At 45.5% G+C, this 237,933-nt stretch overlaps 3 protein-coding genes, 1 long non-coding RNA gene and 1 pseudogene across 12 annotated transcripts; 3 read left to right on the plus strand and 2 right to left on the minus strand.

The window, feature by feature from the left end:
• Positions 1 to 20,963: 20,963 nt before the first annotated feature.
• On the minus strand, positions 20,964 to 27,204 carry LOC132232557 (membrane protein FAM174B-like; annotated as a pseudogene).
• Positions 27,205 to 29,412: 2,208 nt separating this feature from the next.
• LOC132232799 (uncharacterized) lies at positions 29,413 to 54,664 on the minus strand. Of its 2 annotated transcripts, none has more exons than XR_009452478.1 (3): positions 54,495 to 54,664; positions 31,253 to 31,477; positions 29,413 to 29,802 (listed from the first exon to the last, which is right to left on the minus strand). It is a non-coding gene; the product is annotated as an uncharacterized LOC132232799 (long non-coding RNA). The 2 variants fall into 2 exon arrangements; XR_009452479.1 differs by having other exon boundaries at positions 31,253 to 31,440; positions 54,495 to 54,660.
• Positions 41,759 to 229,748, plus strand: LOC132232794 (acyl-coenzyme A synthetase ACSM1, mitochondrial-like). 7 transcript variants are annotated; one of them, XM_059692396.1, is made up of 14 exons: positions 41,759 to 41,844; positions 181,719 to 181,959; positions 188,925 to 189,135; positions 192,226 to 192,433; positions 194,996 to 195,136; positions 197,015 to 197,174; positions 197,858 to 197,937; positions 202,487 to 202,610; positions 204,611 to 204,691; positions 205,176 to 205,277; positions 209,915 to 210,042; positions 211,020 to 211,119; positions 212,197 to 212,316; positions 229,407 to 229,748. In XM_059692396.1, the coding sequence occupies exons 2-14, from the start codon at positions 181,768 to 181,770 to the stop codon at positions 229,500 to 229,502; spliced, it is 1,743 nt and encodes a 580-aa protein (XP_059548379.1). In that variant the 5' UTR covers positions 41,759 to 41,844; positions 181,719 to 181,767; the 3' UTR covers positions 229,503 to 229,748. The 7 variants fall into 7 exon arrangements, with proteins under 7 accessions (XP_059548379.1, XP_059548382.1, XP_059548381.1 ...); XM_059692399.1 differs by having other exon boundaries at positions 41,763 to 41,844; positions 181,722 to 181,959; XM_059692398.1 differs by lacking the exon at positions 41,759 to 41,844 and adding an exon at positions 125,961 to 126,059.
• LOC132232795 (acyl-coenzyme A synthetase ACSM1, mitochondrial-like) lies at positions 41,891 to 101,388 on the plus strand. Of its 2 annotated transcripts, none has more exons than XM_059692403.1 (13): positions 41,891 to 42,388; positions 59,955 to 60,165; positions 63,780 to 63,987; positions 67,419 to 67,559; positions 70,858 to 71,017; positions 72,005 to 72,084; positions 74,559 to 74,682; positions 76,930 to 77,010; positions 77,497 to 77,598; positions 81,013 to 81,140; positions 82,142 to 82,241; positions 83,327 to 83,446; positions 96,543 to 96,628. In XM_059692403.1, the coding sequence occupies exons 1-13, from the start codon at positions 42,197 to 42,199 to the stop codon at positions 96,621 to 96,623; spliced, it is 1,728 nt and encodes a 575-aa protein (XP_059548386.1). In that variant the 5' UTR covers positions 41,891 to 42,196; the 3' UTR covers positions 96,624 to 96,628. The 2 variants fall into 2 exon arrangements, with proteins under 2 accessions (XP_059548386.1, XP_059548385.1); XM_059692402.1 differs by lacking the exon at positions 96,543 to 96,628 and adding an exon at positions 101,051 to 101,388 and having other exon boundaries at positions 41,907 to 42,388.
• Positions 126,368 to 168,896, plus strand: LOC132232796 (acyl-coenzyme A synthetase ACSM1, mitochondrial-like). Its single transcript, XM_059692404.1, has 13 exons — positions 126,368 to 126,605; positions 133,345 to 133,555; positions 137,579 to 137,786; positions 140,302 to 140,442; positions 143,408 to 143,567; positions 144,548 to 144,627; positions 151,363 to 151,480; positions 153,481 to 153,561; positions 154,026 to 154,127; positions 157,610 to 157,737; positions 158,724 to 158,823; positions 159,889 to 160,008; positions 168,559 to 168,896. The coding sequence occupies exons 1-13, from the start codon at positions 126,414 to 126,416 to the stop codon at positions 168,652 to 168,654; spliced, it is 1,737 nt and encodes a 578-aa protein (XP_059548387.1). The 5' UTR covers positions 126,368 to 126,413; the 3' UTR covers positions 168,655 to 168,896.
• Positions 229,749 to 237,933: the final 8,185 nt, after the last annotated feature.

Consider the following 237,933-nt stretch of genomic DNA (forward strand, 5'->3'; position numbering starts at 1 on the left):
CTTGACCGAAATTGAACCTGGGACCCTTCAGTCTGCAGGCTGACGCTCTATCCATTGAGCCAAACAGGCTAGGGCTTCCTTGTCTATTCTTAAGTTTTAATGCTTCACATCATCACATCTGAAATGCTTGAAAAGTCACAGGGAGCTTCACTGCAGGTCTCTTGAGGATAGGAGGAGGGGGTTACATTGAATGACTTCCTAATTACCCCTTTACAAGTCCCTCCCTTCACAGAGTTCCATTGCTGAGGGCAACACTCACATCACTTCCTCCTCTTTGCTTTCTCGGCCTTCAGAATTGGCTTTCTGCCTGGGGGCTTCATCCACCTTACAGGTAAAGCCAGCTAGCCATCTCTCAGCTTGTCCCTATTCATGTGCACCCGTCATCCACTTGGGGAAAACGAAGACGGCTCTCTTTTAGGATCTGACCTCCCATGGAAGGCAGGTGGGGGAAATTGTAACTATTTACACTTAATGGTATTTGTCCCCAACACATACAACAGAAGCCATATCAGAAGGCGGTATAGTATGCTTGGAACCCAGTGGAGGAAGGGGATGAAATAAATTAACCCTTAAAAATTGCCTTTCGCCCTGACTGGTTTGGCTCAGTGGATAGAGCTTCGGCCTGCGGACTGAAAGGTCCCAGGTTTGATTCCAGTCAAGGGCATGTACCTTGGTTGCGGGCACATCCCCAGTAGGAGGTGTGCAGGAGGCAGCTGATCAGTGTTTCTAACTCTCTATCTCTCTCCCTTCCTCTCTGTAAAAAATGAATAAAGTATATATTTTTAAAAAATTGCCTCTCCCCACCACTTCTAATATAGGTGTACACTGTGAAAAAGTCAAACACCGCAGAGATCTAAAATCTATAATGGAGGACGTAAAAGTTCTCTACAACCCCAGTCTAGGATATAACCAGTATTGTCCACTCCACGGATGTGTAGGGAGAGTTGAGTACACATCCCATGGCTCTCCCCTCCACCTGTGCCCCACTCTCCCACCACCTACTCAACCTGCAAGGAGCTGGTCATCCCTGGCAAGAGATTAGTTGAATAGATTTTCCTCTGTAAGGATGGAGTGATGTTTCAGACTAAATAAGCCACCAAGCAGTACTCCAAGATCACCCTGATGAATCCCACGGATCCTCTTGACATTCCTCAGGAAGCCACCTTTGAAGACCAGTCCTCCATAGGGGCCCCCAAGAGCACATCACCATCCAGGTGTGGTCTACTGAAAGTCAACTAAAACACATGGAACCTTGGCATTTAAACGGTCAAGAGTTGTCCAGGAAACCTTCATCAAAAATTAGTGAGAAAAAAAGTGAAGGGATTAAGCAAAAAATAACACACACACACACACACACACACACAACTCATAGACACAGACAACAGTACGGTGATTACCAGAGGAAAAGAGGGGTGGGGGCAGGTAGAAGAAGGTAAAAGGGGGATAAATGGTGTTGGAAGAAGACTTGATTTGGGGGCAGTGAACACACAATACAGTAAAAAAAAAAAGATGTTATTATAGAACTGTACACCTGAAACCTATGTAATTTTATCAACCAATATCACCCAATAGATTCAATAAAAATTTTAAAAAATTAGTGAGATAGTGCAGACCCATTTTTTTTCAACATACAGCAGGACATTAACAACCTCTCCATGTTTACTTCTCTGAGCACATGCCAGACTGCCCAGCAGAGAAGGTGAGCGAGACTGCTCTTGGTGAGCCTGCAAACACAGAAGTGACAGCATTGGACAGCACATGCCAGGAGCACAGGCTGGAGACAGATTTGAGACTTGAGGACATGAGACTCTTAATGGATATGTGTGCTGAGCCATCTCGTACTGATCTATAGACCTAGAGAGACAGGTAATATTTTAATAATAGCACTGACCAGAGGGACAGGAGACTATGGCCCGCAATCTAGGACCAGAATTCCCTTGTCCTCCAACTGTTTTGATTAACTAAATGCACGATTCTTTCCCCACTGTGGCCTTCCTGGAACACTGTTCTGTGACCTCCTGGTCTATCTGACTTCTGCTCATCCTTCCTAGGTCAGATCACACATGACCTTCTCTGGGAGTTGCTCACGAACCTGGATTAGGTGCACCCTGCAACTTAAACACGCACTATCATCCACTAGCCTGTCAATGAGCCCTTGAGTAAATGTACCATGTTCTACTAACTTTCATATCCCACCATCAAGCAAATGTCTGCCTTATGCTTGTCTCTGGGATATGAAGTGAGCCAGTCTCAATCTACAGTCCTACCTGCCCATCCAATAAGCTATTTGGGAGAGAATTGGACTCTTGGCCATTATTATCCCCAGTTTCCCCTTTATATTGTCCCAAATATCTGGAGGTACAATGGAGAGGAAAGATGGGAAATTCACCGTGCACAAAGCCCGTGCCAGCTTTGGAGTCGCGACCATAAGTGGACGAGGAACGTTTTGATTCTGCCAGGTTATAATGGGGCAAAACTTGAGTAAAAGGCAAAAACATCATTGTAAATTTTTAGCGTGCACTCTCAAGGATAAAGGAATTAAGGTGTCAAAAGGTACTCTCTTAAATCAGGCTCGAGGAAAACGAGTGCCCTTGTCATCTTTAACTATGCGGATTCTTATTTGAACTGCATTATGTCCACTTTGTATTGAGATCAAAAGTCTGTAACACCTAAGGCCCCAGATCCTCCGCCTCCGGTGTGGGAAGGCTCACCAGCTAGAGAAAATGGGCCTAACAGTCCTTTCACAAAAGGACTCTAATGCTTTGTAGAGGAGATGGCCATGGCTAGGTTGAAACCTTCGTCATGGGTGGCAACAGGTATACAAATGATGTTGTCAGGATGTCTCACTCCTTTACTCTCCTTTCTATATTGACTTCATTCCTTTCCTTTATTTTTCTTTCTGGCTAATGACTCCTTTTAATGACTCCTTTTTTTTTTTTTTTAAATGTTTATGTTGTTTTTTGTTAATCTTCACTTGAGGGTATTTTTTCCATTGATATTTTATTTGTTTGTTTGTTTGTTTTTGCAGGAAGCCAGAAAAGAACTTTTAAAAAAAAGTACAAAACACATTTCCAGGGACAACAGAGCCCCAGGGTCCCAAAGGCACTGCCAGTCGACTTTAGCAGAAGCATCCAACCTGGGAAACAGTGAAAAGGGAACCTTGGTCAACCTGAGAAGTCAACCGAAGACCCTGCTTCCAGAAGCCACCCGAACCCCTGACCCAGACCTGTGGTACCCCCTGAGTCAGTGGGTTTCTAGACCCGCCTGGCTGAGAGCCAGTTCAAATACAGTCCGGGACAGTGTGCTTTTTTAACCAACCAAACCACCATGCATTTAAATTACCACAGTGATATTTTAAAATTAGATGTCTAAGACTGACAATGTAAGAACTATGACAGGGCAGAGAGACACAGAGGATGCTACTAACCAAAGGCTGTCTAGGACATTCTCTTTCCTTCAAACAAGGAGAAATTATTTTGGAGGTACACACATGCGGGAAGCCATCCTGCCGATGCTACCAAGGAACACGGAAGGCCGATGGACCTTGGCTGTTAGCAAGGCTAATGCTAAGCACCATTGTTCTGTTGAGATAGTGGTGGCTCGAAGCAATTTCCTGACTTAAGAGTCTCAAAGTAAATGTTTACTGGACCTTACTGATCTTTACTGATCTTTATTGACCTTGGAGACGGTCTGTCTGCTACCTATTTGCTATGCTTTACTGAGGGCAAGATGTGTATCTAAAATTAAATAAAAAGCGGATAAAGCCAGGGTTTGGTGTGCCTCTCCAAGAAAGAGGTCTCCACCTGCTCCCTCCCATGCCTTCTAAATTCATATTTCTTGTCTAGTATTTTCATTTGTGTGTCAGCCCCTCCTTCAGATCCTGAACCCAAGCTATGCAGGTTGCAGCATTCTGGCGCCATGAACAGGAATCTGAAGGAGAAAATTCGTCTGAGCGAAAAACGAAGTGAAAAAAGAAAAATGGAAATTCACCGGAAAGGTGGGAAATTCACCGTGCACAAAGCCCGTGCCAGCTTTGGAGTCGCGACCATAAGTGGACGAGGAACGTTTTGATTCTGCCAGGTTATAATGGGGCAAAACTTGAGTAAAAGGCAAAAACATCATTGTAAATATTTAGCGTGCACTCTCAAGGATAAAGGAATTAAGGTGTCAAAAGGTACTCTCTTAAATCAGGCTCGAGGAAAACGAGTGCCCTTGTCATCTTTAACTATGCGGGTTCTTATTTGAACTGCATTATGCCCACTTTGTATTGAGATCAAAAGTCTGTAACACCTAAGGCCCCGGATCCTTCGCCTCTGGTGTGGGAAGGCTCACCAGCTAGAGAAAATGGGCCTAACAGTCCTTTCACAAAAGGACTCCAATGCTTTGTATGGAAATTACCATATGATGCCTTGGTGTGCTAGGGGGAGGAAATGAGACATGAAAAAAATTACCGAATGTGTTGTGGGGAGGGACTGCGGAATGGAAAGGTTACCGATTGTGTTAGGGTCAGGAACCATGACATAGAAATATTACTAATTGTCTTAAGAAACAAAGTGTTATGATATGCTCCAGCCAGGTATGACCCTGTTTTCCTACTGAACTTTTACCCTGCCAGTTAATGCTTTGTAGTTCTCGCCAATGAAAAGCCTTGCGGGACTCTTGGTCTGCACTACAAGCGCAAGACTCCCAGACGGGGAGGGACGCACTGTAGTCAGCTGGCCAGCTTAATAAAGGCTCTTAAATTTAAATTCTGAGTTGGTGGTCTATCTCACTGATTGAACCCATAACACTTGGGACTGGCAGCTTTTAGCTAAAACAACTTTAGATGCCAGTCAGTGCTATGGACAGCAGAACAGGATAATATCTGTGAACAACAGGCTGAGAGCTAGGCTGCATCTGGCTGTAAGTTCCTGGCAATGTAAAACATCTGAAAGATCCATGAAAAGAACTCTGATTTATTAAGTCTTGTCTGTGTGTTATTCGAGCTTGTCTGTTGATTGTTGTTTTATCTGTCTTTTCGTTTGGTTTAATGTGTTTACTGTTAGTCTATTAAGCATGCCTTTAATTTATTTTAATAGAAAATAAACAGTAGATGGCCAGGCCATTGCTAAATGTCCCCAGAGCAAACAGAATGTGTGGGTGGGGAGAAAGAATATGAGCGTACACGTGGCCGATAACACAGGTCCTAGGAAAATTCCCTAGACCAGTGGTCAGCAAACTGCGGCCCCTTGAGAGTGGCTCTTCCACAAAATACCACGTGCGGGCGCGCACGTACAGTGTGATTGAAACTTTGTGGCCACACTCAAGGGGCCAAAGAACTGCATGTGGCTCGCGAGCCACAGTTTGCCGACCACTGGTCTAGACAAAGGAAGGTAACTAAAGAAGGCCCCAGCCCATTAATTACTAGGTCTCTTAGTGATCCTGTAAAATAGATGTCTGCTCTCGGGAGCGTTCTTAAAAGTCTCATTTTCGCACCGAAGCCGGTTCGGCTCAGTGGTTGGAGCGTCGGCCTGTGGACTGAAAGGTCCCAGGTTCGATTCCGGTCAAGGGCATGTACCTTGGTTGTGGGCACATCCCCAGTGGGGAGTGTGCAGGAGGCAGCTGGTCGATGTTTCTCTCTCATCGATGTTTCTAACTCTCTATCTCTCTCCTTTCCTCTCTGTAAAAACTCAATAAAATATATTTAAAAAAAAATAGTCTCATTTTCGCCATGTTTTTATTTCCTAGTCCGTCATTTGAAATTTGGATAGATGAGACATTTCTCACCATTTAGGGATGTGTCTCGGATTTCTATACCCATGAAGAGAAAAAGGCTAGCTTAAGAGAAGGCGCACCCCGCCTGATTTTGGGTGGCCTCTTGGCCTAAGCCCCATCTCTTCACGGGTGCTATGGAATAAAAAGATGGCAAAAATGACACAAGGAAAATATACAGGCTATGTTTGGGCAACGAGATTAGTGTTCCCATCATAATGGGCAATTCTTGAATATAATGAACCACATTCCAAGGCTGCCTCACAGGTCCTGGGGGCACTCCTGTTTTTATAAAGAAAAATAAGATAAAACAATACTTTGACATTAAAGCCACTGAAAGTCAGTAAGTTATCTGTTACAGAATTTGCCAAAAAAAAAAAAAATGCCTTGGCTAAGAATAATAATGTCTTTAAAAATCTCAAAGTTGTCAAAACACAAATAAATAGATGTAACTAAAACGAAGGATTTGTAATAAAGCTTTTCAGTAATAACTGTAAATATATTAATAATGAAAGTCCAGTCACTCAAGAGGAGACCGACTGTAGACTGTATTCTCTGTTAGAGGAAAGGGCCAGTCACCCTTCTCCCTGTAAAGGCAGAGAAGCCACAGCAGTTAGGTGTTATCTCTAAGGAAGACTGTAGCAGCTTAAGTCCAAGCGGCTAGAGGCCTGCTCCCTCCTCCCCCTGCCTTTTCTCCAGCCTCATATGCCTATACATAATTTTTCCAAGTCCTTGGTAACTTAAAGGCTTTAGAACATTGATGGATTAAATGATAAACACCTACATATTCCAACAAGTTTTAAGTTCACCTGGTTTTACCTTTTATTACAGAAAATCTAAAAATATATTTTCTTGGAAGGAAGATGGCGGTGATATAGGCAGATGCGTCCCAGGTCGTCTCCCAGAGCAATTGGAGTAAGCAGCTGAAACTAATAACACCCACCCCAAATTGGCGAAACTACTCAGCTGGTGAGATGGTCTGCAGCCCAGAAGGGCAGAGCTCCCCTGGAAAGGTAAAAAACCAGGGATCTGGGCAGACAAGTTTGCCAGACCTCTGAGCCCAGAGGGATAGAGGCAGACCGCGAGGCAGACAGCTGCATCCCTTGGGACAGGCACAGCCCCTGACTGGGGAAAGGAGATCTGTGGGATTTCTGGCGCCGCCGGGGGATTTGAGAGCTCGGTTCTGTGATCATGGAGGACTGAGCCTAAAGGGGGCAGCCTGAAGAGCTGACCAGAGCATGCAGTGCCGGTAGTAGAAGAGCTTGTAAGAAAGTCAGCCTTCCCCATTTCCGCGGCCGGCGTTTGCTTATTTATTTTCACTGAATCCTGTTCATAAGACATCTCAGATACAGACACTCACCTGTGCTGAAGAGAGGGAGAAGGTGCGGACGAGTGGAATCTGGGGAGAGACTGAGGAGGGGGGGGGCGGGAGAGGTGGCAGCGAATTGAGTGCTGAGACACCCCTGGGCCCAGGATCGGGGCAGCCATTCTCTCCAGAGGGTGGGACTCCCCTACCTAGCCCCCAGGCAAGGAGCACAGCCACACCCAGATTCCACTGTGAACTAGATCAAGGATTAAAATAATCTGATCAGTCCCTGGGAGTTAACAGGATCTGGCCTATAGAGGGATTTTCAATCCCAGCGATAGAGAAGCCATATAGCCTCAGAGGCCAACCCCAGAACACTGCCACCCAGAGGCTGAACCACAACTGATTCTTTGCTAAAAACAAAATAAGGCAGTCTGGGAAACAAATACGGCCTGCTTTAAAATAAGGACTGTGGTTTACAACACAGAGGAACAGGGTATCGCAGGGAAATTCAACACTCTCCTGAATACCTGGCAGGACTAAGGCGAGCCAGACTGATGAGTAGAAGAACCGAAGGACCTTCACTACTGCAATTTTTTTTCTTTTTTCACCTTTTAACCAAGAAACCAATTTTTTTTTCTTCTTTTTCCATCACCTGATTTTACCCTTTTAATTACTACATTCTTATTTTTAACCAGTATTATTACTGCTACCATTTTACCATTTTTTAAAGTGCCATTTTATTTTCTCTTTATTTTATTTTGGGATTAGTGTTCTCCATTCTATTTTCATCGTTCCTTTAGCAACAATTTTCCCTACCTCAATTTTACCTCTATGCTAAAACCCTCTCCCTCACTTTTCCCCTTTTGTTGTCCTGTTTCTCTTATCCTATTCCTGCTCAAGATTTTCCCTATTCCTTCTGTTTACCTCCTGTCAAAATTTCACCCTACTTATATATCCTATTTCCAATCCACTGCTCTAAATCTTTATACACATACCCCTTACCTTTCTTCACTATCCAAAAATTTTTTTCTTCTTTTATCTTTCTATTGTTTTGTTGCTGTTTGCTTGATTGTTGAGTATATTGTTTTTTTTGTTGTTGTGGCTTGTTTTTTTGTGTCTCTCTCTCTCTCTCTCTCTCTCTCTCTCTCTCTCTCTCTGTGTGTGTGTGTGTGTGTGTGTGTGTGTGTGTGTTTTAGGACTTGTTGTGACGCTGTTTTGCTTTTTCTTTTTATTTTTTTCTGCTGGTTTTTCCCCTTCCTCCACCCATCCCCCCCGGTTATTTTTGTGCTTCTGTTTTCCCTTGCCTCTCTTGATATTATTGGTTGTTTCTAGTTTGCATTCATCTCCAGGGAGCTGTTGCTGGAATTTGTTGGGATTAGTGGCGGTTCTATAGGAGTTTTCTCCTCATATTAATAGTCTCTTCCCCTCTTCCACTTCATTCTCTCTTTTCGCTCTTTTCTTTTTCTTTTCTCTCTTTTATTTTCCCCCCTCCTTTTTCCCAATTTCATTTTTGCACTCCTTTTTTTTTTTGGTCCCTACTTTTCTTTTATTTTTTCTCTTTTATCTTTTTCTCTTCTTTCTTCCTTATCCCCTAATTCTCTTAATTCGGGTGGTCACCTTTATTTGGGGTTATTAATATCGTGAATATATTTGTGTTTAGTGCCTGGTACGTGGTGCCTTGTTGTGTTGTATTTTGTGCCTTTAAATCAACGCAGCAGATCCAAGCAACAGCAGCCTCTTGATCACCACACCCTCTGTCTGAGGAACAGCAGCTGTGTTTGAAGCCTCCCCCCACCAGCCAGAGGAGCCACCACAGCTGTGAACAGCACCCACCAGAGGAGCTGCTGCCAACTGAGGAGTAGCTGCTACCGCAACCGCCCGAAGAGCAACCACAGCCCAAGGAGTCACTGCCACCCAGGGAGCAGCCACTGAACGACTCAACATCTAGATATGTCAGTGAGATCAAACATGGGTAGACAAAGAAACCCCCAAAGGAAAGAAAAAGAGGACTCGCCAGAAAATCAGCTAAATGATACAGAGGCATGCAACATGACAGAAAAAGAATTCAGAATAAGTGCCCTAGAATGCATAAACCGGACGGAGGAAAAAGTCAACAACTTATGCAAGAAGCTAGAAGAAACAGATGAAAAAGTCAACTACCTATGCAAGAAGCAAGAAGAAACAGATGAAAAAAATCAACAACTTAAGTAAGACCAAAGAAGAAATTAAGAGTGATATAGCTGCAATAAAAAACACCATTGAAAGTATCAATAGTAGACTAGGAGAAGCGGAGGACCGAATTAGTGAATTAGAAGACAAGGAAGCAAAACACACCCAAACTGTACTGCAATTGGAGAAAAAAATTAAAAGACAGGAAGAGAGCCTACGGGAGCTTTGGGACAACGTGAAACGAAACAACATACGAATAATAGGGGTGCCAGAACAACAGAAAGATGAACACGGATTAGAAAACCTACTCGAAGAAATAATATCAGAAAACTTCCCTGAGGTGGGGAAGAAAAAAGTCACACAAGCCCAGAGAGTCCCAAACAAGGTGAACCCGAAAAGACCCACACCAAGACACATCATAGTCACCATGGCAAATGTTCAGGACAAAGAGAGAATCTTACAGGCTGCAAGAGAGAGACGGAAAGTTACATACAAGGGATCTCCCATTAGATTATCAAATTATTTCTCAACAGAAACACATCAGGCCAGAAAAGAATGGACGGAAATTTACAAAGTGATGCAAAGCAAAGGTCTGAATCCAAGAATACTCTATCCAGCAAGGCTATCATTCAAAATTGAAGGGGAAATAAGAAGCTTCACAGACAAAAAAAGGCTAAGGGAGTTTATCACCACCAAGCCGGCAATGCAAGAAATGCTAAAGTGACTGGTGTAAAAAGAAGAACTAAAAAGCCCAGAAAAAAAACAGCCACACACAAAAAAAATAGAAATGGCTACAAACAAGTACCTTTCAATAATAACTTTAAACATAAATGCACTAAATGGTCCAATCAAAAGACATCGAGTGGCTGAATGGATAAAAAAACATGAGCCATATATTTTCTGTCTACAAGAGACCCACCTCATTAGAAGGGACTCACACAGACTGAAAGTGAAGGGATGGAAAAATATCTTTCAGGCAAATGGAAAGGAAAAAAAAGCTGGGGTAGCAATACTTATATCGGACAAAATAGACCTCAAAGTGAAGGCCATAACAAGAGATAAGAAAGGCCACTTCATAATACTAAAGGGATCAATACAACAAGAGGATATAACCCTGATAAACATATATGCACCCAATGCAGGAGCACCCAAATTCATAAAAAAACTCCTGGAAGATATCAGGGGAGAGATCGACAACAATACAATCATAGTAGGGGACTTTAATACACCACTGACATCACTGGATAAATCCACTAGACAAAAACTCAGCAAAGAAACGGCAATCCTAAATGACTCACTAGATCAGATGGACTTAATTGACATCTTCAGAACACTTCACCCCAAAGCCACAAAATATATGTTCACCTCAGGTGCTCATGGGACATCTTCAAAAATAGACCACATATTGGGTCACAAACAAAGTCTCCCCAAATTCAAGAAGATTGAAATCATACCAAGCATCTTCTCAGACCACAATGGCATAATATTAGAAATAAACTACAATAAAAACAACCCCAAATACTCAAACACTTGGAAGCTGAATAGCATGTTATTAAATATTGATTGGGTTAACAATGAGATCAAAGAAGAAATAAAAAAACATCCTGGAAACTAATGACAATGAAAACACTACAATCCAAAACCTATGGGACACAATGAAAGCAGTCCTGATAGGGAAGTTTATAGCTCTACAGGCCTATCTCAAAAAACAAGAAAAAATGGTAGTAAATCATCTAACTCTACAACTCAAAGAATTAGAAAGACAGCAACCAGAAAACCCCAGAGTGAGCAGAAGGAAGGAGATAATAAAGATTAGAGCAGAAATAAATGACATAGAGACCAAAAAAACAATACAGAAAATCAATGAAACCAAGAGCTGGTTCTTTGAAAGGATAAACAAGATTGACAAACCTCCAGCCAGACTCACCAAGAAGCAAAGAGAGAGGACCCAAATAAACAAAATCAGAAACGATAGAGGCGAAATAACAACAGACCCCACAGAAATACAAATGATTGTTAAAGAATACTATGGATAGCTCTACTCCAACAAACTAGACAACCTGGAGGAAATGGACATATTCCTAGAAAAATACAACATTCCAAAACTCAATCAGGAAGAATCCAAAAATCTCAATAGGCCAATAACTATGGAAGAAATTGAAGCAGTCATCAAAAAGCTTCCAGCAAACAAAAGCCCAGGACCAGATGGCATCACAGGGGAGTTTTACCAAACATTCCAGGAAGAACTAAAACCTATCCTCCTCAGACTACTACAAAAAATTCAAGAGGAAGGAACACTTCCAAGCTCATTCTATGAAGCCAGCATCACCCTAATACCAAAACCAGGGAAAGACAACACAATGAAAGAGAATTACAGGCCAATATCCCTCATGAACATAGATGCCAAAATCCTCAACAAAATCTTAGCAAATCGGATCCAGCAGTACATCAGAAAGATCATACACCATGACCAAGTAGGATTTATCCCAGGGATGCAAGGATGGTACAATATCCGCAAATCAATAAACGTGATACATCACATAAACAAATTGAAAGAAAAAAACCACATGGTCATATCAATTGATGTAGAAAAAGCATTTGACAAAATCCAACACCCATTTTTGATAAAAACTCTCAGCAAGGCGGGAGTAGAAGGATCATACCTCAACATAATAAAAGCCATTATGACAGGCCCACAGCCAACATCATACTCAATGGACAAAAACTAACACCATTTCCCCTAAGAACAGGAACAAGACAGGGATGCCCACTCTCACCACTCCTGTTCAACACAGTACTGGAAGTATTAGCCATCGCAATTAGGCAAGAAGAAGAAATAAAAGGCATCCAAATTGGAAAAGAGGAAGTAAAACTGTCCTTATTTGCAGATGACATGATATTATACATACAAAACCCTAGAGACTCCATCAAAAAGCTACTAGACTTAATACATGAGTTTGGCAATGTAGCAGGATACAAAATTAACCCCAAGAAATCTGAGGCATCTCTATACACCAATAGTGAACTTTCAGAAAGAGAGATTATAAAAACAATTCCATTCACCATCGCACCAAAGAAATTAAGCTACCTAGGAATAAACTTAACTAAAGAGGTAAAAGACCTCTACTCAGAAAACTACAGGACGTTGAAAAAAGAGATAGAGGAAGACATAAACAGATGGAAGAACATACCCTGTCCATGGATTGGTAGAATCAACATCATTAAAATGTCTGTACTACCCAAAGCAATCTATAAATTCAATGCACTTCCCATTAAAACACCAATGGCATACTTCACAGTTCTAGAACGAACTCTCCAAAAATTCATCTGGAATAAAAAAAGACCCCGAATAGCTGCAGCGATCCTGAAAAAGAACAAAGTAGGTGGGATCTCAATACCAGATATCAAGATGAACTACAAAGCCACTGTTCTCAAAACTGCCTGGTACTGGCACAAGAACAGGCATATAGATCAATGGAATAGAATAGAGAGCCCAGAAATCGGCCCGAACCAATATGCTCAATTAATATTTGACAAAGGAGGCAAGAACATACAATGGAGCCAAGATAGTCTCTTCAATAAATGGTGTTGGGAAAATTGGACAGATATATGCAAGAAAATGAAACTGGATCACCAACTTACACCATACACAAAAATAAACTCAAAATGGATAAAGGACTTAAATGTACGACAGGAAACCATAAAAATTCTAGAAGAATCCAAAGGCAACAAAATCTCAGACATATGCCGAAGCAATTTCTTCACTGATACAGCTCCTAGGGCACTTGAAACTAAAGAGAAAATGAAGAAATGGGACTACATCAAAATAAAAAGCTTCTGCACAGCAAAAGAAACCATCAACAAAACAACAAGAAAACCCACTGCGTGGGAAAACATATTTGCCAATGTCATATCTGATAAGGGCCTAATCTCCAAAATTTATAGGGAACTCATACAACTTAACAAAAGGAAGATAAACAATCCAATCAAAAAATGGGCAAAGGACCTAAATAGACACCTTTCAAAAGAGGACATTCAGAAAGCCAAGAGACATATGAAAACATGCTCAAAGTCACTAATCATCCGAGAGATGCAAATCAAAACAACAATGAGGTACCATCTCACACCTGTCAGAATGGCTATCATCAACAAATCAACAAACGACAAGTGGTGGAGAGGATGTGCAAGAAGGAACACTCATGCACTGCTGGTGGGAATGCAGACTGGTGCAGCCACTATGGAAGACAGTATGGAGTTTCCTCAAAAAACTACAAATGGAACTCCCATTTGACCCTGTGATCCCACTTCTAGGAATATATCCCAAGAAACCAGAAACACCAATCAGAAAAGATATATGCACCCATATGTTCATAGCAGCACAATTCACCATAGCTAGAATCTGGAAACAGCCTAAGTGCCCATCAGTAGATGAATGGATTAGAAAACTGTGGTACATCTACACGATGGAATACTATGCTGCTGTAAAAAAGAAGGAACTCTTACCATTTGCAACGGCATGGATGGAACTGGAGAGCATTATGCTAAGTGAAATAAGCCAGTCAATGAAGGAAAAATACCACATGATCTCACTCATTCATGGATAATAGAGACCATTATAAACTTTTGAACAATAATAGATACAGAGGCAGAGCAGCCTCAAACAGATTGTCAAACTGTAGCGGGAAGGCTGGGGAGGGGTGGGGGGCAGGATGGAGGGGTGTAAGAGATCAACCGAAGGACTTGTATGCATGCATATAAGCATAACCAATGGACATAAGACACTGGGGGGTAGGGGAGGCCAGGGGATTGTCAAGGGCGGGGGGGAAAAAGGGACACATATGTAATACCCTTTGTAAGACTGTAAGCAATAAAATAAAATAATAAAAAATATATTTTCTTAAAGGTGAGAATGTCCATAAATGTCAATCTAAGAAATGCTGGCTGTTTACTTTTAATTATCATTGGACAATTACGTTTTAAATATTGTATGGTTTTAATAATAGAAGGCAGGACATACATTTTAAAAGAAAAAGAAGGAAAAGGTCTGTGCAATTTGCTGAAGGTATATACAAGTTGATGACAGAAAGAAAACTAGAGTAGAAATACTTAATGGAAGGTCTAAGGCATGGTTATGCATTTTTGAAGGACATGGAAAGGTTTGAAGGCTAATTTGAAAGTGTGAAATTTGTGAAGGTTGCGTATGTGCTGAGAAGGAAAAGAGAAATATTGAAAGAGAGAAATGAGTTCTAAAGTTAACTATTTGCAAGAGTTGTTAAAGGGTCATAAAATCTCAGGGAAGTTTAAACTGCCGGGGTTCTTGTTCTGGCATCAAGAAGGGTTCAGGAAATCTGGGAGAAGGCTGTGCGTAGATTAAATAGTAGTCCAGACAAGAAATATAATTTTGAAAGGCATTTGGGGGTCAGAGGAGCCTAGTTTAAAGGAAACTAAGATCTCCTTAGTCTCAGGACCCCATGCTTTTTATTAACACAAATTGTCCTGAGGCACGGCAGAGAGATAGACACTTCAAAGGGTCAGGGTTTCATATACAGAGTCCATTGTCAGATTGGGGAGTTAGCCTAATGCTGTTCAGGTGTTTGGCCAGTAGGAGGCAACAACATGTAGATTAAGATGCCCTGAGCTGTCTGGCAGCAAACAATCAATTTAATGTATCCTATTCCGGTTTGGGGAAATGCCATCAGCCATTCCCAGATTCAGCCCTGCTGTCATGCTGGAATTGGCTTCCGGCATAAACAAAGGCTAGACCACTACCTTTACCTCCCCTGCCAAGGACAGAGTAAATGGTTAATATATAAAGGGAGGGCAGGACAAGGGTGCTGAATACATCTTAAGCAAAACCAGAATATTCGGCAGTGGAATTTTGCAGCGGAATTTTAAGACAGGAGCATACATAATGCCTCAGACTGGCACCCAGCCTGCTCTTCAGATTGGCTGGGGGGTGGGGTGGCATCTGTACTTAACGGGGTCAAATGTATAAGTTGGCTTACTTTACTTTTTCAATAAAGGTGCATACTTTAATTACTTAATAAGTTAGCTTTTCATAATATAATCAAGGTCTCATATAAACTCATTTATATGAGAAGCCAATATTTTATGAGCAATTGGTTCTAGTAAAGTCCGAAGTAAAATTTGCGTACATATGCAAATAAGCACTAGCCAAAAAGAAAATTGTTTAGAAGTAAATTTAAGCTTAATTAAAAGGAGAAATTTTAAAATCTCTTCTTCTAATATTTACAAAGTAAACTAAAAGTTATTATTCAAGCATTAAATCTCCCCATTAGACACCATTAGACACCATAAGTAAAAAGAAAGTTACTTTTACTTGAGATGTATGCATTGCAGTATTGACCAGCATGTTTCTCTCCTCCCTGTTTTTCTGAAAGGCAACCAAGTTGGTTGCTGTTTAAAAGAAAGCAAAAGTTTTTAAAAGAAACTCCCTAAATGTGGCTTAGAGATTGCTCTGGGAAAAAATGCAGAGGGGAATGCCTTTCTAATACCTAGGAACTGTAATTGAAAACCAATGTATTAGGCCTCAAAAGGTGAAAATAGGAAAGGATTTCCTTAAAACCTTAAATGACTTTCAAAAATTATTAGGGGACATTAATTGGTTAAGACCTTATCTAAAAATCTCTATGGGAGAAATGACAAATTTATTCAATATACTTAAGGGTGACTCTAATCTTTCCTCACCCTGAACATTAACAGATGAAGCTAGGAAGGAGTTACTAAGAATTGAGCAGGCAATTTCTTCAGCCCAAGTAGCACAGGTACAGCCTGAATTGCCTTTATTAGGACAGATTAATCCTACTGCAAATAGTCCCACTGGAGACATCTTTCAAAATAAAAACTCTCCTACTATTATTGAGTGGGTCCACTTAGGGCATCAATCCTCTAAAACTGTAGTTACATATATAGAACTCATGGCTCAATTAATATCTCAACTCAGAAAGCACTGCAAGCAGCTTAGGAGAGAAGAACCCCAATGCATCTATCTTCCCTTCATTGGAAAGCAATTAGAAATGTTATTTCAGACTGATTTGAATTGGCAAATTGGACTAAGTGGATATTCAGGGGAACTTAGTTGTCACCTACTAAAAAACAAATTACTACAATTTTTATATTATACCCCTATTATTATACCAAAAAATACTAGGCAGGAACCTATTCCTGGAGCATTAACTGTTTTTACTGATGGTTCATCTAATGGTAAAGCTGCTTATCATGCAATGAATTCAGACTGAGTCATCCAGACCAGTCACACTTATGTGCAAAGAATTGAATTAGAAGCTATCAAGGCTGCATTGCAGGATTTCCAAGAGCCTCTTAATATTATTTCTGATTCTGCCTATGCTGCTGGCCTGGTAAATAGAATTGAGACTGCTTGATTAAAATGGCTCAGTGACCAAAGTCTATTTATACTGTTTAAACAGGTACAGAAAATTGTACAGCAAAGACAATACCCCTTTTATATTACTCATATCAGGGCTCATACCACACTGCCTGGTCCTTTAACAAAAGGAAATGCATATGCCGATCAATTGGTTGCTTTATTAAAACAGGCCACAGAATCTCATCAGCTTTTACATCACCTGCCAAAATGTTGTCTAAACAATTCTCAATCACTTGGACAGCAGGCAAAACAGATTATCAAGGAATGTCCCAATGGCATGTTACATCTGCCTCAAGGGCCTACTACAGGAATTAACCCTCAAGGATTGATAAGGGACCATATCTGGCAAATGGATGTAACACACTATACTCCTGTTGGACGCCTTGGGGCATTGCATGTCTCTGTAGACACTTTTTCAAAGGTCCTATGGGCCACTGCATCTACAGGGGAAATGAAAAAACAGGTCATTAATCATTGCCTAGCTGCTTTTGCCATCATGGGAATTCCAAAAATTATAAAAACTGATAATAGACCTGCTGTCATTTCCTGCAATTTTGTACAAAATGGAAAAATCAGCACATTATGGGAATACCAAACAATTCCCAAGGACAGGCAATTATAGAACACCAACATCAGTGGCTAAAATCCCAACTTGAAAAATAAAAAGGGGGAATAGTGGTGAAATCTCCTATAAGTAGACTACACCAAGCCTTAATTATTTTAAATTTTTTCACTTGTAACGCTTATGGCAAGACACCTATGGAATTACACTGGTGTCAGAATAAGCCAAAGGAAAATGGTTTGGTTAAATGGAAAGATCCCAAGTCTGGTTTATGGAAGGGTCCCGACCCCTTGTTAACATTTGGTCGAGGATATGCTTGTGTATTTCCAGAAAACTCCTCCAAGCCCGTGTGGATTCCTGCAAGGAATATTAAACTTTAACATGGATCTGAGAGAGGAACTGACCAGACTAATGAGGACCTTGCACCTGGAACCTCAGCCTGTACTTGCCCGCTGCAGACAATCACTACTCCAGCCACAGATAACAGTAGCCCCAAGCAACACGCTGAAGATAAGGAGTGGGAGGAGAACAAGACAGACGACAAACAGTCCGAGATGTCCTGGGGGATGGTGAAGAAGATGGTGCAGAAAGCTGAGCGCATTTGTGAGGAGACCAAAACCCCAAGAACACCAGAGAACGTTTTCCTTGGCATGCTAGCAGCCATCAGCTGTGCGGTAATACTACCAGGGGCAGATGGGAAAGTATATTGGACTTGTGTTCCTGACCCTCCATGGATAAGACCCCTTACTTGGGCTGATCCCCCACCTAGTATAGTCATCAATAATACCAAGCACCTTGGTCATCCAGGGGGACCACAGGTGGGACAAGGACGTATCTGGGCGAAATATAATTACACGGGTGTCGCCACCCAGCTTCCCTTTTGTATGACACAGAATCCAACTACTGCTCCTTTGTGTGTAGAATTAAAGAGAGGTTTCTGGCTAGCATGGACACCAAAGGAGAGGGAAGCAAAAGTCCAAATACATGTCCTGTCACTACTTGCTTCTGGGAGAGGTACAGAAAATGGAACATTACTAAGACATCCCCCCACTAAGCCATTATGTAAAAAGTTTTATGAATGGCACCCCACTGAGGAAGAAATTAATTGACAAGACTGTTATAGTGACCACCCCGCCAGCAGCAAACTTAATAACAGTTTTTCCTTGGTGGATTGGAGCCCCTACAGGTCTGCGTATAGTAGCAATCACACCCTAAAATGGAAGGGGACCGCATCCTATCTATATGTTGAAGCTGATCACTCCATCTCATGGCATGGAGGAGGATTTGTTGGATCTCAATTACAACACAATAATTGGGTCCTACAAAACACGCAATGGAAATTAGCTGCTGCACTTGCACCTATAAAATGGTATAGTTTTATTTTTTTTACTTTATTTTATTTTTAAAATATATTTTATTGATTTTTTACAGAGAGGAAGGAGAGGGATAGAGAGTTAGGAACATCGATGAGAGAGAGAAACACAGATCAGCTGCCTCCTGCACATCTCCTACTGGGGATGTGCCCGAAACCAAGGTACATGCCCTTGACCGGAATCGAACCTGGGACCTTTCAGTCCGCAGGCCGGCGCTCTATCTACCGAGCAAAACCAGCCAGGGCTACAATGGTATAGTTTTAACTATAGCTTAAATAATTCCATCTGTATCTTATTGGGAACTCCCAATAAGACTGTACTTGCCACCACTTGTGTTTTTGATCCTTTTGTACCCCTCTCAGGCCCCATCCAGATGCGCCTTAATGCAACAAGCCACCTGTATGAGGTGTCATGCACAGGCTGCACACTATCCCATTGTATTAATTCTGCATTCACAAAAGATTCCCTCATGGTTTTAAAACAACCTGCTTTCACTTGGGTTCCTACTAACCTAACCGAGCCTTGGGCATCTCATCAAACCTACCAACTGTTACCTGACCTGGTAAAAATCTTAAAACGACAAAAAAGATTTCTTGGAATGTTAATTGCAGGACTCTTTGCTCTAGTATTGTTACTTCTGTGGGCATTGCTGCTTCATCCATGGTACAAACTGTTCAAACTTCTCAGTTTGTACAACAAGTTAAGGAAAATGTGACTAAGATCTTGTCTATACAAAAAAGAATTGACATCCAGTTTGAGATAGAATTATCGGCACTGAAATCTACAGTTTTATGGATGGGTGATAAAATCCACAGTTTAGAGCAAAGAATGTCCTTACAGTGTCATTATAATTTTTCCCAGATTTGTGTTACCCCCGTTCCCTATCACAGTACCGTACACCCTTGGGAATCAATAAAAAAATCACCTCCTTGGTGCTTGGGGTAAAGGTAACACAACCCTTGATATTTTAGAATTACAACAGCACATTGTACAATTATCCCAGGCAAACTTACAAACTAGTTTCTTAGATGCCTGGTTAGCAATTCAAAAAGGACATGAAAGAATTTAATCCCCTTCACTGGATCTCCTTACATTTGCCTCTTAGAATAACGCACTATTGCCTGTCTCATTCTTGTTCTTATATGTTTATTTCTAGTTTGCAGATGTGGAATGAAGAGGCTTAAAAGGACTCAAGCCCTACAGACGGCATGCATTTTTCAAGATTTATTAAGAAAACAAAATGGGGGAGGTGCAGGAAGCCATCCACTGCCGATACTGTCATGAGAGTGCACCAAGGAACACGGAAGGCCGATGGACCTTGGCTGTTAGCAGGGCTAATGCTAAGCACCATTGTTCTGTTGAGATTGTGGTGGCTCGAAGCAATTTCCTGACCTAATAGCCTCAAAGTAAATGTTTACTGGACCTTACTGATCTTTACTGATCTTTATTGACCTTGGAGACGGTCTGTCTGCTACCTGTTTGCCGTGCTTTACTGAGGGCAAGATGTGTATCTAAAACTGAATAAAAAGTGGATAAGGCCAGGTTTCATTGTGCCTCTCCAAGAGAGAGGTCTCCACCTGGCCCCCCATGCCTTCTAAATTCTTATTTCTTGTCTAGTGTTTTCATTTGTGCGTCGGCCCCTCCTTCAGATCCTTAACCCTAGCCGTGTAGGTTGCAGCACACACATGTATTTTTTCCCTGATATTCAAAATCCCTTATGCCAGTTCTGCCGAGCCCTTTAAACAAAAACAGAAAAAGGAAAGAAAGGGAGCCACGAACATGCATATACTTCTGCTAGGGGCTGACTAGATCTAAGAACTTTCACTTTGAAAGTTCACACAGCCATTCCCAACACAAGGCCAGAACCTGACCAAACCCAAAAGTCCAAAGGGTTAGACATCTGGAAGCCACAGATCCAGGAGAGCAGGATGCCAGCTCTCCTCACTGCACAGATGGCTATCCTTCTTGAGCAAGGTTCTTCATAACTCCTGATCTCTTTTACTTTTATCAACAGTTGCTTTCAAGTTAATATTTTTTTTAAAAAAATATATTTTATTGATTTTTCCACAGAGAAGAAGGGAGAGGGATAGAGAGCTAGAAACATCGATGAGAGAGATCGAACAGCTGCCTCCTGCACACCCCCCCAGTAGGAATGTGCCCGCAACCAAGGTACATTCCCCTGAGCAGAATCGAACGGGGACCCTTCAGTCCGCAGGCTGACGCTCTATCCACTGAGCCAAACCGGTTCGGCAAGTTAATATTTTTTAAGTCAACATGTGCCTACCCTGTGCCCTTTGGCACGGCAGAAGCCCTCTTGAGGAGGAAGAAAGGGTAACAGTTCAAAGTGGTGTCCAGAGGATGGGAGAGGTGATTCTCCTGCGGTGACATTCTGAGTAGACGTCAGAATGTTTACATAATGTTTGTTTTGGTTTCAACACCTTGGACAGGACGGCTTCCAGATCCTTCCCACCCAGGCGCAGCTGACCAACTTTCCACAGGATGCCAGCACGCTGGGAAACAGGTTTCACCTGTATTTAATATCGAATATTGTGGAGTCTTCATCCTCATCATCCTCTTCATTCAGGGGGGCCATTTCCACGCGCTCAGCCGGGGTGGTGACGATGTCATACTTGCGCGTCTTCTTCCACCTCTTCCCGGACCTGAAGACGCGCAGCAGCGGGCAGGCGATGAGGCAGCGGTGAAGGCGCACGATGACGGCCGCCTTCAGGGTGGCAGGTCACGGAGCAGGCTGGAGATGTGGGTCACCGGGGCGCCGCCGCTGCTGTTGGAGTTGCCATCGCCGCCTCCCCAAATGCCGGGGTCCAACCCCAGCGGGTCCAGGGGTCCCCAAAGGTGTGGACAGAGTCGGCGAAGAAGGAATGACACGGAGACAGCATTCAGTTGATCAGCAGCCTAGCCAGGATCTCCAGCCAGGATCTCCAGTGAAGTTCTGGTTAGGATCTCCAGAGAGGTTCTGCTTCGGATTTCCAGCGAGGTTCTGTAGCCATGTTCCCTCGCTAGGTTCTCCAGCCAGGTTCTGTCCAGGCTCTCCAGTCAGGTTCTCCTGCCAATCTCTGTAGTCAGGTTCAGTCCAGGATCCCTTGCCATGTTCTCCCGCTAGGCTCTGTCTCTAGGCTCCGAGGCCAGTCCCTCTCCAGGATCCTCCGGCATGCTCTCTCCAGCGAAGTTCTTCTGTCTCTAGGCTCCGTGTAGGTTCTGTCTTCTTGATTCTGTTCTAAGTTCTGCGTGTTTCTGTCTTGTTACAACTGTATTTATACCAGTTGATTCAATCCTATCAATCTCTATTACAAAGGTTAGGGCGTTTCTTATCTCCATTCCAGGGAGAAAAGATTATGTAGTTTAAGCATGATTGTTCATAGTTAAAGGGATTAATTACCCGCCTGGAACTTAGTTGAGGGGTTTTATCCCCTCCCTGACTTCAGGGAAAAATCCCTACCTGGGGAAACAACCTTTCTCGGAGAGGTGACCTTGGTTAAAACACACAGTGCTAAGGGGAGCAAACATATTAAGAACAGTATGCCATATATGCCAGGTCCCTTGAAACAGCAAGGATGGACCGGCTCCCGGCACCCAAACCCTGTCCGGTGGTGTTCACAGGCCTGGAGTCGGGTGGCGGGTGCTCGGGCTGCGGCACCGGGGCGACCTGGGCACGGCTCGCGGGCGCGGCCAGGAGCAGGAGCAGCAGCGGCAGCAGCGGCGCGGTGTGCAATGTGCAGGCGGGCGGGGCAGGGTGCGCAGCTGAGCCCCCCGTCCTGAACCCCCGAGGCCTGCACTCGAGATTCCCGCTTCCATTGATTTTTTTAGAGAAGGTGGGAGGGAGGGGGAGAGACAGAGAAAGAGAAACATGGATGTGAGAGAGACACATCGATTGGTTGCCTGCTGCATGAGCCCCAAGAGAGGGGGGCTGGGATTGAACCTGAAACCCAGGTAGGTGCTCTTGACTAGAATCAAACTCACAACCCTTTAGTCCGTGGGCCAATGTTCTAACCACTAAGCAAACTGGCTAGGGCCGCTTTTACTCTCTCTTTTTTTTAAATCCTCACGTGAGGACATGCTTCAAATTGATTCTAGAGAGAGAGAAAGAATGAGGGAGAGAGATACATTGATCGGTTGCCTACCTCACTCACCTTGACCAGGGAATCGAACCTGAAACCTAGGTGTGTGCCCTGATTGGGAATTGAACCTGCTGCGATCCTTCAGGGTGCACAGGACGACACTCCAACCAACTGAGCCACACTGGCTATGGCTTGCCTACTCGTTTTAATAAATATCAATTGAAAGAAGGAACCAAAGAAAAGGCACAGAATCAAGGCAGCAACTTTTGATGGAGGAAGGGACTTGAACACATGTGGCAAACATTGCTTTTCACTGCTGTGCACTGAATTGTACCACCCACATTCGATATACTGAAGCCCTAAGCCTAAGACCTCAAAATGTAACAGTGTCTGGAGACAGGGCCTTAAAGAGGTGATTAAGTTAAAACGAGGCTATTACTGTGGGCTCTGAACCAATCTGACCAGTGTGTCCTTCTAAGAAGAGATGAGGTCATATAGAGAGACACCAGGGGTGCAAGCACAGAGAGACAGCCATGTGAAGAGGCAAGCAAAGAGAAAACTAGCCCTGCCAGCACCTTCACCTTGGACTTCCAGCTTTCAGAACTGTGAGAAAATAAGTTTGTGTTGTTTAAGCTGCCCAGTCATGGTGTCACGTTATAACAACCCTGCTGGACAAATACACCCACCCACTGGCCCTTCCTCACCACTTCCTGGTTTTGTTCAGAATCAGAGTGAGCTCAGCACTAGGACATGAATTACGATGTGATCAAGTCACTCCTTTTCCATTTCTCTTCAATTAAATCAATTAGAGAGTTTCCATTTGCTACTTCTACATCTTCTATTCTTATTATGGTAGAGAATAGTTGTTATTCAGCAAATTTTCACGCTCTACTCACTCGCCTGCCCCCTACCCTACTCAAGGTAGGAATATAGTTCTTCACTCCATGAGATTGAGCTTGGTCCTTACTTTGCTTTGGCCAATAGAATGTTAATAAGAATGACACAAGCAGAGGTTTTACAGGTGCTTCTGTGCTTTGGCTTGGTTTTTGGTGCTTCTGCCGTTCATCATGAGAAGAATATGCTCTGGAGAGTTGCTGGTCCCAGAATGAAAGGCGCAGAGAGTAGACATAACCCCAACCTATATCCTGAAGCTGAGCCTCCCAGACAGCCTGCAGGTGTGTGAGAAAGAAGCCTGTGTTGGTTTAAGCCACTGAGGCATGAACATTGTTTGTTATGCAACATCATTATACCAAAAAGGAACTTACAAAAGCTCAATTCTCCTTTTTAACAAAAAGACCAAGACCAGCCTCAAATACTTGTCAGGCAACCATATCCAAATGAGATATTTTTTTTCCAAATGAGATTTTAAAACGATAATAATTAGTGCTTTCATTGTATGCATTTTTAGTTTTTTTTTTAATCTGTTGTGGCAATTAAAATTAATTTTTAAATTATAGTAGTGGTACAGTTTCCTTTGGATGATAAATATTTTTTGTTTTTTAATTTAATATTTCAGGGAATCAATGTAAAGACAAATACTGAGTAAATAAGACTATAGGCAACATTCGGTTATAGAAAAAAAAATAAAGAAAAGAAAATGAAGGCGAGGCATAGATGACTGAAATTTGAGAAACACTAGAGTAAGAATGGGACAAAATTACAGAAGAGAATGGAAGGGATGGGGCCAAAATGTAAACCCAAAAGAAAAGGCAAGTAGTGTCATTTTTACCTAAAAGGAAATAGTCAAGGATGGAAGAGAAAGAAAGCTGACTTTTGGAGTTGAAGGCTATGAGTTTGAGTTCCAGTTCTGTTACTCCAGAAGAGTGTCCTTGTAAGAGTGAGGAATTGTCATCCCACCACCATTATGTTGGCATTGTTTCTGTAAATGCTGACTCTGACTGATATGGAGCTTGTAGATAGACAGCATGTTTACATGTATAAGAATCCTAGGAACTAACTTCAGAAGACACAGACTCCTCCCAGTTCCAGGAGATTTGCTGACCTTCAACCATAGAACCAGGATGATGTAGACCCAGGATGACAAAGACCAGGATGACACAGCAGACCATCACTTGACCAGTTTCAAGGTCTTTATCAGAGTAGACTGTGCTGGCTAGAACATGGAGAACTTTTCAACCTTCTCTCCTTGATTTCTTTGTTCTGCTTTCCCTCTCCCTCCTTATAAAAACCTCTGCCTGCACTGAGGTAGGAAGATGGGCTTTGGGTAAGAGTCCCCCACCTTCTCAGGTAGCCAACACTTGAATAAACCTCTTTCCTTTTTCACCATCAGCTGTCTTAAGAGTTTGGCTTTCATGGCGGCAGGCAGCCCAACCTTGGTTTTGGTTACACCCTGCTCACTCTGAGCCTCAGTTTCCTCATCTGGGAAATGAGTGTGATCCAAAATCATCATTACTGAGACTTTGGGTTCTTGTCTCCTGATAGAAAAGAATTTAGACCAGGGACACTGATAAAAGCAAAGGCAGATTTATTGAGGCTTTGCAGAGGGCAAAACCACTGTGCCCCAAATGTGGGGCTTAAGGGTTTTTATTCCTTGGGAATACAGAAGGTTCTGGAGTTAACCAGTCAGGGTGTAGGTTGGCTGGCTTTTTCTTTTTTAGGAATGCTTGGGTCCCACTGAAGTCCTGGTACGAGTTAGTAAAGCAAAACATTTTGGGATTGTGCAAGACTTATTATGGGATGCAGAAAGGGACTTTCCCAACAGGTATTTTGAGTTTGTCTCTGGAGTTTTTGGCTCTGCTTTAAATCTGAAAAACAAACCTAAAAGAAGCTAGGCTAGTTCTAGGACCATTGTTTTATAGCTACCTGTTGACAAACTGCCATAGTTCTCAGGGCTTGACTCAATGGAGCAATTTTTGGAAACATTTTATTCTACCTGCCTTGTCATTACAGAGATTCATAGAGATTCTGCCTGTGGAAGCAGCTCTCAGGGTTCAGGTAGACAACTAGGAAGAGATTAATGTTTGACAGGCATGAGTGTGAAGGCCAGAGATGGGGCTAAAAGAATGAATGCTTCGCCCTAGCTGGTTTGGCTCAGTGGAAAGAGGGTACGCAAAACCAAGGCCTACGTACTGAAGGGTTCTGCGTTCCATCCTGGTCAAGTTGCAGGCTTGATCCCCGACCCTGGCTGGGGCCTATGCAAAGGCAACCAATCAATGTGTCTTTCTCATATCTGTGTCTCTCTCTTTCTGTCTCTCTCCCTTCCATTCTCTCTAAAAAATCAATGAAAAAATATCCTCAGGTGAGGATTAACAAAACAACAAAAAAAGAATGAATGTTTCACCTTGGCCAGTGTGGCTTAGTTGGTTGGGCATTGTCTTGTGCACTGAAGGGTTGCCGGTTCAATTCTGGGTTAAGGCACATGCCCCGGTTGTAGGCTTGATATTTCCCTCTCATGTCAATGTTTCTTTCTTTCTCTCTCTCCCTTCCTTTTTCTATAAAAATCAATAAAAAATCTATATATATAAAAGGTTAATATGCAAAGTGTCCCCTCAGGAGTTCAACTGGGAGACCAGGAGTTCAGTCACTCGCTATGATGTACACTGACCACTAGGGGGTGGCGCAGAGTGAAGGAAGGCCCCAGCTGGCAGTCAGAAAGCCTCGATTGGCCTTGATCGCCGGCCAGGCCTAGGGACCATACCCGTGCATGAATTTCATGCACCAGGCCTCTAGTGTTATTAAAAAGAAAAGAAAAGAGAAGAAAAGAAAGGAAAGGAAAAGAAAAGAAAAGAAAAGAAAAAAGAAAAGAAAAGAAAAGAATGAATGCTGCCTTAGCAATCAGAGATGCAGTCAGGGTGCACACAGAAAACTGGCAAACTGGCTGCATGAACTCTGAGCAGAAATAACCTTGGATTTAATTTTAGGTACCTTTTACTAAAACTTCAGTCTACAAAGAGAGCCAGCCTGACAATAGAAGGAGAGAGACAGAAGGGAGGAGTGAGCAGAAAAGGATCATTTCCTCAAAATGAAACTGGACAACCAATGGTTCTAGGCTGCTTGTCACTACTTGAGCCTTAAGCAGAGAAAGGGTTGAATCATGTATGAGTGTTTATTTCAATAATGCCGGCAGTATTGATATGGAATTTTTGGACTGGAACCCGGATTCTTTGTCTGCTGGAGTCGAAGAATAAATCCACAGACAGAGGGTAGTACACTGAGAACCAAGATCAACAACAATTAATATAAATGTGAGAAGTCCTGTCAGAAGGCTGAATTTGGGCTCTTTGATATTCACAGGGTGAATGTTTGCATTTTATTACCTACTGCTGACTCAGTGCCCTAAAGCACCACCCCCCAACCTGATAATTTTACTGTTTACTAAACATTACCATTGATATGTCTGTTTGCATTCCTAAAAGTCAATTGTGTATTCTAGTAAATAAAAGCAGACAGGAACTGAGACTCAGTGGAACTTGACTTCTACAGTTAAGCTTTCTCTGGCTCCCCCATAATTTCAAAATTATATTTCTTGTCTTGTGTTTTAATTTGTACATCAGCTCTTTCTCCAAGCCTTTGACCCCAAAAGCCATGCTGGCCATGGCGTTTCACAGCAGTATAGCAAAGGTGGAGATTTTTTGAAGAACAAGTACAGACTCCTACGTGGGGAGAGAGGAAGAGTTCCACAGAATGGACTCCCACGTGGAGAGGGGGAAAGGGTCCCTCCGACTTTCTGTTCCCATGGTTTATAAAGGCTGTAGTTCCTGTGTCCTGATATCCCCTCTGGTCAATATTCCCTTTTGATTTGGTTACTATAGTGACTCCTGAGGCCCTCCTCACTCATTGTCCTCCTATTCCTTCTGGGCTTTCTTCCTTATTTATTTTGTAAATATAGACCTTCTCTGGCTACTTCCAGTTTCCTTGTCCTTATGGAAATATACCTGTTGCTGCTCCCTTGTCTCATGGAAATGTAACTGCACCCGGTTTCCTTGTGTTATGGAAATGTACCTTCTCCCAGTCTGTAGCCCTATGTTTTTTTCCATGGACCCCAATTCTAAAAATTCCCTATGTTCCTGCCTATTGTTATAATGTACCCCGTGAATCACAGAAGGACGCCTCAGGAAGTTGAATTAAAGAGTCCACATTTATTGCAAATCCGGGACTATGAGGGGGCATTTCGCTCTCCCAAATCTCATAGTGCCCTCTCCAGCCCCGACATCAGATTTATATAGGCAAAAATCACAAAGGTATTGATTATATCCCAGGGTTTGGAATGAGGAACCTGGTTTGCAAAAAGCAGTTTACAGAAGCAGACTTAAGCATGTTAGCTAAATTATAGTTTTTGGTGTCTGGCACTGAGTTGACAGAAACACATTATCTAGAGCCATGGGGTCTTGGGACCACTGAGTTGACAGGAACACATTGCCTGGAGCCTTTGGGTCTTGGGACCACTGAGTTGACAGGAACACAATATCTGGAGCCATTGGGTCTTGGGACCACTGAGTTGACAGGAACACAATATCTGGAGCCATTGGGTCTTGGGACCACTGAGTTGACAGGAACACATTGTCTGGAGCCACTGGGTCTTAGGACCACTGAGTCAATGGAAACACGTTATCTGGAGACACTGAGGCAATTTAAGATAATTGTGCTGTCCTAGTTCCCAGGTACAGAAGAATGTGCTTCGATAACCAGTAAGATCACAATCAATGGGATAGCATACATAAGTTCAGAAAATCAAAATAACTTTTCCATTGTTAAACAAAGCAAATAAGTATAGATGCCAAACTGCAGGGTTAAAGTTAAACTATAGTTTCTACTTTAGATGATTGCTACCATACTTCACTATGTTCCCCTAAAATTCCTGTTTCAGTATGAGAGAGCAGTAGGTCATCCACACAAATCTGCTCTACCCCTCCCCATAAGCCAGCTGCTTATATTGGGTAGAAGGACAAAGATTACATGGGAAAGTAAGAATGACAGTCATGGGAAAGTCAAGGAATAATGGTTACAGGTTACAGACAATGTGGGCCTGGGAGGTGGCAGAGGGGAAGTGGCTCTGGGCACCTGCAGGAGCAGAGTACAGGCAATAGGGGTTGGGGTCCCAAAGGGCAGGCCTCCGGGATGAGCATGACAGGCAGTTCTCAGAAAAGCAGGACGGGCTGCATTCTGATGGTAACTCCCATGTGCCGGGGCGTACAACTCTCACCAGGTCAGAATGTGCTTTCTCTGATCAGAACAATCAGGATTAACAGAGCATGATTAATATTTCTTATAATTATTGCTAGTCCCCACTATTCCGTTCCTGCCCCTAACAAAAAGAGCAGGGGCATTTATAGAAACTAGTGTTGTATCGGGCAAATCAGCAAGCTGGACAAGACTTGCTGATTAACTAACTTAATCAGCCAGTTAGTTAGGAGTCATCTTTATTGCATGCAGGTTCAGAGCAGATTACCTCTGTCAAATTCTGAACAAACACAGGAGGGAGTATTTCCTTTTTATATCCTTCTAGTTCTTTGTGTAAGTTATTTTTGTAGATAGCGTGTAACCTTGAGTACATATGCTATCTATACAGACACCTGTAACTTTGAGTATCATATTTATACAGGCACCTGGTATCAATATCAGCTTATCAGTTTAAATGGCTAGCTTGCAAGGTCAGACAATTAAGTTTATCTTTTCTGTTCAAGCAAAAAACAAAGTTATTTTACAGTCTAAAAATAACAGAGTTGACCTACAGAATAAGAGACTAAGAATAACAGTAGCTCAAACAGCAGTTTCAAACAGCAGTTTTTCCAAAGGAGGGACCAGCTGTTCGATGGACTTGTTACCAAGCAAGGGCTCGCTGTCTGATGTGCATAAAAGCCAATACCATGGCACCAGCTTTTGAGAAAAGAAAAAAGCTTTATTGTGAAGTCCATGAGCAAGGAGTTCAGTCTCCCTGATCCAGGTTTTGGGGCATGGGCTTGAGGGGTCGGCATGGGGACCGCCTGGACAGTGGCCTCTGAAAGTGTTCTGGTATTCGGGTCCTGATCATGTCCGGTCCTTTGGCTCCATGGGTGGGGGATGGTGGATGGAGATAGGGGATGAGAAGTAGGGGAATGGGTAAAGGTGGAAATCTGGTTCGATGAGTAATTTGCAATATTTTTTTCCTCTGCTGCCTGACTTGCAGTTTTGTTCCATTGTCTCTGAAAAAACAACTCAGTATCTTGTAAGAAACAGAATAGGACCATCAGAACTGGTTCTGTGGTTACAGAGTCATGACTTTTCTGGTTATTCTTTTCTACCCACTGATGAATACCATCCCATCTCCCACCACCCTTCAAGGTCTCAGTACTCAAAAAAAGAAGAGGGTCCCGCCCAGCTGGTGTGGTTTGGTGGTCAAGCCATCTATGAGCCAGGTCACGGTTCAATTCCCAGTTGGGGCACATGCCCGGGTTGTGGGCTCGATTCCCAGTAAGGGTATACAGGAGGCAGCTGATCAATGATTCTCTCTCATCATTGATGTTTCGATCTCTTTTCCTCTCTCCCTTCCTCTCCAAAATCAATAATATATATATATATATATATATATATATATATATATATATATATATATATTTTAAAGAAGAGGGTTCTAGGACACAAGAAACAGAGACCCTTGGGACTTTGAGCTGAATAAAAATCCCACCCTGCAATTGGTTTGGGAGGTTCAGACCCCCAGAAAGCTGCACGGATAACGTGTAAGAATGTGATATCTGAAACCTGTAATGCAGAAAGGGCCCTACAGAGGGCCCCATCCTGAAAGAACCTTTGTTGTTTCCTTTTATCATTTACACGTTATTCACTGTTGCAAATGAATAATACCAAAGATGTCCTGAAAACTGTTAAAGGATATTCACTACAAGTCACCCCCACTGCAATCACAGTTCTCCTCCCTAGAGGTAAATAATTCCACCCTCCCCTCCCCAAATCCTTTCAAAGAGACCTAGATGGTATTTGAAGAGAGCCAAATGGTAGAGAGCTTAGTTGGTTTTCTCCTTCCTTACTCGGGTTGTGTTAAAATTTGCACCCCATTGGAGCTCCCTCTGGACGCCACTTATAAAAGAACTCACTTGTCCTTCAGTGTTGGGGTCCAACCCCAGCAGGTCCAGGGGTCCCCAAAGGTGTGGACGGAGTCGGCGAAGAAGGAAGGACATGGAGACAGCGTTCAGTTGATCAGCAGCCTAGCCAGGATCTCCAGCCAAGTTCTGTCTAGGTTCTCCAGCCAGGTTCTGTCGCCAGGTTCTGTTTTTTATTGTCTTGTTACATCTGTATTTATACCAGTTGATTTTAATCCTGTCAATTTCTATTCCAAAGGTTAGGGCGTTTCTTATCTCCATTCCAGGGAGTAAAGATTATGTAGTTTAAGCGTGATTGTTCATAGTTAAAGTGATTAACTACCCGCCTGGCACTTAGTTAAGGGATTTTATTCCCTCCCTAACTTCAGGGAAAAATCCCTACCTGAGGAAACAACCTTTCTCGGAGAGGTGACCTTGGTTAAAACACATAGAGCCAAGAAGGGGAGCAAACATATTAAGAACAGTATGCCATATATGCCAGGTCCCCCGAGTCATATGCTGTGCAGATGTTTCTTCCCTGCAGCAACTGTGTCAAGCAGCAAGGATGGACTGGCTTCCGGCACCTCAGGTCCTCTCTTCATCTTCCCAGCAGTGTGGGTGGGACAGGAAAAGCCTTGGGAAGCTCCATCACTGTGGTCCTGGCTTGGGCTAATGGATCAGTACTTCAGTCAACATTATCCTGGACGCCGGGTACAATCCTGGTGTTCAGCAGCTGGTCCTCCCGCCTGGTCACTGTCACTTGGGAGGTAAAAGCCCAAGGACACCAAGGCTGGCTCTAGAACCAACCGAGGAATAGTGAAGGTACATGGCATGAAGCCAGATCTCAACTTGAACAATCTCAGAATTTTCTAAAAATGACTATTCCCCCAGTGTTCTGGGTTGTATAAGAAGTAGTGAGTTCCCTGTCTTGTTTGCATCAGATTATCTGATTTCCAAGTTCTCCCTTTCCTTCTAGAGATGGCACCAGGCAAAGATTGAGCTTTTTGGGCCCAGCAAAACCTGATAAGTGATCCCCAACCCTCCCACAAGATTCCAAGGCACAAGGAACCAAAAGGGATATAAAGTTCAACTGCCTGTGGATAATAGCTGGTAGATGGTGCCAAATCCTTGCATTCATTTATTCAACAATGCCGGGAACCAATTCCAGCATGTCATAATATCAAGAGTTTCATCAAAAGGTTGATGAAACTTGGGGACTCAACAGGGTTGAGTCACACATATAGTCACCTGTTGGAAATGGCTAAAGGCATTTCCCAAACCTGAATAGGAAACTGATTGTGGCTGCCAGACAGTTAAAGGGCATCTTAATCTACATGTTATTGCCTCCTACTGGCCAAACACCTGAACAGCGGTAGGCTATCCCCCAAACTGACTGCTTCTGTACCCTTTGAAACCTTACCCTTTGAGGTGTATTATCTCCACCTTGCCTTAGGACAAATTGTGTTAATAAAAGCAAGGGTCCTAGACAAGGAGGAAGTCTTCAGTTCCTTTAGCTGAAGGTCCTCTGACCCCCAATGCCTTTCAAAATGATATCTCGTCTCCGGACTCTTTATTAGTCTCTGGATTCCTATGTCATCTATTTGCAGCCTTTTCCAGATTCCTGAACCCTTCTTGATGCTGGGACATGAACCCCAGCACAACAACTAGAGGCCCGGTGCACAAAATTCATATACAGGTAGAGTCCCTAGGCCAGGCTGGCGATCAGGGCCGATCAGGTTCCCCACTTCCCTGCCTCCCTGCCTTCTCCTTCCCTCACTCCCTCAGCACCCTGCCACCGCCGCTGGTCGCACGCCATGTTCCACGCCACTCCTTGGTGGTCAGCTCACCAGGTCATAGCGAGCGATCAAACTCCTGTTCTCCTGGTCGAACTCCTGAGGAGACACTTTGCATATTAGCCTTTTATATCTATAGATTAGTAGTTAAGTGATTCCTAGGACTGGTATTGTCTCACCCAGATAGAATATATATATATTTTAATGGGTCATTTGCCCACTTTTTTTTTTAATGAACAATTTTATTTTATTTCTTTTTTCATTTTGATTTTTTTAAAATTTTGTTTCATTGCTTAAAGTATTACAAAGAGTTTTACATTTGTCTCCTTTTTTCCCCCTTGACCTTCCCCAAGCCTCCCCTACCCCCAGTGTCATGTGTCCATTGGTTATGCTTATATGCATGCATACAAGTTCTTCAGTTGATCTCTTACCAACCACCACCCCCCCCCCCCCCCCACCAGCAGCTCTGACTTGTGCGAGGGGTAGGGCGTGTGCCAGGTGATAACTCTGTCTGTTCATGGAGAGCAGAGCCTGCACTGGCCCGGAGGCTCTGACCATGCTGGAGGGCGGAGTCTGTGGTGTGCTTGGCAGTAGTAGTGCGTACTCTAGGTCTCACCAGGGGTCCAGGTGTCAAGTCAGGCGGGGCCTGTAGCTGAAGAAGTGGGCTTGGTGGGAGAGTCGCACAATCCAAGATTCACCGAGAATCCAGGTGCTGAATCGCCTGTCTGGCCCCTGTCTTCTTGACCCCAACACTGATGTTACAGTTCCACACAGGAGATCCACTGAGATCCAGAGAGGATCCCATGGAATTTTCTTCCTGTTCCCATTCTCTTCTCAAAAGCGATGAATGACTGCTTTTTCTGCTTGAATGACAGGTTTTATTTTGTACTTTGATATTTTGGTGTTTAACCTTTACTAGCCCTGCCTTCTTTTTCACTCGTTCCATGAAATAAAAGGCTGTCTGAGCTAAAAGTTCATCATTAATGAATCACTCAAGAAGAACAAGACCCACGCTCAGAGCGAGGTTTCCCTCAGCCACCACAGGGGTGTTCTTGGTGTTTCCAGCAATCTTTGCTGGTGACTTTGAACAGTGGTATTTCTCTCCTGGTTAAATGGAGGCTGGGAGGTAAAATGTAATGGGAAAGTTGGGCCAGGACAGTGGAGATGTGCCTACCCCCCAACAACATGCCCAACAACACCCCCAAATGGCTCTAGAAGAGAACTAAGAGTTCAAGCCACTACCTGTGACAGAACCCACTCCCATCTGCATGCCTGGGCCAGGTGCTTCCCAGGCATTTCCTCATGCAGCCCTTTCAGAGAGCCCAGGGGCACATCTGAGCAGAAACCCCCACACCTCCATTTTTCCGACCAAAAGACCAAGGTTAGAATAGCAAATGGCCTGCACATGGGCCGTCTTACAAGTGGCTGAGCCAGAATATAAGCTCAAGACTTTGGGATTTCAAAGACCCTGCATTTTGCTAGTACACCAATGTTATACTTCAAATCCCAAACTAATATATACAACCAACATTGATTATGCCAAGCACTGTGCTATATGCTTCCACAAATTATTCCATCTAATCAGAACCACAACGAAACAACCATACCCTGGCTGGGTAGCTCAGTTGGTTAAAATGTCATTCAGACACGCCAAGGTTGTGGGTTTGATCCCTGGTCTGGGCACATACAAGAAGCAATCAATAAATGCGTAAATAAATGGAACAACAAATCTTTCTTAATCTCTCTCTCTCTCTCTCTCTCTCTCTCTCTCTCTCTCTTTCTCTCTTTCATCAATAAAAATACACATAGAAGATTAGGTGTCACTATTGTCACCCCTATTTTATGAATAAGGAAACCAAAGCTTTAGAGAAAGGAGTCAGTGAAGGTCAAAGAAATGGTAAATGGCAGACCTGAGGCTTCAACTTACACCTTTCTGCCTCCAGAGCACTGGCTTTAACTACTAGGCAACACTGCCATTTGCCTCTCATTTAAGTGAGAACATTGGAGGGACAGGGCTGGGAAAGGGGAGCCAGTGAGCCTCAGGGAACAGTGAGAGTGCTGCATTTGACTTTCACACCGCACGTCATCCTACAAGAATTGGAGGTGACTTCATATGTTTTGTTTTTCTTTTTTAATTTCTCTTTATTGTTGAAAGTATTATAGATGTCCCTCCCTTTTCCGCCCATTGACCCCCTCCACCCTGCTCCCACCCATACGGTTTGTCTTTCTAACGATGGTCTCTCTACACAGGCCTATGATTGACCTCGGCCCTATCCTACCTGAGTAGCTTCTTCCTTTCAAATCATCCAATTCCTGCCAAGTTTTCCACCCCATGTGTGGCCAGGGGCTAAATTTGGTTATGTGCACACTCCTGGAAACTGCTAACCAGAGAGGACTACACATGCAAACTTCTCTTTTCTGTGACAATCCAAGACCTGACCCAACTGTCTTCTAGACAACCCCCAATTCCAGGTAAGACAGGCAAATGAGAGGTGAATGGCAGCTTCTGTATGTGTGTGTGTGTGTGTGCGTGTGTGTGTGTGTGTGTGTGTTGTGTGTGTGTCTGGGGGCAGTAAGTATATACAGAGTCCTGAACTGAAAACCTGAAAGCCCAACTATAGGTTGGCTGGCCTTTGGTAAGTGTCCTAACCTCTCTGCTTAACTGAAAATGAAGGTGGTGATATCCAGTAGGGGATCCATGGGGATATGCACAGGCCATGCCTAGCACAGTGGCTGGTACATAGCAGGTGATCAATGTAATGTTAGACAGCTGTGCATGGGGTGTAGGGTGTAGAGGGGATTAAAAAGACCCAGAAGGTGAATACCTGGAATAAGAGTGCACTATGCAGTAGCGGGTTCACATTATAAAAAGGCTGTGGCTTTCATTTTCTAAAAAATTTTCCTACCTAACAGGGGGGTTGGCTTTAGAATTTGCTGGTTGCTACAGGGCACCTCACATTTATTGAGCCCTTACCCTTATTAGACACAGTGTCTATTGCACTTGGATTGTCACTGGCAAAGAGATTTTTGTAGATTATTTTACTAATCCTGTGGGCAGCTGGGTGGTAGGTATTGTTACTGTGCCCTCAAGTTCAGAGACAAATAGTGGCCAAAATCACTCAGTTGGTAAGCAGTGGAACCAAACCTGGCTGTGTAACTCTAAGATCCCCTGGGACACACTCAGTCTGTTTTCTGATAAAATAAATAGTTTTTTCAGGCTAAAGTCTCATGAAATCAGAGCTTTGTTGCTGGATCTCAAGGCACTGTGGGCCTAGGCATAGAGTAGTGGGCCGAGCCACCTCTCAAAACCCAGTGCCAAATTGAACTTAAAGTATTTCAAATGATTGTATTATATATTATAATTATATATTATATATTATAGATTATAGATTATACTAGTAGCCCGGTGCACAAAAATTTGTGCACTTGGGGGGGGGGCCCTCAGTTATTAAACATTTATCAGCACAACACTGACCACATTGGTGGTGGTGGTGGTCTTGTCAGAATGTGTTATATTATGCAGATGAAAACCTATTTAAACACTCAACCACTGGGCCATGTCAGCGAGACTCACATGATTGTTCTTTAAAACTATTTTATAGGATGTGCTTAGATCAGTAATTTTCAATCATTTTTATCCCATGGCACAAATAAACTAATTGCTATAACTCTGTTGCCGGGGCTGACTAGCAGACCCTGGGTGACAGATGAATGATTACTCTGACACATGATTGCTGTGAAAGAGAAGGCTAAGGGACTGCCTGGCTATAGGAACCAGACAGCCCCATTCGCCTGCCTCCTTAGGCTTTTATTGCAACAAGGGTGAACTAAAATTAACTATTAGATACTATCAGCAGGGTAAGTATCCTTGAGAAGGCACATGCGTCTGTAGTGTCCTTTAAGCAAGAGCATGTAAAGAATAAACATAAAGATTCCAGCAAAACACCCTTGTTTGGAAAAGTCAAGGCAGGGTCTGCCGCCTTTGGCAAGGTCCCCCTAGAGGCCTCTGACCTTTTGGAGAATCCCCCTTACAGACTTCCCAACCAAGTCCCGTGCTTCCCCACACTCTGTGGCACACCAAAAAATATGTTATATTTTTTGCCACTCTGACCAAAAATAGCTATTATTTTTATTCATCCACCCTGGTTGGCTATTGTTGTGTTGGCTGTTGTCATTTTTTAAAATTGAAACTCTAAGGCAGTGGTCAGCAAACTGCAGCTCTCGAGCCAAATGCGGCTCTTTAGCCCCTTGAGTGTGGCTCTTCCTAAGCCTTAGGAGTACCCTAATCTACACTAATAAAAGAGAAACATGGTAATTGGCGTACGACCGCTACCCTTTTCATTGGCTAATCAGCGAGATATGCAAATTAACTGTCAGCCAAGATGGCAGCTGGCAGCCAGGCAGCTTGAAACTAACATGAGGCTTGGTTGCCTCAGTGATGGAGGAAACCAAGTTCCCCACCTGTGGCTGCAGGCCTCTGAGCGGGCAGTTTAAGAAACTCTGTAACAAATACCGCCGGACTTCAGCCAGCAGATTCGCAACATGTAAGCAAAGGCCAGAAACCTACTTTGAGGCCCGGAGGCCTAAGAGCTGGAGCCAAGCCTCAAAGCTAAAGCTGGCCCAGAATAAAAAAAGAAAAAAGAAAAAAAGGAGCAGTTGAGAGCTTCAGTCACCCCCAGCCTGAAAACAGCCCTCAGCCCCTCACCCAGACTGGCCAGGCACCCCAGTGGGGACCCCCACCCTGAAGGGTGTGTGACCAGCTGCAAACAGCCATCATCCCCGCACCCAGGCTGGCCAGGCACCCCAGTGGGGACCCCCACCCTGATCCAGGACACCCTTCAGGGCAAACCAGCCGGCCCCACCCTTGCACCAGGCCTCTACTCTATATAGTAAAAGGGTAATATGCCTCCAAGCACCGGGATCAGCGTGACAGGGGGCAGCGTCCAAACCCCCTGATCGCCCTGCGGCTCTGTGTGTGACAGGGGGTGGGGGCCACAACCTCCCTACCCACCCTGCTCTGTTCGTGACAGGGGAAGGCACCCCAACCCCCTGATCAGCCCTGCTCTGTGCCTGATAGGGGGGAGCTCCCCCCCCCCCACGGGCCCTGCTCTGTGTGTGACGGGGTAGAGCCATAACCTCCCCATCGGCCCTGCCCTGAGTGTGAGAGTGGCGGTGCCCCAACCCCCTGATGGGCCCTGCTCTGTGTGTGACGGGGGCAGCGCCCCAACCCCCTGATTGGCCCTGCTCTGTGCGTGACAGGGGGTGGCGCCGCAACCTCCCCATCTACCCTGCCTTGAGTGTGACAGGGGACGGTGCCCCAACCCCCCAATCGGCCCTACCCTGGTCGTGACTGAGGGTGGTATCACAACCTCCCAATCCGCCCTGCTCTGTGCATGACAGGGGGCGGCGCCCCAACTCCCCAATCGGCCCTGCTCTGAGCCCGACCAGGGGCTGCACCTAGGGATTGGGCCTGCCCTCTGCCACCTGGGAGCAGGCCTAAGCCAGCAGGTCGTTATGTCCCGAGGGGTCCCAGACTGCGAGAGGGCACAGGCCGGGCTGAGGGACCCCCCCTCCCCCCCGAGTGCACAAATTTTTGTGCACAGGGCCTCTAGTTAAGATAATGAGAATGTACCTACCTATATAGTTTACGTTTAAAAAATTTGGCTCTCAAAAGTAATTCCAATCGTTGTACTGTTGATATTTGGCTCTGTTGACTAATGAGTTTGCTGACCACTGGGTTAGAGCATTGGCCTACACATGGAAGGGCCCCGGGTTCAATTCCTGGTCAGGGCACGTACCTGGGTTGCAGGTTCCATCCTGTGCCCCAGTTGCATGCAGAAGGCAACCAATCCATGTATGTCTCTCACATCAAGGTTTCTCTCTCTCTCTTCCTCTCTCTCTCTCTCTCTGTCTCTCTCTCTCTGTCTCTCTCTCTCCTCTCCCTTTCCCCTTTCCACTCTCTCTGAAAAACAATGGAAAAATATCCTCAGGTGAGGATAAACTAATTAACTAAATAGAAAAGGTCTCCTTGTGTGAGGACTAACAACAACAACCAAAGGTTCTTCCTCTGAATAGAGCCTGATTCTGAGGATTAATTAATTTCTTTGTTGTTTCACTGCCTTTGGTTTAAGAGATGTTTAGAACTGTCCTCGGGTATTTTAAGGGATCTTCTGAGGTCCTGTGTATGAAAATAGCCACGGAGTCTGGTATTCTTGCTCTAAACCAGTTGGTGCTGGTGGAGGGAGGTACATGTTGGAAATAATAGCAGGGGAAATGGTCTTCTTGGACCAGCTCTGCTACTAAACTTGCTTTTGCAACCTGGAGAAATTCCTCTCAGGGTGTTGGCTTAGATCCTGGTTTTTAAGCTCAAATGTCCAAAGAAGCTGAGTAGTAAGTGGAAAAACAGGGCGGTGTGGCAAAGTAAGGAGTGGTGGGAACCCTGCAAAGTTGGAGAACGTCCCATTTAAATAAAGCAGAACCCTAATCCGTTTTTTCTCAGTGGTTAGAGCGCCAGCCTTCAGACTGAAGGGTTGTTGGGAGCTGGGGAGGGGGGAGGGAAGAGGCAACCAATCGAGGTGTCTCTCTCACATCGATGTTTGTCTCTCTCCCTCCCTTCCCCTCTCTCTAAAAATCAATGGGAAAAATATCCTCGGGTGAGGGTTTACAACAAACAAACAAACAAAAAAACACCAAAAAATGGAGCAGATAATTTTTTCTCCAAAGGAAATGTGTTTGAGGGCCGGGTCTGGATCGGCTGATACCTCAGGGCCTTTCTTCCCCAAAGGTGCTCAGACAAAACAAAAGATAGTACTGTTAGTTGACAGGCACTAAAAAGGAAGGGGCTTATTGTAGCTCATGTGGCCTAAGGACCATGCTGACAAGCAAACTCTAAGGGGTGAACTTCTCCTGTGTCTGTACTCTTTTCTTCAGACAGTAATCCAATCACATATTTAGCTATGGTTTTCCTACTGGGAATGCAGAGCAGGGCTCTGGGGGCAGCATCACAATTAATGGAGGTTAGGTTATTATGGGTCAAAAGGACCTGAGCCAGCTGGTGTGGCTCAGTGGTTGAGCATCGACCTATGACCCGGAGCTCATGGTTCAATTCCCGGGTTGTGGACTCGATTTCCAGTGGTGGGGTGTGCAGGAGGCAGCCGATCAGCGATTCTCTCTCATCATTGATGTTTCTATCTCTCTCCCCCTCTCCCTTCCTCTCTGAAATCAATCAAAATATATTTTTAAAAAGGACCTGAAAGTAAGCTGAGTCAAGTTTTATTGGTCTATTCTGGGGGTCTCTGGTCAAGCAGTAGCATCTGACTGCTGAAACCAGGGGAGGGGCTTCCCTGTTTGCAGTGATGACGTGCTTGAACCTCCAAGCTGTTTGTGAGGCCACCTTCCCTCAGTCAACATTCTCATGGAAAGATAATTCTAGCTTAAGCCACTTTTTACACTCAAACTTCAAGAAGGACCCTAAGAAAACAGGGTTTTGCTTCTGTAACCAGACAAACAATGGGTTCTTGCTGTCTGTCACTACTCAAGCCAATTAAGCAGAGACTGGCTTGAATCATATATGAGCATTTATTTCAAAACTAGAGGCCTGGTGCATGAAATCCGTGCATAGGTAGGGTACCTAAGCCTGGCTGGCCATTAGGGTTTAACAGGTTCCCCGCCTCCTCTTCCCCTCACTTCCTCAGCACCCCCCCACCACCACTGGTTGTCTGCCATGTCCCTGCCTTCTTGCCTCCTCCACAGCTGGGTTCTCCCCTCTACTCCCCCACACCTGTCCACCTCCCCGCCTCCTCCTTGCCTTGTTCCCTCAGTGCCCCGCCACTGCTGCAGCTGATCACCCACCATGTTCCACACTGCCCCCTGGTGGTCAGCGCACCTCATAGCAAGAGTTCGAACTCTTGGTCGAACACCTGAGGGGACACTTTGCATATTAGCCTTTTATATATATAGATTGCAGGCAATATGGGAGAACAGCAGGTCGTCCACAAAAGTCTGCTCTGCCCCCCACCATAAGCCAGCTGTTTATATCAGTAGAAGTCCAAAGGAAAGTAGGCAAAAGGGCAAATAGGCAGTTTACAGATATGCAAAAGGAATGGGGGCCTTCAAATGGCTTAGTGATGTGCAAGGGCTAGGGTTACAGGGGGAAATAGCCCAAGGGTGGGCCAGATGGGCAGTTATCAGGTAAGCAGGTTGGAGATTTGCAAAGGCCTGCAGGGATGCAAAAGGGCTGGCTGTCGATTCAGAGTTTCTGCAGCAAAGTTAATCTTTCTGTTTCCAGGTGAGCTCCCAGGTCCTGAGTGCAGCTGCCAGCCAGGTTAGAATGTGCCTTCTTTAATCAGAATAGAACAATCAGGGTCAACAGAGCAGGATTAATATTTCTTACAATACTAGCTGGTTCCCCAACATTCTATTTCTGCCCCTTTCACTCCCATTTGAAGGGCATTTGTTGGGAGCTGGAGTGACAAAGCCGTTTCAGTGCCCACACGCTGTCCTGGGAGGGCCCTGAGGCTAGACCCCAGTCCAGGAGGGAAGGTGCTGTGGTATTAGCCTCATCGGTCCTGAGTATGTTTGTGTATATTTGTCAATATCCTCACAGTCTCAAGTGACTGAAACCTAGTCTCAGGCAGGAAAACTCTTTGGCTCACAGAATCCGGGACAGGATATTAACAAGAAAGGAGTGGAGACGCAGACGGGCCTGAGGAACACTATGAACCAGCAACTGGAAGGTGTTCAAGGTCCTCTCAGCCCCTCAGTCCCCGCATCTGCACATCAGATTTCTTCTCTCGTGCAGAGCAGTCGTCTCACATGACAGGAATCATAACCCCGACAGGTTCTCAGATGCGCACTTCATGGCCTCCCCCAAAGAGCGAGTGCCTTTACACCCTTCGGCAACACACACACACACACACACACACACACACACACACACCACATTTGAGAAAGGGATTGAGGTTAGCTCTGGATTAAAAAATCGTAAGGGATGATTGCTCAACCCTGGACCAATGAACTTTGGACAGGGGCTGCCATCATCTAAAAATATAACAGCTTTGCCCTAACTGGTTTGGCTCAGTGGATACAGGACTGGCCTGCGGACTGAAAGGTCCCAGGTTCAATTCTGGTCAAGGGCATGTACCTTGGTTGCGGGCACATCCTCAGTAGGAGGTGTGCAGAAGGCAGCTCATCGATGTTTCTCTCCCATCGATGTTTCTAACTCTCTATCCCTCTCCCTTCCTCTCTGTAAAAACATCAATAAAATATATTAAAAAAATATATAACAGCTTTCATAAGAACGGCACAGTTGGGCTCGGCAGGAAGAGAGGTCTTAGAGCCTGGCTAGCGTGGAGAACAGGACTTTCAAATGGTGAGTGTCCCACAAAAGGGCTGGTCCCATGGCTGCCAACCTGAGCTTAACTCCCAGGGGGTGAGAGGGAAGGAAAAGGCCCTCAGGAAGGTGTACCAATCTCATCTAGTAGCTATAATCCCTTCCCACCATGCTCTGCCTGTGGTTCCTGAGCTGGGAAGAGAAATCCTAAATCCTCAATCACTGAGTTGTGCCTCCAAATACTGGTCAGCTGAAACAGAACTGCAGCCATGAACCAAATGTGCCTCGTCTTGTGGAGGAAAGTCCTGCTCCAGGACTGACCTATTAGCCATCTGTTCCCGAAGCAGGTGGTGACCGAGAATTCTGCCTGCTTCCTGAGGACTGCTCCGCCATGCAGTGGCTGATGAGGCTCCGGGTCCTTTGGGGCACCCACAAATCCTGCCACGCCTTCCACCTGGCCCCTCGGACCTTGCGCTTCCAGTCTGTATCAGCAATTGGTGCCCCGAGATGGAATGACCATGATAGACCTGAGAAATTTAACTTTGCCAGTGATGTCCTGGACTACTGGACTCAAATGGAGAAGGTGAGGGGGCGCCTGTGATGGGGAGGTTTGGGGAGGGGAGAGCATAGGTGCGATCTCTCTGGCTTATTTTGCTCTCAGAGACTGAAGGACACAGACCCGATGCAGCTGATACAGGCAGACCTCACCTTACCAGTGTCATGGGAAAAGCTTATGTTTTGGGGTGCAATTCTCAATTCTCACCCTGGCCACTTCCGCACTTCTCTGAGCCTCAGTCGTTCTATCTGTGAAATGGGGACAATCTCACTTAAGAAACAAGCAGGTAATGTGTCTGGTACAGAGTCAGATAATTGTGACCAAATGCAAAGTTCTAACTACAAGGTCAGCAACTTGATGGTAATGTGAATTCTGGCCTTCCACTAATGGGACTGTGAGCCTAACTGGGATTCATCTTATCAAACTGGGGCTCAACTTCAGGCTGCACTCAGAGGGAGGGGACAGGCCCTCTGCTGGTGCCCCTGAGAACCTGTCACCTAGAGCTCAGTCATCCGTCCTCCTGTGGGGAGAGGAAGGCCACTGCAGGCCTCGCCACCAACTGCTACGTGGGTGTGGCATTGGGGTCTGTCCAGAGAAACCAGTCCCTGCAGCCTCTAGAGTTACAGGTCTCTTCAGAAGAAACCAAGTGCTTGAAACCAAAAGGGGAGCCGTGATGTCTACCCCAGGGGCTGTGGTGGACAATGGGTGGTGTTCCAGCTACTAAGTCCCAGCTGGTGATGATCACAGTGTGAAAAGTTACCCAACATTATCTTTGTACAAAGAGCGAATCCACCTGCAATGCAGTCAGAGAGTTGATGGAATGTTTAAGTTTCCCGTGAATTTAACATACGCATTCACGTGTTAGTGTTCAGGGCTTATATGCCTTTCACGGGGCTTCTTCTCCCTCTTTCTTTTTCCTGTCTCTGAGTTTCCATAAGAACTCCCAGGAAAACAGAGCCTTGGTTATGAGGAGCACTTTTATGACCCACGTTTCCCAGATGAGAAAACTGAGGATCCGAGTTTTACATAACCTACAGAAATTACATGCCTAAGTGGAGGAGCAGAATTTGGGTCCAGGTTGTCTAGTTCTAAAATACCTTTTTTAAACCTGGTCTTATGATCTGAAGACGCCAAATTTTTTCCTTCAGACTATAAATTGACTTCCATTACTGTCCAGACCAAAAATCTGATGGAGACCTTTTGAACGGTGAGATGGGCTGGAGAGGAGGAAAGGGGCCCAGCACTTCATTTTCGCATTTATCTTCATAAAATTCTCATTCATTAGTTCATGCATCCACCCATGGAGATTATCACCAGGTAAATAGGATTCCCCATGGAATACCTGTTCTTGTTGGGTTGTATATCATTGTTATCAGTCACTGTCAATTCCTCCGTATCTCCCACTGTCCCCCAGCACCCTCATTCCATTAATTTTCATTCTAACAACACTTCTGATCTGTTTCCACTTATCCAATTGCCTTAACTATGATCAGTGTCTCTCTAGGGATGTGGGGTGTCTGACACCTAGAAGTTTCTCAACAAACATTTGTGGAGTAAATTAATTTGAAACCTGCCGTACAATCTACAGATCTTGGTGCTGCTCCCATTAAAGACTCTGCAGAGGGCACACCACTGTGGTCCACTCTGCTCCCTGAACCTCCCATAAAACGAAGCTCCCTTAAGTTATAAATCCAACATTTTTTTTAATTTTTTTTTATTTGTTTTTTTTTATTTTTTATTTTTATTTTTTTAAATTAAATCTTTATTGTTCAGATTATTACATTTGTTCCTCTTTTTTTCCCCCCCCATAACTCCCCTCCTCCCAGTTCCCGCCCCACCCTCCGCCCTCACTCCCCACCCACTGTCCTCATCCATAGGTGCACGATTTTTGTCCAGTCTCTTCCCACATCTCCCACACCCCTTTCCCCCCCAAGGATAGTCAGTCCATTCCCTTTCTATGTCCCTGATTCTATTATAATCACCAGTTCATTCTGTTCATCAGATTATTTATTCACTTGATTCTTAGATTCACTTGTTGATAGATGCATATTTGTTGTTCATAATTTGTATCTTTACCTTTTTCTTCCTCTTCCTCTTCTTAAAGGATACCTTTCAGCATTTCATATAATACTGGTTTGGTGGTGATGAACTCCTTTAGCTTTTCCTCATCTGTGAAGTTCTTTATCTGACCTTCAATTCTGAATGATAGCTTTGCTGGATAAAGTAATCTTGGTTGTAGGTTCTTGGTATTCATCACTTTGAATATTTCTTGCCACTCCCTTCTGGCCTGCAAAGTTTCTGTTGAGAAATCAGCTGACAGTCGTATGGGTATTCCCTTGTAGGTAACTGAGTTACTTTCTCTTGCTGTTTTTAAGATTCTCTCTTTATCTTTTGCTCTTGGCATTTTAATGATGATGTGTCTTGGTGTGGTCCTCTTTGGATTCCTTTTGTTTGGGGTTCTCCGCGCTTCTTGGACCTGTAAGTCCATTTCTTTCACCAGGTGGGGGAAGTTTTCTGTCATTATTTCTTCAAATAGGTTTTCAATATCTTGCTCTCTCTCATCTTCTGGCACCCCTATAATTCTGATGTTGGTACGCTTGAAGCTGTCCCAGAGGCTCCTTACACTATCCTCGCATTTTTGGATTCTTTTTTCATTTTGCTTTTCCGGTTGGGTGTTTTTTGCTTCCTCGCATTTCAAATCATTGACTTGATTCTTGCACTCCTCTGGTCTGCTGTCGGGAGTCTGTATAATATTCGTTATTTCAGTCTGTGTATGCTTAATTTCTAGTTGGTTCCCCAACATAACATCGAGGGTCTCATTAGTTTTCTTGTAGATCTCATTAAGTTTATCGGCGGCTTCTAAACAGTTCTTGAGAGACCTTAAAAGTGTGGTTCTGAACTCTATATCTTCCATTGACAATTTTGTCCTGTTTCTTTGTCTCCGCATTTTGTTATGCTTCCTTGGTGCACTCCCTAGTGGTCTTTGTTCCCAGTCTTATAGTTAAACCTTGATTGTTGTAGCTAATCCCAGGGAGGGTTTGACCTCCAGGCCAAGTGGCTATGAGAATCAGCTGTGTCAGCAGTGAGAGAACTTCTGTCCTCTAGGGAGGTGCTAATCTAGCCTTTGCCTGAGGCTATCCGGCAAATGCCTCTGTGCAGGGCTTGGGTAGGGCGGGTCGCACAGGATCAACAGGGTGGGCCGGAGAGAGCAGTTATGGCGGCTCTCAGTCCTGTCCCCAGGGGCTCTGCCTCTCTGAGTCCCAGCACCCGCTGCAAAGCTGGGAGAGAAAGCTGCACTTGCTCTGACCGAAGCCAGACAGTCCCGCTTCTCCCGTTTGAGTCTGGGTCCCTAAAGACTCGCCCGGATCTGGAGCTCAGAGTCTGCGACTCCCTCCCGATTGAAAACAACAACCGCGCCCTCCGCCGCCAGCCCGCTCCTCGCACTCCGCACCTCAGAATTTGACTTCACCACTGCGCCTCCTCTGAGTGTCCGTGTGCGTTTCTCTTTCCTCCTAGTTGTAGGACTTCCACTCAGCCAGCGTTCCTGTGGTTCTGGGTGATGTTCCTTCCGTCTTTTAGTTTCACTTTTGAAGTAGTTGTTCAAAGCAGCAAACTCCGGCGTTAACCTATGCCGCCATCTTGGTTCTTCTCCTTTTCTTTTTTTTAAAATCAAAATCCAACATTTTTATGTGCCCTCTCCTGATTGTGTGTGTGTGTGTGTGTGTGTGTGTGTGTGTTGGCAAGGAATTCATTATAAAACAAAAGAAAGTGCTTTGTCACTCTGGCTCGGTAGCTCAGTTGGTTAGAGCATCGTCCCAACCTACCACAGTTGTGGGTTTGATTTCTGGTCAGGGCCCTCACAAGAATCAACCAATGAATGCATAAATAAATGGAACAACAAATCAATGTTTCTCTCTCTCACTTCCTCTCTCTTTAAAATGAATCTATAATTAAAAATTTTAAAGAATACGAGGCAAACCTTTTCTACATGCAATGAACTCACATGTGTGGAGGTTTTGTTTGTTTTATTGTGACTTGGATGTCTTTATTTATTTATTTATTTATTTACTTATCCTCACCCAAGGATATTTTTCCCATTGATTTTTTAGAGAGAGCGGAAGGGAGTAAGAGGGTGAGGAAAGAGAGAGAAATATTGATGTGAGAGAGACACATCCATTGTTTGCCCTGACAGGGTCTGGGAATGAACGTACAACTGAGATACGTGCCCTTGGCTGGAAATCTAATTCTAGACCCTTCAGCCCACAGGCCTACGTTCTAACAACTAAGCCAAACCTATCAGGGTTTTATATTTTTTATAATTAAAAAGTTTTTTCAATTACAATTGACATACACTGTTATATTTATAAGTTATATAAATTTCTAATCATTAGGTTGTACACCTGAAACTGTGTTTTAGACTATTCCTACCACCCCAAAAGCTTTCTTTTGTCCTTTCTTATCCAATCCCCTCCACTCCCACCCTGGGCCCCAGGCAACCACTGACCTGCTCTTGCACCCTTTTGTGTCTGGTTTCTTTTACTCAGCATAATGTTTTTGTGGATTAGTTGTTTGTTTCTTTTTTTCTTTCTTTCCTTTTTTTTTTTTTTTTTTTTTTTTTTGCTAATCCTCACCAGAGGATGTTTTTTCCATTATTATTATTATTTTTAGAGAGAGTGGGAGTGGGAGGGAGAAAGAAGAGGAAGAAAGAGAGAATGAGAGAGAAACATGGACATGTGAGAGATACATCCATTAGTTGATATCTGGCCGGGATCAAACCTGCAATCCTGGTACTTGCCCTTAACCAGGAATCAAACTCGAAACCCTTTAGTGCAAGGGCAGACACTCTAACCACACTGGCCAGGGCTGCTCCTTTCTTTCTACTGCTGAGTTACTTGCTCAGTGTTTTATCTTTTAAAACTATTTCTCAATATCCCTTGTTTTGAGATTGCACCCCATAAAACTTTAAGTTTCAAATCCAGTTTAAGGGTTGTATTTTATCTTCTAGAAAACAGCTTCATGTCAATATCACATTATCAAATTAATCCTTAGCACAAAAATACATAACTGTTACAGAAAAACCAGACCAGAACCAAACAGCGCTCTGAGAGTTTGGAGTTACACTTTATTCACCACGGTGGGTTCAGGGAAATGAATCCAAATCTAAGCAAAACTAAAAGCAGAACTTCCCTTTTTATAGAAGAGCCAGCCCTTTGTGTGCTTTCTGGAAGTGGCCTTGAAAACTATACAGTTCTATCCAATTAAAAAATGCACCTGGCATGGCATTGGGTGTAGCTAGTCTCTGGCCTACAAGGTCAGATAGCTAAGTTTATCTCCCCCACTATTCAAGCAGGCTAGAAAGCAAAGTTACTTTTTCAGAATAAGAGGCCGTCCAAAGAATAGCAGAGAATTCCAAACAGTAGTTTTACAGAATAGGGGTTTTCCTTCACATTCCACCCCCTTGTCCCACAAGCTTTTCAGCCTTGTGGTACAACAACCACGGGATGTTAAGGTGAACAGGGGCGTTGATCGATCTTTTACTACTTCCTGCTGAAAAAGGGAGACGTCCAAGGGGTTAACATCCCGTTTCTTCCTCTTTGAGAGGTTTGTAGGGAATTCTTCTGGCTTGTAGGACCATTTGAAGCTTAAAGGCATCTAAATGGGATGAGATAAAGCGAGTTAACAGAATTAGAAGACATGGTCCTAGGATTATGGCCATGAGTAGCATTAACAGTTGTCCTGTCAATGGAAGGAGCTATTTTCAGAGCTGCCCCCCGCCCCCCCCCTGCAGCCCAGGTCTCAGGTAACTCCTGTTTTTATTCATCTTGTTCCTTTTTTGTGTGTAGGAAGTAGTAATTTTATGGTGCTTTTGTATTCCAGCAAGGGTAGAAGAGTTCTCCTCCTGGGACTAGCCTCGGGTTCCTGCGGCACTCATAAAAAGACAAAATGAGAATTACTAGAAAGATAAAAACAATGATTATCCAGAAATACCAGAGCATTTTGCCTTTAAAAGAAGATAAGAAAGTGTAAGGAAGAATTCAGCAGGGTGTTCTCTGAATCCTTTGGAGCAGGTTGATTGGCCAGGTCCGTTGTCTTCTTGACAGTGATCTGCAGCAGGTGTGTCTGGTCAGAGGTCACCTTCCAGTCAGGCTCCTTGCTGTTCTGGGCACAGAAGGAGTTGGGCTTGTGACCTGGCAGAGACAAACTATAACAAATGGTCCGGTGGAAGGGAAAGAAAACATTTCAGTTTTAACAACCTCTATTGAAATAGGATTTTTCTTCTTAAAATTCCTTAATGGTTATCAAAAAGCCAAATCAAGACAAATTTATCTACTGTATTCAATTTGGCCTGATGTTTGCATAAAAACAACAAGAACGGTAACTGATTACCTTTGCCAGAATTTAATGATTGAATCTTAATGTGCCCCGGAGGGCCAGGAAGCCAAGCCATCCAGCTGCCATCAGTCTTGCCTGCAGTATCTGCTGAGTTAGGTGAATCCCTCACCTGTAGCAACTCCACCTGAGCCCACGCTCTAGGCTTTAAGGCCCATCTCAGTAGCTCTCTTACTCATTGCAACCCAGAGTGTGTGGAGGTTCTGCAGGGATGCAGAGGCATCCTTATTGCTCCCCTTCTACTATGACCAACTGCCAGTGATGGTAGGGCATGGGCCTGATGCACCAGCGCCAGCCATCTTCAGGGCTCCCAAGCAGGATACCAGGCTTTTCCCGTGGCACTCTTATTGGCTTGAAGTCTTCAGAGTCCAGACAGGTCTCTTTAAAACATGATGCTCTAGTCAAAGTTTTCCGTTAATAAAACCACTATTAGGAGCCAGTCTTATTGAATATATGCAAAGAAATGTATTGCTATGACTTATTAAGCATTGCCAAATTTCAGAGGAATTATATAAGGAGAAAAACATACTGATTTGCTCTAAGATTTTTCTGTTTTCCTTGCCAGTCCCTTTTCATGGACTCTTCAGAGTAATATAACTCTCTTCAAATGGCAAGAAGAAATTTACAATATGTCTATATTCAAATAGATAGTTATAGCTCCCCCTGTAGTAGGGCTCCCCCCTCACTTGACTTGTTTTCTCAGAACGGACTAAAGGAGCTCTATTTCCTTACAGGGTCTCACATGTCACAGGATCTCACAGGGTCTGTAATTCCTGTAACAGAGGGCTACTATTTACCCCTTTACTACTTCCTTCTGTTCCAAACAGGCCTTCCCCAGTTTCCTACAGTTGAGGTTTGTACCACCCCTAACATGGGCATGGTCAGACAGGCCTGCAAGACAGTATACAGGCTGCCAACTGTTAACTGTCTCTTAATAGAGACCAAAATCTGATGGGTATTCTTCTTTGCCCAGTTGGGCACCTGCCCTCTTGGCAGATACAGCTACATTCAAACCTGTAAGAGAATCAAAGGTTAATATAACATATTAATACAATGAAACATAATATTGGCACCATGGCCGCTTCAGGCAGCTAAATCTTCTGCTACTACACACGAGATATGGTAGGGCTATATAAACATCTTAGGGAGGTGACTAAAGTCTACTCTTGACCTTCCTATATAAGGCAAAATTGTCCTTGTCTCTTTGGAGCCATGTCCATGAAGATGCAGGCATCATCTAAGTTTATTATACAATTTTCTGTAGGCCACTGTCAGAGCTGTGCATTGCGGCCAGTTCTTTTTACCTATAAACATAGTCTGTCCAATTTTCTTAAAATGTATTCTGGCACAGGAGAAGCTAACATCTACACAACTGGGCTCAGACATCTGCCCAGCAAACTGCAGTCTATAAGTTCAATATGCAGCCTCCAGTTCTCCTAACCCAAGGAGGTTTCGGCCAGTTTCTGAGTCAGACTCCTCCTCTCTTGGAGAATTTCAAAGTCCTGATGGCTCCCAGGTCCAGGGAGAGTGCTCTTTTCTTTGCCCTTTTGTTAACCCTGTTTATTAGTTACAGGGCCCTGCTATCCTTGACTTCCCACCAGTCCCCTTTGTGGCAAAGCAACAACCAGGCCTCTTCTAAGGGAGTGCACTGGAAGGGGATATTAGCTCCTCCTCTTCCAGCAGCAACAGGTACTAAACCCTTTCAGTGCATTTGCAAACAGGGAGCTTTCACTAGCTCTATCTGTAGCTTTTATAGATCCCAGGCTTGATGCTCTATTCCTGGGGCTCTAGGATGGCTAGTAGTAGTTACTGGCTTCTGTTTAAACTGCTGCAGCCAGTAAGCCAAAGGCCTAAGTCTTGTATTGCTTGTTGTAAATACTCCTTACTCTCTGGGCAATAGAGGGGCAGCTCTAGTGGTAAGTAAATTTCTGCTTTCCCCACTTCTCTCACTGCTGCTTCTTCCCTCAGGGCCGCAGCGGACAGCTCAGGCATCCAGCCCCCCTTCTTTGTCTCAGCCCAAGCCCATTGCTTTCCATCACAGATTTCCTTTTTACTTTTGATTTCTCCAACCAATGCCCCTTTCCCCCAGTCCAGTTGTTTGTCTCCCTTTAAACAGTGGGAATTTCGAAGATAACTATAGACTGCTCCTATAGAGTCCTCCCTCCCGGAGGCTGGGGTCTGACCCATGGGGAAGCATGACTCCTAGTCAGCCTGGAAAGATAACAGGTGCATAGGGAGATTTCTTGCAGATAGAAAGCCTGGAGGCCATCTGAAATCCAGTTACAGATGCTTTCAGAATCAGGATGAGGGAGGGAGGGAAAGACCAGGTTATATCCCCTATGAGGATTCTAATAAATAACTGAAAAGGGCAAGTTAAATAAAACACATAATCACAAAGACAAAGACAACAGACCACATGAGACACACAATGAGGGGTTAATGGGGTCTATAGACAGTTAATAATAACTTCAGCCTTAGGTGGCTCATGTTGGACTATGCTGTCACAGGCAAGGTCAGGGCCAGTAAATTTCTCCATCCTGCAGAGCTGTAAGCCCTTTGTGTCCACTAAAGAGATAAGAAAACCATAAATAACAAGTTCTGTGAAATTTATTACTTTGTTAATTTGCTAAGCAAATAGTTAACTTGAAAAGACTTCTCTCTTGCTTTTTACAAGCAATCTCAGAACTAAGCAATCTTGGAACTTAGCCAGCCTTTATTTTAGCCTTTAAATCTACCCTAGCACTTCAAAATTTCAATTTAATACAGCGAATTTACAACCCAGGTAAGAGCAACAAATAGACAGGAATTTATGTTAACGAAGTGGGCTGATTCCTTCTGTAATGGTGAGCAAAAGACTCTGAGAACTGCTAGAGATTCTTGCAGCCCACCGCAGGTCCAGTCCAAACGTTCAGCCAGATGAATTAACAGAAATGCAAAATAAATCAAAGTAGCTTTCACTTTACACAGACCAGTTAATGAGCAGCCAAAATAGACAAGCACTCGTATTCACACTCTCTCAGTAGACTAGCCCAGACTGGAGCTGAGCAGATAAACAAAACAATGCCCAACTCCCCAAATGGGTATGGGGGCACTCCTGGCACCCATGTCCCAGAACAGAATTCTCAACCAACGTCTTGGTGAGAACCTACCGGAGGAGTTAAGAATGCGTCCAGTCCCCCTTCTTGGTAGCAAATTGGCTAGCCCCACACAAACAAACAGCTGTTCACTCAGAGTTTAAACAAATTCCCAAATTCAAATAAATTCCAAATTGCAAATTCTAAATTCTAACAAATTCCAAATTCCAAAACAAATTCCAAATTCCAAACAAATTCCAAATTCCAAACAAATCCCCAATTCCTAAGGGAGCTCTGTGGCTTCCCGGGAGGTGATTAAGCTCCCCTTCCACTCATTCCAAGTGGGCCAAATGGTAGGGGATTGGGGCCCCTACCTTACGAATTCTGTTGACAGGTCACAAGGTGTGTCCGTCCATGCTCTCCAGATGCCGGGCCGGGTCCTGGGCTGAGGTCCAGGAGCGCCCGGAGTCCCCCCCCCCCCCCTTCAATTCTGCTAAATCAGCAGAGCGGCGCCTCCCGGGGGCTTATCCGGCTCCCCTGGTCCTCAAACCCAGTCCACACCGGAGGCCAAGAGGCCACGATGGGTGGTTCCCCGGTCTTCCGGAAATGCCAGGGAACCAATTATGTTACAGAAAAACCGGACCAGAACCAAACAGCGCTCTGAGAGTTTGGAGTTACACTTTATTCACCGCGGTGGGCTCAGGGAAATGAATCCAAATCTAAGCAAAACTAAAAGCAGAACTTCCCTTTTTATAGAAGAGCCAGCCCTTTGTGTGCTTGCTGGCGGCGGCCTTGAAAACTATACAGTTCTATCCAATTAGAAAATGCACCTGGCATGGCATTGGGTGTATCTAGTCTCTGGCCTACAAGGTCAGATAGCTAAGTTTATCTCCCCCACTATTCAAGCAGGCTAGAAAGCAAAGTTACTTTTTCAGAATAAGAGGCCGTCCAAAGAATAGCAGAGAATTCCAAACAGTAGTTTTACAGAATAGGGGTTTTCCTTCACATAAACACTAAAGTGATATCTTCTTCAGGGTGCAGGAATTAGGATCTAACACAGTCAGAATTCTGAGCAACAGTTGTTTTCTACTTGATATACCAGCTTTTCCACCATTTTTAAAATCCTGCAGAAATCTTGTATACTGTACTAGGCTCCCTGTATATGAGCAGTACACAACTTGTCATCAATACTTGTTAATATTCTTTATCCTGTTGAGCAATGAAAGGACAGAACAGGACTGATAGCTGTGTCCTTAACCCAGGGGTGGGCAAACTTTTTGACTCGAGGACCACAATTGGTTCTTAAACTGGAGGACCACAATTGGTTCTTAAACTGGACCGGAGGGCCGGAACAAAAGCATGGATGGAGTGTTTGTGTGAACTAATATAAATTCAAAGTAAACATCATTACATAAAAGGGTACAGTCTTTTTTTTTTTTAGTTTTATTCATTTCAAACGGGCCAGCCCACTGGCCGTAGTTTGCCCACGGCTGCCTTAACCCCTCTTCCAAGAAACAGCTGCAGAATGTATCAGTTACTCAGCCTGCCCTTATCTTGGCCAATGGGAAAGCGGGGAAACTAGCCCAAGGCCAAAAGTATGCTGAACACCCCCCTGTCTTTGTGTAACCACACCCTAACTGCACCCTGCCCTTGCGTCACTAGCCCCTGGCCTTCACTCAACCAACCGGAATTGGAATCAGCCAAATCAGTGGTCAGAGTGTGCCCCCACTCCCCAACCCCAAGCCCAATAAATTCTTTGTTCTCTTGGGACTCGGGGGGCTCTCTCTTGCATCCAGTAATGGAGGTGTGGGGGTGGGGGGGGGAGACTAAGCGAGCTTGAATAAAATACTCTCTGCTTTTGCATCGGATTTGGTGCTCCCTGGTGGATCTTTGCGGGGTCTTGAAATCTGGGCATAACAGCAAGAATATTTTTCACAGCGCTGATTTTTTAAAAAAGCTGTAAAGACACACATGTATATGCACATATATTAATCTTATCCCAGATGAGATACATTCTTTGGTTCCAATCATCTGAGTCAAAGGATCATGTTTGTGCATCTGTGTGTGGGGGGAATTGCTGGAAAAATATACACTAAACCATTTTCAGTGCTAACATTCAGGGAGTAAAAATGTGATGAGAAATTCGAAGAAATCCTTTTGTTTATAAGAACCTTTTCTGCTCATAAGTTTCTGTATTGCCTGAAGTTTTACTCTGAACATATTTTGTTTTGAGAATAAAAAATCTTCTTTAAACAACCATGTTCATTATGGAAAACTTGGGGAAAAGAAGACAGTCGAGTTAAACAAGAAAATTGGCCATCAATATTTAAAACATTTACATATGGGCACATATGTGTGGCTTGTTGACCATGGTATCTGTTAGGTCGGAGAGAGCCCAGGATCAGATACATGCAGACCTGTGATGAGATAATGGACTCCCCCTGGAATTTCTCACAGATCAACGTGCCAGACACAGATACAGGCTTCTTCTCCCCGACTCCACATACCCCCACACAGATACTGACTTCTTTCTGAATACCCCGCCCACCCCCTGCAGCAGAGAATTCCTTAGTTGAATGCCGTGATGATCCCTGGGGCAGAGAATTCCTCAGCGCAGGCCCCTTTTGGGCCAGTGGGTCTCACCGGAGAATGGAGAACGCAAAATAAACCTCTCCTTTTCTTTCTGATTCTCCCGGGTCTTTTTGTTCTCTACGCAGCTTTTTCTGGGCCACCTCACAGTATCTTTTTGGTCTCAGAATAGTGCCTAAGAAATAATAAGATCTAACTAATATTGAATGAATAAGTGAAAAATTATTATTAAATTTGAATTATAATGTCAATATGGTTTGGCTTATAATTGATATATTGTTAGCATTTTATTGCAAAAAATGGTTTTATTAATTCTATACTTTTGTAACAGCATATAGTTAGATCCTGCCAATCTTTGTCTTTGATTGGGAAATTTAGTTCTCTTACATTTAAAGTAATTACTGATAGGGAAGGACTTACTGTTGTGCCCAGATTTCAAAGTTCCCAAGACCCCCAGGGAGCCAGTCAGTCCGATGCAAAAGCAAAGAGTCATCTATTTCAAACCCGGGTTTGGCTCCCCTGCCACACTCACCGATGCAACGGTAAGCTCCAGTGGCCGAGAGAGAGAGGCCTGATGGGACAGGGGGTTTTAAAGGGGGGTGGAGTGAGGGCAGGAGAGGGGACTGTGGGCCCCGCCGATTGGCCAGGCGCAAGTCGGGTCATCTCTATGGCGCGCACGTCCCTTGATTGTCATTGGTTAGTTTAAAGAAATCCTGGGCGTGGCCAGCAGGGGCCTGGGCTTCTGGGAAGAAGGCACTCTCCTGAGCACATGGCGGCCGCCCCAAAAATGGAGGACCCAGGGCAAGATGGAGGGCGCAGTCCTAGCCCCCCCCAGGGCGAGCTGAGCCCGGGCTCCAGGGGCCAGTCCGGTTGCTGGGGGTCCAGTAGATCGACCAGTTCCAGCCCAGGCAGGAAGTCCACGTCCTCCGTCTCGTTCCCCGGGGGCGTCGGCGATCGCCTCCTCCTCCATCTCCTCGGGCGAGGGCACGCGCCCCCGCCGCCGCTGTCCGGGGCGGCGGGCGGGTGGCAGCCTGCGCCGGGCTCCCGCCGTGGGCTGGGGAGTCGGTGCCCGAGGCCGCCAGCAGCGTGGTCAGGCCCCGAGACGACTCGCCCTTTCACTTACTACTGCCATTTTGTTAATTGTTTTTTGATATCATTCTTAGGTTTTACACCGCCGCAAGGAAAAACCGTGAGTCCAAACAGAGACCAGATTAAACAGGCTTTATTGGGAGCACACGGGCGGGTTCACTGGCTCAGAGAGGGGAGCCGGAGAAGCTGCGCCCAACCTGGACAGGGGCAAGGTTTTATACTTTTCTGAGGCAATTGTTGCTGGCCGAAACTGGTGGCAGTCGGGGCTTTCCAGGGTCAGGTGAAACCTGCGGTCTGTCCTGCGGTTTGGCCATTGTCCGGGAGCCGTTTGTCCAGCAGGAATTTTTCACTGGGGTGGGGTGGTTTCCAGACGTCAGTGTGGACAGGTCAGCTTCTCACCGGCCCAAGAAAGGGAGGGGGTCCTTTCGCCCCCGGGGCAGGGTGCCAGCGAATACCAGACAATCATAGCTTTTGTTTTTTCCCCTCATTTCCTCTTTTACAGCTTTTTTTGTGTTTTTTAGATTTTTTGGTAGTGATGTTTTGATGCTCTTCTCATTTCCTTCTATGTATATTCTTTGAACTGTGTATATTATATATAATGTTTTAAAGTTATAGAAATCTATTTTAGACTAATAACAACTTAACTTCAATTGCTTATAAAACCCTATTCCTAGATAAATTTGAATAATAATAATTATTATAAAGATATATAAAGAAAAGAAAAAAAAGACTTATATCCAAAATATACAAAGGACAATAAAAAAGGAACAACCCACTTAGAAAATTGGCAAAAGTTTCTGAACAGACATCTCACTTGAGAGTCACACAGACAGCAAACAAGCATACAAAAGATCCTCAACATTACTTTTTTTAAAAAAATATATTTTATTGATTAAGATATTACATATGTGTCCTTATCCCCACGTTACTCCCTACCCCCTCCCCACCCCCCCTGTTGCCCTCACCCCCCTGTTGTCCATGTCCATTGGTTAGGCCTATATGCTTGCATGTAAGTCCTTTGGTTGATCTTTCCCCCTTACCTCCACCCTTCCCTACCTTCCCTCCAAGGCCCGTCAGCCCAATCAATGCCTCTCCATCTCTGGATCAGTCCTTGTTCATCAGTTTATGTTGTTCATTATATTCCACAAATGAGTGAGATCATGTGGTATTTATCCTTCTCTGACTGGCTTATTCACTTAGCATAATGCTCTCCAGTTCCATCCATGCTGTGGCAAATGGTAAGAGTTCCTTTTTCTTCTTCCTCTTCTTAAAGAATACCTTTCAGCATTTCATATAATGCTGGTTTGGTGGTGATGAACTCCTTTAGCTTTTTCTTATCTGTGAATCTCTTTATCTGACCTTCAATTCTGAATGATAGCTTTGCTGGATAAAGTAACCTTGGTTGTAGGTTCTTGCTATTCATCACTTTGAATATTTCTTGCCACTCTCTTCTGGCCTGCATGGTTTCTGTTGAGAAATCATCTGACAGTTGTATGGGTACTCCCTTGTAGGTAACTGACTGTCTTTCTCTTGCTGCTTTTAAGATTCTCTTTTTGTCTTTTGCTCTTGGCATTTTAATTATGATGTGTCTTGGTGTGGTCCTCTTTGGATTCCTTTTGCTTGGGGTTCTCTTTGCTTCCTGGACTTGTAAGTCTATTTCTTTCACCAGGTAGGGGAAGTTTTCTGTCATTATTTCTTCAAATAGGTTTTCAATATCTTGCTCTCTCTCTCTTCTTCTGGCACCCCTATAATTCTGATGTGGGTACGCTTGAAGCTGTCCCAGAGGCTCCTTACACTATCTTCATATTTTTGGATTCTTTTTTCTTTTTGCTTCTTCGGTTGGGTATTTTTTGTTTCTTCGTATTTCAAATCTTTGACTTGATTCTTGGGATCCTCTTGTCTGCTGTCGGATCTCTGTATATTATTCTTTATTTCAGTCAGTGTATGCTTAATTTCTAGTTGGTCTTTTTTCATATCCTCCAGGGTCTCACTAAATTTATCAGTGGTTTCCATAAAATTCTTGAAAAACCTTATAAACGTGGTTTTAAACTCTATATCCAGTCGTTTGCTTTCCTCCATTTCTGTCATTTGTGACCTGTTTCTTTGTCTCCGCATTTTTTATGCTTCCGTGTTGGTAGAGTGGTTTTGTGTGCTAGGTGTCCTGTAGGGCCCAGTGGCTCAGCCTCCCCAGTTACCTGAGGTGGACACTCTTGGTGCACCCCTTGTGGGCTTTGTGCACAGTCTTGTTGTAGTTATGCCTTGATTGTTGTAGGGATCACTGGGAGGAATTGACCTCCAGGCCAATTGGCAGTGAGAATCAGCTGTGTCTGCAGTGGGAGAACTTTTGGGCTGAAGACACCCTTCTGGGGCAAGACTTGCTTCAGTGGGGCTTTGTTGCTCACTGAGTCTGCGCCCTGAGTGTGTCCCTTATGGATCTGAGGAGTTGTAATCTGGATGGTCCCCCTCTGACCACTGGGTACACTGGCTCTTGGATCTAAGGAGGTGCTAATTTAGTCTCTTCCTGAGGTTACCCAGCAGGAGCTATGAAAAGATCTGCAGATCCCCCTTCCTTTTTTGGAGTTTGGAGGTGCCCAGATGAGGCCCAGCTGTGAAGCAATGCAAGCTGCTGTGGGGCCTTGGGCCTTCTCTTGGAAGTTCTGGGTCTGTCTGGCCCAGCTGTAATTTGTTAGGTAATTTTCAGGTTGCAAAGGGCCAGGGCATTCATATGCAAAAGCCTCTGCCGCAGCCTGGGTGGGGCGGGGTCTCAAGGAATCAACAGGGCGGAGCAAGCAGCTATGGCAGATCCTCAGCCCTGCCCTAAGGGGCTGTGCGTCTCAGTGTCCGGGTAATTTAATTGCTGCAAGCACCTCTGAGGGAAAGCCGCCCTCGAGTTCTGAGTTCTGCCCACTGCCAGACAGTCCAGTTTCTCCCTGTATGAGTCCTGGGTCCCCAGAGACTTCCTGGAACCAGAGTTCAGAGCAGTCTGGAGCTTGTGACTCCCTCCCGATTCAAAAAGACAGCCGCATCCTCAAGTACCAGCCCCTTTACCCGCGCGCTCGAGCCTCCGTACCTTTGCACTTTACTTCCACAGCTCCTGACTCCCAGTGTGCTTTTCTCTTTCCTTCTAGTTGTAGAATTTCCACTCAGCCAGCCTTCCTGTAGTTCTGGATGATGTCCGTTTTGTCTTTTTGTTGTATTTGTGAAGTTGTTGTAGGAGGCAGCAATTTCGGTGTTTACCTATGCCGCCATCTTGGTTTCTCTCCTCAACATTACTTTTTATTAGGGAATTTATAAATAAATGAATGAATAAATAAATAAATTCCTTGTCAGCAACATCTCTCCCCCCACTGAATGTTGCAAACAAGTTTCACTCTTTTCCTTCTGTCCCAAAGAAGGCTGGGAATCAGGCAACACCTCCTCCCAACCCTGGGGCACCACATCAGAGAAGGGGGTGCAAAAGTGAGCAGAACATCACAACATGCCCTGCTGTCCTGAGTGTGGCTTTAGCTGTTTGGGCATTTGTTGGTTGCTGCAGATCCTTGACTGTTTCCAGAACCCCAACAAAGCCATTTTAGTCTGTTTACCTGAAGTTCCTCTGAAGGAATAGGGGCTGGACCTTCCCAGTCTGTTTCTTATGAATTTCACCATTAGAGGTCACTTAATTTTAAAAATTAATTTTGCAAAATATTTGGAGCCTAAATTAGCCTCTTTAATTGTGTAGCAATTATAATAATAGTCATATTTATTTAGCACCTACTGTGCCAGGCACTGTTATGTATACTTTACTCATTAAATAACTCATTTAGACATTATGACCTGTTAGGTAATATTGTTCCCACTTTGTAGATGAGAATGCTGGGGTACACAGAGGAACGCACTGTCTATATGGAACTAAGACACGTGGGGATGGAGCTTTAAGTCTTCAATTGGAGACATGAAGCTATTCATGGTTTCATATGACTTGAGAGGCAGTGGCTACAGTCGACTGGAAGAAGTTGGCTGGATCACACCCCAACTTTTCTTGGCTCTTTCAATGATTTAAAATGAGGTCTCAGGTCCTAGCTGGTTTGGCTCAGTGCATAGAGCATCGGCCTATGGACCAAAGGTTCCCAGGTTTGAATCTGGTCTATGGCATGTACCTCGATTGCAGGCTCTTCCCCAGCCCGGGCACTGGTCAGGGCCCATACAGAAGGCAACCAATCGATGTGTTTCTCTCACATTGATATTTTTCTCGGTTTTTCCCTCCCTCTTCCACTCTCTCTAAAAATCAATGGAAAAATATCCTCGAGTGAGGATTAAAAAAGAATAATAATAATAATAAATAAAATAAGATGGGGTATCGGTTCCTGAGCTATGCTCACACTGGAATGTGACTGTGACAGTGAATTGGGGAAATAAGTGCCCTTTTCCTCTGAAGCGAGAAGTAACACATGGTGTGTGATCTTGACCAGGAAGGCAAGAGAGGCCCCAACCCAGCCCTGTGGTGGGTGAACAGCCAAGGAGACGAAGTGAAGTGGAGTTTCAGAGAGCTGACAGACTTCACCTGCCGCGCAGCCAACGTCTTCACGCAGACCTGTGGCCTGCAGCAGGGAGACCGTCTCGCCTTGATTCTGCCTCGAGTGCCTGAGTGGTGGCTGGTGGCCGTGGGCTGCATCCGAACAGGTCAGTGACTCAGAGACCCGTAGAGACCTCAGGGATGTCCTGGAGCCAACTGGTCCTGGAATACTAGGTGCTTCCTCTTCCCTACATTCTTTCTTCTTCACAGTCTTTCTCTTTCTCAGACTCCCTCCCATATTTTACCTTTTATCCCTCACTTTCTCCCTCACACTCACTTTCGCTCAAACGCAATCTCTCTCTCTCTCTCTCTCTCTCTCTCTCTCTCTCTCTCTCTCTCTCTCTCTCTCACACACACACACACACACACACACACGCACACACACTTTCTCTTGCACAGTCTCAGACATTATTACTTTTTTGAAATTCATCAACTGTTAACCTTTTGCCATATTGGAGCCCCCCACTGAGTTAGTAAAGAGTCAGTTGCAGACATTGTGACACCCATAAATGCCATGTAAATATCCATAAACCCTGGGTCACAGACATTTCCTTCACCATCACCAGAGCAGGCTTATCAAACAAGAAGTCTGACATTGGTACAATATGTGTTACCTGATAGCTAACCATAGTCCACATTCCCCAATTGCCTTCATCATGTCCCTGACAGCCATTTCTTTCCTTAAGTCCAAAATCCAATTGAGGATCCTGCATTGCATTTAGTTGTCATGTCTTCTCAGTCTCCTTTAATCTAGAAGGGCTCTCTAGACTTTTCTGCAAGGCAATGATATTTTGAAGTGTCTAAGCCAGTTGCTTTGCAGGAGGTGCACCCAAGTTGGTATGTCTCACACTTGCTTCATGATTATATTCATCTTAAAACATCTTAGCAGGAGTGCTGGGAGGACAGTGTTGTGTCTTTGTCGGTGCATCACCTGAGGGGTCTCTGCAGTTGTTTTGTCTTCCATCAGTGATACTGTTAATCTCAATAGAAGGGTGGTATTCAACTTTGTCAGGGCACCTTTTCTCTTCCTGACTAGTAAGAAGTCTGTGGGGTAACACGTATGAGACTAGTGTCTATCCTGCTCCCCCTCTGTATTTCACCCCGTGGTTTGAGTATCCCCTGATGATTCTTGACTGAGTTGAATATTATTTTGGTGGTTTTATATGAGATTTTCTGTTTACATCACCCCCTCTACATTCATTAGTTAGCATTCTTCTGTAGAAATTTCCCTTTCCCTTTTAATTGCTTATCTATCTATCTATCTATCTATCTATCTATCTATCTATCTATCTATCATCTATCTATCTATCTATCTATCTAATTTAGAATCAGAATGGGACTCATGGATTTTTTAAAATCACTTCAATTGAATCACATGTTCACACAACAGTCTGTTCATGCTCTTGTTTACATATTCCTCTCTCTTTTTTCCTCATAAAATAGTGGATTAATCCATCTAGTTCCTGTGGAATCAAACGTTGATAGCAACAGCAGAGGGAGCATGAAAAGCCATGTCACCTGTAGAGCTAAGAGATGGCTCATGAGAAACTCAAGACGTGAGCTGAGCCCTCTGGGAAAAACATAACTAAAGAGGAGTAGAAGCAGAGAAAGGGAATTCCAAGAACAGGCTTAGCACATGCAAAGGCTTAGAGTCAGGAGTTGCCCATGTGAATGGCCATTTTGAAATAGAGAATAGAGGTGTGGGAGAGAAAGGTGGAGTGTGGGCAGCGTCTTCAGTGCCAGAATGGGGAGCGAGCTGTTTTCCTGGAGAGAGGACACAGGTGTTAGTGAAGAGAAGTGAAGGTGAACGTGGTGGGCAGGCAGGCTAAATGGCCATCTCAGAAGTGATTAAAGAAAACTGAGTTTATTTAAGGAAAAGAGGGTGGGGGTGGGATATCCAAAGGGAAGGGCTTCACAGCAACCTGCCAAGGGCTGAAGGTGCACTGAGGAGCTGCAGTTTCATCCTGATGTGCAGTCATGGGTGGGAATATCTTTTTTTTTTTTTTTTCCTGTGGAGATGTTGCAATTAGCACTTTCTTTTTTTTTTATTGCTTAAAGTATTACAAAGGGTATTACATATGTAACCATTTTATCCCCCCGCCCTAGACAGTCCCCTAGCCTCCCCTATCCCCCAGTGTCTTATGTCCATTGGTTATGCTTATATGCATGCATACAAGTCCTTTAGTTGATCTCTTACCCCCCTACCTCCTGCCCCCCAACCCTCCCCGGCCTTCCCGCTGCAGTTTGACAATCTGTTTGAGGCAGCTCTGCCTCTGTATCTATTATTGTTCAAAAGTTTATAATGGTCTCTATTGTCCATGAATGAATGAGATCATGTGGTATTTTTCCTTTATTGACTGGCTTATTTCACTTAGCATAATGCTCTCCAGTTCCATCCATGACGTTGCAAATGGTAAGAGTTCCTTCCTTTTTACAGCAGCATAGTATTCCATCGTGTAGATGTACCACAGTTTTCTAATCCATTCATCTACTGATGGGCACTTAGGCTGTTTCCAGATCTTAGCTATGGTGAATTGTGCTGCTATGAACATAGGGGTGCATATATCCTTTCTGATTGGTGTTTCTGGTTTCTTGGGATATATTCCTAGAAGTGGGATCACAGGGTCAAATGGGAGTTCCATTTTCAGTTTTTTAAGGAAACTCCATACTGTCTTCCATAGTGGCTGCACCAGTCTGCATTCGGGTGGGAATATCTTGTTGTCAGTGGGTTTGGGGGCTGAGCTGGTGGGCTTGGAATGGGGATGGAATGCAGGTGTGGGATCAGGGGGCTTCAGGACGGTTCCAGTTCCTTACATGGACTGATTCCTGGTGCCCAGCAATTATTTCCTGGTCTTTGTTCTCCTGTGGCCGGAAGCTTCCAAATGGCTGTCAAGGGTTGTATTGCCTTCTAGTCCTAACAACAGGAAATGCTGGGGGAATGTCGATGCTCTGGGGATCTTACAGAGGTAATAACACAGAAGTTCAAGGCAAGGCGTCTGGTGGGGAGATTAGAATCCAATAGGTGCACACAAATACTGGAACTAATTGTTGGTGACAGCAGATGGGAGGGAAGGTAGGAAAGTTCAAGGGACAATGTGGTTCATTTGGATGTGAGGGATTCCCAATGACACAGGGATGAGAGAAGGGGGTGGGAGCAGAAAAGCGGGGGCTGGGGTGCAGCTCTTCCTGATGTCAGAGACTCTGTCCTCCTTGCATCTGTGCTCCCAGCTCCCATGTAAACTCTTGCAAAGTAGGACTCACCTGTCTACTGGCTGCACCCAGCTAGAGTAGAAAGGTTTAGGGCAGGCGTTTCAAGTTTTAATGTGCGTGGGAATCACTTGGAGGTCCTGTTAAAACACAGGTTGTGGCCATGCAGCTTGGCTCAGTGGTTGCGCATTGACCTGTGAATCAGGAGGTCACGGTTTGATTCCAGGTCGGGAACACTGGATGTCCAGGTGGGGGGCGTGCAGGAGGCGGCCAATCAATGGTTCTCTCATCATTGATGTTTCTCTCTCCCTCTCCATTCATCTCTGAAATCAATATGAATATGTTTTTTTAAATGCAGGTTCTGATTCTGTAGGTTGGGGTGTGGCTCAGTGGTGCTGATACTGTGGGTCTTTGCATACCAAGAGGTTAGGGGATTTCTATGCAGATAAGCCAGGCCTGAAGCCCATGGTTGTGAAAGAGGAAATGAAACAGATAATTTCTTTCTCATCCCCAGGGATTATCTTCATGCCAGGGACAACCCAGCTGAAGGCCAAGGACATCCTCTACCGGCTAAAGCAGTCCAATGCCCAGAGCATCGTGACCACAGATGCCCTTGCCCCGGAGGTGGACTCTGTGGCTTCTGAGTGTCCCGCTCTGAAAACCAAGCTCCTGGTGTCTGACCACGGCCGTGAGGGGTGGCTGGACTTCCGATCTCTGATTCAGTGAGTTTCGGGTCTGACGGAGGTGCTCTCTGAGGAACGGTGGGAGAAGGCCCTCCGCACCCAAGCGCTGTAGACAGACAGCTGGTGGGAGGAAGCTCACCAGGCCTGGCTCCAGAAACCTCCTCCCAGCTGTGTCCCTGACCTGCTGTGTGCCCTGGGCTACTGCCTGCCCCTCTCTTAGCCAAGGTGCTTCATCTGTAATATCAGGACAGTGCGCTTCTGTGCTTCTCTCCCTAAAGTTTGATCACCCCTGAGATGTGAAAGGAGGTGTAACTTCAGAGGATTACTGTGTTTCAAGCTTTTTGTAGGTGGGAACCTAAAAGATTATTCACACATAAATATAAATAAATGTATACGGATACGTTGGATAGAGGTTAAAATGGATCTTTGAGGTGAAAGTTGAGACTGCAAGAAAAAATGAGGCTGTGACTGGCAGAGGGTTTTGGGGGCCAACATCTCCCAGGGTCTGGGTGCCCTTAGAAAGTTAGGGAAATGCCAGGAGGTCAGAAAGACCCTCCACCTCCAATCCTTTAATTCTGTGAGCCTTCAGGGGTTTTTTACACAGTCGACCTGAGAAACTTCCTGACCTGTAGAATATTTTACTTGAGCCAAACTGACAACATACTAGTATGCTGGGAAGCAAGACCTCAAATGCTCCGGAGAAAAACAGTTTTGTAGCTTCTTTAATGCATTTGAAATTCAGGAGGGGACGCAAAAAAAGATTACAGGAAAGTGGGAGAAAGCCAGGTGGGGATGGGATGACAGGATAGTTAAGATTATGTGCTCTCATGAGGGGTAACACCCCCTACAAGGGATATCACTTTCCGTATTTCAAGGGCGTGTTAACCTACCTGCACAAGAACAGTGGACACTCCAAAATTTATAGGGAACTCATACAACTTAACAAAAGAAAGATAAACAATCCAATCAAAAAATGGGCAAAGGACCTAAATAGACACCTTTCAAAAGAGGACATCCAGAAAGCCAAGAGACATATGAAAACATGCTCAAAGTCACTAATCATCCGAGAGATGCAAATCAAAACAGCAATGAGGTACCATCTCACACCTGTCAGACTGGCTATCATCAACAAATCAACAAACGACAAGTGCTGGAGAGGATGTGGAGAAAAAGGAACACTTGTGCACTGCTGGTGGGAATGCAGACTGGTGCAGCCACTATGGAAGACAGTATGGAGTTTCCTTAAAAAACTGAAAATGGAACTCCCATTTGACCCTGTGATCCCACTTCTAGGAATATATCCCAAGAAACCAGAAACACCAATCAGAAAGGATATATGCACCCCTATGTTCATAGCAGCACAATTCACCATAGCTAAGATCTGGAAACAGCCTAAGTGCCCATCAGTAGATGAATGGATTAGAAAACTGTGGTACATCTACACGATGGAATACTATGCTGCTGTAAAAAGGAAGGAACTCTTACCATTTGCAACGTCATGGATGGAACTGGAGAGCATTATGCTAAGTGAAATAAGCCAGTCAATAAAGGAAAAATACCACATGATCTCATTCATTCATGGACAATAGAGACCATTATAAACTTTTGAACAATAATAGATACAGAGGCAGAGCTGCCTCAAACAGATTGTCAAACTGCAGCGGGAAGGCCGGGGAGGGTTGGGGGGCAGGAGGTAGGGGGGTAAGAGATCAACTAAAGGACTTGTATGCATGCATATAAGCATAACCAATGGACATAAGACACTGGGGGATAGGGGAGGCTAGGGGACTGTCTAGGGCGGGGGGATAAAATGGTTACATATGTAATACCCTTTGTAATACTTTAAGCAATAAAAAAAAAAAGAACAGTGGACAGGCTTGCTTAAGGCAAAGATAAACCTTTCACCGGAGAAGTTATGTGTCAGGGGTCTGACTCCTCGCCATGCCCTGCCCGGTCAGGAATTTATGATCAGATCACCTGCGAGGTTATTTCCACTGAGCCCCCTGTTCCACCCACAGCTCAAACCTTGCTGGGTTTCTTTTCTTTGTCTCTTTTATTTTTCTGAGCTAACATTGGTTTATAACATGTAAGTTGTACTGGCTTTGTTTTCTTGAAGTAACATTTCCATTTTTAAAGTAAAATGTTATTCAACCCCAAAAGGCAAATACTTCACTGACGTCACACCTGTGTTGGACTCTAGGGTCCGGAGTTGGGCTCTCCCTCCAGGGAGCAGGCCCTCACCTTCCCCTGGCGCTACCTTTGCCTTTCTGGCTCCTCAACTCCAAGGGCCCTTCTTCTGCCGGAACTTGTTTCCTGAGCCAATGCAGCCCAGCTGGCTCACTTCTACTACCTCTGTGGCTTTTTAGTTAAACTTTCTTTATATAATTTGAATAAAGAAATGAAGCCAGAGAGTTAATAAAAACCTAAATAAATAATACTGTTTAAAAATCCCTTAAGTTGCCCAGAGTCACGATGGTACCATTTCTCATCAAGAGCCAGTGTTCCCTCCAGCGCTTGGATGATCTGCAGTTTATTTGAACAACACAGGAAGCTTAATGGTCATGTCCAATCATCGCAGGCGCCTATCATCACAGGCCCAGGAGACTGAGTGTAGAAACTCTCAGGAATCAAGGCCCACTGAGGGGCCTGCAGTTTTCCTCTGTAGGCTCGAGCGTACACCAGATGGACACATATATTTCTTCCACTCTCCCTCTCCCTCGCTCTCTCTTCCCCACCCCTTATCACCAAGGTTATGGGGTGAAATTCCTGTAAAGTTAGTTTGTGTGAAAGGAAGCTTAGCAGTGTGAATAAGAGGACAGGCTATGCATCACACTGGGTTTGAACCCTGGCTCTGCCAATTGCTGGCTGTGTGTCTTCAGACAAGTTACCTAACCTCTCTTAGCCCCAGATTCCTCATCCACAAAGAGAGCATGACAAGTTGGGCATAGTCACCTCTTAGGATTGCTCTGAAGATTGAATGAGCTCTTATTTGTAAGTCATTTAGAGCATTTTTGGAAACAGTAAGTTCTATTTCAATGTTTGTGAAATTATAAAATAATTGGCTGTTTTTCTCATTTTTTAAATGAAGAAACGTCAGTCTTCTTACCCAAGTCACCCATAAACTCTGTTTGATGCTTCAGACCTGGAGACTAGTTCTTCCTCCAGTGTTGCAAAACCCCAGTTTCTGCCTGGGACAGGTACTCAGTTGGTTAGAGTGCCAAGGTTGTGGGTTTAATCCCTGTTCAGGGCACATACAAGAATCCACCAATGAATGCATAAATAAGTGGAACAGAAAATCCATGTTTCTCTCTCTCTCTGTCTGTCTCTCTCTCCCTCTCCCTTCCTCTCTCTAAAATCTATACAAGCAAACCAGGTTTCTGACTTTGAGCCTCATGTTGTGTCTCTTGCTGACCCTGAGGGTGGAGCCAGGAGACCTGACTTCTCTCCTTTTCTGTTCAATCCCTTTGTAGATCAGCATCCCCAGATCACACCTGTATTAAGTCAAAGACCACGGACCCAATGGTCATCTTCTTTACCAGTGGCACCACCGGCTTCCCCAAGATGGCAAAACACAGCCATGGACTTTCCTTGCGACACTCCTTCCCTTCAAGGTAGGAAAGAGGGCAGGAACTTAGAGGCTGGGTCACAATCTGGGGCAAGGTGTGTGTGTGTGTGTGTGTGTGTGTGTGTGTGTGTGTGTGTGTGTTGGGAAAGGTGCTCTAAGTAGAACTGAGTCCATTCTGCTTCTCCCTTCTGCTCTCTTTGGTTCAGACCACTGAGGGTCTCCGAGGTGAAGGTCTGGACTTCTAAGTGTGTGTTGACAGAAGCCTCCCACTGACAAGGGGGTCCTGCCTGAGCACCTTCACAGGTGTGGCGGGAACATGGGTGGAGGCAGCAGGCATTCTGCAAGCTGCACAAATGACAAGCCATGTGTCTTTGCCACTGGTTCCAGGTATGGTGGGAGGACAGGAAGTTCTAGCTATGTGAACAGATACAGAGGTGGAGTTTCCCAATCATGAGCCATTTGGGGGAAGTAATACCTGGAGCGTACACCAGATGGACACATATATTTCTTCCACTCTCCCTCTCCCTCGCTCTCTCTTCCCCACCCCTTATCACCAAGGTTATGGGGTGGGGAAGGCAGGCCACTGCCTTTAACCTAAAATAAATAATCGTAGAGGCTGAAGGCACAGCCTTGCGTTAACCATGTAACCAATATTAAACCAAACATCGTTTCCCTCCTACTTCCTCCTCCCCAACTAGTAATATTCATACCAGACCAAGTTCTGTGGGGAAGTATGGGCCTTGGCTGGCAAGTCTGTAAGGAGGATTCTCCAAAAGGTCGGGGGCCTCTGGGGGGATCTTGCCAAAGATGGCAGCCCTTACCTTGACTTTTCCAAACAAGTCTGATCCCCTGGGTGTTTTGCTGGAATCTCTATGTTTAGTCTTTAAGACCCGACCTTGAAGAAGCAGGTGCTTTCTCAAGGATATTTACCCTGCTGATTGTATCTAGAGGTTAAATTTAGTTCAAGCCGTTGTTACAATAAAAGGCTCACAGGGCAGGCATTTCGGGCTCTTTTGGTTTCTAAAGTTAAACAAGCCCCTTAGCCTTCTCTTTCACAGATACGTGTGTCAAAGTAATCTGTCCATCCATCTTTCAGGGTCTGCTGCTCAGCCCCAGCAAAGTTCTATGTATTTTGCACCTTATAAAGCAGAGCAGGGGGCAGAGAAGGTGTCTTGTGGACACTGGGTATCTGTGCTAATGATATTACTTGATCAGCAAAACCCTGGAGGAATGGGGGTGGAAAGAAGGGGAGAGTTTTCTGTGACGTCAGAATAACACAAGCAAAGGCGCAAAGATATAAAAGGTAGCATTCATAGCCCAGCCGGCGTGGATCAGTGACTGACCATCAACCTATGAACCAGGAGGTCATGGCTCAATGGCAGGTGAGGGCACGTGCCCAGGTTGCGGGATCCATCCATGGTGTGGGGCATGCAGGAGGCAGTCAATCAATGATTCTCTTCACCATTGATGTTTCTATCTCCCTTTCCCTGTCCCTTTCTCTCTGAAATCAATAAAAATGTATTTTTAAAAGTAGCACTCATAGAGACTTGAGAGGAGCTGCTGCTCAACATGTCAGGGAGGTACAGATGGGAGGAGCTGAGAGAGTGAGTGGGGTCCAGAGCACACAGGGTCGTGGGGACTTTGGTGTAGAGACTGAGCTTATTGGGAAAACAATAAGCTTATTGGCGGTATTGAAAGGTTGTTAACAAGGGAGAGACGCAATCCAATTTGTATTTTGAAAAGATCACTGTGGCTGCAGGGTGGAGATTGGCTTGGAAAAAGAATAGATTTCAAAAGACCTGTTAGAGCAGCGGTTCTCAACCTGTGGGTCTCAACACCTTTGGGGGTCAAATGTCCCTTTCACAGGGGTCACCTAAGACCATCGGAAAACACACATATAATTACATATTGTTTACAGTAGGAAAAATTACAGCTATGAAGTAGCAACGAAAATAATTTTATGGTTGGGGGTCACCACAACATGAGGAACTGTATTAAAGAGTCACGACATTAAGAAGGTTGAGAACCACTGTGTTAGAGGGTCTTGAATAATTTAGGTGCAAGATGGTGGTGGCTTGGACAAGGTGCTGGGGACACGAAGGAATTTAAGAAGTCTGAGATTTTAGGAGCTAGAATGGGAAGGTGTGCTGGCTAGATGTGGGAGGGAGGAGGGGCTGGAGAATCAAGGTGGACTCCCAGGTTTTGAGTTTGCACAGTAATGACATTCACTGAAACACAGAGAGCACTGGAGAAGAATTAGTCCAGGGAGGCAGGAGAGATTAGGATGCTGTGGGTTTGAGATGACCGAGAGACGTCCCAGAAGAGATGCTCAGTGGGCAGTTGGGTCTGAAGCTCAGAACAGAGGTCCCTAGCGTGTAATTTCCTGTGGGTGTGCCACAGCCCTCAGAGAGATGGGAACAGGGAGTGTGAATGGCTCTCCAGGCCCCTCCCTACTAATAGAAGAGCTCTTCAAAGCCACAGCTCCTCTTGGGAGAGCTGAGTTTTTCTCAAGGAGTTATGCACACAGAGGTCTCTCAGAAGCAGTAAGAGTAGGGTGGAGAAATGCTTCAGACCTAGCTGAGTAGCCCCTGGATTCAATTTTCTGTCTCTCCATCTACCAGCTGTTTCTGTTGTGTGTGTGTGTGTTTTAAAAAATTAAATCTTTATTGTTCAAAGTATTACATATGTTCCCTTCTCCCCCATTCCCTCCTTCAAGCCCACCCCACCCCCTGTTTGTTTATTATTAATTGGTTAATCCTCACATGAGGATGTTTGTTTTTCATTGATTTTTAGAGAGTGTGGGAGGGGGAGAGACAGAGAGAGAGAAACATTGATGTAAGAGAGACACATCAATTGGTTGCCTCCCACATGCACCCCAACCAGGGCTGCCTGCAAATGAAGTACATGCCCTTAACCAGAATCAAACCCAAGACCCTTCAGTCCGTGGGTTCAATGTTCTAAACACTGAGACAAACCAGGTAGGGCTCTTTCTGTTATGTTTTGATTCTGTTCTCAGAAAGGCCCCTCCCTTATTATCCCCGATGGCTGCCAGCATTGCCCAAAACTACCAATAACAGATGTGAATCCAGAGAAAGAGCAACAGACTTCATCCCAGTATTCCCAGCCTTAAGGATCATTCTGATTGGACCAGTTGAAGTGGCATGTGACCAGGAAATCCGATTGGGGTGCCTTTGGGACTGGGGTGGGAGTGAGTCTGGAGCCCCACACAAACCACATGACTTGAGAGTGAGACGGGTGGCTCGCTGTCTGAGAACCAGATTCCCGAGCCCTCAGTCACATCCTCCTGTGGTTACAAAGCTGAGGCCACTGTATTTTGGAGTCAGCAGGGAAGTACTGCAGCTGAAGGCCTCTGATGTCTTCTGGTGCCTGTCAGATCCAGGCTGGATTGTGGCTACCATGGAGAACATGTTTGAACCATGGACAGCAGGGTCTACAGTCTTCAACCACCATCTGCCCCAGTTTGACCCTAAGGTCATTGTGGAGGTAAGAGGACTAATCTCTCAGTGTGAACAAACTCCAGGAGAAACTCATGCTTCAAGCTCAAGAGCTGGTCCCTGCTGAGAAGAGAGTATGTAACAAAGAAGCCCATTAGGGTGATAGAACCTGGGCTCTGGGGGTCTCAAATGTGAGGCTTTGAATCAGTCAGTGAGTCTCCCAGAATACACATTTTGAGAAATGAAAGCAACCAGAACAATCTCAGGTCTCCTGGCTCCTCCAGGGCCAGGTAGCTGGTGTGTGCGTGTGAATTTATTGAAGTGTTTCAAACCAGAGCCCTTGGAATAGGATGGTTCTAGCTCCTTTTCAGACCTTTAACATTGTTAGGGGTAACCTTACCTCTCTGAGCTCAGTCTCCTCACCTGTAAGATGGGTGTTTTAATAATTACTACCTCATAAAATTGTTGGGAATATTGAGATGATACAGGCAAAGTATATAAAGTGGTTAGCCCTGAGGCCTGCACCTGAAAACACTCAGGAACTGGTAGCAGTTGCTGTTATTGTTATGAGCACATCATGGTGACGATTGAAGTTGCCTCCATAAACCCTTTCAAATGACTGCCCTGCTCCTGAACATGCTGTTTGCGTCTCCACTCACTGCACCCTTGCTTTCCTTCCACATACCTCCCTCTCCGCCACTCAATTCCCAGCCCGTCCCCTCACCACTGTGGAGCCTGTTCTTCTCCAGGCCCTTCCATTGGAGCCCCTCACTGCTCATCTTTAATCCATTATACCCTTTCTTCTGTATTATCAGTCTCTCACTTCTCATCAACGCAACTCCCTCAGTCCATAAACACATGCATGTTAAATATATAGATACTGGAAGAATTAACAAATGAATAAATGTGCTCTCTTAGAAGGGAGATCAGAATAAAAATGGTAATAATTGGCCAGTATTTTGTTGTTGTTGTTGTTTTTGGCCAGTATTTTTCATCTTAACTATAAATATAAAATTTTTCTCTGTTCACCTTGTAGACACTCTTTAAATACCCCATCACCCAGTACTTTGCTGCGCCCTCCGTATATCGAATGATTCTGCAGGAGAATTTTGGCAGGTATGTAGACGTGGCTGTTGTAATCACAGTCTTTGGGTAGGATTTAAAGGCGTCTATTTCACTGTGGTCTTGTTGTTGGTGGGGAACAGGCTCTTCTATGGGGTTTGGAGGAAAGAATGTTAAGGATCGATGTGCAATGTGGTTTATTTGTTAGGTAACATCAATGGAGTTCTCCTCCCGGCTTCCCAATGCCCCATCTCCCTGGGCCCTGCCCTGGAAAAAGTCCAGTCTCCTCTTCAACAGGCCAACGCAAAGGCCAATGCCCAGAGTTTCTGCTTTATGATCCTTCGGCCTGGAAGTCTCCCCCAGCCCAGGTGGTCTCCAGACCTGCATGGTCCTCTGCTCCTGGGCGGGAGGGGACAGGAACAAATTGGGTCAGTGGGGTCCCAGGCAAGAGAGAAAGCCAGCATTACCCCCCCCCCCCCCACCCCGGGCCTCAACCAGGAGCTTTTTCAAAACAACCCACTAACTTCCCAAGATTCCAGCGGCATGCACTGGGCCCACCCCCAGCCAAAGATCCTTTCCCAGGTTAGACTGACAGCCTCTGTGGTCCCACACCTCCCCCTGTGCCATTTTGACTTTACTGGGCATTTCCTGACCTCCCCCATCCCCCTCTCACACACAATCCCAACCCAGAGTGGGGAGGGAGCAGTGTTAATCCCCTTGAGGGGGACTGTGCTGCCATTTCTTGGGTGTGAAACTGGAGTTCACTGGTGAAGCAAACAGGCCTCTGCTTCCCAGCTGCCTGTGCTCCACATTGTCAGCCTCTCCCCTGGCTCTGTTTCTTTCTTTCTTTTTTTTTTTTTTTTTTAATATATTTTATTGATTTTTTACAGAGAGGAAGGGAGAGAGATAGAGAGTTAGAAACATCGATGAGAGAGAAATATCCATCAGCTGCCTCCTGCACATCTCCTACTGGGGATGTACCCGCAACCCAGGTACATGCCCTTGACCGGAATCGAACCTGGGACCTTCCAGTCTGCAGGCCTATGCTCTATCCACCGAGCCAAACCGGCTGTTTCTTTCAATCACCAGCCAAGGATGGTGACAGTCTGACTGTTTTAACTCTGGTTCTTTGAGGACAGTGAGAGCTAGTGTACGTGTGTGTGTGTGAAATGCTGGTAGCGATAATTATCAGCCAGTCTAATTAGTTTATTAAGCAGGACTCAGATCCAAATGAAACAGTGAGCCTTGCCTCAATGTCGGTTTTTTTCTTTTTTAAAATATTTTTTTATTGTGAAATAACAAACATTCAGAAAAATACATATGACACAAATTTGTAGATTAAGAAATTGTTGAAAATTAAACCAATATGTAACCACTCATTCGAGACACAATAAGAGAACATCACCAGCACCCAGTGACCTACTCAGACCTCTCCAACTTCTTACAGGAACTCACTGTCTTGACTTTTATGGTGTCCACTCATTTGTGTGTGTTTTTCTCCCGCTCCCCCCCCACCACTTGTAGTTTACCTCCTAAGGAAATATTAGTCTCTTTTACTTGCTTGTGAGCTTTGTAATCATATTATTCTGTAATGTCTGGCTTTTTTTTACAACGTTATATTTCTAAGATGTGCCCATGTTGCATCATGTTGCTGTAGCTAACGTTTATTGCTATATAATATCTCATTTTATAAAAAGTCCATATTTTCTTCATTCTGTTCTACCACTAATGGACATCTGGGTGGTTTGCAGTTGAGGGCTGCTGATGACTGACACTGTTCTTGCACATTCACCCTGTGCACATCAGCACTCATTTGTGTGGGGTCTTTCTAGGAGAAATTGCTGAGTCACAGTGACACCGCATCCTACCACCCATTTTCCAAAGTATCCCATCGTCCTGTGCGCCCACTAGCAGGGGGGCAGGATTCCCTTGTTCCACATCTTTGGCAACATTTGTTCGTGTCAGAGTCTTTAATTTTTACCAATCTGATGGATGTAGTGTTATTTTGCTATAGTTTTATTTTGTATTTCCCCGTTTTTATAGATTAATTTTGAGCTAAACTGCAATCTTGTCTTTGAACCTAATGGGCACTTATGTATATTTTAGAGACTCTAAAATGGAAATGGCTGCTTCAAAAATCAGACCTAATAACTTTTAACAGAGTTAAAATGTCAAGGAGTTGAACAAGTACCCTTATGAAGCTAACTCTGAAATACAACTTGCATTTATTCATGAAACCTCCATCCCAACATGCCCTTGGAGTCTGCCTCTATCTGTGTTTCAAAGCTCATATGACAGCTACTCTTTGCAACATTCCTCAGATGATGAACTTGGTCCAAACCCAGTAAAAATCCAATCAGGGCATCACTGACTCCACTGGAGACTCTGTTCATTTTACCTACTTTGGAGAAAACCACCCCCTTGTCCACCACTCCTGACTCTGTGTCCCAGGAGAGGTGTGGGGGTGGGGGAGGGGGGAGAGCCAGATGTCTGCCCTGAAGCTCTGTGGACACCTTGTCTCCCCCAAGCCTCAGGTTCCCCACTCTGGAGCATTGCTCTACTGGTGGAGAGGCCGTGCTGCCCGAGGAGCAAGAGAAGTGGAGACAACGGACAGGCCTTCTGGTCCACCAGCTCTACGGACAGTCGGAAACGGTAGGTGGACGGGCCGCTCTGGGCCACCCAGCCCAGCAGAGGAGGTGAATCTGTCAGAGCCTGTGCACAGGCCCCACTGTGCGCACAGCCAGCAGAGGGCGGCTCTGGAGTTCCAGGCTGATTGGCCACGAGTCAGTTTGCAGAGAGAGGATTCACACACAGTCTTTGACTTGTCAAGACCTCAGTGTGCTGACGACTATTGGAGAAAACCTTCCAAAGGGGTCTGAGGACAGGCAGGAGCTGGGCCTGGAAGCTCACCTCTGGGTGTGTATGAGGGCAGCACACACGTTTGATTGTGCGGCAGGAGCAGGAGTGGAGGAGCGAGCAAGGGCATCACACACACACACACACACACACACACACACACACACACACACACACACACACACCGTGACCCCCAAGGTGATCACTGAGCTCACAGTGGGCAGGCGGTGCAGTCTGCCATGCTGGCATCTTCAACCCCCTAGTGGTGACACAGCCACTCTCCCCGCCTCTCACTATCTCGTCAGCTCACAGAGTCACCCCCTCTCACGACCTGTAGGGCAGGCTCTTTTGGTCCTAATTCACATAGTTGTCTGACGGCGTGTTGTTTTTTGAAAAAAAAAAAAAAAGTTTTATTTTAGTCAGTTAAGTGGTCCTCTTCCAGGCCTGAGAAATGTGAGGGCTCGAGGCCTGACCTTGCATGACTCCCAGTTCACTTTTGGAAAAAGAGAAGCACACGCTACACCCATAACCCCAGTCGCTTTGCATCCACTGTTTGAAGCTACAGAATACTCCCTCCTCGCTGCCCGGAGCCTCATTTCCCAAAGCCCTTGCAACCTGCTCGCTCACCTGTGGGCGATTCCGTGTCCTGAAGTGTGAACAGCAGCTTGGAGAGGGTGGCCTTCCTCTCCCAGGAGTTCAGGTATCAGTTCCTCTCAGCATCGCCCATGGCAGCTTCAAGCCCATCGGCATAGGTGGGCCCTGCCAGAAGCTCCACTTCTCAGTGTCCAAAATGGGAATAGAATTGAAATGGGGTGACCCGCGGAGATGACCACCAGGGACTCAGATCAAAATTTAGGAGCCTTTATTAAGCTGGCCAGTGACTACAGTTACAGCACCCTGCTGAAGCAGAGGCTGAACTGCAGTGCTGACTACAGGAGTTACATTTTATTATTAAATTCTGTGCAGGCCCAGAGAAAAATGTGTCTTTCAAATTCTGGGCCCACAATATGGAGGAAACTCTCTTTATTTATACTTTTTCCAGTCCTTGGTCTCCCAAATTTGGAATGAGACTTCCGGGCCTTCTGAGAAAGAAGGCCTGCGTGCTGGGAAGGGGACATGAGACCATATCTAAGACCTGGCCTGATGTCAGTACCTTCCTATCCATGTGGCTGAAGCGCCAGATATGCAGCCCAGCACAGAATGCCAACCCTGCTGGTGGTGGCGAGGGGAGGAGAAGGGGTGTGTTCGCCCCCCGGGCTGTGCCCAGCCAGCACATCCCCCAGGGCCAGCCCACTGTCCTCACTGATGTGGGGGGTCATGCGCCAGGTGTCAGGGGTGCAGAGCCAAAGGGGCCGTCTCTATGCTCAGATGCTTGTTATCTATGGAGGGAAACACCTGCAAAAGTCAGTATAATGCCCTGTTGGTGACAACAGAAATGCGAGGAAAGTACCACTGAAGGAGGATCGCCCAGGCCTTCTCCTGGGGCCTGAGTCTGGGCTGGTTGCCCTGAGGAGCCAGGTGAGCTCATGGGTGTGGCCCGTGCAGCTTCCTGCCCCGCAGGCTCTGAGAGGGGGTGCAGGCCTGGCCCCTCTGACAGAGGAGACCCAGGGCATCACCTCATCTTCTGACTGTGAAGGCTTCCCTCTAGGACAGATGGTATCTTCAGAGAACCAGGAAGGAGGCAGAGGTCACCAGGAGGGCAATGGGGTGGGAGTGGTGGCAGAGGAGCAACCTAAGTGATTTCAGCGCAGCCCCGAGGGCAGATGGGGCAGGGAGCCTGTCAGCTGCAGTCTTGAGTAAGTGTTGGTCAAATGGACAGAAGCCTGGCGTGCAGTGGGCACTCCCCCACCCACAACCCGCCCACAGCCCCAACCTCAGCCCTTTGCTCCTTTCTCGGCCTCCCCCACGGGACCCTGTGGCCCAGGATGCAGAGCTTCCAGCTCCCCACAGGCTCTATGAGCAGGGGTGCTGTGTATGGTTCTTGCTGCTCTGTGATCCGCCTGCACCCTTTGACCACTGGTATTTTCTTCCTTTTGTGCACAGGGATTGACTTGTGGCACCCCCCGGGGATCACCAGTCAAGCCCGGTTCCATGGGGAAAGCCATCCCACCCTTCGACGTCCAGGTTTGGTGCTAAAGGCGGGGCCAGGGAGCACTGAGGGCTCAGCTGGGAACAGACCCCGTGTGACACCAGGGGGCAGAAGCAGCTGTGCCCCCTGCGCGCGATGTCCTTCCTCCTCTCCTCCTAGTTCCCTCTGATTTCCTGGGAGGTTTCAGCACTGTGGGCACCAGTGCAGCTCACCGTGCCAGCCGAGGCACACACAGCCGTGGCACACGGGACCTGGAGGAGTGCCGGCAGCTCTGTCCACCCGCCGGGGCTTTTAGCTTGTCCTGACCCTGTTTTGTAGCTTGAAGACACATGCAATGTCCACGTACCAGGAAACAAACACACCCGTGACTTGCTGATTTCAAAGACTTGACAGTTTCGTCAAGTTTTCTGCCAGGGACCTCCCCATGGCCCCACTGGTGTCACACGCATAGGCCAGGCAGAGCTTGGGTGGGCAGGAGTGCTGGGAGCCCTGCAGGGGGACTCACACACCTCTTGCTCCAGGTCATCGACGACGACGGCAACATCCTGCCGCCCAACACTGAGGGCAACCTTGGTATCAGGATCAAGCCCACCAAGCCCATTGGCCTGTTCATGTTGTATGAGGTGAGGGCGCCCTGCCTGCCACTCCCTGTCCTGGGCACCCCTGCAGCGAGAAGGGAGGGGACTCAACTCTGCATCCTGAGACCCCCCCATCTCCTTTATGTGCCCCAGTTCAGTGAAGCCAGGTCCTGTTCCCCCAAAGCTCACAGCCTTTCCCCTCCTAACCCATGTAGCACTGATGGGGTAGAGAAGCCTGGCTTCAGGATCATCAGACTTGGGGCTGCTGATTAAGAATGCCGGCTTCAGCTGGGTTCATGTCCTACCATCCAGTTTACCAACAGGGTGTAAACAAACCTAGTCACTGTCCTGAGCCTCCTGAGGCCTCCCCTCCCCCACTTCTCAGACACACCGCCTGCGGACTGTAGGAGTCATGTGTTTCCCCATGACAAGTAAACGGCAAATCTAAGATTCAAACCCATGTCTTTCAGCCCCAAAGCCTCATGGGAAATCCAGGGATTACAGAACCTGTGATGGGCTCTAAGGAAACTGACCAGATAACCCCTAGCCCTCACTGGGTAGTATCCCAGAGGATATCCTCAGTTTTTAAGATGGGCCATGGAAGGGTGGGCACACCTGAAATTGATCTCAGATTCCACCTCCTTTCTCCAAAAGAACAGCCATCAGAGGGTCTCTCTCCTGGTTTCACTGTTGTCATCACTCTGGCCTCCAGGGGACGTTGCTCCTCATACTATCAATCAACAGTAAAAAACGCTGGCTAAACTATTCATCAATTATCTTTATCTTTTTAAAGAGCCAGCTCTTGGTTTCTTTAATTTTTTTGTATTTTTTTAATGTTATGTATGTTATTTATTTCTGCTCTAATCTTTATTATCTCCCTTTTTGTACTTACTCTGCGTTTTTCTTGATCTTTCTAGTTCTTTAAGTTGAAGGGTTAAATAGTTTATTGGTAATTTTTCTTGTTTTTTGAGGTATGCCTGTAGTGCTATGGATTTCCCTCACTGCATTTGCTGTGTCTCAGAGATTTTAGGTTGTTGTGTGTTCATTTTCATTTGTTTCCAGTAAGTTTTTAAAAATTTATTTCTTGACTAGAGACCCGGTGCACAAAATTTGTGCATGGGGGTGGTGGATGGTTCCCTCAGCCCAGCCTGCACCCTCTCCAATCTGGGACCCCTTGGGGGATGTCCGACTGCAGGTTTAGGCCCCATCCTGGGAATCAGGCCTAAACCTGCATTTGGACATCCCTCTCAAAATCTTGGACCACTGGTTCCTACTCACTCACCTGCCTGCCTGCCTCGTCACCCCTAACTGCTCCCCTCCACTGGCCTGATTGCCCCTCACTGCCTCTGCGTGCTGGCCTGCTTGCCCCTAACTGCCCCCTGCTGCCAGCCATGTTGTCCCCAATTGCCATCTCCCTTCCAGCCTGGTCGTTCCTAACTGTCCCCCTTCACCAGCCTGGTCACCACTTACTGCCCCCTCTGCCGGCCTGGTTGCCCATAACTGCCTCCCCTGACAGCCTAATCACCCCCAACTGCTCCACCCTGCTGGCCTGGTTGCCCCCAACTGCCTCCCCTGTCGGCCTGATTGCCCCACACAGCCTGCTTGTTCAGTCATTTGGTCGTCCTCACTAACCCCCCTGCTGGCCTAGTTGTAGGCAGCCATCTTGTGAGGGTGTGAGGGTTAATTTATATATTACCTCTTTATTATATAGGATTTCATTGGTAACCCATTCTTTGCTTAATAACATGCTATTTAGCCTTCATGTGTTTGAATGTTTTTGGGGTGCTTTTACTGTAGTAGATTTCTAATTTCATTCTACTGTGATATGAGAAGTTGCGTGATATGATTTCTATCTTCTTGAACTTCTAGAGACTTGTTTTGTGTCCTAACATGTGGTCTATCTTTGTGAATGATCCATGTGCACTTCAGAAGAATGCATATTCTGCTGCTTTGGGGTGAAATGTTCTATAAATGTCAATTAAATCCATCTGATCCGGTGTGTCCTTTAGAGTCACTGTTTTCTTGTCATGTTTTTGTCTGGAAGATCTATCCAGTGAAGTCAGCAGGGTGTTAAAGTCCCCTGCTATGACTGCATTGTTGTCAATCTCTCTGTTAAAGTCCTCTAGCAGTTTTTGGAATATATTTAGGTGCTCCTATATTGGGTGTGTATATGTTTACCAGGGTTCTATCCTCTTGTTGGATCCATTCCTTTAGTATTATGTAGTGATCTTTGTTGTCTTTTGTGAGGGCCTTCATTTTGAAGTCTATTTTGCCAGATATGAGTATGCTACTTTCACGTTTTTGTTTTTTTTTAACCTTTCCATTTGCATGGAAAACTTTTTTCCATTCCTTCACTCTCATCCTGTGTATGTCTTTTGTTCTGAGGTGGGAATCTAATAGACAGTATATAGTTGGCTCATATTTTTGTATCCATTCAGTTATCCTATGCCTTTTGATTGAACCATTTAATCAATTTACATTTAGGGTTATTAATAGGTATTTATTTATTGCCAGTTTAATTCTGTATGTGTAGGTTTCTCTCTCTGTTTCTCCTTCTCATTACAGCACTGCCCATCGCATTTCTTGTAATGCTGGCTTGGTGGTGATGTATTCCTTTGGCCTTTTTTATTTTTTTTTTGGCCCAGGAAGCTCTTTATTTGACTGTCTTTTTTGAATGATAGCCTTGCTGGGTATAGTGATCTTGGTTTCAGATCCTTGCTTTCCATTACTTTGAGTACTTCATGCTATTCCCTTCTTGTCTATAGATTTTCTGATGAGAAGTCAGGTGTCAGCTTTATGGGAACTCCTTTGTACATAACAGTTTGCTTTTCTTTTGCTGCCTTTAAGATTCTCTCTTGGTTTTTAATTTTTGGCATTTTAAGTATGATATGTTGGGGCATGGGCCTGTTTGGGTTCTTCTTGCTTGGGGTTCTCTGTGCCTCCTGAACTTGTGTGACTTTTTCCTACACCAGGTTAGAGATATTTTCTGCCATTATTTCATTAAACATTGACCAGCTAGATCCCGCATGCCCCCTACTAGGGACTAAGCCCACAACCTGGGCATGTGTCCTGACCAGGAAGTGAACTAGCAACCTTTTGGTACATGGGATGATGCTCAACCAACTGAGCCACACTTGCCAGGGCCATAAACTTTCTTTGAGGATGAGATGAGATAGAACTTGGGGAAGAAAATTCATTTAGCAAATGTTTATTGACACCTTTCCTCTATTCAGCTACTGTGTTATATTAATATCAACTGTCAGTGTGTTTTGTGCATTATTGACCAGTAGCATGCATTGAGTGTTTGCATGTAAAGCAAATAGACTCAGAGAGATTACAAAATTTGCACAGGTGCCTGGTGGAGTGAGAAGCAGCATTCAAATCCAGGTCTGAGCCCCAGGTTGCAGCTCAACATCTCTAATCCCACAGCCTTTAACAAGAGTGCCGTTCTCTTTGCAGAATGACCCAGTGAAGACAGCCAAAGTGGAGTGTGGGGACTTTTACAACACTGGGGACAAAGCAACTATAGATGAAGAGGACTACATCTGGTTCCTGGGGAGGGAGGATGACATCATCAATGCCTCTGGGTAGGTGTGGCTGACCTGGGGCCTGGCAGCTCTAGGTTGCTTCACATTTCCTCCATGCACTGGGGATGGGACCCTCAGCCTATTCCTGTTGCAGCCATGTCTACAGGGCCCTGGCCCGGGGTATCTGTGCATCTCCCCCAACATCAAAATAAAGGCCAAGAAGACCTGGAAGTACAACCACAGTAGACATGTGCAATTTAAAGAGGGGATATAGGATTGTGACGGGAGGCCTTATTTGAGCCCCTATCTGTCCCCATTGGTTGGGGGAAATTATTCTCTGTGTTCCTCTAATTGAATGGGACACATGTCACAGAACAACAACAACAACAACAGCAGCTAAGCTTATGGAGTACTTACTGTGTGCAAGCACACTCATTTGTGCTTTGCTTAACCCAGTAGATGCCATTATTGTGCCTATTTTATAGATGAGAACACTGAGTCACTGCTAAGTGAACTAAGTTGCTGAAAGTTTCCAAGGTAGTGCAGGGAGAAGCCCAGATTTGAACCGAGGTAGTGTGGCTCCTGATCTGTTGTCCCTACTGCTTAGGTGATGTAGGGAGAAAAAGTGACACAAGTAACAACTTCCCTTGGATGCATCAGGGAAATTAAGTTGCTTTACTTTTTAAATTTCTAAATGAGATTCTGATGTAGTGAGATAGAATTTCTCTAAACTTTAAGACAAAGTTTGAGGCTCCCAAGAGTACAGTAAGAGTCCTGCTGGGAAGCTCCTGGTGGCAGCCCACAGCCCCAGGAGGACAGCCTTCCACCCCCACCCGCCCACCAGAGGCAGTGAGGGGAGACCTGGGAGCATCTGAACCTGGAATTCCCAGGTCTTCACATCCTGGTCCCATTGCAGAGCCTTTTCACAGGCGTCTGGCTCTCGTGATAATTGCCCTCTGTGCCCAGGGAAGCTGTGACTCCCAAACATGGGATTGGAGGCCCTGGGTCACTTCAGCCCTGGCATCTGCTCAGACCCAGAGCAGGAACCCTTGGTCCCCCAGGTACCGCATTGGGCCGGCAGAGGTGGAGAACGCCCTGGCTGAGCATCCGGCGGTGGCTGAGTCAGTTGTGGTGAGCAGCCCGGACCCGATCCGAGGGCAGGTGAGGAGCAGGACAGGAGATCATGGGGTCTGTGTGTGGGCACTGGAAGGCTGGTGCAGGAGAAACTTCCAGAGCAGTTGGTATGCACGGCGCCCTTACACCGTGTGGGCAGCAGGAGGCACTGTGGCATCATCCGTGATATCCTGACTAGCTACTGGATGAGCTGGCTCATTTAACCCTCACAACAACCTATTGAGTTAGAGACTCTAACTTATTATACTCTTTTAATAGACAAAGGGACACAATAAAGAAGTTAAATAAGTTGCCCGGATTGCACTGTGGTGGAGCCAGGATGGAAATCTGAGCACTCTGTTTCCAATGCATTCATTGGATTTATTGAGCACCTACTCTGTACAAGGCCTGTGCATAGTAGGGACATAAATAACATAAATGGGGACATAAATAACAATATAAAAGCAATAAGTTCAGCCCAGCCTTTGTGGCTCAGTGGTTGAGTGTCAGCCAGGAACCAGGTGTGATTCCCAGTCAGGACACATGCCAGGTTGCAGGCCAGATCCCCAGTAGGGGGCTTGCAGGAGGACGCAGAGTGATGATTCTCTCTCATCACTGATGTTTCTATCTCTCCCCCTCCTTTCCTCTCTGAAATCAATAAAAACGTATTTTTTTTTAAAAAAAGAATCAACAACTACTTAAAAAATGAAAACAATAAGATCAATAAGCTACCAATAATTATTAAATGCCCACAAGGTTCCAGACACAGAACTGTACATACATTAGTGTTAAAAATTATAATGAAAACAATGATGCTGAGAGTAATAATAAAGTTACACTGGGTGCACGTTTTATGTGTATCATCTCATGGAATCTGAACATAAGGCCACCATGATCAGCTCCACGGGATGAGCCTGTACTCTGCGGATGTCACAGAGAAGGAATTTGAGGTTAAGTAATTTTGCAAGGGAAAGAGGAGAAATTGGAAGTATTTGTGTTTGAACCTGGCCTTGTCCTTTTCCAAAGGCTCAGGTGTCAGCTTGCTCTGCCATTCATTGCATAAACACTTACTTTTTAAACCAGGCAACTGGGTGGCACTCACCCTGAGGCCCGGCTCTGGTTCTGCGTTGCAGGTGGTGAAGGCCTTCATTGTCCTGACCCCACAGTTTCTGTCCCATGACCCGGACCAGCTCGCCAAGGAGCTGCAGGAGCACGTGAAGGCAGTGACAGCCCCGTACAAGTACCCGAGGAAGGTGAGTGGGGCCGATGCTCGTGCCCTTCCAAGCTCTGCTGCCCCAAGTCTGGTGGGGTGGCCGGGAGATGCTGAAACCGAACATAGAATGAGCATTTTTCTCTGCAGAAGAAGCAATTCGGCGTAGGGGTGGATGCAGGCAACTGAATGGGATGGAACCTCTATTCTGGGTTGGACCCCAAAACGTGCTGCACATTACCCTGAGGGCAAAAAATATCAGACCAGTGCCCAAAGCTATCCAAGGAGGCTATTTAACATCCTTCAAAATTTGACAAAGACATCCAAATCAGCCGCTTTCTAAAGATTCTTAAACATGATTCATACTAAAAAATACATTCGATACTGCCACTCCATACTTATTTATGTACACAACAAATGAGTGTTAACAAAATTATATTTATCCTTAGAACATGCAGTCCATTCTCCTTTTTAGATATAAAATAATTAGCCCTTTACATGCAATAAATTAATATTTCAAGAAAAACGATTTTAAATATAATAATGTTACATGCAATAAACATTTCAAGAAAAATTATTTTAAATATAATATATTACATGCAATAAACATTACTATTTCAAGAGAAAGAAGATTTTAAATATAATAATATTACCAAAACTGTACTAACATAGTATAATATCACAAAAGTTGTAGGAGATATTAAAAATCTGCAAATAACAGGATTACTTCTATTATATTCTAAAATATTTTTTTTCTCTGGCTCTATTTTTGTTCATCAGTTTATGTTGTTCATTATATTTCACAAATGAGTGAGATCATGTGATATTTATCTTTCTCCAACTGGCTTATTTTAATTTGCATAATGGTCTCCAGTTCCATCCACGCTGTTGCAAATGGTAAGAGTTCCTTCTTTTTACAGCGGCATAGTATTCTATTGTGTAGATGTACCACTGTTTTGGAATCCACTCATCTGCTGATGGGCACTTAGGCTGTTTCTAAATCTTAGCTATTGTAAATTGTGCTGCTATGAACATAGGGGTGCATACACCCTTTCTGATTGGTATTTCTGATTTCTTGGGATATATATATCCTAGAAGTAGGATTACTGGGTCAAATGGGAGCTCTATTTTTAATTTTTGGAGGAAACTCCATACTGTTTTCCACGGTGGCTACACCAGTCTGCATTCCCACCAGCAGTGCACAGGGGTTCCTTTTTCTCTGCATCCTCCCCAGCATTTGTCGTTTATTGATTTGTTGATGATAGCCATTCTGACAGGTGTGTGATGGTACTTCATTGTCATTTTTTTTAAATTAAATCTTTATTGTTCAGATTATTACATTTGTTCCTCTTTTTCTTTCCCCCCATAACTCCCCTCCTCCCAGTTCCCGCCCCACCCTCCGCCCTCACTCCCCACCCACTGTCCTCATCCATAGGTGCACGATTTTTGTCCAGTCTCTTCCCACATCTCCCAGACCCCTTTCCCCCCTAAGAATAGTCAGTCCATTCCCTTTCTATGTCCCTGATCAACACTAATAAAAGAGAAAAATGGTAATTGGCGTACGAGCTACCCTTTTCATTGGCTAATCAGGGCTATAGGCAAATTAACCGCCAACTATGATTGGCAGTTAACTGCCAACTATGATTGGCAGTTAACTGCCAACAAGATGGCGGTTAATTTGCATATGTAGGCACAATGCAGGGAGGCGAAAGGGAAAGCAGGAAGAAGCCCCCTGCCACTGACAGTGATCGGAAACCCAGGGGGGAGCTAAGAGCTGGGGGGCAGGGCCGCCTTTGCCCTGCCCCCGAGCCATGATCGGAGAATCAGGTGCCTTTTCCGCCCTGGCCAGTGATAGCAGGAAGTAGGGGTGGAGCCAGCGATGGGAGCTGGGCACGGTCGAAGCTGGCAGTCCCGGGAGCTAGGGGTCCCTTGCCTGGGCCTAAAGCGAAGCCCACGATCGTGGGGCTGCTGCAGTTGCGGGTCCCCGCTGCCCGGGCCGGACACCTCAGCCAGAGGCCTCAGGCCTGGGCAAGGGGCCGATCCTGCGATTGGAGGTTGATGGGGGTCAACGCCTGAGGGCTCCCAGTATGTGAGAGGGGGCAGGCTGGGCTGAGGGACACTCCCCCCCACACACACCCAGTGCACGAATTTCGTGCACCGGGCCCCTAGTTCTATTATAATCAACAGTTCATTCTGTTCATCAGATTATTTATTCACTTGATTCTTAGATTCACTTGTTGATAGATGCATATTTGTTGTTCATAATTTGTATCTTTACCTTTTTCTTCCTCTTCCTCTTCTTAAAGGATACCTTTCAGCATTTCATATAATCCTGGTTTGGTGGTGATGAACTCCTTTAGCTTTTCCTTATCTGTGAAGCTCTTTATCTGACCTTCAATTCTGAATGATAGCTTTGCTGGATAAAGTAATCTTGGTTGTAGGTTCTTGGTATTCATCACTTTGAATATTTCTTGCCACTCCCTTCTGGCCTGCAAAGTTTCTGTTGAGAAATCAGCTGACAGTCGTATGGGTATTCCCTTGTAGGTAACTGAGTTTCTTTCTCTTGCTGCTTTTAAGATTCTCTCTTTGTCTTTTGCTCTTGGCATTTTAATGATGATGTGTCTTGGTGTGGTCCTCTTTGGATTCCTTTTGTTTGGGGTTCTCTGTAAGTCTATTTCTTTCACCAGGTGGGGGAAGTTTTCTGTCATTATTTCTTCAAATAGGTTTTCAATATCTTGCTCTCTCTCATCTTCTGGCACCCCTATAATTCTGATGTTGGTACGCTTGAAGCTGTCCCAGAGGCTCCTTACACTATCCTCGCATTTTTGGATTCTTTTTTCATTTTGCTTTTCTGGTTGGGTGTTTTTTGCTTCCTCGCATTTCAAATCATTGACTTGATTCTTGCGCTCCTCTGGTCTGCTGTAGGGTGTCTGTATAATATTCGTTATTTCAGTCCGTGTATGCTTAATTTCTAGTTGGTTCCCCAATATAAGATCGAGGGTCTTATTAGTTTTCGTGTAGATCTCATTAAGTTTATCGGCAGCTTCTAAACAGTTCTTGAGAGACCTTAAAAGTGTGGTTCTGAACTCTATATCTTCCATTGACAATTTTGTCCTGTTTCTTTGTCTCTGCATTTTGTTATGCTTCCTTGGTGCACCCCCTAGTGGTCTTTGTTCCCAGTCTTATAGTTAAATCTTGATTGTTGTAGCTAATTCCAGGGAGGGTTTGACCTCCAGGCCAAGTGGCTATGAGAACCAGCTGTGTCAGCAGTGAGAGAACTTCTGTCCTCTAGGGAGGGGCTAATCTAGCCTTTGCCTGAGGCTATCCTGCAAATGCCTCTGTGCAGGGCTTGGGCGGGGCGGGTCGCACAGGATCAACAGGGTGGGCCGGAGAGAGCAGTTATGGCTGCTCTCAGTCCTGTCCCCAGGGGCTCTGCCTCTCTGAGTCCCAGCACCCGCTGCAAAGCTGGGAGAGAAAGCTGCACTCGCTCTGACCGAAGCCAGACAGTCCCACTTCTCCCGTTTGAGCCTGGGTCCCTAAAGACTCGCCCGGATCTGGTGCTCAGAGTCTGCGACTCCCTCCCGATTGAAAACAACAACCGCGCCCTCCGCTGCCAGCCCGCTCCTCGCACTCCGCACCTCAGAATTTGACTTCACCACTGCGCCTCCTCTGAGTGTCCGTGTGCGTTTCTCTTTCCTCCTAGTTGTAGGACTTCCACTCAGCCAGCGTTCCTGTGGTTCTGGGTGATGTCCCTTCCGTCTTTTAGTTTCACTTTTGAAGTAGTTGTTCAAAGCAGCAAACTCTGGCGTTAACCTATGCCGCCATCTTGGTTCTCCCTCATTGTCATTTTGATTTTCATCTCTTGGATGATTAGTTACTTTGAGCATGTTTTCATATGTCTCTTGGCATTCTTTTTTTTAAAAGTATGTTTTATTGATTTTTTACAGAGAGGAAGGGAGCGGGATAGAGAGTTAGGAACATTGATGAGAGAGAAACATCGATCAGCTACCTCCTGCACACCCCCTACTGGGTATGTGCCCACAACCAAGGTATATGCCCTTGACCGGACTCGAATCTGGGACCCCTCAGTCCACAGGCTAACGCTCTATGCACTGAGCAACACCGGCTAGGGCTCTCTTGGCCTTCTGTATGTCCTCTTTTGAAATTGTCTATTTAGGTCCTTTGCCCACTTTTTGATTGGATTGTTTATCTTTCTTTTGTTAAGGTGTATGAGTTCCCTGTAAATGTTGGAGACTAAACCCTTATTGGTATACCATTGGCAACTGTGTTTTCCCATGCAGTGGGCTCTCTTGTTGTTTTGTTGATGGTTTCTTTTGCTGTGCAAAGTTTTTTATTTTGATGTAGTCCCATTTGTTTATTTTCTCCTTAGTTTCCATTGCTCTAGGAGCTGTATCAGTAAAGATATTGCTATGACATAGGTCTGATATTTTGCTGCCTATGGATTCTTCTAAGATTTTTATGGTTTCCCATCTTACATTTAAGTCCTTTATCCATTTTGAGTTTATTTTTGTGCATGGTGTAAGTTGGTGCTCTAGTTTGATTTTTTTACATGAATTGTTCCAGTGATCCCAACACCATTTATTGAAGAGACTATTTTGACTCCATTGTATGCTCTTGCCTCCATCGTCAAATAATAATTGAGCATAATGGCTTGGGTCGATTTCTGGGTTCTCTGTTTGGTTCCATTGGATTATATGTCTGTTCTTGTGCCAGTACCAGGCAGTTTTGAGAACAGTGGCTTTGTAATATAGCTGGATATTTGGTATTGTGATCCCTCCAACTTTGTTCTTCTTTCTCAGGAATGTTGAGGCCATTTGGGGTCTTTTTTAAATTCCATATGAATTTTTGGAGAATTTGTTCAAGGTCTGTGAAATATTCCATTGGTACCTTATGGGGGATTGCATGGAATCTATAGATTTCTCTGGGTAGTATGGACATTTTAATGATGTTGATTCTATGAATCCATAAACATGGTTTATTCTTCCATATGTTTATGTCTTCTTCTATCTCTTTTTTCAATGTCCTGTAGTTATCTGAGTACAGGTCTTCTACCTCGTTAGTTAAGTTTATTTCTAGTTATCTTAATTTTTTTTATTGCAATGGTAAATGGAATTGTTATTTTTAGTTTCTCTTTCTGTGAGTTCATTATCCTATATAATAAAAGGCCAATATGCAAATCAACTGAACAGCAAAATGACCGGTCGCTATGATGTGCACTGACCACCAGGGGGCATATGCTCAACGCAGGAGCACCGCTCAGCCTGAATCCAGGCTCATGGCTGGCACGTGCAGCTACCTCTCCCACCTCCACAGTAGTGCTAAGGATGTTCAACTGCAGCTTAGGCCTGCTCCCCATAGTGAATGGGCCTAACCCATCAGTCGGACATCCCCCGAGGGTTCCCGGACTGCAAGATGACGCAGGTCGGGCTGAGGGACACCCTCAAGTGCACGAATTTCATGCTCTTGGCCTATTGTTGGTGTATAAAAAAGCCATAGATTTCTGGGTGTTAACTTTGTATCCTGCTACATTGCCAAATTCATTTATTAAGTGGAGTAGTTTTTTGATGGAGTCTTTAGGGTTTTCTATGTACAATATCATATCATATGCAAATAATAACAGTTTTACTTCTTCTTTTCCAATTTGGATACCTTTCATTTCTTTTCTTGTCTGATGACTATTGCTAGCACTTCCAGTACTATGTCAAACAGGAGTGGTAAGTAGGCATCCCTGTCTTGTTCCTATTTTTAGGGGAAAGGGTTTTAGTTTTTGCCCATTGAGTATGCTATTTGTTGTTGGTTTGTCATATATGCCTTTATCATGTTGAGATATTCTCCCTCTATTCTCACTTTGCTGAGAGTTTTTATAAAAAAAAAACTAGAAGCCCGGTGCACAAAATTCGTGCACTGTGGTGATGGGTCCCTCAGCTCAGCCTCTCCCTCTCACAGTCCGGGAACCCTCAGGGGATGTCCTACTGACGACTTAGGCCCGCTCCCCTTTGCAGGAGGTGACCAGGATAATCAGAGGAAGGTACCACTTTCATCACCCCGCTGCTGCTGCCACTGATGGCCGCCACAGTCACCAAGGTGTCTTCATCAACATGTATCCCAGCCCCTTCACCACGAATAAATGACAACTTTCTTTAGGCATTTTCAAGATGTGTCTTTCATAGGCTATGACATTTCTTTCTTTCTTTTTTTTTTTTTATCCTCACCTGAGGATATGTTTCCATTGATTTTTAGAGAGCAGGAAGAGAGAGGGAAAGACAGAGAGAAACATCAATGTGAGAGGGACACTTCAATTGGTTGCCTCCTGCATGAGCCCTGGCCTGGGCCCTGGCCAGGAAGGATCCTGCAACCTAGATACATGCCCTTGATCAGAATCGAACCCAGACCCAGCTCGGAGCACACCCCCACCTGGGGTGTGTCCGCTGGGTTAGGGGCATGCTCCAAGCCGCAGAGGCTTGTAGCAGGTGCCCCTGTGTGTTGTGTCTCTGCTCCGGCCCTCTCCTAGCCCCAGGCTCCCCACGGCCACTGGGGCTAGGGACGGCATGCAGTTTCCTCCCGCCCATCTGCGCACGCAGCTCCTCCTGAGCTGGTTGTGATGTAGCCTCCTCTTGAGCCGGTCGTGACACCTTAAGGCAGTGGTTCTCAACCTTCTGCCCTTTAAATACAGTTCCTCATGTCGTGACCCAACTATAAAATTATTTTTGTTGCTACTTCATAACTGTAATGTTGCTACTGATATGAATCGTAATGTAAATATCTGATAGGCAGGATGGTCTTAGGCGACCCCTGTGAAAGGGTCGTTTGACCGCCAAAGGGGTCGCAACCCACAGGTTGAGAACCGATGCCTTAAGGCATCCTGGCTAATTTGCATATTACTTCTCTTTCTCTCTCTCTCTCTCTCTCTCTCTCTCTCTCTCTCTCTCTCTCTATATATATATATATATATATACTAGAGGCCCGGTGCACAAAAATTTGTGCACTCAGGGGGAAGGGGGAGTCCCTCAGCCCAGCCTGTGCCCTCTCGCAGTCTGGGACCCCTCGGGAGATAATGACCTGCTGGCTTAGGCCTGCTCCCGGGTGGCAGAGGGCAGGCCCAATCCCTAGGTGCAGTCCCTGGTCGGGCTCAGAGCAGGGCCGATTGGGGAGTTGGGACACCGCCCCTGTCATGCACAGAGCAGGGCGGATCGGGAGGTTGTGATGCCACCCTCAGTCATGCTCAGGGTAGGGCTGATTGGGGGGTTGGGGCACCGCCCCTTGTCACACTCAAGGCAGGGTCGATGGGGAGGTTGCGGCGCCACCCCCTGTCACGCACAGAGCAGGGTTGATCAGGGGGTTGGGGAGCTCCCCCTGTCACGCACAGAGCAGGGCCGATCAGGGGGTTGGGGAGCTCCCCCCTGTCACTCACAGAGTAGGGCCGATAGGGGAGTTGGGGCACCATCCCCTGTCACACACAGAGCAGGGTGGATCAGGGGTTGGGGTGCCGCACCCTGTCACACTCAGGGCAGGACCGATGGGGAGGTTATGGCTCTACCCCGTCACACACAGAGCAGGGCCCATGGGGGGCGGTTGGGGTGTCGTCCTCTATCACCCACAGAGCAGAGCCGATCATGGGGTTGGGGCGCCGCCACTGTCACACTCAGGGCAGGGCCGATGGGGGAGGTTATGGCTCTATCCCGTCACACACAGAGCAGGGCCCGTGGGGGGGGTGGTTGGGGTGCCGCACCCTGTCACACACAGAGCTGCAGGGCCGATCAGGGGGTTGGGGCGCCTTCCCCTGTCAGGAACAGAGCAGGGCCGATAGGGAGGTTGTGGCCCCACCCCCTGTCACACACAGAGCCGCAGGGCGATCAGGGGGTTTGGGCGCTGCCCCCTGTCACGCTGATCCTGGTGCCGGGAGGCCTCACGGCTCCGCTGATCCCGGTGCTGGGAGGCATATTACCCTTTTACTATATAGGATAGAGGCCTGGTGCACGTGTAGGGGCCGGCTGGTTTGCCCTGAAGGGTGTCCTGGATCAGGGTGGGGGTCCCCACTGGGGTGCCTGGCCAGCCTGGGTGAGGGGATGATGGCTGTTTGCAGGTGGTCACATCCCCTTCAGGGTGGGGGTCCCCACTGGGGTGCCTGGCCAGTCTGGGTGAGGGGCTGAGGGCTATTTTCAGGCTGGCGGGTGACGGAAGCTCCCAACAGTTCCTTTTTTTCTTTCTTTTCTTTTTTTTTTATTTTTATTCTGGGCCAGCTTTAGCTCTGAGGCTCCAGCTCTGAGGCCTCAGCTGCTGAAAGCAGGTATCTGGTTTGTTTCGGTTCTATAATCGAAACAATGTATAACTCCAGCTCTGAGATCCCGGCTCGCTGAAAGCAGGTTTCTGGGGTTTTGTTTAGCCTCTATATTTGTTACAATGTTTCAAACTGCAGGCTCAGAGGCTGGCAAGGCAGGCGGGGAACATTGGTTTCCTCCGTCACTGAAGCAAGCAAGCCTCATGTTCGTTTCAAGCTGCCTGGCTGCCGGCTGCCATCTTGGCTGGCAGTTAATTTGCATATCACCCTGATTAGCCAATGGGAAGGGTAGCAGTCGTACGCTCATTACCATGTTTCTCTTTTATTAGATAGGATATATAATAAAATCAGAGCAGAGCCGAGCCGATCATGGGGTTGGGGAGCTCCCCCTGTCACGCACAGAGCAGGGCTGATCAGGGGGTTGGGGAGCTCCCCCCTGTCACTCACAGAGTAGGGCCGATAGGGGAGTTGGGGCACCATCCCCTGTCACACACAGAGCAGGGCGGATCAGGGGTTGGGTATATATACTAGAGGCACGGTACATGAAATTCGTCCACTGGGGTGGGGTCCCCTCAACCCAGCCTGCACCCTCTCCAATCTGGGACCACTGGCTCCTAATTGCTCAGCTACCTGCCTGCCTAGTTACCCCTAACTCCCCCCCGCCCCGCCCCCCCCCCCCCCCCCCCGCACTGGCTGATCACCCCTCACTGCCCTCTGTGCCAGCCTGATCACCTCTAACTGCCTCCTCACTGCTGGCCTGGTCACTCCTAACTGCCCCCCCTTCCGGCCAGCCTGGTCACCCGAACTGCCCCCCCCTGCTGGCCTGGTCACCCTTAACTGCCCCCCCTGCTGGCCTGGTAACCTCCAACTGCCTCCCCTGCTGGCCTTGTCACCCCTCATGGCCCTTCCCTGCTGGCTTGTTCGCCCCACACAGCCTGCTGTTCAGTTGTTTGGACATCCCTCACTAACCACCCCACCAGCCTGGTCGCCCCATGCAGCCTGTTCAGTCATCCGTTCGGTTGTTTCGGTTGCGATGGTCGCTTAGGCTTATATATATATAGATATATAGATGGGCGTTGGATTTTGTCAAATGCTTTTTCTGCATCTATTGATATGGCCATGTTATATTTGTCTTTTATTTGCTTATATAATGCATCACATTTATTGATTTGCCAATATTATACCAGCCTTGCAACCCTGGAATAAATACCACTTGATCATGGTGTATGATCTTTTTAATACATTGCTGGATGCGATTTGCTAATATTTTGTTGAAGATTTTAACATCTATGTTTATCAGGAATATTGACCTGTAATTTGCTTTCTTTTAGTGTCTTTATTCGGTTTTAGAATTAGGATAATGTAGGCCTCATAAAAAGAGTTCGGAAGTGTTCCTTTCTCTTGGATTTTCTGAAATAGTTTGAGGAGTATAGGTATTAGTAGTTTGAATGTTTGGTAAAACTCCCCTGTAAAGCCATCCAGACCTGGGCTTTTGTTTGGTGGGAGTATTTTTATTACTGCTTCAATTTCATCAGTTGTTATTGGCCTATAAGAGTTTTTTGAATCTTCCTGATTTAGTTTTGGGAGATTGTATTTTTCTAGGAATTTGTCTATTTCATCCACATAGTCCAGCTTGTTGGCATATTGTTGTTCATGGTATTTTCTTACAATCCTTTGTATTTCTGTGGTGTCAGTGGTTACTTCTCCACTTTAGTTTCTGATTTTATTGATTTGGGTCCTCTCTCCTTGTTTCTTTTTTTAAAAAAAATATATTTTATTGACTTTTTACAGAGAGGAAGGGAGAGGGATAGAGAGTAAGAAATATCGATGAGAGAGAAACATTGATCAGCTGCCTCCTGCACACCCCCCACTGGGGACATGCCTACAACCAAGGTACATGCCCTTGACCGGAATCGAACCCGGGACCCTTGAGTCCGCAGGCCGACGCTCCATCCACTGAGCCAAATTGGTCAGGGCTCTCCTTGTTTCTTGATGAGTCTGGCTAATGGTTTATCAATTTTGTTTATCCTTTCAAAGAACCAGCTCTTGGTTTCATTGTTTTTATTTTTATTTTTATTTTTTGTAGTCTCTATGTTATTTATCTTTGCTCTAATATTTATTATTTCCTTTCTTGTACTTACTCTGGGCTTTTGTTGTTGTTCTTTTTCTAGTTCTTTAAGTTGAAGGGTTAAATATTTTATTGTTAATTTTTCTTGTTTTTTGAGGTATGCCTGTAGTGCTATGAACTTCACTCTCAGGAATGCTTTTGCTGTGTCCCTGAGATTTTGGGCTGTTGTGTGTTTATTTTCATTTGTTTCCAGGAAGGTTATTTTTTAATTTCTTGATGTCATTGATAACCAATTCTTTGTTTAGTAACATGCTATTTAGCTTCCATGTGTTTGAATGTTTTGGGGCATTTTTTATTGTAGTTTATTATTAATTTCATTATACTGTGATATGAGAAGATGCTTGATAGGATTTCAATTTTCCTGAACTTGTAGAGACTTGTTTTGTGTCCTAACATGTGGTCTATCTTTGTGAATGATCCATGTGCACTTGAGAAGAATGCATATTCTGCTGCTTTGGGGTGAAATGTTCTATAAATGTCAATTAAATCCATCTGATCCAGTGTGTTCTTTAGAGTCTCTGTTTCCTTGTTAAGTTTTTGTCTGGAAGATCTATCTGGTGAAGCAGATGGGTGTTAAACTCCCCTGCTATGACTGTATTGTTGCAGATCTCTCTGTTAAAGTACTCTGAAATATATATAATTTGGTGCCTATATTGGGTGCATTGATGTTTACCAGGGTTCTATCTTCTTGTTGGATCCATCCCTTTAGTATTAAGTAGTGATCTTTGCTGTCTCTTATGATGGCCTTCATTTTGAAGTCTATCTTTTCGGATATGAGTATTGCTACTCCAGCTTTTTATTCTTTTCCAGTTGCATGGAAAAAAATTTTTCCATCTCTTCACTCTCATCCTGTATGTGCCTTTTGTTTTGAGATGCGTCTCTTGTAGATAGTATATAGTTGGGTCATGTTTTTATATCCATTCAGTACCCTATTCTGTTTTAAAAATAAATATATTTTTTGTTGATTTCAGAGAGGAAGGGAGAGGGAGAGAGAGATAAAATCATCAATGATGAGAGAGAATCATTGATATGCTGCTTCCTGCCTGCCCCCCACTGGGGATTGAGCCTGCAACCCAGGCATATGGCCTGACCAGGAATCAAACCTTGACCTCCTGGTTCATTGGTGGATGCTCAACTATGAAGCAATGCCAGCCAGGCCCCTACACCTTTTGATTGAAGCATTTAATCCATTTACATTTAGGGTTATTATTGATAGGTACTTATTTATTGCCATTTTAATTCTGTATGGCTAGGTTCCTCTCTCTTTTTCTTCTTCTCATTACAGCAATACCTTTAGCATTTCTTGATGTACTCCTTCAGTCTTTTTTTTTTGGTCTGAGATAAAGAATGACATAGCACAAATAAAGAACACATTGGAAGGAATACACCATCTATTTGACCATCTATTTTGAATGATAGCCTTGCTGGATATAGTAATCTTGGTCTCATATCTTTGCTTTCCATTACCTTGAGCACTTCATGCCATTCCCATCTGTCCTATGGAGTTTCTGATGAGAAATCAGGTGTCAGTCTTGTGGGAACTCCTTTGTAGGTAACAGTTTTCTTTTGTCTTGCTGCCTTTAAGATTCTCTCTTGGTATTTAATTTTTGACATTTTAATGATGATGTATCTGGCCGTGGCCTGTTTGGATTCTTTTTGTTTGGGGTTCTCTGTGCTTCCTGAACTTGTGCGACTTTTTCTTTTACCAGGTTAGGGAAGTTTTCTGCCATTATTTCTTTAAACACCTTCTCTATGCCTTTCTCCCTTGATGCCTCTTCTGGCACACTTGTTATTCTAATATTGTTATGCTTCATGTTCTCCCACAGGTCCCTTAAGCTGTCCTCCTGTTTTTTAATGGTTTTTCTTTTTGGTTCTGTGATTGAGTGTCTTGTAATTCGCTGATTTTTTCCTCAGCTTCCCCTAATCTTCTGTGTATTCCTTCCAATGTGTTCTTTTTTTTTAAAATATATTTTATTGATTTTTTACAGAGAGGAAAGGAGAGAGAGAGAGAGCTAGAAACATCGATGAGAGAGAAACATCGATCAGCCGCCTCCTGCACATCTCCCACTGGGGACGTGCCCGCAACCCAGGCACATGCCCCCGACCGGAATCGAACCCGGGACCCCTCAGTCCGCAGGCCGACGCTCTATCCACTGAGCCAAACCGGTTTTGGCATTCCAATGTGTTCTTTATTTGTGTTATGACATTCTTTATCTCAGACTTTTCTTTTTTCATAGTTATTAAATGTTATTTTCATGCTGTTGAGCATCTTTACTATAATTACTCTGAACTCTATTTCAGATAAATTTCTTATCTCTGCTTCATTTATCTCTTTTTCTGGAGAATTCTGTAGTTCTTTCATTTGGGGGTTGTTTCTTTGTCTCCTCATTTTGGCTGTCTGTTTGGATTTTTGACTATGTATGAGTTAGACCCTCCACACCTCTCAATCTCTAGTGCAGGACAGTGTTAAAGGCTGTTTCTGACTAATTCGATCAGGCAAAGACTCAAAGCCTCCAAAGGCTGCCTCTACCTACAGACTGATAGGATTCCAACTTGAATTGCCCCCAGGTGATTGTCCTCAGTTGTGGCAAGAGTTTTTTCAACAGGGTGTGGCAGTTGCTTCTGCCTGGAGGCTAATTGTTACTTTTAATCTCTTAAGTGGCCTCAGAGCAAGGTGTTTGCCAATAGGGTATATCAACTGTCTTCCCCCAGGCAAGGCAACTGTCTATGTGGGGAAGATGTCCTCTTGAGGGAATGAACCAGCCCAGGAAACTTGGGGTGTCTGCCTTCTGAGCTCTATCCCCCAAGTCCCCAGTCCTGTGTTCTGCTCTCATAGCTCCAGTCCACTTGACCCTCCCTCTGCCATAGCACAAGGTGGGTGGCTCCACAGAAAATTTAAGGGGGTGCCTTAATTTTTAGCTGTTACTCCCTGGCAGACAGCACTCCACTGCTTTTCACAGCCAGATGTTATGTGTATACCCTCTTCAGTTTAGGTTCTCTCTGCTGGGGAGCCCAGGTTGGGGATTACACCCCAGAGTTCTTAGTGGCAGCCCCCACTGAGAACTGTCCTTGGGCGCCCAGCCAGCACTTTCACACCTCCGCCCCTCCTACAAGTCTCTATGCAATCTCCACTTTTGGTTCTTGGACACCAGGGTTCTCTCCTGTGAGTTTTCCTTTCATTATTCAGGAAGTTTTCTGCATTTTAGTTGTAATACTAGTTTGTTCCTGGGAGCATATCTGTGCAGCATCCACTTCCTCTGCCACCATTTGAAATTTCATCTGTGGCAGTTCATTCATATTCTTTTTATTCTACTGCATTTTTTTTCTGTTTACATCTTTATTTATTGTCAGTCCTTACCTGAGGATATTTTTTCCATTGGTTTTTAGAGAGAGTGGAAGAAAGGGAGGGATCGAAGGAGGGAGGGAGAAAGAGAGAGGGAGAGAGCAACATTGATGTAGAGAGATACATCAATTGGCTGCTTCCCGTACACACCCCAACTTGGGCCTGGGATGGAAACTGCAATCCAGGTACATGCTCTTGATCTGGAATCACACCCATGACAGTTTGCTGTGTGGGCTGATGCCCCAACCACTGAGAAACACTGGCCAGGGCTGCATTTGTCCAATAAAGAAATTATAAAATTATTTGTGAAATGTAATATTATCTTGTAATTTTAAATGATGTACATTTTCTATTTTTAATATAAAGGTACCACAATATATTATTAAGTAAAAAAAGCAGATTATGAGAGAATATACATAATATATTTGTATTTGGTTAAAAACAAAGTTTGAAAGGATATGGATGCTAACAAGTTAACATTTTGTACATTGTCTGAATGTTTATAGTCAGTGCATATTGTAAAGCTGTGTAGCTAACAGTTACTGAATATTTACTTCATGTGCCAGGCCCTGGATTCAATGCTTCACATGCATTATTATTTCATTTCATCCTCTCCGCAGCCTGAGATGGTCTAACCAAGTATTTTATGGAGTTGAAATTGAGGCTCAGAGAATAGAGTTAATACAAGCAGAGCTGGACCTCGAACCATGTGTTTCCAACAGCAGCAGCGTTCTTGCTTTTAATGTTAGGCTCTGCTGCCTCCTACAAAATAGAATAGGGGATGCGTACCAGTTAGGACGGGATAGATCAGTGGTTCCCAATCATTTTTGGTCATGCCCCATCTAAGCATCTCTAAAATCCTGAGCCCCCCCCCCCCCCCGCCCCTGTGACATATACTTTTTACTAGAGGCCCAGCGCACAAAATTCATGTGTGATTATGGTCTCTAGGTCTGGCCTGTGATCAGGGCCATCTTCCCCAGATGCTCGCCGCCAATCCCACCCCCCGCCACCACCCACCATCTGTTCCCCATTTGCCTTTAGGTGATCTGTGCCTGAAGGCCAGGGGGAAGGGAACGAGAGGTTGGCTGTTACCATCTGCTTGCCGAGGGTTGCCATCAGGTGATTGGAGCCTGCTGGCTGGGAAAAGGAACCAAGGGGTGATCAGTGTGCCTCACAGTGACTGGTCCAGCAGTCGTTCTGGTCATTCTGCCTTTAGGGTCAATTTGCATATTACCCTTTTATTATATAGGATAGAGACCTGGTACATGGGTGGGGGCTAGCTGGCCTGCCCTGAAGGGGTCCCCAGATTGGGGTGGGGGTCCCTGCTGGGGTGGGGCCAGCATGGGCAAGGGGCCACTGGTGGTTTACAGGTTGGCCATGCCCCTGATCAGGATGGGGGTCTGTGCTGGGGGACATGGCTGTCCTGGGTAAGGTACCGCCATGAGTTTGCAGGCTAGCCACGCCCCCGATTGGGATGGTGGTCCCTACTGGGGGGCAGAGCTGGCCTGGGCAAGGGGCAACGGGTGGTTTGCAGGCTGGCCACTGCCCCCTATCGGGGTGGGGGTCCCTGCTGGGGGGCGGGTTTGGCCTGGGTGAGGGCCGCTGGCAGTTTGCAGGCGGGCCACACCCCGGGCTTTGTCAGGAAGGACATCCAGAAGACATTTGGTCTATTTGGTCTAATTAGCATATGACCCTTTTATTAGTATAGATTATTGAAATAGTGAATTCCTATACATGTGGAGGAAGCCTAAAAGGTCATTAACTTGGTGTAAAGAAGCTCCCAAAGAACATGGCATCCATGAAAGAGAAAAATAAATGAAAGAAAGGACCGTTAAAGTACTGAGGAAGAAATCACTAAGAAATTGTTAAAAAATAATGATAATATGGAGTGATATGAAAAAAATAGCAAATAAAGTTTCAAAATATATAATGGAGAACTGAAATGCATAAATCTCTCTCTCTCTCTCTCTCTCTCTCTCTATATATATATATATATATATATATATATATATATATATATATATATATCCTATCTAATAAAAGAGAAACATGGTAATTAGCGTACAACCGCTACCCTTCCCATGGGCTAATGAGGGCGATATGCAAATTAACTGCCAGCCAAGATGGTGGCCGGCAGCCAGGCAGCTTAAACTGAACATGAGGCTTGCTTGCTTCAGTGACGGAGGACTGCAACGTTCCCCGCCTGCCTTGCCGGCCTCTGAGCTTGCAGTTTGAAACATTGTAACAAATATAGAACCTAAACAAAACCCCAGAAACCAGCTTTCAGCCGCCGGGATCTCAGAGCTGGAGTTGATACAGAGTTTCGGTTATAGAACCTAAACAAACCAGATACCTGCTTTCAGCAGCGGAGGCCTCAGAGCTGGAGCCAGAGCTAAAGCTGGCCCAGAATAAAAAAGAAAAAAGAAAAAAAGGAGCAGTTGGGAGCTTCAGTCCCAGCCTGAAAACAGCCCTCAGCCCCTCACCCAGACTGGCCAGGCACCCCAGTGGGGACCCCCACCCTGGAGGGTGTGTGACCAGCTGCAAACAGCCATCATCCCCTCATCCAGGCTGGCCAGGCACCCCAGTGGAGACCCCCACCCTGATCCAGGACACCCTTCAGGGCAAAGCAGCCGGCCCCCACCCATGCACCAGGCCTGTATTCTATATAGTAAAAGGGTAGTATGCCTCCCAGCACCAGGATCAGCAGAGCCGCAAGGCCTTCCAGCACCAGGATCAGCGTGACAGGGGGCAGCGCCCAAACTCCCTGATCGCCCTGCAGCTCTCTGTGGGACAGGGGGAGGGGCCACAACCTCCCTATCGGCCCTGCTCTGTTCCTGACAGGGGAAGGCGCCCCAACCCCCTGATCGGCCCTGCTCTGTGTGTGACAGGGTGCGGCGCCCCAACCCCCCACCCCACGGGCCCTGCCCTGTGTGTGACAGGGGGCAGTGCCCCAACTCCCCTATCAGCCCTATTCTGTGAGTGACAGGAGGGAGCTCCTCAACCCCCTGATGGTCTCTACTCTGTGCGTGACAGGGGGGAGCTCCCCAACCCCCTGATCGGCCCTGCTCTGTGAGTGACAGGGGGGAGCACCCCAACCCCCTGATCGGCCCTGCTCTGTGCGTGACAGGGGGCGGTGCCCCAACTCCCCAATCGGCCCTGCTCTGAGCCCGACCAGGGGCTGCACCTAGGGATTAGGCCTGCCCTCTGCCACCAGGGAGCAGGCCTAAGCCAGCAGGTCGTTATCTCCCGAGGCGGCCCAGACTGCGAGAGGGCACAGGCCGGGCTGAGGGACCCCCCCTTTCCCCTGAGTGCACACATTTTTGTGCACCGGGCCTCTAGTATATATATATATCCCCCAGAACAATAAGAAATGGAAAAAATTCACTGTTAATAACTCATTCTCAAATTGCTCCCCTTAAAAATCAAATAGACCCCCTGTGGGGCATGTGCCCCATGTTGAAACCACTTGGCTAGATGTTATTGTCACAAACAGCCCACAGCCACGTGGATTATTGTAAGAAAGGCTCATGCCACATGCCCATCGTGGTCTCCTGGGACCAGGATAGAGCAGCAGCCACCACATAGATACCTGCCTGGTGCTGTCAGAGAGGGACAGAGAGGGTGGCCAGGCTCAGAGGTTCCAACTTTCCTGTGAGAGGTGGCACGCTTCACTCCCCCACATTTCATTGGTCAGAGCGCGTCACAGGGCTGCAGCCAGCTTCAGGGGGTCAGGAGGAGGACCTGACATACTTGGCCCCCACCATTGAGGCCACCGCCTGCTACAGCCTGTATGGGGGACATGCAGGGTGAAGGGAGGAGTGGGGACTGGTAGGAAGTGACAGCAGGACTCAGGATGGTTTGCTTTCTCCTCACCCAGGTGGAGTTTGTCCCTGAGCTGCCCAAAACCATCACTGGCAAGATCAAAAGGAGTGAACTTCGGGAAAAGGAGTTCCGTCAGATGCAACGGCAGTAAATTCAGCATCCCTTCTGGGTGTGACCTTGGGCACACACCCTGGCTGCCTCTGTGCCCCCACATGGCGGGGTGAGGGGGGATGTTGAGGGTTGATGGGGACGGGCCCAGGACGGCCAGCATTCCCGCATTTCTGTCCTTTCAAGTGAACAACAGTCACTACCCTGCCTCCAAGGCTCTTGTTCCTTTGGATGCCCAGGCGGGCGCTCAGATCGGGGCTGAAGATAATAAAGTGCTGACATCGACATCAAGGGTGCTCCTGCGTTGTGCCTTCATCATGTACATGAACCTGTGCTGAATGTGGTCCCTCCTTGCTCCCCCCCCCTCCCCCCGGAGAGAGCACAGGGCCTGATTCTCGCTCCTGTTGCCTCCCGCACACACCCCAGTGTTCCCAGGTGGCCTTGCACATCCAGTAGGTGATCAGGACCCAGAGTTCCGGGAGTGATGCTCTGAGCAGCCCAGGCACCTGCCTCAGCTGGGTCCCAGCCTAGGCCCGGGGTGGGCAAGGGAGTGACCAGTTCTCCAGGGACCGGGCTCCACAGGACTCTCCCAGCTTCTCCAGAGGTGCCCCGTCCCTCATTCCTAGGAGGGGCCAGGGGCGTAGGGGTCTTACCCCTCAGCTTTCCCCCATGTGCACCCACACACGCATTCCTTCTCAGGGATCCAGGTTCTTCCAGCCCTTCTCCCAGGGCCCAGAGTCCTCCCTAAAAATTCCCCCTCCACACTCTTTAAGTTCTTTCTGTCATCAGAGTCTTCCCCACCTTCTCCCCAAACCTGGGCTTAGGGTTCTATGAACTGACCCTTCATTTCATCCATCCTTCCGATCAGACCCCCCAGGGACACATCACAGGCTGGGAGCAGCAGGGGCAGAAGGGGCTGAGCCTGGGGTGGGGAAGAAGCACATATTGTCTCCTTTTCCCTCACTCTTGGGAGTCACTGTTATGGAGATTGCCTCTAAAGCCCTTTGCAAGAGGGCACAGACACACAAACTCAAAGGGAAAAGTACAGGTACTGCTTGGGGGTGATGTACTCCTTTAGCCTTTTTTTCCTCACTGGGAAGCTCCTTATTTAACCGTATATTTTGAATGATAACCTTGCTGGATATAGTGATCTTGGTCTCAGATCTTTGTTTCCATTACCTTGAGTACTTCATGCCATTCCCATCTGACCTGTAGAGTTTCTGATGAGAAATCAGGTGTCAGCCTGATGGGAACTCTTTTTTTTTTTTTTTTTGTTTTGTTTTTTAAAAATATATTTTATTGATTTTTTACAGAGAGGAAGGGAGAGAGATAGAGAACTAGAAACATTGATGAGAGAGAAACATCGATCAGCTGCCTCCTGCACATCTCCTATTAGTGAAGTGCCCGCAACCAAGGTACATGCCCTTGACCGGAATCGACCCCGGGACCCTCCAGTCCGCAGGCCGACGCTCTATCCACTGAGCCAAACCGGTTTTGGCGGGAACTCTTTTGTAGGTAACAGTTTTCTTTTCTCTTGCTGCCCTTAAGATTCTCTCTTGGTCTTTAATTTTTGGCATTTTAATGATGATGTGTCTGGTGGCGGTCCTATTTGGGTTATTTTGGCTTGGGGTTCTCTATGCCTCCTGGACTTGTGTGACTTTTTCCTTTACCAGGTTAGGGAAGTTTTCTGCCATTATTCCTTCAAACATGTTCTCTGTCGGTTCCTCCCTTTTTGCCTCTTTCAGCACACCTACTATATGAACATTGCTACATTTTGTTGTATCCCAAATCAGCGAGCTGGACAAGATGCCTTAATAAGCCAATTAGTTAGGAGTCATCTTTATTGTGCCCAGGTTCAGAGCAGATTATCTCTGTCAAATTTTGAACACCCAAAGGAGGAAGCATTTTCTTTTTATATTCTTTTATGTCCTTGTCTAAGTTATTTTTACAGACAATTTGTAACCATGAGCACATATCATATCTAACAAACACCTGTCAATCTGTACAGACAATTTGTAACCTTGAGTACATATCTATATAGACACCTGTAACCTTGGATGAACAAACACTTGGCATGAGAATATGGGAATTATTATCAGTATCAGTGCATCAGTCCCGTTAGATGGCTAGCTTGCAAGGTCACACAGTTAAGTTTATCTTTTCTATTATTCAAGCTAAAAACAAAGCTATTCTACAGTCTAAAAATAACAGAGTTGACCTACAGAATAAGAGACTAAGAATAACAGCAGTTTCTCCAAAGGAGGGACCACTATGCTTCAGTTTCATGTTGTCCTACTGTTCCCGTAAGCTGTTCTCTTGTTTTTTTAATGGTTTTTCTTTTTGTTCTCTGATTGAGTGATTTTTTTTTCAACTTTGTCTTCTAATTCACTATTCCATCCTCAGCTTCCCCTAATCTGCTGTGTATTCCTTCCAAGGTGTTATTTATTTGTACTATGTCATTCGTTATTTCTGTTTTCAGAGTCCAAGTTACTGTATCTTTTTTTTTTCATGCTGTTGAGCATCTTTACCATCATTACCCTGAACTGTTTCAGATAAATTTCTTATCTGTGCTTCATTGATCTCTTCTTTTGTAGAATTCTCTTGTTCTTTCTTTTGGGGGTGGTTTCTTTGTCTCCTCATTTTGACTGTGTGTTTGGATTTGTGACTGTGTATTAAATAGCTCTGCTACGCCTCTCAATTTCTAGTGCAGAACAGTGTCAAACACTGTCTCTTGACTAATTAGATCTAGCCAAGACTAAAAGCCTCCAGAGACCTCCTCTGCCTGAAGACTGAAAGGATTCTGACTTGAATTGCCCTCAGGCAATTGTCCTCAGGTGTGGCAAGAGTTTTTTTTTTCTAAGAGAGTGGGGCAGTTGCTTCTTCCTGGAGGCTAACTGTTATTTTTAGCCTCTTAAGTGACCTCAGGAACTCAGCACTGTGGGGCAAGGTGTTTTCAATAGGGTGGGTCAACTGTCCTCCCCCCAGGCAAAGCCTGCTGTACAGCAAATGTCCCTGTGGGAAAGATGTCCTCTGCTGCATAGGGGACTGACTCAGCACAGGAAACCATGGTGTCTGCCTTCTGAGCTCTAACCCCAGAGCCCCTGATCCTGGCTTCTACTCCCACAGTTCCAGTCCACTCTGCCCTCCCTCTGCCTGAGCACAAAGTGGGTGGCTACACAGGGAATTTTGTGTGTTGGCCCTTTAAGAGTGGGCCTGAATCTCCAGCATCTCGTCCTGGCAGACAGCAACCCCAGTGCTTTTCACCCAGATGTTATGTGGGTACCCTTCTCAGTTCTGGTGCTCTTTACTGGGGGGGCCCAGCTTGGGGATTAGACCCCAGAGTTCTCAGTGGCAAATGCCACAGCTGAGATATCTCTCTGGAACTCCAGTTGCTGTCTGTGGATGCCCAGCCAGCCCTTTCCCCACTCTGCCCCTCCTTCCAGTCTCTATGCAGACTCCACTTTGGTCCTCCATTATCAGGGTTCTCTCTAGTGAGTCTTCCATTGATTATTAAGGCAGTTTTTCTGTATTTTATTTCTACTAGGTGTAGTAGTTAATAATGGTAGATTTTGTAATAAAAAAAACCATGATAATTTCAAAATAGACATCAAAAGTGCTTTATTCAAAGTAATGTCCACTGCTACCTACATATTTCCCCATCTTTCAGGTAATTTGTGGATACTGTCCCAATAGAACTTATCTTGTTTTGAGGCAAACCATTCAGAGACCCAATTTTCCACTTTTTCGTATGTTTTGAAGTGGTGCTAAGAAAGTGAGTGTGCCATCGATCAGAACAAGTGGTAATCTGAAGGAGCAAGTTCTAGTGAATAAAGCAGGTGGGTTAATACTTTCAGGCAAGATCTTTTAACGTGTCTTTAACTGGTTTTGAAGTGTGTGATGGTGGGTCATCATGAAGCAAAATTACTTTTCTGTGTCTTCGGGATCATTCTGGTCATTTCACGATCAAAGTGTGGTTCAAATTGATTATTTGTTGTCGGTAGCAATCAATATTAACAGTTTCACCTGCTTTTAGAAGCTCATAATACACCACACCTTCCTGATCCCACCAAACGAAGATCATTGTCTTCTTTCCAAAGCAATTTGGCCTTGCAGTTGATGTTGACGGTTGACCTGGATCAACCCATGATTTTGTGCATTTGGGATTCTCAAAATAAATCCACTTTTCATCACCAGTCACAATTCCATGCAAAAAAGATTTTCTTTCTCATCACTGCAGCAACATTGTACTGATGACTTTTTGGTTTTCTATTTGTCTTTCGTTCAGTTGATGTGGCACCCATTTTCCTTTCTTGAAAATATCTCCCATTGCTTGTAAATGATAGGAAATTGTTTGCTGAGCCATGTTTAATCTTTCTGCAAGTTGTTTTTGAGTTTGACACGCACCTTCATCCAATAATGCTTGTAATTGTTGGTCTTCAAACTTTTTCGGTTGACCTGGACATTCTTTGTCTTTCACATCGAAATAATCACTTTTAAAGTGTTTAAACCAGCATTGACAAGTATCTTGAGATTGAACATGTTCACCATAAGCTTCCCAAAGTATTTAGCAGCACTTTTCTTCAAAATAAATTAATGCATTATAACTTCCCGCAAATGCTCTTTTTTTGGGCACAAAATTCAACATTTTTAAACATAAAAATATCTCTGATGTTAACACCTTCAGCAAATTTGACATATGAAGTTCTGAAGCTTGTTGTCAATGCAACAAAATAGCATACATATGAAATTGCATATATATCCCCATATGTATAACTCCATCTATTGAAAAAAATATGTTACACCTAGTAATTAACCAGTACACCTAGTAATTCCAGTTTGTTACTGGGAGGGTGCCTGTGCAGCATCCACTTACTCCGCCCCCATTTTTAATCTCCTCTGATTCAATAATTGTAATTTCCAAATAATATTTATGTTATACTAGAGACCCGATGAATGAAATTCATGCAAGGGGCTTGGTCCTCGCATGCCCAGCTGCCTCGGCTGGTCCTCACAGCCCCTCACAGCCTCAGCCAGCCCTCACAGCCCCTTGCAACCTTGGCAGTTTGCCTCAGCCCTCTCAGCCCCAGCTTCATCTGAAGGTAGTCCAGAAGGCCGTCTGGAAGGATGTCCAGATGGTTGTTAGGTTGTCCATTCTAATTAGCATATTATGCTTTTATTATTATAAATGACATGTAAATAATTTGTTACAGTTCCTGTAACATGATCAATTTTCAATAAATTTGAGTCAATATTTTTTAGTCATGAAAAATTTGAGTCTCAATTCATTTTTTTTTTAAAAATATATTTTATTGAGTTTTTACAGAGAGGAAAGGAGAGAAATAGAGAGTTAGAAACATCGATGAGAGAGAAACATCGACCAGCTGTCTCCTGCACACTCCCCACTGGGGATGTGCCCGCAACCAAGGTACATGCCCTTGACCGGAATCGAACTTGGGACCTTTCAGTCTGCAGGCCAACCGGTTTCGGCATCAATTCATTTTTTTAATGAAAAGAAATACAAGGTACTAATCCTATATAGTAAAGAGCTAATATGCTAATTAGACAGGATGGCAGAACAACCTTCCAGAACAACCAGTGGGCTGGGCGACTCTGCCATGGGGCCATGAGGCAACCAGTCCACAAGGGCCGAGTCAGCCAGGGCTGTGAGGGCTGAGGCAGCTGTGGCTGCAAGGGCCAAGCCCTTCGGACAAATTTTGTGCATTGGGCCTCTAGTCCTATCTAATAAAGAGGGAATATGCAAATTAACTATCATGCTGTCACAAAGATGGTGGCGCCCACAGCATAGGCGGATTCTGTAACACAAGATGGCTGCGCCCACAGTGGAGGCCAAGTTCCCGTAACGAGCCTTAACAAGCAATAGCAAGGAACTAAGGCTGCGCCTCCCTGATGGGACTTGACAGGGGACCTCAGGCTGTGCCCCCTGGCTCGGGCCAGGGGACCTCACGTTTTCCCCTCCACCATGGCACCTGGTCAGGAGACTTGAGGCCATGCCCCTAACCCGGTGGGCCTTGATGGGTTGGGGACGGCCAGGTCTGCATTTAGCCCAATGGGGGTGGGGCTGGCCGGTACTGGGTCTCATTCAATTTCGAGGCTCACATGGATGGGCGGGGACTTGACTCTGGTTCCTGTGGCACACCCCAGACTCTGACAGGAGGAAGATTTTCATATACATTTTACTAATTTTCTTTCATCGTTGGCACTTCTATTATAGAGAAAGGGCAAATAGCAATATTAAAGTATTTCCTCTAATTAATTCCCTTTAAATGTGCACGAATTTTGTGCACCAGGTCACTAGTATATGTATAAATGAGTTTATGTTTATGAGTTCCTTTAGGCAAGAGGTCCTAAAGGAGTAATTATATCTTCTCTCTTTCCACTGCCCTTTGTCTATAACAGAACTACTACTACAACTGCTACTACTATTCTTACTATGTGCCGGGCACTGTTCCAAGCAGTCTGCATGTATTATCTCCTTTAATTCTCATATTAATTCTATCAGGTAGGTACTATTATTCTTATATTAGGGTGAGGAAACAAGCACAGCATTGCAATGACTTTCTCAGTATCTGTGTGATATAGTAACTGGCAAACAGGATCTCAGCTTTGCCTATTTGGCACTGGAGTCTCTTTTAAAAACAACAACAGCTGCCATTTGAAAAGCACTTTCCATTGCTCCATATGCTGGCCACTTTGAGTGTCTTCCAAACATTATCTCAGATGGCTCCCTCTCTGGGACACAAGTCGATGCAATATTGGATCTGAAATGGCTGGGGAAGGCATTGGTGAATTCCTACGGCTTGGCCAAACATAAAACCAACTGAGTTTGTGTAGTGTCATAAATTCCAGAGTCAAAACATTTTTTTGCCTTCCAGAGGAGATAGGGTTGATCAGAAAATGTAAAGAGAGTGAGAGTCCCTCCCACCCAGTACCCAGTTTCTCAGTTGAGCAGCTCATATCTATTGTTTTTGATAAAAGAAGCCAGAAATCAGAGATGGAGACATGTGGCAGGTAGGATAGAAGCAGAATATTGTCGGGAGACGTGAGCACCGCTGACTGCCTTAAAGAAAGGCAGGCCTTGAGTCCTTGGCCATGTTAGGCAATCTCTTTAGCATGCTTTTACAGAGGTATAACATGACCGACTACACGTGTCATTGCAGAAGCCAAAAGCTGGAGAGTCACCTCAATCCCTCTTTTCTTCAAACCATCAGTACTAGTAAGTCCTCCTGAGGGTGTCTCCAAATGCTGCCCCACACCCGCCACTTCTCCGTGGTCATTGTGTCAAGCTTGCCCAAGCCACCATCACAGCTTAGGCCATCCAGCATCCTCCTCACTTCGAAAGCCCTTCTCACAGAACTGCCAGCGAGCTCTTTACAGTACAAACCTGATCATGTCACTTCTGAATTACTTCTTTCCCATGATATTTTATTTCAAAATTAAGTAACCAAGGACATCAGCCACTTAATTGGATACTGAATCATGTGTTTTTTTCCTCTTAAAATCCTCTCAAGCCACCCCATCACACTTCACGCAGAATCCAAACTTCTTATTATGGCCAAAAAGTGTCTCCTTGGTGCTGTGTCTCCTGCCTGTGTCTCTGAACCCAGCCTCGATCTATTCCTTGGAAAGCTCAGCCTCCAGCCTGTGTACTTGCTGCTCCTCCTCCCTGGAACACTTTTCCCATGGTCTTCGCATGGCTGGCTCCTTCTCCCCCTTCTCCTGTGACAAAATGTCACTTCCTAAGAGAGGATAACCTTAGTTATCCCCCCACCCAGCCACACTGCTATATTATCTTGCTCTATTTTCTTCTGGACACCTATTAGCATTTGGGATTCTCTTGTTAATTTAATTGATTTAAAAAATAAATCTTTATTGTTCAGATTATTACAGTTGTTCTTCTTTTTCCCCCCATAGGTGCACTTCACCCAGTTCCCACCCCACCCCATGCCCTTACCTCCCCCCACTGCACTGTCGTCATCTATAGGTGTACTATTTTAATCCAGTCTCTTCCCACACCCCCGACACCACCTTCCCCCCTGAGAATTGTCAGTCCAATCCCTTTCTATCACTTGTTTATTCTGTTCGTCAGATTTTTTATTTACTTGATTTTTACATTTACTTGTTGATAGATATGTATTTTTTTGTAACTCGTTGTTCATAATTTTTATCTTTACCTTTTTCTTCTTCTTCCTCTTCTTAAAGAATACCCTTCAGCATTTCATATAATACTGATTTGGCGGTGATGAACTCCTTTAGCTTTTTGTTATTTGTGAAGCTCTTTATCTGATCTTCAATTCTAAATGATAACTTTGCTGGGTTGAGTAATCTTGATTGTAGGTCCTTACTATTCATCACTGAATATTTCTTGCCACTCCCTTCTGGCCTGCATAGCTTCTGTTGAGAAATCAGCTGACAGTCATGTGGGTACTCCCTTGTAGGTAACTGACTGTTTTTCTCTTGCTGCTTTTCAGATTATCTCTTTGTCTTTTGCCCTTGGCATTTTAATTATGATGTGTCTTGGTGTGGTCCTCTTTGGATTCTTCATGTTTGCGGTTTTCTGCACTTTCTGGACTTGTAAGTCTATTTCTTTCACCAGGTAGGGGAAGTTTTCTGTTATTATTTCTTCAAATAGGTTTTCAATATCTTGCTCTCTCTCTTCTTTTGGCACGCCCATAATTCAGATGTTGGTAAGCCTGAAGTTGTCCCAGAGGCTTCTTACATTACCTTCATATTTTTGGATTCTTTTTTCTTTTTGCCTTTTGGGTTGGGTGTTTTTTGCTTCTTCATATTTCAAATCTTTTACTTGAATCTTGGGATCCTCTAGTTTGCTGTTGGATCTCTGTATATTATTCTTTATTTTAGTCAGTGTATGTTTAATTTCTAATTGGTCCTTTTTCATATCCTTGAGGGTCTCACTAAATTTCTCAGAGGTTTCTAGAAGATTCTTGAGTATCCGTATAACCGTGGTTTTGAACTCTATATCCAGTAGTTTGCTTTCCTCCATTTCTTTCATTTGGGACATGTTTCTTTGTCTCTGCATTTTGGCTGCTTCCCTGTGTTGACATAGTGGCTTTGTGTGCTAGTGTCCTATAGGGTTCAATGGCTCAGCCTCCCCAGTCACCTGAGGTGGATGCTCTTGGTGTACCCCTTTATGTGCACAGTCTTATTGTAGTTAAGCCTTGATTGCTGTTTGTGTCACTGGGAGGATTTGACCTCCAAGCCAATTGGCTGTGAGGACCAGTTGTGTCTACAATGGGAGAACTGCTTGCTGGAGACACCCTATGGGGCAGGACTTGCTTCAGTGGGCTTTGGTGGTCACTGAGTCTGCCCCCTGAGTTGTGTCCCTTATGGATGTGAAGAGGTGTAATCTGGTATGGTCTCACTCTGACTACTGGTTACACTGGCTCTTGCATCTCCACTGAGGTGCAGAGTCCACCACTTCTGAGGCCACCCAGCAGGAGCTACCGAGAGATCCTTGGATTCCTCCTCTTTGTTTGGGGTTTGGAGGTTCCCAGATGAGGCTCAGCTGTGAAGCAATGCAGGCTGCTATTGAGCTCTGGGCCTTCTTTTGGAAGCTCTGGGGCTCTCTGACCTAGCTGCAGTTAGTTTAGTTTTAGATTGAAAAAGGCCAGGCTATTCATATGCAAAAGCCTCTGGGCACAGTTTGGGTGGGGTTGTAAACTGGGTGGGGCAGGGTCTCAGGGAATCACCAGGGCGGAGCAGTCATCCCTGCCTGAAGAGGTCCTGAGGTCTCTGTGTTTTGTGGCTCAGAGAGGAAGGGAGAGGGAAAGAGAGATAGGAACATTAATGATGAGAGGAAGTCATTGATTGGCTGCTCCTGCACGCCCCACACTGAGGATTCAGTCTGCAACCTGGGCATGTGCCCTTACCGGGAATCTAACCTCAAACTCCTGGTTCATAGCTCAATGCTCAACCACTGAGCCATGCCAGCCAGGTTCAAATCATTGTTCTTTAAAACTATTTTGTAGGATGTCCGTAGACCAGTGATTTTTCATCATTTTTATCCCATAGCACACATCAACTAATTACTACAACTTGGGGCACACCAAAAACTATACTATATTTTTTTCCGATCTGACCAAAACTTTGTATAATTTTTATTCATCCACACTAGCTGTCTATTGTTGTGTTGGCTGTTGTCATTTTTTTTTTTGAAATTGACATTCTAAGGCAGTGGTCAGCAAACTCATTAGTCAATAGAGCCAAATATCAACAGTACAACGATTGAAATTTCTTTTGAGAGCCAAATTTTTTAAACTTAAACTATATAGGTAGGTACATTGTTATTAACTTAATTAGGGTACTCCTAAGCTGGCCTTTGTTAAAAACGTCCTCAATCTGATTGTGGTATGTTCGCTGAGGTCAACCCCTTCCAACTCTCCCATCCACCGTCGTCTTATATACTTGTTTTGTCTATCTCCTTTCGTTCATCCTCTCTATTTGTCCAAACCATCTCAACATAACTTTCTCAATCCTCGACACTACATCTTCTTTCACTCTACAACATTCCCTAAAATTAACTTAATAAACTTTACTTAAAGGTTTTTTTTTTGTTTTTTTGTTTTTTGTTTGTTTGTTTGTTTGTTTTTTCAGTTGATCAGCAGCCTAGCCAGGATCTCTAGCCAAGTTCTGGTCAGGATCTCCAGCGAAGTTCTGGTTAGCATCTCCAGCCAGGTTCTGTGTCCATGTTCTCTTGCTAGGTTCTCCAGCCAGGTTCGGTCACCAGGTTCTAGTCAGGTTCTCTTGCCATGTTCTATCCAGGTTCTGTAGCCAGGTTCTGTCTCTAGGTTCTTCAGCCAGGTTCTCTCGCTAGGTTCTGTCTCTAGGTTCTGTCTCCAGTTTCTGTCCAGGATCTTTTGCCATGTTCTCTCCAGCGAAGTTCTTCTGTCTCTAGGTTCTGTGTAGGTTCTGTGTCTAGGTTCTGTGTGTAGGTTCTGTGTTTAGGTTCTGTCTACTTAAAGTTTTGTCTTAGTGAAACTATAGGTATGTTGAATAAAACTTGATATCATACTTAATAATGATATTATTTATTGATAAAATTAAATTCTTTACAGTTTACCTTACAATATCCATAAAATTAAATCATGACAATGACTGACAAACACTAATGTGAACAATGGCCTTGCATCTCCTTGGAAAGTTTGGGTAAGGCAGGTTTGTATGCTGTTGTTTTTAATTTTAGGCACGATTCCAGGTTCTCATCAATAAGACGACTTCTCAATATACTCTTGATAAGGTTCATGCTTGAAAATGATTGTTCGCATAAATATGTAGACCCGAATAAGGAAAGAACAGCAAACGCTAGTTTTTCCAGTTGATTATGTGAGTTCGGAATACTATTCCAGGTATTAAAAATCGACATATCTTCCTTCTTCAGGTCTTTCAAAGCAGACCACTTGTGCTGTGAACTAAGTTCACATTGGTTTTTCTCCAATATTTCTATATCAACACAAAGACGTTTAAATTTCTATCTCCACAGTTCTTTGTTTTTTAAATCCAGCAATTGCATTTCAAAGTTGCCAATGTCAATATTAAAGGGAGAAAAATTTAATTCTGTTAACAGTAGCATTGAGAGGTTTTTTTAAACAAAGGCTAACGTCGCTTTGCTGTTTTCTGAATTTGTGAAACCTGTTGAGAAAAGCTTCCCTCATATTTAAAAGTGTTTTGAAATAGCAAATGTCAATATCAGAATTATTTTCTTGGCGATGTTTCAACAGGCTTGGAAAGTGAATCAAAGTTTCTCTTTCAAAATCTTGAGCAAAAAGAGATAATTTGTTTTCGAATGAAATAACTTCTTCTAACATCAGAAAAACTGTGTTTCCTTTCCCCTATAGTTTACGATTAAGCTGATTTAGATGAGATGTAACCTCTACCATGAAATAAATTTTTTTTAATTAAATCTTTATTGTTCAGATTATTACATTTGTTCCTCTTTTTTCCCCCCCATATCTCCCCTCCTCCCAGTTCCCGCCCCACCCTCCACCCTCACTCCCCACCCACTGTCCTCATCCATAGGTGCACGATTTTTGTCCAGTCTCTTCCCGCATCTCCCACACCCCTTTCCCTCCCAAGAATAGTCAGTCCATTCCCTTTCTATGTCCCTGATTCTATTATAATCACCAGTTCATTCTGTTCACCAGATTATTTATTCACTTGATTCTTAGATTCACTTGTTGATAGATGCATATTTGTTGTTCATAATTTGTATCTTTACCTTTTTCTTCCTCTTCCTCTTAAAGGATACCTTTCAGCATTTCATATAATCCTGGTTTGGTGGTGATGAACTCCTTTAACTTTTCCTTATCTGTGAAGCTCTTTATCTGACCTTCAATTCTGAATGATAGCTTTGCTGGATAAAGTAATCTTGGTTGTAGGTTCTTGGTATTCATCACTTTGAATATTTCTTGCCACTCCCTTCTGGCCTGCAAAGTTTCTGTTGAGAAATCAGCTGACAGTCGTATGGGTATTCCCTTGTAGGTAACTGAGTTTCTTTCTCTTGCTGTTTTTAAGATTCTCTCTTTGTCTTTTGCTCTTGGCATTTTAATGATGATGTGTCTTGGTGTGGTCCTCTTTGGATTCCTTTTGTTTGGGGTTCTCCACGCTTCTTGGACCTGTAAGTCCATTTCTTTCACCAGGTGGGGGAAGTTTTCTGTCATTATTTCTTCAAAAAGGTTTTCAATATCTTGCTCTCTCTCATCTTCTGGCACCCCTATAATTCTGATGTTGGTACGCTTGAAGCTGTCCCAGAGGCTCCTTACACTATCCTCGCATTTTTGGATTCTTTTTTCATTTTGCTTTTCCGGTTGGATGTTTTTTGCTTCCTCGCATTTCAAATCATTGACTTGATTCTTGCGCTCCTCTGGTCTGCTGTCGGGAGTCTGTATAATATTCGTTATTTCAGTCCATGTATGCTTAATTTCTAGTTGGTTCCCCAATATGAGATCGAGGGTCTTATTAGTTTTCGTGTAGATCTCATTAAGTTTATCCGCAGCTTCTAAACAGTTCTTGAGAGACCTTAAAAGTGTGGTTCTGAACTCTATATCTTCCATTGACAATTTTGTCCTGTTTCTTTGTCTCTGCATTTTGTTATGCTTCCTTGGTGCACCCCCTAGTGGTCTTTGTTCGCAGTCTTATAGTTAAACCTTGATTGTTGTAGCTAATACCAGGGAGGGTTTGACCTCCAGGCCAAGTGGCTATGAGAATCAGCTGTGTCAGCAGTGAGAGAACTTCTGTCCTCTAGGGAGGTGCTAATCTAGCCTTTGCCTGAGGCTATCCGGCAAATGCCTCTGTGCAGGGCTTGGGCGGGGCAGGTCGCACAGGATCAACAGGGTGGGCCGGAGAGAGCAGTTATGACGGCTCTCAGTCCTGTCCCCAGGGGCTCTGCCTCTCTGAGTTCCAGCACCCGCTGCAAAGCTCGGAGAGAAAGCTGCACTTGCTCTGACCGAAGCCAGACAGTCCCGCTTCTCCCATTTGAGTCTGGGTCCCTAAAGACTCGCCTGTATCTGGAGCTCAGAGTCTGCGACTCCCTCCCGATTGAAAACAACAACCGCGCCCTCCGCTGCCAGCCCGCTCCGCGCACTCCGCACCTCAGAATTTGACTTCAGCACTGCGCCTCCTCTGAGTGTCCGTATGCGTTTCTCTTTCCTCCTAGTTGTAGGACTTCCACTCAGCCAGCGTTCCTGTGGTTCTGGGTGATGTCCGTTCCGTCTTTTAGTTTCACTTTTGAAGTAGTTGTTCAAAGCGGCAAACTCCCGAGTTAACCTATGCCGCCATCTTGGTTCTCCCAAGTTTTTCTCATGAAATAAAATTTTTGGATCCACTGATAGTTCGTTAGTTCTGGATAGCGAACAACACCCTTCTCAAGGAGAAATGCTTTAATTTCTGTTAATAAGGAAGCGAAACATTTCAAAACGTTTCCCCTTGATAACCAACGTACCTTGTTATGCAGCCGAAGATCTGCATACTCACTCTCCATTTCAACTAAAAATTCTTTAAATTGGTGATGATTAAGAGCTTTAGCTATAATGGGGTTGATAATCTTAATCGCCAATTCCATAACTTTGCAAATTTCTTCTGGAAATGTCTGCGCACAAAGCACTTCTTGATGAATGATGCAATGGTAAGTAAATATCTCGTGATTAAATTTTTCTTTCAAAATAGCAACAAACCCGTTTCTTACGCCGGTGATACTTTTCGACCTGTCTGTTGAAATTGAGACAATTTTATCGAGTGGAATATGATATTTTTCAATGCACTCAATTACAGCATTTGCTATATCCTTTCCACGTGTTTGACCTTTGAGTGGCAATAATCCTAAAAGTTCTCCTTTAGGACCTGTAGATGAAATAAATCGTACAGAAAGTGAAACTTGCGCTGTATCATTTATGTCATAAGACTCGTCAACTGCTATTGATAAAGTTGAAACCAATTTAAGATCTTCGACTTGCTGGTTGGTTATATTCGAAGACATTTTGACTGTTCTATCTTTCATTGTTTTAGCAGACAATGGTAACCCTTTAATTTTTTAGAATATCTGCGTTGTTCTTAAAATCCTGAAATAGCTCTTCGGATGCATTTATAAAACAACTTTTTATGTATTCGCCATCTGTATATGGTCTTCCTGCCTTAGCAATCTCTTCACTAACCACAAAACTTGCAATATTAACATTGTTGGAAGATTGCATCCAGTAATTAAATACAGAACTTGATTTTTCTTGACTCTTCTGAAGTTACTCAAATGCTTTCTTCCTTGCATTACCTACAGGATATTTAGTACTAAATGACACATGTTTAGTTGTAAAGTGTCTTTCCAAATTTGATTTCTTGTTATGCGCCAATTTTTCCTGACAAATAAGACAGGTCGGAAGGCCATTTAAGTTTTGAATAAACGCGAAAGTCTCGGTCCATTCAACTTTAAATTCATAGTTTTCGTCTTCTGTTTTTCTTTGCTTCTTCTTTGTAGCCATCTCAAACAGGGCACCTAAAAAATGTTTCATTTTATAATAATAAAGCCACCAACACAAAAGAATTACAATTCTTAAATTGATGACAAAAATACCTGTAGGATTTGCAGCTGGTTGGAAAAATACAGGTAACTTTATGCTTCGAGTAGGTACTTTTGTCATCCGCACACGATTTGCAGACGCGACTAGCACTAACCACTGCACATGAGACTGCTGACTGACTGGCTCACTCAACTCGTGCATGAATCACGCGCGCCTCCCCTGCGCTGCGTATCCCATGGCCCGCCTGTGCCGCATCGCCCGTCGCCCAACCGACTGACACCCCCCACTTCTTCCAACGCCACTTCTTCAAAATAGACTCGCCCAGGCCAAAAACCGAATTCTGTGCATGGGCCACGAAGTTTCAATCGCACTGTACATGCGCACCCACACGTGGTATTTTGTGGAAGAGCCACACTCAAGGGGCCAAAGAGCCACATGTGGCTTGGGAGCCGTGGTTTGCCGACCACTGCCCTAGACAATCCCCAATGCCAGGTAAGACAGAGGCAAATGAGAGGTGAATGGTAGCTTCAGTATGTGTGTGTGTGTGGGTGTGTGGGTGTGTGTTGTGTGTGTGTCTGGGGGCAGTAAGTATATACAGAGTCCTGAAAGCCCAACTATAGGTTGGCTGGCCTTTGGTAAGTGTCCTAACCTCTCTTTAACTGAAAATGAAGGTGGTGATATCCAGTAGGGGATCCATGAGGATATGCACAGGCCATGCCTAGCACAGTGGCTGGTACATAGCAGGTGATCAATGTAATGTTAGACAGCTGTGCATGGGGTGTAGCGTGCAGAGGGGATTAAAAAGACCCAGAAGGTGAATACCTGGAATAAGAGTGCACTATGCAGTAGTGGATTCACATTATATAAAGGTTGTGGCTTTCATTTTCTAAAAAATTTTCCTACCTAACAGGGGGCTCAGCTTTAGAATTTGCTGGGTGGTACAGGGCACCTCAACATTTATTGAGCCCTTACCCTTATTAGACACAGTACTGGCAAAGAGATTTTTGTAGATGATCTTACTAATCCTGTGGGCAGCTGGGTGGTAGGTATTGTTACTGTGCCCTCAAGTTCAGAGACACAAATAGTGGCCCAAATCACTCAGTTGGTAAGCTGTGGAACCAAATCTGGCTGGGTAACTCGAAGATCCCCTGGGACACACTAAGTCTGTTTTCTGATAAAATAAATAGTTTTTCCAGGCTAAAGTCTCATGAAATCAGAGCTCTGTTGCTGGAACTCAAGTCACTGTGGGCCTAGGCATAGAGTAGTGGGCCGAGCCACCTCTCAAAAGCCAATGCCAAACTGAACTTAAAGTATTTCAAATGATTGTATTATATATCATATATCAATCATATATCATCTATTACATATTATGTATCATGTATTATACATCATGTATCATGTATCACATGTTACATGTATATTATATATCATATGTTATATATCATATATTGCATATCATCTATCATATGTTATACATTACATATATTAATTGATTTCAAAGAGGAAGGGAGAGGGAGAGAGAGATAGAAACATCAATGACGAGGAAGAATCATTGATCGGCTGCCTACTGCACACCCCACACTGGGGATCAAGCCCACAACCTGGGCATGTGCCCTGACCAGGAATTGAACTTCAATCTCCTGGTCAACACTCAACCACTGGGCCATGTCAGCAAGACTCACATGATTGTTCTTTAAGACTATTTTGTAGGATGTGCTTAGATCAGTAATTTTCAATAATTTTTTTCCCATGGCACACATAAACTAATTGCCCTAACTCTCTTGCCGGGGCTGACTAGCAGACCCTGGGTGATGGATGAATGATTACTCTGACACATGATTGCTGTGAAAGAGAAGGCTAAGGGACTGCCTGGCTAAAGGAACCAGACAGCCCCATTCACCTGCCTCCTTAGGCTTTTATTGCAACAAGGGTGAACTAAAATTAACTATTAGATACTATCAGTAGGGTAAGTATCCTGGAGAAGGCACATGCGTCTATAGTGTCCTTTAAGCAAGGGCATGTAAAGAATAAACATAAGGATTCCAGCAAAACACCCCTGTTTGGAAAAGTCAAGGCAGGGTCTGCTGCCTTTGGCAAGGTCTCCCTAGAGGCCTCCGACCTTTCGGACTGTCCTCCTTACAGACTTTCCAACCAAGTCCTGTGCTTCCCCACACTCTGTGGCACACCAAAAAATATGTTATATTTTTTGCCCCTCTAACCAAAAATAGATATTATTTTTATTCATGTACACTGGCTGGCTATTGTTGTGTTGGCTGTTGTCATTTTTAAAAATTGACACTCTAGCCCTGGCCGGTTTGGCTCAGTGGATAGAGTGTCGGCCTGCAGACTGAAAGGTCCTGGGTTTGATTCTGGTCAAGGGCATGTACCTTAGTTGTGGGCACATTTCCAGGGGGGTGTGCAGGAGGCAGCTGATCGATGTTTCTAACTCTCTATCCCTCTCTCTTCCTCTCTGTAAAAAAATCAATAAAACATGTTAAAAAATGATTTTTAAAAAATTGACAGTCTAAGGGAAAAGAGGTCAGTACTCTTGACTAAATAGTCAGGTATTGAATGTTTTAAAAATTCTTGTGGTACACAGGTTGAAAATCACTGCCTTAGATTATAAAACCCAAGAGGGTATGAACTCTTGCAGCCCAAATAATCTCTGATGGTATCGAAAACCATATGTGGCACAGTAAATATTTGATTTGTGAAAAATATATTTATCTGTAATTCAGACATTTTGTAGGCACACTGTATCTTTTCTCCCCAATTTTCTCATTTTAGTTTTCCAAATTATGGCAAAAAGGGAAAATCTAACATTTTGTTGGTTTCCAATGTCAGGCATTTTATATATATACTAGAGGCCCGGTGCACAAAAATTTGTGCACAGGAGGAGGGGTCCCTCAGCCTGGCCTGTGCCCTCTCGCAGTCTGGGACCCCTCAGGAGAGAACGACCTGCTGGCTTAGGCCTGCTCCCAGGTAGCAGAGGGCAGGCCCAATCCCTAGGTGCAGCCCCTGGTCAGGCTCAGAGCAGGGCCAATTGGGGAGTTGGGGTGCCACCCCCTGTCATGCACAGAGCAGGGCGGATTGGGAGGTTGTGATGCCACTCTCAGTCATGCTCAGGGTAGGGCTGTTTGGGGGGTTGGGGCACCGCCCCCTGTCATACTCAAGGCAGGGTTGATGGGGAGGTTGTGGCACCACCCCCTGTCATGCACAGAGCAGGGCCAATCAGGGAGGTTGGGGCTCCATACCCTGTCATGCACAGGCCAGGGCCGATCAGGGGGTTGGGGAGCTCCCCCCGTCACTCACAGAGTAGGGCCAATAGGGGAGTTGGGGCACTGCCCCCTGTCACACACAGAGCAGGGCGGATCAGGGGGTTGGGGCACCGCCCTCTATTACCCACAGACCAGGGCCGATCAGGGGGTTGAGACGCCACCACTGTCACACTCAGGGCAGGGCCGATGGGGAGGTTATGGCTCTACCTCATCACACACAGAGCAGGGCCCGTGGGGGTGGGGTTGGGGCGCCACCCTCTATCACCCACAGAGCAGGGCCGATCAAGGGGTTGGGGCGCTGCCACTCTCACACTCAGGGCAGGGCCAATGGGGAGGTTATGGCTCTACCCTGTCACACACAGAGCAGGGCCAATCAGGGGGTTGGGGCACTGCACCCTGTCACATACAGAGCTGCAGGGCGATCAGGGGGTTGGGGAGCTCCCCCTTATCAGGCACAGAGCAGGGCTAATCAGGAGGTTGGGGCGCCTTCCCCTGCCACAAACAGAGCAGGGCGGATAGGGAGGTTGTGGCCCCGTCCCCTGTCACACACAGAGCCGCAGGGCGATCAGGGGGTTTGGGCACTGCCCCCTGTCACGCTGATCCCGGTGCCGGGAGGCCTCTCGGCTCCGCTGATCCTGGTGCTGGGAGGCATATTACCCTTTTACTATATAGGATAGAGGCCTGGTGCATGGGTGGGGCTGGCTGGTTTGCCCTGAAGGGTGTCCTGGATCAGGGTGGGGGTCCCCATTGGGGTGCCTGGCCAGCCTGGATGAGGGGATGATGGCTGTTTGCAGCTGGTCACACACCCTTCAGGGTGGGGGTCCCCACTGGGTGCCTGGCCAGTCTGGGTGAGGGGCTGAGGGCTGTTTTCAGGCTCGCGGGTGACTGAAGCTCCCAACTGCTCCTTTTTTTCTTTTTTCTTTTTTATTCTGGGCCAGCTTTAGCTCTGAGGCTCCAGCTCTGAGGCCTCTGCTGCTGAAAGCAGGTATCTGGTTTGTTTGGGTTCTAAAATCGAAACAATGTATAACTCCAGCTCTCAGATCCCGGCCAGCTGAAAGCAGGTTTCTGGGATTTTTGTTTAGCTTCTATATTTGTTACAATGTTTCAAACTGCAAGCTCAGAGGCCGGCAAGGCAGGCGGGGAACGTTGGTTTCCTCCGTCACTGAAGCAAGCAAGCCCATGTTCGCTTCCAGCTGCCTGGCTGCCGGCTGCCATCTTGGCTGGCAGTTACTTTGCATATCGCCCTGATTAGCCAATGGGAAGGGTAGCAGTCGTACGCTAATTACCATGTTTCTCTTTTATTAGATAGGATATGTATATGCCTAAGTGACCATTTGACCATTTGACCAGTCACTATTACACACACTGACTATCAGGGGTAGACGCTCAACGCAGGAGCTGTCCCCTATGGGAGCGCCGCTCAGCTGACCAATGGGCGTCAGATGCCAGGCTCACAGCTGGTGATTTCAGCTGCAGCAGTGTAAGCCTCTCCCTCAGACACTTCCCTTGTGCACCCCTCCTCCATCCAGACCAGGACGGGATCGGGATGGGGACCACATTGGGAGCCTGCAGCTGCTTCTTGTCATGGGCACACAGGTATAGCCCTAGGATGGATGCAGAGATCACAGTGGAGTGAGCCTAAGGAGAGGCAGTGGTGGCAGGCACAGTGGAGCTGGGATGAGCGGGAGCAGTGGGGCACCTGGCCGGCGCTTGGGCTCCTCCCCAGCTGCCTGCCACTTCGCGCACTACTACATCCCTTGGGGGATGTTGGACTGCAGGTTTCAGCCAGATGCCTGCAGGCCAGGCTAAGGGACCTCACCAGTGCATGAATCCGTGCACCGGGCCTCTAGTGTATACATATACATGTACATGTACATGTACATGTACATATACATATACATATACATATACATACATATCCATATACATATACATAGTTATAGACACAGATATAGATGTAGTTATAAATATCACTATAGTAATACATAGTGAGATATATCAATATCAATATGGATATAGATATAAATACAGCTATCAGTGTAGTTATAGATATAGATATGATTAGGTTATAGCTACAGATAGTGACAGCAGATATTGGCATAGTTATAGATATAGATATTGACAGTTATAAAGACAGTTGTACATGAAGATAGAGGTAAACATGTAAGTATAGATATCCCCATGTTTAGCCTTCTTAATGTATTAATGCAGAAGCTGGACACTGTGGTGTCTGCTCAGCAATGTATCTCTATTCCTTCTCTTTAGACACTAATTTCAAAAGTCAAGCAGCTGTTTTTTTTGAAGCCTAATTGTTAAATGTGTTTCCCCCAGAGAGAGTGTTTGTTAGCAGAAACCCCCATGCCTGGATTATTCACCTGTGCTGAGTCTGTGCTCACATGCTTCACACAGGAAGTCATTCATTCACTACTCCAGGTGTTGCTAATCCTATATAATAAAAGCCTAGGTGGCATCACACGTGACAAGATGGCCGCCACAAGATGGCTGGCAGGGGAGGGTGGTTGTGGGTGATCAGGCCAGCAGGCAGAAGCGGTTAGGGGCAATCAGGCAGGCAAACAGTTAGGAGCCAGCAGTCCCAGATTGTGAGAGGGATGTCCCAGATTGGAGAGGGTGCAGGCTGGGTTGAGAGACACTCCCAACCCCATGCACGAATTTCGTGCACTGGGCCTCTAGTATTTCCATATTTTAGGTTAAGAAAATTGCCCAAAGCTGTGTAGGTGAGGAGTGCAGGGGCTGGGATTTGAACCTGTGCCGATTGGCTCCTAAGGACACACTCTCAGCTCCCACAGTCCTCCCAGCTGGGTGCTTGTGGCGCTTGGCCCCCTCGCATGATGAATATTAAATAGGAATTTCAAACACATTTACAGGATAAGATAACGCCAAAGTCATTTCTTTGTTATTCATTTACAGAGGTGTATTGGACAGCTAGGGCTGCTATAACAACCTGCTGCAGCCTGGGGGTCTTAAACCTTAGGAATTTATTTCTCACAGTTCAGGAGGCAAGAAGTCTGAGATCAAGGTGTCGGCAGGGGGTCTCTTCTTGGGCTTAGCTCTGGGCTTGAAGTTGTCCGTCTTCATGTTCACACCACATTCTCCCTCTATGTGTCTGTGTCCCCACCTCTTCTTATAAGGACGTCAGTTATACTGGGTTAGGGTCCACCTAGTGATCTCATTTTAACTTAATTTCCTCTTGAAAGATTCTTCCTCCGGCCCTCGCTGTTGTGTTCTCACTGGTTAGAGCATTGGCCTGCACATGGGAGGGTCTCGGGTTCGATTCCTGGGTTGCAGGTTCCATCCTGTGCCCCAGGTGCATGTGGAAGGCAACCAATCCATGGGTGTCTCTCACCTCAATGTCTCTCTCTCTCTCTCCTCCCTTCCTCCTTTCCACTCTCTCTGAAAAGCAATGGAAAAATATCCTCAGGTGAGGATAATCTAATTAACTAACTAAATAGAAAAGTCTCCTTGGGTGAGGACAAAAACAACAAAAAAAGATTCTTCCTCCGAATACAGTCTGATTCTGAGGATTAATTAATTTATTTGTTGTTTCACTGCCTTTGGTTTAAGAGGTGTTTAGAACTGGCCTCGGGTATTTTAAGGGATCTTCTGAGGTCCTGTGTATGAAAATAGCCACAGAGTCTGGTATTCTTGCTCTAAACCAGTTGGTGCTGGTGGAGGGAGGTACACGTTGGAAATAATAGCAGGGGAAATGGGCTTGTCGGACCAGCTCTGCCACTAAACTTGCTTTGAAACCTGGAGAAATTCCTCTGGGGGTATTGACTTAGATCTAGGTTTTTAAGCTCAAATGTCAACAGAGGCTGAAGAGTAAGTGCAGAAACAAGGAGGTGTGGCAAAGTAAGGAGTGGTGGGAACCCTGCAAAGTTGGAGAACGTCCCATTTAAATAAAGCAGAACCCTAATCCGTTTTTCTCAGTGGTTAGAGCGCCAGCCTTCAGACTGAAGGGTTGTTGGGAGCTGGGGAGGGGGGAGGGAAGAGGCAACCAATCGAGGTGTCTCTCTCACATCGATGTTTTTCTTTCCCCGTTTCTCTCCCTCCCTTCCCCTCTAAAAATCAATGGGAAAAATATCCTCCGGTGAGGATTAACAACAAACAAACAAACAAACAAAAAACACCAAAAAATGGAGCAGATAATTTTTTCTCCAAAGGAAATGTGTTTGAGGGCCGGGTCTGGATCAGCTGACACCTCAGGGCCTTTCTTCCCCAAAGGTGCTCAGACAAAACAAAAGATAGTACTGTTAGTTGACAGGCACTAAAAAGGAAGGGGCTTATTGTAGCTCATGTGGCCTAAGGACCATGCTGACAAGCAAACTCTAAGGGGTGAACTTCTCCTGTGTCTGTACTCTTTTCTTCAGACAGTAATCCAATCACATATTTAGCTACGGTTTTCCTACTGGGAATGCAGAGCAGGGCTCTGGGGGCAGCATCACAATTAATGGAGGTTAGGTTATTATGGGTCAAAAGGACCTGAGCCAGCCGGCATGGCTCAGTGGTTGAGCATCGACCTATGACCCGGAGCTCATGGTTCAATTCCCGGGTTGCGGGCTCAATTCCCAGTGGGGGGTGTGCAGGAGGCAGCCGATCAGTGATTCTCTCTCATCATTGATGTTTCTATCTCTCTCCCCCTCTCCCTTCCTCTCTGAAATCAATCAAAATATATTTTTAAAAAGGACCTGAAAGTAAGCTGAGTCAAGTTTTATTGGTCTATTCTGGGGGTCTCTGGTCAAGCAGTAGCATCTGACTGCTGAAACCAGGGGAGGGGCTTCCCTGTTTGCAGTGATGACGTGCTTGAACCTCCAAGCTGTTTGTGAGGCCACCTTCCCTCAGTCAACATTCTCATGGAAAGATAATTCTAGCTTAAGCCACTTTTTACACTCAAACTTCAAGAAGGACCCTAAGAAAACAGGGTTTTGCTTCTGTAACCAGACAAACAATGGGTTCTTGCTGTCTGTCACTACTCAAGCCAATTAAGCAGAGACTGGCTTGAATCATATATGAGCATTTATTTCAAAACTAGAGGCCTGGTGCATGAAATCCGTGCACAGGCAGGGTCCCTAGGCTTGGCTGGCCATTGAACAGGTTCCCTGCCTCCCCACCACCCCGCCTCCCCACCTCTTCCTCCCCTCGCTTCCTCAGCACCCCACCACCACCTCTGGTTGCCTGCCATGTCCCTGCCTTCTTGCCTCCTCCACTGCCTGGTTCTCCCTCCCCTCTCCCCACCCCCAACCTCCCCACCCCCCGACCCCCCTCCCGCCTCCTCCTTTCCTTGCTCCTTCAGTGCCCCACCACTGCTGCCTCTGATCACCCACCATGTTCCACACTGTCCCCTGGTGGTCAGCGCACCTCATAGCGAGTGATCGAACTCTTGGTCGAACACCTGAGGGGACACTTTGCATATTAGCCTTTTATATATATAGATTGCAGGCAATATGGGAGAACAGCAGGTTGTCCACAAAAGTCTGCTCTGCCCCCCACCATAAGCCAGCTGTTTATATCAGTAGAAGTCCAAAGGAAAGTAGGCAAAAGGGCAAATAGGCAGTTTACAGATATGCAAAAGGAATGGGGGCCTTCAAATGGCTTAGTGATGTGCAAGGGCTAGGGTTACAGGGGGAAATAGCCCAAGGGTGGGCCAGATGGGCAGTTATCAGGTAAGCAGGTTGGAGATTTGCAAAGGCCTGCAGGGATGCAAAAGGGCTGGCTGTTGATTCAAGTTTCTGCAGCAAAGTTAATCTTTCTGTTTCCAGGTGAGCTCCCAGGTCCTGAGTGCAGCTGCCAGCCAGGTTAGAATGTGCCTTCTTTAATCAGAATAGAACAATCAGGGTCAACAGAGCAGGATTAATATTTCTTACAATACTAGCTGGTTCCCCAACATTCTATTTCTGCCCCTTTCACTCCCATTTGAAGGGCATTTGTTGGGAGCTGGAGTGACAAAGCCGTTTCAGTGCCCACACGCTGTCCTGGGAGGGCCCTGAGGCTAGACCCCAGTCCAGGAGGGAAGGTGCTGTGGTATTAGCCTCATCGGTCCTGAGTATGTTTGTGTATATTTGTCAATATCCTCACAGTCTCAAGTGACTGAAACCTAGTCTCAGGCAGGAAAACTCCTTGGCTCACAGAATCCGGGACAGGATATTAACAAGAAAGGAGTGGAGACGCAGACGGGCCTGAGGAACACTATGAACCAGCAACTGGAAGGTGTTCAAGGTCCTCTCAGCCCCTCAGTCCCCGCATCTGCACATCAGATTTCTTCTCTCGTGCAGAGCAGTCGTCTCACATGACAGGAATCATAACCACAGACAGGATCTCAGATTCGCACTTCGTGGCCTCCCCCAAAGAGCGAGTGCCTTTACACCCTTCGGCAACACACACACACACACACACACACACACACACACACACACCACATTTGAGAAAGGGATTGTGGGTAGCTCAGTCTGGATTAAAAAATCGTAAGGGATGATTGCTCAACCCTGGACCAATGAACTTTGAACAGGGGCTGGAATCATCTAAAAAAATAACAGCTTTCATAAGAACGGCACAGTTGGGCTCGGCAGGAAGAGAGGTCTTAGAGCCTGGCTAGCGTGGAGAGCAGGACTTTCAAATAGTGAGTTTCCCACAAAGGGGCTGGTCCCAGGGCTGCCAACCTGAGCTTAAAACTCCCAGGGGGTGAGAGGGAAGGAAAAGGCCCTCAGGAAGGTGTACCAATCTCATCTAGTAGCTATAATCCCTCCCCATCATGCTCTGCCTGTGGTTCCTGAGCTGGGAAGGGAAATCCTAAATCCTCAATCACTGAGTTGTGCCTCCAAATACTGGTCAGCTGAAACAGAACTGCAGCCATGAACCAAATGTGCCTCGTCTTATGGAGGAAAGTCCTGCTCCAGGACTGACCTATTAGCCATCTGTTCCCGAAGCAGGTGGTGACCGAGAATTCTGCCTGCTTCCTGAGGACTGCTCCGCCATGCAGTGGCTGATGAGGCTCCGGGTCCTTTGGGGCACCCACAAATCCTGCCACGCCTTCCACCTGGCCCCTCGGACCTTGCGCTTCCAGTCTGTATCAGCAATTGGTGCCCCGAGATGGAATGACCATGATAGACCTGAGAAATTTAACTTTGCCAGTGATGTCCTGGACTACTGGACTCAAATGGAGAAGGTGAGGGGGCGCTTGTGATGGGGCGGGGGCGGAGGGGTATAGGTTGATCTCTCTGGCTTATCTTGCTCCTCAGAGGCTGAAGGGCACAGACCCGATGCAGCCGATACAGGCAGACCACACCTTACCAGTGTCATGGGAGAAGCTTATGTTTTGGGGTTCAATTCTCACCCTGGCCACTTCCGCACTTCTCTGAGCCTCAGTGGTTTTATCTGTGAAATGGGGATAATCTCACTTAAGAAATAATACAGCAGGTAAAAGTATCTGGTACAGAGTCAGATAATTGTGACCAAATGCAAAGTTCTAACTACATGGTCAGCAACTTGACGGTAATGTGAATTCTGGCCTTCCACTAATGGGACTGTGAGCCTAACTGGGATTCAGCTCATCAAACTGGGGCTCAACTTCAGGCTGCACTCAGAGGGAGGGGACAGGCCCCCTGCTGGTGCCCCTGCACACCTGACACCTAGAGCTCAGTCAGCTGTCCTCCTGTGGGGAGAGGAAGGCCACTGCAGGCCTTGCCACCAACTGCTACTTGGGTGTGGCTTGGGGTCTGTCCAGAGAAAACAGTCCCTGCGGCCTCTAGAGTTACAGGTCTCTTCAGAAGAAACCAAGTGCTTGAAACCAAAAGGGGAGCCGTGATGTCTACCCCAGGGGCTGTGGTGGACAATGGGTGGTGTTCCAGCTACTAAGTCCCAGCTGGTGATGATCACAGTGTGAAAAGTTACCCAACATTATCTTTGTACAAAGAGCGAATCCACCTGCAATGCAGTCAGAGAGTTGATGGAATGTTTAAGTTTCCCATGAATTTAACATACGCATTCACGTGTTAGTGTTCAGGGCTTATATGCCTTTCACGGGGCTTCTTCTCCCTCTTTCTTTTTCCTTCCTCTGAGTTTCCATAAGAACTCCCAGGAAAACAGAGCCTTGGTTATGAGGAGCATTTTTATGATCCCCATTTCCCAGATGAGAAAACTGAGGATCCGAGTTTTACATAACCTACAGAAATCACATGCCTAAGTGGAGGAGCAGAATTTGGGTCCAGGTTGTCTAGTTCTAAAATACATTTTTTAACCTGGTCTCATGATCTGAAGACCCCAAATCTTTTCCTTCAGACTATAAATTGACTTCCATTACTGTCCAGACCAAAAATCTGATGGAGACCTTTTGAACGGTGAGATGGGCTGGAGAGGAGGAAAGGGGCCCAGCACTTCATTTTCGCATTTATCTTCATAAAATTCTCATTCATTAGTTCATGCATCCACCCATGGAGATTATCACCAGGTAAATAGGATTCCCCATGGAATACCTGTTCTTGTTGGGTTGTATATCATTGTTATCAGTCACTGTCAATTCCTCCGTATCTCCCACTGTCCCCCAGCACCCTCATTCCATTAATTTTCATTCTCACAGCTCTTCTGATGTGTCTGTTTCACTTTTCCAATTGCCTTAACCATGATCAGTGTCTTCTCGGGATGTGGGGTGCTGACACGTTTCTCAACAAACGTGTGTGGAGTAAATTAATTTGAAACCTGCCTTGCAATCTACAGATCTTGGTGCTCTTCCTATTAAAGGCTCTGCAGAGGGCACTCCACTGGGGTCCACTCTGCTCCCTGAGCCTCCTTTAAAACTTAACAGTCTTGAGTTAGAAATCCAACATTTTTATGTGCCCTCTCCTGAGTGTGTGTGTGTGTGTGTGTGTGTGTGTGTGTGTGTGTGTGTATGTTGGCAAAGAATTCATTATAAAACAAAAAAAAGTGCTTTGTCGCTCTGGCTGGGTAGCTCAGTTGGTTAGAGCATTGTCCCAACCCGCCAAGGTTGTAGGTTTGATTTCTGGTCAGGGCCCTCACAAGAGTCAACCAAAGAATGCATAAATAAATAAATGGGACAACAAATCAATGTTTCCCTCTCTCACATCCTCTCTTTTTAAAATGAATCAATAAAAAATTTTAAAGAATATGAGGCAAAGCTTTTCTACATGAAATAAATTCACGTATGAAGGTTTTGTTTGTTTTATTGTGACTTGGATGTCTTTATTTATCCTCACCCAAGGATATTTTTTCCCATTGATTTTTTAGAGACAGGGGAAGGGAGTGAGAGGAAGAGGAGAGAGAGAGAAACATTGATGTGAGAGAGACACATCCATTGGTTGCCCTGACATGGTCTGGGAATGAACCTACAATTGAGGTACCTACCCTTGGCTGGAAATCTAACTCTAGACTGGCCGTGGGCAAACTACGGCCTGCGGGCCAGATCCGGCCCGTTTGAAGTGAATAAAACTATTGAAAAAAAAAGACCGTACCCTTTTATGTAATGATGTTTACTTTGAATTTATATTAGTTCACACAAACACTCCATCCATGCTTTTGTTCCGGCCCTCCGGTCCAGTTTAAGAACCCATTGTGGCCCTCGAGTCAAAAAGTTTACCCACCCCTGCCCTAGACCCTTCACCCCACAGGCCTACGTTCTAACAACTGAGCCAAACCTGTCAGGGCTTTATTTTTTTTACTAGAGGCCCAGTGCACGAATTCGTGCATGGGTGGGGTCCAGCTGGCTTGCCTCAAATGGGGCCAATTGGGACAAGCTGGCCTAGGGGAGGGGTTGTGGGTGGTTGGCGGGGGAGGGTTATTGGGGGCTGAGTAGGCCAGGGGAGAGGGGACACAGGCAGTTGGCTGGCCGGCCCTGCCCCTGGTGTAACTCTGGGTTGAACTCCCAGTTGAGGGGACAATTTGCATATTAGTCTTTTATTATATAGGATAATTAAAAAGTGTTTTCAATTACAATTGATATACAGTGTTTTATTCGTAAGTTATATAAATGTCTAATCATTAGGTTGTACACCTGAAACTGTGTTCTAGACTGTTCCTATCACCCCAAAAGCTTTCTTTTGTCCTTTCTCAGCCAATCCCCTCCCACCACCACTCTGGGCCCCAGGCAACCACTGACCTGCTCTTGCACCCTTTTGTGTCTGGTTTCTTTTACTCAGCATGTTTTTGTGGATTAGTTGTTTGTGTCTTTTTTTCTTTTTCTTTTCTTTTGGTAATCCTCACCAGGGGATATTTTTTTCCATTGATTTTTTTTTAGAGAGAGTTGAAGGGGGAGGGAGAAAGGAGAGGGAGAAAGAGAAACATGGACATGTGAGAGATACCTCCATTAGTTGATATGCAGCCAGGATCAAACCTGCCACCTTGGGACTTGCCCTTAACCAGGAATCAAACCCGAAACGCTTTGGAGCAAGGACAGACACTCTAACCACACTGGCCAGGGCTGTTCATTTCTTTCTACTGCTGAGTTACTTACTCAGTGTTTTATCTTTTAAAACTATTTCTCAATATCCCTTGGTGTCAGATCTCACCCAATTAAACTTTAAGTTTCAAATCCAGTTTAGTATCTAACACAGTCTGAATTCTGAGCAACAATTGCCTTCTTCTTGATATACCAGCTTTTCCATAATTTTTAAAATCCTGCAGAAATCTTGTGTACTGTACTAGGCTCCCTGTATATGAGTAATGCACAACTTGTCATCAATACTTGTTAATATTCTTTAACCTGTTGGGCAAGAATTTTTTTTCACAGCACTGATTTTTTTTAAAGCTGTAGAGATACACATGTATATGCACATATATTAATCTTATCTCAGATGAGATACATTCTTTGGTTCCAATCATCTGAGTCAAAGGATCATGTTTGTGCATCTGTGAGGGGGAAATTGCTGGAAAAATACACACTAAACTATTTTCAGGGCTAACATTCAGGGAGTAAAAATGTGATGAGAAATTTGAAGAAATCCTTTTGTTTAGAAGAAACTTTTCTGCTCATAAGTTTCTGTATTGCCTGAATTTTTACTCTGAACATATTTTGTTTTGAGAATAAAAAATCTTTTTTAAACAGCCATGTTCATTATGGAAAACTTGGGGAAAAGAAGACAGTCGAGTTAAACAAGAAAATTGGCCATAAATATTTAAAACATTTACATATGGGCACATATGTGTGGCTTGTTTACCATGGTATCCTTTTGGTCTCAGAATAGTGCCTAAGAAATAATAAGATCTAACAATAATTGAATGAATAAGTGAAAAATTATTATTAAATTTGAATTATAATGTAAATATGGTTTTGTTTATATAAATTGATATATTGTTAGCATTTTATTGCAAAAAATGGTTTTATTAATTCTATAATTTTGTAACAGCATATAGTTAGATCTTGCCAATCTTTGTCTTTGATTAGGAAATTTAGTTCTCTTACATTTAAAGTAATTACTGATAGGGAAGGACTTACTAATGCCATTTTGTTAATTGTTTTCTTGATATAGCTTTTGTTTTTGTCCCTCATTTCCTCTTTTACAGCTTTCTTTTGTGTTTGGTTGATTTTTTTTGTAGTCATATGTTTTGATTCTCATCTCATTTCTTTCTGTGTATATTCTGTGAACTGTATATATTACATATAATGTCTTAAAGTTATAGAAATCTATTTTAAACTAACAACAACTTAACTTCAATTGCTTATACAAACCCTATTCCTAGATAAATTTGAATAATAATAATTATTATCTATCTATATATAAAAGCCTAAGTGACCCTTATGACTGACTGACAGAACAATCAGTCGACCAGTTGCTATGTCATGCCGTGACTGCCACGGGGCAGATGCTCAACACAGGAGCTGCTCTCTGGTGGTCAGTGTGCTCCCACAGCCAACCTCCTGCGGACCCTCCCTCCCAGCCAGCCAGCCCCGATCACCCCATAGGGACTGAGCAAGATGGCCCTGATCAGCTCCAATCGCTGGCCAGTCCGAGGAACCCCACCTGTGCACGAATTCATGCACCGGGCCTCTAGTTATAAAGATATATGGAGAAAATTAAAAAAGACTTATATCCAAAATATACAAAGGACAATAAAAAAGAAACAACCCACTTAGAAAATTGGAAAAAGTTTCTGAATAGACATCTCACTTGAGAGTCACACAGATAGCAAACAAGCACACAAAAAGATCATCAACATTACTTGTTATTAGGGAATCTATAAATAAATAAACAAATTCCTTTCCAGCCACATCTCACCCTCCACTGAATGTTGCAAACAAGTTTCACTCTTTTCCTTCTGTCCCAGAGGGGCTGGGACTCCGGCAACACCTCCTCCCAACCCTGGGGCACCACATCAGAGAAGGGGGTGCAAAAGTGAGCAGAACATCACAACATGCCCTGCTGTCCTGAGTGTGGCTTTAGCTGTTTGGGCATTTGTTGGTTGCTGCAGATCCTTGACTGTTTTAAGGGTCCCAACAAAGCCATTTTAGTCTGTTTACCTGAAGTTCCTCTGAAGGAATAGGGGCTGGACCTTCCCAGTCTGTTTCTTATGAATTTCACCATTAGAGGTCACTTAATTTTAAAAATTAATTTTGCAAAATATTCGGAGCCTAAATTAGCCTCTTTTATTGTGTAGTAATTATAATAATAGTCATATTTATTTAGAACCTACTGTGCCAGGCACTGTTATGTACACTTTACTCATTAAATAACTCATTTAGACTTTATGACCTGTTAGGTAATATTGTCCTCACTTTGTAGATGAGAATGCTGGGGTACACAGAGGAATGCACTGTCTACATGGAACTAAGACACATGGGGATGGAGCTTTAAGTCTTCAATTGGAGACATGAAGCTATTCATGGTTTCATATGACTTGAGAGGAGGTGGCTACAGTAGACTGGAAGAAGTTGGCTGGATCACACCCTAACTTTTCTTGGCACTTTAAATGATTTAAGATGAGGTCTCAGGTCCTAGCTGGTTTGGCTCTGTGCATCGGCCTATGGACCAAAGGTTCCCAGGTTCAAGTCTGGTCAAGGGCATGTACCTCGATTGCAGGCTCTTCCCCGGCCCGGGCACTGGTCAGGGCCCGTACAGAAGGCAACCAATCTATGTATTTCTCTCACATTGATATTTTTCTCGGTCTTTCCCTCCCTCTTCCACTCTCTCTAAAAATCAATGGAAAAATATCCTTGAGTGAGGATTAAAGAATAATAATCAACACTAATAAAAGAGAAAAATGGTAATTGGCATAGGAGCTACCCTTTTCATTGGCTAATCAGGGCTATATGCAAATTAACTGCCAACTAAGATTGGCAGGTAACTGCCAACAAGATGGCGGTTAATTTGCATATGTAGGCACAATGCAGGGAGGCGAAAGGGAAAGCAGGAAGAAACCCCCTGCCACTGACAGTGATCGGAAACCCAGGGGGGAGCTAAGAGCTGGGGGGCAGGGCAAAGGCGGCCCCCCAGCCATGATTGGAGAATCAGGTGCCTTTTCCGCCCTGGCCAGTGATAGCAGGAAGTAGGGGTGGAGCCAGCGATGGGAGCTGGGCACGGTCGAAGCTGGCAGTCCCAGGAGCTAGGGGTCCCTTGCCTGGGCCTAAAGCGAAGCCCACGATCGCGGGGCCGCTGCAGCTGCGGGTCCCCGCTGCCCAGGCCAAACGCCTAGGCCAGAGGCATCAAGCCTGGGCAGGGGCGGAGCCTGCAATTGGAGGGTGATGGGGGTCAATGCCTGAGGGCTCCCAGTGTGTGAGAGGGGGCAGGCTGGGCTGAGGGACACTCCGCCCCCACACACACCCAGTGCATGAATTTCGTGCACCGGGCCCCTAGTAATAAATAAAATAAAATGGAATGTGACTATGATAGTGCATTGGGGAATTAAGTGCCTTTTTCCTCTGAAGCGAGAAGTAACACATGGTGTGTGATCTTGACCAGGAAGGCAAGAGAGGCCCCAACCCAGCCCTGTGGTGGGTGAACAGCCAAGGAGATGAAGTGAAGTGGAGTTTCAGAGAGCTGACAGACTTCACCTGCCGCGCAGCCAACGTCTTCACGCAGACCTGTGGCCTGCAGCAGGGAGACCGTCTCGCCTTGATTCTGCCTCGAGTGCCTGAGTGGTGGCTGGTGGCCATGGGCTGCATCCGAACAGGTCAGTGACTCAGAGACCCGTAGACACCTCAGGGATGTCCTGGAGCCAACTGGTCCTGGAACACTAGGTGCTTCCTCTTCCCTACATTCTTTCTTCTTCACAGTCTTTCTCTTTCTCAGACTCCCTCACATATTTTACCTTTTATCCCTCACTTTCTCCCTCACACTCACTTTCGCTCAAATGCAATGTCTCACACACACACACACACACACACACACACACACTTTCTCTTGCACAGTCTCAGACATTATTACTTTTTTGAAATTCATCAATTGCAAACCTTTTGCCATATTGGAGCCCCCACTGAGTTAGTAAAGAATCAGTTGCAGGCATTGTGACACCCATAAATACCATGTAAATATCCATAAACTCTGGGTCACAGACATTTCCTTCACCATCACCAGAGCAGGCTTATCAAACAAGAAGTCTGACATTGGTACAATATGTGTTATCTGATAGCTAACCATAGTCCACATTCCCCAATTGCCTTCTTCATGTCCCTGACAGCCATTTCTTTCTTTATGTCCAAAATCCAATTGAGGATCATGCATTGCATTTAGGTGCCATGTCTTCTCAGTCTCCTTTAATCTAGAAGGGTTCTTTAGCCTTTTCTGCACGGTGATGACATTTTTGAAGTGTCTAAACCAGTTGCTTTGCAGGAAGTGCACCCAAATTGGTATTTCATACTCTTTTTTTTTAATTAAATATTTATTGTTCAGATTATTACATTTGTTCCTTTTTTTTCCCCCCCATAACTCCCCTCCTCCCAGTTCCCGCCCCACCCTCCGCCCTCACTCCCCACCCACTGTCCTCATCCATAGGTGCACGATTTTTGTCCAGTCTCTTCCCGAATCTCCCACACCCCTTTCCCCCCCAAGGATAGTCAGTCCATTCCCTTTCTATGTCCCTGATTCTATTATAATCACCAGTTCATTCTGTTCATCAGATTATTTATTCACTTGATTCTTAGATTCACTTGTTGATAGATGCATATTTGTTGTTCATAATTTGTATCTTTACCTTTTTCTTCCTCTTCCTCTTCTTAAAGGATACCTTTCAGCATTTCATATAATCCTGGTTTGGTGGTGATGAACTCCTTTAGCTTTTCCTTATCTGTGAAGTTCTTTATCTGACCTTCAATTCTGAATGATAGCTTTGCTGGATAAAGTAATCTTGGTTGTAGGTTCTTGGTATTCATCACTTTGAATATTTCTTGCCACTCCCTTCTGGCCTGCAAAGTTTCTGTTGAGAAATCAGCTGACAGTCGTATGGGTATTCCCTTGTAGGTAACTGAGTTTCTTTCTCGTGCTGTTTTTAAGATTCTCTCTTTATCTTTTGCTCTTGGCATTTTAATGATGATGTGTCTTGGTGTGGTCCTCTTTGGATTCCTTTTGTTTGGGGTTCTCCGCGCTTCTTGGACCTGTAAGTCCATTTCTTTCACCAGGTGGGGGAAGTTTTCTGTCATTATTTCTTCAAATAGGTTTTCAATATCTTGCTCTCTCTCATCTTCTGGCACCCCTATAATTCTGATGTTGGTACGCTTGGAGCTGTCCCAGAGGCTCCTTACACTATCCTCGCATTTTTGGATTCTTTTTTCATTTTGCTTTTCCGGTTGGATGTTTTTTGCTTCCTCGCATTTCAAAACATTGACTTGATTCTTGCGCTCCTCTGGTCTGCTGTCGGGCGTCTCAGAATTTGACTTCAGCACTGCGCCTCCTCTGAGTGTCCGTATGCGTTTCTCTTTCCTCCTAGTTGTAGGACTTCCACTCAGCCAGCGTTCCTGTGGTTCTGGGTGATGTCCCTTCCGTTTTTTGGTTTCACTTTTGAAGTAGTTGTTCAAAGCAGCAAACTCCGGCGTTAACCTATGCCGCCATCTTGGTTCTCCAAAAAAAACGGTATTTCACACTCTTGCTTCATGATTATATTCACCTTAAAACATCTTAGCAGGAGTGCTGGGAGGACAGTGTGTCTTTGTCGGTGCATCACAGGAGGGGTCTATGCAGTTGTTTTATCTTCAATCAGTGATACTGTTAATCTCAATAGAAGGGTGGTATTCAACTTTGTCAGGGCACCTTTTCTCTTCCTGACTAGTAAGAAATCTGTGGGGTAACATGTATGATACTAGTGTCTATCCTGCTCCCCGACTGTCTTTCACCCCATGGTTTGAGTATCTCCTGATGATTCTTCACTGAGTTGAATATTATTATGGTTGTTTTACATGAGGATTTTCTGTTTACATCACCCCCTCTGCATTCATTAGTTAGCATTCTTCTGTAGAAATTGCCCTTTCCCATTTAATTGCTTATCTATATCTATCTATCTATCTATCTATCTATCTATCTATCTATCTATCTATCTAATTTAGAATCAGAATGGGACTCATGGATTTTCTTTTTAAGCACTTCTGTTGAATCACATGTTTACACAATAGTCTGTTCATGCTCTTGCTTATATATTCTCTCTCTTTTTTCCTCATAAAAATAGTGGATTTATCCATCAAGGTCATCTGGAATCAAACGTTAATAGCAACAGCAGAGGGACCATAAAGAAGCCGTGTCATCTGTAGAGCTAAGATGTGAGCTGAGCCCTCTGGGATAAGTACAATTGAAGAGGAGTAGAAGCAGAGAAAGGGAATTCCAAGAACGGGCTTAGCACATGCAAAGGCTTAGAGTCAGGAGTTGCCCATGTGAATGGCCATTTTGAAATAGAGAATAGAGGTGTGGGAGGGAAAGGTGGAGCGTGGGCAGCGCCTTCAGTGCCAGAATGGGGAGCGTGCTGTTTTCCTGGAGAGAGGACACAGGTGTTAGTGAAGAGAAGTGAAGGTGAACGTGGTGGGCAGGCAGGCTAAATGGCCATCTCAGAAGTGATGAAAGAAAACTGAGTTTATTTAAGGAAAAGGGAGTGGGGGTGGGATATCCAAAGGGAAGGGCTGCACAACGCTGAGCCAAGGGGCTGATGGTGCACCGAGGAGCTGCAGTTTCATCCTTATGTGCAGTCACGGGTGGAAATCTCTTGTCGTCAGTGGGTTTGGGGGCTGAGCTGGTGGGTTTGGAATGGGGATGGAGTGCATATGTCTGATGAGGGGTCTTCAGGACAGTTTCACTTCCTTACATGGTGTGATTCCTGGTGTCCAGCAAGCATTTGTTCTCCTGTGGCGGGAAGCTTACAAATGGTTGTAAGGATTACATTGCCCTATAGTCTTCACAAGAGGAAACGTGAAGGGGTAATGTCAATGCTCTGGGGAACTTACCCAGGAAATAACACAGAAGTTCAAGGCACGGCATCTGGTGGGGAGATTAGAGTCCAATAGGTGCACACAAATACTGGAACTAATTGTTGGCGACAGCAGATGGGAGGGAGGGTAGGAAAGTTCAAGGGACAATGTGGTTCATTTGGATGTGAGGGATGAAGGAAAGAAGGGATTCCCAATGACACAGGGATGAGAGAAGGGGGTGGGAGCAGAAAAGCGGGGGCTGGGACACAGCTCTTCCTGATGTCAGAGACTCTGTCCTCCTTGCATCTGTGCTCCCAGCTCCCATGTAAACTCTTGCAAAGTAGTACTCACCTGTCTACTGGCTGCACCCAGCTAGAGTAGAAAGGTTTAGGGCAAGCGTTTCAAGTTTTAATGTGCGTGGGAATCACTTGGAGGTCCTGTTAAAATGCAAGTTGTGGCCATGCAGCTTGGCTCAGTGGTTGCGCATTGACCTGTGAATCAGGAGGTCACGGTTTGATTCCAGGTCGGGAACACTGGATGTCCAGGTGGGGGGCGTGCAGGAGGCGGCCAATCAATGGTTCTCTCATCATTGATGTTTCTCTCTCCCTCTCCCTTCCTCTCTGAAATCAATATGAATGTTTTTTTAAATGCAAGTTCTGATTCTGTAGGTTGGGGTGTGGCTCAGTGGTGCTGATACTGAGCGTCTTTGCATACCAAGAGGTTAGGGGATTTCTATGCAGATAAGCCAGGCCTGAAGCCCATGGTTGTGAAAGAGGAAATGAAACAGATAATTTCTTTCTCATCCCCAGGGATTATCTTCGTGCCAGGGACAACCCAGCTGAAGGCCAAGGACATCCTCTACCGGCTAAAGCAGTCTCATGCCCAGAGCATCGTGACCACAGATGCCCTTGCCCCGGAGGTGGACTCTGTGGCTTCTGAGTGTCCCGCTCTGAAAACCAAGCTCCTGGTGTCTGACCACGGCCGTGAGGGGTGGCTGGACTTCCGATCTCTGATTCAGTGAGTTTCGGGTCTGACGGAGGTGCTCTCTGAGGAACGGTGGGAGAAGGCCCTCCGCACCCAAGCGCTGTAGACAGACAGCTGGTGGGAGGAAGCTCACCAGGCCTGGCTCCAGAAACCTCTTCCCAGCTGTGTCCCTGACCTGCTGTGTGCCCCTGGGCTCCTTCCTGCCCCTCTCTTAGCCAAGGTTGTTTCATCTGTAATATCAGGACAGTGCGCTTCTGTGCTTCTCTCCCTAAAGTTTGATCACCCCTGGGATGTGAAAGGAGGTGTAACTTCAGAGGATTACTGTGTTTCAAGCTTTTTGTAGGTGGGAACCTAAAAGATTATTCACACATAAATATAAATAAATGTATACGGATACGTTGGATAGAGGTTAAAATGGATCTTTGAGGTGAAAGTTGAGACTGCAAGAAAAAATGAGGCTGTGACTGGCAGAGGGTTTTGGGGGCCAACATCTCCCAGGGTCTGGGTGCCCTTAGAAAGTTAGGGAAATGCCGGGAGGTCAGAAAGACCCTCCACCTCCAATCCTTTAATTCTGTGAGCCTTCAGGGGTTTTTTACACAGTCGACCTGAGAAACTTCCGGACCTGTAGAAAATTTTTATGAGTTTATTTGAGCCAAGCTGACAACATATGCTGGGAAGCAACATCTGAAATGCTCTGGAGGAAAACCGTTTTGTAGCTTCTTTCATGCATTTGACATTCAGGAGGTGACGCAAGAAAGATTACAGGAAAGTGGGAGAAAGCCAGGTGGGGATGGGATGACAGGATAGTTAAGATGATGTGCTCTCTTGCGGGGTAACACCCCCTACAAGGGATATCACTTTTCGTATTTCAAGGGCGTGTTAACCTACCTGCACAAGAACAATGGACAGGCTTGCTTAAGGCAAAGGTAAACCTTTCACCAGAGAAGTTATGAGTCAAGAGCCTGACTCCCCACCATGTCCTACCCAGTCAGGAATTTATGATCAGATCACCTGTGAGGTTAGTTCCACTGAGCCCCCTGTTCCACCCACAGCTCAAACCTTGCTGGGTTTCTTTTCTTTGTCTCTTTTATTTTTCTGAGCTAACATTGGTTTATAACATGTAAGTTGTACTGGCTTTGTTTTCTTGAAGTAACATTTCTATTTTTAAAGTAAAATGTTATTCAACCCCAAAAGGCAAATACTTCACTGACGTCACACCTGTGTTGGACTCTAGGGTCCGGAGTTGGGCTCTCCCTCCAGGGAGCAGGCCCTCACCTTCCCCTGGCGCTACCTTTGCCTTTCTTTCTCCTCAAAACCAAGGGCCTTTCTTCTGCCCAGAACTTGTTTCCTGAGTCAATGCAGCCCAGCTGGCTCACTTCTACTACCTCTGTGGCTTTCTAGTTAAACTTTCTTTATATAATTTGAATAAACAAATGAAGCCAGAGAGTTAATAAAAACCTAAATAAATAATACTGTTTAAGAATCCCTTAAGTTGCCCAGAGTCACTGTGGTACCATATCTCAACAAGAGCCAGTGTTCCCTCCAGCGCTTGGATGATCTGCAGTTTATTTGAACAACACAGGAAGCTTAATGGTCACGTCCAATCATCATAGGCGCCTATCATCACAGGCCCAGGAGACTGAGTGTAGAAACTCCCAGGAATCAAGGTCCACTGAGGGGCCTGCAGTTTTCCTCTGTAGGCTCGAGCGTACACCAGATGGACACATATATTTCTTCCACTCTCCCTCTCCCTCCCTCTCTCTCTGCACCCCTCTTATCACCAAGGTTATGGGGTGAAATTCCTGTAAAGTTAGTTTGTGTGAAATGAAGCTTAGCAGTGTGAGTAAGAGGACAGTCTATGCATCACACTGGGTTTGAACCCTGGCTCTGCCAATTGCTGGCTGTATGTCTTCAGGCAAGTTACCTAACCTCTCTGAGCCCCAGTTTCCTCATCCACAAAGGGAGCATGACAAGTTGGGCATAGTCACCTCTTAGGATTGCTCTGAAGATTTAATGAGCTCTTATTTGTAAGTCACTTAGAGCATTTTTGGAAACAGTAAGTTCTATTTCAATGTTTCTTAAATTATAAAATAATTGGCTGTGTTTTCCCATTTTTTTAAATGAAGAAACGTCAGTCTTCGTACCCAAGTCACCCATAAACTCTGTTTGATGCTTCAGACCTGGAGACTAGTTCTTCCTCCAGTGTTGCAAAACCCCAGTTTCTGCCTGGGCCAGGTACTCAGTTGGTTAGAGTGCCAAGGTTGTGGGTTCTGTCCCTTGTCAGGGCACATATAAGAATCCACCAATGAAAGCATAAATAAGTGGAACAGAATATCCATGTTTCTCTCTCTCTCTCTCTCTCTCTCTCTCTCTCTCTCTCTCTCTCTTTCTCTCTCTTTTGCCCTCTCTCTCTCTCCCTTCCTCTCTCTAAAATCTATACAAGCAAATCAGGTTTCTGACTTTGAGCCTCATGTTGTGTCTCTTGCTGACCCTGAGGGTGGAGCCAGGAGACCTGACTTCTCTCCTTTTCTGTTCCATCCCTTTGTAGATCAGCATCCCCAGATCACACCTGTATTAAGTCAAAGACCACGGACCCAATGGTCATCTTCTTTACCAGTGGCACCACCGGCTTCCCCAAGATGGCAAAACACAGCCATGGACTTTCCTTGCGACACTCCTTCCCTTCAAGGTAGGAAAGAGGGCAGGAACTTAGAGGCTGGGTCACAGTCTGGGGCAAGGTGTGTGTGTGTGTGTGTGTGTGTGTGTGTGTGTGTGTGTGTGTGTTGGGAAAGGTGCTCTAAGTAGAACTGAGTCCATCCTGCTTCTCCCTTCTGCTCTCTTTGGTTCAGACCACTGAGGGTCTCCGAGGCGAAGGTCTGGACTTCTAAGTGTGTGTTGACAGAAGCCTCCCAGTGACAAGGGGGTCCTGCCTGAGCACCTTCACAGGTGTGGCGGGAACATGGGTGGAGGCAGCAGGTATTCTGCAAGCTCCACAAATGATAAGCCATGTGTCTTTGTCACTGGTTCTAGGTTTGCTGGGAGGAGGACAGAAAGTTCTAGCTATGTGAACTGTACAGATACAGAGGTGGAGTTTCCCAGTCATGAACCATTAGGGGGAAGTAATACCTGGAACCAGGCCACTGCCTTTAACCTAAAATAAATAATTGTAGAGGCTGAAGGCACAGCCTTGCGTTAACCATGTAACCAATATTTAACCAAACATCGTTTCCCTCCTACTTCCTCCTCCCCAAGGAGTAATATTCAGACCAGACCACGTTCTGTGGGGAAGTATGGGCCTTGGTTGGCAAGTCTGTAAGGAGGATTCTCCAAAAGGTCGGGGGCCTCTGAGGGGACCTTCCCAAAGGAGGCAGCCCCTACCTTGACTTTTCCAAACAAGTCTGATCCCCTGGGCGTTTTGTTGGAATCTCTAAGTTTAGTCTTTAAGACCGGGCCTTGAAGAAGCAGGTGCTTTCTCAAGGATATTTACCCTGCTGATTGTATCTAGAGGTTAAATTTAGTTCAAGCCGTTGTTACAATAAAAGGCTAACAGGGCGGGCATTTCGGGCTCTTTTGGTTCCTAAAGCCAGACAAGCCCCTTAGCCTTCTCTTTCACAGATACGTGTGTCAAAGCAATCTGTTCATCCGTCTCTCAGGGTCTGCTGGTCAGCCCCAGGAAAGTTCTATGTATTTTGTATCTTATTAAGCAGAGCAGGGGGCAGAGAAGATGTCTTGTGGACACTGGGTATCTGTGCTAATGATAATACTTGATCAGCAAAACCCTGGAGGAATGGGGATGGAAAGAAGGGGAGAGTTTTCTTTGAGGTCAGAATAACATAAGCAAAGGTGCAAAGATATAAAAGGTAGCACTCATAGCCCAGCCAGCGTGGATCAGTGACTGAGCATCCACCTATGAACCAGGAGGTCATGGCTCAATGGCAGGTGAGGGCACGTGCCCAGGTTGCGGGATCCATCCATGGTGTAGGGCATGCAGGAGGCAATCAATGATTCTCTTCACCATTGATGTTTCTATCTCTCTTTCCCTGGCCCTTCCTCTCTGAAATCAATAAAAATATATTTTTAAAAGTAGCATTCAAAGAGATTTGAGAGGAGCTGTTGCTCAGCATGTCAGGAAGGCACAGATGGGAGGAGCTGAGAGAGTGAGTGGGGCCCAGAGCACACAGGGTCATGGGGACTTTGGTGTAGAGAGTGAGCTTATTGGGAAAACAGTGGGTGGTATTGAAAGGTTGTTAACCAGGGAGAGACCTAATCCAATTTGTATTTTTGAACAGATCACTGTCCTGCAGGGTGGAGAATGGCTCAGAAAAAGAGTAGATTTAGAAAGACCTGTTAGAGGGTCTTAGGATAATTTAGGTACAAGATGGTGGTGGCTTGCACAAGTTGCTGGGGACATGAGAAAGTTAAGAAGTCTGAGAATTTCAGAGCTGGAATGGGAAGGTGTGCTGGCTAGATGTGGGAGGGAGGAGGGGCTGGAGAATCAAGGTGGACTCCCAGGTTTTGAGTTTGCACAGTAATGACATTCACTGAAACACAGAGAGCACTGGAGAAGAATTAGTCCCGGGAGGCAGGAGAGATTAGGATGCTCTGGGTTTGAGATGCCCGAGAGACATCCCAGAAGAGATGCTCAGTGGGCAGTTGGGTCTGAAGCTCAGAACAGAGGTCCCTAGCATGTAATTTCCTGTGGGTGTGCCACAGCCCTCAGAGAGATGGGAACAGGGAGTGTGAATGGCTCTCCAGGCCCCTCCCTACTAATAGATGAGCTCTTCAAAGCCATACCTCCTCTTGGGAGAGTTGAGTTTTTCTCAAGGAGTTATGCACACAGAGGTCCCTCAGAAGCAGGAAGAGTAGGGTGGAGAAATGCTTCAGACCTAGCTGAGTAGCCCCTGGATTCAATTTTCTCTCTCTCCATCTACCAGCTGTTTCTGTTGTGTGTGTGTTTTTAAATATTAAATGTCTATTGTTCAAAGTATTACATATCTTCCCCTTTTCCCCCCATTCCCTCCTTCAAGCCCACCCCATCCCCTGTTTGTTTATTATTTATTAGTTAATCCTGACACGAGGATATTGGTTTTTCATTGATTTTTAGAGAGTGTGGGAGGAGGAGAGACACAGAGAGAGAAACATTGATGTAAGAGAGACACATCAATTGGTTGTCTCCCACATGCACCCCAACCAGGGCTGCCTGCAAATGAGGCACATGCCCTTAACCAGAATCAAACCCAAGACCCTTCAGTCCATGGGCCAACGTCCTAAACACTGAGTCAAACCAGTTAGGGCTGTTTCTGTTATGTTTTGATGCTGTTCTCAGAAAGGCCCCTCCCTTATTATCCCCGATGGCTGCCAGCATTGCCCAAAACTACCAATAACAGATGTGAATCCAGAAAAAGAGCAACAGACTTCATCCCAGTATTCCCAGCCTTAAGGATCATTCTGATTGGACCAGTTGAAGTGGCATGTGACCAGGAAATCCGATTGGGGTGCCTTTGGGTTTGGGGTGGGAGTGAGTCCGGAGCCCCACACAAACCACATGACTTGAGAGTGAGACGGGTGGCTCGCTGTCTGAGAACCAGATTCCCGAGCCCTCAGTCACATCCTCCTGTGGTTACAAAGCTGAGGCCACTGTATTTTGGAGTCAGCAGGGAAGTACTGCAGCTGAAGGCCTCTGATGTCTTCTGGTGCCTGTCAGATCCAGGCTGGATTATGGCTACTGTGGAGACCATGATTGAACCATGGACAGCAGGGTCTACAGTCTTCATCCACCATCTGCCCCAGTTTGACCCTAAGGTCATTGTGGAGGTAAGAGGACTAATCTCTCATTGTCAACAAACTCCTGGAGAAACCCATGTTTCAGGCTCAAGAACTGGCCCCTGCTGAGAAGAGTGTATGTAACAAAGGAGCCCATTAGGGTGATAGAACCTGGGCTCTGGGGGTCTCAAATGTGAGGTGCTGAGTCAGTGGATGAGTCTCTCAGAATACACATTTTGAGAAATTAAAGCAATCAGACAATCTCAGGTCTCCTGGCTTCTCCAGGGCCAGGTAGCTGGTGTGTGCGTGTGAATTTATTGAAGTGTTTCAAACCAGAGCCCTTGGAATAGGATGGTTCTAGCTCCTTTTCAGACCTTTAACATTGTTAGGGGTAACCTTACCTCTCTGAGCTCAGTCTCCTCACCTGTAAGATGGGTGTTTTAATAATTACTACCTCGTAAAATTGTTGGGAATAATGAGATGATACAGGCAAAGTGTGTAAAGTGCTAGCCCTGAGGCCTGCACCTGAAAACACTCAGGATCTGGTAGCAGTTGCTGTTATTGTTATGAGCACACCATGGTGACAATTGAAGTTGCCTCCATAAACCCTTTCAAATGACTTCCCTGCTCCTGAACATGCTGTTTGCGTTTCCACTCACTGCACCCTTGCTTTCCTTCCGCATACCTTCCTCTCCGCCACTCAAGTCCAACATCTCCCCTCACCACTGTGGGGCCTGTTCTTCTCCAGGCCCTTCCATTGGAGCCCCTCACTGCTCATCTTTAATCCATTATACCCTTTCTTTATATTATCAGTCTCTCACTTCCCATCAACTCTAGTCCCCCCCTCAGTCCATAAACACATGCATGTTCAATATATAGATACTGGAAGAATTAACAAATGAATAAATGAGCTCTCTTAGAAGGGAGAGCAGAAAAAAATGGTAATAATTGGCCAGTATTTTGTTGCTGTTTATGGCCAGTATTTTTCATCTTAACTATAAATATAAATTTTTTCTCTGTTCACTTTGTAGACACTCTTTAAATACCCCATCACCCAGTTCCTTACTGCACCCTCTGTATTTCGAATGATTCTGCAGGAGAATTTTGGCAGGTATGTAGATGTGGCTTGTTGTAATCACAATCTTTGGGTAGGATTTTAAGGAGTCTATTTCACTGTGGTCTTGTCGGTGGGGAACAGGCTCTTCCACGGGGTTGGGAGGAAAGAATCCCAAAGATCCACGCCCAGGAGATTGCGATGTGGCAACGTGGTTTATTTGTTAGGTAACATCAACAGAGTTCTCCTCCCGGCTTCCCAATGCCCCATCTCCCTGGGCCCTGCCCTGGAAAGAGTCCAGTCTCCTCTTCAACAGCCAACACAAAGGCCAATGCCCGGAGTTTCTGCTTCATGATCCTTCGGCCTGGACGTCTCCCCCGGCCCAGGTGGCCTCCAGACCTGCATGGTCCTCTGCTCCTGGGCGGGAGGGGACAGGAACAAATTGGGCCACTGGGGTCCCAGGCAAGAGAGACAGCCAGCATTACCCCCCGGGTCTCAACCAGGAGCTTTTTCAAAACAACCCACTAACTTCCCAAGATTCCAGCGGCATGCACTGGGCCCACCCCCAGCCAACGATCTTTCCCAGGTTAGACTGACAGCCTCTGTGGTCCCACACCTCCCCCTTCGCCATTTTGACTTTACTGGGCAGTTCCTGACCTCCCCTGTGCCCCCTCCCACACACAATCCCAACCCAGAGGGGGGAGGGGGGTGTTAATCCCCTTGGGGGGACTGTGCTGCCATTTCTTGGGTGTGAAACTGGAGCTTCCTGGTGAAGCAAACAGGCCTCTGCTTCCCAGCTGCCCGTGCTCCACATTGTCAGCCTCTCCCCTGGCTCTGTTTCTTTCAATCACCAGCCAAGGATGGTTAACAGTCTGACTGTTTTATCTCTGGTTCTTTGAGGACAGTGAGAGCTAGTGTGTGTGTGTGTGTGTGTGTGTGTGTGTGTGTGTGTGTGTGTGTGTGTGAAATGTGAAATGCGGGTAGCGATAATTACCAGCCAGTCTAATTAGTTTATTAAGCAGGACTCAGATCCAAATGAAACAGTGAGCCTTGCATCATTGTGAGTTTTTTCTTTTTAAAACTTTTTTATTGTGAAATAACAAACATAAGACATAAATTTGATTAAGAAATTGTTGAAAATTAAACCAATATGTAACCACTCATTCAAGTCACAATAAGAGAACATTGCCAGCCCCCAGTGACCTACTCAGACCTCTCCAACTCCCTACAGGGATTCACTATCCTGATTTTTATGGTGTCCACTCATTTGTGTGTGTTTTTCTCCCCCTCTCTCCCTTGTAGTTTACCTCCTAAGGAAGTATTAGTCTCTTTTACTTGCTTGTGAGCTTTGTAATCATATTATTTTGTAATGTCTGGCTTCTTTTTACAACGTTATATTTCTAAGATGTGCCCATGTTGCATCATGTTGCTGTAGCTAACTTTTATTGCTGTATAATATCTCATTTTATAAAAAGTCCACATTTCCTTCCATCCGCTCTACCACTAATGGACATCTGGGTGGTTTGCAGTTGAGGGCTGCTGATGACTGACACTGTTCTTGCGCATTCACCCTGTGCACATCAGCACTCATTTGTGTGGGAGTCTTTCTCGGAGAAATTGCTGAGTCACACTGACACCGCATCCTACCACCTATTTTCCAAAGTATCCCATCATCCTGTGCGCCCACTAGCAGGGGGGCAGGATTCCCTTGTTCCACATCTTTGACAGCATCTGTTCGTGTCAGAGTCTTTAATTTTTACCAATCTGATGCAGATAGTGTCATTTTGCTATAGTTTTATTTTGTATTTCCCTGTGTTTATAGATTAATTTTGAGCTAAACTGCAATCTTGTCTTTGAACCTAATGGGCACTTATGTATATTTTAGTGACTCTAAAATGGAAATGGCTGCTTCAAAAATCAGACCTAATATCTTTTAGACACAGAGTTAAAATGTCAAGGAGTTGAACAAGTACCCTTACGAAGCTAACTCTGAAATACAACTTGCATTTATTCACAAAGCCTCCATCCCAGCATGCCCTTGGAGTCTGCCTTGATCTGTATTTCAAAGCTCATATGACAGCCACTTTGTGCGACATTCCTCAGATGATGAACTTGGTCCAAACCCAGTAAAAATCCAATCAGGGCATTGCTAATGACTCCACTGGAGACTCTGCTAATTTTACCTACTTTGGAGAAAGCTCCAGATGAGTGAGGAAGACACCCCTAATGAAACCAGCCCCTTGTCCACCACTCCTGACTCTGTGTCCCAGGAGAGGTGTTGGGGGGCCTGGGGGAGTGGGTTTGGGCGGGGCAGGGGAAGAGAGCCAGAGGTCTGCCACTTCCCTCATCGCCAAGAACTGGTCTGGCTCAGGCTACTGATGCTCAGACCTTAGTCACTTCTCCTCATTTTGTTCGGGGAGTCCATTATAATTGGGTGATTGTTTTTTGTATTATTTATGGAATTTCACTGAGGAAAATGGAGGAGAAATAATGTACAGCACACGGCGTGCCTAATACAGGATATACCTGTTACAGGCTCACAGCAGACTTTTCTGTTGTCTCCAAAATGCCTTCTTAAAGGGCTGCTACCTGTGACCCCTGTCCTGTTTCCCACACTCAGCCCAATCTTCCTTGATGCCAGAGCAATTGATTGACAATCCCTAACTTGCATTCTCCACTTGGGAACACAAAAGCCCTTCAGTTCACATAACCCATCTCCCCCAAGACAGGAAGTGCAGCCCAATAACCCCCAGCGTGTCCCCAGAGTCTAGCCCAGGGGTGGGCAAACTTTTTGACTCGAGGGCCACAATGGGTTCTTAAACTGGACCGGAGGGCCGGAACAAAAGCATGGATGGAGTGTTTGTGTGAACTAATATAAATTCAAAGTAAACATCATTACATAAAAGGGTACAGTCTTTTTTATTATTTCAATAGTTTTATTCATTTCAAACATTTTAACAAGAAGAATGTAAACACTAATTATTATAATTTGAAACTTCAAAAAATGGAGGAGTCATAGCACAATAACATACCTTATATTGAAGATGGCAACGGCAAAATAAAATTGCCTAACAAAGGAAAGGTACAAAAGCCTTTCAAATTAAACTTAAATATAATAAAATAATTTAAAACTAAAACAAATAGAAAAGAACAAAATGTGTAAACAGTAAATTAAACATTTTCTTTAGTGCCACTTCCAAATTATGCCCGGGGCGTAGATGTAGATGGCAGTGTAGACTGGGTTGAAAGGTTTTTGGTCTTTAAAACATCAACGTCAGTGGGAACAGTGTTGTTGGTCTCCTTTTTTAGCTAATGCATCAAAGTCTGAAGTTAGTTTTGTTGTGGCCATTCTCAGGATAGATCTGAGGTGTTCGTCAGTGAAGCTGGATCTGTGAGGGGCTTTGTTGATGTTCATGACGCTAAATGTCTGCTCACAAACATAGGTTGACCCAAACAGCACCAGTATCTTCTGTGCCATCCTCCGGATGTTTGGAAAAGTGGCTTCATTAAGTGAAGCATAGAAGTCTCTTAGTTCAAGAGAGCTGAATTTCTCCTTTAGGACAAAGTCAGACTGAAGATCGATGAGTTCCAGTTGCACCTCTTCTGGTGCTGTTTCAGGGTTTTGTGACAAAGGACAGGCCACCAGTTGAAGTGACTGGTCAATTTTTTCAACATCAGAAAACCGACGACAGAATTCTGCATGCAGGTCATCCAGTGATTTGCTGTATTTCTTTACGTTTTGGATGGTCTCCTTCTGTGTGGCTAGTATGGAAAAATGAGTGAAGACTTTGTCTGAAATTTGTCTGGAAAAGAAAATCAGCTTCGATTTAAAGGCTTTCACATTAGTGTGCATGCCATGTACATACTGATCTTTTCCCTGTAGCTTCACATTTAGCTCATTCAAATGTGAAAATATATCTACAGCAAATGCAAAGTCACACAGCCAATTCTTGTCACTCAGCTCAGTAAATTCGTCAGACTTCCCCTTTAATTTCAAAAATGCACCAATATTTTCTTTGAGCTCCCACACTCGTTGGAAAACTTTGCCCAAACTCAACCAGCGGATACGAGAGTGGTAAAGTAAGTCGTGGTGATCTGCATCAGTTTCCTCCAGAAACTTAATAAACTGACGGTGCTGAAGTCCCTTTGCTCGAATGAAATTAACAAGCTTTACGGCTGGATTAACAACATGATTAAGTTGTAATATAGACTTGCACAATGATTCCTGGTGAATAATACAGTGAAGAAAAATAACATCTTGGTTAGGGTTCTCCTCTTTCACTTTATCCTGAATTCTTTTTAGCAGTCCAACATTTTTTCCAGTTAAATTTGGAGATCCATCTGTCGTGACATTAGCAAGTTTACTCCATGGTAGCTTCATTTTCTCGATGACAGTAGACACCCGGTCATACAAGTCCTCTCCCCGTGTTTTTCCTTTCAGTGGCTCCATGGCTAAAAACTCCTCCGTAATTTCAAAATTGTCACTAATCCCTCGGATAAAAATTAAGAGCTGAGCAGTGTCCTTTACGTCATTAGTTTCATCCAATGCTAGTGAATAAAATTTAAAGAACTCTGCCTTACTATTTAACTTGCTGGCCAAGTCTTCATCAATCAATTCCACTCGACGAGTCACTGTCCTGCGTGATAAGCTGAGTTTTTCAAACTTGCCTTTGCTCTCTGGACACAAGAGACTTGCTGTCTCTATCATACATTCTTTCAAAAACTCACCTTCAGAGAGAGGTTTGCTAGCTTTTGTTAATTTGAATGATAGCATAAAACTTGCTTTGGTAGTTGTCTCTTGAATTGCAGTTTGTCTGTGAAAGACATTTTGCTGAGCCTGTAATTTATCCATCAACCTCTGTGCAGTAGCCTCCCATTCTTGAGGTGACTGCTTGCTAGCATAGTTGCCATGCTTTGTGGCAAAGTGATGGCTGAGATTGTACTCTTTGAAGACTGCAAGTGTTTCCTGGCATATCAGACATACCGGCATTGATCGGACTTTGGTGAAAAAATATTTTGTTGTCCACTCCCTCTTAAACACTCGGCATTCACTGTCCACTTTCCTTTTCTTTGGTCCACTCATGTTTAATATTGGGCTAAAACCAACAGTACCGTTCTCTTATTAAATTCTTTACTAAAATAAGACAGTAAAGTATAAAAACAAGTGATTAAATTTGCTCTACTATAACATTTTTGGTCTTCTATATATATATATATATATATATACAAAATCATCTGAAAAAGTTCAGACATGGGACAGAGGCACACCCTGACCATAGAGAACAACCCCTTTCCTCCATGGGAAACCTGTGTATCTTTCACACAGGCCCTTTGTTTATGGTAACACACATAGCTGCACATTGCTGTGTCTTCCAGACACACTTGTATGGGAGGTGCTAGGGCAGTGCAAAACATGGGTAATCAGTAGTTACCACTAGCACTTCCGTTACTGGCAAAAAACAGCCGCAGTGCACATAGTGTGAAAGAGCCCATTATCAATGTCAGATTGCATCCACTGGACTCTATAAAAACAACCAAGTGCCACTTTTAAATGCCCATTGCAACAGTTTTTCTTATTAAAAGCTGGAAATGGCAGGATATTTATATATATACCCCTACTGTGACAGCCTGGCAGAGCATTACAAAGGAGAAAACCCAGCATCTGGTGATGTCCATAAGTACAAGACTTCAGGCTGTCATTACCAGGAAAGGGTTTCATCCAAGTATTAGATATGAACATTTGATTTTCAGTTTTTCATTTGTCCAATTACTTCTGAAACCCTGAAATTAAGCGATTTTGTAATAAAATCTTTAGTTCATCACATTTCTATACAATCTTTTTGTTCAACCCACTGAATTAGGGTTCGTTCGCACTAGCCGTGCTGCCGTTACAGTGTGGTGCTGTACTGCAATGCAGCGCAGCTAGGGTTAATGCAGGGTACACAGGTTTCCATCATGTTTGCGTTGATGCTAATGTGCAGTGAAGCATGTTAACCCAAATGCCCTGTAGCACGCATTTTTACAGCTGAAAGTCTTTGTTGTTTTATGAACAAGTCATTGTGATGTACAGAATGTGGAAACAGGAAAAAATTGTGTTTGAGTAGAGCTCTTAATCTTACCTCAGAAAGGCTCTGATACTGTGCTCTCCAGGGGCGTGTCTCCCTACATCACCACGATAATGTGTCTACGCATTCCCAGGGTGATGTCGGGAGACGCGTCCGCGGGCATTACAAGGAGCCTCTGGAAGACTGAGAGGTTGTTCCTTCTACTGAATGGGCGGATATAAATCCGCCCACTCAGAAGAAGGAGCTGCGGCCGTGTTTCCCGACGTTGCCATGTTAACACTGCTGCTGGTGAAGGAGCGGAGGGGAGAGCAAGAGAACCCTCCGCTCTTTCGGCTCCGGGGCCGGATAGAACAGCTGAACAGCGGGATCCGGCCCGCGGGCCGTAGTTTGCCCACGGCTGGGCTAGCCTTTACCCCTCATGGTTTATAAAACATCACTTTTTCCACATAGAAGCTTCCCTTAGAGGAAGTCTCAATGTCCTGATTTAGTTGGATCCTTAACTGAATCCATAGCCTTATCACCACCACCACCACCACCCCGCCACCGTCCCGCCTGAAGAACCGTTCATAGGGACTGACAGACAGGAAGTGAATGACGTCCACCCGGACGGCAAGTAAGGAAGTGAGGAAGCAGAAAGGTGGATGGGCTCCTAACTCCTGGGCCTGGGTAGGAGCGTCCAGGGCCTGCTCTGAAGCTCTGTGGACACCTTGTCTCTCCCAAACCTCAGGTTCCCTACTCTGGAGCATTGCTCTACTGGCGGGGAGGCCGTGCTGCCCGAGGAGCAAGAGAAGTGGCGACAACGGACGGGCCTTCTGCTCCACCAGCTCTACGGACAGTCGGAAACGGTAGGTGGACCGGCCCCTCTGGGCCACGCAGCCCAGCAGAGGAGCTGAATCTGCCAGAGCGTGTGCACAGGCCCCACTGTGCGCACAGCCAGCAGAGGGTGGCTCTGGAGTTCCAGGCTGATGGGCCCAAAAATCAGTTTGCAGAGAGAGGATTCACACACAGTCTTTGACTTGTCAAGACCTCAGTGTGCTGACGACTATTGGACAAAAGCTTCCAAAGGGGTCTGAGGACAGGGGCTGGGTCCCTGGGATCAGGGGAGCCGGGAGGAGCGATGGCAATGGAGGTGCCTCCTGCCTCATGGAGGCCCCGCCTGCGAGTCCTGCCCATGTCACCCTCCCTCCCTAAGCAGCAGCCACAGGGCCAGGCAGGAGCTGGGCCCAGAAGCTCACCTTTGGGTGTGTATGAGGGCAGCACACAGGTTTGATTGTGGGGCACGAGCAGGAGGGGAGGAGGGAGCACAGGCATCACACACACACACACACAAGCACGCACACACACACACACACACACACACACACACTGTGACCCCCGAGGCGATCACTGAGCACGCAGTGGGCAGGCCGTGGAGTCTGCTGTGCTGGCATCTTCAACCCCCTGATGCTGACACAGCCACTCTCCCCGCCTCCCACTATCCCCTCAGCTCACAGAGGCACCCCTTCTCAGGACCTGGAGGGCAGGCTCTTTTGGTCCTAATTCACATATTTGTCTGACAGTCTGTTGTTTTTTGCAAATGAAAATGTTTGTTTTAGTCAGTTAAGTGGTCTGCTTCCAGGCCTGAGAAATGTGAGGGCTCCAGGCCTGACCTTGCATGGCTGCCAGTTCACTTTTGAACAGAGAAGCACACGCTACACCCATAACCCCAGTCCCTTTGCTTGAAGCCACAGAATACTCCCTCCTCGCTGCCCGGGGCCTCATTTCCCAAAGCCCTTGCAACCCGCTCGCTCACCTGTGGGCGATTCCGTGTCCTGAAGTGTGAGCAGCAGCTTGGAGAGGGAGGCCTTCCACTCCCAGGAGCTCAGGTGTCAGTTCCTCTCAGCATCGCCCATGGCAGCTTCAAGCCCATAGGCATAGGTGGGCCCCGCCAGAAGCTGGGCTTACCAGTGTCCAAACTGGGAACAGAATGCCGACCCTGCGGGTGGTGGCGAGGGGAGGGGAAGGGTGTGTTTGCCCCCCCCCCCCGGGCTATGCCCAGCCTGCACATCCCCCAGGGCCAGCCCACTGTCCTCACTGATGTGGGGGGTCGTGCGCCAGGTGTCAGGGGTGCAGAGCCCAAAGGGCCGTCTCCATGCTCAGACGCTTGCTTTCTATGGAGGGAAACACCCCCAAAAGTCAGTACAATGCCCTGTTGGCGACAACAGAAATGCGGGGAAAGTACCACCGAAGGAGGGTCGCCCAGGCCTTCTCCTGGGGCCTGAGTCTGGGCTGGTTGCCCTGAGGAGCCAGGTGAGCTCATGGGTGTGGCCTGTGCAGCTTCCCACCCCCCAGGCTCTGAGAGGGGGTGCAGGCCGAGCCCCTCTGACAGAGGAGACCCAGGGCATCACCTCATCTTCTGACTGTGAAGGCTTCCCTCTAGGACAGATGGTAGCTTCAGAGAACCAGGAAGGAGGCAGAGGTCACCAGGAGGGCAATGGGGTGGGAGTGGTGGCAGAGGAGCAACCTAAGTGATTTCACTGCAGCCCAGAGGGCAGATGGGGCAGGGATCCTGTCAGCTGCAGTCTTGAGTAAGTGTTGGTCAAATGGACAGAAGCCTGGCGTGCAGTGGGCACTCCCCCACCCACAACCCGCCCACAGCCCCGAGCTCAGCCCTTTGCTCCTTTCTTGCCCCCCCCCCCCCCCCCACGGGACCCTGTGGCCCAGGATGCAGAGCTTCCAGCTCCCCACAGGCTCTATGAGCAGCGTCCCATGACCCCTGAGAGCAGGTGTGCTGTGTAAGGTTCTTGCTGCTCTGTGATCTGCCTGCACCCTTTGACCACTGGTATTCTCTTCCTTTTGTGCACAGGGATTGGTTTGCGGCACTCCCCGGGGATCACAGGTCAAGCCCGGTTCCATGGGGAAAGCCATCCCACCCTTCGACATCCAGGTTTGGTGCTAAAGGCGGGGCCAGGGAGCACTGAGGGCTCAGCTGGGATTGGACCCCATGTGACACCAGGCGGCAGAAGCAGCCCTGCTCCCTGCCCGAGTTATCTTTCTTCCTCTCCTTGTTACCTCTGATTTCCTGGGAGGTTTCAGTACTCCCAGCCGAGGCCGCGCACACAGCCGTGGCACACGGGACCTGGAGCAGCGCCGGCAGCTCTGTCCACCCGCCGGGGCTTTTAGCTTGTCCTGACCCCTGTTTTGTAGCTTGAAGACACATGCGACGTCCACGTACCAGGAAACAAACACACCCGTGACTTGCTGATTTTAAAGACTTGAGAGCTTCATCCTGTTTTCTGCCAGGGACCTCCCCATGGTCCCCACTGGTGTCACAGGCATAAGCCAGGCAGATCTTGGGTGGGCAGGAGTGCTGGGAGCCCTGCAGGGGGACTCACACACCTCTTGCTCCAGATCATCGACGACGAGGGCAACATCCTGCCGCCCAACACTGAGGGCAACCTTGGCATCAGGATCAAGCCCACCAAGCCCATTGGCCTGTTCATGTTGTATGAGGTGAGGGCGCCCCGCCTGCCACTCCCTGGCCCGGGTACCCCTGCAGCGAGAAGGGAGAGGACTCAACTCTGCATCCTGAGACTCCTCCCATCTCCCGTGATGTGCTCCAGTTCCATGAAGCCAGGTCCTGTTCCTGCAAAGTTCATAGCCTTTCCTCTCCTAACCCATGTGGCTGATGGGGTAGAGAAGCCTGGCTTCGGGATCATCAGACTTGGGGCTGATGATTAGAATGCCGGCTTCAGCTGGGTTCATGTCCTACCATCCGATTTACCAACAGGGTGGGAATAAACCTAGTCACTGTCCTGAGCCTCCTGAGGCCTCCCCTCCCCCACTTCTCAGACACACCGCCTGCAGACCTTAGTAGTCATGTGTTTCCCCATGACAAATAAACGGCAGATCTAAGATTCAAAACTGTCTTTCAGCCCCAAAGCCTAATGGGAAATCCAGGGATTACAGAACCTGTGATGGGCTCTAAGGAAACTGCCCCGATAACCCCTAGCCCTCCCAGGGTAGTGGAGGCCACTCAGGAAATTCTCAGCTCCCAAGATGGGCCCTGGAAGGGTGGGCACACCTGAAATTGATCTCAGATTCCACCTCCTTTCTCCCAAAGAACAGCCATCAGAGGTTCTCTCCTGGTTTCACTGTTGTCATCACTCTGGCCTCCAGGGGACGTTGCTCCCCATACTATCAATCAACAGTAAAAAACACTGGTTAAACCATTCATCAATTTTGTTTATCTTTTCAAAGAACCAGCTTTTGGTTTCATTGATTTTTTGTATAGTTTTTTTAGTCTCTATGTTATTTATTTCTGCGCTAATCTTTATTATTTCCCTCCTACTTACTCTGGGCTTTTCTAGTTGTTCTCTTTCTAGTTTTTTAAGTTGAAGGGTTGAATAGTTTATTGTTAATTTTTCTTGTTTTTTGAGGTATGGCTGTAGTGTTAGTACCTGCCCTCTCAGGAGTGCTTTTGCTGTGTCCCAGAGATTTTGGGTTGTTTTGTGTTCATTTTCATTTGTTTCCAGTAAGTTTTTAAAATTTATTTCTTGACTAGAGGCATAGTGCACAAAATTCATACACAGGGGGGTCCCCTCAGCCCAGCCTGCACCCTCTCCAATCTGGGACCCCTCAGGGGATGTCCAACTGCAGGTTTAGGCCCAATCCTGCTGTCAGACATTCCTCTCACAATCCTGGACCGCTGACTCCTAATCGCTCACATGCCTGCCTGCCTGGTCACCCCTAACTGCCCCCTCCTGCCAGCCTCATCACTCCTCACTGCCTCTGCGTGCCAGCCTGATCACCCCTAACTGCCCCCCGCTGCTGTCCAGGTCACCCCCAACTGCCCTCTCCCTGCAAACCTGGTTGCTCCTAACTGTCCCCCCGCCCCCCACCAGCCTGGTCACCACTTACTGCCTGCCCTGCCAGCCAGATTGCCCCCAACTGCCCCCCTCTGCCAGCCTGGTTGCTCCTAACTGCCCTCCTGCCAGGCTAATCACCCCCAACTGTCTCCCCTGCTGGCCTGGTTGTCCCCAACTGCCCCCTCTGCTGGCCTGGTCACCTGATGAGCCTGCTGTTGAGTAGTTTGGTCTTCCCTCACTAATCCCCCTGCCAGTCTGGTCACCCCACACAGCCTGCTTTTTCAGTCATTTGGTCATCCCTCTCTAACCCCCCTGCCGGCCTGGTCATAGGCAGCCATCTTGTGAGGGTGTGAGGGTTAAATTACATATTACCTCTTTATTATATAGGTATTCATTGGTAACCCATTCTTTGTTTAATAACATGATACTTAGCCTCCCTGTGTTTGAATGTTTTGGGGTGTTTTTACTGTAGTTGATTTCTAATTTCATTCCACTATGATCTGATAAGTTGCTTGATATGATTTCTATCTTCTTGAACTTGTAGAGACTTGTTTTGTGTCCTAACATGTGGTCTATCTTTGTGAATGATCCATGTGCACTTCAGAAGACTGTATATTCTGCTGCTTTGGGGTGAAATGTTCTATAAATGTCAATTAAATCCATCTGATCCAGTGTGTCCTTTAGAGTCACTGTTTCCTTGACACGTTTTTGTCTGGAAGATCTATCCAGTGAAGTCAGCAGGTGTTAAAGTCCCCTGCTATGACTGAATTGTTGTCATTCTCTCAGTTAAAGTCCTCTAGCAGTTTTTGGAATATATTTAGGTGCTCCTGTATTGGGTGTGTATATGTTTAACAGGGTTCTATCCCCTTGGTGGATCCATCTCTTTAGTATTGTGTAGTGATCTTTGTTGTCTTTTGTGAGGGCCTTCATTTTGAAGTCTATTTTATCAGATATGAGTATTGCTACTCCCACTTTTTTTTACCCTTTCCATTTGCATGGAAAACTTTTTTCCATTCCTTCATTCTCATCCTGTGTATGTCTTTTGTTCTGAGGTGGGAATCTTATAGACAGTATATAGTTGGCTCATATTTTTGTATCCATTCAGTTATCCTATCCCTTTTGATTAGACCATTTAATCCATTTATATTTAGGGTTATTGATAGGTATTTATTTATTGCCATTTTAATTCTGTATGTGTAGGGTTCTCTCTCTGTTTCTCCTTCTCATTACAGCAGTGCCTGTAGCATTTTTTTTATAATGCTGGCTTGGTGGTTATGTATTCCTTTGGCCCTTTTTTTTTTTTTTTGGCCCAGGAAGCTCTTTATTTGACTGTCTTTTTTGAATGATAGCCTTACTGGGTATAGTGATCTTGGTTTCAGATCCTTGCTTTCCATTACCTTGAGTACTTCATGCTATTCCCTTCTGGCCTATAGAAATTTTGATGAGAAGGCAGGTGTCACCTTTATGGGAACTCCTTTGTAGGTAACAGTTTGCTTTTCTCTTGCTGCCTTTAAGATTCTCTCTTGGTTTTTAATTTTTGGCATTTTAATTATGATGTGTTGGGGCATGGACCTGTTTGGGTTTTTCTTGCTTGGGTTCTCTGTACCTCCTGAACTTGTGTGACTTTTTTCTCCATCAGGTTAGATATGTTTTCTGCCATTATTTCATCAAACATTGACCAGCTGGTTCCTCCACGCTCTCTACTAAGGACTAAGCCCACAACCTGGGCATGTGCCCTGACCAGGAAGTGAACTGGCAACCTTTTGGTACATGGGATGATGCTCAACCAATGGAGCCACATTTGCCAGGGCCACAAGCTTTCTTTGTGGATGAGATGAGATAGCACTTGGGGAAGAAAATTCATTTAACAAATGTTTATTGACACCTCTCATCTATTCAGCTACTGTGTTATATTAATATCAATTGTCAGTGTGTTTTGTACATTAATTGACCAGTAGCATGCATTGAGTGTTTGCATATAAAGTAAATAGACTCAGAGAGATTACAAAAGTTGCACAGGTGCCTGGTGGTATGAGAAGCAGGATTCAAACGCAGATCTGAGCCCCGGGTTGCAGCTCAACATCTCTAACCTCACTGCCTTCAATAAGAGCGACGTTCTCTTTGCAGAATGACCCAGCGAAGACAGCCAAAGTGGAGTGTGGAGACTTTTACAACACTGGGGACAAAGCAACTATTGACGAAGAGGGCTACATCTGGTTCCTGGGGAGGGATGATGACATCATCAACGCCTCTGGGTAGGTGTGGCTGACCTGGGGCCTGGCAGCTCTAGCTTGCTTCACCATTCCACCATGCACTGGGGATGGGACCCTCAGGCTATTCCTGATGCAGCCATGTCTACAGGGCCCTGGCCCAGGGGTATCTGTGCATCTCCCCCAACATCAAAATAAAGTTCAAGGCCTGGCAGTGCAACCACAGTAGACACTGAAATTTAAAGAGGGGATATAGGATTGGGAAGGGAGGCCTTATTTGAGCCCCCATCTGTCCCCATTGGTTTGGGGAAATTATTCTCTCTGTTCCTCTAATGGGACACATGTCACAGAACAACAACAACAACAGCAGCTAAGCTTATGGAGTACTTACTGTGTGCAAGTACACTCCTCTGTGCTTTGCTTAACTCAGTAGATGCCATTATTGTGCCTGTTTTATAGATGAGAACACTGAGTCACTGCTAAGTGAACTAAGTTGCTGAAAGTTTCCAAGATAGTGCAGGGAGAAGCCCAGACTTGAACCGATGTAGTGTGGCCCCCAATCTGTTGTCCCTGCCACGTAGGTGATGTAGGGAGAAAAGGTGACACGGTAACAACTTCCCTTGGATGCATCAGGGAAATTAAGTTTGTTTTACTTTTTAAATTTCTAAATGAGATGCTGATGTTGTGAGACAGAATTTACCCAAACGTTTAAGACCAAGTCTGAGGCTCCCAAGAGTACAGTAAGAGTCCTGCTGGGAAGCTCCTGGTGCCACGCCCACAGCCCCAGGAGGACAGCCTTCCACCCCCACCTGCCCACCAGAGGCAGTGAGGGGAGACCTGGGAGCATCTGAGCCTGGAATGCCCAGGTCTTCACTCCTGGTCCCACTGCAGAGCCTTTTCACAGGCGTCTGGCTCTGGTGATAGTTGCCCTCTGTGCCCAGGGAAGCTGTGACTCCCAAACATGGGATTGGAGGCCCAGGGTCACTCCAGCCCTGGCATCTGCTCAGACCCAGGAACTCTTGGTCCCGCAGGTACCGCATTGGGCCGGCAGAGGTTGAGAACGCCCTGGCTGAGCATCCGGCAGTGGCTGAGTCAGCTGTGGTGAGCAGCCCGGACCCGATCCGAGGGCAGGTGAGGAGCAGGACAGGAGGTCATGGGGTCTGCGTGTGGGCACTGGAAGGCTGGTGCAGAAGAAACTTCCAGAGCAGTTGGTGCGTGCAGCGCCCTTACACCATGTGGGCAGCAGTAGGCACTGTGGCATCATCCGTGACATCCTGACTAGCTACTGGGTGAGCTGGCTCATTTAACCCTCACAACAACCTATTGAGTTAGAGACTCTTACTTATTATACCCTTTTAATAGACAAAGAGACAACACACAGAAGTTAAATAACTTGCCCGGGTTGCACTGTGGTGGAGCCAGGATGGAAATCTGAGCACTCTGTTTCCAATGCATTCATTGGATTTATTGAGCACCTACTATGTACAAGGCCTCGCGCAATTAAATGGGGACATAAATAACAATATAAAAGCAATAAGTTTAGCCCAGCCTGTGTGGCTCAGTGGTTGAGTGTCGACTCAGGAACCAGATGTGATTCTGGTCAGGACACATGCCAGGTTGCAGGCCAGATCCCCAGTAGGGGGCCTGCAGGAGGAAGCAGAGTGATGATTCTCTCTCATCATTGATGTTTCTATCTCTCCCCCTCCTTTGCTCTCTGAAATCAATAAAAACATATGTTTTTAAAAAAAGAATCAACAACTACTTAAAAAATAAAAACAATAAGACCAATAAGTCACCAACAATTATTAAATGCCCACAAGGTTCCAGACACAGAACTGTTCATACATTAGTGGTAAAAATGATGATGAAAACAATGATGCTGGGGGTAATAATAAAGTTACACTGGGTGCATGTTTTATGTGTATCATCTCATGGAATCTGAACATAAGACCACCATGATCAGCTCCACGGGATGAGCCTGTACTCTGCGCAGGTCACAGAGAAGGAATTTGAGGTTAAGTAATTTTGCAAGGGAAAGAGGAGAAATTGGAAGTATTTGGGTTTGAACCTGGCCTTGTCCTTTTCCAAAGGCTCAGGTGTCAGCTTGCTTTGCCATTCATTGCATAAACACTTACTTTTAAACCAGGCAGCTGGGTGGCACTCACCCTGAGCCCCGGCTCTGGTTCTGCGTTGCAGGTGGTGAAGGCCTTCATTGTCCTGACCCCACAGTTTCTGTCCCACGACCCGGACCAGCTCACCAAGGAGCTGCAGGAGCACGTGAAGGCAGTGACAGCCCCGTACAAGTACCCGAGGAAGGTGAGTGGGGCCGATGCTCGAGCTCTTCTGAGCTCTGCTGCCCCAAGTCTGCTCAGGTGGCCGGGAGATGTTGTAACTGAACATAGAACAAGCATTTTTCTCTGCAGAACAAGCAATTCGGCGTAGGGGTGGATGCAACCAACAGAATGGGATGGAACCTCTAATCCAAAACATCCTGCACATTCCCCTGAGGGCAAAAAAATCAGACCAGTGCCCAAAGCTATCCAAGGAGGCTATTTAACATCCTTCAAAATTTGAAAAAAGACGTCCAAATCAGCAGCTTTCTAACTATTTCTAAGTGTAATTCATACTGAGAAATACATTTGATACTGCCACTCAATACTTATGTACACAGCAAATGAGTGTTAACAAAATTATATTTATCCTTAGAACATGCAGTCCATTCTTTTTTTAGATACAAAATAATTAGTCATTTACATGCAATAAACATTAATATTTCAAAAAAACTATTTTAAGTATAATAATGTTACAAACAATCAACAATATTTCAAGAAAATAGATTTTAAATATAGTAATAATCCATGCAATAAACATTAATAATTCAAGAGAAAAAAGATTTTATATAAAACAGTATTACCAAAACTGTACTAACATTGTATAATATCACAAAAGTTGTAGGAAATATTAAAAATCTGCAAATAACAGGATTATTTCTATTATATTCTAAAATATTTTTTTTCCGCTGACTCTATTTTTGTTCATCAGTTTATGTTGTTCATTATATTCCACAAATGAGTAAGATCATGTGATATTTCTCTTTCTCTGACTGGCTTGTTTCACTTAGCATAATACTCTCCAGGTCAATCCATGCTGTTGCAAATGAGATGAGTTTCTTTTCTTTTTTTTTTTTTTTTTTACTGCAGCATAGTATTCCACCATTTTTTAAATCCACTCCTCTGCTGACGGGCACTTAGGCTCTGTCCAAATCTTAGCTATTGTAAATTGTGCTGCTATGAACATAGGGGTGCATACATCCTTTCTGACTGGTGTTTCTGCTTTCTTGGGATATATTCCTAGAAGTGGGATCACTGGGTCAAATGGGAGTTCCATTTTTAATTTTTTGAGGAAACTCCATTCTGTTCTCCACAGTGGTTGCACCAGTCTGCATTCCCATCAGCAGTTCCTTTTCCTCTGCAATAAGCATTAATAATTCCCCAGCATTTGTTGTTTGTTGATTTGTTAATGATAGCCAGTCTGACAGGTGTGAGATGGTACCTCCTTGTCATTTTGATTTTCATCTCTTGGATAATTAGTGACTTTGAGAATGTTTTCATATGTCTCTTGGCCTTCTGTATGTCCTCTTTTGAAATTGTCAGTTTATGTCTTTTGCCCACTTTTTGATTGGATTGTTTATCTTCCTTTTGTTAAGTTGTATGAGTTCCCTGTGAATGTAGGAGACTAAACCCTTATTGGATATACCATTGGCAACTGTGTTTTCCCATGCAGTGGGCTCTCTTGTTGTTTTGTTGATGGTTTCTTTTGCTGTGCAAAGCTTTTTATTTTGATGTAGTCCCATTTGTTTATTTTCTCCTTAGTTTCCATTGCCCTAGGAGCTGCATCAGTAAATATATTGCTACAACATAGGTCTGATATTTTGGTGCCTATGGATTCTTCTAATATTTTTACGGTTTCCCATCTTACATTTAATCCTTTATCCATTTTGAGTTTATTTTTGTGTATGCTGGAAGTTGGTGGTCTAGTTTCATTTTTTTTGGCATGAATTGTTCCAATGATCCCACACCATTTATTGAAGAGACTATCTTGACTCCATTGCATACTTTTTTTTAAAAATTGTTTTATTGCTTAAAGTATTACAAAGAGTATTATATATGTCTCCTTTTTTTCTCCTCTTGACCCTCCCCTAGCCTCCCATGACCCCCAGTGCCGTGTGTCCATTGGTTATGCTCATATGCATGCATACAAATCCTTTGTTGACCTCTTACCCCCACCCCCACCCACGAAACTGCCCCAGCCTTCCCACTGTAGTTTGACAGTCTGTTGGATGCTGCTCTGCCTCTGTACCTATTTTTGCTCATCAGTTTATAATGGTCTTAATTATCCATAAATGAATGAGGTCATGTGGTATTTTTCTTTCGTTGACTGGCTTATTTCACTTAGCATAATGCACTCCAGTTCCATCCATGCTGTCGCAAATGGTAAGAATTTCTTCTTTTTTTTACAGCAGCGTAGTATTCCATCGTGTAGATGTACCACCATTTTCTAATCCATTCATCTGCTGATGGGCACTTAGGCTGTTTCCAGATCTTAGCTATGGTGAATTGTGCTACTATGAACATAGGGGTGCATATATCCTTTCTGATTGGTGTTTCTGGTTTCTTGGGATATATCCCTAGAAGTGAGATCACAGGGTGAAATGGGAGTTCCATTTTTAACTTTTTGAGGAAACTCCATACGGTCTTCCATAGTGGCTGCACCAGTCTGCATTCCCACCAGCAGTGCACGAGTGTTCCTTTGCCTGTTTTCTTTCTTAGCTTTTTATTTCTTCTTTTTACACCAGTCCCTTTAGCATTTCTTGCATTGCTGGCTTGGTGGTGATAAACTCCCTTAACCTTTTTTTGTCTGCGAAGCTTCTTATTTCCCCTTCAATTTCGAATGATAGCCTTTCTGGATAGAGTATTCTTGGATTCAGTCCTTTACTTTGCATCACTTTGTAAATTTCCATCCATTCTTTTCTGGCCTGATGTGTTTCTGTTGAGAAATCATTTGATAATCTAATGGGAGATCCCTTGAATGTAACTTTCCGTCTCTCTCTTGCAGCCTTTAAGATTCTCTCTTTGTTCTGAACATTTGCCATGGTAATTATGATGTGTCTTGGTGTGGGTCTTTTCGGGTTCATCTTGTTTGGGACTCTATGTGCTTGTGTGACTTTTTTCTTCCCCACTTCAGGGAAGTTTTCTGATATTATTTCTTCCAATAGGTTTTCTAACCCTTGTTCCTCTTTCTGTTGTTCTGGCACCCCTATTATTCGTATGTTGTTTTGTTTTATGTTGTCCTATAGCTCCCTTAGGCTCTCCTCCTGTCTTTTAATTTTTTTTCTCCAATTGCAGTTCAGTTTGGGTGTGTTTTGCTTCCCTGTCTTCTAATTCGCTAATTCGGTCCTCAATTTCTCCTAGTCTACTTTTGAAACTTTCAATGGTGTTTTTTATTGCAGCTATATCACTCTTCATTTCTTCTTGGTTCTTACATAAGTTATTGATTTTTTTCATCCATTTATTTTTGATTCTTACATAAGTTGTTGATTTTTTTCATCTGCTTCTTCTTGATTCTTGCATAAATTGTTGATTTTTTTCCTCCACCCGGTTTATGCATTCTAGGACCCTTAATCTGAATGCTTTTCCTGACATGTTGCATGCCCCTGTTTCACTTAGCTGCTTTTCTGGCGTGTCCTCCTCTTCTTTCCTTTGGGGGTTTCTTTGTCTACCCATGTTTGATTTCACTGACAGATCTAGATGTTGAGTCATTCAGGGGCTGCTCCTTTGGTGGCTGTGGCTCCTCGGGCTGAGGTTGCTCCTCGGGCTGAGGTTGCTCCTCGGGTGGTTGTGGCAGCAGTTGCTCCTCAGTTGGCAGCAGCTCCTCTGGTGGGTGCTGTTCACAGCCATGGTGGCTCCTCTGGCTGGTGTGGGGAGGCTTCTCACACAGCTGCCATTCCTCAGACAGAGGGTGTGCTGATCACAAGGCTGCTGTTCCTTGGATGGGGGCGGGCTACACACACAGCTGCTACTCCTTGAACTGGGGTGGACTGCTCACGTGACTGCTGTTCCTTGAATGAGTGCTGGCTGCACGCTGCTGTTGTTCCTCTGACGTGGTGGGCTGCTTGTGGGGCTCCCGATCCTTGGACTTGGACAGGTTGATTGCAAGTCTGCTGCTCCTTGGATAGGGGTGGGATGCTTACACGGCTGCTACTCTTTGGATGGGAGTGACCTGCACGCATCGCTGCTCCTCCTCTCTAGGTGTCTGGTTATGTGGCTTGCTCTCTAGCACTTTAGCCAGACAGGATAAAATTCACCTTAACAAGACATGACTCAAGGGGAACAAAGCATGAATGTACTCATGACACCGATAACCCCAATATAAGTGACCACCATTCAGGGTGGAATCTGGGTGTGACTGTATTCCTTGCCTGGGGGCTGGAAGGAGGAGTTATATCCTCAGGAGAAAATGGATCCCCAAGTCCTGGGTTCAGGCATGACTCAGCACTCAATTTGCTGCCACCTCTCCTGGACTCCCTTCTCTCCCCAGCCTCTTCCCAGATTCCACTCATCCGCACCTTCTCCTGCTCCTCAGCACAGGTCAGTGTCTGTATCCGAAATGTCCTATGAACAGGGTTCAGTGAAAACAAACAAATGCTGGCCGCAGAAACGAGGAAGACTGAGTCTCTGTAAGCTCCTCTCTTACTGGTACTGCATGGTCTGGTCAGCACTTCAGGCTGCCCCCTTTAGGTTCAGTCCTCTGTAATTATGGAACCCAGATCTCAAATCCCCCAGCGCCAACAGTCTTGCAGATTTCCTTTCCCCAGCCAGGGGCTGTGCCTGTCCCAAGGGACGCGGCTGGGTGTCGCGCAGTCTCCCTCTGACCCTCTGGGCTCAGAGATCTGGCAAACTTTCCTGCCCAGGTCCCTGGTTTTTACCTTTCCAGGGGAATTCTGCCATTCCCAGCTGCAAACTGTCTCACCAGCTAAGTATACTTCACCAATTCGGGGGTGGATGTTATCTGTTTCAGCTGGTCATTCTATTTGCTCTGGGACAAGCCTTGGGATGCGTCTGTCTATTCCACGCCATCTTGTCTCTCCATTGTATACTCTTGCCTCTGTTGTCAAATATTAATTGGGCATAATGGCTTGGGTTGATTTCTGGGTTCTCTGTTTGGTTCCATTGGACTCTATGTCTGTTCTTGTGCAAGTACCATGCAGTTTTGAGGACAGTGGCTTTGTAATATAGCTGGATATTTGGTATTGTGATCCCTCCAACTTTGATCTTCTCTCTCAGGATTGTTGAGGCCATTCAGGGTCTTTTTAAATTCCATATGAATTTTTGGAGAGTTTGTTCTAGGTCTGTGAAATATTCCATTGGTCTCTTACTGGGGATTGCATGGAATCTATAGATTTCTTTGGCTAGTATGGACATTTTAATGATGTTGATTCTACGAATCCATGAACATGGTATATTCTTCCATTTGCTTATGTCTTCCTCTATCTCTTTTTTCAACATCCTGTAGTTTTCTGAGTACAGGTCTTTTACTTCATTAGTTAAGTTTATTCCTAGGTACCTTAATTTTTTATTGCAATGGTAAATGGGATTTTTTTTTAGTTTCTCTTTCTGTGAGTTCATTATCCTATGTAATAAAAGGCTAATATGCAAATCGACAGAACAACCGGTTGCTATGACGGGCACTGACCACCAGGGGGCAGACACTCAATGCAGGAGCACCATTCAGCCTGAAGCCGGGCTCATGTCTGGCCAGTGAAGTGACCTCTCCTGCTTCTGCAGTAGTGCTAAGGATGTCCAACTGCCGGCTCAGGCCTGCTCCCCATGGCAAGTGGGCCTAACCCAACTATCGGACATTCCCTGAGCATTCCTGGACTGTGAGAGGGCACAGGACAGGCTGCGGGACACTCTCGAATGCACGAATTTCATGCACCAGGCCTCTAGTTGGTGTATAAAAAAGCCATAGATTTCTGGGTGTTAACTTTGTGTCCTGCTACATTGCTGAATTCATTTATTAAGTTGAGTAGTTTTTTGATGGAGTCTTTAGGGTTTTCTATGTACAATATCATGCCATCTGCGAATAATGACAGTTTTACTTCTTTTTTTCCAATTTGGATGCCTTTTATTTCTTCCTCTTATCTGATCACTATGGCTAGCAATTCCAGTACTATGTCAAATAGGAGTGGTGAAAGTGGGCATCACTGTCTTGTTCCGTTCTTAGGGGAAAGGGTTTTAGTTTTTGCCCATTGAGTATATTTGTTGCTGGTTTGTCATATGTGCCTTCATCATGTTGAGATATGCTCCCTCTATTCCCACTTTGCTGAGAGTTTTTATAAAAAATGGGCATTGGATTTTGTTGAATCTATTTCTGTGTCTATTGATAAGATCCAACAGGGTGGGGCAGTTGCTTCTGACTAGAGGCTAATTGTTACTTTTAATCTCTTAAGTGGCCTCAGGGCAAGGTGTTTTCCAATAGGGTGTATCAACTGTATCCCTCCAGGCGAGGCAAATGTCCATGTGGGGAAGGTGTCCCTTGAGGGAATGATTCAGTTCAGGAAACTTGGCATATCTGCCTTCTGAGCTCTTTCCCCTGAGTCCCCGGTCCTGGGTTCTGCTCTCACAGCTCCAGTCCACTTCACCCTCCCTCTGCCAGAGCACAAGGTGGGTGGCTCCACAGGGAATTTAGTGTGTTGGCCTTTTGAGGGGGTGCCTGAATTTTCAGCTGTTACTCCCTGACAGACAGCACTCCACTGCTTTTCACAGCCAGATGTTATGTGGGTACCCTCCTCAGTTAGGATCTCTCTGCTGGGGAGCTCAGCTTGGGGAAGAGTTTTCAGTGGCACCCCCACAGCTGAGATATTTATCTCTCCGGGGTTTCAGTTGCTGTCCTTGGGCGCCCAGCCAGCCCTTTCTAGCCGACCCCCCCCCTGACCCCCTCCCCCCCCCACACACACACACACCAGTCTCTATGCGGTCTCCACTTTCGGTCCTCGGATATCAGGGCTCTCTCCTGCAAGTTTTCTGTTGATCATTCAGGAAGTTTTTCTGCATTTTAGTTGTAATACCAGTTTGTTCCTGGGAGCATATCTGTGCAGCATGCACTTACTCTGCCGCCATTTTAAATCTCATCTGTGGCAGTTCATTTTTATTCTTTCTATTCTACTGCATTTGCTTTTCTGTTTACATCTTTATTTATTGTCAATTCTCACCTGAGGATATTTTTTCCATTGATTTTTAAAGAGAGTGGAAGGAAGGGAGGAAGGGAGGGAGAGAGAGTGAGAGAAACATTGATGCAGAGAGACACATCAATTGGCTGCCTCCTGTACACACCGCAACTGGGGCCTGGGTTGGAAACTGCCATCCAGGTACATGCCCTTGATCTGGAATCAAACCTGCGACCCTTCGCTGTGTGGGCCCACACTCCAACCACTGAGCCAGGCTGCCAGGGCTGCATTTGTTTTATCTATTGTGTGAAAATAACAAAAATGTCCAATAGAGAAATTATTGAATGATGTGTTAAATGTAATATTATCCTGTAATTGAAAATGATGTAGATTTTTTATTTTTAATATAAAAGTACCACAATATATTATTAAGACAAAAAGCAGGCTATGGGAGAATATGCATAATATTGTCGTATTTGTTTAAAAACAAAGTTTGAAAGGATACCGATGCCAACAGCTAACATTTCCTACATTGAATGTTTAGTCAGTGCATCTTGTAAAGCTGTGTAGTTAACAGTTACTGAATATTTACTTCATGTGCCAGGCCCTGGATTCAGTGCTTCATGTGCATTATTATTTCATTTAATCCTCTCCGCAGCCTGAGATGGTCTAACCATGTATTTTACGAAGTTGAAATTGAGGCTCAGAGAATAGAGTTAATACAGGCAGAGCTCAAACCATGTGTCTCCAACAGCAGCAGCGTTCTTGCTTTTAATGTCAGGCTCTGCTGCCTCCTAGAGCTAGAACAGGGATGCGTACCAGTTAGGACCGTTTTTTTTGCCATGCCCCATCTAAGCATCTCTAAAATCATGAGGTCCCTCTTGTGACATATAATTCTTATTATTCAAAAAGTGAACTCCTATTCATGTGAAGGAAGCCTAAAAGGCCATTAACTTGGTCTAAACAAGCTTCCAAAGAACATGGCACCCATGAAGGAGAAAAAAATAAAAGAACAAAAGGACACTTGAAGTACTGAGGAAGAAATCCTAAGAAATTGTTTAATAATAATAAGTATAATATGAAGTGATGTGAAAAAATAGCAACTAAAGTTTCAAAACATAATGGAGAACTGAAATGCATAACTATGACACAATATATATTTATATACTGTATATGAGGCCCCTAGAACCATAAGAAATGGAAAAAATTCACTGTTGATAACTCATTCTCCAATTGCTCCCCTTAAAAATCAAATTGACCCCCTGTGGGGCATGTGCCCCATGTTGGAAACCATGTTATTGTAACAAAGAACCCCACAGCCACATGCCCACCCTGAGCAGCCACCACGTAGGGACCTGCCAGGTGCTGTCAGAGGGACAGAGAGGGTGGCCAGGCTCAGAGGTTCCGACTCTCCTGTGAGAGGTGGCACGCTTCACTCCCCCACATTTCATTGGTCAGAGCGCGTCACAGGGCTGCAGCCAGCTTCAGGGGGTCAGGAGGAGGACCTGACATACTTGGCCCCACCATTGAGGCCTCCGCCTGCTGCAGCCTGTATGGGGGACATGCAGGGTGAAGGGAGGAGTGGGGACTGGTAGGAAGTGACAGCAGGACTCAGGATGGTTTGCTTTCTCCTCACCCAGGTGGAGTTTGTCTCTGAGCTGCCCAAAACCGTCACTGGCAAGATCAAAAGGAGTGAACTTCGGGAAAAGGAGTTCGGTCAGATGCAACGGCAGTAAATTCAGCATCCCTTCTGGGTGTGACCTTGGGCACACACCCTGGCTGCCTAGGTGCCCCCACATCGCGGGGCGAGGGGGGATGTTGAGGGCTGATGGGGAAGGGCCCAGGACGGCCAGCATTCCCGCATTTCTGTCCTTTTAAGTGAACAACAGTCACTACCCTGCCTCCAAGGCTCTTGTTCCTTTGGATGCCCAGGCGGGCGCTCAGATCGGGGCTGAAGATAATAAAGTGCTGACATCGACATCAAGGGTGCTCCTGCGTTGTGCCTTCATCATGCTCATGAACCTGTGCTGAATGCGGTCCCTCCTTGCTCTCCCCCATCCCCCCAGAGAGAGCACAGGGCCTGATTCTCACTCCTGTTGCCTCCCACACCCCGCCCCCCCGCAGTGTTCCCAGGTGGCCCTGCATGTCCAGTAGATGTCCAGGGCCCAGAGCTCTGGGAGTGATGCTCTGAGCACCCAGGCACCTGCCTCAGCTGGGTCCCAGCCTAGGCCCGGGGTGGGCAAGGGAGTGACCAGCTCTCCAGGGACCGGGCTCCACAGGACTCTCCCAGCTTCTCCAGAGGTGCCCCGTCCCTCATTCCTAGGAGGGGCCAGGGGCCTAGACGTCTTACCCCTCAGCTTCCCCCCATGTGCACCCACCCACGCATTCCTTCCCAGGGATCCAGGGTCTTCCAGCCCTTCTCCCAGGGCCCAGAGTCCTCCCTAAAAACTCCCCCTCCACACTCTTCAAGTTCTTTCCGGCCACCAGAGCCTTCCCCACCCCCTCCCCCAACCTGGGTTTGGGGTTCTATAAACTGACCCTTCACTTCATCCATCATTGGAATGGGACCCCAGGGGCACACCACAGGCTGGGAGCAGCAGGGGCAGAAGGGGCTCAGCCTGGGGGTGGGGAAGGAGCACATATTGTCTCCTTTTCCCTCACTCCTGGGAGTCACTCTTAGGGAGATTGCCTCTAAAGCCCTTTGCCAGGGGGCACGGACACACAAACTCACAGTGAAATGCACTGATACCGATCCTGATACCGCTTGTGGGTGATGTAGTCCTTGAGCCTTTTTTTTTTTTTCTTTTTGGTCTGGGAAGCTGTTTATTTAACTGTCTATTTTGAATGATACCCTTGCTGGATGTAGTGATCTTTGTCTCAGATCCTTGCTTTCCATTACTTTGAGTACTTCATGCCATTTTTGCCTGGCCTGTAGAGTTTCAGATGAGAATCAGGTATCAGCCTTATGGGAGCTCCTTTGTAGGTAACAGTTTTCTTTTCTCTTGCTGCCTTTAAGATTCTCTCTTGGTCTTTAATTTTTGGCATTTTAATGATGATGTGTCTGGTCATGGGCCAGTTTGGGTTATTCTTGCTTGGTGATCTCTGTGCCTCCTGGACTTGTGTGGCTTTTTCCTTTATCAGGTTAGGGAAGTTTTCTGCCATTATCTAACATGTTCTCTGTCCCTTCCTCATTTCTGCCTCTTTCGGCACACCTACTATGTGAAAATTGTTATGTTTCATGTTGTCCCACTGTTCCCTTAAGCTGTCTTCCTGTTTTTTAATTGTTTTTCTTTTTGGTTCTCTGATTGAGTGATTTTTTTTTCAACTCTGTCTTCTAATTCACTGATTCGGTCTTCAGTTTCCCCTAATCTGCTGTGTATTCCTTCCAATGTGTTATTTATTTGTACTATGTCATTCTTTACTTCTGTTTTCAGAGTCAGAGTTAGCATATCTCTTTTTCATGCAGTTGGGCATCTTTCCATCATTACCCTGAACTCTGTTTCAGATAAATTTCTTATCTGTGTTTCATTAATCTCTTCTTTTGAAGAATTCTCTTGTTCTTTCATTGGGGTTTGTATCTTTGTCTCCTCATTTTTGTTGTGTGTTTGGTTTTGTGACTGTTTATTAAGTAGATCTGCTACACCTCTCAATCTCTTGTGCAGTACAGAGTCAAATGCTGTTTCTGACTAATTAGACCAGGCAAAGACTTAAAGCCTCCAGAGTCCTCCTCTGCCTGAAGACTGAAAGGATTCTGACTTGAATTGCCCTCAGGCAATCGTCCTCAGTTGTGGTGAGAGCTTTTTTTTTCAACAGGGTGAGGCAGTGGCTTCTACCTGGAGGTTGTTATTTTTATTGTCTTAAGTGACCTCAGGAACTCAGCACTGTGGGGCAAGGTGTTTTCCAATAGGGTGGGTCAACTGTCTTCCCCCCAGGCAAAGCCTGCTGCATAGCAAATGTCTGTGTAGGAAAGATGTCTTCTGTTGCATAGGGGACTGACTCAGCACAGGAAACCATGGTGTCTGCCTTCTGAGCTCTAACCCCAGAGCCCCCGATCCTGGCTTCTGTTTCCACAGCTCCAGTCCACTCTGTCTTCCCTCTGCCTAAGCATAAAGTGGGTGACTCCACAGGGAATTTTGTGTGTTGGCCCTTTAAGAGGGTGCCTGAATTTCCAGCATGTCTCCCTGGCAGACAGCAACCCCAGTGCTTTTCACCCAGATGTTATGTGGGTACCCTTCTTATTTCTGGTGCTCTTTACTGGGTGGGGTGGGGGGCACTTGGGGACTAGACCCCAGAGTTCTCCGTGGCATATGCCACATCAGAGATATCTCTCTGGAACTTCTTGCTGTCTGTGGATGCCCAGCCAGCCCTTTCCCCCCTCTGCCCCTCCATCCAGTCTCTATGCAGTCTCCACTTTTGGTCCTCTATTATTAGGGTTCTCTCTAGCAAGTCTTTAATGATTATTAGGGCAGTTTTTCTGTATTTTATTTCTAATTCCAGTTTGTTCCTGGGAGGGTGTCTGTGCAGCATCTACTTACTTCACTGCCATTTTGAATCTCCTCTGATTCAATAATAGTACTTTCCACATAATATTTATATTATACGAGAGGCCCAATGAACAAAATTTGTGCAAGGTTCTTGGCTCTTGCAGGCCTGGCTGACTCAGGCGGCCTCCGCAGCCCCTCACAGCCTAGGCAGCTTGCCTCGGCCCTCACAGCTGTGGAGGCTTGCCTCGGCCCTTGCAGCCCCAGCTTCGTCTGGAAGGTTGTCCGGAAGGTCGTCTGGAAGGGCGTTTGGAAGGTCATTTTGGCTTTCCAGTCTAATTAGCATACTACGCTTTTATTGTTATAGGTGACAGGTATATGGTTTGTTAAAGTGCCTGTAAAATAATTAGTTTTTAATAAATTTGAGTCAGTATATTTTAGTCATGAAAAATTTCTGAGTCTCAATTAATTCATTTCTTTTTAAAAAAAGAAATACAAGGTTCTAAACTGTGGAGAGTGGCTACAGTGTTTGGACAGGTTCAAACCTCTGACTAATGAGAGTGCATGGCCCCCTTGTGGCAAAGCCACATGCAATTCCTAGCTTGGAGGACAAAGCCCTCTCAGCACAATTATAACCCGAGAGAATGTTGTAAACATCTTGACCACGCCCTTACTTTGCCTCGTGGAATCTGGCTATGAAATAAAGACTCGGCTTGCAGGCTGTGGTGCTTTCTCTCCATCAGCGAGAGCAGTGTCCCACCCAGACCCAGTTTTATTCTCTTGTCTGTCTTTTCTAATCTCTCACTGCCACCCCCTCAGGTTCACCCATGGCTGTGATGAGAATGGTAGACTAATCCTATAAAATAAAAAGCTAATATGCTAATTAGACTGGACAGCAGAACAACCTTCCGTAAGGACAAGTAGGTGGGGTCGTGAGGCAACCAGGGCCATGAGTGCCAAGACAGCCAGGGCTGGAAAGGCTGAGCCCCTTGCACGAATTTTGTGCATCAGGCCTCTGGTATATGTATAAATGAGGTTATGCTTATGAGTTCCTTTAGGCAAGAGGTCCTTAAGGAGTAATTATGTCTTCTCTCTTCCTACTGCCCTTCCTCTCTAACAGTACTACTACTACTACTATTCTTACTATGTGCCAGGCACTGTTCCAAGCAGTCTGCATGTATTATCTCCTTTAATTCTCATATCAATTCTACCAGGTAGGTACTATTACTCTTTTTTTCGGGTAAGGAAACTGAAGCACAGCATTGCAATGACTTTCTCAGGATCTGTGTGATATGGTAACTGGTAAACAGGATCTCAGCTTTGCCTATTTGGCACTGGAGTCTGTTTTAAAAACAACAGCTGCCATTTGAAAAGCACTTTCCATTGCTCCATATGCTGGGCCACTTTGAGTGTCTTCCAAACATTATCTCAAATGGCTCCCTCTCTGGGACACAAGTCGATGCAATATTGGATCTTAAATGGCTGGGTAAGGCATTGGTGAATTCCTATGCCTTGGCCAAACATAAAACCAACCCAGTTTGTGTAGTGTCATAAATTCCAGAGTCAAAACATTTTTTTTCCTTCCAGAACAGATAGGGTTGATCAGAAAATGTAAAGAGAGTGGGAGTCCCTCCCACCCAGTACCCAGTTTCTCAGTTGAGCAGCTCATATCTGTTGTTTTTGATGAAATGAGCCAGAAATCAGAGATGGAGACGTGTGGCAGGTAGGATAGAAGCAGAATATTGTAGGGAGATGTGAGCACGGCAGACCATCTTAAAGAAAGGCAGGCCTCTGCCCTAGCTGGCTTGGCTCAGTGGATAGAGCATCAGCCTGCGGACTGAAGGGTCCCAGGCTTGATTCCGGCCAAGGGTGTTGAGGTCCAGCCCCAGCAGGTCCAGGGGTTCCCATAGGTGTGGACGGAGTCGGCGAAGAAGGAATGACACGGAGGGAGTGTTCAGTTGACCAGCATGGTTGGGCTTTCTCGCCTGGTTCTATCCAGGATCTCCAGCCAGGTTCCATCTTTTATTGTTTTGTTACATCTGTATTTATACCAGTTGATTTTAATCCTATCAATTTCTATTCCAAAGGTTAGGGCGTTTCTTATCTCCATTCCAGGGAGTAAAGACTATGTAGCTTAAGTGTGATTGTTCATAGTTAAAGTGATTAACTACCCGCCTGGCACTTAGTTAAGGGGTTTTATTCCCTCCCTAACTTCAGGGAAAAATCCCTACCTGGGGAAACAACCTTTCTCGGAGAGGTGACCTTGGTTAAAACACATAGCGCCAAGAAGGGAAGCAAACATATTAAGAACAGTATGCCATATACGCCAGGTTCCTTGAAACATATGCTGTGCAGATGTTTCATCCCTGCAGTGACTGTGTCAAGCAGTAAGAATGGACCGGCTTCCTGCACAAGGGCACATGCCTGGATTGCGGGCTCATTCCCCAGTAGGGGGTGTGCAGGAGGCAGCCAATCAATGATTCTCTCTCATCATTTTTCTTTATTGAATTCAGAGAGGAAGGGAGAGGGAGAGAGTGATTGAAATATCAATGATGAGAGAGAAGGGAGAGGGAGAGAGAGATAGAAATATCAATGATGAGAGAGAATCATTGATTGGCTGCCTTCTGCACGGCCCCTACTGGGGATTAAGCCTGGAACCCAGGCATGTGCCCTTGGCCGGAATCGAACCCAGGACCCTTCAGTCTGCAGGCCGATGCTCTATCCACTGAGCCAAACCGGCCAGGGCAGAAATATATTTATTTATTTTTTTTAAAAAAAGAAAGGCAGGCCTCAAGTCCTTGGCCATGTTAGACAATCTCTTCAGCATGCTTCTACAGAGGTATAACATGACCGACTACACGTGTCATTGCAGAAGCCAAAAGCTGGAGAGTCACCTCAATCCCTCTTTTCTTCATTTCCTCTATCCAACCATCAGTACTAGTAAGTCCTCCTGATAGTGTCTCGAAATGCCGCCCCACACCTGCTACTTCTCTGTCATCATTGTGTCAAGCTTGCCCAAGCCTCCATCACAGCTTAGGCCATCCAGCATCCTCCTCACTTCAAAAGCCCTTCTCACAGAACTGCCAGTGAGCTCTCTACAATACAAACCTGGTCATGTCACTTCCGAATTACCTCTTTCCCATGCTAATTTATTTCAAAATTAAGTCACCGAGGACATCAGCCACTTAACTGAATAGTGAATTATGTCTCTTTTCTCTTAAAATCCTCTCAAGACACCCCATCACACTTTATGCAGAATCCAAACTCCTTATGATGCCCAAAAAGTGTCTCCTTTGGGCTTTGTCTCCTGGCTGTGTCTCTGACCACAGACTCACCTTCCTCACTCACTGATCGGCCACCCCAGCCTCGATCTAGTCCTTGGAAAGCTCAGCCTCCAGCCTGTGTACTTGCTGCTCCTCCTGCCTGGAACACTTCTCCCATGGTTTTCGCATGGCTGGCTCCTTCTTCTCCTTCAGGTCTCAAAATGTCACTTCCTAATAGGGTATCTTTAGTCACCACCCTGCCCCCCGCCCAGTCACACTGCTCTATATTATCCTGCTCTATTTTCTTCTGGACACCTATTACTATTTGGGATTCTCTTGATAATTTGATTGATTTTTTTGTCTGCAGTCTTCTGCCCCTCTCTCATGGGAATATAAACTTGAGAGCAGTAACTTTGATTGACATGTCCAAAGCTATATCCATACCTGGAGGGTGCCCATTTTATGTCTATTGCATGAACGAATGCTCCATAGGTTTGTCATAGGTTAAGAAAGTTAATGGGTGTAATGTATTCAAGTTGATAGGAGAGGGCTGCACAGTTACTCAGAGAACTGGGCTGATAGATTCTCTGCCATATTTTGATGTTACCACCTTCATACGTGGTTTCCAGGACTAGTGAGTCAGGAAAGAGAGTGCTGAGACTCAGACCTGGCCTGAAATGCCCTAGACCAGTGAGTTGTGACACCTCCAACCCCAGTTGTAGAGAGCTCACTGGCATTTCACGGACCAAAACTGGACTTCAGTGGCCTCATTCTCACTGCAAGAGAGGCTTGGCAATGAAAGAAACGTGTGCACGCAGTCTTCAGAGAGTTCTACATCTCTACTATATGTGGGCAGAGCTCAAGAGATTTATCTCAGTGCTGCGGCCGATGCAACGCTGTGAGCGCACTCCAGCAAACAGGCTTCCTTGGCACACCAGGAAGTGGCAACGCCCGCCTGACAAATCTCCAAGAGCCACCTACTCTTAGCCCCGACCCTCACGCCCCTTGGATAACATAGCAAGTGTGTCCCTATTGTATTGGCTGCTTACCCCTTTATATACGGCTGTACTTCCCCAATAAACTTAGATCTGTGTCTCTGAACCTGGTCCCCTGAGTCATGCATGCAAACGCCCCAGCGCGTTGGGCTTCGTCGTCCTCACCCCCGAGGGACCCCCTGTTCCAACCATATACCCATTGTCAAAGGTGAGAAAACTGAGGCAACAAGGGACAAGAAACCTTCTCAATGTCTCAGAGCTGGCAACTGGCAACTGACTGAAACCCAGGCTGCCTGGCCCCTGTCTCCTTGACCTCAACACTGTTGTTAAGTTCCCCACAGGAGATCCACTGAGATCCAGAGAGGATCCCATGGACTTTTCTTCCTGTCCCCATTCTCTTCTCAAAAGTGATGAGTGACTGCTTTTTCTGCTTGAATGATAGGGGGTTTTTTTGTACTTTGATACTTCTGGTGTTTAACCTTTACTAGTCCTGCCCTCTCTTTCACTCATTCCATGACATAAAAGGCTGCCTGAGCTAAAAGTTCATCATTAATGAATCACTCAGGAAGAACAAGACCCACTCTCAGAGCGAGGTTTCCCTCAGCCACCACAGGGGTGTTCTAGGTGTTTCCAGCAATCTTTGCTGGTGACTTTGAACAGTGGTATTTCTCTCCTGGTTCAATGGAGGTTGGGAGGTAAAATGCAATGGGAAAGTTGGGCCAGAACAGTGGAGATGTGCCTACCCCCCAACAACATGCCCAACAACACCCCCAAATGGCTCTAGGAGAGAACTAAGAGTTCCAGCCACTACCTGTGACAGAACCCACTCCCATCTGCATGCCTGGGCCAGGTGCTTCCCAGGCATTTCCTCATGCAGCCCTTTCAGAGAGCCCAGGGGCACATCTGAGCAGCAGCCCTTACACCTCCATTTCTCAGGCCAGAAGAGCAAGGTTGGAATAGCAAATGGCCTGCACATGGGCCATCTTAGAAGTGGCTGAGCCAGAATTTTAGCTGTGAGATTCCAAAGACCCTGCATTTTTCTAGTACACCAATGTTATACTTCAAATCCCAAACTGATACAAACAACCAACATTGATTATGCCATGCACTGTGCTATATGCTCCCACAAATTATTCCATCTAATCAGAACCTCAACAAAACAACCATACCCTGGCTGGGTAGCTCAGTTGGTTAGAGTGTCATCCAGACCCGCCAAAGTTGTGGATTCGATGCCCAGTCTGGGCACATACAAGAAGCACTCAATAAATGCATAAATAAATGGAACAACAACCTCTCTCTCCCCCTCTCTCTCTCCCTCTCTCTCTCCCTCATTAATTAAAAAACACATAAGAGATTAGGTGTGCCCAGGGGACACATCTGAGCAGCAACCTCTCTGATACTTCATTTCCTTAACTGCAAAATGAAGGTGGTGACATTGAGTAGGGGATCCATGGGGATATGCATAGGCTGTACCTAAGCCAGTGGCTGGTACATAGCAGATGATTAATGTAATGTTAGACAGCTGTGCATGGGGTGGAGGGTGTAGAGGGGATTAAAAAGACCCAGAGGGTGAATATCTGGAATAAGACTGCACCATGCAGTAGTGGGTTCACATTATATAAAGGGTGTGGCTTTCATTTTCTAAAACATTTCCATACCTAACAGGGGGGTCGGCTTTAGAATTTGCTGGGTGCTTTATTGGGCCCTTACCCTTATTAGACACAGTACTGGCAAAGAGATTTTTGTAGATGATCTTACTAATCCTGTGGGCAGCTGGGTGGTAGGTATTGTTACTGTGCCCTCAAGTTCAGAGACAAATAGTGGCCAAAATCACTCAGTTGGTAAGCAGTGGAACTAAACCTGGCTGTGTAACTCTGAGATCCCCTGGGACACACTAAGTCTGTTTTCTGATAAAATAAATAGTTTTTTCAGGCTAAAGTCTCATGAAATCAGAGCTTTGTTGCTGGATCTCAAAGCACTGTGGGCCTAGGCATAGAGTAGTGGGCCGAGCCACCTCTCAAAACCCAGTGCCCAATTGAAGTCCACCTTAAAGCATTTCAAAAGATTTCAGAGAGGAAGGGAGAGGGAAAGAGAGATAGAAACATTAATGATGAGAGGAAGTCATTGATTGGCTGCTCCTGCACGCCCCACACTGAGGATTCAGCCCGCAACCTGGGCATGTGCCCTGACCTGGAATCAAACCTCAACCTCCTGGCTCATAGGTCGGCACTCAACCACTGAGCCATGCCAGCCAGGTTTAAATCATTGTTCTTTAAAACTATTTTGTAGGATGTCCGTAGACCAGTGATTTTTCATCATTTTTATCCCATAGCACACATCAACTAATTACTACAATCGGGGGCACACCAAAAAGTATACTATATTTTTTTCCAATTAGACCAAAACTTGGTATAATTTTTATTCATCTACACTGGCTGGCTATTGTTGTGTTGGCTGTTGCCATTTTTTAAAATTGACACTCTAAGGGAAGAGAGGTCAGTTCCACTGACTAAAGAGTCAGGTATTGCATGTTTTAAAAATTCTTGTGGTACACAGGGTGAAAATCACTGCCTTAGATTATAAAGCCCAAGAGGGAAGGTACTCTTGCAGCCTAAATAATCTCTGATGTTCTAAAACCATGTGTGGCACAGAATAGTTGATGAGTGGAAAATATATTTATCTGTAATTCAGACATTTTGTAGGCACAGTGTATCTTCTCTCCCCAACTTTCATCTTTTAGTTTTGCAAATTATGGCAGAAAGGGAAAATCTAACATTTTATTGAGTTCCAATGCCAGGCATTGTGAGGAATATGTACACATATACATATAATATACATATACATATACACATATATATATACACATACATCTTTACATATACATATACTGTATTTTTCCATGCATGAGACACCTCCATGTATAAGATGCCCCCATTTTCCAACCCAAAATTAAGAAATCAAAATTTTAAACATAAAACAGAACACATTTTTATTTAGTAGTTACTGCAGGTAATGTTTATACCAGTGCTATGATATTTTGCAGCATGTCACTTTATTCAGCCTCTGTTGCATCACTGCTCTCTTCTTCATCACTATTAGTTCCAGACATATCAATATCTCCAACTTCTGTCTTCAGAGTCACAGTCTATATATGTAAGATCATCCTCATAAACTAGTGGCATTTTCTGAGCTAACTTAGTTCATGTTCTCATGGCCAGCTCCTCTCTCCTCCTGAAACTGAAGCACCATTTTGCCTTTCCTGTAAAATCAACAATGTTCATTTCGCTTGCAAACAATTTTGCCTGACATTGAATAAGCTTGGTTGCCACTCTGGTCCTACTCCATAACCTAAGTCTTAAGTCTCTGCTCCAAATTTGCCCATTTTGCTGGTTTTCCTCTTAAGGCCTTCTCCTGTTTTGGCATCTTAAGGAGTTGTTCTTCCTGTTTTCTCTACTGGCTGATCATACACTCAGTGGGAGGAGGTCCAAACTGTCTCTCTTCTGCTCTGTTTCCATGCTGTTTTGCATAGCTGATTACGTTCAGTTTGAATTTTGCAGAGTAAGATAATTCCTTACCGGTATGTATCTTTTATTCTTTGACATCCTTATAGGTTTAGAATGCTCTAATCATGTTGCATCTGCACACTCTCTACCTCTACCTCAAATTACGGCATCAGCTGTCGTCAGTAACAATAAGGCTCGTGATTGGAGGAAGCTTGTTTGACAACGTATGGGCAGCAGCTCCCTCCTTGGCTGACTTCCATGTAAAAGACGCCCTTGAATTTCAGTCGAATGATTTTAGGAAAAAATAGCGTCTTATACACGGAAAAATGCAGTACAGAGATATAGACACAGTGTCTGGTCACAGCCCCTCTGCTAAGGGCTGGACCTCCGTGGACGCAGGAATCAGAAGAAGACATGAGTCGCCGCAGGCATATAGGAGAGACTTTATTGCAGACAAAGTAGCCATTGCTCACACAGGACCTATCAGACCACTGAGCCATGCCAGCCACGTTCTTCCATGTAGTCCCGCAAAGCAGCCGCACACTGGCTGGTCAGCAACACATTCTTACACCAACTCAGAAAAGAGAGGCTTCTTGCCAAATGGTGATAAGATAATGGTGCACCTGCGCAGTGCATACAGTAAAACTACCATGTCGTTGCCTTTACACATACATATAGCAAATTAGCCTCAAACACCCAGCGTAGTCTAGTCACGGACCCCCTCACAGATACAAATGTGGTTGTAAATATCACTATAGTACTTCATAGTGAGACATAACAATATCAACATGGATATAGATATAAATACAGCTATTGATGTAGTTATAGGTATAGATATGATAAAGCTACAGATAGTGACAGCAGATATTGGCATAATTATAGATATAGACATTGGCAGTTATAAAGACAGATATACATGAAGATAGAGATGGACATGTAAGTATGGATTTCTCCATGTTTAGCCTTCTTAACCTATTAATGCAGAAGATGGACGCTGTGCTGTCTGCTCAGCAACGTATTCCTGTTCTTCTCATTAGACGCTAATCCCAAAGCTCAAGCAGCCATCTCTTTTGAAGCCTGATTGTTCAATGAGTTTCCTCAGAGAGAGTGTTTGTTAGCAGAAACCCCCATGCCTGGATTATTCACCTGTGCTGAGTCTGTGCTCACATGCTTCACACAGGAAGTCATTCATTCACTAGTCCAGGTGTTGCTAATATTTCCATAGTTTAGAGCAGTTGTTCTCAACCTTGGCTGCACATTAGAATCACGTGGGAATCTTTTTAAAATCCTGATTTCTGGGCCTCATCCTCCGGAAATTCTGTTTCTTTGTTACTAATGTTGTGGCCCCACCCCATAACAAAGAAACAGAATTTCTGGAGGATGAGGCCCAAAAATCAGGATTTTAAAAAGATTCCCAGGTGATTCTAATGTGCAGCCAAGGTTGAGAGCCACTGTTTTAGAGGGAGGTTAAGAAAATCGCCCAAAGCTGTGTAGGTGAGGAGTGCAGGGGCTGGGTTTGAACCTGTGCCGATCGGCTCCCAAGGGCACCCTGTCAGCTCCCACAGTCCTCCCAGCTGGGTGCTTGAGGCGCTTGGCCCCCTCACATGATCAAGATTAAATCAGAATTTCAAACACATTTACAGGATACGATAACGCCAAAGTCATTTCTTTGTTATTTGGTTAAGAGAAGTGTATTGGATAGCTAGGTCTGCTATAACAAAGTAAGACAGCCTCAGGGGTTTAAACATCCAGAATTTATTGCTCACAGTTCTGGAGGCAAGAAGTCTGAGATCAAGGTCAACAGGGGGGTCTCTTTTTGGGCTTAGCTCTGGGTGTGAAGTTGTCCATCTTCATGTTCACACCACATTCTCCCTCAATGTGTCTGTGTCCCAATCTCTTCTTATAAGGACCTCAGTTATATCGGATTAGGGTCCACCTAGTGACTTAATTACCTCTTTAAAGATTCTTCCTCCAGCCCTGGCTGGTTTGCTCAGTGGTTAGAGTGTCAGAGCGAGTGCCTTTACACCCTTCGGTAACAAGCACACACAAACACATTAGAGAAAGGGATTGTGGGTAGCTCAGTCTGGATTAAAAATTGGTAAGGGATGATTGCTCAACCCTGGACCAATGAACTTTGAACAGGGCCTGGAATCATCTAAAAATATAACAGGTTCCATAAGAACGGCACAGTTGGGCTGTGCAGGAAGAGAGATCTTAGAGCCTGGCTAGCATGGAGAGCAGGACTTTCAAATGGTGAGTTACCCACAAAGGGGCTGGTCCCATGGCTGCCAACCTGAGCTTAACTCCCAGGGGGTGAGAGGGAAGGAGAAGACCCTCAGGAAGGTGTACCAATCTCATCTAGTAGCTATAATCCCTCCCCATCACGCTCTGCCTGTGGTTCCTGAGCTGGGAAGGGAAATCCTAAATCCTCAGTCACTAAGTTGTGCCTCCAAATACTGGTCAGCTGAAACAGAACTGCAGCCATGAACCAAATGTGCCTCGTCTTGTGGAGGAAAGTCCTGCTCCAGGACTGACCTATTAGCCATCTGTTCCCAAAGCAGGTGGTGACTGAGAAGTCCGTGCCTGCTTCCTGAGGACTGCTCCGCCATGCAGTGGCTGATGAGGCTCCGGGTCCTTTGGGGCACCCACAAATCCTGCCACACCTTGCACCCTGCCCCTCGAACCTTGTGCTCCCAGTCTGTATCAGCAATTGGGGCCCCGAGATGGAATGACCATGATAGACCTGAGAAATTTAACTTTGCCAGTGATGTCCTGGACTACTGGACTCAAATGGAGAAGGTGAGGGGGCGCCTGTGATGGGGCGGGGGCGGAGGGGTATAGGTTGATCTCTCTGGCTTATCTTGCTCCTCAGAGTCTGAAGGGCACAGACTCGATGCAGCTGATACAGGCCGACCTCACCTTACCAGTGTCATGGGAGAAGCTTATGTTTTGGGGTTCAATTCTCAATTCTCACCCGGCCCACTTCCACACTTCTCTGAGCCTCAGTGGTTTTATCTGTGAAATGGGGATAATCTCACTTAAGAAATAATACAGCAGGTAAAAGTATCTGGTAAACAGTAAGATAATTGTGACCAAATGCAAAGTTCTAACTACAAGGTCAGTAACTTGATGGTAATGTGAATTCTGACCTTCCACTAATGGGACTGTGAGCCTAACTGGGATTCAGCTCATCAAACTGGGGCTCAACTTCAGGCTGCACTCAGAGGGAGGGGGCAGGCCCCCTGCTGGTGCCCCTTCACACCTGTCACCTAGAGCTCAGTCATCTGTCCCCCTGTGGGGAGAGGAAGGCCACTGCAGACCTCACTACCAACTCCTACTTGGGTGTGGCATTGGGGTCTGTCCAGAGAAAACAGTCCCTGCAGCCTCTAGAGTTACAGGTCTCTTCAGAAGAAAGCAAGTGCTTGAAACCAAAAGGGGAGCCGTGATGTCTACCCCAGGGGCTGTGGTGGACAATGGGTGGTGTTCCAGCTACTAAGTCCTAGCTGATGATGTTCACAGTGTGAAAAGTTACCCAACATTATCTTTGTACAAAGAGAGAATCCACCTGCAATGCAGTCAGAGAGTTGATGGAATGTTTAAGTTTCCCATGAATTTAACATACGCATTCACATGTTAGTGTTCAGGGCTTATATGCCTTTCACGGGGCTTCTTCTCCCTCTTTCTTTTTCCTGTCTCTGAGTTTCCATAAGAACTCCCAGGAAAACAGAGCCTTGGTTATGAAGAGCGCTTTTATTATCCACACTAGAAGCTGGTGCATGAAAATTCATGCACTGGGGGGGTGGGGGGGTTCCCTCAGCCCAAATGCCCCCTCTCACAGTCCAGGAGCTCACAGGTGCGGGAGGCGACCCTGTGATCAGGGGAAGGCAATGCCCCATCACACCTCTGCTGCTGACACTGCTGGCAGCGCAAGCCTTGGCTGGCCCTGGTTACCTGAGCCTAGGGCTGCCCTGGGCAGCTGGGCAGCTGCCATCCAAGGCTTGCCTGCACCTTGGGCCAGTCCTAGGCAGCTGGGGGGCTGAGGGGACTGGGCGCCACTATCTTGTGGCTGTGGGCACAGCCATCTTTGAGGGCATGGCAGTCAGTTAGCATATTCCCTCCTTATTGGCTGTGGGCAACACAATCTTTAAGGGCGTGACTGTCAAGTAGCATCTTCCTTCCTTATTGGCTCTGGGCACCACCATCTTTGACAGCAGGACAGTCAATTAGCATATTCCCTCCTTATTGGCTGTGGGTGCCTTCATCTTTGCAACAGTGTGAGGGTCAATTAGCATATTCCCTCTTTATTAGATAGGATTTCCCAGATGAGAAAACTGAGGATCTGAGTTTTACATAACCTACAGAAATTACATACCTAAGTAGAGGAGCAGAATTTGGGTCCAGGTTGTCTAGTTCTAAAATACATTTTTTAAAACATGGTCTCATGATCTGATGACGCCAAATCTTTTCCTTCAGACTATGAATTTACTTCCATTACTGTCCAAACCAAAAATCTGATGAAGACCTTTTGGACCGTGAGATGGGCGGGAGAGGGACGAGGTAGAGAGAAGGAATTGGGCCCAGCACTTCATTTTCGCATTTATCTTCATAAAGTTCTTATTCATGGAGATAACCACCAAGTAAATAGGATTCCCCATGGAATACCTGTTCTTGTTGGGTTTTATATCATTGTTATCAGTCACTGTCAATTCCTCCATATCTCCCAATGTCCCCCAGCACCCTCATTCCATTAATTTTCATTCTCACAGCACTTCTGATCTGTTTCCACTTATCCAATTGCCTTAACTATGATCAGTGTCTCTCTAGGGATGTGGGGTGTCTGACACCTAGAAGTTTCTCAACAAACGTGTGTGGAGTAAATTAATTTGAAACCTGCCTTACAATCTACAGATCTTGGTGCTGCTGCTATTAAAGACTCTGCAGATGGCACTCCACTGGGGTCCACTCTGCTCCCTGAACCTCCCTGAAAACTTAACAGTCTTGAGTTAGAAATCCAACATTTTTGTGTGCCTTCTCCTGAGTGTGTGTGTGTGTGTGTGTGTGTGTGTGTGTGTATGTTGGCAAAGAATTCATTATAAAACAAAAGAAAGTGCTTTGTTGCTCTGGCTGGGTAGCTCAATTGGTTAGAGCATCGTCCCAACCCGCCAAGGTTGTGGGTTTGATTTCTGATCAGGGCCCACACAAGAATCAACCAATGAATGCATAAATAAATGGAACAACAAATGTTTCTCTCTCACTTCCTCTCTCTTTAAAATGAAACAATAAACAAAAATTTTAAAGAATATGAGACAAACCTTTTTTTACCTGCAATAAACTCACATGTGTGAAGGTTTTGTTTGTTTTATTGTGACTTGGATGTCTTTATTTATCCTCACTCAAGGATATTTTTTCCCATTGATTTTTTAGAGACAGGGGAAGGGAGTGAGAGGAAGAGGAGAGAGAGAGAGAAACATTGATGTGAGAGAGACACATCCATTGGTTGCCCTGACAGGGTCTGGGAATGAACCTACAGCTGAGGTACATGCCCTTGGCTGGAAATCTAACCCTAGACCCTTCAGCCCACAGGCTTACATTCTAACTACTGAGCCAAACTTGTCAGGGCTTTATTTTTTTTATCATTAAAAATTGTTTTCAATTACAATTGACATAAAATGTTATATTTGTAAGTTATATAAATGTCTAATCATTAGGTTGTACACCTGAAACTGAGTTCTAGACTGTTCCTATTACCCCAAAAGCTTTCTTTTGACCTCCTCAGCCAATCCCCTCCCACCCCCACCCTGAGCCCCAGGCAACCACTGACCTGCTCTTGCACCCTTTTGTGTCTGGTTTCTTTTACTCAGCATAATGTTTTTGTGGATTAGTTGTTTGTTTCTTTTGTTGTTTTCTTTCTCTCTCTCTCTCTCTTTTTTTTTTTTTTTTTGTAATCCTCACCAGAGGATATTTTTTCCATTAAATTTTTTTTTTTTAGAGAGAGCGGGAGGGGGAGGGAGAAAGGAGAGGGAGAAAGTGAGACAAACATGGATATGTGAGAGACACATCCATTAGTTGGTACCCAGCTGGGATGGAACCTGCAATCCTGTACTTGCCCTTAACCAGGAATCGAACGCGAAACCCTTTGGAGCAAGGGCAGACACTCTAGCCGCACTGGCCGGGGCTGTTCATTTCTTTCTACTGCTCAGTTACTTACTTGGTGTTTTACCTTTTTAAACTATTTCTCAATATCCCTTGGTTTCAGATCTCACCCCTTAAAACTTTAAGTTTCAAATCCAGTTTAAGGGTTGTATTTTATGTTCTTGAAAACAGCTTCATGTCAACATCACATTATCAAATTAATCCTTAGCACAAAAATAGATAACTACTAAAGTGATATCTTCTTCAAGGTGCAGGAGTTAGGATCTAACACAGACTGAATTCTGAGCAACAATTGTTTTCTACTTGATATACCAGCTTCTCCATTATTTTTAAAATCCTGCGGAAATCTTGTGTACTGTACTAGGCTCCCTGTATGTAAGCAGTGCACAACTTGTCATCAATACTTGTTAATATTCTTTATCCTGTTGGGCAAGAATTTTTTTCACAGCACTGACTTTTTTAAAGCTGTATGACACACATGTATATGTGTAGGGAGTGGCTCTAGGGTCAAGCTTTGGGCTGACTTGTGACAGGGCCACAAACAAGTCCCAGCCTGGGGGGCAGAGCTCTCCTAGCATAATTAAGCCTGACCTTGTAGCCCTCTCTAATTCCTTCCTAAGTAGCTAGTGGGCTGTGGGAGGTGCAGCAGGTGTTGCCAAAACAAGAACATTTGTATACATGTTAATCTACCCTTGTTTTAATCAGACAATAAAATAAAGCATCGGTTTGCAGGCTGGGTCTTCTGTGTCCTCATCCAGGCACAGGAGATATACCGAGCCCCAGCTGTATTCTCTTGTCTGTCTTTTCTTCAATCCTTCACTGCCCCTCCTCAGGTTCACTGTTGGCCTTGCTGGAGCAGCACATATATGCACATATATTAATCTCATCTCAGATGAGCTACATTCTTTGGTTCCAATCATCTGAGTCAAAGGATCATGTTTGTGCATCTGTGTGTGGGGGGGGAGGGGGATTGCTGGAAAAATATACACTAAACCATTTTCAGTGCTAACATTCAGGGAGTTAAAATGTGATGAGAAATTTGAAGAAATCCTTTTGTTTATAAGAACCTTTTCTGCTCATAAGTGTCTATATTGCCTAAATCCTTGTGGTCTAAGAACAGGGCCTAAGAAATAATAAGATCTAACTAATATTGAATGAATAAGTGAATAATTATTTTTAAATTTGAATTTTAATATAAATATGGTTTTGCTTATATAAATTGATGTATTGTTAGCATTTTATTGCAAAAAATGGTTTTATTAATTCTGTAATTTTGTAGACAGCATATAGTTAGATCCTGCCAATCTTTGTCTTTGATTGGGAAATTTAGTTCTCTTACATTTAAAGTAATTACTGATATGGAAGGAATTAGTACTGCCATTTTGTTAATTGTTTTCTTGATATCATAGCTTTTATTTTTGTTCCTCATTTCCTCTTTTGCAGCTTTCTTTTGTGTTTTGTAGATTTTTTTTGGAGTGATATGTTTTGATTCTCTTCTCATTTCCTTCTATGTATATTCTGTGAATTGTGTATATTACATATAACGGCTTAAAGTTATAGAAAACTATTTTAATCTAATAACTTAACTTCAATTGCTTATAAAAACCATATTCCTAGATAAATTTGAATAATCTTATCTAATAAAGAGGGAATATGCTAATTGACCCTCATACAGTCACAAAGATGGTGGCGCCCACAGCCAATAAGGAGGGAATATGCTAATTGACTGCCACACCTTCAAAGATGGCAACGCCCACAGCCACAAGATGGTGGCCCCAGTCCCCTCAGGCCTGCCGGGGCAGCAGGAGTGTGGCAAGGCCAGGCCTGCCTCTGGAGTCCCCCTGTCCCCTCAGCCCCCCAGCCACCCAGGGCCAGCTTGAGGCACAGGCAAGCCTCAGATGGTGGCTGCCCAGCCACTCAGGGCCGCCCGAGGCTCAGGTAACCAGAGCCAGCCTAGGCTTGTGCTGCCAGCAGTGGCAGCAGCAGAGGTTTGATAAGGTGTTGCCTTCCCCTGATCGCTGGGTCGCCTCCCGCTCCTGAGGGCTCCCAGACTGTGAGAGGGGGAAGGACGGGCTGAAGGACACCCCGCCAGTGAATGAATTTTCATGCACTGGGCCTCTAGTAATGATAATAATTATAAAGATATATAAAGAAAAGGAAAAAAAAGACTTATATCCAAAATATACAAAGGACTCAAACTCAACAATAAAAAAGAAACAACCCACTTAGAAAATTGGCAAGAGATTCTGAACAGACATCTCACTTTAGAGTCACACTGACAGCAAACAAGCATACAAAAAGATACTCAACATTAGTTTTTATTAGGGAATTTATAAATAAATGAATAAATAAATAAGTAAATTCCTTTCCAGCCACATCTCACTCTCACTGAATATTGCAAATAAATTTCACTCTTTTCCTTCTGTCCCAAAAAGGGGCTTGGAACCTGGCAACACGTCCTCCCAACCCTGGGGCACCACATCAGAGAAGGGGGGGTGAAAAAGTGAGCACATCCCCAGTAGGGGGCGTGCAGGAGCAGCTGATCAATATTTCTCTCTCATTGCTGTTCCTAACCCTCTATCCCTCTCCCTTCCTCTCTGTAAAAAATCAATAAAATATATATATTTTTAAAAATGAGCACAAATGTCACATGCCCTGCCGTTCTGAGTGTGGCTTTAGCTGTTTGGGCATTTGTTGGTTGCTGCAGATCCTTGACTGTTTTAAGAGCCTCGACAAAGCCATTTGAGTCTGTTTCCTTGATGTTTCCCTAAAGAAATAGGGGTCTGGACCTTCCCAGTCTGCTTCTTATGAATTTCACCTTTAGATGTCACTTAATTTTAAAAGTTAATTCCACAAAATATTCAGAGCCTAAATAAGCCACTTCTATTGTGTAGCAATTATGATAATAGTCATATTTATTGAGCACCTACTGTTATGTATACTTTGCTCATTAAATAACTCATTTAGACTTTACGACCTTCTAGGTAATATTGCCCCCACTTCCTAGATGAGAATGCTGGGGCACAAAGAGGAACGCACTGTCTACATGGAACTAAGACACGTGGGGATGGAGCTTTAAGTCTTCAATTGGAGACATGAAACTATTCATGGTTTTATATGACTTGAGAGGAGGTGGCTACAGTAGACCAGAAGAAGTTGGCTAGACCACACCCCAACTTTTCTTGGCTCTTTAAATGATTTAAAATGAGGTCTCAGGCCCTAGCTGGTTTGGCTCAGTGCATAGAGTGTCGGCCTATGGACCAAAGGGTCCCAGGTTCTAGTCCAGTCAAAGACACATGCCTCGATTGTAGGCTCTTCTTCCCTGTCCCGGGCACTGGTCAGGGCCCATACAGGAGGCAACCAATCGATGTGTTTCTCTCACATTGATATTTTTCTCGGTCTTTCCCTCCCTCTTCCACTCTCTCTAAAAATCAATGGGAAAATATCCTCGAGTGAGGATTAAAAGAAATAATAATAATAAATAATATAAAAAGGGGTCTCGGTTCCTGAGCTATGCTCACACTGGAATGTGACTGTGACAGTGAATTGGGGAAATAAGTGCCTTTTTCCTCTGAAGCAGGAAGTAACACATGGTGTGTGATCTTGACCAGGAAGGCAAGAGGGGCCCTAACCCAGCCCTGTGGTGGGTGAACAGCCAAGGAGACGAAGTGAAGTGGAGTTTCAGAGAGCTGACAGACTTCACCTGCCGCGCAGCCAACGTCTTCACGCAGACCTGTGGCCTGCAGCAGGGAGACCGTCTCACCTTGATTCTGCCTCGAGTGCCTGAGTGGTGGCTGGTGGCCGTGGGCTGCATCCGAACAGGTCAGTGACTCAGAGACCCGTAGACACCTTAGGGATGTCCTGGAGCCAACTGGTCTTGGAACACTAGGTGCTCCCTCTTCCCTACATTCTTTCTTCTTCACAGTTGTTGTCTTTCTCAGACTCCCTCACATATTTTACCTTTTATCCCTCACTCTCTCCCTCACCCTCACATATGCTCAAACGCAATGTCACACACACACACACACACACACACACACACACACACACACACACACTTTCTCTTGCACAGTCTCAGACATTATTCCTTTTTTGAAACTCATCAACTGTTAACCTTTTATTGGAGCCCCCACTGAGTTAGTAAAGAATCAGTTGCAGACATTGTGACACCCATAAATACCATGTAAATATCCATAAACCCTGGGTCACAGACATTTCCTTCACCATCACCAGAGCAGGCTTATCAAACAAGAAGTCTGACATTGGTACAATATGTGTTACCTGATAGCTATCCATAGTCAACATTCCCCAATTGCCTTAACCATGTCCCTGACAGCCATTTCTTTCTTTGAGTACAAAATCCAATTGAGGATCATGCATTGCATTTAGTTGTCATGTCCTCTCAGTCTCCTTTAATCTAGAAGGGCTCTCTAGCCTTTTCTGCACGGCAATGACATTTTGAAGTGTCTAAGCCAGTTGCTTTGCAGGAGGTGCACACAAATTGGTATTTCACACTCTTGCTTCATGATTATATCCATCTTAAAACATCTTAGCAGGCACGCTGTGAGGACTGTGTTGTGTCTTTGTCGGTGCATCGCCTGAGGGGTCTCTGCAGTTGTTTTCTCTTCCATCAGTGATACTGTTTATCTCATTGGAAGGGTGGTATTCAACTTTGTCAGGGCACCTTTTCTCTTCCTGACTAGTAAGAAGTCTGTGGGGTAACATGTATGAGACTAGTGTCTATCCTCCTCCCCCACTGTCTTTCACCCCGTGGTTTGAGTATCCCCTGATGATTCTTGACTGAGTTGAATATTATTGTGGTGGTTTTATATGAGGATTTTCTGTTTATATCACCCCTCTACATTCATTAGTTAGCATTCTTCTGGAGATAGTTCCCTTTCCCTTTTAATTGCTTATCTATCTATCTATCTATCTATCTATCTATCTATCTATCTATCTATCTAATTTAGAATCAGAATGGGACTCATGGATTTTTTTTAATCACTTCAGTTAAATCACATGTTTACACAACAGTCTGTTCATGCTCTTGCTTATATATTCCCTCTCTTTTTTCCTCATAAAATAGTGGATTAATCCATCTAGTTCCTGTGGAATCAAACGTTAATAGCAACAGCAGAGGGAGCATAAAGAAGTCGTGTCACCTGTAGAGCTAAGAGATGGCCCATGAGAAACCCAAGACGTGAGCTGAGCCCTCTGGGAAAAGCGTAGCTAAAGAGGAGTAGAAGCAGAGAAAGGGAATTCCAAGAACGGGCTTAGCACATGCAAAGGCTTAGAGTCAGGAGTTGCCCATGTGAATGGCCATTTTGAAATAGAGAATAGAGGTGTGGGAGAGAAAGGTGGAGCGTGGGCAGCGCCTTCAGTGCCAGAATGGGGAGCGTGCTGTTTTCCTGGAGAGAGGACACAGGTGTTAGTGAAGAGAAGTGAAGGTGAACGTGGTGGGCAGGCAGGCTAAATGGCCATCTCAGAAGTGATTAAAGAAAACTGGGTTTATTTAAGGAAAGGAGGGTGGGGGTGGGATATCCAAAGGGAAGGGCTGCACAGCACTGAGCCAAGGGGCTGGTGGGCACCCAGGAGCTGCAGTTTCATCCTGATGTGCAGTCACGGGTGGGAATCTCTTGTTGTCAGTGGGTTTGGGGGCTGAGCTGGTGGGCTTGGAATGGGGATGGAATGCAGGTGTGGGATCAGGGGTCTTCAGGACAGTTCCAGTTCCTTACATGGTCTGATTCCTGGTGTCCAGCAAGCTTTTCCTGGTCTTGGTTCTCTTCTGGCGGGAAGCTTCCAAATGGCTGTCAAGGGTTGTATTACCTTCTAGTCCTAACAACAGGAAATGCTGGGGGAACGTCGATGATCTGGGGAACTTACACAGGTAATAACACAGAAGTTTAAGGCAAGGCGTCTGGTGGCGAGATTAGAATCCAATAGGTGCACACAAATATTTGAAATAATTGTTGGTGACAGCAGATGCGAGGGAAGGTAGGAAGGTACAAGGGACAATGTGGTTAATTTGGATGTGAGGGATGAAGGAAAGAAGGGATTCCCAATGACACAGGGATGAGAGAAGGGGGTGGGAGCAGAAAGGTGGGGGCTGGGATGCAGCTCTTCCTGATATCAGAGACTCTGTCCTCCTTGCATCTGTGCTCCCAGGTCCCATGTAAACTCTTGCAAAGTAGGACCCACCTGTCTACTGGCTGCACCCATCTAGAGTAGAAAGGTTTAGGGCAAGCGTTTCAAGTTTTAATGTGCGTGGGAATCACTTGGAGGTCCTGTTAAAATGCAGGTTATGCCCTGCTGCCTTGCCTCAGTGGTTGTGTATTGACCTATGAACCAGGAGGTCATGGTTCAATTCCCAGTTGGGGCATGTGCCCGGGGTTGTAGACTCGATCCCCAGTGTGGGGGTGTGCAGCAGGCAGCCGATCAATGATTCTCTCTCATTACTGATGTTTCTATCTCTCTCCCTCTCCCTTCCTATCTGAAATCAATAAAAATGTATTTTAAATAAAAAATTTTAAAAATGCAGGTTCTGATTCAGTAGTTTTGGGGTGTGGCTTGGTGGTGCCGATACTGCAGGTCTTTTTTAAAAATATATTTTATTGATTTTTTTACAGAGAGGAAGGGATGGGGGTAGAGAGTTAGAAACATTGATCAGCTGCCTCCTGCAGACCCCCTACTGGGGATGTGCCCGAAACTAAGGTACATGCCCTTGACCAGAATCGAACCTGGAGCCCTTCAGTCCACAGGCCGACACTCTCTACACTGAGCCAAACCAATCAGGGCGATACTGTGGGTCTTTGCATACCAAGAGGTTAGGGGATTTCTATGCAGATAAGCCAGGCCTGAAGCCCATGGTTGTGAAAGAGGAAACGAAACAGATAATTTCTTTCTCATCCCCAGGGATTATCTTCATGCCAGGGACAACCCAGATGAAGGCCAAGGACATTCTCTACCGGCTAAAGCAGTCCAATGCCCAGAGCATCGTGACCACAGATGCCCTTGCCCCGGAGGTGGACTCTGTGGCTTCTGAGTGTCCCGCTCTGAAAACCAAGCTCCTGGTGTCTGACCACAGCCGTGAGGGGTGGCTGGACTTCCGATCTCTGATTCAGTGAGTTTCGGGTCTGACGGAGGTGCTCTCTGAGGAATGGTGGGAGAAGGCCCTCCGCACCCAAGCTCTGTAGACAGACAGCTGGTGGGAGGAAGCTCACCAGGCCTGGCTCCAGAAACCTCCTCCCAGCTGTGTCCCTGACCTGCTGTGTGCCCCTGGGCTCCTGCCTGCCCCTCTCTTAGCCAAGGTTGCTTCATCTGTAATATCAGGACATTGCGCTTCTATGCTTCTCTCATGGTCCCCTCAGCTCAGCCTGCATCCTCTTAAATCTGGGACCCCTCAGGGGAATGTCCGACTGAGATCAGGCCTAAACCGGCAGTTGGACATCCCTCGTAATCCGGGACCGCTGGCTCCTAACTGCTTACCTGCCGGCCTCCCTGATTGCCCCCAATTGCCCCCTCTGCCAGCCTAATAACCCCTAACCACCTCTGCCTGCCAGCCTGATTGCCCCCAACTGCCCCCCTCCCAACTCCTGCGGCCTGGTCGCCCCTAACTGCCCCCCTGATGACCTGGTCACCCCCAACTGACCACCCTGCCAGTCTGGTGGCCCCTAACTGCCCCCTCCCTCCGACCTGGTCACACCTTACTGCCCCCCATGCTGGCCTGGTCACCCCAAATGTCCCTCTCTGCTGGCCTGGTCACCCCCAACTCCCCCCCGCACACGGCCTAGTTGCCCCTAACTGTCCCCCTGCCTGCTTGGTCGCCCATTACTGGCCCCCATGCTGGCCTGCTCACCCCCAACTGCCCCTCTCTGACAGCCTGGTTGCCCCAACTGACCACACCCCTGTCGGCCTGGTCATTCTCAACTGCCTCCCGCTGCCGGCCTGGTTGCCCCTCACTGCCTCCCCTGGAAGCTTGGTCCCCCCAAATACCCCGCTGCCAACATGGTCATCCACATAGCCTGTTGTTCAGTCGTTTGGTCGTCCCTCACTAACCCCACTGCTGGCCTTGTCGTCCCATGCAGCCTGCTGTTTGGTTGTTACTGTTAAAGTGATGGCATCCTGGACAATTTGCATATTCCTCTATTATTAGTATAGATAAGTTGCACTGGGTTTGTTTTCTTGAAGTAACCCTTCTGTTTTTAAAGTAAAATGTTATTCAACCCCAAAAGGCAAATACTCCACTGACGTCACACCTGTGTTGGACTCTAGGGTTTGGAGTTGGGCTCTCCCTCCAGGGAGCAGGCCCTCACCTTCCCCTGGCGCTACCTCTGCCTTTCTTTCTCCTCAAAACCAAGGGCCTTTCTTCTGCCCGGAACTTGTGTCCTGAGCCAATGCAGCCCAGCTGGCTCACTTCTATACTACCTCTGTGGCTTTCTAGATAAACTTCCTTTTATAATTTGAATAAACAAATAAAGTCAGAGAGTTCAAAAAACAAACTTAAATAAATAATACTGTTGCCTGGCCCACATGGCTCAGTGGCTGAGCGTTGACCTATAAACCAGGAGGTCGAGGTTCCATTCCTAGTCAGGCCACATGCTCAGGTTGCAGGCTCCAACCAAGTTGGGGTGGGGGGGCATGTGGGAGGCTGCCAATCAATGATTCTCTCTCATCATTGATGTTTCTACCTCTCTCTAACTCTTCCTTCCTCTCAGAAATCAATAAAGCATATTTTAAAAAATAATACTGTTGAAAAATCCTTTAAATTGCCCAGAGTCATTTCTCAGCAAGAGCCAGTGTTCCCTCCAGCATTTGGGCGATCTTCAGTTTCTTTGAACAACAGAGGAACCTCACAAACCCAATCATCGCAGGCCCTGGAGACTGTGTAGAAGCTCCCAGGAATCAAGGCCCACTGATTCTATCTTCTTTCACTCTCCCTTGCTTTCTCCACTCCTCTTCCCCCGCCCACCCTGCCTCTTATCACCAAGGTTATGGAGTGAAATTCCTGTAAACTTAGTTTGTGTGAAAAGAAGCTTAGCAGTGTGAGTAAGCATCACACCAGGTTTGAACCCTGGCTCTGCCAATTGTTGGCTGTGTGTCTTCAGGCAAGTTACCTAACCTCTCAGAGCCTCAGTTTCCTCATCCACAAAGAGAGCATGACAAGTTGGGCATAGTAACCTCCTAGGATTGCTTGGGTAAAAGGACTGACATTTCTTCATTTAAAAAATGGGCTGTGTTTTCCCCATTTTTAAAAAGAAGAAATGTCAGTCCTCTTACCCAAGTCACCCATAAACTCTGTTTGATGCTTCAGACCTGGAGACCAGTTCTTCCTCCAGTGTTGCAAAACCCCAGTTTCTGCCCTGGCCAGGTACTCAGTTGGTTAGAGTGCCAAGGTTGTGGGTTTGATCCCATCAGGGCACATACAAGAATCCACCAATGAAAGCATAAATAAGTGGAACAGAATATCCATGTTTCTCTCTCTCTCTCTCTCTCTCTCTCTCTCTCTCTCTCTCTCTCTCTCTCTCTCTCTCTCTCTCCTTCTCCCTCTCTCCCTTCCTCTCTCTAAAATCTATACAAGCAAACCAGGTTTCTGACTTTGAGCCTCATGTTGTGTCGTTTGCTGACCCTGAGGGTGGAGCCTGGAGACCTGACTTCTCTCCTTTTCTGTTCCATCCCTTTGTAGATCAGCATCCCCAGATCACACCTGTATTAAGTCAAAGACCACGGACCCAATGGTCATCTTCTTTACCAGTGGCACCACCGGCTTCCCCAAGATGGCAAAACACAGCCATGGACTTTCCTTGCGACACTCCTTCCCTTCAAGGTAGGAAAGAGGGCAGCAACTTAGAGGCTGGGTCACAGTCTGGGTCAAGGTGTGTGTGTGTGTGTGTGTGTGTGTGTGTGTGTGTGTGTGTGTGTGTGTGTTGGGAAAGGGTGCTCTAAGTAGAACTGAGTCCATCCTGCTTCTCCCTTCTGCTCTCTTTGGTTCAGACCACTGAGGGTCTCCGAGGCGAAGGTCTGGACTTCTAAGTGTGTGTTGACAGAAGCCTCCCAGTGACAAGGGGGTCCTGCCTGAGCACCTTCACAGGTGTGGAGGGAACTTGGGTGGAGGCAGCAGGCATTCTGCAAGCTCCACAAATGACAAGCCATGTGTCTTTGTCACTGGTTCCATCCAGGTTTTCTGGGAGCAGGACAGAAAGTTCTAGCTATGTGAAGTGAACAGATGCATAGGTGGAGTTTCCCAATCATGAGCCATTTAGGGGAAGTAATACCTGGAACCAGGCCACTGCCTTTAACCTAAAATAAATAATTGTAGAGGCTGAAGACATAGCTTTGGGTTAATCATTTAATCAATATTAAACCAATCTTCTCCCTTCTACTTCTTCCTCTCCACCTAGTTCTATATAATTTGTACCTTATTAACCAGACCAGAGGGCAGAGAAGGTGTCTTGTGGACACTGGGTATCTGTGCTGACAATAACACTAAACCAAAAAAAATCCTGAAGGCATGGGGTGGAGAGAAGGGGGCGTTCTGTGTAGTCAGAACAACACAAGCAAACGCACAACAATATAACAAGTAGCACTCATAGAACTACAGAGATTTGAGAGCAGCTGCTGCTCAGGGTGTCAGGGAGGCACAGATGGGAGGAGCTGAGAGAATGAGTGGGGTCAGAGCACACAGGGTGGTGGGGACTTTGGTGTAGAGATTGAGCTTATTGGGAAAACAGTGGGCGGTATTGAAAGGTTGTTAACCAGGGAGAGAACTAATCCAATTTGTATTTTGAAAAGATCACTGTGGCTGCAGGGTAGAGATTGGTTTGGAGAAAAAGAATAGATTTAGAAAGACCTGTTAGAGGGTCTTAGGATACTTTAGGTGCAAGATGGTGGTGGCTTGCACAAGGTGCTGGGGACATGAGAAAGTTAAGAAGTCTGAGAATTTCAGAGCTGGAATGGGAAGGTGTGCTGCCTAGATGTGGGAGGGAGGAGGGGCTGGAGAATCAAGGTGGACTCCCAGGTTTTGAGTTTGCACAGTAATGACATTCACTGAAACACAGAGAGCACTGGAGAAGAATTAGTCCCAGGAGGCAGGAGAGATTAGGATGCTCTGGGTTTGAGATGCCCGAGAGGCATCCCAGAAGAGATGCTCAGTGGGCAGTTGGGTCTGAAGCTCAGAACAGAGGTCCCTAGCGTGTAATTTCCTGTGGGTGTGCCACAGCCCTCAGAGAGATGGAACAGGGAGTGTGAATGGCTCTCCAGGCCCCTCCCTACTAATAGATGAGCTCTTCAAAGCCACAGCCCCTCATGGGAGAGTTGAGTTTTTCTCAAGGAGTTATGCACACAGAGGTCCCTCAGAAGCAGGAAGAGTAGGGTGGAGAAATGCTTCAGACCTAGCTGAGTAGCCACTGGATTCAATTATCCATCTACCAGCTGTTTCTGTTATTTTATTTTTTGTTAATCCTCACCTGAGGATATTTTTCCCCCATTGGTTATTATTACTTTTTATTATTTTTTTAATGAATGACTGTGCAGGACTCAAACTTGCACTTTTTAAAATTATATTTAATTGGTTTCAGAGAGAAAGGGAGAGGAAAAAGAGATAGAAACATCAATGATTAGAGATCGTGCCCACAACCCGGGCATGTGCCTTGACTGGGAATGCAACTGTGGTTACAAAGCTGAGGCCACTGTATTTTGGAGTCAGCAGGAAATTACTGCAGCTGAAGGCCTCTGATGTCTTCTGGTGCCTGTCAGATCCAGGCTGGATATTGGCTGTCATGGGGGCCGTTTTTGAACCATGGACAGCAGGGTCTACAGTCTTCATCCACCATCTGCCCCAGTTTGACCCTAAGGTCATTGTAGAGGTAAGAGGACTAATCTCTCAGTGTCAACAAACTCCTGGAGAAACCCATGTTTCAGGCTAAAAAGCTGGCCCCTGCTGAGAAGAGAGTTTGTAACAAAGAAGCCCATTAGAGTGATAGAACCTGGGCTCTGGGGGTCTCAAATGCGAGGTGCTGAGTCAGTGGGTGAGTCTCCCAGAATACACATTTTGAGAAATGAAAGCAACCAGAACAATCTCAGGTCTCCTGGCTTCTCCAGGGCCAGGTAGCTGGTGTGTGCGTGTGAATTTATTGAAGTGTTTAAAACCAGAGCCCTTGGAATAGGATGGTTCTAGCTCCTTTTCAGACCTTTAACATTGTTAGGGGTAACCTTACCTCTCTGAGCTCAGTCTCCTCACCTGTAAGATGGGTGTTTTAATAATTACTACCTCATAAAATTGTTGGGAATAATGAGATGATACAGGCAAAGTGTGTAAAGTGCTAGCCCTGAGGCCTGCACCTGAAAACATGCAGGAACTGATAACAGTTGCTATTATTGTCATGAGCACATCCTGAATAAATGTGCTCTCCTAGAAGGGAAATCAGAATTAAAATGGTAATAATTGAAAAAATAGAGTTACCACCACCAACAACAAAAGAATGGAATAATTGGCCAGTGTTTCTCATCTTAACCATAAAAATAAAATTTTTCTCTGCTCGCTTTGTAGACACTCTTTAAATACCCCATCACCCAATGCATTGCTGCGCCCTCTGTATATCGAATGATTCTGCAGCAGAATTTTGGCAGGTATGTAGACATAGCTTGTTGTAATCACAATCTTTGGGTAGGATTTTAAGGAGTCTATTTCACTGTGGTCTTGTTGGTGGGGAACAGGCTCTTCCATGGTGTTGGGAGGAAAGAATCCCAAGGATCCACGCCCAGGAGACTGCGATGTGGCGATGTGGTTTATTTGTTAGGTAACATCAACAGAGTTCTCCTCCCGGCTTCCCAATGCCCCATCTCCCTGGGCCCTGCCCTGGAAAAAGTCCAGTCTCCTCTTCAAAAGGCCAAGGCAAAGGCCAATGCCCGGAGTTTCTGCTTCATGATCCTTTGGCCTGGATGTCTCCCCTGGCCCAGGTGGCCTCCAGACCTGCATGGTCCTCTGCTCCTGGGCGGGAGGGGACAGGAACAAATTGGGCCACTGGGGTCCCAGGCAAGAGAGACAGCCAGCATTACCCCCCGGGTCTCAACCAGGAGCTTTTTCAAAACAACCCACTAACTTCCCAAGATTCCAGCGGCATGCACTGGGCCCACCCCCAGCCAACGATCTTTCCCAGGTTAGACTGACAGCCTCTGTGGTCCCACACCTCCCCCTGCGCCATTTTGACTTTACTGGGCAGTCCCTGACCTCCCCCATCCCCCTCTCACACACAATCCCAACCCAGAGGGGGGAGGAAGGGTGTTAATCCCCTTGGGGGGACTGTGCTGCCATTTCTTGGGTGTGAAACTGGAGCTTCCTGGTGAAGCAAACAGGCCTCTGCTTCCCAGCTGCCTGTGCTCCACATTGTCAGCCTCTGCCCTGGCTCTGTTTCTTTCAGTCACCAGACAAGGATGGTAACAGTCTGACTGTTTTAACTCTGGTTCTTTGAGGACAGTGAGAGCTAATGTGTCGGGTGTGTGTGTGTGTGTGTGTGTGTGTGTGTGAAATGCTGGTAGCGATAATTATCAGCCAGTCTAATTAGTTTATTAAGCAGGACTCAGATCCAAATGAAACAGTGAGCCTTGCATCATTGTGGCCATCATTTTTTTCTTTTTTAAACTTTTTAATTGTGAAATAACAAACATACAGAAAAATACATAAGACATAAATTTGTAGATTAAGAAATTGTTGAAAATTAAACTAATATGTAACCACTCATTCAAGACACAATAAGAGAGCATCACCAGCCCCCAGTGACCTACTCAGACCTCTCCAACTCCCTACAGGGACTCACTATCCTGATTTTTATGGTGTCCACTCATTTGTGTGTCCTCCCCCTCCCCCCACCACTTGTAGTTTCCCTCCTAAGGAATATTAGTCTCTTTTAGTTGCTTGTGAGCTTTGGAATCATATTATTCTACTAGGGGCCCGGTGCACGAAATTCGTGCACTGGGTGTGTGTGTGTGGGGGGGAGTGTCCCTCAGCCCAGCCTGCCCCCTCTCACATACTGGGAGCCCTCAGGCGTTGACCCCCATCACCCTCCAATAGCAGGATCGGCCCCTGCCCAGGCCTGACGCCTCTGACAGAGGCGTCAGGCCTGGGCAGGGGACCCTCATTTCCCCCCATCACTGGTTCTGCCCCCAGCCCAGGCCTGATGCCTCTGGCCCAGGCATCAGGCCTGGGCAGGGGACCCCCAGACCCCTCCGATTGCTGGCTCTGCCCCTTGCCGAGGCCTGATGCCTCGGCCAGAGGCGTAGACCCCCATCACCCTCCAATCGCCTGATCGGCCCCTTGCCCAGGCCTGATGCCTCCGCCAGAGGTGCCAGGCTTGGACAGGGGACCCCCATCTCCCCCCGATCACTGGCTCTGGCCCCCGCCCAGGCCTGAGGCCTCTGGCCCAGGAATCATGCCTGGGCAGGGGACCCCCATCTCCCTCTGATCGCTTGCTCCACCCCCCGCCCAAGCCTGACGCCTCTGACCCAGGCTTCAGGCCTGGGTAAGGGGACCATCATATCCCCCCAATCCCCGGCTCAGCCCCCCGCCCAGGCCTGATGCCTCGGCCAGAGGAGTTGACCCTCATCACCCTCCGATCACCAATCACCGGATCGGCCCCTTGACCAGGCCTGAGGCCTCCGGCAGAGGTGTCAGGCCTGGGCAGGGGACCCCCAGCTCCCCGCGGTTGCAGGCTCCGCCCCTGCCCCTGCAGGATGCCTCTGGCTGAGGCGTCCGGCTCGGGCAGCGGGGACCCACAGCTGCAGCGGCCCCACGATCATGGGCTCCACTTTAGGCCCAGGCAAGGGACCCCTAGCTCCCGGGACTGCCAGCTTCGACCGTGTCCAGCTCCCATCGCTGGCTCCACCCCTACTTCCTGCTATCACTGGCCAGGGCGGCAAAGGCGCCTGATTCTCCGATCATGGCTGGGGGGCAGGGCAAAGGCGGCCCCAGGGCCGCCTTTGCCCTGCCCCCCAGCTCTTAGCTCCCCCCTGGGTTTCCGATCACTGTCAGTGGCAGGGGGCTTCTTCCTGCTTTCCCTTTCTCCTCCCTGCATTGTGCCTACATATGCAAATTAACCGCCATCTTGTTGGCAGTTAACTGCCAATATTAGTTGGCAGTTAATTTGCATATATCCCTGATTAGCCAATGAAAAAGGTAGCGTCGTACGCCAATTACCATTTTTCTCTGTTATTAGTGTAGATAATGTCTGCCTTCTTTTTACAACATTCTATTTCTAAGATGTGCCCATGTTGCATCATATTGCTGTAGCTAACTTTTATTGCTGTATAACATCCCACTTTATAAAAAGTCCACATTTTTTTCAATCCGTTCTACCACTAATGGACGTTTGAGTGATTTTCATTCGAGGGCTGCTGATGACTGACACTGTTCTTGCACATTCACCCTGTGCACATAAGCACTCATTTGTGTGGGGGTCTTTCTAGGAGAAATTGCTGAGTCACAGTGGCACTGCATCCTACCACCCATTTTCCAAAGTATCCCATAGCCCTGTGGGCCCACTAGCAGGGAGGCAGGATTCCCTCATTTGTTCTTGTCAGAGTCTTCAATTTTTACCAATCTGATGGATGTAGTGTCATTTTGCTATAGTTTTATTTTTGTATTTCCCTGTGTTTGTAGATTAATTTTGAGCTAATCTTGTCTTTGAATCTAATGGGCACTTATGTATAAATTTTTTTTAACTTGTGGACATTTTATTTATTTATTTTTTATTGCTTAAAGTATTATAGAGAGTATTACATATGTTTCTTTCCACCCCCCCCCCCCCCTGACATTCTCCTGGAGTCCCCTACCTCCCTCCCCCCCCCCTACTGTCTTGTGTCCATTGGTTATGCTTATATGCATGCATACAAGTCCTTCGGTTGATCTCTTACCATCCCCCCTCCCACCCCCAAACCATCCCCGGCCTTCCTGCTGTAGTTTGACAGTCTGTTCCATGCTGCTCTGCCTCTGTATCTATTTTTGTTCATCAGTTTATAATTGTCTTTATTATACATAAATGAGTGAGATCATGTGGTATTTTTCTTTCATTGACTGCCTTATTTCACTTAGCATAATGCTCTCCAGTTCCATCCATGCTATTGCAAATGGTAAGAATTCCTTTTCTATAGCAGCATAGTATTCCATCGTGTAGATGTACCACAGTTTTCTAATCCATTCATCTGCTGAGGGGCATTTAGGCTGTTTCCAGATCTTCGCTATGGTAAATTGTGCTGCTATGAACATTGGGATGCATATATCCTTTCTGATTGGTGTTTCTGGTTTCTTGGGATATATTCCTAGAAGTGGGATCACTGGGTCAAATGGGAGTTCCATTTTTAACTTTTTGAGGAAACTCCATACTGTCTTCCATAGTGGCTGCACCAGTCTGCATTCCCACCAGCAGTGCATGAGTGTTCCCTTTTCTCCGCATCCTCTCCAGCACTTGCCATTTGTTAATTTGTTGATGATAGCCAGTCTGACAGGTGTGAGATGGTACCTCATTGTTGTTTTGATTTGCATCTCTCAGATGATTAGTGACTTTGAGCATGTTTTCATATGTCTCTTGGCTTTCTGGATGTCTCTTTTGAAAAGTGTCTATTTAGGTCCTTTGCCCATTTTTTGATTGGATTGTTTACCTTCCTTTTGTTAAGTTGTATGAGTTCCCTATAAATATTGGAGATTAAACTTATGTATATTTTAAAGATTCTAAAATGGAAATTGCTGCTTCAAAAACAAGACCTAATAAGTTTTAGGCATGGATTTAAAATTTCAAGGAGTTGAACAACTACACTATGAAGCTAACTCTGAAATACAACTTGCTTTTATTCACATAGCCTCCATCCCAGCATGCCCTTGGAGTCTGCCTCTATCTTTATTTCAAACCTCATATGACAGCCACTTTTTGCAACATTCCTCAGATGATAAACTTGGTCCAAACCCAGTAAAAATTCAATCAGGGCATCGCTAATTACAACAGTGGAGGCTCTGCTAATTTTACCTACTTTGGAGAAAGCTCCAGATGAGTGAGGAAGACACCCCTAATGAAACCAGCCCCCTGTCCACCACTCCTGACTCTGAGTAACAGGAGAGGTGTGTGTGTGTGTGGTGGGGGTTGGTCAGATGTTTGCTCTGAAGCTCTGTGGACACCTTGTCTCCCCCAAGCCTCAGGTTCCCCACTCTGGAGCATTGCACTACTGGCGGGGAGGCCATGCTGCCGGAGGAGCAAGAGAAGTGGAGACAACGAACGGGCCTTCTAGTCCACCAGCTCTACGGACAGTCGGAAACGGTAGGTGGACGGGCCCCTCTGGGCCACGCAGCCCAGCAGAGGAGCTGAATCTGCCAGAGCGTGTGCACAGGCCCCACTGTGCGCACAGCCAGCAGGGGGTGGCTCTGGAGTTCCAGGCTGATTGGCCCCAAATGTTTGCAGAGAGAGGATTCACACACAGTCGTTGACTTGTCAAGACCTCAGTGTGCTGACGACTATTGGAGAAAACCTCCCAAAGGCGTCTGAGGACAGGGGCTGGGTCCCTGGGATCAGGGGAGCCGGGAGGAGCGATGGCAATGGAGGCGCCTCCTGCCTCATGGAGGCCCCGCCTGGGAGTCCTGCCCACTTCACCCTCCCTCCCTAAGCAGCAGCCACAGGGCCAGGCAGGAGCTGGGCCCAGAAGCTCACCTCTGGGTGTGTATGAGGGCAGCACACAGGTTTGATTGTGGGGCACGAGCAGGAGGGGAGGAGGGAGCACAAGCATCTCACACACACAAACACACACACATGCACACACACATGTACACACATGCACACGCACACGCGCGCGTGCACACGCACACACACACTGTCACCCCCAAGGTGTCACTGAGCACGCAGTGGGCAGGCCGTGGAGTCTGCTGTGCTGGCATCTTCAATCCTCTGATGCTGACACAGCCACTCTCCCCGCCTCCCACTATCCCCTCAGCTCACAGAGTCACCCCCTCTCAGGACCTGTAGGGCAGGCTCTTTTGGTCCTAATTCACATATTTGTCTGACGGGGTGTTGTTGTTTTTTTTAAAAAAATGTTTTATTTTAGTCAGTTAAGTGGTCTGCTTCCAGGCCTGAGAAATGTGAGGGCTCGAGGCCTGACCTTGCATGGCTGCCAGTTCACTTTTGAATAGAGAAGCACACGCTACACCCATAACCCCAGTCCCTTTGCTTGAAGCCACAGAATACTCCCTCCTCGCTGCCCGGAGCCTCATTTCCCAAAGCCCTTGCAACCCGCTCGCTCACCTGTGGCGATTCCGTGTCCTGAAGTGTGAGCAGCAGCTTGGAGAGGGAGGCCTTCCACTCCCAGGAGCTCAGGTGTCAGTTCCTCTCAGCATCGCCCATGGCAGCTTCAAGCCCATAGGCATAGGTGGGCCCCGCCAGAAGCTGGGCTTCCCAGTGTCCAAACTGGGAACAGAATGCCGACCCTGCGGGTGGTGGCGAGGGGAGGGGAAGGGGTGTGTTCGCCCCCCCGGGCTGTGCCCAGCCTGCACATCCCCCAGGGCCTGCCCCCTGTCCTCACTGATGTGGGGGGTCGTGCGCCAGGTGTCAGGGGTGCAGAGCCCAAGGGGCCGTCTCCATGCTCAGACGCTTGTTTTCTATGGAGGGAAACACCCACAAAAGTCAGTACAATGCCCTGTTGGCGACAACAGAAATGGGGGAAAGTACCACCGAAGGAGGGTCGCCCAGGCCTTCTCCTGGGGCCTGAGTCTGGCTGGTTGCCCTGAGGAGCCAGGTGAGCTCATGGGTGTGGCCTGTGCAGCTTCCTGCCCCGCAGGCTCTGAGAGGGGGTGCTGGCCCGGCCCCTCTGATGGAGGCCACTTATCTGCCTGACTGTGAAGGCTTCCCTCTAGGACAGATGTAGCTTCAAAGAACCAGGAAGGAGCCAGAGGTCACCAGGAGGGCAATGGGGTGGGAGTGGTGGCAGAGTAGCAACCTAAGTGATTTCAGCGCAGCCCCGAGGGCAGATGGGGCAGGGAGCCTGTCAGCTGCAGTCTTGAGTAAGTGTTGGTCAAATGGACACAAGCCTGGCGTGCAGTGGGCACTCCCCCACCCACAACCCGCCCACAGCCCCGAGCTCAGCCCTTTGCTCCTTTCTTGGCCCCCCCCACGGGACCCTGTGGCCCAGGATGCAGAGCTTCCAGCTCCCCACAGGCTCTATGAGCAGCGTCCCATGACCTCTGCGAGCAGGTGTGCTGTGTATGGTTCTTGCTGCTCTGTGATCCGCCTGCACCCTTTGACCACTGGTATTCTCTTCCTTTTGTGCACAGGGATTGACTTGCGGCACCCCCCGGGGATCACCAGTCAAGCCCGGTTCCATGGGGAAAGCCATCCCACCCTTCGACATCCAGGTTTGGTGCTAAAGGCGGGGCCACGGAGCACTGAGGGCTCAGCTGGGAACAGACCCCGTGTGACACCAGGCGGCAGAAGCAGCCGTGCCCCCTGCCCGCAGTGTCCTTCCTCCTCTCCTCCTACTTCCCTCTGATTTCCTGGGAGGTTTCAGTACAGTAGGCCTCAGTGAAGCTCACTGTACCAGCCGAGGCCGCACACAGCCGTGGCACACGGGACCTGGAGCAGCGCCGGCAGCTCTGTCCACCCGCCGGGGCTTTTAGCTTGTCCTGACCCTGTTCTGTAGCTTGAAGACACATGCGAAGTCCACGTACCAGGAAACAAACACACCCGTGACTTGCTGATTTCAAAGACTTGACAGTTTCGTCCTGTTTTCTGCCAGGGACCTCCCCATGGTCCCTACTGGTGTCGCATAGGCCAGGCAGAGCTTGGGTGGGCAGGAGTGCTGGGAGCCCTGCAGGGGGACTCATACACCTCTTGCTCCAGATCATCGACGACGAGGGCAACATCCTGCCGCCCAACACTGAGGGCAACCTTGGCATCAGGATCAAGCCCACCAAGCCCATAGGCCTGTTCATGTTGTATGAGGTGAGGGCGCCCCGCCTGCCACTCCCTGTCCGGGGCACCCCTGCAGCGAGAAGGGAGGGGACTCAACTCTGCATCCTGAGACCCCCCCATCTCCATTATGTGCCCCAGTTCAGTGAAGCCAGGTCCAGTTCCCCCAAAGCTCACAGCTTTTCCCCTCCTAACCCATGTGACTGATGGGGTAGGGCAGTGGTCGGCAAACTCATTAGTCAACAGAGCCAAATATCAACAGTACAATGATTGAAATTTCTTTTGAGAGCCAAATTTTTTAAACTTAAACTATATAGGTAGGTACATTGTTAATAACTTAATTAGGATACTCCTAAGGCTTAGGAAGAGCCACACTCAAGGGGCCAAAGAGCCGCATGTGGCTCGTGAGCCGCAGTTTGCCGACCACGGGGGTAGGAAAGCCTGGCTTCGGGATCATCGGACTTGGGGCTGATGATTAAGAATGCCAGCTTCGTGCCCTAGCTGGTTTGGCTCAGTGGACAGAGCATCAGCCTGCAGACTCAAGGGTCCCGTGTTCGATTCCGGTCAGGGACATGTACCTTGGTTGCGGGCACATCCCCAGTGGGGGGCGTGCAGGAGGCAGCTGGTTGATGTTTCTCTCTCATCGATATTTCTAACTCTATCCCTCTCCCTTCTTCTCTTTAAAAAAATCAATAAAATATATTTTTTAAAAATAAAAATAAAAAAGAATGCCAGCTTCGGCTGAGTTCACATCCTACCATCCAGTTTACCAACAGGGTGTAAACAAACCTAGTCACTGTCCGGAGCCTCCTGAGGCCTCCCCTCCCCCACTTCTCAGACACACCGCCTGCAGACCTTAGGAGTCATGTGTTTCCCCATGACAAATAAACGGCAGATCTAAGATTCAAACCCATGTCTTTCAGCCCCAAGGCCTAATGGGAAACCCAGGGATTACAGAAATGTGATGGGCTCTAAGGAAACTGCCCCAATAACCCCTAGCCCTCCCAGGGTAGTGGAGGCCACTCAGGAAATTCTCAACTTCCCAGATGGGCCCTGGAAGGGTGGGCACACCTGAAATTGATCTCAGATTCCACCTCCTTTCTCCCAAAGAACAGCCATCAGAGGTTCTCTCCTGGTTTCACTGTTGTCATCACTCTGGCCTCCAGGGGGCATTGCTCCTCATGTGATACTATCAACCAACAGTAAAAAACACTGGCTAAACCATTCATCAATTTTCTTTATCCTTTCAAAGAACCAGCTCTTGGTTTCATTGATTTTTTTGTATTGTGTTTTTAGTCTCTATGTTATTTATTTCTGCGCTAATCTTTATTATTTCCTTCCCTCTACTTACTCCGGGCTTTTCTTGTTGTCCTCTTTCTAGTTCTTTAAGTTGAAGGGTTAAATAGTTTATTGCTGATTTTTCTTGTTTTTTTGAGGTATGCCTGTAGTGCTATGAACTTCCCTCTCAGGACTGCTTTTGCTGTGTCTCAGAGATTTTGGGTTGTTGTGTGTTCATTTTCATTTGTTTCCAGGAAGGTTTTTTTAAATTTATTTCTTGATGTCGTTGGTAACCCATTCTTTGTTTAATAACATGCTATTTAGCCTCCATGTGTTTCAATGTTTTGGGGTGTTTTTACTGTATTTGATTTCTAATTTCATTCCACTGTGATCTGAGAAGTTGCTTGATATGATTTCTAGCTTCTTGAACTTATAGAGACTTGTTTTGTGTCCTAACATGTGGTCTATCTTTGTGAATGATCCATGTGCACTGGAGTAGAATGTATATTCTGCTGCTTTGGGGTGAAATGTTCTATAAATGTCAACTAAATCCATCTGATCCAGTGTGTCCTTTAGAGTCACTGTTTCCTTGTCACGTTTTTGTCTGGAAGATCCAGTGAAGTCAGCAGGTGTTAAAGTCCCCTGCTATGACTGCATTGTTGTCATTCTCTCCGTTAAAGTCCTCTAGCAGTTTTTGGAATATATTTAGGTGCTCCTGTATTGGGTGTGTATATGTTTAACAGGGTTCTATCCCCTTGGTGGATCCATCCCTTTAGTATTGTGTAGTGATCTTGGTTGTCTTTTGTGATAGCCTTCATTTTGAAGTCTATTTTGTCAGATATGAGTATTGCTACTCCCGCTTTTTTTTTATCCTTTCCATTTGCATGGAAAACTTTTTTCCATTCCTTCACTCTCATCCTGTGTATGTCTTTTGTTCTGAGATGGGACTCTTATAAGCAGTATATAGTTGGCTCATATTTTTGTATCCATTCAGTTATCCTATCCCTTTTGATTAGACCATTTAATCCATTTATATTTAGGGTTATTGATAGGTATTTATTTATTGCCATTTTAATTCTCTGTGTGTAGGTTTCTCTCTGTTTCTCCTTCTCAATACAGCAGTCCTTATAGCAGCAGTTCTCAACCTGTGGGTCGCGACCCCTTTGGCGGTCGAACGACCCTTTCACAGGAGTCGCCTAAGACCATTCTGCATATCAGATATTTACATTATGATTCGTAACAGTAGCAACATTACAGTTATGAAGTAGCAACGAAAATAATTTTATGGTTGGGTCACAACATGAGGCACTGTATTTAAACGGCCAGAAGGTTGAGAACCACTGCCCTATTGCTGGCTTGGTGGTGATGTACTCCTCTGGCTTTTTTTTTTTTTTTCTTTTGTCTGGGAAGCTCTTTATTTGACCGTCTATTTTGAATGATAGCCTTGCTGCATATAGTGATCTTGGTTTCAGATCCTTGCTTTCCATTACCTTGAGTACTTCACGCCATTCCCTTCTGGCCTATAGATTTTCTGATGAGAAGTCAGGTGTCAGCCTTATGGGAGCTCTTTTGTAGGTAACAGTTTGCTTTCCTCTTGCTGCGTATAAGATTCTCTCAGTCTTGCCCCGGCTGGTTTTACTCAGTAGATAGAGCGTCAGCCTGTGGACTGAAGGGTCCCAGGTTTGATTCCGGTCAAGGGGCACATGCCCGAGTTGTGGGCTCAATCCCCCGTGGGGGGCATGCAGGAGGCAGCCCATCAATGATTCTCTCTCATCATTGATGTTTCTGTCTCTCTCTCCCTCTCCCTTCCTCTCTGAAACCAATAAAAATATATACTTTTTAATATATTTTATTGATTTTTTACAGAGAGGAAGGGAGAGGGATAGAGAGTTAGAAACATCCATGAGAGAGAAACATCGATCAGCTGCCTCCTGCACACCCCCTACTGGGGATGTGCCCGCAACCAAGGTACATGCCCTTGACCGGAATCGAACCTGGGACTGTTAAGTCCATAGTCCGACTCTCTAGCCACTGAGCAAAACTGGTCAGGGCAAAAAATATATATGTGTGTATTTTTTTTAAAAAAAGATTCTCTCAGTCTTTAATTTTTGGCATTTTAATTAAGATGTGTCGGGGCATGGGCCTGTTTGGGATCTTCTTGCTTGGGGTTCTCTGTGCTCCTGAACCTGTGTGACTTTTTCCTCCACCAGGTTAGAGAAGTTTTCCACCATGATTTCGTCAAACATTGACCAGTTGGCTCCTGCACACCCCCTACTAGGGACTGAGCCCACAAACTGTGCATGTGCCCTGACCAGGAAGTGAACTGGCAACCTTTTGGTACATGGGATGATGCTCAATCAACTGAGCCACACTGGCCAGGGCCACAAGCTTTCTTTGAGGGTGAGATGAGATAGCACTTAGGGAAGAAAATTCATTTAGCAAATGTTTATTGACACCTTCCATCTGTTCAGCTACTGTATTATATTAATACTAGGGGCCCGGTGCACGAAATTCGTGCACTGGGTGTGGGGCGGGGGGGAGTGTCCCTCAGCCCAGCTTGCCCCCTCTCACATACTGGGAGCCCTCAGGTGTTGACCCCCATCACCCTCCAATCGCAGGATCGGCCCCTTGCCTAGGCCAGACGCCTCTGGCCTAGGCATCCGGCCCGAGCAGCGGGAACCTGCAGTGGCAGCGGGGGGCTCCGCGATTGCGCGGGCTCCGCTCCTGCTCCTGCAGGATGCCTCTGACTGAGGCGTCGGCCCGGTCAACGGGGACCCACAGCTGCAGCGGCCCCCCGATCGTGGGCTTCACTTTAGGCCCAGGCAAGGGACCCCTAGCTCCCGGGACTGCCAGCTTCGACCATGCCCAGCTCCCATCGCTGGCTCCACCCCTACTTCCTGCTATCACTGGCCAGGGCGGAAAAGGCACCTGATTCTCCGATCATGGCTGGGGGGCAGGGCAAAGGCGGCCCCTGCCCCCCAGCTCTTAGCTCCCCCCTGGGTTTCCGATCACTGTCAGTGGCAGGGGGTTTCTTCCTGCTTTCCCTTTCGCCTCCCTGCATTGTGCCTACATATGCAAATTAACCGCCATCTTGTTGGCAGTTAATTTGCATATAGCCCTGATTAGCCAATGAAAAGGGTATCGTCGTACGCCAATTACCATTTTTCTCTTTTATTAGTGTAGATCAATTGTCAGTGTGTTTTGTGCATTAATTGACCAGTAGCATGCATTGAGTGTTTGCATGTAAAGCAAATAGACTCAGAGAGATTACAGAAGTTACACAGGTGCCTGGCGGCGTGAGAAGCAGGATTCAAACGCAGATTTGAGCCCCAGGTTGCAGCTCAACATCTCTAACCTCACTGCCTTCAATAAGAGCGACGTTCTCTTTGCAGAATGACCCAGTGAAGACAGCCAAAGTGGAGTGTGGGGACTTTTACAACACTGGGGACAAAGTAACTATTGACGAAGAGGGCTACATCTGGTTCCTGGGGAGGGATGATGACATCATCAACGCCTCTGGGTAGGTGTGGCTGACCTGGGGCCTGGCAGCTCTAGCTTGCTTCACATTTCCTCCATGCACTGGGGATGGGACCCTCAGCCTATTCCTGTTGCAGCCCGGGGTATCTGTGCATCTCCCCCAACATCAAAATAAAGGTCAAGAAGGTCTGGAAGTGCAACCACAGTAGACACTGTGCAATTTAAAGAGGGGATATAGGATTGGGATGGGAGGCCTTATTTGAGCCCCTATCTGTCCCCATTGGTTGGGGGAAATTATTCTCTGTGTTCCTCTAATTGAATGGGACACATGTCACAGAACAAAAACAATAGCAGCTAAGCTAATGGTGAACTTACTGTGTGAAAGCACACTCCTTTGTGCTTTGCCTAACACAGTAGATGCCATTATTGTGCCTATTTTATAGATGAGAACACTGAGTCACTGCTAAGTGAACTAAGTTGCTGAAAGTTCCCAAGGTAGTGCAGGGAGAAGCCCAGACTTGAACCGATGTAGTGTGGCCCCCAATCTGTTGTCCCTGCCACGTAGGTGATGTAGGGAGAAAAGGTGACACAGTAACAACTTCCCTTGGATGCATCAGGGAAATTAAGTTTGTTTTACTTTTTAAATTTCTAAATGAGATGCTGATGTTGTGAGACAGAATTTACCCAAACGTTTAAGACCAAGTCTGAGGCTCCCAAGAGTACAGTAAGAGTCCTGCTGGGAAACTCCTGGTGCCACGCCCACAGCCCCAGGAGGACAGCCTTCCACCCCCACCTGCCCACCAGAGGCAGTGAGGGGAGACCTGGGAGCATCTGAGCCTGGAATTCCCAGGTCTCCACATCCTGGTCCCACTGCAGAGCCTTTTCACAGGCCACTGGCTCTGGTGATAATTGCCCTCTCTGCCCAGGGAAGCTGTGACTCCCAAACATGGGATTGGAGGCCTGGGTCACTCCAGCCCTGGCATCTGCTCAGACCCAGAGCAGGAACCCTTGGTCCCCCAGGTACCGCATTGGGCCGGCAGAGGTGGAGAGCGCCCTGGCTGAGCATCCGGCGGTGGCTGAGTCAGCTGTGGTGAGCAGCCCGGACCCGATCCGAGGGCAGGTGAGGAGCAGGACAGGAGGTCATGGGGTCTGTGTGTGGGCACTGGAAGGCTGGTGCAGGGGAAACTTCCAGAGCAATTGGTATGCGTGGCACACTTACACCGTGTGGGCAGCAGGAGGCACTGTGGCATCATCTGTGACATCCTGACTAGCTACTGGGTGAGCTGGCTCATTTAACCCTCACAACAACCTATTGAGTTAGAGACTCTTCCTTATTATACCATTTTAATAGACAAAGAGACACAATAAGGAAGTTAAATAAGTTGCCCGGATTGCACTGTGGTGGAGCCAGGATGGAAATCTGAGCACTCTGTTTCCAATGCATTCATTGGATTTATTGAGCACCTATGTACAAGGCCTGTGCATTGTAAGGACATAAATAACATAAATGGGGACATAAATAACAATATAAAAGCAATAAGTTCAGCCCAGCCTGTGTGGCTCAGTGGTTGAGTGTCAGCCCAGGAACCAGGTTTGATTCCTGTCCAGACACATGCCCTGGTGCAGGCTAGATCCCCAGTAGGGGGCCTGCAGAAGGCAGCAGGATGATGATTCTCTCTCATCATTGATGTTCCTATCTCCCTGCTCCTTTCCTCTCTGAAATCAATACAAACGTATTTTTTTAAAAAAATAATCAACTAGTACTTAAAAAAGAAAAACAATAAGACCAATAAGTTACCAAAATTATTAAATGCCCACAAGGTTCCAGGCACAGAACTGTGCGTACATTAGAGGTAAAAATGATGATGAAAACAATGATGCTGGGGGTAATAATAAAGTTACACTGGGTGCACGTTTTGTGTGTATCAACTCATGGAATCTGAACGTAAGGCCACCATGTTCAGCTCCACGGGATGAGCCTGTACTCTGCGCAGGTCACAGAGAAGGAATTTGAGGTTAAGTAATTTTGCAAGGGAAAGAGGAGAAATTGGAAGTATTTGGGTTTGAACCTGGCCTTGTCCTTTTCCAAAGGCTCACGTGTCAGCTTGCTTTGCCATTCATTGCATAAACACTTACTTTTAAACCAGGCAACTGGGTGGCACTCACCCTGAGCCCTGGCTCTGGTTCTGCGTTGCAGGTGGTGAAGGCCTTCATTGTCCTGACCCCACAGTTTCTGTCCCATGACCCGGACCAGCTCACCAAGGAGCTGCAGGAGCACGTGAAGGCAGTGACAGCCCCGTACAAGTACCCGAGGAAGGTGAGTGGGGCCGATGCTCGAGCCCTTCTGAGCTCTGCTGCCCCAAGTCTGGTGGGGTGGCCGGGAGACGCTGAATCTGCACATAGAAGGAGCATTTTTCTCTGTAGAAGAAGCAATTCGGCGTAGGGGTGGATGCAGCCAACTGAGTGGGATGGCACCTCTATTCTGGGTCGGACCCCAAAACATGCTGCACATTCCCCTGCGGGCAAAAAATATCAGACCAGTGCCCAAAGCTATCCAAGGAGGCTATTTAACATCCTTCAAAATTTGAAAAAGACATCCAAACCAGCCGCTTTCTAATGATTCCTAAGCATGATTCATACTTAGATATACATTTGGTACTGTCAGTTAACACTTATGTACGCAACAAACGAGTGTTAACAAAATTATATTTATCCTTAGAACATGCAGTCCATTCTTTTTTTAGATACAAAATAATTAGCCCTTTACATGCAATAAATTAATATTTCAAGGAAGATGATTTTAAATATAATAATGTTATATGCAATAAACAACATTTCAAGAAACATAATTTTAAATATAATATATTACGTGCAAAAAACATTAATATTTCAAGAGAAAAAAGATTTTAAATATAATATTACCAAAACTGTGCTAACATAGTATAATATCACAAAAGATATAGGCAATATTAAAAATCTGCAAATAACAGGATTACTTCTATTATCTTCTAAAATATTTTTTTTCCTCTGGCTCTATTTTTCCCCCTTTATTGAATAAGATATTACAAATGTGTCCTTATCCCCCCCAATGTCCTCTCATCCCCCCAATCCTGCCCTCACCCTCACCCCCTGTTGTCCACATCCATCATTTATGCCTATATGCATGCATACAAGTCCGTTGGTTGATCTTTTCCCATCAGCCCCATCCCCTGCTTCCCCTCTGAGTTTTGACCATCTGATCGATGCTTCTCTGTCTCTACATCTGTTTTTGTTCATCGGTTTATGTTGGTCATTATAATCCACAAATGAGTGAGAGCATGTGATATTTATCTTTCTCTGACTGGCTTATTTCACTTAGCATAATGCTCTCCAGCTCCATCCATGCTGTTGCAAATGGTAGGAGTTCTTTCCTTTTAACAGCTGCCATAGTATTACATTGTGTAGATGTGCCACAGTTTTCTAATCCATTCATCTGCTGATGGGTACTTAGGCTGATGCCAAATCTTAGCTATTGTAAATTGTGCTGCTATGAACATAGGGGTGCATAAATCCTTTCTGATTGGTGTTTCTGGTTTCTTGGGATATATTCCTAGAAGAGGGATCACTGGGTCAAATGGAAGTACCATTTTTTGGGGAAATTCCATACTGTTCTCCACAGTGGCTGCACCAGTTTGCATTCCCACCAGCAGTGAATGAGGGTTCCTTTTTCTCCACATCCTTGGCAGCATTTGTCATGTGCTGATTTGTTGATTGCCATTCTGACAGGTGTGAGATGGTACCTCATTGTCGTTTGATTTGCATCTCTCAGATGATTAGTGACTTTGAGCATGTTTTCATGCCTCTCAACCTTATGTATGACCTCTTTCAAAAAGTGTCTATTTAGGTCCTTTGCCCATTTTTTGATTGGGTTGTTTATCTTCTTTTTGTTGAGTTGTATGAGTTCCCTATAAATGTTGGAGATTAAACCTTTATCGGAGATATCATTGGCAAATATGTTCTCCCATGCAGTGGGTTTTCTTGTTTTGTTGATGGTTTCTTTTGCAGTGCAGAAGCTTTTTATTTTGATATAGTCCCATTTGTTTATTTTTCCCTTTAGTTTCCATTGCCCTAGGAGCTGTGTCAGTGAAGAAATTCCTTCGGCATATATCTGAGATTTTGCTACCTGTGGATTCCTCTAATACTCTTATGGTTTCCCGTCTTACATTTAAGTCCTTTATCCATTTTGAGTTTATTTTTGTGTATGGTGTAGTTGGTGGTCTATTTTCATTTTTTGCATGTGTCTGACCAAATTTCCCAGCACCATTTATTGAAAAGACTGTCTTGACTCCATTGTATGTTCTTGCCTCCTTTGTCAAATATTAATTGAGCATATTGGTTTGGGCCGATTTCTGGGCTCTCTATTCTATTCCACTGATCTATATGTCTGTTCTTGTGCCAGTACCAGGCAGTTTTGAGAACAGTGGCTTTGTAATACAGCTTGATATCTGGTATTGAGATTCCTCTTGCTTTGTTCTTCTTTCTCAGGATCCCAGCAGCTATTCGGGTTTTTTTGTTTTGTTTTGTTTTGTTTTGTTCTGTTTTTTTATTCCAGATGAATTTTTGGAGTGTTCTTTCTAGATCTGTGAAATATGCCATTGGTATTTTAATGGGGAGTGCATTGAATCTATAGATTGCTTTGGGTAGTACGGACATTTTGATTATGTTGATTCTACCAATCCATGAACACGGTATGTTCTTCCATCTGTTTATTTCTTCCTATATCTCTTTTTTCAATGTCCTGTAGTTTTCTGAGTAGAGGTCTTTTACCTCCTTGGTTAAGTTTATTCCTAGGTATCTTAATTTTTTTGGTGTGATGGTAAATGGGATTTTTTAAAATTTCTCTTTCTGTAAGTTCACTATTGGCGTATAAAAATGCCATTGATTTCTTGGCGTTAATTTTGTATCCTGCTACATTGCCAATTTCATTTATTACGTCTAATAATTTTTTGATGGAGTCTTTAGGGTTTTCTAAGTACAGTATCATGTCAACTGCAAATAATGACAATTTTACTTCTTCTTTTCCAATTTGGATGCCTTTTATTTCTTCTTCTTGTCTGATCGCTTTGGCTAGCACTTCCAGTACTATGTTGAACAGAAGTGGTGAAAGTGGGCATCCCTGTCTTGTTCCTGTTCTTAAGGGAAATGGTTTTTGTTTTTGCCCATTGAGTATGACGTTGGCTGTAGGTTTGTCATATAAGGCTTTTATTATGCTGAGGTATGATCCCTCTATTCCCACTTTGCTGAGCGTTTTTATCAGAAAAGGGTGTTGGACTTTGTCAAATGCCTTTTCTGCATCAATCGATATGATTATGCGATTTTTGTCTCTCAACTTGTTTATGTGATGTATCACGTTTATTGATTTGCGGATATTGTACCATCCTTGCATTCCTGGAATAAATCCCACTTGGTCATGGTGTATGATCTTTCTAATGTAATGCTGGATCCGGTTTGTTAGAATTTTGTTGAGGATTTTAGCATCTATGTTCATCAGGGATATTGGCCTGTAAATTCTCTTTCTTTGTGGTGTCTTTATCTGGCTTTGGGATTAGGGTAATGCTGGCTTCATAGAAAGAGCTTGGAAGTGTGCCTTCCTCTTGAATTTTTTTGAATATTCTGAGAAGGATTGGCTTTAGCTCTTCTTTGAATGTTCGGTAAAACTCCCCTGTGAAGCCATCTGGTCCAGAGCTTTTGTTTGATGGAAGCTTTTTGATTACTGTTTCAATTTCATCAGTAGTTATTGGCCTTTTCAGGTTTTTTGATTCTTCCTGATTGAGTTTTGGAAACTTGTATTTTTCTAGGAATGTGTCCATTTCGTCAAGGTTGTCCAGTTTATTGGAGTAGAGTTGTTCATAGTATTTTTTGACAATCCTTTGTATATCAGTAGGGTCAGTTGTTACTTTACCTCTTTCATTTCTGATTTTGTTTATTTGGGTCCTCTCTCTTTGTTTCTTGGTGAGCCTGGCTAGAGGTTCATCAATCTTGTTTATCCTTTCAAAGAACCAGCTCTTGGTTTCATTGATCTTTTGTATTGTTTTTTTGGTCTCTATGTTGTTTATTTCTGCTCTGATCTTTATTATTTCCTTCCTTCTGGAGACTGTGGGCTTTTCTTGTTGCTCTCTTTCTAACTCTTTGAGTTGTAGGGTCAGATCATTTATTGACAGTTTTTCTTGTTTGTTGAGATAGGCCTGTAGAGCTATGAACTTCCTTCTCAGCACTGCTTTCATTGTGTCCCATAGATTTTGGATTGTTGTGTTTTCATTGTCATTTGTTTCCAGGATGCTTTTTTATTTCTTCTTTGATCTCTCTGGTAACCCAGTCATTGCTTGATAGCATGCTATTTAGCCTCCAAATATTGGATTTTTTTCAATGTTTTTTTTAAAATATATTTTATTGATTTTTTACAGAGAGGAAGGGAGAGAGATAGAAAGTTAGAAACATCGATGAGAGAGAAACATCGATCAGCTGCCTCCTGCACATCTCCTACTGGGGATACGCCCGCAACCCAGGTACATGCCCTTGACCGGAATCGAGCCTGGGACCTTTCAGTCCACAGGCTGACGCTCTATCCACTGAGCCAAACTGGTTTTGGCTCAATGTTTTTATTGTAGTTGATTTCTAATTTTATGCCATTGTGATCTGATAGGATGCTTGTTATGATTTCTATTCTCTTGAATTTGAAGAGACTTTGCCTGTGTCCTAATATATGGTCTGTCTTTGAAAATGTCCCATGTGCACTGGAGAAGAATGTATATTCTGTAGCTTTGGGGTGAAATATTCTGAAGATGTCTATTAAGTCCATCTGATCTAGTGAGTCATTTAGGATTGCTGTTTCTTTGCTGATTGTTTGTCTAGAGGATTTATCCAGTGGTGTCAGTGGGGTATTAAAGTCCCCTACTATGACTGTATTGCTATCGATCTCTCCTTGATATCTTCCAGAAGTTTTATGTATTTGGGTGCTCCTGTATTGGGTACATATATGTTTACCCGAGTTATATCTTCTTGTTGAATTGCTCCCTTTAGTATTATGTAGTGGTCTTCCTTATCTCTTGTTATGGCCTTTACTTTGAGGTCGATTTTGTCAGATAAAAGTATCACAACCCCAGCTTTTTTCTCATTTCCATTTGCCTGAAAATTTTTTTTCCATCCCTTCACTCTCAGTCTGTGTGAATCCTTTGTTCTGAGGTGAGTCTCTTGCAGACAGAAAATATATGGGTTATGTTTTCTTATCCATTCAGCTACCCTGTGTCTTCTGATTGGAGCATTTAATCCATTTACATTTAATGTTATTATTGAAAAGTATTTGTTTGTGGTCATTTTTATTCTTAATGTTTGTGTTTCTTCTTGTCTTTCTGTTTCTTTCTTTCTTTTTTTTTTTTTTTTACAGCAGTCCCTTTAGCATTTTTTTGCATTGCTGGTTTGGTGGTAATAAACTCTCTTAGCCCTTTTTTGTCTGTGAAGCTCCTGAGTCCGCCTTCGATTTTGAATGATAGTCTTGCTGGGTATAGTATTCTTGGATTCATTCCCTTGCTTTGCATCACTTTGTATATTTCATTCCATTCCCTTCTTGCCTGGTGTGTTTCTGTTGAGAAGTCAGCTGATATTCTAATAGGAGATCCCTTATAGGTAACTTTCTGTCTCTCTCTGGCAGCCTTTAGGATTCTTACTTTGTCGTTGGTGTTTGCCAATTTAATTATGATGTGTCTTGGCGTTGGTCTTTTGGGGTTCATCTTGTTTGGCACTCTATGTGTTTCTTGGACTTGTGTAGTATTTTTCTTGCCAGTATCAGGGAAGTTTTCTGTCATTATTTCTTCAAACAGATTTTCTATTCCTTGCTTCTCCTCCTCTCCTTCTGGTACCCCTATTAAGCGAATGTTGTTTCATTTTGCATTGTCCCAAAGCTCCTTTAGGCTCGCCTCTTGCTTTTTAAGGTTTTTTTTCCAGTTGCTCCTGTGTTTGTGTGTTTTTTCCTATCTTGTCTTCTAATTCGCTGATGCGGTCCTCAGCCTCTTCTAGTCTGCTGTTTAAGCCTTCCATTGTGTTCTTTATTGCAGCCATGTCATTCTTCATTTCCTCTTGGTTCCTTTTCATGTTGGTGACATTCTCATTCAGCTCCTTATAATTCTCATTGAGTTGTGTGTGTTTGTTATCCAGCTGTTTGAGCATCCTTATAACCATTACTCTGAATTCTTTCTCTGATAAGTTAGTAGCCTCAATTTCATTTAACTCCCTTCCTGCTGATCCTCTTTTTCTTTCCTTTGTGGATTGCTTTTTTGTCTTCCCATGTTTTGCTGTAATGTTTTAAATTATAGCTTCGACTGCTTTGCTACCCAGTTTCTTTAGGGTGTGGTGTTACTGGTGTGACCTCTCAGGTCTCCTGGGGTTGGTAGTCTAGTGTAGCTCCCTACTTGGGCTCTTTGGGTTCTCTTGATGTAGGCCAGCTAGCTGGAAAGGCGCAACTGAGGTGTCTAGAAGTCAGCAGCCATGGAGGGGGTGTTCCAGTTTTTGCTGTCTTATGCCCTTGGTTGAAATCACACGTGCCCCACAGGGACTCACAGTGGCACCCAGGAACCGTCTATTGGGGTGGTGGGGCTCAGGAAGCCTGCATTCTGGCAAAGCGTGACTGTGGTGTCCAGAGTTCTATAGTTGTGGGGTGGGCAGACTCAGCTTTTGCTGCTGCCTCCGTGGTTGGATACACGCGATTCCAGCGGCAGCTCACAGAGGCACCTGTGGTGTGTTTGCCAGCAGGGTGTGCTGACACACTCTGAAGGGCCCTGGCACTGAAGCCACTGGATTGCAGTGTCTGTGGGCAGGTATCCCAGAAGAGGGAATTCAGCATTTCTACAGCCCAGCAGTGCACCCCTGTTTGTTTAAATGCAGGACCAGCAGGGCTTGCAGTGGGGCCCCAGGGCTGCCTGTGGAACGGTGGTCTTGGGAGACCTGCACGCTGGAAAAGCATGCAACTGTAGTGTCCAGAGTTCTGCAGCTGTGGGGTGGGGAAACTCAGATTTTGCTGATGCACCTGTGGTGGATAGGCGCGCGTTCCCCGTGGCGGCACACTGGAGCACCCGCAGTGAGTTTGCTGGCGCAGGCGAACTGAAGCACTCTGAGGGGCCCTGGCACGCTTTGGGCAGGTATCCAGGATGGGTGAATTCAGAATGTCTACTGCCCAGGGGAGTGCGACCCTATTAGTCCAAGATCGGGCCCAGCAGAGGCTCACCGCGGCTTCCCCAAAGTGCCCCCTGCATAGATGGGCTGAGCGGGAGTGAGGAACTGTGGCGGTGCAGTTCGCCAGCGCTGAGCTCTGATCCACTCTGAGGGGCCCTGGCGCTTAAGTTGCGCAGCTGGGTGTGTGGGCAGTTATTCAGGCAGAGGGAATTCAGGTTTCTACTGGGGGGCAGTGCGCCTGTGTCCGTACAAAATCACACCCAGCTGAGGCTCCCAGTGACTCCTAGGAGGAGTCTATGGAGGGGTGTGCCTCGGAGATCTGCGCGCTGGAGACAAGCGAACATGCAATGTGGGAGGTCTGCCGCTGGGGAGCGGGAGGCTGCACTTAACTGCTGCGGGCGGCGCGGTGCTCCTCAGCGGTGGAGGTTCTAGGGTCCGCGAGTCTGTGGGTGTGTCTGCAGGATTTTGGCTGGAGTGGCTGCCGGGTCGCGGGCAGTGTCCAAGGCCTGTCTGGGTGGTGGTGCTGCTGAGTTCCTGGAAGAGGCCGCTCTCCCCTTTAAGATGGTGTGGGCTCCGTGTTGGAGACCCCGCAGTCCAGGGAGAGCCACAGCGGTGGTAGTCTCTCGCTGACCCAGAGAGCCCGGTCTGACAGCCTCCCTGCTCCTGCCGGATTTAACTGTCCCTCACTCACTCACTCACACACACACACACACCACACACATCCACACACTCTCCATTCATCCGCTCACTCGCTCACTTGCTATCCCTCACCTCCGTCCTGCCAGCCACCATCTTTTTGTCTCTGGCTCTATTTTTGTTCATCAGTTTATGTTGTTCATTATATTCCACAAATGAGTGAGATCATGTGATATTTATCTTTCTCCAACTGCCTTATTTTAATTAGCATAATGGTCTCCAGTTCCATCCACGCTGTTGCAAATGGTAAGAGTTTCTTCTTTTTACAGCAGCATAGTATTCCACTGTGTAGATGTGCCACTGTTTTATAATCCACTCATCTGCTGATGGGCACTTAGGCTGTTTCCAGATCTTAGCTATTGTAAATTGTGCTGCTATGAACATAGGGGTGCATACATCCTTTCGGATTGGTATTTCTGATTTCTTGCGATATATATACTAGAAGTAGGATTACTGGGTCAAATGGGAGTTCCATTTTTAATTTTTGGAGGAAACTCTATACTATTTTCCATGGTGGCTGCACCCGTCTGCATTCCCACCAGCAGTGCACGAGTGTTCCTTTTTTTCCATATCCTCCTCAGAAGTTGTCGTTTGTTGATTTGTTGATGATAGCTATTCTGACAGGTGTGAGATGGTACCTCATTGTCATTTTGATTTGCATCTGTTGGGTGATTAGTGACTTTGAGCATGTTTTCATATGTCTCTTGGCCGTTGGTATGTCCTTTTGAAATTGTCTATTTAGGTCCTTTGCCCACTTTTTGATTGGATTGTTTATCTTCCTTTTGTTAAGTTGTATGAGTTCCCTGTAAATGTTGGAGATTAAACACTTATCTGAGATCGCATTGGCAAAAATGTTTTCCTATGCAGTGGGTTCTCTTGTTTTGTTGATGGTTTCCTTTGCTGTGCAGAAGCTTTTTATTTTGATGTAGTCCCATTTGTTTATTTTCTCCTTAGTTTCCATTGCCCTATGAGCTGTATTGGTAAAGATATTGCTACAACATAGGTCTGATATTTTGGTGCCTATGGATTCTTCTAAGATTTTTATGGTTTCCCGTCTTACATTTAACTCCTTTATCCATTTTGAGTTTATTTTTGTGTATGCTGGAAGTTGTTGGTCTAGTTTCTTTCTTTCTTTTTTTTTTTTTTTTGCATGAATTGTTCCAGTGATTGCAAAACCATTTATTTAAAAGACTATCTTGACTCCATTGTATGCTCTTGCCTCCATTGTCAAATAATAATTGAGCATAATAGCTTGGGTTGATTTCTGGGTTCTCTGTTTGGTCCCATTGGATTATATGTCTGTTCTTGTGCCAGTACCAGGCAGTTTTGAGAACAGTGACTTTGGATATTTGGTATTGTGATCCCTCCAACTTTGTTCTTCTTTCTCAGGATTGTTGAGGCCATTCAGGGTCTTTTTAAAATTCCATATAAAGTTTTGGAGAGTTTGTTCTAGGTCTGTGAAATATTCCATTGGTATCTTACTGGGGATTGCATGGAATCTATAGATTTCTTTGGGTAGTATGGACATTTTAATGATGTTGATTCTATGAATCCATGAAGATGGTATATTCTTCCATTTGTTTATGTCTTCCTCTATCTCTTTTTTCAACATCCTATAGTTTTCTGGGTACAGGTCTTCTACCTCGTTAGTTAAGTTTATTTCTAGGCATCTTAATTTTTTTATTGCAATGGTAAATGGAATTGTTATTTTAGTTTCTCTTTCTGTGAGTTCACTATCCTATATAATAAAAGGCCAATATGCAAATTGACTGAATGGCAAAATGACCGGTCGCTATGACATCCACTGACCACCAGGGGGCATATGCTCAACACAGGAGCACCACTCAGCCTGAAGCCGGGTTCATGGCGAGCAAGTGCAGTGGCATCTCCCGCCTCCACAGTAGTGCTAAGGATGTCTGACTGCCTGCCGGCTTAGGCCTGCTCTCCATGGTGAGAAATAACCCGTCGGTCGGAAATCCCCCGAGGCTTCCTGGACTGTGAGATAGCCCAGGTCAGACTAAGGGACACCCTTTAGTGCACGAATTTTGTGCACTGGGCCTATTGTTAGTGTATAAAAAGCCATAGATTTCTGGGTGTTAACTTTGTATCCTGCTACATTGCCGAATTCATTTAAGTGGAGTAGTTTTTTGATGGAGTCTTTAGGGTTTTCTATGTAAAATATCATATCATATGCAAATAATAACAGTTTTACTTCTTCTTTTCCAATTTGGATACCTTTTATTTCTTTTCTTGTCTGATGACTATGGCTAGCACTTCCAGTACTATGTCAAACAGGAGTGGTGAAAGTGGACATCCCTGTCTTGTTCCTGTTCTTAGGGGAAATGGTTTTAGTTTTTGCCCATTGAGTATGGTGTTTGTTGTTGGTTTGTCATGTATGCCTTTATCATGTTGAGATATTTTCCCTCTATTCCCACTTTGCTGAGAGTTTTTATAAAAAAAAAAAAACCCAAAAAATAAAAAAAACCTAGCAGCCTAGTGCACAAAATTCATGCACTGTGGTGGTGGGGTCCCTCAGCTCAGCCTGCCTCCTCTCACAGTCCAGGAGCCCTCATGTAGAGGCTTATGTGGAGCGGGCCTAAGCCACAGCCTGGCCTCCCTCTGCAGGAGGTGACCGGGATAATCAGGGGAAGGCGCCTTCCCCAACACCCCGCTGCTGCTGCCACTGATGGCCACCGCAGCTGCCAAGGTGTTTTCATCAAACAGGACTCCAGCCCCTTCACCACGAAAAAATGACAACTTTCTTTAGGCATTTTCAAGATGTGTCATTCATAGGATATGATCTTTCTCTCTCTCTTTCTTTCTTTCTTTCTTTCTTTCTTTCTTTCTTTCTTTCTTTCTTTCTTTCTTTCTTTCTTTCTCCTCACCTGAGGATATGTTTCCATTGATTTTTAGAGAGTGGGAAGAGAGAGGGAAAGACAGAGAGAAACATCAATGTGAGAGAGACACTTTGATTGGTTGCTTCCTGCATGAGCCCTGACCTGGGCCCTGGCCAGGGAGGAGCCTGCAACCTAGGTACATGCCCTTGATCAGAATTGAACCCGGACTCTGTGGTCCGCAGGCCGAGGCTCTATATACACTGAGCCAAACCGGCTAGGGCAGGATAGGACATTTCTTTCTCTTTTTTTATTTTAAATATATTTTATTGATTTTTTACAGAGAGGAAGGGAGAGAGATAGAGAGTTAGAAACATCGATGAGAGAGAAACATCGATCAGCTGCCTCCTGCACACCTCCTACTGGGGATGTGCCTGCAACCCAGGTACATGCCCTTGACCAGAATCGAACCTGGGACCTTTCAGTCCGCAGGCCGACGCTCTATCCACTGAGCCAAACCGGTTCCGTCGGATATGACATTTCTTAGCCCCTCCAGCAGTGGACCCCTGTTTTTCCTTCAGGAATGAGGTGGAAAAACCCTAGATCACCTTCTTGGATTCTTATTACCCAAGTTACCAAGAACACTGCGAGTGGCAGCGTACAGGGAGCTTAGCCAATGAGCTGTCAGAAAGGGTGCTTCCTCTGCAGCTCATGCACAGAGGACCCCCCAGCAGGCGAGCCACACCGCAGCAGCTTGGAGCACACCCCCACCTGGTGTGTGTCCGCTGGGTTGGGGGCATGCTCTGAGCCGCAGAGGCTTGTAGCAGGTGCCCCCTGTGTTTTGTCTCTGCTCCAGCCCTCTCCTAGCCCCAGCCTCCCCGCAGCCACTGGGGCTGGGAGCGGCACACAGTTTCCTCCTGCCCATCTGCGCACGCAGCTCCTCCTGAGCTGGTCGTGATATAGCCTTCTCTTGAGCTGGTCATGACGCCTTAGGCATCCTGGCTAATTTGCATATTACCTCTCTCTCTCTCTCTCTCTCTATATATATATATATAGGTATAGATAGCTAGATAGGCATTGGATTTTTGTCAAATGCTTTTTCTGCATCTATTGATATGATCATGTTATATTTGTCTTTCAATTTGTTTATATGATGTATCACATTTATTGATTTGCCAATATTATACCAGCCTTGCAACCCTGGGATAAATCCCACTTGATCATGGTGTATGATCTTTTTAATTATTGCTGGATGAGATTTGCTACTATTTTGTTGAGGATTTTAGCATCTATGTTTATCAGGAATATTGGCCTGTAATTTGCTTTCTTTTAGTATCTTTATCTGGTTTTAGAATTAGGGTAATGTAGGCCTCATAAAAGGAGTTTGAAAGTGTTCCTTCCTCTTGGATTTTCTGAAATAGTTTGAGGAGTATAGGTGTTACCTGTTCTTTGAATGTTTGGTAAAACTCCCCTGTAAAGCCATCTGGACCTGGGCTTTTGTTTGGTGGGAGTATTTTTATTACTGCTTCAATTTCATCAGTTGTTATTGGCCTATAAGAGTTTTTTGAATCTTCCTGATTTCGTTTTGGGAGATTGTATTTTTCTAGGAATTTGTCTATTTCATCCACATTGTCCAGCTTTTTGGCATATAGTTGTTCATGGCATTTTCTTACAATTCTTTGTATTTCTATGGTGTCAGTGGTTACTTCTCCACATTTGTTTCTGATTTTTTTTTATTTGGGTCCTCTCTCCTTGTTTCTTGATGAGTCTGGCTAATGGTTTATCAATTTTGTTTATCCTTTTAAAGAACCAGCTCTTGGTTTCATTGGTTTTTTTGTATTATTTTTAGTATCTATGTTATTTATTTTTGCTCTAATATTTATTATTTCCTTTCTTCTACTTACTTTGGGCTTTTGTTGTTGTTCTTTTTCTAGTTAAGTTGAAGGGTTAAATATTTTATTGTTAATTTTTCTTGTTTTTTGAGGTATGCCTGCAGTGCTATGAACTTCCCTCTCAGGACTGCTTTTGCTGTGTCCCAGAGATTTGGGGTTGTTGTGTGTTCATTTTCATTTGTTTCCAGGAAGGTGTTTTTTTTTTAAATTTCTTGATGTCATTGATAACCAATTCTTTGTTTAATAACATGCTATTTAGCCTCCATGTGTTTGAATGTTTGGGGGCGTTTTTATTGTAGTTGATTTCTAATTTCATTATACTGTGATATGAGAAGATGCTTGATAGGATTTTAATTTTCTTGAACTTGTAGAGACTTGTTTTGTGTCCTAACATGTGGTCTATCTTTGTGAATGATCCATGTGCACTTGAGAAGAATGTATATTCTGCTGCGTTGGGTTGAAATGTTCTATAAATGTCAATTAAATCCATCTGATCCAGGGTGTTCTTTAGAGTCTGTTTTCTTGTTAAGTTTTTGTCTGGAAGATCTATCCGGTGAAGCAGGTGGGTGTTAAAGTACCCTGCTATGACTTTATTGTTGTAGATCTCTCTATTAAAGTACTCTGGAAATTATATATATATATAATTTCGTGCACCTATATTGAGTGCATTGATATTTACCAGGGTTCTATCCTCTTGTTGGATCCATCCCTTTAGTATTAAGTAGTGATCTTTGCTGTCTTTTGTGATGGCCTCCGTTTTGAAGTCTATTTTTTCAGATATGAGTATTGCTACTCCAGCTTTTTATTCTTTTCCACTTGCATGGAAAGTTTTTTTCCATTCCTTCACTCTCATTCTGTATGTGCCTTTTGTTTTGAGATGGGTCTCTTGGAGACAAGTATAAAGTTGGATCATGTTTTTATATCCATTCAGCTACCCTACGCCTTTTAAAAAATAAATATATTTTTTTGTTGATTCCAGAGAGGAAGGGAGAGGGAGAGAGAGATAGAAACATCAATGATTAGAGAGAATCATTGATCAGTTGCCTCCTGCATGCCCACCACTGGGGATTGAGCCTGCAACCCAGGCATATGGCCTGACTGGGAATCAAACCTTGACCTCCTGGTTCATTGGTGGATGCTCAACTACTAAGCCATGCCAGCCAGGCCCCTACACCTTTTGATTGAAGCATTTATTCCATTTACATTTAGGGTTATTATTGATTGGTAATTATTTATTGCCATTTTGATTCTGTATGGCTAGGTTTCTCTCTCTTTTTCTTCTTCTCATTACAGCAATACCTTTAGTATTTCTTGTAATGCTGGTTTTGGGATGATGTACTCCTTTAGTCTTTTTTTTTTATTTTTATTTTTTTGATCTGGGAAGCTCTTTATTTGACCATCTATTTTGAATGATAGCCTTGCTGGATATAGTAATCTTGGTCTCAAATCCTTGCTTTCCATTACCTTGAGCACTTCATGCCATTCCCGTTTGTCCTATCAAGTTTCTGATGAGAAATCAGGTGTCAGTCTTGTGGGAACTCCTTTGTAAGTAACAGTTTTCTTTTCTTGTGCTGCCTTTAAGATTCTCTCTTGGTCTTTAATTTTTGACATTTTAATGATGATGTGTCTGGCCGTGGCCTGTTTGGATTCTTTTTGTTTGTGGATCTCTGTGCTTCCTGAACTTGTGTGATTTTTCCTTTACCAGGTTAGGGAAGTTTTCTGCCATTATTTCTTCAAAAACCTTCTCTACTTCCTCAAAAAACTAAAAATGGAACTCCCATTTGACCCTGTGATCCCACTTCTAGGACTATATCCCAAGAAACCAGAAATACCAATCAGAAAGGATATATGCACCCATATGTTCATAGCAGCACAATTCACCATAGCTAAGATCTGGAAGCAGCCCAAGTGCCCATCACTAGATGAATGGATTAGAAAACTGTGGTACATCTACACGATGGAATACTATGCTGCTCTAAAAAAGAAGGAACTCTTACCATTTGCAACGGCATGGATGGAACTGGAGAGCATTATGCTAAGTGAAATAAGCCAGTCAATGAAGGAAAAATACCACATGATCTCACTCATTCATGGATAATAAAGACCATTATAAACTTATGAACAAAAATAGATACAGAGGCAGACTTGCCTCAGACTGTCAAACTACAGCAGGAAGGCCAGGGACGCTAGGGGGGCAGAAGGGGAGGTGGGTAAGAGATCAACTGAAGGACTTATATGCATGCATATAAGCATAATGAATGGACATAAGACACTGGGGGGTAGGGGAGGCCAGGGGATTGTCAAGGGTGGGGGGAAAAAGGAGACATATGTAATACCCTTTATAATACTTTAAGCAATTAAAAAAAAAACCTTCTCTATGCCTTTCTCCCTTTATGCCTCTTCTGGCACACCTGTTATTCTAATATTGTTATGTTTCGTGTTCTCCCACAGCTCCCGTAAGCTGTCCTCCTGTTTTTTTAATGGTTTTTCTTTTTGGTTCTGTGATTGAGTGTCTTGTAATTCACTGATTTGATCCTAAGCTTCCCCTAATCTTCTGTGTATTCCTTCCAATGTGTTCTTTATTTGTGTTATGTCATTCTTTATCTCAGACTGTTCTTTTTTTATAGTTACTATATATTTTTCATGATGTTGAGCTTTTTTTTTTTTTTACCATAATTACTCTGAACTCTAATTCAGATAAATTTCTCATCTCTGCTTCATTTATCTCTTCTTCTGAAAAATTCTCTAGGTCTTTCATTTGAGGGTTGTTTCTTTGTCTCCTCATTTTGGTTGTCTGTTTGGATTTGTGACTATGTATGAGTTAGACCAGGGGTCCTCAAACTTTCTAAACAGGGGGCCAGTTCACTGTCCCTCAGACTGTTGGAGGGCCAGACTATAGTTTAAAAAAAAACTATGAACAAATTCCTATGCACACTGCACATATCTTATTTTGAAGTAAAAAAACAAAACGGAAACAAATACAATATTTGTATTTGCATGTGGCCCGCGAGCCATAGTTTGAGGAACCCTGAGTTAGACCCTCCACACCTCTCAATCTCTAGTGCAGGACAGTGTTAGGCTGTTTCTGACTAATTCGATCAGGCAAAGACTTAAAGCCTCCAAAGGCTGCCTCCACCTACAGACTGATAGGATTCCAACTTGAATTGCCCCCAGGTGATTGTCCTCAGTTGTGGCAAGAGTTTTATCAACAGGGTGGGGCAGTCGCTTCTGCCTGGTAGCTAATTGTTACTTTAAATCTCTTAAGTGGCCTCAGAGCAAGGTGTTTGCCAATAAGGTATATCAGCTGTCTCCCCCCAGGCAAGGCAATGTCTATGTGGGGAAGATGTCCCCTTGAGGGAATGAACCAGCCCAGGAAACTTGGGGTGTCTGCCTTCTGAGCTCTATTCCCTGAGTCCCCGGTCCTGGGTTCTGCTCTCACAGCTCCAGTTCACTTCACCTTCCCTCTGCCAGAGCACAAGGTGGGTGGCTCCACAGCAAATTTAGTGTGTTGGCCCTTTAAGGGGGGTGCCTTAATTTTCAGCTGTTACTCCCTGGCAGAAAGCACTCCACTGCTTTTCACAGCCAGATGTTATGTGGGTACCCTCCTCAGTTTAGGATCTCTCTGCTGGGAAGCCCAGCTTAGGGAAGATACCCCAGAGTTCTCAGTGGCACCCCCACAGCTGAGATATCTCTCCGATGCCAACAGTTAACATTTCCTACATTGTCTGAATGTTTATAGTCAGTGCATATTGTAAAGCTGTGTTGTTGTTACTGAATATTTACTTCATGTGCCAGGCCCTGGATTCAATGCTTCATGTGCATTATTATTTCATTTAATCCTCTCCGCAGCCTGAGATGGTTTAACCATGTATTTTACGGAGTTGAAATTAAGGCTCAGAGAATAGAGTTAATACAGGCAGAGCTCAAACCATGTGTCTCCAACAGCAGCAGCGTTCTTGCTTTTAATGTCAGGCTCTGCTGCCTCCTAGAGATAGAACAGGGATGCGTACCAGTTAGGACCGTTTTTTGGCCATGCCCCATCTAAGCATCTCTAAAATCATGAGGCCCCCTTGTGACATATAATTCTTATTATTCGAAAAGTGAGCTCCTATTCATGTGGAGGAAGCCTAAAAGGCCATTAACTTGGTCTAAACAAGCTTCCAAAGAACATGGCACCCATGAAAGAGAAAAATAAAAGAACAAAAGGACAGTTGAAGTACTGAGGAATAAATCACTAAGAAATTGTTAAAAATAATAATAATATGAAGTGATGTGAAAAAATAGCAACTAAAGTTCTAAAACATAATGGAGAACTGAAATGCATAGCTATGACACAATATATATTTATATACTGTATATGAGGCCCCTAGAACCTTAAGAAATGGAAAAAATTCACTGTTGATAACTCATTCTCCAATTGCTTCCCTTAAAAATCAAATTGACCCCCTGTGGGGCATGTGCCCCATGTTTGAAACCATGTTATTGTAACAAAGAACCCCACAGCCACATGCCCACCAGGTGCTGTCAGAGAGGGACACAGAGGTTCCGACTCTCCTGTGAGAGGTGGCACGCTTCACTCCCCCACATTTCATTGGTCAGAGCGCGTCACAGGGCTGCAGGCAGCTTCAGGGGGTCAGGAGGAGCACCTGACATACTTGGCCCCACCATTGAGGCCACCACCTGCTGCAGCCTGTATGGGGGACATGCAGGGTGAAGGGAGGAGTGGGGACTGGTAGGAAGTGACAGCAGGACTCAGGATGGTTTGCTTTCTCCTCACCCAGGTGGAGTTTGTCCCTGAGCTGCCCAAAACTGTCACTGGCAAGATCAAAAGGAGTGAACTTCGGGAAAAGGAGTTTGGTCAGATGCAACGGCAGTAAATTCAGCATCCCTTCTGAGTGTGACCTTGGGCACACCCTGGCTGTCTCAGTGCCCGCACATCGCGGGGCGAGGGGGGATGTTCAGGGCTGATGGGGAAGGGCCCAGGACGGCCAGCATTCCCGCATTTCTATTCTTTTAAGTGAACAACAGTCAGTACCCTGCCTCCAAGGCCCTTGTTCCTTTGGATGCCCAGGCGGGCGCTCAGATCGGGGCTGAAGATAATAAAGTGCTGACATCGACATCAAGGGTGCTCCTGCGTTGTGCCTTCATCATGTTCATGAACCTGTGCTGAATGCGGTCCCCCCTTGCTCTCCCCCCTCCCCCTGGAGAGAGCACAGGGCCTGATTCTCACTCCTGTTACCTCCCACACACACTCCAGTGTTCCCAGGTGGCCCTGCACGTCCAGCAGATGTCCAGGACCCAGAGTTCCGGGAGTGATGCTCTGAGCAGCCCAGGCACCTGCCTCAGCTGGGTCCCAGCCTAGGCCCGGGGTGGGCAAGGGAGTGACCAGCTCTCCAGGGACTGGGTTCCACAGGACTCTCCCAGCTTCTCCAGAGGTGCCCCGTCCCTCATTCCTAGGAGGGGCCAGGGGCCTAAAGGTCTTACCCCTCAGCTTTCCCCCATGTGCACCCACCCACGCATTCCTTCCCAGGGATCCAGGGTCTTCCAGCCCTTCTCCCAGGGCCCAGAGTCCTCCCTAAAAACTCCCCCTCCACACTCTTCAAGTTCTTTCCGGCCACCAGAGTCTTCCCCACCCCCTCCCCAAACCTGGTCGTGGGGTTCTATGAACTAACCCTTCACTTCATCCATCCTTCGGATGAGACCCCCAGGGGCACATCACAGGCTGGGAGCAGCAGGGGCAGAAGGGGCTCAGCCTGGGGGTGGGAAGAAGCACATATTGTCTCCTTTTCCCTCACTCCTGGGAGTCACTCTTAGGGAGATCGCCTCTAAAGCCCTTTGCCAGGGGGCACGGACACACAAACTCACAGCGAAATGTACTGATACCGATACCTCTTGGGGTGATGTACTCCTTCAGCATTTTTTTTTTTTTGGTCTGGGAAGCTCTTTATTTAACCATCTATTTTGAATGATAGCCTTGTTGGACAGAGTGATCTTGGTCTCAGATCCTTGCTTTCCATTACCTTGAGTACTTCATGATATTCCTGTCTGGCCTGTAGAGTTTCTGATGAGAAATCAGCCTTATGGGAGCTCCTTTGTAGGTAACAGTTTTCTTTTCTCTTGCTGCCTTTAAGATTCTCTCTTGGTCTTTAATTTTTGGCATTTTAATGATGATGTGTCTGGTCATGGGCCTGTTTGGGTTATTCTTGCTTGGTGATCTCTGTGCCTCCTGGACTTGTGTGGCTTTTTCCTTTACCAGGTTAGGGAAGTTTTCTGCCATTATCAAACTTGTTCTCTGTCCTTTCCGCCCTTTCTGCCTCTTTTGGCACACCTACTATGTGAAAATTGTTACATTTTATGTTGTCCCACTGTTCCCTTAAGCTGTCCTCCTATTTTTTAATTGTTTTTCTTTTTGGTTCTCTGATTTTTTTTTCAACTCTGTCTTCTAATTCACTAGTCCATCCTCAGCATCCCCTAATCTGCTGTGTATTCCTTCCAATGTGTTATCTGTTTGTGCTATGTCATTCTCTATTTCTGTTTTCAGAGTGAGAGTTAGTATATCTTTTTTTCATGCTGCTGAGCTTCTTTACCATCATTACCCTGAACTGTTTCAAATAAATATCTTATCTGTGCTTCATTTATCTCTTCATTTATCTCTTCTCAAAAGAGAAATCTTTTGAAGAATTCTCTTGTTCTTTCTTTTGGGGGCAGTTTCTTTGTCTCCTCATTTTGACTGTGTGTCTGGATTTGTGACTGTGTATTAAATAGATCTGCTATGTCTCTCAATTTCTAGTGCACAACAGTGTCAAACACTGTTTCTGACTAATTAGATCAGGCAAAGACTTAAAGCCTCCAGGATCTGCCTCTGCCTTCAGACTGAAAGGATTCTGACTTTACTTGCCCTCAGGCTATCGTCCTCAGGTGTGGCAAGAGTTTTTTTCAAGAGAGTAGGGCAGTTGCTTCTACCTGGAGGCTAACTGTTATTTTTAGTCTCTTAAGTGACCTCAGGAACTCAGCACTGTGGGGCAAGCTGTTTTCCAATAGGGTGGGTCAACTGTCTTCCCCCCAGGCAAAGGCTGCTGTACAGCAAATGTTTGTGTGGGAAGGATGTCCTCCACTGCATAGGGGACTGAATCAGCACAGGAAACCATGGTGTCTGCCTTCTGAGCTCTAACCCCAGAGCCCCCAATCCTGGCTTCTTCTCCCACAGCTCTAGTCCACTCTGCCCCCACTCTGCCTGAGCACACAGTGGGTGACTCCACAGGGAATTTTGTGTGTTGGGCTTTTAAAAGGGTGCCTGAATTTCCAGCATGTTTACCTGGTAGACAACAACCCCAGTGCTTTTCACACAGATGTTATATGGGTACCCTTCTCAGTTCTGGTGCTCTTTACTGGGGAGCCCAGCTTGGGAATTAGACCCCTGACTTCTCAATGGCAAATCAGCTGAGATATCTCTTCAGAACTCCAGTTGCTGTATGTGGATGCCCAGCCAGCCCTTCCCCCCCTCTGCCCTTCCTACCAGTCTTTATGCAGTCGCCACTTTTGGTCCTCCATTATCAGGGTTCGCTCTAGCACAGTGGTTCTCAACCTTCAGGCCCTTTAAATACAGTTCTTCATGTTGTGTCCCAACCATAAAATTATTTTCGTTGCTACTTCGTAACTGTAATGTTGCTACTGTTATGAATCATAATGTAAATATCTGATATGCAGGATGGTCTTAGATGACCCCTGTGAAAGGGTCATTCGACCCCTAAAGGGATCGCAACCCACAGGTTGAGATCCTCTGCATCTAGCAAGTCTTCCATAGATTATTAAGGCAGGTTTTCTGTATTTTATTTCTACTAGGTGTAGCAGTGAATAATGGCAGATTTTGTAATAAAAAAAAAAAAAACATGATAATTTCAAGAGAAACATCAAAAGTGCTGTATTCAAAGTAATGTCCATTGCTACCTACACATATCCCCATCTTTCAGGTAATTTGTAGATACCGTCCCAATAGAACTTTTCTTGTTTTGAGGAAAACCATTCAGAGACCCACTTTTCCACTTCTTCATATGTTTTGAAGTGCTGCTCAGAAAGTGTGTGTGCCATCAATCAGAAGAAGTGGTAATCTGAAGGAGCAAGGTCTGGTGAATTCAGCGGGTGTGTTAATACTTCCCAGGCAAGATCTTTTAACGTGTCTTTAACTGGTTTTGAAGTGTGTGGTGGTGCGTCATCATGAAACAAAATTACTTTGCTGTGTCTTCCGGAACATTCTGGTCATTTCACAAGCAAAGTGTGGTTCAAATAGATTAGTTGTTGTCGGTAGCGATCAGTATTAATGGTCTCACCTGGTTTTAGAAGCTCATAATACACCACACCTTCCTGATCCCACCAAACACAGAGCATTGTCTTTTTTCCAAAGAGATTTGGCCTTGCAGTTGATACTGATGGTTTAACTGGATCAACCCGTGATTTTGTGTGTTTGGGATTCTCAAAATACATCCACTTTTCATCACCAATCACAATTCCATGCTAAAAAGACCTTCTTCTCACCACTGCAGCAACATTGTACTGATGAATTTTCGGTTTTCCATTTATTTTCGTTCAGTTGATGTGGCACCCATTTTCCTTCCTTTAATATTTTTCCCATTGCTTGTAAATGATCAGAAATTGTTTGCTGAGCAATGTTTAATCTTGCTGCAAGTTGTTTTTGAGTTTGACATGCATATTCATCCAATAATACTTGCAATTGTTGGTCTTCTAACTTTGATGGTTGACCTGGGCATTCTTTGTCTTTCACATCAAAATCATTACTTTTAAAGCTTTTACACCAGCATTCACCAGTATCTTGAGATGGAGCATGTTCACCATAAACTTCCCAAAGTATTCAGCAGCACTTTTCTTCAAAATAAATTAATGAATTATAACTTCCTGCAAGTGCTCTTTTTTTGGCACAAAATTCAACATTTTTAAGCATGAAAATATCTATGATGTTAACACCTTCAGCAAATTTGACATATGAAGTTCTGAAGCTTGTTGTCAATACAATAAAATAGCATACCTATCAAATTGCATATATATCCCCATATGTGTAACTCCATCTATTGAAAAAAATCTGTTAAACCTAGTAATTAACCAGTACACCTAGTAATTCCAGTTTGTTACTGGGAGGGTGTCTGTGCAGCATCCACTTACTCCGCCCCCATTTTTAATCTCTCTGATTCAATAATTGTAATTTCCAAATAATATTTATGTTATACTAGAGGCCCGATGAATGAAATTCATGCAAGGATCTTGGTCCTTGCATCCCCAGCTGCCTCGGCCCTCACAGCCCCTCACAACCTCAGCCAGCCCTCACAGCCCCTGGCAACCTCGGCTGTTTGCCTCGGCCCTTGCAGCCCCAGCTTCATCTGAACGTAGTCTGGAAGGATGTCCAGATGGTTGTTAGGCTGTCCAGTCTAATTATAATATAATGTTTTTATTATTATAGATGACATGTAAATGGTTTGTTACAGTGCCTTTAACATAATTTTCAATAAATTTGAATCAATATTTTTTATTCATGAGAAATTTGAGTCTCAATTAATTCATTTCTTTAATGAAAAGAAATACAAGGTACTAATCCTATATAATAAAGAGCTAATATGCTAATTAGACAGGATGGCAGAACAATCTTCCAGAACAACCAGTGGGCAGGGCCGCGGGGCCATGAGGCAACCAGGGCCATGAGGGCTGAGGTAGCCAGGGCCTGGAAGGCTGAGGCAGTACCTTTGGACAAATTTTGTGCATCACGCCTCTAGTCCTATCTAATAAAGAGGGGATATGCAAATTATCTGTCATGCTGTCACAAAATGGCTGTGCCCACAGCTCAGGCGGGGATCCTGTAACACAAGATGGCTGTCCCCACAGTGGAGGCTGAGTTCCAGTAACGAGACTTAAGGAGCAATCAGCAGGGCCCTAAGGCTGGGTCCCCGACCCCACCCCCCCGCCTGGTGGGACTTGACAGGGGTCCTCAGGTTGTGCCCCCCGGCCCGGGCCAGGGGACCTCATGCTGTGCCCCCCACCCCGGCACCGGGCCAGGCCACTTGAGGCCATGCCCCCAACCCAGCGGGGCTTGATGGGTGGGGCTGGCCAGGTCGTGATCTAGCCCAATGGAGGTTGGGCCGGCCAGTTCTAGATCTCAGGCGATTTCAAAGCGCACGTGGGTGGACAGGGACTTGACTCTAGTTCCTGTGGCATGGACCAGACTCTGACAGGAGGAAGATTTTCATATACATTTTACTAATTTTCTTTCATCTCTGACACTTCTATTATAAAGAAAGGGCAAATAGCAAAATTAAAATATTTTCTCTAATTAATTCCCTTTAAAAGTGAGTGAATTTCATGCACCAGGTCACTAGTATATGTATCAATGTGGTTATGTTTATGAGTTCCTTTAGGCAAGAGGTCCTAAAGGAGTAATTATATCTTCTCTCTTCCCACTATCCTTCCACTCTAACAGTACTACCACTACTACTATTCTTACTATGTGCCAGGAATTGTTCCAAGCAGTCTGCATGTATTATCTCCTTTAATTCTCATATCAATTCTGTCAGGTAGGTGTTATTATTCTTATTTTCAGGTGAGGAAACTGAAGCACAGCATTGCAATACCTTTCTCAGGATCTGTGTGATATGGTAACTGGTAAACAGGATCTCAGCTTTGCCTATTTGTCACTGGAGTCTGTTTTAAAAACAACAACAGCTGACATTTGAAAAGCACTTTCCATTGCTCCATATGCTGGCCACTTTGAGTGTCTTGCAAACATTATCTCAAATGGCTTCCTCTCCGAGACACAAGTCGATGCAATATTGGATCTTAAATGGCTGGGGAAGGCATTGGTGAATTCTGATGGCTTGGCCAAACATAAAACCAACCCAGTTTGTGTAGTGTCATAAATTCCAGAGTCGAAATTTTTTTTCCTTCCAGAGCAGATAGGGTTGATCAGAAAATGTAAAGAGTGTGGGAGTCCCTCCCACCCAGTACCCAGTTTCTCAGTTGAGCAGCTCATATCTATTGTTTTTGATAAAATAAGCCAGAAATCAGAGATGGAGACGTGTGGCAGGTAGGATAGAAGCAGAATATTGTCTGGAGATGTGAGCAAGGCAGACTGCCTTAAAGAAAGGCAGGCCTCAAGTCCTTGGCCATGTTAGGCAATCTCTTCAATGTGCTTCTACAGAGGTATATCATGACCGACTACACGTGTCATTGCAGAAGCCAAAAGCTGGAGAGTCACCTCAATCCCTCTTTTCTTCATTTCCTCTATCCAACCATCAGTACTAGTAAGTCCTCCTGAGGGTATCTCGAAATGCCGCCCCACACCCGCCACTTCTCCGTCGTCATTGTGTCAAGCTTGCCCAAGCCACCATCACAGCTTAGGCCATCCAGCATCCTCCTCACTTCAAAAGCCCTTCTTACAGAACTGCCAGCGAGCTCTCTACAATACAAACCTGGTCATGTCACTTCCGAATTACCTCTTTCCCATGATATTTTATTTCAAAATTAAGTAACCAAGGACATCAGCCACTTAATTGAATACTGAATTGTGTCTCTTTTCTCTTAAAATCCTCTCAAGACACCCCATCACATTTCACACAGAACCCAAACTCCTTATGATGCCCAAAAAGTGTCTCCTTTGTGCTGTGTCTCCTGCCTGTGTCTCTGACCCCAAACTCATCTTCCTCACTCACTAATCGGCCTCCCCAGCCTCAATCTATTCCTTGGAAAGCTCAACCTCCTGCCTGTGTATTTGCTGCTCCTCCTGCCTGGAACACTTTTCCCATCGTCTTTGCATGGCTGGCATCTTCTCCTCCTTCAGGTCTCAAAATGTCACTTCCTTAGAGAGGATATCCTTCGTCACCCTCCCGCCCTCCCCCCCCCCCCCCCCCCGCACCCTGGCTATGTAACACTGCTATATTATCTTGTTCTATTTTCTTCTGGACACCTATTACCATTGGGATTCTCTTGTTAATTCAATTGATTTTTTAAAAATAAATCTTTATTGTTCAGATTATTATAGCTGTTCCTCTTTTTTTCCCCCCATAGCTCCACTACAGCCGGTTCCCACCCCACTCCATGCCCTTACCACGGCCCCCCTCCCGCCCCCCGCAATGTCCTCATCCATAGGTGTAAAATTTTTGTCCAGTCTCTTCCTGCACCCCCCAGACCCCCTTCCCTCTGATAATTTTCAGTCCACTCCCTTTCTATGCCCCTGATTCTATTATACTCACCAGTTTATTCTGTTCATCAGATTTTTATTTCACTTGATTTTTAGATTCACTTGTTGATAGACATGTACTTGTTGTCACTTTGTTGTTCATAATTTTTATCTTTATATTTTTCTTCTTCTTCCTCTTCTTAAAGAATACCCTTCAGCATTTCATATAATACTGGTTTGGCAGTGATGAACTCCTTTAGCTTTTTCTTATCTGTGAAGATCTTTATCTGATCTACAATTCTAAATTATAGCTTTGCCGGGTAGAATAATCTTGGTTGTAGGTCTTTGCTATTCATCACTTTGAATATTTCTTGCCACTCCCTTCTGGCCTGCATCATTTCTATTGAGAAATCAGCTGACAATCATATGGGTGCTCCCTTGTAGGTAACCAACTGTTTTTCTCTTGCTGCTTTTAAGATTCTCTCCTTGTCTTTTGCCCTTGGCATTTTAATTATGATGTGGCTTGGTGTGGTCCTCTATGGATTCCTCATGTGTGGGGTTCTCTGTGCTTCCTGGACTTATAAGTCTATTTCTTTCACCAAGTAGGGGAAGTTTTCTGTCATTATTTCTTCAAATAGGTTTTCAATATCTTGCTCTCTCTTCTTCTTCTGTCACCCCCATAATATGGATGTTGGTACACTTGAAGTTGTCCCAGAGGCTCCTTACACTATCTTCATATTTTTTCATTCTTTTTTCTTTTTGCTTTTCTGGTTGGGTGTTTTTTGCTGCTTTGTATTTCAAATCTTTTGCTTGATTCTTGGGAACCTCTGGTTTGCTGTTGGATCTCTGTATAGTATTGTTTATTTCAGTCAGTGTATGCTTAATTTCTAATTGGTCTTTTTTCATATCCTTGAGGGTCTCACTAAAGTTCTCAGAGCTTTCTAGAAGATTCTTGAGTAACCTTACAACCGTGGGTTTGAACTCTATATCCAGTAGTTTGCTTTCCTCCATTTCTTTCGTTTGTGACCTGTTTCTTTGTCTCCTCATTTTTTATGCTTCCCTGTGGTGATAGAGTGGCTTTGTGTGCTAGGTGTCCTATAGGGCCCAGTGGCTCAGCCTCCCTACTTACCTGA

Source organism: Myotis daubentonii, chromosome 4 (genome assembly GCF_963259705.1).
Source record: "Myotis daubentonii chromosome 4, mMyoDau2.1, whole genome shotgun sequence".
In the NCBI taxonomy this organism is placed as follows: domain Eukaryota; kingdom Metazoa; phylum Chordata; class Mammalia; order Chiroptera; family Vespertilionidae; genus Myotis; species Myotis daubentonii.

Bases quoted from the DNA above. Each gene is read 5' to 3' on its own strand.
- LOC132232795 (XM_059692402.1), top strand. From the start codon at position 42,197: ATGCAGTGGCTGATGAGGCTCCGGGTCCTTTGGGGCACCCACAAATCC. The intron at 60,166-63,779 runs GTCAGTGACTCA...TCTCATCCCCAG, and splicing joins CGTGGGCTGCATCCGAACAG to GGATTATCTTCATGCCAGGG. The intron at 72,085-74,558 runs GTATGTAGACGT...GTCTCCCCCAAG, and splicing joins CTGCAGGAGAATTTTGGCAG to CCTCAGGTTCCCCACTCTGG.
- LOC132232796 (XM_059692404.1), top strand. From the start codon at position 126,414: ATGCAGTGGCTGATGAGGCTCCGGGTCCTTTGGGGCACCCACAAATCC. The intron at 133,556-137,578 runs GTCAGTGACTCA...TCTCATCCCCAG, and splicing joins CATGGGCTGCATCCGAACAG to GGATTATCTTCGTGCCAGGG. The intron at 143,568-144,547 runs GTAAGAGGACTA...TTCACTTTGTAG, and splicing joins ACCCTAAGGTCATTGTGGAG to ACACTCTTTAAATACCCCAT.
- LOC132232794 (XM_059692396.1), top strand. From the start codon at position 181,768: ATGCAGTGGCTGATGAGGCTCCGGGTCCTTTGGGGCACCCACAAATCC. The intron at 192,434-194,995 runs GTGAGTTTCGGG...ATCCCTTTGTAG, and splicing joins GACTTCCGATCTCTGATTCA to ATCAGCATCCCCAGATCACA. The intron at 204,692-205,175 runs GTTTGGTGCTAA...CTCTTGCTCCAG, and splicing joins TCCCACCCTTCGACATCCAG to ATCATCGACGACGAGGGCAA.